The sequence below is a fragment of the Artemia sp. Qi Xiang Cuo genome, chromosome 13, assembly GCF_049724085.1.
Source record: "Artemia sp. Qi Xiang Cuo chromosome 13, ASM4972408v1, whole genome shotgun sequence".
NCBI classification, from domain to species: domain Eukaryota; kingdom Metazoa; phylum Arthropoda; class Branchiopoda; order Anostraca; family Artemiidae; genus Artemia; species Artemia sp. Qi Xiang Cuo.
In genome coordinates this window covers 68,125,527-68,413,884 of record NC_142806.1, presented here as the reverse complement: position 1 = coordinate 68,413,884, position 288,358 = coordinate 68,125,527, and the positions used below count along the sequence as shown (strand labels likewise).

The following is a 288,358-nucleotide window of genomic DNA, read 5'->3' as shown; positions in this document are numbered from 1 at the left end:
TTTTACAGCAGTAGTGATATGTCAATCTAAGAGAGCGGGGCCATATCCTTTTTTCATATATTAATATCTCTGAGCGGACAGTACTCCCTTATTGTGTCAATTAAAGAGGAAAGACAGATAGGAAACTATAGTGTCCATTAAAGAGGGAAGACAGGTAAGACATTCCTGTATCAATTAAAGAGACAAGACAGGTACATGGATGTTTTATGTTTATGGATTTTTATTGTTCGTTGTATTGGTATTATATTTGATGTTTTATTGTATGGGAGTCTGATTGTTATTGCATGGATGGTTTTGAAATATGGTTGAATATGTGTGTTACTTTATGATTGATTATACGTATTGTTATATGGTTGATGTTTTATTTAGTATTTTTTTGTATGGATGTTATAGTTTATGGATATATGGTTTTTAATAGTTTTTCAGGCTGTTATGGATGTTTTAGTGTTAGGCATGGTTCTTCATTGTAGTATGATTATAGGTGTTGACGCTTTTACTCTGACATTAAGCGTGGACATAAAAAGCCAGATACTGAGTGAGTATCTCAGGCAATAAGTTGAATTTGATTAGTTTACATCATTTCAAATTGGAGAAATAAACGTTCAAATGTTGTGAAAATGAGTAGTTTCATACTATTACATCTCAAAGGAGCTGACAGTGATGTTGTGAAGACAAGGGCTCCAAATGTAGCAGTTGAAATTGGAAAGGATTCCCGACTAACATTTGAGTGGGATTAGATGTTTGACAGATATGTTATATCATTGAGTAAATTTAAGTAAGATGAACAATTATGTTTTGCCACAAAAGTTAATATAATGTATTCATCACGACTACAGCATGGAGTGAATGCTATTATGATGCATATGGAGGAAAATGGATTGACTCACCTAACACAAAGAGAGTAAAAATATGTTCTTTAATTACATTTTTGTCACTAAAATTGTTTTTTTATAATCCTTTTTTGGTTAAAAACTCTAAATGACCGTTTACTCCACTTTCTCTCTCTATAGGGGGGGGGGGTAGCCAAATGGTATTAAGAGTGTGCACAAAGTAGAAACTTGCAATTGTTACTTTAGTCTTTAGTTGGTAGTGGGAGTATCAAGAACTAAAACGATTGGATTTGAGAAACAGAAGATCTTACAGAACCTAGTAAAATTGGAGGAATGTTTAGTGTTAGATTATGACTTTCTGGAATTATCTCTTCAACGGAAATATTTCCTCTAGAAATGCTTAACATTATAATGTGAACTGATTCCCCATCTTTTGACTAGTGTATGAAGCTTATGCGTTGTGAATCAAATGCATTTACTCAATTTATTGATATATTAATTTCAACGAAACAAAATGATATTGTGATTCTGCTTTTAACCACTACCTAGAAATTCATTCTTTAAAACAATAGCAAATCAGGTTATGTGACGATACTCGATTACTTCTCCTCCTCCCCCTCCTAGAAGACAATGGGTTTTTTATTGATTTTAAGTCAGCTTCTTTTTGGCAGTGATACAGACAGCATTGATATGATGTATCATACATGTTCACTATGTCTATAGACATTCGGCAGCTAGTCATCATGTGAGAACTGTATTGCAGTTGATGACTATAATGAAAATTTTAGGTTATGCAATCTGTGTAAATTGCATAAAGATATAATGTAATTGATATACTGTACAAATTAAGGACTGTAATACCTGTCTTGAAGAGACTTTGTGAATCTGATCCTAATGGATATCTATTCTCCAATTGTCAATTTGAAAAGTGTGTCCAGTGGAAAAATACTTACCCTGGTATGATTGAAAAAAAAAACTTAATGCGTACTCGTTTATGAAAGAATTTGGAGCACGTTTCAATTGTAAAACATGAAGACAGTATGGTTCCTCCGTCATCATTTTTAGGGCAATGCTAGTGATGATTATAATTCTAGTGATTTTTTATTTGGATGTTACTGAAAGTGATTCTTGATTTGAGAATATTGTGTGCGACAATACTTCAAATAGTCAGATAGAAACAGCTGAATTTTAAAATATGAATCGTAATAGCATCATTGACTTCACATGGAGATTAAATAAAAATGAAGCTACAATATATTGTTGAAAATGTAACCCTAACTTTGCACACCAGGATCAGTACAAGTTGAATCCGAATGGTCTGCCACCACTAATCATTGTTGATGACGACTACGATGACAATCTAAATAACTATTAAGAAGAAGAAGAAATCTAAACAATAAAGACAAAAGACTACTAAGATGACAATATAAATGACTATGAAGAAGAAGAAGAAGAAATCTAAACAATGAATACAAAAGATTTGTTTTTATAGTGCATATATATTTCATTAATAAACAAATTCACATACATTTTTGAAACACTTTATTCCTAGGGCACTGAAATCAATACTATATATGTCTGAGAGGATATTTTCTACTAGAAAGTCATTCAAACATCGACTGTTTACATAAATGTTGAGAAATTCACCGAAAGTATAGTCACGACATCAAAAAATGAAATAAAGTAATGCATGAAAATCACAGCTATTGGTTGATAAATCTTGTACTTGCATCCGATTTTGAATAATTGTTTTCCTACATCTTCAGGGTAGTTTTGATTTGTGGTGTGTAGAATGCATATGGTAGATCAAGACGATAAAAAAATTATATATTCTTCGATGTTTGAAAGATGCATAGCCCATGACCTGTCTGCATAGTCGATGGACTACTATTAACGATAATAATGGTTTTGTTAACAGTATGAATATAATCAAGGAAATCTGAGGGTATACAATAGGATTTGTATTTGGACATAGAAGGATCAATGTTAAATACATCGATTATTTGATTGGTGTTCATGGTGCCAAGTCTAATAGAAAAATACCATCAGGGGTAATTTCCGAATAGGTTTCAAATTGATTGGGTGAGATTAATTTTACACTCTCTGTCAATGGTTTTTCAAACGTACACTCTAAAATTACAGTACCAGTTCGGACAATACTCATATCTTGAGTACCAAACAAGTCCAAAACAATGATACTATGACTTTTCTTTAACATTGAATCGGTATTACCATTTTCAAATAGTTGAGAATTTCGATCTAGGGATTGCATTGTAAATTCATATAGGTTCCAATAGGATGTATCAAAGGACAAATTGTAGAGAGGAATTCTATTTACAATATATACAAGAGAAGATAGTCCAAATAATTCAAATTCATGTGGCAAACTTGTCCACGATCCTATGACACTGGCACTTTCTAGAAAAGCCAAGGCAAGTTTCGAAGGAATTTCACCATTGATAAATGAAGATTCGGTGCAGGTACTTGATCCAGTGGCAATATGACGTTGATTGGTGATTGTGTGAGGAACGAGCAATTTGATATTATTCCTAAAGGCTCTTAGTTTTTCAATTGCCAAAGCAACAGAACTCATAACCTGTTGTTTTCGCACATGAAGTATTGCCGAGGTGAGATATACATTGGCATCGGGTGCTGCGTCAAGTGTTTTTCTCAATATAAAATTGGACGGTGCTAGTTGTAACTTTATATAAATTTTAACATTTGTGGGCATCCATTGGGATATATCAAATATTTCATGATTGAGTCTACCGACTAAATGATACTCCTTGCTCGCTGCCCAAGTGAGTTTACTGTCAGTATCAACATTTGATATATACTCATAGCCCATTGGCAGATCTCTCAATTTCTTATAGGCCATTGGAGTCATCAACATAAATTGTATGTAATTCGCATGGTCTCATAGATTAATGCTTGTGATCACCAATGTTCCATTTATGTAGACTCATATTTGTTTAAATAAATTATGTAGTATACCATTTTCATAGGACAATCCATCAACGATGTAGAGAGGTAAATTGTCAGACTTTTTCCTCGCCACAAATTTAAATCAATAAATGTGGATAATAAATCTATGAAGTAGGCTTTATTGGAATAAATATGAAAATATATGTTTTCAGAAAGGGGATGCCGTAGATAGAATTGTTCATAGTACCCATGTCTTACACTGACTTCCACACTTTCTGCATTGAATATATTTAGAGATTTGGTGACAGTGGGATGAGATTCCTTGTGGAGTTGATATGTCATTTCAGCCGAGGAATAAAATCCCTTTTCGATCTAAAAATTTTTATTCTTGGCTTCTTTTTCTTCTTCTCACTTTTCCTTGACAAGGGTGATGATGTCTTTCGCTTCTGACCTGAGTAGAGACTGATGAGTCATGAGATGTTTCTTCTCGTTTTAAAACCTTTTCTACTTTGTCATGATTTCAATTGCTCGCCAAAGGATCATGCACTGGACCTAAGGTTTTATGAAACACTTTCTTTTAAAATCTTTACCATCCCCCGAATCGTGTAGTGTAGAGGATGCAAAATTTGCGGCAACCGGTGCAATATATTTTTTAGCCAGCAGTATTGAAGAGCGAAATAGCTTAGCAAACCAACTGCCATGACCTTAGCCCGAAATTGACGAACAGCCTTTAATATAGTCCTTTTCATGACCCAATTGTCGTGGTTGGAGAGCAGTAACATAGTAATCAATATCAGGACATACAAATGCATTTTTTTATTAGCCGTTTTGTTGTTGTTGTTGCTGAATGGGCCGGAAATGAAATGTAATCAAGGCCAAACCTTTTGTTATTGCTAGAGGATCACCTAAGTCACTTCTTAGTGCTAACTGACAGAGTTCTAAATACGAAGTGTTTACAGGAACATGCTGAAGATGCTTTCTATTATAGTGATGAACATGTTCAATAGTGGTTTTTGTACAAGAACACGTAGGAGGAGAACATTTGAATTGCCAACTCTCGATGTTTCCACAAAGGATTCATAAGGAAATATACAAGAGTCCGAGGCTAAAATGTGTGGATAATCTGCAAAAATAACAGGATCTTTCCAACTGACAGTTCCAGCGTTGTTAAAACTGATCATATTCTCTTTGAAGCCAAGAACCTCTCTCTGATTATCATTGAGATGAATCATTTCATTGTCAACGGGTGAGCCAAATGTAAACGTACCATTATTACGAACAGAGATTTTCCTATTGATTGTACGACACAAATCGTTCATACTACCAAATTCTTTGTATTTCAGTGTGACATGGGGATAATCACTAGATTTAAGTACGTCAAACCATTCATACTTGACAAAATCGAATGGTATAGCTTTTATCTCATACGTGCGATCTTTTCTCAGAATATCATATGTATTTTTGTGGATACAATCGACAAGAGCAATTTTATACTTTCCATCATCAAATTTGATGGTGGGGGAAATTTTTGTTCAAAAATCACTTGTTTTATTCAAATCATTGTAGAGAGGGTCGGAGACGTTAGACATAAACGTTACATAAAAATTATTGGGCATTGTGTATGTCCTCGACGGATATCCACGAATCAAAATCAGAGTTGTATCCTAGCCAACGAAGACGCAACTATTTCATGCCCCTGTGAGTACGAGTCTTTAATATATTTTAAATCTGAAAGATTCCGGTGTTCTTAACTTTTTTTAATTCATAATCATAAAAACCACCAAGAATCTGATCATTTTTCATGTCACGTAGACGATACCTCATGGGTGTAGTGTCTAAGAGTATGGAGACTTCAGTGGACCAAAAGTAAGTACCGTTTTCAAAAACATTAGTAGTTTGATTGATTCGAACAGCATCGCCAAAATTAAATTTCTTCTTTTTTTTATCATTACCACCATCATTGGAATATTGCTTAAGAAAAGTGTCAAATGTATTGACATCATGATGAACTTGTGCTTGGGGTTTATTTGATGTTTATTCGATGTGGATGTTGATTATAAATCAATATTATTTTATCCAAATCACGAATAAAAGCAGCAGTATTTTTCAAAATGCAATATCTAGAAATTAAAAGTCGAATAGTTCATATTAACCGTTCACCCAACGCTGCCTTTATTGGACTTTGACTATGATGAAGGGTTTTATTTTATTTTATTAGAACCTTCTTTATATGAGGATTAACAAATTCACTACCCCAATCCGTTTGGATATTCTTATAGCAATCCTGTTCAAGCATGATTTCAAGAGCTTTAGCAACGTCGACACCGCTCTTAGACCGCAATGGAATGGCTTATGCATAGCGACTAAAACACTGATTGCAAGTCGAATGTACTAGTATGGGTTATTGTGACGCGGTTGAATCTCATCCAGAGTCAAAGGATCTGCTTTTAATATTTGTAATGGAAAAAAAGCTTTAGTTTTTAGATAGTGAATACCACGAACTCTAAGATTACGATGTAGAGTGTAAATTGATTCATTATGTAGAAACTCTACCACCCGATTCTTTTCATTTCCAGTGACTTGAGCAAGTATGGTGAGTGAACTTAAACTTTCTACTGCACCAATATTCTAATAAATATGTTTCAATGCTTCAACCATTTTGAAAGTAAACACGTAGTGAAGTGTCCACTGCCCATTTCCATACTAACAGGTGATGGTAAGGGAGATGTAGTGATATGAAGACGTCTTCGCTTGAGTCCCCCACTCATAACTTTTGTCAAATTATTTCCACTTGGCGTGCTAGTATTTTCCGAAAATGATTTAAACACATTTTTTGATATTTGACTAAATTCCTTTCATCGTTTTAAAACATCTTTATTGGAAATAAGGCTTTTGGGAAAGTTTGATGAGTTTAAAAATGTATGCAGATGAATGTCAAATGATACAAGTCTTTTACGATTCATGACCAAATCTGATGATAATCAAGTAGAATATAGGTCTTGCCATGGAATACACCTTGATTTCCATTAGCATCAATTTGAGCATGTTCACTGTCATTGAGATATGTCAATAGTCTTTTACACTGTTCACGATAGGAATGTGGCATTAGGTCTGCAACACTTGTCATAACTTTACACTAATCTTCTTCTTCTTCTTTTTGTATTATTGATGATAATGATTTTGATGATGTTGGAGCCATTGCCTTGTTGTGATCAATGACATTTACTTTCGGTGGTCTCTCACGATAGGCTTTATGTTTGTCAACTCGGCGAAGTGCATTTTCAAGCAGCATTAATTTTTCATCGTTGGCAATTGTCTCATTGTTAATGAATCTATTGAGATTGCCCTTGAAATGTTCCTTTAAAAAGAGAGAGTTCAATGGGAGTCAATTTATATGGTTTGGCCATTCTCTCTAGAGAAAACTGTTAATATTTCCTGCAATGATTGGCAGTAAAAGTGTAAAGAAGTTGCTACCCAATTGAAGAAGCCATTTTCTTTTAAAATAATTTCCTTCATTTTGGCTTGCTGCTGATGCTAGAGAACGTACAGGGGAACGATGTTGCTTTGTCTGCAGCTTAACACCTTCTGGCAGTTGAACATTACCTTCATTTAGTATCTGAACAAATTTCAGATACGAGATTAATGAATTCTCTGTCGACACCATGTTTGAGTATGGCCTTCCTAAGTCGTGGTTTTGTATTACCTAGGACGGTGAATAAATGTTGATGTTCATGTAGTTTCTTCAGTGTCATGATTGCAACTAACGACCTTTTTTACTGTTCACCGGAAGATATACAGTAACTTCATTGTTAAAAATATCGGCGACCAAACGTAAATCTTCGAGTGTGTTCTGATTCAGGTCCAATAGATTATATCTGTAGGATTTGTTGGTGGCCTGATTGTAGGCTGAGAGCAGAAATTTAAGTTCACCCGGATACACCTGTCTGTTTAACGTTATGACGGAGCTGGAATCACGAACAACCCTGTAGATGATATAGTAGGTGCAATTCAAAGTAAGTGTTCTCATACACTTGCTCTGCAGAAATAAATTGTGTAGAACTTGAATTAGGAAAATCCGTTGATGATGAGATCGGAAGTGAACAATTGTATCATCTCCTGAGACCATTCTTCAATAGATTCAGCCGGATCGTCAATAATCAAGCAAGAGTTTGATTCAATACAGTTAAAACGTCAAGTTCATGTATGAATTTTGTGTCCAGGGTAATAGTTTTTATTCTATCATAGGATTCTTTCCAAACACTGCAGCAACAGTAAATTTTGTTGGATTTTCTAAGAACATTTTATCACGATTTTGAATTACTTTTGTTAAAAGTGTCGTTTTGCGGACACTGATTGTCCGCAAAGAAACAACCTTAATTTAGTTATGAATTACATAGTCCCCACTTGCATGGATGTAAAAAACAACTGACTGTAGATTGCATCGTTCCCTTAAATAAATAATAATAATAATTTCCCTAATCAGATTCGAGAACAAGAAGAAGAAAATAAAAAATTTTTATGAATGATACATTTTTTTTATTTACAAATAAAAACATCACTACAAAAAATATTACATGTCTTATTAACACAAACACACACACACATAAAAAAAAAACATGAAAAAGGCGCTATCACGTAATTAATTCAAAATATTTTTTGATTTATTCAATAAAACACACTACAAAATACTTATCACAATTGGAAAGGGGACCCTCCGGAAGGGTGCTGCGTCCGCTGGCGGTGGCAGGCCAAAGGCCGGTCCCCCCACCCAGGTTGGGTGTGGGGTCCAAAAAACATTGAAAACATTTGTTTTGTTTACAAAACAAAAAAAAACATATGACTCTACCTTGCTATAAATAAAATAAAAAACTGCTGATTTGGGGAAAAAACACTGCTGAGCTGGGGAAAAGGGTCACTGTCTACTTGGAAAACAAATATCTATTTAAAAGCCCCAACCACCATCAAACGGAATTTTTCCCGACCTCGGTCGGAGTTTTTCCTGACCGAGGTGATGTCTATAATATCGACATAGACTTCGGTCAGAAGTTAGATATTGTCCATGGGGTAGCACAGTCACACCCTCCGCAAACTCATAGACTTTATCTGACATGGGACACATGGCTATTTTATCAACTAAAACTGTATGGTTTTTAAATTTTAAAGAGCGAATCGCCATGACTTTCGCCCTTGGAACTATACTATTTTTAACACAGTTTCTATATACATTCATGTCAAAATTCTTATTCACCTAGTGTCTTTTGATTACCTCGTTGTGTGTTTGCACATAGTATACCTTCAGACCTTCAAGTACAACACTGGAAATCAAGTCATTTCCCGTCTCTGATTTCAACTTTAATAACTGATTTTGGGCCTGACGCTTCAATAGTTTCGGGTAAATGGACTCGTCCCAATTGGTAAAGTCCATTCGAGTGCTAATGTGTGGGCCTTTCTCCAAATCTTCCAATAAATTTGCGGTTCTAACTTTTAACAAAAGTGAATCGGTATCCCCGTAATATACTTGAACTTCTCCCTCCCCCGGCCATTGGCGCCTACATACATCGTAAAAGAATGATAACATGATTTTTTTTCAATTTCGGTTTTTGCACTGCCACCTGCAATATTTTTGTTTGAAATTACGTTTCTTTTTTTCTATCAAAGAGGACCATATTCGAGTCTATGATGATGAATGATGTGAAGTTTGAATCGGCAATGATTCGGGCACATTATTTAGGGTCAGTCTCAACGACTTTGATTACATGCACTCCCACGTATTTTATAGAAGACTGAGTTCAAAATGAACTCAAATTTTCTTTTTCAACCTTTGTTTTTGCTTTGGAACGTTTATCAACAAAAGTGTTAATAAATGTTTTCAAATAGGGGTTTTGGTCAAATTGGAGGGCTTTATGAATTCTTTTGACGTTGAAACCGTTGGCTGCCATCCACTGCAAAAGAACGTGATGTACAACGATATTCTCTTTCGTTTGAAGGTCAGCAATAAGTTTTGTTTTGAAGGTGTCCAGTGCAAACTCCCATCCTCTACCTTAGGTTATATTGTAAGGACTCAAAGAGTCCCTAGTCTCCGGTCTGTTTGTACATGGGAAAACTAAATCCTTCACCGAGTCATGATGCTCTACCGGTATTTCACCACCAATTTAAAAAAAAACCATCACCGCAGTCCATTCTCCTCAACATTAGCAATGTTGGGGAAATCTTAAGCACGAGGATCGTTAAGCCATTTAAAGAGTAGTGAGACATTACCGATAGATAGAGGGAGTTCATATCTAAGAAAACTGTTTCCGACTTTACACCGGTGTCTTGTCCAGTCAGATCAGTTTCATGGCTAGGATCGGCACGATAAACATACCCTCCCCTCATTTATATCCCTACAAATAGATGCTGACCTAGTCAGTGATCAAGCCTATTTCCTCTATACTGAATTTAAGAATTAAATCCATCACCAAAGGAGGAGTATAAAAATAATAAAAAATCCCACCCAAATTCCCTATAGATTTTATCCGTGTTTTTACGCACAATATCCAGCAACGTCAATACATCACTTGCTAGGTACAATCTACAATAATCCCACCCATTTTTACACCCTCCCTTAGCCCAAACCATCTTGGCAAATTCGTAGTCGACAGTGGTGCATTGACGATCGCAAATTGAATCATAAAACGAGGCGATGGAAGGCAATTGTTCCTAAGAAAGCCTTGCGGTTGACTTGTGGTACTCATACGCGTATATGCCCTTACACGTTAATAAATTATACATTTCACCGTCTAGAAAGTGCTATTTTCGGAGATGTTGCTTAAGGAGGGGGAAACTATTAAAATCCTCATTTTTCTGTACTTGAGTGAGTTGTCTTAGGGATTTGGGAAAGAAGCTAAAGGAGTCAAAAAACGGATCTTATTCAAGCACAATTTATAATTATCTATTGTCTGCCATTTGAATTTTAAGAGCAGCAGCTTTTCAGACGATTTGGGAATGAAATTATAAGGAAAAAACATCTAGCTAGGCACCATCTACAACTTAGCCTCATTGCAATCGTGCCAACGCCGGTAAAATAATTTTCAAAGCAAAGCTGGAATTGTGTATATAAACAGGTAGAAAATATTGTTGGCTAACGTTTGAATTACATGATTCATGGGCCACTCTACGAAAATTAATCAATTCTGATACAATCGGGTTGCCCAAATGATCATGGTTGCAGACTATTCCTTTATTCCCCTTACCCCTTTCCCCTTACCCTCATTCCCTCTTTCCCATTGCCCTTAACAAAGTCACCTTCAAACCCAACACATTTTTTCAGTTTTAATAGCCAACTCGTCCTCTGGTGATAGAGTCATTGGATAGGATGTATTTCGCAGCCGTGATAACGATTTCCTTGCTGTTTTAATCAGGGCTGTCCCGGCTGAGAGCATACAATCCTCACCCCCCAATCTCTTTACTACCTCTACTAATTGTATGGAATTACACGAGACTCTTTGTGAGTGAGCATAAGAAACTGCGATGACTGTTTAACAAGATTTGAATTCAATAGATAATACACATCTATGAGGGTGGCTTCGCAGTCTAAAAACACCTTGCCACTCTATTAGAGTGAATTTTGAAAGTTCTTAAATCGCAAGATGGCCCTGTCACCGCTAACCGTTGGCACAGATTGACATCCGTGACGCTTGCAATCCTTCATATAATTGTTTAACTTAATTTCTGACCGGAATCTAGAAAGACATGTTGGACAATAATGGCATGCCCCCACTTTGTTCCCTTTACCCTCACTTAAAAAAAACTAATTTTTGGTATTGAAAAAAAATGTCCTATTGAATAAGTATCACTGGCTGGCTTGTAAAGAAGTCAAACCCAATGTTCCACTGATTCAATGGACGGAGCCCTCACTAGAAATCTTACCCCCAATTTACGTTCACCTTCCCCAAATTTTGTTTCATGTTGTAAAACAGTAAAACAAATCTTTAAAGTTGCATTAGCCAGCTCAGAAATAGTTATCCTATTAAGTGTTACTGGATATTGATCATTAAATTAATTAACTTCTACTATGGGGACATTTGGACTGCCATTAACTGCATAACTGTCCAACAGTGTTTTACTAGCTTCCTTTTGCAGAGGCTTGTGAGCTGCCACAAGAAATGTATATTTGAAGCATTGAAGCCCCGTATCGAAATTGAAGCGTTGTACACCGTTACACCCATTTAATTCTTCATTATATTTTTTACTACTCCTCTTCACCGCCCCCTTCCCATCTCTTCAAATAAAATTCTTTTTAAATTTACCCACATTAATATCCAAACTCCAAAACCACAAAACCACCAACCCACTAACCACTTCAGTATAATTTTCCGATTTGGTTACTATATTATCGACCCATTCCATAAGAACACCCTCAAAATTATTCAGGTCCGAATTAAGTGGTAGCATTTCAGTACGTAAATAACACTCATACACCACATCTGCCTTTTCATTTAAATAAATTATTTTTTGTACGATGGCAACCTTAATCACATCCCTCTTACCCTCATCCCGAATTATTCTTTCAAGAAGGGCTCAAATCTTGCCCACATAGGAGTGTACTATATCTTTCGGGCCCGTTATGATACTACCTGATGTTAGTGAATTAAATGGATCCCTAAAATCAGCCCAATAAACATATACATTTTGCAAGGCAGAGTCAGCTAAATTAAAATCAAGATTGACAGGGGGCGTTACGGGGATTTCTTGTCCTGCATCAATTTGCTCAATGATGGGGATGCTGTGTGATGTGAAATCCCCAAGCTCAGTTAAAAAAACCCCGAGTTTATCAGGACTTAGAGGATCTGACCATTCGAGGGTAGTTGGTTGAGCCAAACCCCCTGTAGATGTACTTGGTACATTAATGCATTTATCCCCTATATCCGGAAGAAGCATACTACTACTACTACTACTTCTACTACTACTACTACTACTACTACTACTACTACTACAATCATCACCAAAATAATCGTTTGAGAAATTTGTAATCCATTCCTGTGACTCAACATGGATATTATCTTTTAATTGTGATGGTGGTGATAATAACGGTATCTCCATGTCATCAAATAGATTGTTGGTCCTTAGGTTTGTTAATGGTGGGAGTTCCTGTACATTTATCTAAAAAATTAATGTGAAGTTATTTTTGCTTTTATCAGAAAAAGAATATTTAGATTGTATCTCTCTGTGTGTGTGTGTGAGTGTGTGTGTGTGTGCGAGTGTGGGTGTGTGTGTTTGTGAGTGTGTGTGTGTGTCTGTGTATGTGTGTGTGTGAGTGTGTGTGTGTGTGTGTGTGTGTGTGTGTGTGTGTGTGTGTGTGTGTGTGTGTGTGTGTGTGTGTGTGTGTGTGTGTGTGTGTGTGTGTGTGTGTGTGTGTGTGTGTGTGTGTGTGTGTGTGTGTGTGTGTGTGTGTGTGTGTGTGTGTGTGTGTGTGTGTGTGTGTGTGTGTGTGTGTGTGTGTGTGTGTGTGTGTGTGTGTGTGTGTGTGTGTGTGTGTGTGTGTGTGTGTGTGTGTGTGTGTGTGTGTGTGTGTGTGTGTGTGTGTGTGTGTGTGTGTGTGTGTGTGTGTGTGTGTGTGTGTGTGTGTGTGTGTGTGTGTGTGTGTGTGTGTGTGTGTGTGTGTGTGTGTGTGTGTGTGTGTGTGTGTGTGTGTGTGTGTGTGTGTGTGTGTGTGTGTGTGTGTGTGTGTGTGTGTGTGTGTGTGTGTGTGTGTGTGTGTGTGTGTGTGTGTGTGTGTGTGTGTGTGTGTGTGTGTGTGTGTGTGTGTGTGTGTGTGTGTGTGTGTGTGTGTGTGTGTGTGTGTGTGTGTGTGTGTGTGTGTGTGTGTGTGTGTGTGTGTGTGTGTGTGTGTGTGTGTGTGTGTGTGTGTGTGTGTGTGTGTGTGTGTGTGTGTGTGTGTGTGTGTGTGTGTGTGTGTGTGTGTGTGTGTGTGTGTGTGTGTGTGTGTGTGTGTGTGTGTGTGTGTGTGTGTGTGTGTGTGTGTGTGTGTGTGTGTGTGTGTGTGTGTGTGTGTGTGTGTGTGTGTGTGTGTGTGTGTGTGTGTGTGTGTGTGTGTGTGTGTGTGTGTGTGTGTGTGTGTGTGTGTGTGTGTGTGTGTGTGTGTGTGTGTGTGTGTGTGTGTGTGTGTGTGTGTGTGTGTGTGTGTGAGTAGAAGGCTATCTTATACTCCGATTGCCCACCCCTGCTGCCACCTACAACTTTTTTTTACATAATTTATGTCTGTTTGTTGTCAGTGAGAATGAAAAACAGGAATTTTCTCACTTTGATGGATGTTTTCTTGGATGGTTATGTGTGTTGGTCAATTTATTTGATGTTTTTCATGAATGTCAACAGCAATTTATGTCTGTTTTATGGTTTTTGTCAGTGAGAATTGAAAAACATTATTTTTCTCACTTGAAAAAAACAGGAATTTTCTCACATTGATGGATGTTTCATGGACGGTTATGTGCGTGTCGGTCAATTTATTTGACGTTTTTCATGGATGTCAACAGTAATTTATGTCTGTTTTCTGGTTTTTGTCAGTTAGAATGAAAAAACAGTATTTTTCTCACTTTTATGGATGTTTTTATGGTTTTTGTCAGTGAGAATGGAAAAACAGGAACTTTCTCACTTTAATGGATGTCAACAGCAATTTATGTCTGTTTTATGGTTTTTGTCAGTGAGAATGGAAAAACAGGAACTTTCTCACTTTAATGGATGTCAACATCAATTTATGTGTTTTATGGTTTTTGTCAGTCAGAATGAAAAAACAGGAATTTTCTCACATTCATGGATGTCAACATCATTTTATGTCTGTTTTATGGTTTTTGTCAGTGAGAATGAAAAACAGGAATTTTCTCACTTTTATGGATGTTTCTTGGACGGTTATGTGTTGGTCAATTTATTTGATGTTTTTCATGGTTGTCGGCATCAATTTATGTCTGTTTTATGGATTTTGTAAGTGAGAATGAAAAAACAGGAATTTTCTCACTTTGATGGATGTTTTATGAATGGTTATGAGTTTCGGTCAATTTATTTGTTGTTTTTCTTGGATGACAACATCAATTTATGTCTGTTTTATGGTTTTTGTCAATTGATTACATAATATCTCCAAACAGATAACACTACCCACTAATTTCCTATCTTATGGTCTATAAACAATGGCTTTCTCACTCCAGGAACTATATTCAAGCTTTAGTTTTTTGTGGGTTTAGGAGGAAAAAAGGTACCTAGGTTAGTTTAGGTTATGTATTTATTATATGCTATGCTTTATCCCCACCCTCCTAATGTGCCAATATACAGCCAAAATTTGTTAACTAAGCTATTATATTTTTATCCTATTTTGTTTTATTTCACTAGCATTAACCAAACTTAACTTCTCGCATGTTCCCCAGATATTAGAACAGTACCTTTTTTTCCTGCATTGCTTTAGTATAAGTGTGACATCCTTTTCACTAATAAATACCCATTATTTTTTGAAGGCCTATAGGATATATGTTCTGAAAATTCAATCAATTATTATTATTGTTGATGGTTTGTCTGTGAATCCAGGCAATTTGATGTTCATATGTTAATCCTAAAACTCAGCTGCCCTTGCCTGAGACTATAGGCAGGCAGACCTTATGTCACTTGTTTACCTGCAAATCCAAGCAACTTGTTGGGTCAACCAATTTTGAATGAATTTTGTGGTAGTGTAACTGTCTGAGCTTATAAACTGGGTTGCCTGTCTAAGACTTTAGACAGGTAGACCCAATGCCATTTGTTTGCACACAAGGACAGGTAACTTTTCAGTCAACCAATTTTCAATTAATTCTGTTTTAGTTTAACTGTCTTGGCTTATAGATTGGGTTTTCTGACTGCGGACTGCAAGTCCAGGTGACTTAGTGGTCATGTTAATCCTAAAACTTGGTCAAAATGCCTTAGACTCTAGGCGGACAGGCCTACTTGGAAAGTCTACTTGAATTACAATAGAGATGACTAAGATTTTTGAGCTGACTCACAACAGACAATGTCTATGGAACTTGCTGATGAAGAAGCATCCTAAGCCTAATTTTCCTGGCCACATGAATTCTCAGGTAGGTTCACTAAGTTTTAGGATTGATATGTGACCACCAAGTTGCCTGAACTGCAATTGGAACTATGAAAGGCCATCTGTATGACTTAGTTGTTTTCTCTATGTATCACTGGGGTAATGTAATTTCTTTTGTATTACATTTTAGTGGATCATATATTCAATAAGAAAACCAAAAGCATTCTGTATAACTTTATTCATGTTTCTCTATAATAATTTGATGTTTAAAAAGTCATACAGAAGACTTTATATCATTCTCCATGTTTAAAGGAAACACAATATTGCCTATTATTTTGATTTTATAGTGCTTTGTATATAAGAGTAAATGACAATATTTGTTGCTTAGAGTATAAAGAACCAATGACTTTAATAGGCCTAGTCAAACAGTGCTCACCCAAGTAATTTGTATTTCTAATATAAAAAAAACATAAAAGGTATATGCTACTATTATATAGTAACTGAGGTAGATTTATATCAAAACATTCAAGCAAATCAGACAGCCTACTAGGTGTCTTTGCCTACATAAGGTAGGCTATCAGTGGAAGTCATTAGGTCTGTAAAACTACCAGTAGTGTAGCCTATATATTGATACTTTCTTTTAGAATCATTAATGTTTACCTTTACACTGCTTCATGTTTAAAAGATCCTGGAATGCCAAAAATCATAGTAACATCAATAATAGGTCTAGTCTAGCCAAGCTCTTTTCAAGAAGCATTCCTTAAAAGTATTTTTCAAAGAAAAGAGCTTTGCTGAACTAGGTTCCGATTTCTCTTTTACCAGAACATACAAGAAAACAACACTTTCTAAGGTTATATGCTGATTTATTTATTTTTTTGGTCATTTTCTGCTGTTTAACAGCACACGTTCTTTATTTTTGAAATTGACCACGAACTTTCGTATTGGAATACATTACGTAAACAGGTGATCTTTCTCCCTAAAAAATGAATTATCGGTTTTTCACACTAATTTAAGACGTATATGGCTGTGTAAGTTTGCACTTGACCAATTTAAAGAATTAGTTTTCATTTTAGGTGTCCTTGGTACTTTAAGAGTTTAGAATTTTAGCGTAGAGTCTTAGCTTAGAGTTTTTGTTAGAGTTCTAGTTTATTTTAGTTTTAGTTAAGAGTTTTTAGCTTGGAGTCTTAGCTTAGAGTTTTTGTTGAAGCTCTAGTTTAGTTTAGTTTTAGTTAAGAGTTTATAGTTTTAGCTTAGAGTCTTAGCTTAGAGTTTTTGTTAGAGTTTTAGTTTAGTTTAGTTTTAGTTAAGAGTCTTGAGTTTTTAGCTTAGAGTCTTAGCTTAGAGTTTCTGTTAGAGTTCTAGTTTAGTTTACTTCTAGTTAAGAGTTTAGAGTTTTAGCTTAGAGTCTTAGCTTAGAGTTTTTGTTAGAGTTCTAGTTTAGTTTAGTTATAGTTAAGAGTTTGGTGTTTTACCTTAGAGACTTAGCTTAGAGTTTTAGTTTAGTTTTAGTTTAGTTATAGTTAAGAGTTTATTGTTTTACTTTAGAAACTTAGCTTAGAGCTTTATTTTAATTTAGTTTTACTTATGAATTTAGAGTTTTATCTTAGAATCGTAGCTTAGAGTTTTTGTTAGAGTTATAGTTTAGTTTAGTTTTAGTCAATAGTTTAGAGTTTTAGCTTAGAGTCTTAGCTTAATGTTTTTGTTAGAGTTCTATTTTATTTTAGTTTTAGTTAAGATTTTAGAGTTTAAATTAGAGTCTTAGCTTAGAGTTTTTGTTAGAGTTCTAGTTTAGTTATAGTTAAGAGTTTGGAGTTTTACCTTAGAGACTTAGCTTAGAGTTTTAGTTTAGTTTAGTTTTACTTAAGAGTTTAGAGTTTTAGTTAGAGTCTCAGCTTAGAGTTTATGTTAGAGTTTTAGTTTAGTTTTAGTTAACAGTTTAGGGTTTTTAGCTTAGAGTCTTAGTTTAGAGTTTTTGTTGAAGTTCTAGTTTAGTTTAGTTTTATTTTATAGTTTTAGCTTAGAATTAGAGTTTTAATTATAGTTATAGTTTAGTTTATTTTTATTTAATATTTTATATTTTTTATATTATATTATTAGTTTAGATTTATTTAGAGTTCTAGTTTTGTTTATTTTTAGTTAAGAGTTTAGAGTTTTACCATAGAGTCTTAGCTTAGAGTTTTAGTTAGAGTTAAAGTTTAGTTTAGTTGAAGTTAAGAATTTAGAATTTTAGCTTAGAGTCATAGCTTAGAGTTTTACTTAAAGTTATAGTTTGGTTAAGTTTTAGTTAAGAGTTTCGAGTTTTAGCTGAGTCTTAGCTTAGAGTTTTTGTTGAAGTTCTAGTTTAGTATAGTTTTAGTTAAGAGTTTAGAGTTTTACCTTAGAGTCTTAGCTTAGAGTTTTTGTTAGAGTTCTAGTTTATTTTAATTTTAGTTAAAAGTTTGATGTTTTACCTTTGAGTTTCAGTTAGAGTTCTAGTTTAGTTTACTTTTAGTTAAGAGTTTTGTGTTTTAACATTGAATCTTAGCTTCGAGGTTTAGTTATAGTTTTAGTTTATTTTACTTTTAGTTATGAGTTTATAAATTTATCTTAGATTCTTGGCTTAGATTTTTAGTTATATTTATATTTCAGGTTAGTTTTAGTTAATAGTTTAGATTTTTCAACTTAGAGCCTTATCTTACAATTGTGGCTAGAGTTGAAGTTAATTTTAGTATAAGCTAAGAGTTTAGAGTTCTAGCTTAGAGTCTTTGCCTAGAGATTTTGTTAGAGTTGAAGTTTAGTTTAGTAATAGTTAAGAGTGAAGAGTTCTACCTTAGAGTCTTAGCTTAGAGTTTTTTTGTTATAGTTCTAGTTTAGTTTAGTTTTAGTCAAGAGTTTAGAGTTTTTAGCTTAGAGTCTTAGCTTAGAGTTTTTGTGAAGTTGAAGTTTAGTTTAGTCTTAGTTAAGAATTTAGAGTTTTTAGCTTAGAGTCATAGCTTAGAGTTTTACTTAGAGTTCTAGTTTTGTTTAGTTTTAGTTAATAGTTTATATTTTTATCTTAGAGTCTTAGCTTAGAGTTTTTGTTGAAAATCTAGTTTATTTTAGTTACGAGTTTATACTTTTACGTTAGAGTCTTATCTTATAGTTTTTTTGTTGGGGTTCTACTTTAGTTTAGCTTTAGTTAAGAGTTTATAGTTTTATCTTAGAGTCATAGCTTAGAGTTTTTGTTAGACTTCTAGTTTAGTTTAGTTTTAGTTAAGAGTTTAGTGTTTTAGCATAGAGTCTTAGCTTAGAGTTTCTGTTAGAGTTCTAGTTTTACTTAAGAGTTTAGAGTTTTTAGCTTTGAGTCTTAGCTTAGAGTTTTATTTAAAGTTCTAGTTTAGTTTAGTTTAGTTACAGTTAAGAATTTTGAGTTTTAGCTTAAAGTCATAGCTTAGAATTTTACTTAAAGTTGTGGTTTGATTAAGTTTTAGTTAAGAGTTTCGAGTTTTACCTTAGAGTTTTAGCTTAGAGTTTTTGCTAGAGTTCTAGTTTAGTTTTAGTCAGGAGTTTAGAGTTTTACCTTAGAGTCTTAACTTAGAGTTTTAGTTAGATTTGAAGTTTATTTTATTTACACTTAAGAATTTAGATTTTTAGCTTATATTCATAAATTAGAGTTTTACTTAAAGTTTTAGTTTTTATAAGTTTTTGTTAAGAGTTCAGAGTTTTAGCTTATAGTCTTAGATTAGAGTTTTTTTTTTGTTAGAGTTCTAGTTTAGTTTAATTTTAGTTATGATTTGATGTTTTACCTTTGAGTTTCAGTTAGAGTTCTAGTTTTGTTTATTTTTAGTTAAGAGTTTGATGTTTTACCTTAGAGACTTAGCTTAGAGTTTTAGTTTAGTTTAGTTTTAGTTAAGAGTTTAGAGTTTTAGCTTAGAGTCTTATCTTAAAATTTTTGTTAGAGTTCTAGTTTAGTTTAGTTTTAGTTAAGAGTTTATAGTTTTTAGATTAGAGTATTAGTTTATAGTTTTTTTTATTGAAGTTCTAGTTTAGTTTAGAGTTTTAGCTTAGACTTAGAGTTTTAGTTAGAGTTCTAGTTTAGTTTAGTTTTACTTAAGAGTTTAGAGTTTTACCTTATAGTCTCATCTTAGAGTTTTTGTTAGAGTTCTAGTTTAGTTTAATTTTAGTTAAGAGTTTAGAGTTTTAGCTTAGAGTCTTAGCTTAGAGTTTTTGTTAGAGTTCTAGTTTAGTTTAGTTATAGTGAAGAGTTTGTAGTTTTACCTCAGAGACATAGATTAGAGTTCTAGTTTAGTTTAGTTTACTTGAGAGTTTAGAGTCTTATCTTAGAGTCTCAGATTAGAGTTTCTGTTAGAGTTCTAGTTTAGTTTAGTTTTATTTATGACTTTAGTGTGTTTAGATTAGTGTATTAGTTTAGAGTTTTTGTTGAAGTTCTAGTTTAGTTTAGTTTTAGTTTAAGAGTTTTAGCTTAGACTTAGAGTTTTAATTAGAGTTCTAGTTTAGTTTAAGGCTAAGACTCTAAGCTAAAATTTCTAAACTCTTAACTAAAACTAAACTAAACTAAAACTCTAGCAAAAACTCTAGGCTAAGACTCTAAGCTAAAACTAAAAACTCCTAACTAAAACTAAACTAGACTAGAGCTTCAACATAATTTCTAAGCTAAGACTCTAAGCTAAAAACTCTAAACTTTTAACTAAAACTTAACTAAACTAGAACTCTAACAAAAACTCTAAGCTAAGACTCTAAGCTAAGACTCTAAGCTAAAAAACTCTAAACTCTTTTTAAAACTAAACTAAACTAAAACTCTAAGCTAAGACTCTAATGTAAAACTCTAAACTCTTAACTAAAACTAAACTAAACTAGAACTCTAACAAAAACTCTAAGCTAAAACTCGAAACTCTTAACTAAAACTTAACCAAACTATAACTTTAAGTAAAATTATAAGATGTGACTCTAAGCTAAAACTCTAAACTCTTAACTAAAACTAAACCAAACTAGAACTATAATTGAAACTCTAAGTCTAAGCTAAAACTCTTAAAACTAAAACTAAAATAAACTAGAACTTCAACAAAAACTCTAAACTAAGACTCTAAGCTAAAAACACTAAACTCATAACTAAAACTAAACTAGAACTCTAACAAAAACTCTAAGCTGAGACTCTAAGCTAAAACTCTAAACTCTTAAGTAAAACTAAACTAAAACTCTAAGCTAAGTCTCTAAGGTAAAACTCCAAACTCTTAACTACAACTAAACTAAACTATAGCTATAGCAAAAACTATAAGATAAGACTCGAGGATAAAAACCTAAACTCTTAACTAAAACTAAAATAGAACTCTAAATAAAACACTAAGCTAATACTCTAAGCTAAAACTCTAAACTCTTAACTAAAACTAAACTAAACTAGAATTCTAATTAAAACTCTAAGTATAAGCTAAAACTCTAAACTAAACTAGAACTTCAATAAAAAACTCTAAACTAAGACTCTAATCTAAAAACTCTAAACTCTTAACTAAAACTAAACTAAACTAGAACTCTAACAAAAATTTTAAGATAAGACTCTAAGCTAAAATTCTAAACTCTTAACTATAACTAAACTAAACTAGAACTCTAAGCTAAGTCTCTAAGGTAAAACATCAAAGTCTTAACTAAAACTAAACTAAACTAGAACTATAACTGAAACTCAAAGGTAAAACATAAAACTCATAACTAAAATTAAACTAAACTAGAACTCTAACAAAAAAAAACTCTAAGCTAAGACTCTAAGCTAAAACTCGAAACTCTTAACTAAAACTTATAAAAACTAAAAATTTAAGTAAAACTCTAATGTATGACTATAAGATAAAAATCGAAATTCTTAAGTGTAACTAAACTAAACTTCAACTCCAACTAAAACTCTAAGTTAAGACGAAGGTAAAACTCTAAACTCTTAACTAAAACTAAACTAGAACTCTAACGAAAACTCTAAGCTATGACTAAGCTAAAACTCGAAACTCTTAACTAAAACTTAATCAAACTACAATTTTAAGTAAAATTCTAAGCTATGACTTTAAGCTAAAACTCTAAATTCTTAACTGTAACTAAACTAAACTAAACTAGAACTTTAAATAAAACTCTAAGCTAAGACTCTAAGCTAAAACTCTAAACTCTTAAGTAAAACTAGAACTCTAACAGAAACTCTAAGCTAAGACTCTAAGCTAAAAACTCAAGACTCTTAACTAAAACTAAACTAAACTAAAACTCTAACAAAAACTCTAAGCTAAGACTCTAAGCTAAAACTATAAACTCTTAACTAAAACTAAACTAAACTAGAGCTTCAACAAAAACTCTATGCTAAGAATCTAAGCTAAAAACTCTAAGCTCTTAAATAAAACTAAAATAAACTAGAACTCTAACAAAAACTCTAAGCTAAGACTCTAAGCTAAAATTCTAAACTCTTAAAGTACCAAGGATACCTAAAATTAAAAATGATTCATTAAAATGGTCAAGTGAAAACTTACACAGCCATATACGTCTTAAATTAGAGTGAAAAACCGATAATTAATTTTTAAGGGGAAAGATTAGCTGTTTACATAGTGTATTCAAATACGAAAGTTAGTGTCCAAATTCAAAAATAAAGAACGTGTGCTGTTAAAAAGCAGAAAATGACCAAAAAAATAAATAAATCAGCATATAACCTTAGAAAGTGTTGTTTTCTTATATGTTCTGGTAAAACAGAAATCGGAACCTAGTTCAGCAAAGCTCTTTTCTTTAAAAATACTTTTAAGGAATGCTTCTTGAAAAGAGCTTGGCTAGACTAGACCTAGTCTTGATGTTACTAGGATTTTTGGCATTCCAGGATCTTTTAACCATGAAGCAGTGTAAAGGTAAACATTAATGATTCTAAAAGAAAGTATCAATATATAGGCTACCCTATTGGTAGTTTTGCAGACCTAATGACTTCCACTGATAGCCTACCTTATATAGGCTAAGGTAAGACACCTAGTAGGCTGTGTGATTTGCTTGAATGTTTTGATATAAATCTACCTCATAGTTACTATATAATAGTAGCATATACCTTTTATGCTTTTTTATATTAGAAATACAAATTACTTGGGTGAGCACTGTTTGACTAGGCCTATTAAAGTCATTGCTTCTTTATACTCTAAGCAACAAATATTGTCATTTACTCTTATATACAAAGCACTATAAAATCAAAACAATAGGCAATATTGTGTTTCCTTTAAACATGGAGAATGATATAAAGTCTTCTGTATGACTTTTTAAACAACAAATTATTATAGAGAAACATGAATAAAGTTATACAGAATACTTTTGGTTTTCTTATTGAATATATGATCCACTAAAATGTTATACAAAGAAATTACATTACCCCAGTGATACATAGAGAAAACAACTAAGTCATACAGATGGCCTTTCATAGTTCCAATTGTAGTTCAGGCAACTTTGTGATCACATATCAATCCTAAAACTTAGTGAACCTACCTGAGAATTTAAGTGGCCAGGAAAATTAGGCTTAGGATGCTTCTACATCAGAAAGTTCCATAGACATTGTCTGTTGTGAGTCAGCCCAAAGATCATAGTCATCTCTATTGTAATTCAAGAAGACTTTCCAAGTAGGCCTGTCCGCCTAGAGTCAAAGGTATTTTGACCAAGTCTTAGGATTAACATGAGCACTAAGTCACCTGGACTTACAGTCTGCAGTCAGAAAACCAAATCTATAAGCCAAGACAGTTACACTAAAACAGAATTAATTAAAAATTGGTTGACTGAAAAGTTACCTGTCCTTGTGTGCAAACAAATGGCATTGGATCTACCTGCCTAAAGTCTTAGACAGGCAACCCAGTTTATAAGCTCAGACAGTTACACTACCACAAAATTCATTCAAAATTGGACTTCCTCGAGAAAACTCAGAATTAAAGTGATGCTCCTTATCTTCATGTTGAATATTCACAATCAATGTATAACTTTTTCTATCTTCTAGAGAAAAATTTGGAACAGAACTTTAAATTTTTCATCTCTTTGAGAAAAATCAGAACTGAATTTAAGAAAAATTATAAATAAAGTGAAACTTTGACCTTCATGGAAAACAATCACAGTCATAGTATTACTTTTTCTATCTTCCATCTAAAAATTTAGAATAGAAGTTTAAATTTCTTTTATTTCTTTGGGGAACTTAAAACTGAAGTGGAAGATTTTTATTTTCTCTGGAGAAATTAGAATTGAAGTGTGTTCTTTGGCAAAGTTCAGAACCGAACTTGAACTTTTCTTCACTTCGTTGAAAAAATTTTAAATTGAACTAGAACTTTTTATCTTCCATGAAAATATTAACAAGCATTGTATTACTGTTATCAATTTTCCAACGAAAAATTTGGAAATGAACTTTAAATTTCTTTATTTCTTTTTTGAAAAAAAAAGAACAATAGTGGAATATTTTTATTTTATATGGTGAACTTATACTTTAATTGTGTTCTTTATTAAAATTCAGAAGAGAACATGAATTCTTCTTCACTTCATTGACAAAATTTTAAATTGAACTAGAACTTTTTTATCTTCCATGAAAATAATCACAAGTATGGTATTAATTTTTCTATCTCACACCGAAAAATTTAGAATTGAACTTTAAATTTCTTTATGTCTTTGTGAAATAAAGAATTGAAGTGGAAGATTTTTGTTTTCTCTGGAGAAATTAGAATTGAAGTGTGTTCTTTGGTAAAGTTCAGAAGAGAACTTGAACTTTCCTTGACTTCGTTGACAAAATTTTAAATTGAACTAGAACTTTTTATCTTCCGTGAAAATATTCACAAGTATGATATTAATTTTTCTATCTCCCACCGAAAAATTAGAATTGAACTTTAAATTGCTTTATGTCTTTGTGAAATAAAGAACTGAAGTGGAAGATTTTTGTTTTCTCTGGAGAAATTAGAATTGAAGTGTGTTCTTTGGTAAACTTCAGAAGAGAACTTGAACTTTTCTTCACTTCGTTGAGAAAATTTTAAATTGAACTAGAACTTTTTATCTTCCGTGAAAATATTCACAAGTATGGTATTACTTTTTCTATCTCCCACCGAAAAATTTGGAATTGAACTTTAAATTTCTTTATGTCTTTGTGAAATAAAGAACTGAAGTGGAAGATTTTTGTTTTCTCTGGAGAAATTAGAATTGAAATGTGTTCTTTGGTAAAGTTCAGAAGAGAACTTGAACTTTTCTTCACTTCGTTGAGAAAATTTTAAATTGAACTAGAACTTTTTATCTTCCAGGAAAATATTCACAAGTGTGGTATTACTTTTTCTATCTTCCACCGAAAAATTTGGAATTGAACTTTAAATTGCATTATGTCTTTGTGAAATAACGAACTGAAGTGGAAGATTTTTATTTTCTCTGTAGAAATTAGAAATGAATTGTGTTCTTTGATAAAATTCCGACGAGAACTTTAAGTTTTTTATCTTCAGTGAAAAATTTGGAACAGTATTTGAAATTTTTCATCTCTTCGATACAGATCTGAAATAAAGTGGAAAATTTTTATATTATTTGGAAAAATAGAAATGATCAATGACTATTTTTTTTTTCATTGAGAAAATTCAGAAGAGAACTTGAACTTTCCTTGACTTCGTTGAGAAAATTTTAAATTGAACTATAACTTTTTATCTTCCGTGAAAATATTCACAAGTATGATATTACTTTTTCCATCTTCCACCGAAAAATTAGAATTTAACTTTAAATTTCTTTATGTCTTTGTGAAATAATGAACTGAAGTGGAAGATTTTTTTTTTCTCTGGAGAAATTAGAATTGAACTGTGTTATTTGGTAAAATTCAGAAGAGAACTTGAACTTTTCTTCACTTCATTGAGAAAATTTTAAATTGAACTAGAACTTTTTATCTTCCAGGAAAATATTCACAAGTATGGTTTACTTTTTCTATCTTCCACCGAAAAATTTAGAATTGAACTTTAGATTTCTTTATGTCTTTGTGAAATAAAGAACTGAAGTGGAAGATTTTTATTTTCTCTGGAGAAATTAGAATTGAAGTGTGTTCTTTGGTAAAATTTCGAAGAGAACTTGAACTTTTCTTCGCTTTGTTGAGAAAATTTGGAACAGTATTTTATATTTTTCATCTCTTCGATACAGATCTGAACTAAAGTGGAAAATTTGTATATTATTTGGAAAAAATAGAAATGATCAATGACTAATTTCTTTTTCGTTGAGAAAATTCAGAAGTGAACTTGAACTTTCCTTGACTTCATTGAGAAAATTTTAAATTGAACTAGAACTTTTTATCTTCCGTGAAAATATTCACAAGTATGGTATTACTTTTTCCATCTTCCTCCAAAAAATTAGAATTGAACTTTAAATTTCTTTATGTCTTTGTGAAATAATGAACTGAAGTGGAAGATTTTTGTTTTCTCTGGATAAATTAGAATTGAAGTGTGTTCTTTGGTAAAATTCAGAAGAGAACTTGAATATTCACGATCAAAGTATAACTTTTCCAATATTCTATGAAAAATTTGGAACAGAACTTTAAATTTTTGTCATCTCTATGTGAAAAGTCGGAACTGAATTTAAGAAAATTTAGAATTAAAGTGAAACTTTTTATCTTCACGGAAAATAATTACTATCATAGTATAACTTTTCCTATCTTCTAAAGAAAAATTTAGAACAGAACTTTAAATGTTTTATGTCTTGGTGAAATTAAAACTGAAGTGGAAGCTTTTTATCTTCTATGGAGAAATTAGAATTTAATTTTTTTTGTTGGTAAAATTATTAAGATAAATTTAAATTTTCTATATTATATTAAAAATTTTTTAAATTATTTTAAATTTTTAATATCTTTGAGAAAAATCTGAAGTGAAGTGTAAAATTTTTATATTATTTTGGGAAAATAGAATTGATCAATAACTTATTTCATTTTCATTGAGAAAATTCAGAATCGAAGTTGAACTTTTCTTCTTCCGAGAAAATATATTGAACAGAACTTTAAATTTTTTAATCTCTTCGAGAAAGGTCGTAACTGAATTTAAGAAAATTTAGAATTAAAGTGAAACTTTTTATCTTCATAGAAAATAATCACAATCACAGTATAACTATTCCTATCTTCTAAGGAAAAATTTAGAACTGAACTTTAAATTTTTTAATGTCTTGGTAAACTTAAAACTGAAGTGGCAGCTTTTTATTTTCTCTGGAGAAATTAGAATTGAATCGTGTTCTTTGGTAAAATTCAGATTAGAACTTGATCTTTTCTATCTTCTAAGAAAAATTTGGAACAATATTTTAAATTTTTTCATCTCTTTGAGAAAAATCTGAATTGAAGTGGAAAATTTTATATTATTTTGGGAAAATATAATTGATCAATAACTTATTTCATTTTCAATGGGAAAATTCAGAATCGAAGTTGAACTTTTCTTCTTCCGGGGAAATATTTGGAATAGAACTTTAAATTTTTTCATCTCTTTGAGAAAGGTCGGAATTGAATTTAAGAAAATTTAGAATTAAAGTGAAATTTTTTTATCTTCATGGAAAATAATCACTATCATAGTATAACTTTTCCTATCTTCTACGGAAAAATTTAGAAGTGAACTTTAAATTTTTTATGTCTTGGTGAACTTAAAAGTGAAGAGGAAGCTTTTTATTTTCTCTGGTGAAATTAGAATTGAATTGTCTTCTTTGGTAAAATTCAGAAGAGAACTTGAACTTTTCTATCTTCTATGAAAAATTGAGCCTGCTAGTAGCATCATTAAAATTAAAATCTCTAAAATTCTTTTTCTTACATCTCTGACCTTTTTAATAGATATTCTGAACGTTTGACGTTCTAGCATACCCTAAAAATAATGAACACTTAACAAAATAATGCATAAGATATTTTTAATGAAATAAGGACATGTAGAATAATGATATAAAAATATGTTAAATACATTATTATACATGATTAGTACACGTGCGCGTCACTTTCCGTCAATTCATCTTTATATTCGTTGATGATATTGTCTGCTAATGTCCTTTTTATTCTGCCTGCGATTTCACTGTCTATTGTCACATTATTTTTACATAGATAGCAGTTTTGGCACATTGACATGATATGATTTATGATGTTGATGCAGCTGTATGCATGTCTTCTTTTTCCTTTTGCTTTCATTCGAATGCTAACACCGGAAGAATTGCGATAGGTTCTATCAACGGCTAACATGCTACCAGAACCATTAGCTAGAAGTTGCCCCTCTTCATCAACTATTATTTTTAAGTTGGCATTCTCTTTGACTACTAATTTCTCTGGTAATGTTACTCTCGCATATCCACCACTTGCATGATGGAAATTCTTGGGTACACCAAAGGAATTTAACTCCTCACTGTTATGACAACGTATGCATACATTGCCAATAAGATCTCCACTTGCACTCGTTTCATAGTTCGGGTATTTCTCCTTGTCAGCGTTCAACACGACAATGATTTTTTCATGTGCGCATACTTTTGTCGAATAATTCATCTTCACTTTTTACAGATATGAATTGTGTGTTGATCCTTCCACTGCGTAAAAAATACTGATTTAATGCATGCAATAAACTCGCTAGTGTCGATAACCTGCCATTGAGTACCAGTGGAAAAGCCGCGTCGTTTCCATGAACAAGCACAGAGTACGATTGGTAGAGCCGTACGCATATTTCATGTCATTTTAAGATACGTAAAAAGTTAAAAAAATACCATGTTAAAAAATTCAAGAAAGTATTTATGAATTGGGGAGGGGACTCTTTGAGGTTGGAAAATGGGTTTAGGAATGACATTATTAATGTAACTTTTTCAGAAAGTATATAATAAAGCCATAAAAAATTATTAAAAAATGGAGAGGGGACTCTTTGGGGGGGCCCGGGGAGGGTGTTTGGGGGACCCTTGGGGGAGGTTGCCCTTCTGTGATCGAAATTTTTACTTTTTAGTTTACTTTTTTTGCGGCGCATCCCTGCGGCGCATCCTGCGGCGCTTTCCTGCGGTGCCTCCCTGCGGCGCATCCCCTGCAGCGCTTTCCTGACCCGCGGCGCATCCCTGCGGCACATCATGCGGTGCTTTTCTGGCCCACGGCGCATCCCGGCGGCGCTTCTCTGGTTCGGGGGACCTTTGGGGGCCGGGGGAGGGCCTTTGGGGCACTGGGAGGGCGTTGGGGGCCCAGGGCGGGCGTTGGGGGTCGGGGGGGGCAGTTGGGGGCCAGAGGGACATTTGGGGACCGGTGGAGGGCCTTTGGGACCCCGTTGGTCCTTTGGTAGCTCGATGGGCCTTTGTGGGGCTGACCTTTGGGGGTCTGGGTGGGCCTTTGGGGGTGCCGGTGGCCCTTTGGGAGCTTGGGGGGCCTTTGTGGGGCCCGGGGCTGGCCTTGGGGGGTCTGGGGGGGCCTTTGGGGGCGCCGGTGGCCCTTTGGGAGCTTGGGGGGCCTTTGGGACCCCGTTGGTCCTTTGGGAGCTCGATGGGCCTTTGTGGGGCCCGGGGATGGCCTTTGGGGGTCTGGGTGGGCCTTTGGGGGCGCCGGTGGCCCTTTGGGAGCTTGGGGGGCCTTTGTGGGGCCCGGGGATGGCCTTTGGGGGTCTGGGTGGGCTTTTGGGGGCGCCGGTGGCCCTTTGGGAGCTTGGGGGGCTTTTGAGTACCGGGGGCTTCCTTCGGGGTTGGGTAGGAGGATTGGAACCCTTTGGGTTGGGTTAGAGGACCTCACAACACTGTTCAAATGAAACTTGTGTATTATAACGACCACAGAGTTTCACCATTAAATTCTCTTCTAAAATCTCTTCCAAAATCTTCTTTTAAAATGTCTCTATCTGTTTCGCCGAAATAATTCCATAACTTGTCTAAAACGGTTTCGCCCAAATAATCCCTAAACGTAAATTCAGCGTATTCCTTTGTTATTGGCATCTCTGCACTAACGCATTTCAAATTAATAAGAAACCTTTTCGCGCGCTAAAACAATTCATCGCTAAGATGTTTCTTGGAGAACTGTTTCCATGGTCTTTGTCTATTAATATCTTTTGGAGTTCGACCAGTAGAACTGTTCCCGAGGCAAAGACATTAATGACTTGGATCTATTCCTGGAGAAATGTTTCTAGGCGAAAATTTGTAAAGTCTGACAGATGATGTCATTGGTTGATTGATCTGTCAAGAAAGGGGAATTAATTTGTTGTTTCTAAGGGGAATTATTGATTCACGATAGGTGAATTGAGGTCGACAGCACATGTGTTCCAAGGTCGATGTTGTTGTTGTTGTAAGTGCACGCTCTCAGCGAATGTCAAGGTCGATGTTGTTGTTGTTGACACACTTTGATTACGCAATCAAGTTCTCGGGCCAGGCTAGCCAAACAATCTCATAGCATTCGCGTCAAGCATGTCCATTCTCACTGACAACGAACAGACATAAAACAGGAACATAAATTGCTGTTGTCATCCTTAAATGTGAGAAAGTTCATGTTTTTCCATTCTCACTGACAAAAACCATAAAAACATCAAATAAATGTGAGAAAGATCCTGTTTTTCAAATTCTCACTGACAAAAACCATAAAACATCCATAATTTGATGTTAACATCCGAGAAAAACATCAAATAAATCGAACAACACACATAACCATCCATGAAAACAGCCATAAATGTGAGAAAATTCCTTTTTTTTCAAGTGAGAAAATTCCTGTTTTTTCATTCTCACTGAGAAAACCATAAAACAGACATGAATTGCTGTTGACATCCATAAATGTGACAAAGTTCCTGTTTTTTAATTCTCACTGACAAAAACCATTAAACATCCATAAAAAACATCAAATAAATCGACCAAAACACATAACCATCCAAGAAAACCACCATAAATGTGAGAAAATTCCTGTTTTTCCAAGTGATAAAATTCCTGTTTTTTCATTCTCACTGACAAAAACATAAGCCACGTGGTCCTGTTCGGAGTACTAGGGTCACTTCTACTACCATAGAGCAATATTGAATGAGAGGCTTGATAACTGCATTGTAAATCAGGATCAGTATTTTTTTAGGGAAATGGTGATTGATTTTTCTCAAGATTCCAAGGTTCCTTGAAAGCTTCGTCTCGACACTTGCTATGTGGTGTCTGAACGAGAGGTTTTCGTCAATTAGAACCCCCTAGGTATCGAACGTGTCCTTATTCTGGTCTTTTGATAAGTTGATGAAAAGTTTCAATACCAATTACATCAGGAGCCAGCGAATCTGTACGTGAAAAAAATAAAACACTCGAATTGTCAATGTCGATGACTAGACGATGTGTGTCCATCCACAGGTACGTTTCTTCAAGAATTTCTTGTAGCTTCGTTTTGAGAGACTTGATGTTCCATTCTGAGCTTGCCATAAGTGAATCATCCGCAAATGCCGTTAGTTCGTCCTCGGCTTCTACTATAGACCCCGGCGTCGTTTGTGGGTGACATAGTTTGCAGCAATAAGGGCTACGACATGCAGGAGTCAGTACTTGCTGAAGATCATTTACGTAAACAAGAAACAATACCGGTCCCAATTTAGAGCCCTGTGGCACCCCTTAGTTAACTACGACATCATTTGTATGGTCATTTCCTGTGTACATTCGACGACTTTCTAGGTAAGACTTAAACCAATCTAGGACTTGGCCACGAACTCCAATATGATCCAGCTTTCCTATTAATATTTCGTGGTGCATGCTATCAAACGCTTTCTTAATATCTAGAAGCACTGCTGCAGATAAAGCACCCGAATCTTGGATTCTGTTTACGAATGGAACTTGTTTACGATTCTGTTTAAATGGAACTTGAACTTGAACTTGAATCAACTTAGTGAAGTAAGGGCATCTTTGGTTGAATGGCCAGCCCTAAACCCGAATTGGTAGGTGTTAAAAAAGCCTTTGGCCTCTAAATATTGATAAACCTGTTTTTTCATTGGCGTTTCAAAGACTTTCGAGAAAAATGATAAGATTGAGATTGGTCTATAATTTTCTGTGTCTGTATGACTTCCACCTATGTGAAGAGGTATTATCTTTGCCTTTTTTAACATTTCAGGAAAGACCCCTTTATCTAATGAAAGATTTACAAGGTAAGTTCGCGGCTCAGCAATGGTCGTCACTACTGCTTTCAGTGCCTTTGTGTGGACCAGGTCGAAACCTGAAGCAGAAAAGCCCTTCAAATTTTGTACGAGTAATTCGAGCTCACCTGGTGTTACAGGACTCACTGCCATTGATTTCATACACTTCGGGCCAAGGTATTCTTTGTATGATTTAGATGGTTTCCCGATGGAATTTGCTGTGGTGTCGCCGATATTTGCGAAAAATGTACTCAGCGATGCGGCAACCTGTGTAAGTTCGGTAATTTCTTCATCATTCGCGACCAATTTCGCTGGTAATGTGGAAGACTTAGTGGTTGGCCGTAGAACCGAGTTGATAATTTGCCGAACTTTTCGACCATCCTTCCTGCTTTCCGTCAGCTTTTGCTGCAGGTAGCCACGCTTTGCTCTTCGTAACACAGTCCGAAGGACTTTCCTGTATTGCTCATACTCCCCTAGCCGCGCTAAGCTCGGAAAGCGTCTATACTCTCCCCAAAGGTGGTCTTTCTTATTCACACAGGCCAGAAGACCATCCGTCATCCAGGAGCGAATTGGCTGGTCTTTTTTTCGTTTATTAGTTTTCAGGTTTCTCACGCAACATCTACTGTATACATCCAAGAACGTCGAGTGAAATGACCCAAATACTTCGTTTACATCTTGAATCTCCATTACGTTATCCCAGTTTAATTGCTCTAGATCCTGTTTTAAATTCTTCCAGTTTTCCTCTTTTAAACATATAATCTCTAAAATAGGGTTGATTCGGGACCTTATCTTAGCTGGTTCTGAAAGGCCGAGTGTTGCATGAATGGGGAAGTGGTCTGATGTGTCGCTGACGAGGACTGCCACCGACTCTGGGAGCAAGGAGCTGAATATGTTGTCGATAAGTGAATGCGTACTCTCAGTAACCCGTGTCGGAATCGTAATAGCAGGATATAGGCCTGAACCTGCCATATTATTTAGCAAATCTGCTGCTTCGGCCGTTAGCGGAATACTGAGTTTAATGTTAAAAGCTCCCATGAGAATAAGCTCATTTTTTTACACTGGGCTAGCTCCGGAACTTGAGCCATATGTTCCATAAACTGAGACGTTGACCCTGACGGAGAACGATAAATTTCACCCACAATAACTTTTTTATTTGGGGACAGCCATACTTCAAGGAACAACGACTCGAAAATTCCTTCAGTATTTCGTGTAAGGTCTTGCCTAATTTGAACCGTGTGTGTGTTGCGGATATAAATTGCTATACCACCCCTTTCCTCTGTTTTTTGTGGAGAAAATGGCTAGTGTAACCTGGAATATCCAAAAGGCTTTCGGTTTGTTGTGTAATAAATGTTTCACATAGACCTATACAATCTGGTCTAATCTCCCGACATGTCAACTCTAGATCAGAAAATGAGGAATACAGTCCTTGGCAATCCAAATGAAATACCGAAAGTTGAGAATCGGAAGACCTCCCAGTAATTAAATTAGAAATTAAATATTTACTTTTAGGAAAATTTTTATCATCAAACATATGGAAATCATTTTCTTGACCAATTTCTTGATCAAAAATAAGCTTGAGATTTAAATAAGACTCCTCTAAATTCTTTAATCTATCTATATCAAAATCTCTGATACCTCTCGGGGATGAAGCTGAAGAAAGAGTCATCACTTACCAACTGCAATCGACGGTCTGTCGTGAAAATTCCAGAAGAGCGAGGAGTAAAAAACAATGAACATACCCGATTGAACTTCTTTATGGAACACTGAAAGGAAACAAAAACAAACTAGATACCTTGAATTTTGGGAACATGAAAAAAGAGAAAAGAAAATTGAACAAACATGAAAAAAAAAACGAAAACAAAATTTTCACTTTACATCCTTCACTGTCATACAACTTAAAACAGAATTACTGTGCGACTTCAACAATAATTCAAAAAACTTCTAATGATATCACGTACATAAAAATTAAATATCGGAGAAAAAAAATGACAAAACTACTGGTCGGAAACAACCTCCTCTGGGTCATTTTTGGCAAACAGTTTTAGCGGATCGAAACAGTCATCATCGTATTTAACCCACTGCTGTGAGCTTTTTGACTTTTTTGTCTCCAGCCAGAGTTTCACGTTACGCTGGACCATACGAGTCTCACTGACCTTCTCTGCTCCCATTGCATTTTTTAGCTTGTAACCGAGAGCCGATAATTCCTTTCTTCGCTTTCCTAATTCAGCAGGTAAATCAGTTGACACGCTGTAGTCCGTTTTCTTTAGTTTACCACATTCTTTAAGAATCAATGAGTGATCATAATTCTTGAGCTGCACGAAAATAGGCTCAACTGTTTTTTTTCCTACCGCTCCGCAGACTAGGGCCAACATCATCATCAGACGCGGTGAATTTTTTTACCCTATACGCAACACTGACCTATTTGATCAGGATCTACAATCCCGAGTTTTTTTCCGAAGAAATTTTTTACTGTATCACCAAGATTTTCAGATTCATTTGGCGTATCGATCCCGTGAAGCAGAATATTGTTTCTCCGTGTATGTAAATCCACTCGAAGTGCAGACGATTTCACCTTAATCAATTCCAATTTTAACAGCTTATTTTCTGTCTTCAACACCTTATTTTCTTGTTGTAGCATTGAAATCGTAGCAGTTAACTCATCCATTCGCCGGTCAACATGCTGTTTTGCTAGTGATGTAGCCATGTCTGATTTTTTCAACAATAATGCCACATAATTCTGAAAATCCTTAAAAAGTCATGAAAGGAGACTTACTCACAAGGGACCGTAATTTGTAATATCCAGATATTACTTTGGGCCCACTTTTAGCAATCGCAATCAGTCAAAACTTATTATCCAAATTGTTTATCCAAGCAGCGTCCTTTGGGCAAGTGACGTAGCTAATCCAAATTCATTTCACACCCGCAGACCTTCACTGTCTGAATGCTAACAGGTAACTGAAAATAGCTCGCATTTAATTCTAATATCCCTTCCAGTTATCTGCACTATCACTTTCCACTATGATCTCTAAGGACAGACTCTGAACATGGACTGACTAAAAAAATCAAAACATGTAGAAAGAAAGTTGCCTTGGGGTTGGGCATGTTATGACACAGGTCAACCCAAAGTATCAGGTACCTCAATTGAATTTGCTTTACGCATACATTAAGAATGAATGACCAAAATCAGCCAGACAAAAATAGTTTTTAACCACTGTTTTCCTTCTTATGAAATTATTGCCTTGACAACGTGAATTTAGCTTGAAAATTGTAGTCATACTATAGATAAATCTATTTAAAAGGGATATTAATCTGAAAAAGAAAAGAGGTACAGCCCCAACACCTCCTCCGTAAAGTAAATGGCCACCCAAACACCACTCTGGTCCACATATAACAAAATAAACACTTAAAGTCAATTTTACAATCTCTAATAGCCTTCTAATTTCTATCTATGACCAATGTCTGAGCTGCTGCTTATATGGCTTTGCGCAAGATCTGTCGCCATCCAACAGGTCTCCACTGCAGAGAAAACCAAAGTTACTGGCTGAAAATCCTCCATATCAAGTTTGGGACTTTGAAGAAGCAAAATCCGCATGATATATGGACCAAAATAGTAGTGTAGCTATAACGATAAGCAGCGGACAGTCCCCCCACCATACAAGCGGACAGTAATTCTTTATAGTGTTAATATAAGGAAGCGGGGTCCTTTCCCTTTTGCATATATTAATATATACAAGTGGGTAGTACCGATACCATATACGGGGGGGGGGGGACTCATTAACATGTATCATAAAAAAACACCGTGTCTATAAAGTCATATCTTTGGTTGTTTTTTTTATGTTGTAATTATAATCAGAATACCACGAAAATTCGGGTTGTTCACAGTACAATGATTTTGTACTAAATTTCATGTTTTTGTTAAAAGGCATGGCTGTTTTCATCCATTGATGGTTGTTTTACTGGTATGGGAAAACAAACTTGGTTGTTATGAAATTCTTGGCAATGTGTTAGGGTGCTTTTTTCTATGTTTAATAGTTTCAGGTTTTTATGGAGGTTTTAATGTTAGACATGGTCTTTCATTGTAGCATGATTATGGGCGTTGACAGAAACGAAAATTGTAAACCATCTGAGGGAATGCTAAATCCTATTAAGAGATACATATTATTATTTTTTTGGCGATTCTTAACTGCGTTCGGTATCATATAAAACTACCATTTGAACAGTGTTGTAAGTTCCCCTACCCCAACCCCCAAGGGCCCGCTTCCCCCAAACTTTTTTGCGCCCCCCTATTTTTATAAGGTTTTTTTTTTGCGCGCTTGAGTCATAGAAGGCCCCCCTCCCATTAACTTTTGCCCTCCCCCATTTTTTCTACAATACTTTTTTTGCGTGGATGGGACACAGAAGGGCCCCCATCCCCCCAACTTTTTAACCCCTCCCCCTCCAATTTTACTTAATACTTTTTTTGCACGCTTGAGACACAGAAGGGGTCCCCCCTCCAACTTTTTGGCCCCCAAAAACAGATTTTTTTAATACTTTTTTTTTGCGGGCTTGAGACACAGAAGACTCCCCCCTTGCACCCAACTTTTTGCCCGATCCCAACCCCCGAATTTATCATTTCAGATCAGGTTCTCTTCTTAATATTCCTCCTAAACTTATTTTATAAGTTGAAGTACTCATCTTTTTCACTCCCAACAATACTTCACGACTTTTTGCATACCCCAACACAAAGCAATACTTTTCAAAAGGCTTTATTATATTGTTTTAGAACAAGTTCTTTTCTTAATGTCCCTCCTAAACCAATTTTACAACTTGAAGTACTCATCCTTTTCACCCAAAACTTTACTTTATGGCTTTTTGAACACTCCAACAACAAGCAAAACTTTTCAAACGGCTATATTATATTTTTTCAGAACAAGTTTTTTTCTTAATATATCTCCTAAACCCATTTTAATAGTTGAAGTACTCATCCTTTTCACCCACAACTTTACTTTATGGCTTTTGAATACCCAAACACCAAGGAATGCTTTTCAAAATGATTTATGATATTATTTCAGAACAAGTTCTTTTCTTAATATCCCTTCTAAACCAATTTTACAAGTTGAAGCACTCATCATTTTCACCCAAAACTTTACTTTATGGCTTTTTGAACACTCCAACACCATGCAATACTTTTCAAAATGCTGTATTATATTTTATTCTGAACAAGTTTTTTTCTTAATGTCCCTCCTAAACCAATTTTACAAGTTGAAGTGATCATCCTTTTCACCCACAACTTTCCTTTATAGCTTTTAGAATACCCCAAACCAAGGAATACTTTTCAAAAGGCTTTATTATATTATTTTAGAACAAGTTCTTTTCTTAATATCCCTCCTAAACCCATTTTACAAGTTGAAGTACTCATCCTTCTCACCCCTAACTTTACTTTCCAACTTTTTTCATACCCCAACACCAAGCAATACTTTTCAAAAGGCTTTATTATATTATTTCAGAACAAGTTCTTTTCTTAATAACCCTTCTAAACCAATTTTACAAGTTAAAGTACTCATCTTTTTCACCCAAAACTTTACTCTACGGCTTTTTGAACACCCCAAAACCAAGCAATACTTTTCAAAGACTTTATTGTATTTTTTTTAGAACAAGTTTTTTTTAATATCCCTCTTAAACCCATTTTACAAGTCGAAGTACTCATCCTTTTCACCCACAACTTTCAAATAAAAGCAAATATGAAATGCATATTGAACATTTGGATGACCCCCCAGTAAAATGTGTTCACATAATAGTGTTATTGTAGCATTGAGTGCTGACAAGGAGAGGTATTTGAACTAAAAAATAATTACAAGTGGTAGCACAATTGGAACGTATGTGTGCGTTGTCATGACAGTGAGAGTTTGGATTTTTTTGGAGTACCCAAGGATTTCAATTATTCACATTCTGCAAATGCGAAAGTATCATTTCCAGAGATGATTGAACTAAAAGAGAATGACAACATAAAAATTACCGTTGATAGAGGACAAATCCTTGCTAGTGTTTCTGGTAAAACATTACCTACTGATACATCCTATCGTCAGATTTTGGGTATTAGCTTTCGATGGAAGGTCAAAAGAAGAAAGACCTACTGTTCTACCAATATCATATATGAATATAAACATGAATTAATGAAAAAAAAATTGCCAGCAAACGTTACTACCATCATCGATCAAACAGTCAATGAACCAAATAATACAAAAGAAGAAACGTATATTGAAACTGTCGGTGACATACCAGTAAAAATTATATATGACTCAATATGGAATAATGATTATAGTATCAAGAGAGAACATGGTGAACTATTTTATGGAACAAATTCAAAATATCCAAAGTTTTTCATTGATATCAATAATATATAATAATATATTTTTTGTAATAGTATCATACATGACATTATTTCATCAAAAATACACTATGCATTAGATTGTTATGGGTTCATTATTTATACAGTATGATACCATATCAAATGTTTAGAATGTCTGTTCAAACATCAAGGATTTAAGAAAATGAGTTTGCATACATCATATGTCAGATAAACAGTTTAACAGGAGGAAAATCTGTTTCTTGATGAGAAAAGTCCACACGCAACAAGTTTCACGAAGAAAAAAAATATGCAACAAGTACCACGAACAAAATCAGCACGCGACAAGTTCCATGAACAAAATCAGTTTCTCAAGGAGAAAAATCAGTGCACGAGTTTCGCGAAGAGAAAAAAAAATCATCATACAACAAGTTTCACGAACAAAAAAAACAGTCAGCACACAACAAGTTCCACGATCAAAAAAAATTGCATGTAGTATGTACCATGAACAAAATTAGTTTCAAGAGGAGAAAAAAATCAATTTATATGTTTCGCGAAGAGAAAAAATCAACCTGCAGCAGGTTTCAAGAATAAACAAAAACAGCATGCAACAAGTTCTACGAACAAAAAAACAATCAGCACGCAACAACTTTCATTAACAAAACCAGTTTCGTGAAGAGAAAAATGAATGTACAAGTTTCGAGAAGAGGATAAACAAAATCACACTGCAACACGTTTCATGAACAAAGAATAATCATTCAACAAGTTCCACGAGCAAAAATCAGCCTGCAACAAGTTCCATGAACAAAACCTGTTTTCTCAATGAGAAAAATCATTTTTGAAGTTTTACGAAAAGAAAAATCAACATTTAACATGGATCACGAACAAAGAAATATGCTTGCAATAAGTTCCATAAAAAACATTAGTTTCACTAAGTGGGAAAAAATTAATATACTTGTTTCACGAAGAGAAAAAATAAACATGTATAAACTGGTTTAAACAGAGTCCGGAGAATTAATAAAAGTTAGGGTAGCGGGTAGACATCAAACTCTGCCGGTTAATAAATATGTAAAAGAAGATAAATAAATATAAGAGGAAATGCTAAAAACAACCAGTACCTAAGACTTGAGATAAAACGAACACAACTCAAAAGTTAAAAAAGAGCAAAGGTTTTGTTTTGAAAAGAATTATGGTTTTTGGTGTTAAACGTATCATTTTAAAAGGAAATCTAAAGAGATTTATAACTTGTAATATAAGTACAATGTTTGCATAATCTTCATACTGAAATAAGAGTTTTGTGGTATTAAGATTAACTAACTAGTAACTAATATGTGAGCAAACAAAATGTTTCATAATATTTAAATTATTGCAGCAAGACTCAATGTAACGCTGTAGAGAGAGAGAAAAAAAGTAAATCTGCATTATGAAATTCAAAGGAACAATTTATTTGCACTCACATCTTAAGCCAAGCAACTAACATCACCAAGCTCCCAAAACGGACTACCCTTTCCAAATCCTTTCCCTGCCTCGTCTAAAATCTTGTTTTTCACTTGGTACTTGTTATGATTCAAATCATACAAACAAAAACACTTCCAAGGCAATACCAAGAAGAGCTTTGTCCCTTAGTAAACAACCTGTATTAAAATTATACATGCAATAACAAGAAATTCTTACACATGCAACAAGTTTCAGGAATAAAAATTCAGCACGCAACAAGTTCCACAAACAAAATCAGTTTAACGGGAAAAAAATCACTGTTTAAGTTTCAGGAAGAGAAAAAAATCAACACGCAACAAGTTTAACGAAGAAAAAACAGCACTCGACAAGTTTCACAAACATAAATCAGCGTGGTCAAGTCCAATGAACAAAATTGGCTTCAAGAGAAGAAAAAAAAATCAATATACAGGTTTCACGAAGAGAAAAATCAACATTCAACAAGTTTCTTGATCAAAAATCCATCATGCAACAAGTTCCATGAATAACAATCAGCCATGCAACAAGTTCGTTGAACAAAATCAGTTTCACGAGGAGAAAAATTAGTTCACAAGTTCCGCGAAGAGAAAAAAGGCAACATACAACAAGTTTAACGAACAAAATAAAAATCAACACGCAAAAAGTTCCAAAATTAGAAAAGTATGCATGCAGGATGATCCATTGACAAAATTAGTTTTAGGAGCAGAAAAAATCAATGTACATGCTTCACGAAGAGAAAAAATCAACATACAATAAGTTTTACGAATAAAAAACAGCATGCAACAAGTTCCACAAACTAAAAAAACAATCAGCACGCAACAAATTCCGTTAACAAAATCAGTTTCACGAGGCAAAAAATCAATATACAAGTTTTGTGATGAGAAAAAAAATGATACTGCAACAAGTTTTACAAACAAAAAATTCATCACTCAACTCAATGAGGAAAATCATTGTTGAAGTTTCATGAAGAGAAAAATCAACATTTAACATGGATCACGAACAAAGAAATATGTATTCACTAAGTTCCGTGAAAAAAAGTAGTTTCAGTAAGTGGATAAAAAAACCAATGTAATTTTTTCACGAAGAGAAAAAATGAACATGCAACAAGTTTCAGGAATAAAAAATCAGCACGTAACAAGCTCCACGAACAGAATCAGTTTAACGGGGAGAAAAATCATTGTTTAATTTTCGCAAGGAGAAACAAATCAGGTTGCGACAAGTTTTACGAAGAAAAATCAGCACTCAACAAGTTCCACGAATATAAATCACCACGGTCAAGTTCAATGAACAAAATTGGCTTCAAGAAAAGAAGAAAAAATCAATGTGCAAGTTCCACGAGGACATACATCAATATTCAACAAGTTTTATGAACAAAAAACCATCATGCAACAAGTTTCATGAATAACAATCAGCACGCAACAAGTTTCTTGAACAAAATCAGTTTCACGAGGAGAAAAATTAGTGCACAAGTTTCGCAAAGAGAAACAAAGTAAAATGCAACAAGTTTAACGAAAAAAATAGAAATCAGCACGCAACAAGTTCTAAAATCAGAAAAATATGCATGCTATATATTTCATGGAAAAAATTAGTTTTCGGAGGAGAAAAAAAATCAATGTACACGTTTCACAAAGAGAAAAAATCAACGTGCAAGAAGTTTCACGAATAAAAAACAGCAGACAACAAGTTCCACGAACTAAAATACAATCAGAACGCAACAAATTCCGTTAACAAAATCATTTTCACGAGGTTAAAAAGCAATGTACAAGTTTCACGAAGAGAAAAAAAAATCAGACTGCAACAATTTTTATAAACAAAAAAATCATCACTCAACAAGTTTCACGAACATAAATCATCATGCAACAAGTTCCATGAACAAAACCAGTTTTCGCAATGAGAAAAATCATTGTAGATGTTTCAAAGAGAGAAAAATCAACGTGTAACATGAATCACAAGCATAGAAAAAAAGCAACATGCAACAAGTTTAAAAAACAAAATAAAATTCAGCACGCAACGAGTTTCAAAACCAGAAAAACATGCAGTCAGTATGTTCGATGGACAAAATTAGTTTTAGGAGGAAAAAAAAACAATGTACATGTTTCACGAAGAGAAAAAAATCAACATGTAAAAAGTTTCACGAATAAAAAACAGCATGCAACAAGTCCACGAACTAAAAAAGAATCAGCTCGCAACAAAGTCCATTAACAAAATCAGTTTCACGAGGTGAACAATCAATTTACAAGTTTTGCGAAGAGAAAAAAATCAGACTGCAACAAGTTTCATAAACAAACAAAAATTATCACTCAACAAGTTTCACGAACATAAATCAGCATGCAACAAGTTCCATGAACAAAACCATTTTTCTCAATGAGAAAAATCATTGTAGATGTTTCACAAAGAGAAGAATCAACATGTAACATGAACCACGAGAAAAAAATCCTCTTTTTTCAAATAACTTCATTGAAGTGAGGTTCAATTAGTTTTACTTGGTATGGTGAAAAACCGATGTACAAGTTTCGCGAAAAGAAAAAAAAATCAGACTGGAATAAGTTTTACAAACAAACAAAAATCATCACTCAACAAGTTCCAAGAAACACAAATAAGTATGCAACAAGTTCCACAAACAAAATCAGTTTTCTCAATGAGAAAAATCATTGTAGATGATGTTTCACGAAGAGAAAAACTAACATGTAACATGAATCACGAGAAAAAAATCCCTTTTTTTAAATAACTGCATTGAAGTTAGGTTCAAATAGGTGACTGCAACTTGTTGCAGTCTGATTTTTTTTTTTCTCTTCGCGAAACTTGTACATTGATTTTTCACCTCGTGAAACTGATTTTGTTAACGGAATTTGTTGCGTGCTGTTTTTTTTAGTTCGTGGAACTTGTTGCATGATGTTTTTTATTCGTGAAACTTGTTGCATGTTGATTTTTTCTCTTCATGAAACATGTAATTTGATTTTTTTCTCCTCCTAAAATTAATTTTGTCCATGGAATATACTGCATGCATATTTTTCTGATTTTGGAACTTGTTGCGTGCTATTGCAAAACTTGTACACTATTTTTTCTCCTCGTGAAACTGATTTTGTTCAAGGAACTTGTTTCGTGCTGAGTGTTATTCATGTAACTTGTTGCATGATCGTTTTTTGTTCATGAAACTTGATGAATGTTGATTTTTCCCTTCGTAAAACTTGCATATTGATTTTTTCTTCTTCTCTTGAAGCCAATTTTGATCATTGACCTTGACTGCGCTGATTTATGTTTGTGGACTTGTCGGTTGCTGATTTTTCTTCGTGAAACTTGCTGCATGCTGATTTTTTCTCTTTGCGTAACTTAAACAATGATTTTTTCCCCGATAAACTGATTTGGTTCCTGGAAATTGTTGCCTGCTGATTTTTTATTCCTACAACTTATTGCATCTTTATATTTTCTCTTCGTGAAACAAGAGCATTAATTTTTTTTCCACTTAGTGAAACTAATTTTTTTTCACGAAACTCATTGCATGCATAATTCTTTGTTCGTGATCCCTGTTAAATGTTGATTTTTCTCTTCGTGAAACTTCAACAATGATTTTTCTCATTGGGAAAACTTGTTTTGTTTGTGTAACTTTTTACACTCTGATTTATGTTGGTGAAACTTGTTGAGTGATGAGTTTTTGTTCGTGAAACGTGCTGCAGTGTGGTTTTGTTTATGTTCTTCTCGAAACTTGTACATTGATTTTTCTTTTCATGAAACTGATTTTGTTAATGGAAGTTGCTGCGGGCTTATTGTTGTTTTTTTTTGTTCGTGGAACCTTATGCATGCTGTTTTTGTTTATTCTTGAAACTTGTTGCAGGTTGATTTTTTCTCTTCGTGAAACATATACATTGATTTTTTTCTCCTCCTGACACTAATTTTGTTCATGGTACATACTGCATGCATATTTAAACTTGTTGTATATTGATTTTTTTCTTCGCGAAACTTGTACACTGAGCTTTCTCCTTGTGAAACTGATTTTGTTCAAGGAGCTTGTCGCCTGCTGATTTTGGTCGTGGTACTTGTTGCATATTTTTTTTGTTCGTGAAACATGTTGCATGTTGACTTTTCTCATCGTGAAACAGAATTTCCTCATTTTAACCAATCTATCCGAATGTATGCGAATTTATTTTTTTTTTTACATCCCCGATGTTTCAATAGACATTCTAAACGTTTGATTTGGTATCATACTATAAAAATAATGAACATATAACAAATGTAATGCATAATATATTTTTAATGAAATAATGTCATGTAGGAGTTTAATACAAAAAATATATTATTACACATTATTAATATCAATGAAAAACTTTGAATCTGATATTATGAATCTGTTCCATAAAATAGTTCACCATGTTCTCTCTTGATAATATAGCTATTGTCTTCTCTTAGTTCGTAATCAGTAGATTAATCATTATTCCATTTTGAGTCATACGCAATTTTTACTGATATGTCACCGACATGTTCAATATCCGTTTTGTCTTTTGTATTATTTGGTTAATTGACTGTTTGATCAATGATGGTAGTAACGTTTGCTGGCACTTTATTTTTCATTGATTCATCTTTATATTCCTTAGTGGTATTTTCTATCAATACCCTATTTGTTTTCCGGCAATTTCACTGTCTATTACAACATTATTTTTACACATGTAACAGATCCGGCACGTACAAAATATGGTTTATGATATTAGTAGAACAGTAGGCCTTTATTCTTTTGACTTTCCATCGAATGTTAATACCTGAAAGCTGATGATAGGATGTATCAGTAGGTAATGTGTCACCAGCAACACTAGCAAGGAGTTGTCCTTTATCAACGATTATTTTTATGTTTGCATTCTCTTTGAGAGCAATCATCTCTGGAAATGATGCTTTCGCATATGCAGAATGCGAATATGCCAAATGTGTACCCAAATTCTTGGGTACTCCAAAGAAATATAAACTCTCACTGTCATGACGACGCACGCATACGTTTCCGATGGCTACCACTTCTCCTTGTTTGATAGATCAAATACTTCTCCTTGTCAGCATTCAATGCTACAATAAAACTATAATGTGGACACATTTTTAAGGGGGGGTCATCCACATGTTCATTATGCATTTCATCTTTGCTGTTATTTTAAAGTTGTGGGTGAAAAGGATGAGTACTACAACTTGTAAAATGGGTTTAAGAGGGATATTAAGAAAAGAACTTGTTCTGAAAAAATATAATAAAGCGCTTGAAAAGTATTGCTTGGTGTTGGGGTGTTCAAAAAGCCGTAAAGTAAAGCTGTGGGTGAAAAGGATGAGTACTTGAACTTGTAAAATTGGTTTAGAAGGGATATAAAGAAAAGAACTTGTTCTGAAATAATATAATAAAGCTTTTTGAGAAGTATAGCTTGGTCTTGGGGTATGCAAAAAGTCGTAAAGTAAAGTTGTGGGTGAAAAGGATGAGTACTTCAACTAGTAAATTGGGTTTAGGAGGGATATTAAGAAAAGATCTTGTTCTGAAATAATGTAATAAACCCTTTTGAAAAGTATTCCTTGGTGTTTTGGTATTCAAAAGCCATAAAGTAAAGTTGTGGGTGAAAAGGATGAGTACATCAACTTGTAAAATTTTGTTTAGGAGGGACATTCAGAAAAAACTTGCTCTGAAATAATATAATTAAGCCTTTTGAAAAGTATTGCTTGGTGTTGGGGTATACAAAAAGTCGTAAAGTAAAGTTATGGGTGAAAAGGATGAGCACTACGACTTGTAAAATGGGTTTAGGAGGAATATTAAGAGAAGAACTTGTTCTGAAATGATATAATAAAGCCATTTGAAAAGTATTCCTTTGTGTTGGGGTATTCAAAAAGCCATAAAGTAAAGTTGTGGGTGAAAAGGATGAGTGATTCAACTTGTAAAATTGGTTTAGGAGGGACATTAAGAAAAGAACTTGTTCTGAAATAATATAATAAAGCCTTTTGAAAAGTATTGCATGATGTTGAGGCATGCAAAACGTATTGTTGGGAGCAAAAAAGATGAGTACTTCAACTTATAAAATAAGTTTATGAGGATTGTTTCAGAACAAGCTATGAGTACTTCAACTTGTGAAATGGGCTTAGGAGGGATATCCTAAACCCATTTTACAGTCTGCATATTTCAGTCTGCATTTAGTCTTCAGAGTACAAACACCTTTTTGGATTCACTAACTTTGGACAGCTTTGAACATGAATTAATTCAGTGACCCTAGCTAACTCATCTTTAATCAGCGATAATATTTGATAATAAATCAAAACCCATTCTGGTTAAAAAAAATGGCAAACAGAGTATGCCAGGAATGCAGATTAAGAGTTACTATTAACTCTGTTTAGTGCAGTAGCTGTGAGTTTTACTTCTATGAATATTGCTCCGGTATAGAACGTTCTAAGTGGTCAAAACATTGGCTTTGCCTAGATTGTACTACAAAAGAAGATACGAATGACAAAGTAGTACCCTGTGATAACTCTGCGTTGTTCCGCCCAGACCCCGTCTACCCTTATGACACCTCCATGTCATCCATCGGGAAGTGACCTAGTCAACATTTTGAAGGATGTGAGGTCATCAGCCTTTTCGTCTCTCAAATCAATTCCTTGCCAAACCCGTTTCATGCCCCAGGACAGTCCCCCCTCAACCACGTCCGATGTGTCCTGCCAAACCAATTTCGTTTAAAAAAACTGATTTCAGTTGCCAAACCCCTGACCAGGGTAAAGTATTCAAAACCTGTGCTTCCTCCCAGTCCAACTTGTTAAACAACGTCCCCACTGCACCTAGAACAAGTACCCTCCTCCCTTCAATGCAGTGGTTATTATCATTGATGAGTGAGTTTGAAAATGCTATTATAGAAATGTCCACCCTAACCACTTCAAAAAGTGTTAGAGTTGGTAACCCCCAGTCTTTCCCAATCCAGGAAAAGAAGACATCCCCAATTTCAGTTAAAATCAATATTAAAACAAGGCTTATTGATGCTAATGTGGCTCCTGATAACATCATAAAAAATCAAAATTTAACAGATGACAAGGTCAACGACAAAATTATAGATACGAATCCAGTGGTTTCCGGTTCAACTAAGATAAAAAAAAACAAGTTTGTGTGTTTAAAGGATTAAACTGTATTCTCTCAGGCACAAGTGTTCAAGGTCAAGTTCATTCTGAAATTGGCCTTAATTATGCATGTAAAACTAGGTGTGAGTTCAATACTAGTGATGAACAATCCAGGAAACAAGTTAATGCTAATAAAGGTATATGCAAATATGCCTGGAGAGGGATTTGCAAGAAAGAATAGTCGTGTAAATACCTCCATTTGTGCAAGAATTATTATTTGAAGAATGAATGTAGTGTCCCTGGGTGGAAACTCTTGCCTTCCAGGGTTTGTAACAGTTTTAGAAGTGGGCTTTGCTTCGGTGAATGCAGTCAAATCCACTTGAAATATGGATACAAATATTTTAAAAAGCCCTTAAATAGTTCAGAAAGAAGATTAATCCCACAGTCAGCAACCCCTCCAATTCCTTCTCTCATCAGTTTGGACCTGTCAAAAAACGATTTACGTCAAACCTTCCCACCATTACATCAAAGGTCAATGCGATACTGCAAGCAGTTCAGCTCAACGAAAACAAATTCTCCCCCCTCCAACAGTGGCAAGAAAACTCTGTCAAAAAACGAGAGTCACCGAGCCTGTCATGTAACACACCAGTGTCCATTGAAGCACCACTACCAGCTCATTTCAGGGAAATTAAGATCCCCGCCGTATTCTATCACCACAAAGAAGACCCTACTTCCATCCATTCGGGTTATGGAAGCATCGAATTACGTGACTGCAGTGTAAACCAGTGTTTTAGTTTTAACTCATGTCCCCCCAAATTCCTACTTAATAATATCCCCATAATTTGTCCGTTGTCCTCCTTTTCTCTCAATCTCGGTCCAGCCCCGCCTTTTAATCCTGCTTCTCTAACGAATTCCAGCCTTCATCCCGAAAAAGATGCCTCTCCTCTCCCAGATCCACGTTCCTCCCACCCCCCACTGTCTCCCACAATTAACGAACAAAAAATTGCCCTCTGTAGTAACCGTTTCACTTTCCCAAAGTTGCTTGTTACGAACGCCGAAAGCCTGAATTTCGACAAATTGATCGAGCTAGAGGGCCCGCTGTCAAGTACACAAAATTGATGTAATTGCCGTAACTGAGGTCCAAGCACAGAACCCTGATTTATTGAAAATTAATAACTACTCCCAATTCATAAAACTTCATCCTCATGATCATCCCCTAGGTAAAAAGGGAGGTGGAGTACTAGTATTTGTAAATAATTATCTCTTTCCTAAATTAATTCGTACTCCCAACCTTTCAGATTACGATGAAATAATTTGGGTAAGTGTAAGACCCAGAGTTTTACCACGCCCCTTTAATTTGATTTTGTTTTGCTGCTTCTATTATTCCCCAAATCAAAACACAGCACAAAGACAGCGATTCTACCAACAACTGTATAGTAGTGCTGACTTTCTTCTATGCAAATTTCCGAACGCAGGTATTTTCTTAGTAGGTGATGCTAATGATCTAAAGTATAATCCCCTTTGTAGTTCCCTAAACTTAAAACAAATAGTAAAAATACCAACAACAAAAAGAAATTCAACCCTTGATCTGATTTGCACCAATATGCAGGCTTTCTATGCCCCTCCTGTCCCCTTGCCCCCGTTATGTGGAAGTTACCGTTTTTCTTATTAACGAAGCCTCTGAATAGCTTTAATCATACTTTTTCTGTTACTGAGTTCTCTTATCGTCCTATTTCCAATGATGGCCTTTACACATTTAGATCGTGGATTACCAATGAAAACTGGCTGGCCCTCAGAGGAAAAAATTACATTAATTTTAAAGTCTCCGAATTCCAAAATCTGATTAAAACAGAATACATAAATTCCTTGCCTGTGAAAAAAAGTAAAAAAATGTGCTAATGGCAAACCATACATTACTAGCGAATTGAAAAAACTAATTAGAATTAAACTGAATCTACTAAAGAGTGGTAAAACATCTGAAGCGATCTTACTGCGTAAACATATAAAAAAAGAAATACATAAATCTGCTTCTTCATATTACACATGCAAAGTCCAGGATTTATTTTCTACTAAGCCAAATTAATGGTATAATACAATAAAGAAAATTTGTGGGAAAACACATAATAATATAGATTTCCATTTCCAAGAAGACCCTTCAGCTACAGCCAATGATCTGAACAGGTTTCTTTCTTCTATTGTTCAGAACCTCTCTCCCGTTTCTTTTAACACTCCTTATGATTTGTGCTCTCTCAATTTTCCTGTTATTTCGCCCCCGGATGTGGCGGCAAAAATTAAGAACATTAAAAAGTGTAGTACATGTCCATTAGACATTCCGATTGTACTAATTAAAGCCTTTGCCGACAATCTCTCAGAGCCTTTGTCCTTACTTTTTAATGAAATTACCTCTACTGGTAAACTTCCAAATTGTTGGAAATTAGGTTTTATTACTCCCGTAAAAAAGAAAGGTAAAAATCAAGATTTTGATGGTGTCCGTCCCATTACTCATACTCCAGTTTTTTCGAAGTTATATGAAAGCATTTTAGCTGAATGGTTGAAAGTAAAGATAATCCCAAACGTTGATCAAAGACAATTCGGAAACTTACGCTCTACATCTACCACCCACTATGTTGTTCACCTTATGGACACAATATCTAACACACTCGAAAAACCCAATACCTGGCTCAATGTAATCGCGGTTGACTTTCAAAAAGCTTTGGGTTTAATCAACCACAATATACTATTAGAAAAGATAACTAATGACTTTCAAGTTGACCCATATTTAATTAGATTAATTGCGTCTTTCATCTCTAACAGAAAGCAAGTCGTGAAATACTTGAATGTATATTCTGATCCCTTTCCAATTTATAATGGTGTGCCCCAAGGAACCCTCTTAGGTCCAATTTTATTTCTTACAATGATAAACAAGCTTTGTGTTTATTTCCCGGATAGATGGAAATTCGTTTATGATCTAACTGTCTTAGAGACATGTTCCAAAAATTCCAAAAGCAACCCAATGTACATTTTGGAAGCGATATCAGCCGAAGCTCTTACTGATGATATGAAAGTCAGCAGTTTAAAATCAACTGTTCTTACTATTAATTTCTTTAAAACTCCCCCTTCTTTCTCCTGTCTAATCCCCCCTGAAATGTTCGTTACCTCTATGACATTACTGGGCGTTATCATCTCAAGCGACTTAAAATGGGTTTGTCATATTAATGACATCTTAAAACGTGCAAATGCCGCATTTTCCCTCCTTAAACTCCATAAAACATTTAAATACCCTAAATTGCACTGTTTGAAGATTTTCCTGTCATTTGAAGGCCCAACCCTTGAGTACGCCTATACTGTTTGGCATCCTGGCATTTCCATTGAATTGTTGGACAGAATAGAGGCAGTCCAAAAAAGGTACCTAAGAATTATCTTCAATGAGGGTAAAGTACCTTATATTTCCCTTCTTAGGAGAGCTAATCTTGTCACCCTTAAGGAAAGGAGAGCAAAAATTACCTTGCGTTTTGCTAACAATGCCCTTCATAACCCTCCAACAACTCCCCTTTTCCCTGGTCAATATTCACCCCTTCGACCCCGCCTCCCGCGTTCTGTGTCAACAAAAAACCGCTACTCGCCCCAATAAGAGTTTGCACTGAAAGATATAGAAGAACTTTTTTCCCTTACATAGTTGACATTTTAAAACAATTAATCGCCGCGGCCCCCCCCCCCCTCACTCACTCTTTACCTCATAATTATTAATTTTATTGCCCATTTTGCAAATTTGGAGGTTTTATATTTATGTTTGTTAGTCACCAACTAACTTATGTTTTTGTTTTAATTTTACTTTATCCCCTTGTTAATTTTACGATTTTTTTTTGGGGGGGAGGGGGGAGAATTTTAGCTGATTTAACATTGGCCTTCTAATTTTAAGAGATTTGCTTTGTTTTTGTTTTTAGCGTTTTTACGTATTTGACATTGACCCTTTTATTATTTTCTGTTGTTGTTTGATTGTTTGTTTTTGTTGTTCTTTTTTTGCTGTGTTTGACACTAAAGTGCGAATTCGGCCCTTTTGGGCTTGTGATAGCCATTTTTCAGCAATAAATCTTATCTTAAATCTTATCTTATTATTATTAAGAAGAGAACTTGATCTAAAATTGTATATTAGGGGGAGCCAAAAAGTTGAGTGGAGGGGGGTCTTCTTTGTCTCAAGCCTACAAAAAAAAGTAATAAAAAAAGTGTCGGGGGAGGGTGGGGGGGGGGGGGGTAGGCCAAAAAGTTGGGGGGGGAGCCCTTATGTGTCTCAAGCGTACAAAAAATTCATTAAGAAAAAATGGGGGGGAGGGAGGTCAAAACGTTTTGGGGAGGAAGAGCCTTTCTGTGTTTCATGCGCGCAAAAAAAAGTATTTTATTTATTTATTTATTTATTAATACCGACAGCGGTAAGCTATACAAAAAGCTTGTCGCACTAAGGAATAACATAATAAGGCAACGATAGTAATGTAGAAAAAAATCGGGGGGGGGGGCAAAAGTTGTTGGGAGTGGGGCCTTCTATGTCTCAAGCGCGCAGAAAAAGTGTTATAAAAAATGAGGGGGCAAAAAAGTTGGGGGTAGGGGACCATACAACACTGTTTAAATGGTAGTTGTGTATTATACCGAACACAGTTGAGAATCACCCAAATAAAAAAAATAATATGTATCTCTTAATAGGACTTAGGATTCCCTCAGATGGTTTACCATTTTCGTTTCTGTCAAAGCCTATAATCATGCTACAATGAAGAACCATGTCTAACATTAAAACATCCATAACAGCCTGAAAAATTATTAAACATAAAAAAACATGCCTAACACATTGCCTAGAATTTCGTAACAACCAAGTTCGTTTACCCATACCAGAAAACTAACCATCAATGTATGAAAACAGTCATGACTTTAACAGAAACATGAAATTTAATACAAAATCATTTTACTGTGAACAGCACGAATTTTCATGGTATCCTGATTATAATTACAACAGAAAAAAACAAAAAAAATATGACTTTATAGACATGGGGTTTTTTTATGATGCATGTTAATGACTGCCCCCATTGTGTGGTATGGGTACTGCCCGCTTGTATGGTATGGGTACTACCCGCTTGTATGGTATGGGTACTGCCCGCTTGTATATATTAATAAATGCAAAAAGGATATGACCCCGCTTCCTTATATTAACACTATAAAGGAGTACTCTCCGCTTGTATGGTTGGGGGGGGGGGACTGTGCGCTACCTATCGTTATAGCTACACTACTCATAATTGAGCTATTCTATCTTATTGTTTTTAGGCTTGGCCGAAGGGAAATTCATATTCAGCCTTCTGCCATAATGAAAAGCCAAAAAAATCATTTAGATTCCAGGTCATCCCTAATGAATGTCTATTAGTACGATTAGATTAGAAATTTTCTTTCATTCACAAATTTAAATATGAAAGAAAAGCAAAGAATCAGGCTCTGGCATGCGCAACGAAACCCGCCGATAAAAAGGGATTAGCTAAACTAGCCTCTTGGCCTCCAACAGTGATCGTTCTTGGGATACTGTTGAGAAGCCATATTGGGAATTAGCATTAACACAGTGCATTTAAATTTAATCTTAAGCCAATATCCGACTTCAGTCATCATCTGACTTGCGTGCGGAGAGGTGCTGTTTTTGAATTCTATTTCATTTATGCACAGTGGTGTTGTTTGACTTTTGTATATCTCATCTATAATCTTGGTTTATAAATATGAACACGATGAATATTTTGGATATTGAACTTCCGTACAGCTGGTAGAGAGTTTTTGTGGTTTTTACCCCAGGTGAAAACGGGTTTGTTCGGGTTCGAGGTAGCCCTCCTCCCTATCAGCCTAGTGAACAGCACCTAGTCCTTCCAAGTTAATTATGCCTAAATAATACGGTCCTGAGTGCCGAAATCCAGCATATAGTGGAACGGCTCAATGCACCAAATGCAGTTAATGGTGGCATCCTAAGTGCACAAGGACAACGCTTGGAGCAAGAGAGAAACTACTGGTATGGTTGTGCTTAAATTGTGACTTCTCCACCTCACCTTCAACTTACCAATGGTATGAAAACTCCGGCCAAAGTTACGCCACGAGCGAGCCCTAGTCCTAAATCCTTTGTCAAAAACCCACCCATAGTCACACCAAGGACTTCTAATCCCCAAACTAAGACAAGAACAGGGCCCAGCAGTAAGGATAAAACCCCATGTGCAAATTGTTCTGAATACGTTAGTGAAATCTCAGCTTTAACTAACACATATTCCGCCCTTGAGAATCAACTCTCAGCTAGTCATAATGAACTCTTACTACTTCGAAATGCCCACAAATCACTCCAATCTGATTTACTTAACCTCCAGAATTTAGCTGACGAAAAAACAGCAACTATTGACACCCTAATGACTCAGTTATATCATTTGTGAATCCTTTTTCCCGTGCCACCCGCGAAATTACGCTCGTCTCCCTTTAGCTCTGAAATGAATAATTGTATATCCGAGCGATCAAACTTGTAACTAATTAATTAACGTAAAAAGTGCATGCACTGTGAGAATGCTCTTCGATGACGAGGCTCAGGAGAGTGTTAAATTAGCTGACGTAATTGTAACTGACGAAAATAAGTTTCGTGACCTTCAACCGACTAAAGATGATGAACTGCTAATTGTTTTCGAAAAAATAGTTCAATAAAAAGGTACGCGCAAGTCTTTAACTAACAAAGAACGTAATATATACGCAGGTTTTTCGAGAGTGGTTTTTGTAGGAAAAAGAATCGTTGTCAGTTTAAAATTTTTGTAGGCATTTTTTCTCAGGATGTTGCCAAAATAGTAACTGTTCTTTCGTTCATCTTAATATATGTGCAGATTTATCTTGTGTCGACAGTGCTTGTAATTTGGACCATGCTTCTAGGTCATCGATCACACTTAAGAATTTAAATTTGTCAAAAAACAGAAAAGCTACCCCGGCCGTAGGCCAGGTTGTGTCCTCATCGCCCCATCGGTCCAGTGTCACCGTTAAGTATCTAAATAATATCTGTACCGTTTTTCTAGTGGTCGTTGCTTTGGTTGTACTAAAGTGCACGTTAAGGTTCCTCCTTCTTTTTATCTACCCCCAGGAACAAAATTGCACCAATCTTTAAAAGATATAAATTATAACAGTCGCTTCTCCCCCTTTGACCGTCCTTTTTTGGTACACCGCACCCAAGCAATAAACTCCTACTAAATTCCGTCAAACACAGCTCAACAATTAAAAACCCCCTTTTGGTTCTCTACTCCCCCTCCTCTTTTAACCAGCTCCCGTCCCAAACTCATGAACAAGAAAAATCCTCGTTCCAATATTATACCCTGCCTCTTAGAAACATCAGTACCCATCATTCCGTCTCCCACCTTCCCATCCCCCTTTCCTCCCAGTTTGCCTCCTTCTTACCATATCTCGGCGAAACCCCACCTTTAATCCATTCGTTTTTTCTCTCGTGCCCACCCTGTCAACGTGACTCAGGTCTGAGACCTTTTGCACTTAATATTGGTCTTTTAATAAATCCTAATTGCTCTTACTTCCCGCCAACTGGGAACAAGTCACACCTTCATCATCAGGCCTCATCTGAATCCTTGCCCGTTCCCCCTCCTCCAAATCCCCAAGGTAAATCCTTCACTTACCCTTCTTCTCGACAGCATCATAATATAAATTTAAAACCCCACCCAGGAAATGCTCAAACTCATTAAATCTCCCTGTCAAGGTTGCCCAATCGGAATGCTTCACTGATCACACTTGATTATTCAGATGGTATTCAGATGAATAGTTTCCCCTCTTTAATAGAAGAAAATATTACAAAACAGCAAAATCTTACCTGCGGCTCTCTCAGTTTACCCCCAATTTTAAAAGTGAACATCTACCCCTTTTACTTCAAAACCGGATTAGTAGTCTCTTGGTTCAGGGTGGTGAGTTTGAGCCTTATGGCAAACCTCCCAACAATAATCCGAATGATAATATTTCACTTTTACGGGATGTTCTTCCCCCTCCCGGCATTGATTTTAATACCTGCCTAACCTGCCTCAGAACAAAGCTTTTTTTGAAGAAATCTGTTGTTAAAGAGTTTGATAAGAAATGTTATCATTTCCTTTTTTTCCTTCTTACGAACTCTGAAAGTTTAAATTTTGAAAAGTTAGTTCAGTTAGAACAAACAGCAAAATTGAACCATATTTATGTAATTGCAGTTACTGAAGTCCAGGCAAAAAACCCAGATCTCCTTAAAATGGCCGGTTTTCAGGAGTTTATAAGGTCACGCCCGGTTGATCACCCATTTGGGAAAAAGGAGGAGGAGTAATGATTTTCGCAAAAGATTTCCTATCTTCTACCCTTATCCATGTACCAGGTCTAGGTGATTGTAATGAAATAACTTACAGATAAAGCTTACATTAATGAAAAAATAAAAGGACTAATCCATTTGAAATTAAAACTTTTTCGCCTTGGAAAGAAAGAGGAAGCTTTAACCCTCCGTAAACAAAATAAGAAGGAAACGCGTCGTGTAGCTTTGCGTTATGGTAAGAATAAATTAAATGACTTAAAACAGAACAAACCTCAAAAACGGTTTAAGAAAGTGAAAGAAATAGGGGGTCGGTCGTGCAAGAACCTTGATTTTCTTCTGGATGAACCGCCTGAACAGACAGCAATTCATAGCTAATAGGTTAAAGGCAGAGATTCTTGAACTTACTGACGTACAATAATTTGGAAACCTAAAGGAGACATCTACTTCACACTATCTTGTTAGTCTTCTTGACACCATTCTCAAAAACCTTAAAAACCCTGATACTTGGTTGAATACTTTATTAATTGATCTCCAGAAAGCGTTCGACCTAATTGACCACAATATCCTCTTAAATAAACTGCTGACGGAGTTTCAATTAAGTCTCTTTCTAGTTAAAATTGTTGCCTCCTTTTTAACAAATCGTTTTCAAGTGCTTAAATATAAAAATGTTTATTCCGATCCCCTTCCTATCTTTTGCGGGGTTCCCCAGGGATCTCTGATGGGTCCCATTTTATTTCTTATAATGATTAATAGGATCTTTAGTGACCACACAGAGCGATGGAAGTATGTGGACGACCTCTGTGCACTTGAGAATTGTCGACGAAATATTAAAAGCTCAATTATGACATTACTTGACGTTGTCACCCAGGAGGCTTCTTTGTCGAAGATGAAAGTTAATGCTAATAAATCGTCAGTTATGACAGTTAGTTATTTTAAATTACCCCTTTCTTTCACAAACACCATTCCTCCCAATATCTCTGGCACATGCATTAAACTACTTGGGGTGACAATAACCGCTGACTTGAAGTGGGATGCCCATGTTCAAAACATCTTAAAACAAGTTTCCCCTTCGGTTTCCCTTCCAAAACTTTTGTTAAAATTTTCTTGTCCCTCTAAGGATCTCCTCCAACTTTATTATTCTTTTATTCGGCCAATGCTGGAGTTTGCTTGTCCAGTGTGGCAATTGGGTCTTTCTTCAGAGCATATTTATAAGAGTGAAAATGTCTAAAAACGAGCACTTAGAATAATAAATGGTGAAGGGAAGGTTCCATATCATTATCTTTTAGGTAAGTTCAAGCTCACCACGTTGGCCGAGAGAAAGAACGTCCTATACCTTTGTTTCGGTACCAAGACCCTGTCTGTTCCTCGATTACGCTCCATCATCCCCGAGCCCTACTTTCCTGCCCGCAACAGACCATCTCGTATAAAATCCCAAAGTCCTAAAAGCCCAAGTCCCAAAACTGACCCCAATCCACACTAAACATGAAAAATATCGGAAGAGTTTTGTTCCGAGTTTTGTTGAGTTGTACAATAGCCAGGAGAATTAGTCTTTAATTTTATTTTTAACGATTTTTTTTCTTTTTGACTTTTTAATTAAGTTTTTGACTAATCATTTTTTGATATGTATTTTCATTAATTTTATTGTTCTCTATTTTGTTTTTATTTTTGACTTTTTAATTAAGTGTTGACCTTTTTCATATATTGTTTTTTACAGTCAATTATGTGTCATGTTGTTTTGATGATATATGTGTGTATGCTCTTTATTATATATATATATATATATATATATATATATATATATATATATATATATATATATATATATATATATATATTTTTTTATATATATATATATTATATATATATATATATATATATATATATATATATATATATATATATATATATATATATATATATATATATATATATATATATATATATATATATATATTTATTTATATATATATATATATATATATATATATATATATATATATATATATATATATATATATATATATATATATATATATATATATATATATATATATATATATATATATATATATATATATATATATATATATATATATATATATATATATATATATATATATATATATATATATATATATGTAGTGTCATCTAGTAGTGTCAAGGGTTAATTTAAAGCTGAAATATCGGAAGGGTAACTACCTCCCCGGAAGTTATGATGTTAGTAGACTCCAGGATGAAAATTTGAGAGAAACGTTCCAGGAACAGTTGAGTACTAAAATTGAGAGTTTAAAATTTGATAACGTAAAAGATGGTTGGAATAATTTTAGAAAAATAATTTGTGAAGTTGCTGAAGGTGTCTTAGTGAAGAAAGCTAGGACTGCAGCTAGGAATTTTTGTGAAATAGCTTTATCAAACAGTTCGTGGTAACGAACTGTAAGTAAGGAGCGACCCGGCTCAATGGTAACCGAAACTCTAGAAAACGGTATTTTAATACAAATAGATACATCACAAGAATCAAATTTTAATTCTGTTTCAAATACATAAGTTTCATCAAGTTTAATCTTACCTATCAAAAGTTACGCACCTTAGAAAATTTGGCTGATTTTCGAAAAAAGGGGGAAAGACCCTCTAAAAGTTATAGAACCTTAATGAAAATCACACCATCATATTTAGCGTATCAGAGAACCCTACTGTAGAGGTTTCAAGCTCCTATCTATAAGAATGTGGAATTTTGTATTTTTGCCAGAAGAAAGATCACGCATGCGTGTTTATTTGTTTTTTTGTTTTTCTTTTTCCCAGGGGTGATCGTATCGACCCAGTGGTCCTAGAATATCGTGGGAGGGCTCATTGGAATGGAAATTAAAAGTTCTAGTACCCTTTTTAAGTAACCAAAAAAAATGGAGGGCAACTAGGCCCCCTCCCACGCTCATTTTTTTTCCAAAGTCATCTGATCAAAATTTTGAGATAGCCGTTTTGTTCAACAGGGTCGAAAATATTATAACTATTTCTTTTGGGATGACTTAATCCCTCGAAGCCCCCAGTAGGAGGGCTGAAAGGTTGAAATATAGTATTGGTTATTGGGACCCGACTCAATGGTAACCGAAACTCTAGAAAACGGTATTTTGATACAAATAGATACATCAAAAGAATCAGATGTTAATGCTGATTTCAACTATATAAGTTTCATCAAGTGTAATTATACCCATCAAAAGTTACGCGCCTGAGAAAATTTGGCTGATTTTTGAAAAAAGGGGGGAAAACCCCCTAAAAGTTATATAACCTGAATGAAAATCACACCATCATATTCCGCGTGTCAGAAAACCCTACTGTAGAGGTTTCAAGCTCCTTTCTATAAAAATGTGGAATTTTGCATTTTTTGCCAGACGAAAGATCACGGATGCGTGTTAATTTTTTTTCCCCAGGGGGGATCGTATTGAACCAGTGGTCCTATAATATCATGGTAGGGCTCATTGGAATGGAAATTAAAAGTTCTAGTGCCCTTTTTAAGTGACCAAAAAAATGGAGGGCAACTAGGCCCCCTCCCACGCTCATTGTTTTCCCAAAGCCACCTGATCAAAATTTTGAGATGGCCATTTTGTTCAGCATGTTCGAAAATATTATAAGTATGTCTTTTAGGATGACTTAATCCCCCAAAGTTCCCGGGAGGAGGGCTGAAAGTTATGAACTTTACCCAATGTTAACATATAGTACTGGTTATTGGGAAGTATACAGTACAGACGTTTTCAGGGGAGATTTTTCCTGGTAGTGGGGGGGGTCGGGCAGGGAGGTACGAAGGGGGGGCCTCCGGGCCAGCCCCACCCCCCCAGAAATCTCACGATTTTTTTCATTTCCCAAAAATTTTCTGATTTTTCTCAAAGAATAATGGGTTTGAAGGATTTGTCCCCCCTGAAACAAATTGGGCCCCCCGAAACAAATTCCTGTGTACGTGCCTGGGGTCGGGGGTTACGTAGGAGGATCTTTCCATGAAGGAAGTCTTCATGGGGGAAGGGACATTGCTATGAAGGGGATGCCGGACATCCCAGCAATATTTTAAAAAAAGATCAGAAATTAAATATAAAAAAAACAAGTTTTTCAACTGCAACAGCAGCAACATCAAAACTTAAAACGAACAGAAAATATTACATATATGATTGGGTTCACCCCCCAGTCAATACCTCACTCATTAAGCCAGAGATTTTTTAGTACTTTCATAAGAGCTATTTATTCTAATGAACGGCCTTTGTGATTAAGCGGTTATTTTTAAAGAATTTGAACAAAATTTGAACTTCCGCTTAAAGAGCAAGGTATTGACTAGGGGGCGAACCCCCTAATTTATGTATTAAAAATTTATTAATATAGAAGTTCGTTACGTAAGTTAATTCGTAAGTTACGTATATTTATTACTAATAAAAACGTTCGTAAATAAAATGAAACAAGTTTCGAGAAAGCCATTTAACCAAATAAAAGTAAATTAATGTGACAATTTTGTTTTAATTATTTATGTACTGTGAGCCAAGATCAAAACCAGCATTTATTCAAAAACGTTCAAAAATTAAATTAAAAAAACAAGTTTTTTTAACTGAAAGTAAGGAGCGACATTAAAACTTAAAACGAACAGAAATTATTCCGTCTATGAAAGGGGCTGTCCTCTCCTCAACGCCTCGCTCTTTATGCTAAAGTTTGACTTTTTGACAACTATACTTTTTAAAACAATAAAGAATTCAGCGCAAAGAGCAAGGCGTTGAGGAGAGGACAACCCCTTTCATAGAGGAAATAATTTCTGTTCATTCTAAGTTTTAGTGTCACTTCTTACTTTCAGTTAAAAAAACTTTTTGAAAAGGGGAATTACGTAACGATTTTATGAAAACCTTAATTAAGCCACTTTATAAGAAAGGTGATAAAAGTGAGTGTGGTAATTATCGAGGCATTAGTCTGGTCTCTGTAGGTAGTTAATTACTTAGTAATATGATACTTTTTAGACTGAGAGATGTCATAGACAAAGTTTTAAGAGAAGAGCAGTGCGTTTTTAGAAAAGGTAGAGGATGTGTCGACCAAATTTTCACTCTTAGGCTAATAATTGAGAAGTGCCTGAGTTTTCAAACACCTTTGGTCCACAGTTTTATAGATTATGAGCAAGCGTTCGATTCTGTTGATAAAAGAGCTTTAGTAAAGCTTTTATCCTTGTATGGTATACCCGATAAATACATTAAAGGGATTTGTGCCATGTATGAGAATAACATTGCTGCGGTTAAGGTAGAAAATGGGGTTAGTAGCTGGTTTTATATTAAATCAGGAGTTAAGCAGGGTTGTGTTCTATCCCCCTTTGTATGGATTATTTTGATCAACTTTGTTTTAAGGAGCACAGGAAAGGAAATGGGAGACCACGGAATCAAATGGGGAGGAAAAAGTCTCCTGGACTTGGATTACGCTGATGATTTAAGCATCCTAGATGAAAATGTGAGCAAAATGAATGAAGTTTTAGATGTTTTGCGAGTTCAGGGTGCTAGAATTGGTTTGAAAATTAATATTAGGAAGACTAAGCCACTAAAGCTAGGAATAAGTGAAGATGAAAAGGTGACGTCGGTAATGAAAAGATTGATGTGGGCAGCTTCACTTACCTTGGTAGTATTATTAGTAAAGATAGTGGGAGCATTGAAGATGTGAAATATAGAATAGCCAATTCTCAAGGTGTTTTTTCATAGTTAAAAAAGTCTGGAAGAATAGGAAGATAAGTCTGCAAACTAAGATTAGAATATTAGAAGCTACAGTGATGACTGTGGTCAAATATGGCTCTGAAGCATGGACGCTCGAAAAGCGGATGAAGATTTGCTAGATGTTTTCCAGAGAAATTGCTTAAGGATTGTTCTGGGTACCCGGCTGACTGACCGTATTTCAAACAATAGGCTATACGAAAAATGTGGTTCAATACCGCTCTCTAGGGCTATAATGAAAGAAAGGTTGAGGTGGCTAGGGCACGTTGTTCGGATGAAGGATGATAGTTTGCCGAAGATTGTTCTTTTTGGCCAGCCATCTAGGGCTAAACAGAAAGCAGTTCCGCGGTTCAAGTTCAAGTTTGGTTCAAGTTCGATCGTTTACTTAAAATGAGTTTCAAAATTAGTTTCAAAAATTCTTTTAGTTATTTGTTGTTCGGTATACTTTATATTATAAATAGATTTTTCGATAGCTTGTTCAGTATTTGTTTAATTGATCTAAGAATTTTCGCGAAGTTTTTTTTTTTTATCGTTGTTCTTATCTTATCAAGATTTATAAGACAAAGACAGATCTACTTTATATTTAATCAACATCGTTGATAGAATTTTATCTATTACAGCCCCTTTTTCTTTTCCTACTAAATTTCTATAGCCTATTTATAAATAGTTATAACTAAATTTCCAACTTTTAACGCTAAACAATAAAGCTATGTGTAAAAAAAACTTTGCTTAACACTTTTGGCTGTTTCAAATCACCCGTTTATTACATGCTAGAAATTGATGACAATAAAATGATCTAGACCTCAGTGTTTTATCTCTACTCGACACGACTTTTTAATGCTCTTTTCAACAATATATCTACAAAAAGAATGCAGTTTTGAATTGAACCTTTAAGAATCTCTCTTAAAGTAATATTTTTTACATGGAGATTACGCTGTACCCGTTTCATGCCTCCTGGCCTTACCATTCCAGATACAGTATAATTTTTCGTGCCCTATGGCAGTTTATGATGGCATTTTTAAGTCAAACTTTTAAAATTAAAGCAGATTTAAAAATTTGCTTTTAAATGGGACCTTAAAAAGCTGTATATGATATTTTATTAGTCTGCAGGTCCTGTTATTTTTTGAAAAACATCAAGAGGTCTAAGAGGTGGAATTTATAGTAGAGGGATTGTAATTTTCAGGTTTAATATTTTAAACCATGGAGGCTCAAAAAATAGTACCAAGAGTGCAATTTCTGGTTGTCTTAAGACAGTTTTGATGAAATTATAAAGTAGAATTTGTAGATAGCGGTTAGACATGATCATTAACTTTCAAATTAGTCCTTATAATGCTCTCTATGATGCTCCAGCGCCCGATAGTGTCGAAGAATTATGTATAGTGTGCGTAATTGCGCTTTACTTATTATGGAATGTCCGAATATACATTCGAATCAACAGAAAAATTGGAAATTCAAAATTGTGTAGGTACTTACTGTAGGGGCTTCATACATGTTGAATTTTATTATATAATTTTCATGAAGATCGCAGCCCTGCTATTTTTTAAAATCCTATAAATATTAATTAAATTAAAAAATACATATTCATTTAAAGTAAAGAGCGACATTTCAATTTAAACAAACATGAATTATTTTGTATTTACTATCCAGCCGGTTCCCCGCTCTTCACGCTAAAATTTCATTTTTTGTCCTAACTTCTTTAGAACGATGGTCAAACATAAGACCCGTTGAGTTCGAACTTAGCACAAAGAGCGGTTCTAAATAGGGGATAATCCTCCTCATATAGGGAACAATTTCTTTTCGTTTTCAGTTTAATGTCACTCTTTACTGTCGTCTGAAAAAACTTTTTATTTTATTTTAGGTGGCTTATTCATGAGGCCCGTGATCCAGCAAATGGGCCTCAATTTATTCAATCTGAATTAGAAAAAGCAGAAGCAGTTGGCGAGAAAGTTTACATTATCTCACATATTGTACCTGGAAGAGGTGACTGTTGGCAAATCTACTCAAGGGAACTGAACAAGGTCGTCAATCGGTAGGGCAGTTAGTTTCTTACTCCTTTTTTACTACTTGATCCAATCTTACTTTTCTTACTGTCCAATAGTACGGATGTCTACCTTTCCTGCACTGTTATTAAATAAAAAAAACAAGTTTTTTCATCTGAAAGTGAGGAGCAACATTAAAGCTTCGAATGAACAGAAATTAAAACATATATGAAAGGGGTTGCCTCCTCCTCAACACCTCACTCTTTACGCTAAGGCTTTCTAAGTACTTCTAAAAAAGCTTCTTGTTCTTCTAATGAAACGATCCTTGTGTTTCAGGAGTCGTTCTTAAAGAATTTGGACAAAATTCCAACTTTAGGGTAAAGAGCAAGGTGTTCAAGAGGAGGTGACCCCTTCAATATACGTAATAATTTCTATTCGTTTTAAGTTTTAACGTTGCTCCTTACTTTGTTGAAACAACTTTTTTATTTAGTTTCTGATCGTTTTTTAAATAATTCCAGGAAATCTGTCCCCACCTCCATTGAGAAATACCCTCCCGACGCAAATATCCTCTAGACAACTCAATCCTGGTGAAAATCTACCTAGGATAATTGCCCTTAACAACTCCACGCGTGAAATTGAGACGGAAAACAGAAAGTAAAAATACAGAAGAATTTTGTATAGGAATTATTATAAATTCCTCCAGTACATAGGTTCCCCTGACAGGCTCACCCCCCGAAAACTTCCTTTCAGTGGAAAAATCCCCCGTGGAAAAAAAGCAGCAGAAAATTCGTCTCCCGCCCTAAAATGTATCCATGCTGCCCAATAACAAATAGGGCAAATTTTACTATACATTATCAGTGGGCAAATTTTATAACTTTAAGACCTTTCCCCTGGGACTTGGGGGGGGTTCATGTTATATCCAAAGGCATAGTTATTGGAAATTTCAACTATGATGAACAAAATGGTTATCTCAAAATTTTGATCGTAAAATTTTGGGGAAAAATGGGTGTGGGATGTGGTCTAGTTGCCCTCTAATCTTAGAAGCTATTTTATCTGTTTGTTTATTTACTTTTTTTGTATATTTATTGTTACTTTATTGGAGTCTATTTAATATACTTAATTGATCTAGTCTATTCAATCTATTTAGTTTTGTGTTCTATAGTTTTTATTTTATTTATATATATATTTTTTTCACTTCTCCTTTTTGCTCTTCTCTTTGCAAGTGATTAATAAAAAAAAAACAAGTTTTTTTTACCTGAAAGTAAGGAACGACGTTGAAACTTAAAACGAACAGAAATTATCCCATATATGAAAGGGGCTGTCCCCTCCTCAACGCCTCATTCTTGACGCTAAACTTTTTTATTGCTTAAGAAAAATAGAGTTGTGAGAAAGTCAAACTTTAGCGTAAATAACGAGGCGTTGAGAAGGGACAGCCCCTTTCATATACGGGATAATTTCTGTTCGTTTTAATTTTTAACATTGTTCCTTCCTTTCAGTTAAAAAACTTGTTTTTTGTTTATTTAATTTTTGAACGTTTTAAAATTAATGCAGGTTTTGGTTTTGGCTCACCGTTCACGAATAATTAAAAAAAATGCCTATTAATTTTACTTTTATTTGGTTAAATGGCTTTCTCGAAACTTGTTTAATTTTATTTACGAACGTTTTTAATAGTAATAAATATACGTAACTTACGAATTGACTTGCGTATCAAACTTATATATTCATAGATTTTTAGTACGTATATTAGAGGGTTCACCCCTAGTCAATACCTTGCTTTATAGGCTAAAGTTCGAATTTTGTCCCAATTCTTTAAAAATGACCCCTTAACCACAAAGGCCGTTAATTAGAATAACTAGCTCTTATGAAAGTACTAAATAATCTTTGTCTTAAATAGCAAGGTATTGACTAGGGTGTGAACCCAATCATATGCATAATATTTTCTGTTTGTTTTAAGTTTTGATGTTGCTCCTTACTTTCAGTTGAAAAACTTGTTTTATATTATTTAATTTCTGATCTGTTTCTTTAACAATGATGGGAAATCCAGCACCCCCTTCATAGCAATGTCCCTTCCCCCATGAAAACTACCATGAAAAAATGAGCGTGGGAAGGGGCCTAGTTGCCCTCCATTATTTAGTCACTTAAAAAGGACACTAGAACTTTTAATTTCTGTTCCAATGAGCCCTCCCATGATATTCTAGGCCCACCGGGTCGATATGTTTTTTAATTTAATTTCTGATCTTTTTCTTTAATAATAATGGGAAATCCGGCACCCCCTTCATAGCAATGTCCCTTCCCCCATGAAAAATTCCTTCATGGAAAGATTCTCTTATATAGCAACCAACCCCCCCCCCCCCACCCACACCTACCAGAAAAAATCCCCCCAGAAAACGTCTGTATACATCCCAATAACCCATACTATATCTTAACAATGGGTAAAGTTCATAACTGTCAGCCCTTCCCCCGGCGACTTGGGGGGATAAAGTCATCCTAAAAGATATACTTATCATATTTTCGATCATGCTGAACAAAATGGCTATCTCAAAATTTTCATCGGTTGACTTTGGGGGAAAAATGAGCATGGGAGGAGGCCTAGTTGCCCTCCATTTTTTTGGTCACTTACAAAAGGCAATAGAACTTTTAATTTCCGTTCAAATGAGCCCTCCCAAGATTTCTTCTGGCAAAAAATGCAAAATTCCATATTTTTGAATATAGGTGCTTGGAACCTCTAGAGTAGGGTTCTCTTATACGCTGAATATGATGGTGCAATTTTCATTAATGTTTGATAGCTTTTAAGGGGTCTTTCCTCCTTTTTTCTAAAATCGGCCAAATTTTCTCAGGTGCGTAACTTTTGATATGTAAGACTAAACTTGATGAAACTTTTCTATTTGAAATCTGCATTAAAACCTGATTCTTTTGATGTATCTATTGGTATCAAAATTTTGTTTTTAGAGTTTCGGTTATCATTGAGTCGGGTCGCTCCTCACTTACAGTTGGTTTCTACGAACTGTTTGATGATTATTTGCTTTTATCTTTGCAAGTGACTCATTTGTCTTCCCACTTCTTTATAGGCCAATGAGCCTTTAGGGAATACTAAAATGAAATATTGTGTGCGTATTTCATGATGAATAAATATAGAAGAGAGGCTTTGAATAGATTGGGATAGAGAGGAGCGTACGTATCTTTTTTGACCTCAGGTGGCTTGATGCTGCAGTAAGGTATTGTTAGTAGTAGTAGTATCTTGCCTTACCTCCATTTACGTTTATTCTTCCAACGACTCTTTGTAGTACTCTTTTTATGATTTAGTTCTAATTATTAATATAATTAGAATTAAATCATATATCTATTATCATATATCTATATCTAAATAATCTAATTAATCATATATCTAATCTAATTAATCTAATTAGATTATCCAATTAATAGCTAATTAATCATATCTAATTAATCCTATATCTAAGAATATCTAATTAATCTAATAAGAATATCTAATTATCTAATAAGAATATCTAATTAATCATATATCTAATTAATATATCTGATTATAAATTCTTTTTTCTTAATTACATGATCTAATTACTAGTTATTAAGGGTTGAATTTTATTATTTACAGGTGAAAGCAGGGCCGTAATTTACTATGGCGCAGAGAGGGCAACTACCCCCTTCCATACCCCATTGTATCCCCCAGCTGAAATTTAGTTTCTTCAAAAAACTTGCCAAAACTAAGATAAGCCTGTATATTTCAAGCATCCAGAGAATCGGGTTAGTTTTCTATGGTGCTGTATGGTTCATTTCTCAATTTTCACTGTCAGTTTTTAGTTGATTCGGGAAAATCTGCTTCAACTTGCCCCCCCCCCCACGAATTTTTTACAAAATTACGCCGCGGGGAGGGAGCGAAGAATTTGGGGTCAGCACTATCGTGGTTGAAGTCCAGAAAAAGGGAATTTTCTGGGTTTAGACTCTCAAAATTGAATAACTAGAATGGGATCCTTTACTTTTTGTTCTTATTACTAAGCAGGCAATTGTACCTCCAATTTGGATGATAACTCTCCGCTATAACATCGTTTGATAACTTCCCAGCGTAAGCATTCCGGTATAGCTTTTCAGTAGAAGCGCGAACAACAGGCCAGGATGATTAGGTTGAATGTTATGCCCGAGCCATAATATAGCCACGCATGTGGAAAAAATCAAAATTATACACGACAACAGCACCAATAATATACATTTAATATAATATATACAATAATATACAATAAAATACATAATAATATACAACAGCACCAATAAGATTTAACTTTCAAGCTTTACCACTACGCAGTGCTTCCATTTCACTAATGCGGGAATAAAGTATTTAAGTTAAAAAAAGAGTAGAATTAAAGTAGGACACAATCCGGCAGTAAGTATGTTACAGGCCAGGATGAACAACAGGCCCGAGCCATAATATAGCCACGCATGTGGAAAAAATCAAAATTATACACGACAACAGCACCAATAATATACATTTAATATAATATATACAATAATATACAATAAAATACATAATAATATACAACAGCACCAATAAGATTTAACTTTCAAGCTTTACCACTACGCAGTGCTTCCATTTCACTAATGCGGGAATAAAGTATTTAAGTTCAAAAAAGAGTAGAATTAAAGTAGGACACAATCCGGCAGTAAGTATGTTATTGTGCTTAAAATTTGAACAGAAACGTTAACAAAATTGATTCTTACGCTGTATTACAAGTGTTTCTACTTAGAAATTTTTCAATCCCTTAAAAGCTGGTGGAAAATCCCTAAAAATCCCTAATTTCAATACCAAAACTCCTCCGAGTTTCCCCATTTTCTGACTTCTTTCCAAGTTACAAGTAAAGACCAATTAGGCTGACTTTTAATAGCGTTTTTTTTACGACGACTTATTTTGTAACTCAAGACCTTTTACGTGTACATAAATATCTTTTTTTGACGTTTAAAACAATGCTTTGTAAGTTAAGTTCAGTTTTTATTGATAGATTCCAGGTCCAGATCTCAAATTGTGGACCATATGAATATACTTTATTTATTTTAATTTGCCATTTTTTTCCTTCTCTATTGCTACTTTTGCAAAACCCTCGTTTTTAATTGAATTGGTACGAAGGATTAACATGAATGATATCCAACTGGTCACTTTTTCAAACATTATTTTTATTTTAACTTTTTTTATATTGAGTTGTTAATTTGAAGCAGAGTATAGTACCAAAAATTAATCATATAAAGCTTGATTTAAGGACAGCGCCTGCATTTTGATATTTTGAATTATTCGGTTTTAACTAGTGTAGACTGCTACCTGCCTCCCAGTTTTCCAGAAAATTCTGAATGTGGACGCACTTGAATTTGTGTTCAGGAAAATTTAATGAGAATTGCCAAATAATAAGATTTAAGAGAAAACACCAAATACTAAGATTAATACCCCAAATCAGCGTTGTCGTCACCATCCCCATCGTCTTTTCAAGTGCCTAAAAAACGAAGCATTCGGACGCAGTGGCATCGGATTTCACGGACTTCATTTTTTCTTTAAACTCTCGGTGCACATAGGAGGGCCTTTACGCTTCATTCCATACTTGAAAGAAATCATAGCAGCCAAATTTACATTTTTGAGCCCATTTCTCATTTCATTTTTTACTGTTTTCGGAATGCTGAAAAGTCTTTCCACAACGACATTTGAGCAGGGAAGTCTAAAAATAAACCGAATGATATGAAAAACGCTATTGAACTTTAGCACTTCACTCGACGTCTTGATGGATGCCACCTAATTCAAAAAATCAAAACTTCAGTCCTTCCCCGTTATTTATTTGTTTCAAATTTCGTGGATCTATCTGCGAGTCTGACAAAAACTAGAACATTTGTCAATCGCTTTTACCGAAATCCCGCAGTTGCACCCAAAATTCCTATTTCCGTAACAAAAATCCATAGGCTCTGCAAGGAAAAAAGTGGTAAATCCAATATTAAAGTAGAAATAAAGTATTAAAGTAGGTCTAAAAATTTTAGAGGAGAAACATTCAAAATAAAGTAGTCTACTCTAAAATATAGTAGAAATGGAAGCACTGCCACTACGGTTGACCAATCAAAAGTGAAGACTTAAGACTTTCTTTTTTAATTAGAAAAGATGGAAGAAAACAGTTTTCCTACAGGTTTGTCTAACAAGTTTCTTGCCAGTTCGGTGTTTTTGCCTCTGTAATATTTTTAAAGTCGTTGGGCATCTTTTAAACTATTGGGCCAATCAATGAATTGGAAACTTCAATGGTATTCAAATACCCACATTTTTTTGGCCAAAGTTGCCAAATTGCTCAAGTGATTTTTCCTCTTAGCTGATTTTTAGCGTTTTCCCAGCAGATATGCGAGAGCATTAGGAACTGCGCTGCCTTTTTTGTAATATAATATTAGATGGATTGACAAAATGCGAAATAGGGGCAATTCTTCACTTGTAAAAACAATGTAAAAACTGGCAAATCAAAGGAACAGGGCAAGGTCCGTTTTTCTCTATGAAATGATGCAAACATTTTTAAAACGATAATCTTTTCTATTAATTAATTAAAAGACTTTTTTCCAAAAATAAGTTTTTCAAAGTAAAGTAAAAGACTTTATTAAACAAAAAATGAGTAAAAATAAAATCAAATAATCTACCAAGTGTGAAACTACCACAAATCAGCATCGATAAATAAATAAAACGCAAAAACGAACAAATATTACACTAAATAACCGAGTCAAACTCAAAACGAGCAGAAATTAACATAAATTGGGCCTAATACTCCTATGCCTTCCCAAGGCCAGAACATAATTTACACATTACTGAAAAAAATATAAATGGTTTTACTTTCATAACTTAAATAAATCAAATAATAGTAACATTTTGATTACTAAATATCAGTATATGTATACAAAACTGACAATTCACATTCATTTGTATTTTTTTAAGTAAAATGCAAATTACGTCCTGGCCTTGGGAAGAAATAAGAGTTTTGAGCCCGACTTATGTTAATTTCTGCTCGTTTTGAGTTTGACTCGGTTATTTATTGTAATTTCTGTTCGTTTTTGCGTTTTATTTATTTATCGATGCTGATTTGTGGTAGTTTCACACTTGGTAGATTATATGATCTTATTTTTGCTCATTTTTTTGTCTAATGGAGTTCTTTACTTTTCTTTGAAAAACTTACTTTGTGGAAAAAGTTTTTTTTAATTAGTTTCTTTTCGTTTTATATCACTACTACTACTACTAACAACTCACCGCAGCACCAAGCCGCTTGAGGCCAACACAGCTACACACGCTCCTCCTTCACCCCAATCTATTCAAAGCCTCCCTTTTTACACCCGCCCACGAAGTTCCCATTTCCTTTAAATCTATATTTATGACGTCCTCTCACCCCAGACGGGGACGACCTACTTTCCGTTTAGCCCTAGATAGTTGGCCGAAAAGAGCAATCTTCGGCAATCTGTCATCCTTATTCCGCACAACGTGCCCTAGCCACCTCAACCTTTCTTTCATTATAGCCCTAGAGAGCTGTATTGAACCACATTTTTCGTATAGCCTATTGTTTGAAATACGGTCAGTCAGCCGGGTACCCAGAACAATCCTTAAGCAATTTATCTGGAAAACATCTAGCAAATTTTCATCCGCTTTTCGGAGCGTCCATGCTTCAGAGCCATATTTGACCACTGTCATCACTGTAGCTTCTAATATTCTAATCTTGGTTTGCAGACTTATCTTCCTGTTCTTCCAAACTTTTTTTAACTGTGAAAAAACACCCTGTGACATAGTGTTTTCAGGGAAAAGAAAATAATACTTTAAATCTTTTCGTTTTTTAAGACTTTATAGTTTGGCCTGTTATTTGTACGCTGGAAAAAATTTTTCAGCAATTTTTAACAAAATACACCCTTTTAAAAATCTGGATAGAAATAGTAGTGTTTATATTAGTTTCATACCTCCTCTAGTTGACCTTGAATGGAATTAAATAAAAAAAAGACAAGTTTTTTAAACTGGAAGTAAGGAGCGACATTAAAACTTAAAACGAACAGATATTATTCCGTATATGAAAGGGGCTGTCCCCTCCTCAACGCCATGCTCTTTAAGCTAAAGTTTTTTATTGTTTTAAAAAATAAAGTTGTGAGACAGAGTCAAATTTTAGCGTAAAGAGCGAGGCGTTGGGGAGGGGACAGCCCCGTTCATATACGGAATAATTTCTGTTCGTTTTAAGTTTTAATGTCGCTCCTTACTTTCAGTTTAAAAAACTTGTTTTTTTATATTCGTATATTTTTCTTCTGGCAAAAAATACAAAGTTGCAGATTTTTGCAGATATGAGCTTGAAATCTATGTAAAAGGGTTTTCTAGTACGCTGAATCTGACGGTGTGATTTTCATTAAAATTCTTTCACTTGTGGGGGACGTTTCCCCCCTCTTTAAAAAATCAGGTAAATTTTCTCAGGCTCGTAGCCTTTGATGAGTAATACTAAACTTAATAAAATTTATCTATTTAGAATCAGCATTATAAGCCCATTTATTTGATACATTTATTGACATCAAAATTCCGTTTTTAAAAGTTTCGATTACTATTTAGCCGTATCGCTTGTTTTTTTTTATAGATTTTTTTTATTACTATATGTTATTATGTATATGAGGGGGTTCTCCCCTTAGTCAATACCACGCTCTTTACGTTAAAGGCTAAAACATTTTTTAATTCACAAACCCCTGAGTCACAAAGGCCGTTTAATTAGAATAGATAGCTCTTTCGAAAGCGCTAAAAAAAACTGTGGTATAAAGAGCGAGGTATTGACTTGGGGGAGAACCCCCTCATATACGTAATAATTTCTGTTCGTTTTAAGTTATAATGTTGCTTCTTACTTTCAGTTGAAAAAACCTGTTTTTTTTTTATTTAATTTCTGATCGTTTTTTAAATAATGCTTGGAAATCCGGCGCCCCTTCATAGAAATATCTCTTACCCCAAAGAAAAATCCTCCACAGAAAGATTCTCCCGAGTAGCCCCCTCCTCCAGCCCCCCACCAGAAAAAAGTTCTTCCTGAAAATGTCTGTATACTTCCCAATAACCATTACAATATGTAAGCAATGGGCAAAGTTCATAACTTGCAGCCCTTCCCCTGGGAACTTTGGGGGATTAAGTCATCCTAAAAGACGTAGTTGTAAAATCTCTAACAACTTTGGACAAAATGTCTGTTAAAAATTTTGGTCGGGTGCTCTTGGGAAAAAAATGAGCGTATCAAGTGACCAACTCGCCCACCATTTTTTGGTCACTTAAAAAGGGCACTAAAAATTTTACTTTCCATTACAAATAGCCCTCCTACGATATTCTAGGACCACTGGGTCAATACTATTACCCCTGGGGAAAAGGAAAAAAAAAATAAATAAACACCCATCCGTGATCTTTCTCTCTGCAAAAAATGGAAAATTCGACATTTTTATAGATAGGAGCTTGAAACCTCTACAGTAGGGTTCTCTGATACTTTGAATATGATGCTGTAATTTTCATTAAGGTTCTATAACTTTTAGAGGGTCTTTCCCCCTTTTTTCGAAAATCAACCAAATTTTCTCAGGCGCCTAACTTTTGATGGGTAAGATTAAACTTTATGAAACTTATATATTTGAAATCAAAATTAAAATTTGATTCTTTTGATGTATTTATTGGTATCAAAATTCCGTTTTTTAGAGTTTCGGTTACCATTGAGCCAGGTCGCTCCTTTCTTACAGTTCGTTGGCACTAACTGTTTGAAACTTAATACCATTCACAAACAAATCTGTTTACTTTCTTTGATAGCTTGAATACACTTACGCTATTTTGATTTGGTCAAGTTTAAAGAGCAGAAGCAGCCCCGAAACTTAGAATATAATACCCTCAGTCGTTTAGGGATACTGCTGAGGTGCCTAATTGGGAATTAGCATTAACACAGTGCATTTTGATTTAATCTTAAGACAACATTTAGTTTTTAAACATAATGGGCAAACGGGAGGGTGGGCGTGGGATTAATTGCCCTCTAATCACTTTCGACAATTGAAAATCACTTTCGACAATTAACCAATGCCACGCTTGACCAATGTCATATCTGAGTGTCTGAAAGATAACCAAATCCTAGCTGCAGCCTTCTTGGACTTCCAAAATGCATATGATAATATCCAACATCCACTCTTACAGCAAAAATTATCAAAAATGGGTTTTCCACTACATGTAGTGAATTTCTTTAAAAGTTACCTATCTGAATGCTCTTTTGTTCTCCAAGTAAATTCCTACATCTCTTCTAAAAAGTATGTCTCCAAGGGTCTTCCCCAAGTGGCGGTCCTCAGCTGTCTCCTGTTTTCGCTATATTTATGGGATCTGAACCTACCCCATACAAATATTCAGTTTGCAAATGATATAGTCCTGTGGTCTATCTCAAATAAATTTGAACTAGCCCATTCTAATTTACAAAAGTTACTTTATGCCTTTGAACGTTTCTCTAAAAATTCCAGCCTACCCACCGCCCCATCAAAATCTGCTTTAGTACAGTTTCATAATAAGAGAAACCCCCAATCTGCCATACTAACCCTAAATGGTGTTGTCAACCAAGAGCAACAACACATCAAATATCTAGGCCTCACTCTAGACCAAAAACTAACCTTTAGGCACCACTTTGAAAATGTGAGAATAAAATGCCTCAGAAAAATGCGCATCTTACAAAGGCTACTCAATATGCCTTAGGGCTGCCATGAAAAAACCCTAATAAATTTCTATAAGATTTATATTAGATCTCAGATTGATTATGGACTAATTGTCTATGGCTCATGCTCAAAAACCATATTATGTAGTCTGGAGACTCTCCAGAATACTATGATCCGTGCTATACTTGGCCTCAGGAGCCACACTAAAGCCAACTTCCTCCTCAGTGAAAGTGGTCTCACCTCTATTGCTACTCGCAGAGAAAACCTACTTGCCCGCTACCTTACAAAAATTGAAGGTAACAGTTCCCATAGATTACATGATTGGCTAAGAAACCCTAATGCTTTTAGGGGCCTTGCAGGGAAATTTGCAAACACCCAAATGACCTTCCCCATACCTCCATCTTCTTTATTTCAAATATAACCCGGGTACCACCCTGGACTATCTACTACCCAGAAGTGAGTCTTTTGTTTGCGCCAGCTATTACGGCAGATCTTTCCCTTGCCTATGTGAATTTATTATTCCACGAATCTGAGTCTCAGAGATATAACCACCACCTCCCAATTTTTGTGGATGGCTCAAAAACGGAATCCAGGACTGCTTGTGGAGTCCACTTCCCATCTTTAGGTATAGCAGCTGCAGAAAGGCTCCAACATGATGTGAGTATCATGACAGCTGAAATGCGCGGACCAAGGGGGAACCTTGTCCCTGAGGGTCCATAATAGAAACTGGGGCACCCTCACCCGGGGTCATAAATACAGGCGGAGGAGGAAGAAGGCCCCTCAAATGTGCAATCAAAAGGGCCCACTGGTTTGTCCACAAGTCCCATGAGTTGCAAACCTTCTCCCAGTAATGGGTTAAATTGCATGGTAATGCAGAACACCATCACGGGAGGATCCTCTATAGGAGGACCACTGTGACAGGGCGTAAGATCCAGATCTATGGACAACGGCCTCTGAAAAGGGCTGCCTCGACCTTTTCGGGGTACCTGCAAGACTGGGGACCTTGCGGTCAACTCTACTGTGTAAATATTGAACAAACGTTGTGATATAATACGAAATAAAATGATTATGTTACATGAGCATTTTATGCTTTATATAATGCCTATTCCCACTTGAGGAGTGGCGCCCCTCGAGGAAATTATAGCCTAGTAAACGACACAGCATTCGCACGGGATTCTGACTAATGGACAATTTTTCTGGGCTTGGTATGTTTTGATGGGCGTCTTTGGGCTAAAAAACCTCTTCCTAGCTAATTTATCTATTATGGGTTGCCTCCCCGTAGTAGCCTAATATTTGTAGGCATGAATATATAATGAGTCGGAGGTAATAGGCTTGAGACTGTCTGTGCAGGATTTCGACTTTCGTTGCTAGAAGAACATCGCTAAGTGTTGAAACCCATGTTGTGACCAAAAGGGGCCCAGGATTGCACAAGGCCTCCATTCATACTGGAGGTCTCAGAGACTTTTTGCTGTCCGGTTCTAAGCCGGCTTAAGTACTTCGGTGTAGACTTGAGAAGATATGTGATCCCCGTCCTGCACTGGTATCCGGGATCATTACTTTTCCTGAGGTGAAAATAATTTCAAAGATTTAAAGACCATGAAAATTGGAACTTGGAATGTTACGACATTAAAAAATGACTATCGTATCAACATTTTGACTGATGAATTCAGACGATTCGGACTCGATTTATTAGGAATTTCAGAAAATCATATCCCAGGGCTAGGAAGTATGAAAATAGGTTAAATTAGGTGACAGAATTTGTTTACTCAGGCAGGAAGGATGGGGTACACAGACAGGGAGTAGGGCTCATGATGAATAAGGATGCTCCTAAGTCTTTTTTAGGGTGGGAAGATATTGATAATAGAATACGAATGACTCATTTTATGACTAAAAAGTTCAGGGTATCAGTTATAGTAGTATATGCCCCTGTAGAACCGACTGACGGAGATACTAGTGACTCCGATGAATTTTACTTACAGTTACAGGAGCAAATAGACAGGGTCCCAGGCAGAAATATGATGTTATTATTGGGAGATTTTAACACCCAGGTTGGTAGAAATAGGGATAGATGGTATCCCAGCCTAGTTAAATTTGGTGTAGGAAAAGAAAACAGTAATGTCTACAGACTTTTGCTATTTTGTAGGTATAATAGTTTAATAATAACTAATACAGTCTTCTGTCATAAAATGACCCATAAGTTAACATGTATTTACATGATGGTAAGCCTGCAAGTATTATTGATTATGTTATTGTAAACCAAAGACTGCCACGATCAATACAAGATATTAGGGTTTGTAGGAGTGCTTTTATTGATGTTAAAAGTAAAGATCACCATCTAGTAGTGTCAAGGGTTAATTTAAAGCTGAAATATCAAAAGGGTAAATACCTCCCCAGAAGTTATGATGTTGGTAGACTCCAGGATGCAAATTTGAGAGAAACTTTCCAGGAACAGTTGAATACTAAACTTGAGAGTTTAAAATTTGATAATGTAGAAGATGGTTGGAATAATTTTATAAAAATAATTTGTGAAGTTACTGAAGGTGTATTAGGAAAGATAGCTAGAACTGCAGCTAAGAATATTAGCGAAAAAGCTTTATGTTTAATAGAAAGGAGAAAGGACTTGTACAAGAATTATCTGAGTGATAGATCGTATGAAACCAAAAGAAATGTAAAGAAAGTGGAGAAAGCATTAAAATGTGAACGAAGGAGGTGTGAAGTGGAGGCCATGGATAAAATTGGCGAGGATCTGGAAGATGCAGCTAGACGGCATAATAGTAAAATATTATACTGGCACGTTAACAAATTGAGAGGGAGTAGTCAATCCGGACTATGCCCAGTTAAAGATAGGAATGGAGTCGCAATTAGCGATAAGGAAAAAACTAAAGAGAGATGGGCTGAACATTTTGAGAATTTGTTTAACCGAGATAGAGTTGCAGGAAAAAATATAGAGGAAAATGAAAAAGTTTGTGGTACTTGGATGTGAAGGAAGATTTGTTTTGTGAGGAGGAATTAGCAACAGTACTAAAAGGATTAAATAATAGTAAGGGTCCAGGTGCTGATAGTGTGATAAATGAGTTTCTTGAATAGGGTGGCTCTGAGGTTAGAATTAAGTTATTGAAATTTATGAATGTGATTTTTGAAAAAAGGGAAGTACCTAACGATCTTAGGAAAGCCTTAATTAAGCCACTTTATAAGAAAGGTGATAAAAGTAAGTGTGGTAGTTACCGAGGCATTAGTCTGGTCTCTGTAGGTAGTAAATTACTTAGTATAATGATACTTTTTAGACTGAGAGATTCCGTAGACAAAATTTTAAGAGAAGAACAGTGCGGTTTTAGAAAAGGTGGAGGATGTGTCGACCAAATTTTCACTGTTAGGCTAATAGTTGAGAAGTACCTGAGTTTTCAAACTCTTTTGGTCCTAAGTTTTATAGATTATGAGCAAGTGTTCGATTCTGTTGATAGAAGAGCTATAGCAAAGGTTTTATCCTGGTATGGTATACCAGACAAATGCATTAAAGTGATTAGTGCTATGTACGACAATAACACGGCTGCAGTTAAGGTAGGAAATGAGGTTAGCAGCTTGTTTTGTATTAAATCAGGAGTTAAGCAGGGTTGTGTTCTATCTCTCTTTGTATGGATTATTTTGATGGATTTTGTTTTAAGGAGCACAGAAAAGGAAATGGGAGACCACGGAATCAAATGGAGAGGAAAAAGTCTCCTGGACTTGGAAGACTAAGGAAGATGTTCGGAAGACTAAGTCACTAAAGCTAGGAATAAGTGAAGATGAAAAGGTGACGTTGGGTAATGAAAAGATTGATCAGGTGGGCAGCTTATCTTGGTAGTATTATTAGTAAAGATGGTGGGAGCAGTGAAGATGTGAAATATAAAATAGCCAAGGCTCAGGGTGTTTTGACACATTTAAAAAAAAGTTTGGAAGAATAGGAATATAAGTCTGCAATCCAAGATTAGAATATTAGAAGCTACAGTGATGACAGTGGTTAAATATGGCTCTGAAGCATGGGCGCTCCGAAAAGCGGAAGAAGATTTGCTAGATGTTTTCCATAGAAATTGCTTAAGGATTGTTCTGGGTATCCGTCTGACTGACCGTATTTCAAACAATAGGCTATACGAAAAATAAGGTTCAATACCGCTCTCTATGGCTATAATGAAAGAAAGGTTGAGGTGGCTAGGGCAGGTTGTTCGGATGAAGGATGACAGATTGCCGAAGATTGTTCTTTTTGGCCAGCCATCTAGGGATAAACGGAAAGCAGGTCGGCCCCATCTGGGGTGGGAGGACGTCATAAAGAAAGATTTCAATGAAATGGGAACTTCGTGGGAGGGTTTAAAAAGGGAGGCTTTGAACAGATTGGGATGGAGGAGGAGCGTGCTTAGCTGTGTTGGCCTCAGGTAGCTTGGTTCTGCGGTGCGTTGTTAGTCGTAGTAGTAGTAGTCTCTATTTTCAATCGAATGAGTCTTTTTCGAAGTTCCTACGACAACTCCTTCGATACGAAGTGCCCTGGTCTAACCAACAACAGCAACAAAAAACAATATATTATACCCACATTTATATTTACTAAAAATGTCAAGCCTTCCACTTACTTTCGACTATTAAAAAGGGCGATTTCAATTTCCAATCAAATGAGACCTTTTTGAAGTCTCTACAACAACTTTCTGTATAAACCTTATATGCCCCCAGGGAATAACTTACAACCTTTGCACTGAGGCCTCTGAGGGGTTTATCATCCTAAAAGACCTAATTTCAAGAACTCTCAACTACGTTGAAAAAATAGATATCTCAAAATTTTGATTGGATGTGTCTGGAAAAATGGCGGGCGTGAGAGGAGCAATAGTCGCTCTCCAAGCACTTTCAATTATTAAAAATGGCACAAGCCCTTTCAATTTCCAATTGATTGAGCCCTTTTGAAGTTTCTACGACAACGCTTTCAATAAAAACCTTACATGCCCCCAGGGTTATAACTTACAAACCTTGCCCTGAGGTCCGTGGGGGGGGGGCGGGGTTGTCATCCTCAAAGAACTAATCTCCAAAACTTTCAACTACGTTGAACAAAATGGTTATCTCAAAATTTTGATTGGATGTGTTTTGGGAAAAGATGGGCGAGAGAGGGGGGTTAGTTGCCCTCAAATCAGTTTCGACTATTAAAAAGGGCACTAGCCCTTCGAATTTACAATCGATTGAAGCATTTTTCAAGTTTCTACGACAAAGATTTCAATAAAAACCGTATATGCCCCCAGGGCATAACTTATAACCCTTACCCTGAAGACTTTTGGGAGAGTTTCCTGCTCAAAGATATAATTTCCTGAACTTTAAACTGCTTGGAACAAAAAGGCTATCTCAAAATTTTGATTGGATGTGTTTGGGGAAATGGTGGGAGTGGAATGGGTATTAGTTGCCATCCAATCAATTTCGACTATTAAAAATGGCAATAGCCATTACAATTTCCAATCGAATGAGCCCTTTTTAAAGTTTCTACGACAACGCGTTCGATAAAAACCTTATATACTCCAGAGCATAACAAACAACCCTTGCCCAGAGGGCTCCGGGGGGGGGGGGGAGGGTGTCATCTTCAAAGACCTAATTTCCAAAACTTAAACCTACGTTGAATAAAATGGCTGTCTCAAAATTTTTATTGGATGGGTTTTGGGGAAAAGGTGGGCGTGACAGATGGGTTAGTTGCCCTCCAATCACTTTTGACTATTAAAAAGGGCATTAGCCCTTTGAATTTCCAATCGAATGAGCCTTTTTTGAAGTTTCTACGACAACACCTTCTATAAAAACCTTATTGCTCACAGGGCATAACTTAAAACCCTTGCCCTGAAGGCTGTGAGGGAGTGTCCTCCTCAAAATCATAATTCCTAATCTCAAAATCAACTATGCTGAACAAAATGGCTATCTCAAAATGTTGATTGGATGTTTTTCACGAAATGGTGGGTGTGGGAGGGGGATAGTTGCCTTCCAATCACTTTAGACTCTTAAAAAGAGCACATGCCACTCCAATTTCCAATTGAATGAACCCTTTTTGAAGTTTCTACGACAACTTCTTTGATACGAAGTGCCCTGCTCTAAAGGGAAAAAATAATAAATCATAAATTGTGCCAACATCGTTCTTATATGCCCCCAGGGTATAACTTAAAACCCTTACCCTGAGGGTTGTGGGGGATTGTCCTCCTCAAAAACATATTTTCTATCTCGAAATCAGCTACGATGAACGAAATGTCTATCTCAAAATTTTGATTGGATGTGTTTGGGGGAATGATGGGTGGGGGGGGGGGGTGGGGGGTAGTTGCCCTCCAATCACTTCCGACTATTAAAAAGGGCACTAGCCACTCCAATTTTCAATCGAATCAGCCCTTTTTGAAATTTCTAGGACAGCTCCTTCAATAAGTGCCCTGGTCTAAGACCACAAAAAAAAAATAATAATACATTGTGCCAACATCGTTCTTTGGTTAGGCAGCGCTATTGCGCTGCCTGTGATTTACACGAGAAATCCGTTTTTCTTAATTCTTAGATTTTGGATGAATGTTAATAATCAGACAATTTCTTCCTCTTTTTTTTGTAGGTTTGAGGGAACTCTCGCTGGTCAGTTTTATGGTCACACCCACAACGATGAGTTTAAGATCTTTTACGACAGTGATGACCAATCTCGGGCCATGAACGTTGCTTGGATTGGACCAAGTCTAACGACTTTTTCCGATATTAATCCAGGCTATAAAATATACATTTTGGATGGTGAAAGGGAGGGCTCCACTTTTGTAAGTTGTTCAAAGAGTAATGTATCATTGAAGTGTAGCATACAATAGTCAATAGCCAAGAGCTGTAAATATGTAAGTTGTCTATTTTAAGACAAAGGTTTCATCATCGCAAAGGGGGGGGGGCATCTTTGATCCTTGGTGTTAAAAAATTCAGTGGGTATTTTTTTTTGGGGGGGGGGGTGGGGGTGGGGGTAGACCTTCCGGATATATCTAAGGGGTGTTCAATTAAATCAAAAACGCTATGTTCATCCCGGTTCTCAAAAGGGCACATCCGTAACATCTCTGGATGGGCAATAAAGTAAAAGTATAAGGAAGTGATGAGAGGGGAAACGAACTAAATAAAAAGACCAAAGGTGTGAAAAGGGTGTTTTAGCAAATGGCTTAGAAATGGAATCAGAAATGGCTTAGGGTTATAAGGAGAAACTTTCAGTTTAGGGGCATGTTGAGTAAGTCAAAAGACACTATGTGCATTCAGGTCGTCAAAAGAGTTTATCTACTGTCTCGGGAATGGCAAAGGGTAATGAGATGAAAATTTTAGGGTATGTTGAGAGGTATTTTAAACTAAATCAAGATAAAAAATGTGAATCATGTTTTTTAATTGGGCAAATCTCTGATATCTCAGAAATGGCATAGATTATTAAGTTAAAAATTTGTGGGAATGTTGACGAAGGTGTAGAACTAAGTTAAAATACACTAATTGCATCCAGGTTGTTAAAAGGGAGCATCTTAAATACCTCAGGAACAGCTAATGGTACTAAATTTAAATTTTCTGAGAAGGTTGGGCGGGGGGGGGGGTTATAACTAAATCAAAAGAAAAACTGCTTTGGGTATTAAGCTGAAACTTTCAGGAAACTTTGAGAGGGCTGCTAAACAATATCAAAGGGCAGTGCGTGCATCTATGTTGTCAAAAAGACGGATTGTTTGTTTCAACGAAATCAAAATACAACATGAGCATCTAGGTTGTCAAAAGAGCGTATATAACACATCTCAGGAACAAATTACATTTCAAATATTTTCTCTTCTTCGGCTTTAATAAATTCAATATTATTTAGACTTTATTTAGACTAGGAATGAATATCAGTATGTATGCATTAGATTGTCAATCCACATTTATTTGTTTTGTTGAGTAATCTTGAGTATGATGGATAAATATAAACAAACAGTTCATGATAAGAGTTGTTTTCAGTAAAGTTCAAATTATGATTTGGTCAAAAACGCTTTTTGGAAAACCAGGACAGACATTGTGTCTTTTGATTGAGTTCAAGATCCCATTAAAATTGTCTGAAGGTTTGAATTAATACCCTGAACTGTTCTTGGGATATCGCACACACCTTTTTAACAAGCTGGATGTACATTGTATCTTTTGATCTAGTTCAATATCCGCAGAAAGTTTCAACTACATACAATTCGCCGATCCTGAGATATTGAACATGCGCTCTTTTGATAACCTGGATACACAAATTTGTATTTTGATTAAATTCAACATCTTTCAACATCCTCCGAATTTTTCAGCTTTATACTCTTGACTATTGAATATCTTTGAAGAAAACCCTCGAAGGGATGCCCCCCCCCCAAAAAAAAATGACTCGGAAAAAAATTCAAAAATTTTTTTCTAATCGGAGCAAAAGCTATATTCTCAAGTTCTTGGGCTAAGGGCACCCAGAAATAGCAGGGGCAAAATACTTATTCCACCCATAATACATGTCTAATAATGAGCATAATAAACTGATTTTTGTGAGCAGCTTGTAGCTTAAAACTGAAAGCACCTTAAAACTCAGCAGGACCATTTTACAAAACATAAAAATTTAGTCTTGAAGCAGAGGCCTCCCAAGAATGGGGCAAAAAAAGTCTAAGATATTTTTTTCGATGTGCTTGAAACTTGAATCCTAAATTTATTCGGCCATGAATTCTCAATGCAAAGGAAAAACTGAATAGGAAATTGGGTTCTAGAAAAATAGGCCCGAAAATGGGTAAAAAATACTTTTTTTTATTTATTGCACGACCCCCAAATGTGGGCTTGCAAATTGCTTCCGCGAAGCTTTTTTTTCGATTGACTTGCAACTTTCAAGAATGTCTGTCTGGTTTAAGGGGATCAAACATTTTTGGGGAGGGAGAAGGGTGTTAGGAGGCCTGGATGTGGACCAGAAACTTTCTGTCCCTGGTAAGTTTGAAACTTCCAGCCGTAAGTCCTTTGGCCAAGGGGAACCTAATGTAAAGAAATGAAACGCGTGTACGGTCTGACAAAAAATGGGGTCCAAAAAAGCCAACACCTTTTTTTGGTCGAGTCAAAACTTACATGGATCAAAAGACCCCAATGCGTAAGAAAAAAGAGGGGGGAAAGGGATAACCAAAGAAAAAGGACACAAAACTACTTATCTTTAAACAGTTTGAAACTTATACCCATAATCTTCTGGTCAAATCAACCCCAATCTACATAAAAACTTTTGTTTGGGGGGTCACGGAGCCCCTCAAAATTACGGGCCTATAATGGGATGGAGAACCATTTTTCTGATTAGCTTGAAATTTTATAGAATAATTCCCTGGGCTACAGCACACAGTTTTGTTCGGAGAGGAAGGAGGTTTTAGGGAGCTCCAAAATGGGATGAAAGTTGGCCCTGATCAATTTAACACTTGCAGCTGCAGGTCTCTGGCCTAAGAGAAACCTAGTCAAAATAATAATGTATCATGGTATCAACCAGAATGACCCCAAAAAAGACCAAAAACCTTTTTCAGATCAGTTTAAAGCTTATACCCTTATGCCCTTAGCTAGCGGGACACTCAAGCACTAGAAAAAATAGGTACCTATTTTTCTTCCTAAAAACAAGGCCTAAAAAGAGTCAAATCTTTTTTTTCCAACGGTTAGGAACTTGCATTCGCTCCTGGACCAAGAGTGCCCTTATCTAAAAAAAAAAGTAATTTGGAGCACGAGACCCCTCTAAGAAAAGGTCGAACAAATTCTTATTGCTTCGAAACTTATATATGAAATTTTTTGAGCCCAGGAGAGGCCCTAATTTACAAAATAGCTGATTCTCCCAAAAAAGGACCAACATTCTCTCTTTTTTGAACCGATTGGAATTAAAACCTGACTGGAGTGGAACATGGAATTTTATTCGTGAGCCAAGTGGACACTAATGTACTTTACATTTTTGTTTTGGGTATCGGTCAAAAGAGTTCAAAAGCATTTTATTTTTTTCGATAAGACTTGAAACTTCCAAGCACCTTCCAGCCGTAAGTCCTTTTGCTGAGCTAAAGAGACCACACATCCTTGGGGGAGGAAAAGGTGAAGGGATGATGTTAGGAGGCTAGAAAATGTATTAAAAATATATTGTCCTTGACGAGTTTAAGAATATCAGCCGTGAGCTCTTGGGCCAAGAACAGCTTAATATATGTCAATTGTGGCACAAAAGAGGGCAAATATTTTTATCCTACACCCAGATATAGAAAACTACCAACAGATATTTCCCACTCGGCTTTTAGACAGGGCCAAGAAAATATTAATGAGGACAAAACATTCTGAAGAAAATTAGGTTTTACCGATTATTTACGCCAGAAAATGGGCGCAATATTTTTCATATGTCTCCTCTATAGTTAACCTATCTACATAGTCCTGCTAATGTAAGTTTTCTTTTGCACGTAAGTTTCTCTTTAAAAAATTGGCCAATCGCTAATTTTCCGCTCTGAAAACAATACTGAGACGTTACACAATGGGTACCTGAAGCCCATCCGCACAGTGAGTGCTTCTACTTAGGCATTCATAGTTTTCATTAAAACTTATAGTTTTCATTATGAAACTATAGCCATAGTCATGGTCATCAATAATCAGAGTTTTCATAGTCATCAAACATAGTCATAGTTTTCATTCGATTCCTAGTTTGGTAAATCTATCTTGTGAAGTCTCAAGGCTGAGACATCGATTTGAAAAGTTTAAGAAAAGCTTATTTTGGTAGGGAGGGGGGATAGTTTTCTCTTCCAGTAATTTCTTAATATTATTTATTACAAGCGGTAAAGTTTGTAGAATTTTTTCACGGGGGGTTGGGGAGGGGGAACAACTTCTTAGTTTACGCTACAGTAATTTTCCTATACTTGTCTTCTTAACAGGCTCTGCTGTTAGTTAATAGTAAATGTAAAATTTATACTTTGAATAAAAGAAAAGTAGGACATTCGTGATTGGGATGGGAAAATGACCATAGAAAAAATGAAAGGAGTTAGAGCCTCATCTGAGGCGTTTCTCCTAAAAATCGGTTCTTTATCACCCCAGCCGGTACTCTTTGGGGTCTAAAATTGATGTAGATTATCATGGTTTATCATGGGCATTGAATGAAGGAGAGGGTCCTCTAGGTAAACCTGAAGATTTCCTCGGTAAGTGTGCATCGCGCCTTCGGGACCAAGAGATTCAGGTTTGGCTAACGGGTCTGGAAAAGTCTAGTAGCCTGCATTTTTATAACTGTGGACACGCTGTGGACACGCCCATCGGCTACTAAGAAGAATAATGAGGTCTACATCTTTAGTTAAAAAGCCACTCTTTGCCTGCAGTGTCGACATTTCCGCTGCGTTCGATTCTGTCGTCCAATCGCAGGCACTGTGGTGCCTCTTAGATTCAGGAGTCGACCCCCGCATTGTCTTTGTTCTCCATGACTGGTACTCCCACACGCATATTCGTCTAGCTTTGGACAATCGCCGGTCACCGCAAGCAAAAGCTTTCTGAACCCATTCGGCTCTTCAAAGGAGTTCGGCAAGGATCTGCTCTAAGCCCTATCATCTTTAATTCTGCAATTTACTCTGTAACTAGATTTGTTTGTGAGACCTTCTTTTTGGAGGGCTTGGATCTAAGTTTCATTTCTTATGCAGATGACTTGTTGCTCCTAAGCAGCACGCTGGGGGGTCTACAAGAGAATCTTCGTCTTTTAGTGACCCTATACAGAAGAATATGACTACGAGTCAACATAAGAGAAAACCGAATTTATCGTTTTTAGCGGCACCAACTCGACCAATTCCAATCTTGTCCTTGACGGTATCAGAATCCAGCAGTCCCAGTCCCTAAATTACCTTGGTATCACGTATGGCCAGACGCCTAGGTCAACTAGAGGCTTGTTGGCTGAGTCAGTCTGTAAATCTATCCACGCAGCATATGGAAAAGCTGTCAAATGCAAGTGGTCATTTAATCGATTTATTAAGTCAAAACTATTCAACGCCGTCGTCTCCCCTGCCATCTGGTATGTCTAAAAATACGAACCACGTACTACAGATTTGCAAAATTTTTGCTGGGACTTCCACTAAGATTTTCTAACACGGAGATCTCATCCATATATGGAATCCTTGATCCATCAACCAAGGTGATCGATCTAGAACGGAGAGCCTCAAGACGATCCCTCAGTAAACTTTACGACTCACCGCTGACTCAACTGTTTCTGTGAATGAAATACCTGTATTTAATTTTTAGTGTTGAACATGTTTTTCTTCTTTTTTTGTTTCATTTTGTACACCGCTTTTTTTTTCTTTCTCCATTTCTCCATTGTAAGCGGGCACAAATAAATATATATATATATATATATATATATATATATATATATATATATATATATATATATATAACTAGGTTAAAGATGTGCATGGGGAGGAGTTTTATTTGAAGCTGAGGCTACCGTTGAGAACCCTTAAGTAGTGGTTGCAGGCGGAGGCAAATTGCATACCGCTGCGTATAGGCTACTGGGAGTCTTATGATGAGAATGGCTCGGGAAGTAAGCATGCCTGCCCCCTCTGTGGGGAGTTTGGGGATGAGATGGACCATTTTCTGAGTAGATGCCAAAGTTTGGCGAATTTAGGGATAAATTTTTTCATAAGGATGTACCGCTGCTCCAGGGTGTTTTGGGAAATACTTCAAGGGACCTAATTATTGCGTTAGGTTGTTTTATAGAGAATAGTCTGATGACGCGGAAAGAAGCTGTAGTTTAAATTTCTTGAGTGTTATTGTTCTTTCCTTGTTGTGTTATATCTATTTGTTTTTGTGTATATGGCCACTGGTTTTTGAGTACACCCATGTATGTATGTATGTAGCAGCTGTTTAACTTCGAGACGCAAAGGCATCTAAATGCGGGATGGCGGCTTGCTAGTTCTGGAACCCTGGAAAAATCCAATATATTGGACTTCAGTTCCAAAGATTTCTACGATTAAGTTCTAAAGGGTGATGCAAAATTCTTCCTCCAATTTTCTCGGTATGAGCCACTAGGGATGGTTTGCAAGACACATAGAGATTTTTTCACTTAGATTTATATTTCTGGCTCTTGGAGGGAGGTAGAGGTTAAGGTATTGAATAAAGAAATTTTTGTCCCTGTTTTCTTCGATCAATCAAGACACTTGCTTTGCTAAGAAAAAAACTGTTTTCGCAAGTGTTGACCTCATCAGTAACCATCAGATGTACTATCATGTAATCTAATCTATTTTATGATTTTCCTCTGTATCAAAAAATAGGAATCAGTATACCCATTTAAGATACCTTCAAATTTCTTGGATACCGAAATTGACAAGTTCCTGCTACGACCTTAGACCCATTAAGGACCGACCCTCAATGGGTCGCACTGACTTTAATTTAACTGATTAGGAGTAAAACTCTGAGCAGTGAGGCAGAGAACGACCGTATATTGCTATTTTTGCCTCAGGCGTCTTATTGCTGGATTCTATTGTCCTTGGTAATAGTTTTGTATATGACTTTTTCATTTTGAAAGTTTAAAAGTCTTCATTGTAATTATTTTGTAATTTTTTGTGCTGAACTCAGTAAACTTTTTTGAGCTAAGACAGATTTTACCTAACAATTTTCTGAAGCTTCCTCTTTAACTAATGGTGCTCAAGGTAAAATAAAAACGCAACTGTCTTAAATTGTTTCTCTTAAGACCAAGATGCTGTCCTCCCTTAGAATATACTTCCTTCCTTCCCTTAGAGTATGTTGGAACCTCTTTAACAGTAAATTTCAACTGTCTTAGTACCTGCTAAATCAATATTTATTTTACCCTAATAATCAAATAACATATACATAAGGAGAGTATATGAAAGCATTATCAAAATTAAAGTGTTTTAATTTGTAGGGAATGCTTGAGCATGAAGCATGGATAATGAATTTGACGGAGGCTAATATCGGCCCTTCAGAGCCAAAATGGTTTAAGCTTTATGACGGAAGAGAGACTTTTGGTCTAAATTCTTTGTCAGCTCAAGAAATGTCAGATTTGGTGGATCGATTTATTGTTGATGAAGAACTATTTCAAATATATTATAGGTACGTTGAATAACTTATTCTATTTTTACAATAATTACAGTCGTATCACCCATGTTCAAACGACTTTCAAGACAACTAGACAAATCCCGTAAGCTAAAAGCCATCTAGGGTTTGAAACACTGATTCCATTGAAGTAAAATTTCGCGGGGAAGCTAACATTGACTTTTGCAAAACATCTAATAATTATAAGTGGACCTTGATAAAATCCATCCCGCCTGTCCTCTTGGCCTAAAGAAATTACCCCACGCTCTTCAAGTAGACTTGAAATCTTTCATATAAAGGTCAGAAATAGGAGAGTACGTCCTGAAAATTACTGTTCTCATATCCCATTGGCCCTTAATTTCGACTAGACGGAACTCTGTTGGTATTGTTTTATGCAAAGCTATTCAGCTTTGAGGCTATGACACGGCTCAACAAGTACTCAAGAATTTCGGCTCAAGAAGTACTTCCGCAAAGGTCACTGAGAAATTTTCAAATGTCGAAATGGTTCAATTCTGGGTAAAGTACTGCAGAGCTGATAATGCAAACTTGGTCATTTTCACAGCCCTGACCTTACTTTTTGGTGACAATAGCCACCTATATGTAAAAAGAACTTGTTTGAAAACTCGCTTCACCCTTCGATTTTGAAAAATACATTTTTGTCTTATTCATTGGGATATCTTTGTTGAAAAAAAGAGCAAATAACCCCCTAGATTTAGAGAAATACATTTAGTATCCACCCTACATTTCCGTTAATTGATGCCACTGAACCTTAAGTCTCCGAAAGACCCTCGGGAAATTTTTTTTTTCAATCCTGAGTCAGATTTAATGTTTTAGACTTCATAACTACGAAACTAATGTGACTATTCTTACAACTTAGGGATACTGCTGATAACAAATTAGGCTTAATTTTTTAACAACAGAAACAAAAATCGCACTGTTTCTCAACTATCCCCCCAACAGGATTATCATGCCCAGAATAATTTTGTTTTATATTAATTTGTCCTATTTATACTCTTTGTATTGAGAAGAGACTTCAAATTCAAGTTCATATCATTCAAAAACAAGACATAGCTCTCTTGGGCAAAGCTCAAATATGATGTCTCTTAGTCATAATTAGCAAAATAAAGTTGTCTGATAAAACTTCGTCAGGATAAATAAACTAAAGGACAAAAACACTTAAGATTGAGAATAAAATTGTCTGATAAAACTTCGTCAGGATAAAATACTAAAGAATAGAAGCATTAGAGATCATTGAAATATTTCACAAAGCTTGTCACAAAGCTTTTACTGTAGCGCATGGTGTTACAGTGGACTGGGGTTAGTTTCGGAACCTTCTCAGCTATTTCCCTAGGGGGACGAGATCTTACAGGGACAAAAGGTGGGGGAAGGAATGATCGGTAGATGGGATGTTGAAGGAGGGAGGAGCCAAATCCTTTGCATACTTTTTCTCGGCGGGAAAATAGGGATCGAAGTTTAAATTATTTGAGGTAAAAAAAGTAAGGTGGAGGGGAACCGCCATAAATGATTTGTAGTGATCTATTCTGGACTCGTTCTATTTTATCAGTTTCATCCTGGGTAAAGGCAAAGTGCCAAACCGGACAAGTATATTCAACTAAGGGGCGGATGGAAGTGTAAAATATTAGTTTCAGCTTGTCCTTAGGAGCTCGAAATTTTTTCAGTGTTTTCAGCATTTGGATTGTGCCGTTAGCTTTTTTACTTGGAGGTAATTGGGTCCCTTTCCCCCAAATTACTGTTTATGTTCCTTCTGAAACTTGTACTTTAGTGACAAGCAAATATCTGTTGCATGTATCAAAAGATACATCCTAGAATTGACTTGTTTCAGATTTATCAATTCATCGAGCCAGCAGCATGATGTTGTTTAAACTTTTTCCTAGAGAATGATCTAAACCTTTGACAACAATTTTGAACCACTCTTCAATGTCTTCTTTAGTTTAAAAAAGCGTAAAGCAATTTTCAAAAACGTCATTCCATTGACTGTTAAAACAGGATCTCAGTTTCCAAATGATAGCAAAATTTTGTCCTATATTGAAAAATTATCTTGAACCCAATGACAAAAAATAAGTAAAATAAAACTTACACAGGAAGAAAAACCTTAATCTGAAGGAACTGTCATAAAACTTAGCAACTTTTGAATAAACATACACTGTATAAGACTTGATGAATAATAATAGATATCGAACGATATCTAAATCCAGGGAACTTCGAATCTTAATATTTTCCAGGAAACTGAAATATTTTTTCAGGGAACATCAAGTCTTAATATTGGTTACTACTACACATTTATAATCTTTAATCGGAGCATAATGTCCACCGTCTTCAGATATTTTTCCAGGGATTTTTGAGACTTAACATTGGTTACTACCTGAAACTAAAATATTTGCAGTGACACACTCTAACTGACTAGACAAGGAGCAGCACATTTATAATCTTTAATCGGTGCATAATGTCCACCGTCTTCAGATATTTTTCCAGGGAACATTGAGTCGTAACATTGGATACTACCTGAAACTAAAATATTTTCAGTGACACACTCTAACTGATTAGACAAGGAGCAACACATTTATAATCTTTAATCGGAGCATAATGTCCACCGTCTTCCGATATTTTTCCAGGGAACTCAGGCTATTTTTCCAAAAACGAGCAAAAATGGTTTTTTTTTATAGGCCAAATAAAAGTACTGAAAAAACACAACGAAATGAATATTTTGAGAGGACAAACGCCTCTCTTCTTCAGCGCGAAACGAAATAATATATCCAAGGAAAGTACCGAAGGAAAAAAAAGAAAAAAAAGAAAAAAAAAAAAAACAAACGCAGAAAGTCAATGTGAAAAGAACCAAAAAACCAAAGAAAAACCGGAGCATAATGTCTTAATAGTTTAAGGATAATAAAATAACACAACATTGTTAACACCAAATTGAACTTTCTGCCAATTTTAGCTGCGACCAAACAGACAGCATGATGTCTTTTGAAAGTGGCCAGGAGGTCACACACAGAGATAAAAAGAAAAAGGTAGTAACTTTATACGAGGGAGTTACAAATTCAGAATTGAATATATTTGGGTTGAAACGGAGCACCTGCAGCTTTTCTGGCCCTGAGCAGCTTGGTACTGCAAGGAGAGGTTAGTAGTAGAAGTTTTGATAAGCCAGATTTTTTTTTTCAGTTAAAAAAAAAGAAAAATGTACTTAACGCACATATATGTGAGTTTCGTGTGGCTCTCTCCCTCTGCCTTTCTTTCTTTCTCTCTCTCTCTCTCTTTCTCTTTCTCCCTCAAATGAAAGATCTTAAGCCGGATTTGCCAGCCAGTACATTAGTCGTACTTTCATTAGTGAATAGGGTTTTCAGAATTTGTTCCCAGAATTTCTGTATTGAGAATTATTGTGTTTGAAAGACATTTTATTTTGCAATTGTTACGCATAATTATTTTATTTTACGCATAGATTAAATATAATCCATTTTGCAAAAAAAAAGAAAAAAAAAGTAGCAATTATTCCTATATTTAAACCTAGGAAAAGTTACCCTAACAGCCTTGCATTTTTAAATTGCCACATTCAACCACATTTCTCATATCATATACATATTATTTTTCTTTTATTTACAACAGCACCGACTACAAGTAAAAAAGGGGTTTGTAACACTTCGATCACTTTGATTAACTAAGCACTGGATCATAATAATGTATGTTCATGCAGTCACTTTCAGTCATTAAGACCGTCTTAACCCAAAACTACTGGCAAATCGAGCTCCCTTCCTTCAGACTCAGATTCTGATTCAGATGACTCTGCCTCTTCCGGAGTCCCCCCCTGAGGATTATATATCAATTTCCACCTCCAACCTCCCTTCGTCTCTCCCTTAGAACTAATTCTGCATTTATCTGAAGACTGCTTCAAAAGGACTGCTGAAACACAAGGGCCGTTAAACTAGAATAAAAATTTCTTAAAGACACCATAGTCAGTAACAACACATTCGGTGGTATTTGGTTGAAAACCAGGCTAAATCTTAAAAAATGACGCTGGAACTTTTGATTTCCAATTGACTGAGCCTCCTCCAAAGTTTATTCGATCTCCCCTCCCCTTCCACATGAAAAGTGTGTGGGAAAAAATAAATGATCAAATAAAAATATTTTTAAACCCTTATGAGTCTTAGCTATAGGCAATGCTATACGATTGCCTCTGACTTTAATAGGAGAGTAGAAATATCAATTTCCCTTCTAATAAAGACCCGGAATTATCCAGGGGAGAGTCTTAACATTGTTTTTTCCTGAAACTAAAATATTTACAGTGACACACTCTCACTGACTAGACAAGGAGCAACACATTTATAATCTTTAATCGGAGCATAATATCCACCGTCTTGAGATATTTTTCCAGGGAACTTTGAAGCTTAACATTGGTTACTACCTGAAACTAAAATATTTGCAGTGACACACTCTAACTGATTAGACAAGGAGCAACACATTTATAATCTTAATCGGAGCATAATGTCCACCGTCTTGAGATATTTTTCAAGAACTTTGAGTCTTAACATTGGTTACTAGCCGAAACTGAAATATTTTCAGTGACAAACTCTAACTGACTAGACAAGGAGCAACACATTTAAATCTTTAATCGGAGCATAACGTACACCGTCTTGAGATATTTTTCCAGGAAACTTTGAGTCTTAACATTGGTTACTACCCGAAACTGAAATTTTTGCAATGACACACTCTAACTGACCAGACAAGGAGCAACACATTTATAATCTTTAATCGGAGCATAACGTACATCGTCTTGAGATATTTTTCCAGGAAACTTTGAGTCTTTTTATTTTCCAGGGAACTGAGATATTTTTCAAGGCAACTTTGAGTCTTAACATTGGTTACTACCTGAAACTGAAATATTTGCAGTGACACACTCTAACTGATTAGACAAGGAGCAACACATTTATAATCTTTAATCGGAGCATAACGTACATCGTCTTGAGATATTTTTCCAGGAAACTTTGAGTCTTAACATTGGTTACTACCTGAAACTGAAATGTTTGCAATGACACACTCTAACTGACCAGACAAGGAGCAACACATTTATAATCTTTAATCGGAGCATAACGTACATCGTCTTGAGATATTTTTCCAGGAAACTTTGAGTCTTTTTATTTTCCAGGGAACTGAGATATTTTTCAAGGCAACTTTGAGTCTTAACATTGGTTACTACCTGAAACTGAAATATTTGCAGTGACACACTCTAACTGATTAGACAAGGAGCAACACATTTATAATCTTTAATCGGAGCATAACGTACATCGTCTTGAGATATTTTTCCAGGAAACTTTGAGTCTTTTTATTTTCCAGGGAACTGAGATATTTTTCAAGGCAACTTTGAGTCTTAACATTGGTTACTAGCTGAAATTAAAATATTTGCACTGACTTACTTAACTGACTAGACAATGAGCAATACATTAATAATCTTTAATTGGAGGATAATGTACACTGTCTTAAGATATTTTTCCAAGAATCTTTGAGTCTTAACGTTGGTTACTACCTAAAACTAAAATGTTTGCAGTGACACACTCTAACTGATTAAACAAGGAGCAACAAATTTATAATCTTTAATCGGAGCATAATGTACATCGTCCTGAGATATTTTTCTAGGGAACTTTGACTCTTAATATTTTCAGGGGAACTGAGATATTTTTCAAGGAAACTTTGAGTCTTAACATTGGTTACTACCTGAAACTAAAATGTTTGTAGTGACACACTCTAACTGATGAGACAAGGAGCAACACATTTATAATCTTTAATCGGAGCATAACGTACATCGTCTTGAGATATTTTTCCAGGAAACTTTGAGTCTTAATATTTTCCAGGGAACTGAGACATCTTCCAAGGGAACTTTGAGCCTTACCATTGGTTACTAGCTGAAACTGAAATATTTTCAGTGATACACTCTAACTGACTAGGCAATGAACAACACATTTATAATCTTTAATTGGAGGATAATTTACACCGTCTTGAGATATTTTTCCAAGGAACTTTGAGTCTTAATATTTTCCAGGGAACTGAGAAATTTTTCAAGGGAACTTTGAGTCTTAACATTGGTTACTACCGGAAACTAAAATATTTGCAGTGACATACTTAACTGATTAGAGAAGGAGCAACACATTTATAATCTTTAATCGGAGCATAATATACACTGTCTTGAGATATTTTTCCAGGGAAAAATGAGTCTTAATATTTTCAGGGGAACTGAGATATTTTTCAAGGGAACTTTGAGTCTTAACATTGGTTGCTACCTGAAACTAAAATATTTGAAGTGACATACATAACTGATTAGACAAGGGTCTTGAGATTTTTTTTACAGGAAGGGGTCAAAGCATTTTCCAAGGACAGTCAGACAACCTTACAGCTCTCGGAGTGTTATTTCTGAAAAGAAAATGCGCTATTTTGAAAACTAACACCTAACCGTCATGCAGACCTAACCGTCATGTTTAGTGATTAATTATTATTAACTATTTAATTTATCTAATCCTATTCCAGGAATTACGTGAAACAAGGAGACCCGAAAATGGAACGCGGCTGTGATACTGAGTGCAAACGGGGCAAGCTTTGCTCAATGGTGACATCTGATTTTGGAAATCAAACAAAGTGCAATGAAATATCGAGAAAGATGAAACTAAAAAACTGAACACGTTTTCAATGACATTTTTAGAATAACAGAATTATTCAGTGTTTAATTGAGCAATATAATTGGTTTCAACTCAAGTAATATTGTTTAGGAAATATTATGAGCATTTACTTTCGATTGACTTAGTAGAGTTAAGTCTTATCCGTCCTGTACGGTCGTTATCTTTCACCAGTCTTTATCTAACTCCTTAATGAACTTCTATATATCAGGCAGAAAAGGTGCGGCATGTTGATTGACGAGAAATTGAATTCTCGTCTCTTTTGGGGAGGGGCTTCTAGAGCGAGCGCCGCGTTCATGCCCTACAAGGCAATCAGAGCTATATTCGGGAAACGAGTGCTTTTAATACGTTTGGTGTGTTGTAGATAGAAATATCCCTGTCTCTTCCCCCGGGGGGAGGGGCACTTGCCCCGTGCACACATATTTTAGGGTCGCAAAATTTCAAATAAATAATCTACCAGTTATAATCATTTTGCAATTTTATTCTTATTGAAACAAAGTAGAGGGTGAATTTAGTAAATGAAAAAATCAATAAATTAATAAAATATATCTAAAAAAGAATAATTAAACAATAATAATTAAAATAATTAATAGTTATTAAATAATTTAAAACATATTAAAACATAAATCATTAATTAATTAATAAATTGAAAATATTTTTTTGTAGTTTTGGCCTACAAATTTTGTAGGAGACAAGGCAGTGGGCGTCTAGATTGCTACAGTTTTCTTCTACCGAGCATGGTATGTTTCACCTTAGGACTTTGGAGAAGGTCGGTGTTAGAGATTCCATCATGAGTGATATCACCAATATATCAGTGATTTTGTTTTGAAGGCACCGAGGCGGTACTGGTCGTCTGTTTTAAGAGCTCAAATTTTGTTCCTTCAGAGAGGCAACATGTGATTATACAGTACAGGATGATGATTTATCAATGAGAATATGAAAACTGTTCGGAGCGATAAGTAAGATATTAAAAATAAAAAAAGGATCAAAAAATTGAATCAACAAATTTTCAGCTACAGAAGTAAGAATTATCGTCTACACGCACCCCTATCTACTCTAAAGAATTCAATGCAATGCATGTCTCAGGTCATTTGATAATATCTGGTCTGATTACATCACACCAAGTCACATTAACCCTTTGAGAAGAGTCCTTTGAGAAGAATAAAAAAAAAATATTATATGAAAGTAAGGAGCTGTGTTAAAACAAAAGTTATCCAAAATGTATCATTTCCCCTGCTCTTTAGAATGATACAATAAGTTTACCATGTACCTTAAAGAAAATGTCTATATTTTCGCATAGGTACCTTTTATCAAAATGTACGGAAAATTCATTTAAGGGTAATTAAATGGATTAAAATGGAATGCAATGGACACCATTGCATGGTGTCATTATTTTTTTTTTTATTACCAAAAGACAGAAAACTGGTTTTACAAGAAACGGCCAATTTTTTCTATCAAAAATACTTCTACCTCAATACTTTCACAAATAACTAGCCCCCCCCCCATGCCCATCATTCCCCCAAACACATATATTAAAAATTTTGATATAGCCATTTTGTTCAGCGTAGTTGATTTCCGGATAGAAAATATCTTTTTGAGGTAGACACTTCCCCACATCCCTCGGGGCAAGGGTTTTAAGTTATGTCCTGGGGGCATATAAGGTTTTTATAGAAAGCGTTGTCGTAAAAACTTCAAAAAAGGCTCATTCGATTGGAAATTCCAAGGGCTAGTGCCTGTTTTAATAGTAAAAAATGATTGGAGGGCAACTAGCCCCCTCTCCACGCCCATCATTCCCCCAAACACATCCAGTCTAAATTGTGAGATAGCCATTTTGTTCAGCGTAGTTGATTTCCAGATAGAAAATATGATTTTGAGAAGGATACTTCACTACAACCCTCGGGGCACGGGTTTTAAGTTATGCCCTGGGGGTATATAAGGTTTTTATAGAAGGCGTTGTCGTAGAAACTTCAAGAAAGGCTCATTCGATTGAAAATTCAAACTGCTAGTGCCCTTTTTAATAGTCGAAAGTGATTGGAGGGTAACAAGTCCCCCGCCGCCCATGATTCCCCCAAACACATCCAATCAAAATTTTGAGATAGCCATTTTTTTCAGCGTAGTTGATTTCCAGATAGAAAATATGTTTTTGAGGAGGGCAATCCCCCACAGCCCTCGGGGAAAGAGTTGTAAGCTGTGCCCTGGGGGAATATAAGGTTTTTATTGAAGGCGTTGTCATAGAAACTTCAAAAAGGCTCATTCGATTGGAAATTCAAAGGGCTAGTGCCCTTTTTAATAGTTGGAAGTGATTAGACGGTAACTAACCCCCCTCTCACGCCCACCTTTTCCCCAAACACATCCAATCAAAATTTTGAGATAGCCATTTTGTTCAACGTAGTTTAAAGTTCTGGAAATTAGGTCTTTGAGGATGACAACCCCCTCACAGCCCTCAGGACAAGGATTGTAAGTTATGCCCTGGGGGCATATACAGTTTTTATACAAAGCGTTGTCGTAGAAACTTCAAAAAGGGTTCATTGGATTATAAATTGAGATGGATTGTGTCCTTTTTTAAAGTCGAAAGTAATTGGAAGGCAACTAACACCCCTTCCATTCCCACCATTTCCCCAAACACATCCAATCAAAATTTTGAAATAGCTATTTTGTTCCACGCAGTTAAAGTTCAGGAAATTATACCTTTGAGCAGGACACTCCCGTCACAGCCTTCAGGGCAACGGTTATAAGCTATACCCTGGGGGCATATAAATTTTTATTGAAATCTTTGTCGTAGAAACTTGAAAAATGGCTAATTCAATTGGAAATTCAAATGTCTAGTGCCCTTTTTAATAGTAGAAAGGGATTTGAGGGTAACTAGCTCCCCTCTCTCACCCACCTTTATCCCCTAACACATCCAATCAAAATTTTTAGATAGTCATTTTGTTCAGTGTTGTGGATTTCCAGATGGAAATTATATTTTTGAGGAGGACATTCCCCCACAGCCCTCAGGGCAAGGGTTGTCAGTTACGCCCTGGGGGTATATAAGGTTTTTACTGAACGCGTCGTCGTAGAAACTTCAAAAAGGGCTCATTCAATTGGAAATTGAAATAGCTAGTGCCCTATTTAATAGTAAAAAGTAATTGGAAGGCAACTAACACACCTTCTTCGCCCAACATTTCCCCAAACATATCCAATTAAAACTTTTAGATAGCCATTTTGTTCAACGCAGTTTACAGTTCAGGAAATTATACCTTTGAGCAGGTCACTCCCCCCACAGTCTTCAGGGCAAGGGTTATAAATTATACCCTGGGGGCATATAAGGTTTTTATTGAAATGTTTGTCGTAGAAACTTGAAAAAGGGGTCATTCGATTGGAAAAACATAGGACTAGTGCCCTTTTTAATAGTCAAAAGTGAATTGAGGGCAACTAACCCCTCTCTCACGCCCACCTTTTCCCCAAACACATCCAATAAAAATTTTGAGATAGCCATTCTATTCAACACAGTTGAAAGTTTTGGAAATTAGGTCTTTAAGGACGACAACCCATCCCCCCACAACCCTCAGGGCAAGGGTTTTAAGTTATGCCCTGGGAGCATGTAAGGTTTTTATTGAAAGCGATGTTGTAAAAACATCCAAAAGGGCTCATTCAATTGAAAATTGAAAGGGCTGTTGCCCTTTTAATAGTCGAAAGTGATTGAAGGGCAGCTAACTCCCCTTTCACGCCCACCATTTCCCCAAACACATCCAATCAAAATTTTGATATATCTATTTTGTTCAACGTAGTCGAAAGTTCTGAAAATTAGGTCTTTTAGGATGATAACTCCATCGGAGCTTCCAGTGCAAGGGTTGTAAGTTATGCCCTGGGGGCATATAAGGTTAATATAGAAAGTTGTTGTAGAAATTTCAGAAGGGGCTCATTTGATTGGAAATTGATATTGCCCTTTTTAATAGTCGAAAGTGAGTGGTGAGTAATTAACCCCCCTCTTACGCCCTACATTTCCCCCAACACATTCAATCAAAGTTTAGAGATAGCAATTTTGTTCAACGTAATTGAAAGTTCTGGAAATTATGTATTTAAGGATGACAAACCCCCTAGAGTCCCCAGGGCAAAGGTTGTAAGTTATACCCTGGGGGCAAATAACGTTCTTAATGATAGTTGTCGTAAAAACTTTAAAAGGGGCTCATTCAAATGAAAATTTAGAGGGCTAATGTCCTTTTTTAATAATTGAAAATGATTGGACGGTAACTAACCCCTCTATCAAGCCCACCATTCCTCCAAACACATCCAATCAAAATTTTCAGAAAGCCATTTTGTTCGACGCAGTAGAAAGTTCTGGAAATTCAGTCTTTGAGGGTGACAACCTCCCCCCCCCCCCCGCCCGCAGGGCGAGGGTTGTAAGTTATGCCTTGGGGGCATATAAGGTTTTTTATTGAAAGTGTTGTCGTAGAAACTTCAAAAGCGCCCATTTGATTGGAAATTGAAAGGGCTTGTGCCCTTTTTAATAGTCAAAAGTGATTGGAGGGCAACTAGCCCCCCCCCACGCCCATCATTCCCCCAAACACATCCAATCAAAATTTTGAGATAGCCATTTTGTTTAACGTAGTTGAAAGTTCGGGGAATTAGGTCTTAGAGGATGACAACCACCCTCACAGCCCGTAGGGTAACAGTTGTAATTTATGCCCTGGGGGTAAATAATTTGTTTATAGGAAGTGTCGTCGTAGAAACTCAAAAAGGACTCATTCGATTGGAAATCGAAAGGCTTAGTGCCCTTTTCAATAGTCGAAAAAGATTGGAAGGCTTGACAATTTTATAGGCAGCAAGCTAGTGCTGCCGAAGTAAAGAACGATGTGGGCACAATGTGTTTTTTTTCCATACCCGGGTACATCGTATCGAAGGAATTGTCGTAGATACTTCGAAAAGCGCTCATTCGATTGGAAATTGGAGTGGCTAGTGCCTTTTTTAATAGTCGAAAGTGATTGGAGGGCAAATAGCCCCCCCCCAGGCCCATCATTCCCCCAAACCCATCCCACCAAAATTTTGAGATAGCCCTTTTGTTCAGCGTAGTCGATTGCCAGTTATAAAATATATTTTTGAGGAAGACACTCCTCCAAAACTCTCAGGGCAAGGGTTTTAAGTTATGCCCTGGGGGCATATAAGGTTTTATTAGAAGGCGTTGTCGTAGAAACTTCAAAACAGGCTCATACAATTGGAAATTCAAAGGGCTAGTACCCTTTTTAATAGTCAAAAGTGATTGGAGGGCAACTAGCCCCCTCTCCACGCCCATCATTCCCCCAAACACATCCAGTCTAAATTGTGAGATAGCCATTTTGTTCAGCGTAGTTGATTTCCAGATAGAAAATATGTTTTTGAGAAGGATACTTCCCTAGAACCCTCGGGGCAAGGGTTTTAAGTTACGCCCTGGGGGAATATAAGGTTTTTATAGAAGGCGTTGTCGTAGAAACTTCAAGAAAGACTCATTCAATTGGAAATTCAAACTGCTAGTGCCCTTTTTAAAAGTTGAAAGTGATTGGAGGGTAACAAGCCCCCCCCAGGCCCATCATTCCCCCAAACACATCCAATCAAAATTTTGAGATAGCCCTTTTTTTCAGCGTAGTTGATTTCCAGATAGAAAATATGTTTTTGAGGAGGGCAATCCCCCACAGCCCTCGGGGAAAGAGTTGTAATCTGTGCCCTGGGGGAATATAAGGTTTTTATTGAAGGCGTTGTCATAGAAACTTCAAAAAGGCTCATTCGATTGGAAATTCAAAGGGCTAGTGCCCTTTTTAATAGTCGAAAGTGATTGGAGGACAAGTAGCCCCCATCTCACGCCCGCATTTTCCCCAAACACATCCAATCAAAATTTTGAGATGGCCATTTTATTCAAAGTAGTTAAAGTTCTGGAAATTAGGTCTTTGAGGATGACAACCCTCTCACAGCCCTCAGGACAAGGATTGTAAGTTATGCCCTGGGGGCATATAAAGTTTTTATGCAAAGCGTTGTCGTAGAAACTTCAAAAGGGCTCATTCGATTAGAAATTGAAATGGCTTGTGTCCTTTTTTAAAGTCGAAAGTAATTGGAAGGCAACTAACACCCCTTCCATTCCCACCATTTCCCCAAACACATCCAATCAAAATTTTGAAATAGCCATTTTGTTCCACGCAGTTAAAGTTAAGGAAATTACACTTTTGAGCAGGACACTCCCCTCACAGTCTTCAGAGCAAAGGTTATAAGTTATGCCCTGGGGGCTTATAAGTTTTTATTGAAATCTTTATCGTAGAAACTTGAAAAAGGGCTCATTCAATTGTAAATTCAAATGTCTAGTGCCCTTTTTAATAGTCGAATGTGATTTGAGGGTAACTAGCCCCCCCCCCTCTATCACCCACCTTTTCCTCTAACACATCCCATCAAAACTTTTAGATAGCCATTTTGTTCAGTGGTGTGGATTTCCAGATAGAAATTATATTTTTGAGGAGGAAATTCCCCCAGAGCCCTCAGGGCAAGGGTTTTAAGTTATGCCCTCGGGGCATATAAGGTTTTTACTGAACGCGTCGTCATAGCAACTTCAAAAAGGGCTCATTCGATTGGAAATTGAAATGGCTAGTGCACTTTTTAATAGTAAAAAGTGATAGGAAGGCAACTAACACACCTTCTTCGCCCACCATTTCCCCAAACACATCCAATTAAAACTTTGAGATAGCCATTTTGTCCCACGCAGATTGAAGTTCAGGACACTATGCCTTTGAGTAGGACACTTCCATCACAATCTTCAGGGCAAGGGTTAGAAGTTATACACTGGAGGCGTATAAGGTTTTTATTGAAATCTTTGTCGTAGAAACTTGAAAAAGGGCTCATTCGATTGGAAAAACATAGGACTAGTGCCCTTTTTAATAGTCAAAAGTGAATTGAGGGCAACTAACCCCTCTCTCACGCCCACCTTTTCCCCAAACACATCCAATAAAAATTTTTAGATAGCCATTCTATTCAACACAGTTGAAAGTTTTGGAAATTAGCTCTTTAAGGACGACAACCCATCCCCCCACAACCCTAAGGGGAAGGGTTTTAAGTTATGCCCTGGGAGCATGTAAGGTTTTTATTGAAAGCGATGTTGTAAAAACATCCAAAAGGGCTCATTCAATTGAAAATTGAAAGGGCTGTTGCCCTTTTAATAGTCGAAAGTGATTGAAGGGCAACTAACTCCCCTTTCACGCCCACCATTTCCCCAAACACATCCAATCAAAATTTTGATATATCTATTTTGTTCAACGTATTCAAAAGTTCTGAAAATTAGGTCTTTTAGGATGATAACTCCATCGGAGCTTTCAGTGCAAGGGTTGTAAGTTATGCCCTGGGGGCATATAAGGTTAATATAGAAAGTTGTTGTAGAAATTTCAAAAGGGACTCATTTGATTGGAAAATTTAGAGGGCTAATGCCCTTTTTTAATAATTGAAAATGATTGGACGGTAACTAACCCCTCTATCAAGCCCACCATTCCTCCAAACACATCCAATCAAAATTTTTAGATAGCCATTTTGTTCGACGCAGTAGAAAGTTCTGGAAATTCGGTCTTTGAGGGTGACAACCTCCCCCCACCCAGCCCGCAGGGCGAGGGTTGTAAGTTATGCCTTGGGGGCATATAAGGTTTTTTATTGAAAGTGTTGTCGTAGAAACTTCAAAAGCGCCCATTTGATTGGAAATTGAAAGGGCTAGTGCCCTTTTTAATAGTCAAAAGTGATTGGAGGGAAATTAGCCCCCCCCCACGCCCATCATTCCCCCAAACACATCCCATCAAAATTTTGAGATAGCCATTTTGTTTAACATAGTTTAAAGTTCGGGAAATTCGGTCTTTGAGGATGACAACCACCCTCACAGCCCTTAGGGTAACAGTTGTAATTTATGCCCTGGGGGTAAATAATTTGTTTATAGGAAGTGTCGTCGTAGAAACTCAAAAAGGACTCATTCGATTGGAAATCGAAATGCTTAGTGCCCTTTTCAATAGTCAAAAAAGATTGGAAGGCTTGACATTTTCATAGGCAGCAAGCTAGTGCTGCCGAAGTAAAGAACGATGTGGGCACAATGTGTTTTTTTTTCCATACCCGGGTACATCGTATCGAAGGAATTGTCGTAGATACTTCGAAAAGCACTCATTCGATTGGAAATTGGAGTGGCTAGTGCCTTTTTTAATAGTCGAAAGTGATTGGAGGGCAAATAGCCCCCCCCCACGCCCATCATTCCCCCAAACCCATCCAACCAAAATTTTGTAATAGCCATTTTGTTCAGCGTAGTCGATTGCCAGTTATAAAATATATTTTTGAGGAAGACACTCCTCCAAAACTCTCAGGGCAAGGGTTTTAAGTTATGCCTTGGGGGCATATAAGGTTTTATTAGAAGGCGTTGTCGTAGAAACTTCAAAACAGGCTCATACAATTGGAAATTCAAATGGCTAGTACCCTTTTTAATAGTCAAAAGTGATTGGAGGGCAACTAGCCCCCATCACGCCCATCATTCCCCCAAACACATCCAATCAAAATTTTGAGATAGCCACATTATTCAACGTAGTTTTAAGTTTTGTAAATTAGGTCTTTGAAGATTACAAATACCTCACAGCCCTCAGGGCAAGGGTTGTAAGTTATGCCCTGGGGGGATATAAAGTTTTTTATAGAACGCGCTGTTGTGAAAACTTTAAGAAGGGCTCATTCGATTAGAAATTGAAATGGCTAGTGCCAAAAGGAATTGGAAGGCAACTAACACCCCTTCCACGCCCACCATTTCCCCAAACTCATCCAGTCAAAATATTAAGATAGCCATTTTGTTCCACGCAGTTAAAGTTCAGGAAATTGTACCCTTGAGCAGGACACTCCCCCATCAGTCTTCAGAGCAAGGGTTATAAGTTATGCTCTGGGAGCATATAAGTTTTAACTCAAATCTTTGTCGTAGAAACTTGAAAAAGGACTCATTTAATTTAAAATTCAAAGGTCTAGTGCCCTTTTTAATAGTCGAAAGTGATTTGAGGGCAACTAGCCCAACTCTCTCGCCCACCTTTTCCCCAAACAAATCCAATCAAAATTTTTAGATAGCCATTTTGTTCAGTATTGTGGATTCTCACATAGAAATTATTTTTTTGAGGACACTCCCCCGCAGGGCAAAGGTTGTAAGTTATGCCCTGGGGGTATATTCGGTTTATATAGAACGGGTGGTCGTAGAAACTTCAAAAAGAGCTCATTCAATTGAAAATTGACATGGCTAAAGCCCTTTTTAATAGTCAAAAGTGATTGGAGGGCAACTAGCCCCCCCCCCCCACCCATAATTCCCCCAAACAAATCCAATCAAAATTTTTAGATTGCCATTATTTTCCAAGCGGTTTAAAGTTCAGGTAGTTATACCTTTGAGCTGGTCACTTCCCCCACAGTCTTCAGGGCAAGGGTTATAAGTTATGCCATGGGGTTATATAAGGTTTTTATTGAAATCTTTGTTGGAGAAACTTGAAAAAGTTTCCATTCGATTGGAAATTCAAAGGGCTAGTGCCCATTTTAATAGTCAAAAGTGATTTGAGGGCAACTAACCCCCTCTCACGCCCATCTTTTCCCCAAACACATCCAATCAAAGTTTTTAGATAGTAATTTTATTCAACGCAGTTGAAAGTTTTGGAAATTAGGTCTTTAAGGATGACAACCCATACCCCCGCAACCCTCAGGGCAAGGGTTGTAAGTTATTCCCTGGGAGCATGTAAGGTTCTTATAGAAAGCGATGTTGTAAAAACATCAAAAAGGGCTCATCAAATGGAAAGTTGAAAGGGCTAGTGCCCTTTTAATAGTCGAAAGTGATTGAAGGGCAACTAACCTCCCTCCCACGCCCACCATTTCCCCAAACACATCCAATCAAAATTTTAAGATAACTATTTTGTTCAACGGAGTCTAAAGTTCCGGAAATTAGGTCTTTTAGGATGATAACCCCAACAGAGCCCTCAGTGCAAGGGTTGTAGGTTATGCCCTGGGGGCATACAAGGTTAATATAGAAAGTTGTTGTAGAAATTTCAAAAGGAGCTCATTTGATTGGAAATTGAAATTGCGCTTTTTAATAGTCGAAAGTGAGTGGAGTAATTAGCCCCCTCTCACGCCCACCATTTTCCCAAACATGTTCAATCAAAGTTTAGAGACAGCCATTTTGTTCAACGTAGTTGAAAGCTCTGGATATTATGTATCTAAGGATGACAAACTCCCCAGAGTTCCCAGGGCAAAGGTTGTAAGTTATGCCCTGGGGGCATATAAGGTTCTTAATGATAGAGTTGTCGTAAAAACTTCAAAGGGGCTCATTCAATTGGTAATTGAGAGGGCTAGTGTCCTTTATAATAGTTGAAAGTGATTGGACGGTAACTAACCCCCCTCTCACGCCTACCCACAGTTTATATAATTATCCAGTATGATCTTTCCCTATCTCACCCATTATAAAAACCCGGACCAAGGTGCGAGTGCTCCAGAGAACGTTTTTGCAGATAGAAACATAAGCGGCATCATATCTTTTCACGGGTAGAAAAGTCAGACACGAAACAATCGGAAACAGACTAACACCCGCTAATGCAGAAAGAAGTGGGAGGAACTTTTTGTTCGTACCGAGAATGAAGACCAGAAATGATCTGCGATAAACTTACTGGATAATTCTATAAACTGTGCGCCCACCATTCCCCCAAACACATCCAATCAAAATTTTCAGATAGCCGTTTTGTTCAACGTAGTAGAAAGTTCTGAAAATTAGGTCTGTGAGGATGACAACCCCCTCACAGCCCTCAGGACAGGAGATTTAAGTTATGCATTGGGGGCATGTAAAGTTTTTATAGAACACGTTGTCGTAGAAACTTCAAAAGGGCTCATTCAATTAGAAATTGAAATGGTATGTGCCCTTTTGAATAGTCGAAATTAATTGGAAGGCAACTAACACCCCTTCCACGCCCACGATTTCCCCAAAAACATCCAATCAAAATTTTGGGATAGCCGTTTTTTTCCACGCAGTTAAAGTTCAGGAAATTATACCTATGAGCAGGACACTCGATCACAGTCTTCAGGGCAACGGTTATAAGTTATGCCCTGGAGCATATAATTTTTTATTGTGCCTTCCCAAGGCCAGAACATAATTGGCACTTTACTGAAAAAAAATACAAATGAATGCGCATTGTCAGTATAAGACATCAGTATAAGACATATACTGATATTTAGTAATCAAAATGTTAATATTATTTGATTTATTAAAGTTTTACAAATAGCAGGCCAAACTATAAAATCTTAAAAAAAAGAAAAGATTTAAACTATTATTTTATTTTTCTCTGAGAAGACTATGTCAATATAAAACGAACAGAAATTAATTAAAAATACTTTTTCCACAAAATAAGTTTTCAAAAGAAAAGTAAAAAACTCCATTAAACCAAAAATGAGCAAAAATAAAATCAAATAATCTACCAAGCGTGAAACTACCACAAATCAGCATCGATAAATAAATGAAACCCAAAACGAACAGAAATTACAATAAATAACCGAGTCCAACTCAAGACGAGCAGAAATTAACATGATTAGGACTCAAAACCCCTATGCCTTCCCAAGGCCAAAACAAAATTTGCACTTTACTGAAAAAAAAATGGAATGTGCATTTCAGTTTAATATACATACACTGATATTTGTTAATAAAAATGTTATTATTATTTTATTTATTAAAGTTATAAAAGTAAAAACATTTATATTTGTCTCAGTAAAGTGCAAATTTTGTTCTGGCCTTGGGAAGGAATAGGGTTTTTGCGCCCAACTTATGTTAATTACTGATTTTTTTTAGTTTGACTCGGGTTATTTATTGTAATTTCTGTTCGTTTTTGGGTTTCATTTATTTATTTATGCTGATTTGTGGTAGTTTTACGCTTGTTCGATTATTTGACTTTATTTTTGCTCATTTTTGGTTTAATGGAGTTCTTACTGTTCTTTGAAAAACTTATTTTCTGGAAAAAGTTTTTTTAATTAATAGTTATAAAATGGCCTGTTTTTGGAAACACGGGAAACAACAAATTTGTACTCCGTCATTTTTCAAGACACTAGGTAAATAAAACACAAGCAGATATCTACGCTCTAAATATACATTTTCATATATGAACTGTTTATCTTAATACTTTGAAAATGGATGTATACATTTAAGCGTATCTATTAGAATTTGCAGAAGTATGCGATCTTTTGCCCACTGAAAATGAGCATGCTTTCCAATTTCAATCACAAATCCCACTTGTTGATACAGATTGAAAAGAGTTTTTACATCCTGAAATATATATCAGAAACCGACATTAGCCTCTTAGCACAATGATCTGGCCCCCTCCCTGAAGGTGAAAGTACTTAAAAGTCATTCTCTGTGAAATAACAGAAAATCAAAGAGCTGCATGCACGTGCTTGAGACCCGCCAGCACCTAGACCCATTTTCTAGGACATTGCTTTGGCTTTAGAAAACTGGCTGTCAAGTTAATCTGGGTACTTTCGGGAGAAGGTTCATTTGGAAACAGGCGAGTTGTAATCCAGGAAATCTTTCCCTCTGTCCCACGGCATTTCCTGCACAAGTTTCTAACGTGTATAAGTGCTTCCAAGCAAAGATCCAAAAATGGGTGTAAGCCCCAGAAATTCTTAACACTCATGTCTCACTGACACGTAATACTAGCTCCATAAGGACTTTTCTGTTGATTTTTTTTTCTATATATACAAAAAATAGTCTATAGAAAACTAATCTATATAAACAAAATCTAAATAACCTATTTTTGCCGCTTTTACTTAACCAGAAAATCCAGAATATCAATCCGTCTGACCTAGTTCCAAATAGCATCTCTGTTTGGAAGAAAAAAAATTTCAAAACAAATAATATTTGTGAAATTGCTGTATTAGAATCATTGTATGAACGAAGATCAACAGCAAAAACCAAAAATTCTTATACCCATTCAAAAAGTAAAAAACAAAATAACTTGCAGGAAACAAGGAGCAATCTATATGAACCTAAGAGAGGAAAGGAAATAATAAATGAAACATAAAACAAAAAAAGGTGAGAAAACGAGGATTTTGTGTTCCACTGGCAAAACATGAAGACGAAGAACAGCCAAATATTTCGACAAGGACCTCCGCACAGACGTCCTCAGTGCTAAAACAAAAAGAAAAAAAACAACAAAAATCTTACATTTGGAAGTTTACCCGACAAAAAGAGAAAAGACACTGAATAAAAACCAGGCAGGAATCAATGAAAACGGATTTACCAAAAAGACTGAGCAATAATTTTTTGCCTTGCAATAGTCTTAGCTTGTCTGCAATTTCGGTTTTCATTAGATATGCAAATAGGTTCTCTTAAATTAGACTGGGTGAAAATATTGATTGCGTCTTTTAATATTAATTAAATTGTTGTAAATTATTGTATAAATTGTATTTAAAGAGTAATCTAGCCTACAACAACGGGTAATCCACATAGAAGGTTAAATAGGTAAACAATTAGTTTTTTTATTAAATCATAGGCATATATAATAGTACTTCAGGCTTAATTTACCTTATGCCTACTTTAGAAACAAAATATATATACACTTTACATAAATATAAAATAGTGGAGTTATTGACAGGTTAACTTCCTTAAATCCATTAAACAAAACCAAAAAAAAATCAAAAAGTTTTTCAGAGGTTCTATGCCTCCCCCCTACTAACGTCACTGAGTCAATCATGCAAATTCTACCCACATAAAATTTAAATGCCAATTTCCACCACCCCAATTGTTGCTAATAAATTTCTATCATCTGAAGGAAACAAGATTGTAAAAAAACTTTACTTATAATTTACGAAGCAAAAAATCTTGAAGTAGTACCATACACATTTAAAAAAAAAAATTAGCAAACAGTGTTTCAAACTTCAAACAAGCGTTGAAATGCGATGTGAGACTGTAAAAGACAGGAATAGTTTACAGCTATTTCTTGAATATGGGACTTACAATCTAAATACAGCAACTTTTATTGAACCACTGTTATTACCCCTAATATCCTCAAGTGTTAGGACTGCAGAAAAGTTCCCATTAAATTATCTCGGGTTTCTCAATGGAATGTTTCTGATAAAATGTAGTGTAACAGCAAAAAAAACTAAGAAGGGAGAAAGCGAAAAACCAAAAAGTGCTCAATTGATACAAGAATCGTTCTATTCTTTGAGTTCTTTAGCAAACCATACGCTTTGAAAGAAAGAGTTAAATTAACGCTAGTGATGACAAAATCATGATACCAACTAGAGTTTAGCGCCCAAAACTGCAGGGTAGTTGTCAATTCAATCACTTTACGGTGGGTAAAGGAAGCAGAATTCTTCCCCATGTAGGCCTGCTAGCTTAGTCAGCAACCCTACCGGTATTTTTCTCAAGCCAACTTAGACCTACGTTGTTCAGAGCGGAAAAGACTCAAAATCATACTTGGTGTTTTAAAATTTTCACAAACCTTTATAACAATTTTATAGTTTTTAATAAATAAAATTTTTGAATTTTTTTTAAGCAACACTGAGATGAATTTCAGCTTTGATCCTATTGCACAGCACCCCGATCTTATCAAAACCCAATTAATTTTTTTTTTTTTTAAATAAATTCGTCAGATACTATACCATGATTGGCGCTCGTGATTTCTAATTCCTATCTTCCATGACAAACCATGATATTCATGATAAACTGTCAAAAACCCAACTCTTAAAACTTTCTGATTCTCTTTGCTTCGAAAGAACTAGGGCAGAACTTGCAGGAAATGCGCATTAGCATTCCCAGGGCTCTCATTGGTTGTCAAAATAGATAATCGTTTCCCTTCTGCCAAGGGAAAATTAAATCATGTCGAGTTTCTCCAGAACTTTGTTTTTATTGACATTTGTTGTCAAGTAAGATAAAGTTTTTGATTTAATGGTTATTGAAACACAACAAGTGCCACGGGCAGTATAGCAGTAAAATCAGCAACAAGTCAAAAAAGCACTGACGGCCCCAAGATTTTACCTTGAAACTCTGGACAAGGTTAGTTATTCCTTTCTCGAGCCTAGCTTTTTTTTTGTGGTAAATGCACAAACCATCAAATGAAAATACTTTCTATAAGACTTCTAAGGTTTTTCTATTCTAAGGTTTTTGATAATAATCAATAACCCAAAACTAATTGTAAACAATTTAATAGCGTTAAACATCAATGAAAAAAGAATTAATTCATATTTGTAAATCAAGGTCTAAACATTTGCTTCCAGCACTTTTGTAGCGTTGATTTAATAGGCTAGTCAATTTTCTAGAGCCAAGCTTAGGCTTTTTTTTAGTACTGAATGCACGAATCAGCGAATTTAATGTATATTATAAGCAGACTATCGATTTCTTCTTTTATATTTAAAAAGAATCTATTAACCAAAAAGTAATTATAAGAGATTTCATAACATTAATCATCATTGATAAAAATAATAATCGTCATGTAAACAAATTAATATTGAAAGATCAGGCGCAGGTCAGACGTAACATTTCCTTCTGGCGATTTAAGAACAATAAGTTAAAAGGTTGGTTGTTGGCCTAATCTGTGTTTCACAAATGCTATAATGCACTTTTTTGTAATCTGACATTTATCTTGACATTTCACTAATATATTTATATATATTAGTATATTAGAAATATGTAATATATTTCACTAATATATTTTTTTAATACTGGAAACAGTCGCCAATGACTGAACGTCAGTTTCCATTAAATTTTTTCTTGGGCTTTAATAAAATCCAATTTCAAAAAAAAAGAAAACATAAATATTGTGATAATATTAAGCACAGAATTTTTTCTATATTCTAAAAAGGAAGGGCTGGGGAACGTTGTCCTTTCCTCCAGCCTTTTATAAGCCTACGCTTACGAGGAAAAACCCGTATTTTTTCTTCAAATGATCATTTTTGGCAAATATTTCGAATTTATAAAAGACAGATACTGAATACGAAGGCTTTGTTAGGCCAAATCTCGAAAAATTCTCAAGTCAAAGCTGACGTCAAGTAAACAAGTAAGGTCGCTTTTGCATAAACCCAGTTCCCCACATATATCCTACCCTGAAGTCTTAGGGTTCAATTTTAGCACCCAAACTTTATATTCAACTTCAAACTTTAGCTTTGTCAGTCAAACTTAACAATTCGAAGGATTAGCGTCAAACACACCCGTATGGGTCAAATACGGTCATTTTAGCGTAAGTCTGTACAGCCCTTAGACTTCAATGTCATAGAGACTCAATGTTCAATATCCTCAAGTCTTAGATATTTCAAAGTTGCCACTTTGGGTCATTTATATTATCTTAAATTTAATTGGTTTCTTTTCAGTGAGGATTCTTTTTGATGCTGACATATAAACGAAGAAAATGTAAAAATATAAGGGGGAGATAACTTCGATCCTCAACTAAATCTTGAACAATTTATCCAGAAAACTTCCAATGTATCTTCATTAATTTTTTTTTAAGCTTTTGAGCTTACTCAGTTCTGTTTGTTCTAACATATGTTCCTGAGTGTTTCTGCAAAAAGTGTGTCTGAGAAACGTCTAGTGTATTTTCTTCTAATAAAATAAAAGTTCAAAATAGGGATAAAATCCTTTTTAATAGACAGTGTATAGAAATTCACAAAAATACCAGATATTTCGGTCAAATATACAGTGACTGTCATCAGTATCTATACACTGTCTATTAAAAAGGATTTGATCCCTATTTTGAACTTTTATTATATCGTCATGGAAAGGCAGTGTGGGCTCCGAAATAATCTACATTATAAATTTATTTAAATTTTTAGCTTACTCACATCCTTTTATTATCCCATATAGGTGTATATAAACAAAGTTTATCTGAGCCATTTATCTAGAAAAAAGTCTAGAATAAATTTTTCCTGTTTCGGTTCCTCCATAATTTCCTGAGTTTGTCTGAAATTTTTTTTATTTGAATTTCTCTAAAGACCATCTAGCGCAGTTTCTTCTTATTTCTTTAGCTTCAGAAGATACTCAGACCTATTTGTTTCAGCAGATGCTCCCAAGTTTATTAAAGGAAAAAAGTTGATGTGAAAAACTTATAATCTTCATGTTTCATTAGCTTTTGAGCTTACTCAGGTTTTTATGTTTTAACATATGTTCCTCAGTTTATCTGAAAAGTAATTTAGCACAGCTTCGTCATGTTTCTTTAGCTTCAGATCTTACTGAGAATTTCGTTTTTCAGCATACCTTCCTGAATTTTGGAAAGGAAAAAAGTTAATCTGAAATTTTTCCTGTATCTTCGTCGTGTTTCTTTAGCTTTCGGGCTAAAGAAAGGTGGTTCTATTCTTACCGATGTTTCTGAGTTTATCTGGAAACGGTCAAGCGTAGTTTCTTCTTGTTTCTTTAGCTCAGAACTTACTCAGGTCTTCTTTCTTCAACATATATTCCTGATTTTATTTTTCTAAAGTCATATATTCCTGAGTTAAAACATAGTTACCCAGACAAAATTATAAACAATTCACCATTTATGGAGATAAGCATATAAACACTACTACTAACACCTCACTGCAGCACCAACCACCTGAGGTCAACACAGCTACGCACAATCCTCATCCATCCCAATCTATTAAAAGCCACCCTCTTTACAACCTCCCAAGAAGCTCCTGGTCCCCTTAAATATTTCCTTATGACATCCTCACACCCCATTCGGGGACGACATGCTTTTCGCTCGGCCCTAGATGGTTGGCCAACATTAGTCTATTTTGCACTAAAAAAATCTCCCAAATGGTGGAATTACTTTTTTTTAAAGGGTCTGCATAATATTCATGCCCATTTTTATCTTTACAGATAGCTAATTTGGGGAGTGGGAGAAGCCTTGAGATTACAAAGGGGAGGGGGCAAGCCCAAAGCAAAAATCCACAAAATATCTTGAAAATGGCTTTGAAATAGCTGAAATTATGATTTAAGGACATCCCCAATTTGAGGTTTGGGGGTGTGCAATTTTCATACGAATTGCCTGTTTTGGTCATTTCTCTAGGCGGGAGGGGAGGGGCGGGGGGTAAACAAACTCGCTTATTGTTGGCCGAAAATTTTAACTTTTACAGGGGGCGGGATTCTTCTCGCCAATCTCAGGGGGGAATTCCACCTTGAAAGAACCTTAGAACCAACACTATCTTAAAATACATTTGGTTATTTACTACGAAGATTCGTCCTGTTGCAACAAAATATACGATATAGCAATTGCAACAAAAGCTACAGCCACACCAAGTGGCAACAATATAGGACTAAGCACGGGAGTTGCATTCGATAAACTCTGTAGTCCAGGATTTTCTTCTGGTTCAACAGTTTCATTGACAGAGTGGCTCATGAAATCCTCCATAGCTGAAAAAGTAATATTAAGAAAAATTAAAATTAATGTAATAAAAATTAGTTTAAAAAAATTACAACTTTAAACTCGCTGGTCAAAACTGAAAAACTAAGGAACAGGGTAAATGATGATAAGGAATAAAGTGAAATAATTACCTGGAAACAGTAAATTATAAACTAAAATGATACTGAAGGAATGAAAATAAAGACCACTATTTTAATGCTTGTGTTAGCTTATTATGATTAGCTATATGTATTATAATTATATCATAAAATATATACTTATTATATTAATTATTACATTTACTTGTTAAATTATATTACTCATATAATTATATATCTATTACAATTACACATAATCTTGTAGAATACTTGTAAGCTTGTCTCTGCACAATTTCATCGACAAGAAAAATAGATTATCTCAGTTGTACGATTCATCTCCAGCCAGACAGTTCGTTCTATTCGCTGAGAATTTCGAAAAGCTGAAATTATCTATAACTGAACGAGCTAATTTATTAATCGAAATGACAAAAACAGATGAAACAGTCCGAGTCAACAGAAAAGGTCCGAGTTTATTCAATTGAGGCGTTGTTTACGCAACCTTTCGACCAAGGTTTTGTTTTCAAGATTTTTCACTTCGAGAATTTTGATTATTGCTAACTTAAGTATTAGAATTTAAATATAAGAATTTCTATACAAAAACGGAATATTTTAAATACCGTATTTGCGATAATGCTTGCTGCAATTGTTTAAGCTCCTTCAATGTTACTTAACCTGCATATTGGTACCTTACTCTAACACTGGCAGATCCAGGGGACGGGAGAGAGGAACCACGGCTCCCCAAGATTTTCCTGGTGTACTGTTTCCCTATTTTTTTTTCTTTTTTTTAGAACAAAATTGTCAATTTGGTCAATCATTGGCACCTTTGTCAGAATGCCCCCCCCCCCAGATTTTTCTCTTTGGCGCCGTTGTCACATTAGGCCTCCCCCAAGGTTTTGCTCTAGATCCACCCCTGTACTCTAACAAAGTTTCTTGTTGAGCCGTTCATGTACCCATAATTTGAAATAAATGCCGGTAAATGATATCTCATGTGTAAAAAAGTATATATATATATATATATATATATAAAACCTATCTTCAAACACACACGTACCCTAAAAACACTAGAAAAAAGCGCCGTGTTCGTCAAACGGCAAATAGTTGCACAAGCATTGAGAAGTAAGCTAGTAAAACAAATATTTCACAACTCAATGTAAAAAAAATAATAATGCATGATTTCATTAATTTCGGGCATGATTTGAAAAAGATCAGAAATTAAACAAAACAAATTTTGTTAAAACGAAAGTACAGAGATTTTTCCAGAGGGAAGTGTCTGCGTGAAATTTTTGGAGGGGAGTTTTCAGCAAGGATGGAGTTGTCCGAGGTGAATTTTACGCCAAACAAATTAAACTACCTTAGTTCTGCCCTAAGATGGATGGATGGATGATAAACTATTTAGCAACAAATGAAAATGACATTATTTTTATACAGTCCTGAAAAAGGCTTAGACCAGCAGTGCCTCTCACTAAAACTGTCTGCATTGGCTCTATCTCCTCTTAGTAATGCCTTGAGGGTAACCTAATCTTAATTCAAAAATCAACTTGATTTTCTGAATCAAAATCAAGTTTTGTGAGGTTAGGTTCATTTTCCATTGGGGAGGGGGAGATTTCTCATGGAACGGAGAGGCGGATTTTCCACCATTTTCTGAAAAAAAAATGAGGAATTAAATAAAAAATTAAGGTTCTAACAACTGAAAGTAAGGAGCAACATTAAAACTTAAAACAAACAGAAATTATTTCGTATATGAAGGGGCTGACCCCTCCTTAATCCCGTGCTCTTTATGGTGAAGTTTGACTTTTTGTCTCAATTTTATAAGAAAGATTTCTGAACCATAAGGACCATTAAACTGGAATAAAATGCTTTTAATAAAGTGCTAAAAATCTTTATAGTACTTTGAAGGGGGCATTCCCCCTCACATATGGGATAATTTCTGTTCGTTTTAAATGTTAATGTTGGACCTTACTTTCAGTTTGAAAAACAGGTTGTTTTTTTTGTTTGTTCAATATATTTAAAATCCAGGACCCTCAAGCAGTGGCATCCTTCGAAGTAGCCAGGACACTAGCCTAGTTAAGGCTATATAGTTATTTCTAAGAAAATAAACAAAACAAGTATCCAGGACCCTCAAGGAGTGACAACTTTCGAAGTAGCCAGAACATCAGGCTAGATATGGCTATATAGTTATTTCTAGGATTATGGTCAATTGTTTTGACACAATTGACCATAAAAAATCATAAACTGAACTGGAAAAAATCGGTGCGACTGGAAAGAGCGACTTGTAGCTTAAATCTTACTTGAGTGACCGTAAGCAAGTCGTGGTGAACCGATGTTTAACTCCAGTAGCTAATGGGATAACATGCGGAGTACCTCCAGTCTCTATAATATGTCCTTTTTTATTTTATTTTTTATTCTATATTAATCAAATTAAGTACTATTTGCCAGAGGCTGGTATAATCTTTTTGCAGATGATATTCTTTTACTTGTTGCCGCGCAATAGGTTAATCTACTTTTTGGTAATATGAGAAAGGCATTGGTCGAGTTTATTGAGTGGGCAGGTTTTAATCTTTTCACATTAAATTACACCAAAACTAATTACATTTTATTTTCTCAGACATCTAGCATTGAATCTAACTCACAACTAATAGTAAATTATAATCAAATAGAAAGAGTAAGGGTAACAAAGTATTTGGGTTTTATGATTGATAAAAACCCATCATGAAAAACACACTCTGATATTATAGGTTCAAAATTGGCAAGATATCTGGGTGTGCTTCGCCGAGTTAAAAACTTAGTTTCAAAGAAAATTCTTAAATTATTTTATGTTGCTATTTTTTATCCGTATATTTCCTATGGCTGCTCTATATGGGCAAGTAATTTTGCGTCATGTTATATATATATATATAAAAAAAAAAAAAAAAAAAAAAAAAAAAAAAAAAAAAAATCCAACGTAGAGCTGTTAAACTGTTGTCACCAAAAATATTCATTGCTCAAAATATTAATGAATGTTAGACTAAGAATTAACTTGTTGATATTTCAAAACTAGAGATTATCAAGTTAGTGTTTTCACGTATAAATATCTTAATAATTTACTTCCCTCTTCTTTCGAAAATATTTTTTCCATTAATAGGGATCTCAATAGTCATGATATCCGGAGGAGCATCTAATCTAGTATATAAATTTAGAAAAACGACAAGAGCTTCTTTTGTGATAAGAAATTTTGCTCCCTGCGTATGGGATATAATACAGTTTGAGATACGAAATGCAAGTCACCTGGTAACCTTCAAGGCCACAGCCAAAAGATTTTTCCTTGCAAAAAAATAGAATTTATGTATGTGTTTTATGTAAATAGGATGGTTGTTGTATATGTGTGGATTTAGTATTATTACCATGTGGAATAACAAAAAATAGTATTTTTTTAGAATTTCTAGGATAGAAGACTCATACCTGCTGCCAACAAGTCCTTAGGGGTGTTATGAGCAGGTGCAACAAAAATATTTTGTGCTTTTTTTTTGTTAAATAAAAGTATCTATCTCTGTCTCTCTCTTGGAAAACATACATAACTAGTGTCCAGGGCCCTCAAGGAGTGGCAACCTTCGAATATTTCTGTACTTTCTTCTTTTCATGAGCATGGAATGAGTGCTTGCTCCCTAATTAGCTAACAAAATAATACTATCAAATGGGAAATAATGGAAAATCATATGCAAGTTCTGATTTCCTGGTAAAACAAACTTTTCGGAAGTAAAGTGAAGGAAACCTATTAGTATCCATTAATAATTATGTCATCTTGACGCAGATGATATTTTAATGACGTCATCTTGACGCAGATAAAAAGAAACTAAATTTTACCTGCTGGTCTTTCATAAACATCATCTACGTCATCCTGACGTAGATAATATTTTAATGACGTCATCTTGACATAGATAAAAAAATAAATTAACAAAATTTACCTGCTGGTCTTTCATAAGTATCATCTACGTTATCTTGACGTAGATGATATTTTAATGATGTCATCTAATGACGTCAAAAAATAAAATAGAATATAAAATTTTACCTGCTGGTCTTTCATAAGTATCATCTACGTCATCTTCAGTTAAATATAAATCAAAAGGTTCACCAATTGATGGTAATGACTCTGTCACAGTTTCGCCAGGGAATAAATAGTCAGATATAAACAAAGGACTTTTCAGTTGTACTATCACTCGCCTTGGAGGCTCATGAATAACTGGCTTAGCTAAAATAAAAAAAATTCATTAACCAAATTCTGGATGATGGTGTTTTTTCGAAGCTGGAAGCACGAACTAGGGTAAACAATCGCTGTTTCGAATTAGCGATGTCATATGGGAGATGGGGCCAACTGACGCCATACAAATATATAAGACATCAAAAACCAAATGTAGTAATGTCAAAATATTCAAATGTAGATAGTATCAATATTCAGATATTCCTCGGAAATTTCTTACATTTCCACTCAGGTAACTAGAAATACAGACGCTACACTAGTCAGTAAAAACAGTTAATTTTTCATTAAATGTTTACCCCCACATTTTTTTCAGTTAGACACAAAAATTAGCCGCTTTTCAACTATTTTAAATTTACAACGTTTTTTAGAACTAAATAATTGGAATAAAAAGTCAGACTTTAGCGTAAAGAGTGAAGTATTGAGGAGAGGGCAACCACTCTCATATACGAAATAATTTCTGTTCGTTTTAAGTTTTAATGTTGCTCCTTACTTTAAGTTGATTTTTTTTTATTATTATTATTATTTAATCTCTGTTACGGGCGACCTTATCATAGAGATTAGCTACGTAACTGAACTTACCATAACTCGTACAAAAGAAATCATATACACCAGGGCTTATTTTTAGAAAAGAAAAAAAAAGAAGAAGAAAAGCAGACAATCCATAAAGAAGATGAATCAAAATGCTCAATTGTTTCACAAAAAAATGAACCCAAGATCTACCTATTTGTTGTTGTTTTTTAAAGAGGGGGAAGGGTTACCATTTGATGTATCTTGGTAATAAGAGAACCACTGAACTAAACTTAATACAACTATTGCTTGTGAAACACGACAAAGGCGTTTCTTCAATGATCTGCCCCAAAGGCTGGATAATTAAAAGTTGGTCATAGGGGCCATTTGACAGGATCTCCAATGAGGATGGGCTATTTCAGTGGCGGATCCAGGGGGCGAGCCCTCCCCCTAAAGTAGTCTAAAGTAGTGTAATTTACAAATTAAACTTGCTCCTATCGCAAGTTTATAGGATAAACCTATTTTGCCCCCCCCCCTAAAGAAAATCCTGGATCCACCCCTGGACTATTCAGAGGTATTTTGTTACTAAAATTAAAGTGAGTGACGTACAATCAGGAAAGCATAGATAGGTTGCATTTACTGTGAATGGCAAATACAATACTAATTAATAAGACAATAGCTTTGGAAGAGATCACTCAAAGCCATCGAAACCTTCACATTACGAGACACATGCTTTACAGGTTTTTTAAAGGAAATATTGGACGGATTATTCATTATCACACCCAATGACCCCAAAACTTCTGAGATATATTCATTTCACAGCACCAAAGACAACAAAATAAGTACCTTTTTCGCCCCTTGGCCCCAAATTAGGTCTATCAATACCAGAGAGCTATAATTTTCTAATATTTATCTTTTGGTTGTTTCAAATTTTTATCTAAGTTTTTGAGAGAGTGCCGCACTTTCGTCAGTGTTGCCACATTGCACCGAGAAAATAAACAAGCAAAAATAACTAATTCAACTTGAAATCCCTTTCGTCCGTGAAATTTGTAACAATAACTATCTGTTGATTCTTAAATAGGAATACAACTTCAAAGGGAAGCTCTCTTGAACAGTTTGAAATCATAGGTGTTGAGCTTATTTTTTTGCAAATTTTTCACCTTGGTTTCTGTTTTGAAATCTGGCGTTCGCCACTACCACAAGTTGCATAACTACAGACGAAACTTTTTTTCGTTAAAATTGAATTACCAATTTTTAAGGCGTTTATGGTTCCCCAAGTTTCGATTTAGCTAATTCAAACAGACATATTCCATTTTTACTCTTTGGTGCTTTAGAACTTTCCACAGGACCAGATTTTTTAGAGGAATGATTTATTAAAACACACCATAACAATTAAATTTAGAATAATATAAACTTATTCTGGAATAATTAAAATTACAACTAAATTAAATAGTACATAAAATGTTATTACTTTGGTTATACTTGCACGGTTGTCATTGTACAGTACCTAAAAGTTCGCTTAGTAAGTATTGTTGGTAAAGTGGAAAATCTTCTTTACTTTTTTCCCTTTCACAAAATACCTTCTGAGGTATCCAATTTGGACCCGCAGTTCAAAGCTCATCAATGATCTTTATACAGTAGATCCTACGACAGCTGTAACTAGATTTATAAAAAAACACAACCAAAAGATTCCTTCTACACTTGTTACATTGTCATAGTTATAACTAGTAAACATAGTGTTAACAGTGAACAATGTATACAACCATAACAGTAAACACATAGTAAACACTAGTTTATATTGCAGTGATCCGTCTTTTTTCTTTTTGTATGAAGACAGTTTTGCAATACATAATAATAATTATTATTTGTGTTAGCATACAGTTAACATTAATGTCCTGCCTAAGATTGAATGGTATGTAGTAGCCTACATGAAGGAAATAAAACCACGAAGGCAGGATCTTATAAGAGGTATTTTATTTACTATTTATTAAGATATTTTATTTATTAGGCAGGTAATATATTTTATAAGAGAAATTTTATTTTATTTTTTATCTTTTTTGTGCACATGTGTTGTTGTTAATAATTTCAATTAATGTAAAGCTTAATTCTGCATTTTGGACTAGCGCAATATAGCTATTATTGTTGTTAAAGCTTATGGCAAATAAACACCTGTTACGTCTTATGTCAGATCTTAGGTCAAGATTTGATCAAACATTTCTAGGTTGCGGGTTTTTGTTTTTCTTAACCAAAGTTGGTGTTCCAAAGTAGTTTTACCCAAAATAAAACGGCACATCTTAAACTTAACGAACAGATTAGCACTCGACTTCCACCCTCTAGCCCACAGATGGAAGTGACCTTGAGGGAGACAAATGGAGAGACAGCCATGACTATTTTGTTTGCCCCGACGAACGTCCTTCCCAATTACGCTCCACACTGCGTCAAAACTGTCAAGCCTGGATGTAGTGAGTATCGTCCCTTTTTACGCTGGCCCATCGGCAGGAGACTTAATGAGGTAAGTATGTCAGCAGAAACTCACATGATAAATAAATATATAGAAAAGGAAAAATAAGAATTCGGAAAAAAGAACGCTCTTGTATAAAAAAAACCTTTTATAACTGTTAAAAAATGAAAATTTATTGACATACTATTTAACACCTAGGTTACTTTTCTCCCTAATCGCCGTTAAAAATTATCGCTCGTCGTACCGTTACATAACTTTTTCTATGCCTTGTGCATACATACCCACCAAAGCTGTTGAAACAATCATTGATAGCTTCTAAAGTTCTTCATCATTCTCATGACAGTTTCCAACAAACATTCTTTCAACTTTGGGAACAAATGAAGGTCAATAGAGGTTAAGTCTGGACTGTAGGGTGAATGCTAAAAGACTTCCCATTTAAACTGCTAAGGTAAGTCATTCGTTTATGCAACTGAATTAAGACATGCTTTGTTGTGGTAGATGACGCTACTGGTCAGCGCGACATACACCTTTTGTTTGGAATTGCACAGCGAAGTCAGTGTAATTTCTGACACTAGGTAAACAGTGTTAACTGTCCGATGTCATATATAATTACGACGATAATTTATCTTAAATTAAATTTTTGGGGCCGGTATATGGATGACATGATTTCAGTATGGAATTATGGAGACGAGGAATTAAAGGGATTTTTGGAGCCCCTTAATTGTTTGGGTGATGGGTGATTTAAAGTTTATTGTTGGATTAGAAGAGGATGGGAAACTTCCTATTCTTGATATTCTTCTTTAAAAACAAATGAAAATAGTCTGGATTTTAAAATTTACAGAAAACCAACTAATAACAAGAATAGATTTTTGTCGCTTAGCTCCGGTCATGCTCGCCAAGTAAAAATTGGTTTGGTCATTTCTTTGACTGACTGGATCGTTGGTACTTGTTCTCCGAATAATTTTTTTTTAATCCAGAGTGGCTAATTAGCCAGACTTTTTCAAAAATAAGAAAAAAGTTTCTAAAGATTTCTAAGGAAGTCTTAGAGACAACTTGGGAGAAGGATGTTTTTTTGTTCCTTACCCGGACTAAGTGAAAAACTTAAAAAAATTTTACAGAGTAATGGTCTAAAGGTAGCTTTAAAGAGTAGTAATACTTTGGGTAGTTTTCTAAATTCTGGAAAAGATCTAACTTCATTGGAACAGCAAAGTGGGGTCTACCAGATCCCATGTAATTGTGAAAGCTCATATGTGGGAGGTACTAACCAAAATTTGGAAATGAGATTACTACACAATAAAGATTCTATCCGGCTTTAAAGCAAAATTCTAAACCTGAAGATTTCCCTTCAGCCCTTTCGGAAAATTGATTTTCCAGACCATTTTATTTTATTCGATAAGGTCTCTTTAATTCTAGGGACCGGGTTTAAGACAGAGGTTAATCACTTTGGGTGAATTGAACTTGACTCTGCTGACTTTCATTAATTATCGTAAATAGAGTTCAACAGAATACATCCGTGTCTCTATTTAAAGCCATATTCTTGAATAAAATTTTCTGAATTTCAATATTTTCGTGAAAAATTTGCTTTGGATCATCTGTTGTTTCAGGAGAAGTTGACCTTTCTTCCCCAAGGTCGCATAAAAAATATCTACCGCCCACTGAAGATACGAGGATATTTATGGCCCCGGTTACTTTTGCAGAATTTCGAAAGGTCATTAAGAATTTAAAAAATGGTAATTCATTGGGATATGATGAACTTTCAACTAATTTGCTAAAAAATATTGCAGGTGCAATTTTTGAACCATTGCTTCATATTTTAAATTTATGTATTTTCTCAGGTACATTTCCTAAAAGATGGAAAATTGCACGTGTAATACCATTGCATAAAAAAGGAGATAAATCTGATACAAATAATTATCGTCCTATTGCAATTTTATCACCATTGTCTAAAGTATTGGAAAAAAATTTAAAAGGAAGGATTACTAATTATCTAGATAAAATAAATTTTTTTAACAAACATCAGTTTGGAGTTAGGGCAGGCCATTCGACGGAACAAGCAGTTGCAGCTCTTGTATTAGAAATAAATGACTGCTTAGATAGTAATTATCATGTATCTACTTTTTTTTATGATGTTAAAAAAGCATTTGACACTTTAAACCATGAAATTCTTTTTGATAAAATGGAAAATTCCGGTATAAGAGGGAAAGGACTAGATATAATAAGATCATACCTTTATGGACGTAAAATCGTGGTAGATGTTGATGGACATTTGTCTAGTTTAAATGATCTTGAAGATATTGGTGTCCCACAAGGATCGGTATTAGGTCCGCTTTTATTTTTGATGTATATTAATGATCTCCCACGATGTTTGCAGGGAAATAATGGTCTTGCAATTTTATTTGCAGATGACACATCTGTTTCTGTTAAAGCGAAGGATTCATCTACATTGATTCAAAATCTGTTTAACACTGTGAGTTCAGTTAATCGATGGTTTGTTTCTAATTATTTAGTACCGAATATTAAGAAGACTGAATTTATGGTTTTTGGTCATTCAAAATGTGCTACTAAAAAAATTTCATGTCAGGAGCTTCAAGTTGGTGAGCATAAAATACGTAGAGTTCAATCATATCGTTATTTAGGAGTTTATATTGATCCCCTTTTGTCATTTCAAACTCATATTGATCATTTAAGGGTGAAACTTTCGCAAAATATTGGGTCTATGTATCGTTTGCAACATGTTTTTCCATTTTCAATTTTAAAAATAATTTATCATTCTTTGATTGCTCCTTATTTAAATTATTGCACAATTATTTATTTAAATACTTTTTGGACGCATATAAAACCCCTACAGATCCTTCAAAATAAAGCAGTGAGAATACTTGGAAATTTTTTACATCGTCCATCAAAACTTAGAGATGCATCGGAAACTGAAACATTATTTCTTTTCTTGAATTTATTAGATCTGAAACATATAAGAGAACTTAATACATCAATATGGCATTTTAAAATACAAGATCCTAGTAGTTATTTTTATGAAAAATCTCTGTTGATTCTGCCCCCTCCTTCGGCTCTTAGGTGTTCTGGAACATATCGAATTCCCTTTGTTAATTGTGAAAGATCTAGATTTTCAATTAGATACCAAATACCATTTATTTCAAATAAATATAGGCTGAAAGATAGAATTCAAATTGAGTCATTTCGGCAAATATCAGTTCTAAGGAAGAAAATATTAAAATTATGTATTGACCTGTGATGGTGGAATAGAAATTTTTTTATTATTATTATTATTATTTTTTGTTTATATTTGTTACCCATGTTGGGATAGCCTTCCATGCCCCACTTGTCCAGCGTTTGTTTTCTTTATGTTTGTTATGTTTTTTGTTTTTTTCTTTAACCAGGTTTTTTTCTTTCTCTCTTTTGTTATGATGAGGAAATGTTTTTTTTTTTTTTTTTTTTTTTTTTTTTTTATTAATACCCAATTTTACGAGCTTTGCTCTCTGTTGGGGGTATAAGTTTTTTGTTATGTTAATTTAATTAAATAAAATCTTCTTCTTCTTCTTCTACAGTTACAGGAGCAAATAGACAGCCTCCCAGGTAGAAATTTGATGTTTTTACTAGGAGATTTTAACGCCCAGGTCGGTAGAAATAGGGATAGAAGGTATCCTAGCCTAGGTAAATTTGGTGTAAGAAAAGAAAAGAGTAACGGATACAGATTTTTGTAATTTTGTAGGTATACTACTACTACTACTACTACTAACAAGTCACCGCAGCACCAAGCCGCCTAAGGCCAACACAGCTACGCAAGCTCCTCTTCCATCCCAATCAAACTAAAGCTTCCCTTTTTACATCTGTGCTGGTAAGACAGCAAACCTTATTGGTTATATTATTGTAAACCGAAGCTGGCAGGAGCAATACAAGATACTAGGGTATATAGGAGTGCTATTATTGATGTTAAAAGCAAAGATCACCATCGAATAGTGTCTAGGGTTAATTTAAAACTGAAATCCAGGTAGACTCCAGGATGAGAATTTGAGAGAAACCTTCCAGGAATAGTTGAATACTAAACTTGAGAGTTTAAAATTTGACAATGTGGAGGATGGTTGGAATAATTTAAGAAAGATAATTTGTGAAGTTGCTGAAGGTGTCTTAGGGAAGAAAGCTAGGACTGCAGCTAAGAATATTAGAGAAAAAGCTTTATGTTCAATAGAAAGGAGAAGGGACTTGTTCAAAAATTATTTGAGTGATAGATTATATGAACACAAAAGGAATGTAAAGAAAGTGGAGAAAGCATTAAAATGTGAACTAAGGAGGTGTGAAGTGGAGGTCATGGATAAAATTGCCGAGAATCTGGAAGATGCAGCTAGACCGCATAATAGTAAAATATTGTACTGGCATGTTAATAAATTGAGAGGGAGTTGTCAACCCGGACTTTTCCCAGTTAAAGATAGGAGCGGGGACACAATTAGTGATAAGGAAAGAGTTAAAGAGAGATGGGTAGAACATTTTGGGAATTTGCTAAACCGAGATAGAGTTGCAACAAAAGATATAGAGGAAAATGAAAAAGTTTGTCGTACCTTGGATGTGAAGGAAGATTTAGCGACAGTACTAAAAGGATTAAAAAATAATAAGGCTCCAGGGTCTGATAGTGTGGTAAATGAGTTTCTTAAATACGGCGGCTCTGAGGTTAGAAATAAGTTACTGAAGATTATGAATATGATTTTTGAAATCGGGGAAGTATCTAACGATTTTGGGAATACCTTAATTAAGCCACTTCATAAGAAAGGGGATAAGAGTGAGTTCGGTAATTAACGAGGCATTAGTTTGGTCTCTGTAGGTAGCAAATTACTTAGTAATATGATACTTTTTAGACTGAGAGACGCTGTAGACAAAGTTTTAAAAGAAGAACAGCGCGGTTTTAGGAAAGGTAGAGGATGCGTCGACCAAATTTTCACTCTTAGGTTAATAATTGAGAAGTGCCTGAGTTGTCAAACATCTTTGGTCCTCAGTTTTATAGATTATGAGCAAGCGTTCAATTCTGTTGATAGAGGAGCTTTAGCAAAGCTTTTATCCTTGTATGGTATACCAGATACACAAATTAAAGTGATTGGTGTTACATATAAGAATAACACTGCTGCAGTTAAAATAGGAAATGAGGTTAGTAGCTGGTTTTGTATTAAATGAGGAATTAACCAGGGTTGTGTTCTATCCCCCTTTATATGGATTAATTTGATGGACTATGTCTTAAGGAGCACAGGAAAGGCAATGGGAGACCACGGAATTAAATGGGGAGGAAAAAGTCTCCTGGACTTAGATTATTATGACGATTTAAGTATCCTAGATGAAAGTGTGAGCAAAATGAATGAACTTTTAGAGGTTTTGTGAGTTCAGGGTGCTATAACAGGTTTGAAAATTAATGTTAAGAAGACTATAAGTCACTTAGGTTAGGAATAAGTGAAGATGAAAAGGTGACGTTGGGTAGCGAAAAGACTGATCAGGTGGGCAGCATCACTTACCTTGGTAAAGACGGTGGGAGCAGTGAAGATGTTAAAAGTAGAATAGCCAAGGCTCAGGGTGTTTTTCACAGTTAAAAAAAGTCTGGAAGAATAGGAAGATAGATCTGCAAACCAAGACTAGGCTATTAGAAGCTACAGTGATGACAGACGGTCAAATATGGCACTGAAGCATGGGCGCTCCGAAAAGCAAATTAAGATTTGCTAGATGTTTTCCAGAGAAATTGCTTACGAATTGTTCTGGTTACCCGGTTGACTGACCGTATTTCAAACAGTAGGCTATACGCCGTTTTCTAGGGCTATAATGAAAGAAAGGTTGAGGTGGCTAGGGCACGTTGTGCGGATGAAGGATGACAGATTGCCGAAGATTGTCCTTTTTGGCCACCCGTCTAGGGCTAAACGGAGAGCAGGTCGTCCTGGTTGGGGGTGGGGGGGGACGTGATAAAGAATGATTTAAAGGAAATGGGAACTTCCTGGGAGGGTGTTAAAAGGGAGGCTTTGAATAGAATCGGATGGAGGAGGAGCGTGCGTAGCTGTGTTGGCTTCAGGCGGCTTGGTGCTGCGGTGATTTGTTAGTAGTAGTAGTAGTAAACAGTATGTAATGATTTTATTTTATATATAAATTATTGTTTTTAATTGTTTTAGTTTAGTATTACTACGGTCACTACATATGTAACCAAAATACCTAGTATTTATTGTGGAATTTATCGCTGTCTATTAAAAGGATTTTATCCCTGTTTGAACTTTTATTTACTGTCAGATGTCTCCCAAAAATGGCAACTTAGTGTTCGATATCCTCTCTCTATTTCACTACTTTTGGCTCATCAGTTGGGTTCTGTTCAATGCTTCCAATTTCTTGGAGTTTTTGGGACTTCCCCTAAAATCTCACAAAAACGGAGCGACAAAAATGCTTGCGCCTAAAAGCGTCAAAGCTTTACATTTGGTTTGATTATGATAGCCGAATGTCCAATGCGCGTCCCATTTACTTGTATTTGCGTTCTCGTGACAACACCGAGGAGCCTATCTAGGAGCCTATCTAGAAGCTCACCGAACCTATCTAGGAGCCTACCGAGCCTATCTAGGAGCCTACTGAGCCTACCAAGGAGCCTATCTAGTACAAATTTTTGTTGTAGCTAAGTTTACCACTGAAAATTTTGTACAAAGCAGTTGTTGAAATTTCAGGAAAAATGAATGCACCCAGTCAGTTGTAAATCTCCTATCCTCTGGAATTTTCTTTTCAATTCATCCTTAGAGTTCATCAAGTGTATCTCATCAGTAACATTCGTACGTCCGTGCGTCGTTAATGCAAACATTAACTTGGTGTGTCACTGATGCCAAACATTCTTTATTTTCCGAATAACGCTCTTATAACCATCAAAGTTTTTAGTTGAACAGTATGGTTTTATTCGACTAGGAACGCTGTTAGTCTTTCATCTGAGTTACAGAATACAACAAGAGAAAGTCAGGTGACCAGACATAAAGGCAGGGTTGCCACCTGGTGAAAAAAATCACTAGATTTTAGTGATTTATCGGTTGATTTAATGGTTTTATCGATAATCCAGTGATTTATGTGCTGATTTAGTGATTTTTTTTTTTGTTTAGGCAATATAAAATATCACTATGAATAGTTATAAATCACTAGGGGTAGTAACCCCTATAAAGGCCAGTCAGTTTGGAATTCGTTTCTAAATTTTCTTCGTCAAGCAGAAAGTGTACCAGCACTTAAAAAATCGTATTAAAAATTTATTTTTCAGGAATTTAGTTTAAAGGTTCGAGGGAAGGTTTTTTCTTATACATTGATTAATATTTTCTTTTTTAACATTTGGTTTGCATTTGTTTTTATTTTTTATTCTTAAGCGTTTTACTTTTCTTCTTTTTTATTCTTTCCGCTGTTACCCCTTTTTTGGAATTGACAAGACGAATTGGTCGAAAACAAGATTGGCAAGACGAAATGATACCTAATCGGTCACTATTTCAAGTATTTTTTTTTTCTGCTTTAGTTTGCCTTGTTGAGTTTTGTTTATGTTAAAAAAATTGTCTGAGTTGAAATTTCTTGGGTACGCCTAACTTTATACCTAAATTATTTAGGTACCTAGAAATAATATTAAATTGGTTACACTTGTACGATTAATTTGGTTACTGTATATTAGATCAGTTGCTGTGGATTACGATAAGTAAAAATTCAAATAGGGATAAAACCCTTTTAATGGACAGTGATGATGATAACAGTGATAGAAATTCACAAAAATACCAGATATTTCGGTCACATATGCAGTGACCGTCATCAGAAGTAAAAATAAACTAAAACAAAAGTTTATATGCAAAATCAAATAAAACTACATATTGTTTAATTCTCTAATTCTTTTCAAAGCAAATGCGGAAGCTAGCCTCTTTGACCCCTTTGGATTCGGTTTATTAGCGTTCAATGATATAGCACTTGGACCGAGGTCAACTACATTGGGTGAATTGAACTTTACCCTCTCAGATTTTAATAGATTATCGTAGATAGAATTTAGCCCAAATTCACCTGTGACCCTATCCAAAGCAATGTTCTTGAATAAGATTTTCTTTATTTCAAGAGTTACACGAAAATTTTGCTTTAAACCCCGATCCCTACAAATCAAAGAGACATTTTTCAGCTAGCTTTAGTTTCAGCTAGCTTTAGAACTGTCACGAAGGTGGTTAAAGGCAAAAAATCAAGGATTCCAGTGATCAGTAAAAGTGCGATGGTAAAACTTAAAAATGATATAGAAAAGGTGGATTGGTACGATGTTCTAGGCGAAGTTCAGGACGCAAATTCAAAGTTTGTTTTATTTTATGAAAAGTTGCAGAGTTTGATAAGTCAAGAAGTCATATTGAAACCGTTTAATAGAAAGCACTCAAGTAAAAAACCTTGAATTAGTCCTGTGATTTTGAAGCAAATAAATGTAAAAGATCAATTTTTTAGAGCTCAAATACATAACTTGACACAAGAAAAAAAGCAATTATATAGATTTCATGGAAATAGGTTGAATACAATTTTAAGACACGAAAAAAAGAAATATTTTAAGAAAAAGTTTAAGAAGGTCGAAGGATGCCCTAAAAAAAACCTGGGGACTAATAAAAGAAGTGATCGGATTAAAAATAAATAGTGTACCTGATGAATTAGTTAGTGTAATGGGAAAGACTATGAATTCTGATAAGGACATATGCAATGATTTTCTGAGTTATTTTTCGAATATTGGTCTGAATTTAGCTATGTCAGTTGTGCCTGATAGTGGGGACCCAACACCCGAGTCCTTACTGAGGGACCCCATTGATGTGTCTCTTCACCTTAGACTTCCAACAGTTGATGAAATTAAAAAAATTATTTATGGGTTGCGTAGTAATTCATCTGGTAGCGATCATATTACTTTAAAAGCACTTAAATGTATTTTCTTGTTATAGCTGAAGTTTTATGTGGGTCAATTAGTGAGTGTTTTCGTCAAGGAAAATTCCCAGATTGTTTTAAAGTTGCCCGAGTAACCCCAATTCATAAGGGTGGTATTCAAAATGATACAGGAAACTATAGGCCAATATCTGTTTTACCCATCATTTCTCGTGTTTAGAGAAGTGTTTTAGCATTAGAATGATGACTTTTTTGGAAGATCATAGGTTACTGGCAGAGACACAATGTGGGTTGTACAGAAAAAGGACAACGGAACAGGAGATGATTTATTTGACAACTATTATTATTGAGGTATTAGACAAAGGTTTTAAAATAGGTGCTATATTTTTAGATCTGATGAAAGCTTTAGATACTGTGGATCATGAACTTCTACTTAAGAAGTGTGAGGTGTATGGTTTGAGGGGTACATCACTAAATTTTTTAAGAAGTTTTTTAAGTAATCGTTATCAGTATGTCCAACTAAATGATACTTCTTCCGAAAAAAAGCGTATTGAAATAGGTGTTCCGCAAGGATCAGTTCTCGGTCCTATATTATTCTTGATATTTATTAATGATTTACCAACTTGTCTGAATAATTTTTGCTATAGAATAAATGAACTAACGGTAAACCCGACTAATGAAACAGTTTCACTTTTTGCTGATGACACAACAGCCATTAGCACAGCTAAGACAGCGGAGCTGCTGCAGATTTCCATGAAGGAATCAGTTAATAGAATTATAGCGTGGCTGAGGGTAAATAAATTAAGGATTAACATGGCTAAGTCTAACTTTATTATTTTCTCGCGATCATCAAACTTTTACCCATGGATCAAGGAATTAGATATGTCCAATGGCGTTATAAAACGGACTGCGTCTTTTAAATACCTTGGGATTGTAATAGATGAAACTCTATCTTTTGAGGAACATGTTACTTTAACTAGCAAAATTCTGGCAAGAAATCTTGGTATAATGAAGAAACTCCAACATTGTTTTCCCAAGTCTGTCCTTCGCCATCTTTATTTTTCTTTAATACACCCGTATATACTTTATTGTTCAAGTATTTGGCTCTCTACTTTTTCTTCTACCTTAAAACCATTAAGAGTTCTACAAAATCATGCAGTAAGAATTTTAGCCGGTATAGCTCCACGTATGTCTGTTAGAGAAATTTACCCAATTTTAAAAATTTTGCCGGCTGCAGGCCTTCGTGAATTCTTTGTATTGTTGTTTATTTTGGACTGCAGCAGGATGTTCAGCCTCGGTGTTTTGGTGATTTATTGTACATTAGGTCTACTGTTCATTCTCATGATACAAGGGGTCGCGCAGACCGCTGTATATCTAGTGGTATATCTTCCCGTTCATGTTTTTCAGTTTTTTATAGAGGTACGCGGAAATGGAATAGTTTGAATTGTGATATTAAGACTATTGGTGACCCCAATATTTTTAGAAAAATCATTAAGGAACTACTTTTTGCTGAATATGAGTTTTGACTGATTAATTGATTTATTTATTGTGGGGGTTTTGTTGATATGATGTTCCCAGAGGAAGTATAATATATGATATTATTTTGTATTTGTTGTTTAGTGTGATGGTATTAGTGGTGTCGGTGGCCAAGTATTCTTTGTTTTATGGATTTTGTTTTCTCTACCTCCCCCACGGACAAGCTTTGCTTTTTAAGGGAAGTAGCAATAATTTTTTGTTTATATGTTTTTTTTTCAATAAATCCTTCTCTCTCTCTCTCTCTCATTATCGAACTAAATAAAATGGTCTGGAAAATTGAAAATATGTTCTGGAAGGGCTGAAGTAAAATCTTCAGGCTTAGAATCTTGCTTTAAAGCCGAAGAATTAAATCTTTATGCTGTAACAATCTCATTTCCAAATTCTGGTTAGTACGTCCCACATATGAGCTTCCGCAAGTACATGGGATCTGATAGACCCCACTTAGTTGGCCCAACGAAGTTAGATCCTTCCCACAATTTAGAAAACTACCCAAAGTATTACTACTCTTTAAAGCTACCTTTAGACCATTACTCTGTAAAATTCTTTTGAGTTTTTCACTTAGCCCAGGTACATATGGTAAGGAACAAAAAACATTCTTTTCCCGAGTTATTTCCAAGACTTCATAAGAAATCTCTAGAAACTTTTTCTTCTCTTTGAAAAAGTCTGGTTAATTAACCACTCTGGATACATGTTGCTTATTAGTATTTCTCTTAGAAAAGACAACTCCTCAAAAAATTTTGGAGAGCAAATACTAAAGATCCAGCAAATACTAAAGATCCTTACCATATGTACCCGGGCTAAGTGAAAAACTCAAAAGAATTTTACAGAGTAATGGTCTACGTATCCAGGGCCGTATCCAGGATTTATTGTTCGGGGGAGGGGGGGGGGGAGGGGTTACAAAACGATGTCTTTTTGGGGGAGGGGAAGGTTACAAAAAAACTTCAAAATGCATAAAAATTGGTTTACATTCATTTTTGTTACGTTTTTACGAGTCAAACAAACATTTTGGACATGTAAGCCACCCAAATCTCCCTCCTGGATGCGGCCTTGGTTATATGACAAGGATTTATGCCAGTTTTATAAGGTTCTCTATCAACACAACAGATGTTTGATTGAAAAATGGTTCATTGCTTTCCCTTTCGACAAAAAAAAAAAAAAAAAAAAAAAAAAAAAAAAAAAAAAAAAAAAATCATAGCAGCAACCCCAAAATGTAAGATCAATTGATAACATTTGTTTTTCTTAATGAAGGTCTATTTGTTTAGAAGCATTAGCATCATTAATTAATTGAATAAAAGCTGACAATATTTAATTCAATATTAAAGGGCATTAAAGTATCATATTTGAAACTGCAGCCAAAAGTTGCGTTCGATATGCTAAACTAACTGAACATAAAATGCACAAATTAAACATAAAAAGAGAAACTTCGACATGATTTCGAATTTGTAATGCCAACTTAAACGTATCGAAAATAAATTATCAGCTTTTACCATTGCATCGTTTTTTCTCTCTTTTTTTTGAGCATTAAAAGATTTTAAGTGCTATATAGTTTAGTGATTTAAAAAGCACTATAAAGATTTAGTGCTATATAGTTTAGCTTACAATCTAAAGGTCCTCTTTGTTCTTCGCCAATCAACGAGTCACAATGTAAATCACATCGGGACCATAATGACCTCAAAATATCCTCAAAAATTGCCTGAAAAAAATAAAAAGAAAAAATTACCTGAGCCTTTTGAACAAAAAAATTAAATAAATAAAACAAAGTCGTGCCCCCAAGACTGATCCAAATGAATTACACGCCCGTCAAAGAAAACTGAAAATAATGGCTAAAAAACGCAGAATGTTTCTCATAATCACCTACAAAAAAGCTCATTTAAAACACCGTATTTCATACTCATTTAACTAGTTCAAGTATATTTAACTATAATACCCAAACCTAAATATATGAGGGGCTAGGGGGTAAAAGGGAATTCCATTTCGTAAAGTTGGTTCAAAGGATCCCTTATTTTGAGAAATTACAAATTGTTGAAGCAAAAAAACGTTATATTAGAAGTATAATGTCTAGGTAAATTGGGTAAACCAAAATCATTTCCTACTTTAGTAATTTGAATAGATAAGTTCTAGAACAGGGATTGATCTTACCTATCCATGCAAAAACCAAGGACAAAGAGAGAAAACGCAATGACATGAAAGAAAATAGTTGGTAAATATAAGCCATCATAAACTCACAAGTAAATCACCACAAATAACTTATTCCCAAGCGATCACCATCAATTAGAGCTCATCAGAGAAATACCAGCCTTTATGAGTTTTGGCACTTTCAATTCCTGACTCAGGCATAGTGGCGTGCCTGCCATATAATGGTAAATACGGTATCACTATTATAAGTGAAGCTTTTGAAATAAATGCATATTAATATATTCATAAAGCATCCAAAAACATACCTAAAAAATAGATAAGATGCACCCCTATTAGCTGAGAATGAGCAAATAAGACACAAAATAGAAAATAAACTGCTTTATTGGATGTCGGATAACTATTTTAAAATTTAAGCCAGCACAGATATAATACACCGCCTGAATAAAAGAGCCTAAAAACTTATCTTATTTAGTTATATTTATTTATCAAACTAGTTTATTTATCTTTACTCTATTTACTTTATTGAATATTTTATTCACTTTGAATTGAATTTATTTATAACCCGTTGAAATACAATGATTAACGGAGTATAAAAAAAAGAAAAAAGAAGAAGAAAGGAAAAAACAAAAGCAGAAGAAAAAGGCGGATAATGACAAATAAAACGAAATTAAAACTCATAGAACAATCGCACAAGCATAGTAATAAACCAGAAAATGACAGCACAAGCCAATGTAACAAGCACATAGACAAGCACGAACAGAAAATAGATAAAACTTATGGAACAGACACACAAGCATAATAATAAACCAAACAATCATACAGTATATACGTATAACAAACACAAAAACAGTAAACGTGAAAGACCTATTGTTTTAAAATGGAACACCATGGATGTCCATTTATTCCCCTAATGTAAGCTGCAATGCACCTGCCGATGGCAGCATTGGGGTCAATTAGACCGTATTTCCTATTGGCCCAAGAATTACTTGCCCAGGAGGGGGGAGGCTGAGAAGATATACAGCATACCGGAAATAAATTCGTCGGAGTTGCTTTGATTCCGTTGCCGAAAAGGTACGCCAAAAAGGTGCAAGGTATAAAAAATTTGAGAGTGCATATGAGTTATATAATTTAGCTAGCAGTTGGCAATTAAGACGAAGTTTATTGGAAACTATGCCACCGTAGGCACTGGACGTTCAGCGCTGGAAATGGCGAATGAGAAGCTTTTTAGTTGCTTTAAGGGAGTTACCGATTGGGAGGCCAAGATAATTCATTTCAAATTTAGGAGCAACCAATAATCCATTAAGATTAAATCCTTCGGGAAATTTTCAGCTTCTAGTATCACTTCTGACTTTTCAGCGTTAAATTTAAGATTTATTTTTGAATACTCTCGACTCAAAATGGAGAAATTTTTCTCAAACGTCAATACCATTCGGCTGGGGTTAAAGACATCGTCCACATAAGCAGTAAGAGACACATCTATCCCTTCTAAAATACAGGAAGAAACTGCTTGAGATTGCGCGTCGAGAAGAAACAGTTGTTAAACACAATTGGGGATGTAAGGGCGCCTTGCCTTACTCCGCGACGAACAGGTATGGTTATCTTTGTAATTATTCCACGAGGCAGATTAACAACGATAGTTAAATGATTATACATATCATACAAAGCACGAATAATACAGGTACTGACCCCGCGCTTATACAATTCAGTGAGTATATGCGAGTGAATTATCGAATCAAAAGCACGACTGACATCATGGCTCCCTAGAATAAGCTGCTCTCCGGATTTATCAGCGTCAGTCAAAACTGACGACAGTGCCGTCAGTGCATGAGCGCAACCTATTCCTTTCTGGAACCCAAATTGGTATGGGGGCATATAGCATTTATCAACCAACTCAGGCATTATAAACTTCTCAAAAATTTTACAAAAAGTTGTAGCTACCGTTATTAGCCGATATGATGAGCACTCATTTAGGGGTTTATTGTTTTTAGGGACAGGAATAAGACGGCTAGTTGAAAAAGAGTTAAGAATCATTCCTTTTCTAAACACCATTTGGAAAAGTGGGGCAAGGTGGGAAAAAAGAAAAGGGGTTCCATATATGAGGTATTTGGCGCAAACGTGATCTGTACCTCTTGAAAAAGGTTTCTTAATTTTACGAATTATATTATAAACATCCAAAACTGATACAGTAAACATTGATTTGTCCCCTATCGAAAGTATCTTTCCAAGTGTAACTTTGGAGGGTAGTGGGTCTGGTTCTGAAAACTCTCTGGAGAAATGTTGTTCCCATAGTTCAGGAGGGATATTCAATGACTGGTTTGGCTTTTATTTTTGTTTATGTTTTAAATTCTTCCACAAAAGTCCTGGGTTACTAAAAATCTTTTCAGAAAAATTGGAACGAATAGTAGCTCTATGTTTATTTAGCTCTTTTAAAAAACGGAGTTTGGTGGATAAACGGATCTGGTTTACGATCACAAAATCATTAAGTACGCTTACACTTACTGCACGACTGGCAATACTACCGGAGACAAGCACATGACCAAGGTTTGACACTGATCCTGAGAAGTGTATATATGTGAAATCATCATATTTTGGTAAGAGAGCACCTTCACTTGGAATCAGGCTAAGAAGCAGAGCCGTACGTGGATTATCACTTTTCAATAGGTCACAATCAAAGTCCCCCAACAGAACCCAAAGGAGGTGCGAGGCTCTGATTTTACATTTACCCAATCTTCTGCATGCTAGAGCAAACTTCGTTTCAGAATTTTCGTCTCTATAGTCTGTCGGCAGGAGTTAGAATGTCTATCTATTATTGTAGCAAGTCCACCTGAGGGGTGGCCTCGTTTTATGGGCCTTTTAGCGGCTACAAAGTGGAGCACATGTGATTGCACTATATCGACTAGTTTCATATTGTCAACAGAGAGAAGATATTCCTGTATGCATGTGATTTCTTTACTAAGGCAAAGTTGTTCCACCATGGCGATTTTCGCACTGAGATTACCTTTTACGTTCCATGACAAGACGCTCTTTTTAATATAGGGCTCAACCATTTCTAACAGATTGGCTTTTTGGCTTCAAAGTCTTGTTAAACGGGCAGTTAGCATGGTAGTACGTGTGTTTGGTGCTTTAAAAATTCAAACAGCAGATTGGGTTCTGGCACGGGCTTTCTTTCGTCACACCGTGGTAATTTTGGGCGCAACGGCCGCATTTCTTGGTATTTTTGCACTGCGTCGACATATGGCCGATTCATGACAATTAAAACAACATTTCAACATTTTGAAACGATCGAAGTCAATTTTAATCGTCATTTGTGCGGCAGTATCAAAGGCATCTCTACTTGAAAAATACAGTTGGAAGGTGCGTGATTTCCCACATTGTTCGGCTTTCTCATATCCGGCTATTAATCTTTGTAAAGCCTCAGCACTAAGAGACTCGGGAATCCCTTTAATTATACCGATGTGTGAGGGAGTTTTGATTTTTGCGCTGGAACCCTGGTTTTGATTGTTAATCCCAAGCGCCAATTTCTCCGCAGTAGCCTTCTGCGCAATGGCTACCCGCCACTCATTTTTTCTTGGTCTGAGCTCAACCTTAGAAGCATCAAGGGACTCGCCACACGCAGATTCTATAAAAGCTTTCCGCTCCAATGGGATTTTCAGTGGCGGAGGGTTTGTAACAGCTACAGAGTAAGACAGCTTAGTGGGGGCATTTGGTTGGGTAGGGAAACTAGTTCGAGTAAAAAGATTTAAGTCACCTTTATTCAGTCGTTCCATGAAGCCTTCAAAACGACGGCACATATCATTTACTTTGGTAGTTACGCATGCACTTATCTCTTCTCCGCATGCAGGGACCTCGGTTGGCTCAAAAATGACAAATGTCAGAACTTCACAAGTTGACGCTTTTCTTTAGCTGATTTGGCAAAGAATTTCACAATCTCCAGGACATTTTCTTCATCTTTAACTGATTTACGGAAGGGGTCCGGTAGGCCAGATTTTTGTAGGATTAATTCTTCCGCACTCAGTATATTATCTCTGGAGAAAAACTCCACAGCGCGATTAATAACCAATTGATGTTTTATTCCGGCATTGCTCTTGAAAAAAAATTTAACACCGCATTCCAAATGATGTTTTCCATGTCTATATTTTATAATCATTAATCACGAGTAGGCTATATATCCAAAAATCCACCTTTAGGTAGATTTTTCATCGTCCTTAATTACTGCATTAAGTCAGTCCAAAAAATATAAGCAGTACCAGATTGCGTAAGATATTTAATACTTTAATCCTTTTGAGATACAAACAATTCACATAGGTGTTTTCGCTTTGAAATCTAGATGAATATTACATTAGTTTACCAAGTTACTTTATTCGCGGAAAAAAGTCCCGAAATCAGTTTGTGGTTAAAAATATAAAAAATTTAACTTTGAGGTGTAAAATAGGCATAGCTACTGTTCAAACGTAATTCTTTTAGAATCACGAAATTTTCGTGTTGATCTAAAACAGAAATGAACCGATTATTCATCAACACGAGGATAATTTATTCATTTCATGAATTGACTGGAAGCTATTAAAGCGAAATTCAACCCCTCTTAGAAACTAGCATAGCAAGTCAGCATCCGTACATAACTTTTACCTTAGAATAAAGTCGTGCTAGAACAATATTTGAATTTTATTAGTTTAGAAAAGAGAGAAAGAGAGAAAGAGAGAGAGTGTGAGAGAGAGAGAGAGAGAGAGAGAGTGTGTGAGAGAGAGAGACAGAGAGAGGGAGATAGAGTGAGATAGAGAAAGAGAGAGAGAGAAAGAGAGAGAGTGAGAGAGAGAGAGAGAGAGAGAGAGAGAGAGAGAGAGAGAGAGAGAGAGAGAGAGAGAGAGAGAGAGAGAGAGAGAGAGAGAGAGAATACCTCTTTAGCCTCTTTAACCGAGACCTTTGAATTCACCAAAGCACGGATAGTCATCATCCCAGTCAGGCGAATCATTCCTACACATGGCTCCAGTGCAAAACTTGGCATCTCAGGCTTTAAAAGGAAAAAAAAACTAAATAGTTAAGAAAAATAAATTAGCAAGTGGTCAATCAGTAATCTGATTCTGGGATAAATTAAACGAAGTCCACAAAATTATACCTGCGCAAAGAAACGGGATGGGAGGCTAAAACCATGCATACTCCCCTGATTTGAAACTTTGAAAATTTTCACAATTTGAGCAAGTCTTTTTGAACGAATCTTCATGCTCTCCCTTTCACATTACACGGTTCTTAAAACCAAAGTTAAGAGTATTCAAGTCTTATGACAAAAGTCCTTAGTCTCCTTTAATGCCATACAATTGGTTCAGGCCAATTTTAATTATTACTGTTCCCGTCGTGCTCTTAATCGTTGGATTTTAGTTTTGTTTGATATGATTGTTTTTCTTCTTTGTCTTGTAGTCTACTTTGTAACAAGGAGAGTCCTTTGTCTTCTAACAAAGGCAAGCGCCCCTTGCAACCTCCACTGTGAATAAATTGAAGGAATTGCAGTAGTCCTGGCCTGCTTTACATACAACAATTCAGCAACATTCCGCCCAAATTTTGCATACGTAACTTCTTGCTTAAGAGAGCCATTGATTCAAACTAGAGATTACAACACGTGGAAGGGTCAAGATTCATAAATAGACCAAAGGAAAAATTGTTCGCAAAGAAAGGGGTCCAATGCGAGAAAAAAAGACCAAAAAAGAGAAAAAAGTAAATTCTCCACATTTTGTTTATCAAACAAAGAATCTTAAACGCGGATTTGAACCAAAAAGAACGGAAACAGAACCGAGAAAACCCCCCCCAAAATGAGGCAGAAAGTATAAAACAAGAAAAGAATATAATAACTTTAAAAATAAAAAAGGAAATTAAGGTAATTGCAATCCAACATTACACTTCGCTTTCCAGACAATGTTTCGTTGACACCTAAGTAAAGTAGTTTACCAGGTTGTTGAATTTTTCAGGAATCAGTACAATTTTAAGTTCCAAGAAATTTATGGATGTTTCTAGTGTTCGGCGATATCTTAATTAAACGATATGTCGATATTTTTACTTTTGATATTGGATAATAGTTATATCGATTTCGATATTTCTGATCAGTTTTTTGTCCAGAGGAACTTCAGGATTTGAACCTCTAATTAAACGGTTCTTGTGTTTCAAGAGTTGTTCTTAAATAGTTGGGATGAACAGTTAAAATTATCGTAAAGAGCGAGGCGGAACAACCCTCATACACGGGGTAATTTCTGTTCGTTTTAATGTTGCTCCTTACTTGTAGTTGAAAAAAAAAGTTTTTTTTATTCAATTTCTGATCGTTTTTCCAATAATGCTGGAAGATCCACCACCTTTTCTCTCCATGGAAAATCTACTTTCCATGGAGAAAATTCTACAAGAATTTTTTGGGAAAAATTCTCCCGCGTAAGATCCCCCTTCCCCCAGACAATTCCATCCCTGCTAAAAATTCCCCTGCAAAAAAAGCTTCTTGTGGCAATTCAGCCTGGAAAAGTGTTTTTAACTTGCTTTCGTTTGAAAAAAGACTTGTTTTTCTTTTAATTTTTAATGGTTTTTCAAATTATGCCAGAAATCCTCCCTCCGTGGAAAATTTTTCCTGGAAATTCTCCCCATTCAATGTCTCAATGGAAGGTTTCTCCTAGGTAAAATTGCCCAAATGAAAATCTCTCTTGCGGAAAATTACAACCCCCACGAAAATATCTCCAGACAACTTTCAGTTCTTTGAAAGTCTTACCTGGGCTGTTTCCCCGGAATATCTTCAAATATAAAATTGAATTGGCAAAGAGAGAACAGGTCAAATAGAATAAATTTCGTATAAAAAATTATGATAAATTCCCCCGTGTATAGTTTCCGTTTGAAATTCCATCCCTGGAAACTTCCCTCCTCACGGAAAATTCTCCCCTTAGGAAGTCTTCCCGCAGAAAACTCCGCCCATAGAAAAATCACTCGCCCCCAAAAATATCTTTTTTCTTCTCAATAACAAATACTATATGTAAACACTGGACAAATTTCACAACTTACAACCTTTTACTCCAGGGACTTGCAGTGCCATGTAATCCCCAGAGACAAGATTACTTGACTTCTCAACTATACTGATCAAAATAACTATCTCAAAATGTTGATCGGATGACTTTGGGAAAAAGGAGCGCGGGAGGGAGGGGAAATCTAGTTGCCCTCCGATCATTTTGGCCACAAAATGGGGAACAAGCACTGTAGTTTCCGCTCGAGCAAGCCCTCTCCTGATCTTATATGACTATTGGTTCGATGCGATCACCCTGGCAAAAAAAAAGAAAAAAAAACAACAACAGAACTAATAAACACGCATCCGTCATTTTGCTTTTGGCAAAAATAACAAAATTTCACACTTTTCCACATGGAAGCTAGAAACCCTTGCAGCATGATTTTCCGATATGCCGAATCTGATGGTGCGATTTTTATTAAGATGATTTGACTTTTTAGAGGCGTTCCCACTCTGTCTAAAAGCAATTTCTGTATAGATTTTCATAAAAAATTCCTGAGGCTCGTAACTTCTATGGGTATATGAAACTTGATGAATTTTATACATCTGGAGTTGGCATAAAAAGCCAATTCATTTGATGTAGCTATTGTTATAAAAATTTAGTGTTTTAGAGTTTCGGTTGCTATTGGGCCGAGTTGCTTTTTACTTACAGATTGTTTGAAAACTATTTGATTGACTGATCAGGCTTGGAATCCACTTTCAGAAAGGACATTGGCGGCGGACATGGACACTAATTTTATGACAAGTTCGTACTTGTATTTCTGAAATCCACATCGCAAGAGTTTCACAACTTTAATGGATCTTTTTCATTGGAACTAAAGACTCCCTACTGAAAATCTGTAGAGACGTGATAGATGCAGCTGCTGATGAAGCTTGCTCTGCACTGACTAGTGAAACTCCATCATGTGCTCCCCACAAACTGGCTGAATTCTGTAGTGGCTGAATCACAGGGACTGTGACAGCACTTGCATCTGTTGGTACAGATTCCAGTAAGACCCAATCCATGTCTCTTGCCATTTCATTGTCAACTTGGACACGATTGTCATAGTTAATACACAATTTCTATAAACGTGAATTGATGTATGTCGCTATCGTGACCTGACCTGTAGTGTGATCTGAGCAAGGCCTATAAGCTTAAAATATATTTTATGTAGTCAAAACTTTTGGAGATTCTCAGCAACATTGTAGAGTTCACCCACAATAAACGTAGTTTAAGAATACGCCTTTGTCAACTTATGGATACACCTGTACATGCGGTGTATCAGCATATATGAGTCAGTGGATTGAATACATTATTCTTCCTCCCGGCCATTTGCGAAACAAATTTCTATGTTGGATATTTTGGAATTAAAATTTTAGATGAATCGGAACTCTGCTGGACATTCACCGGTAGATACCAGAAAAAGCCGAAATAATACCGTTTTCGATATCGATATTTAGGTTTCGATATTCGATATCGATATTTGGTGAGATACGTCAATATATCGATATCTAATATCGCCCAACACTTAGTTCTTTCATCCACCAAACTCAATTATTTTCTTCACAATATTAAGAAAATTTGACAAGAAAAGGATTTTTAGCCTATAGAGAAATAGTGGAACATCTATAGAAATAGAGAGAAAGAACGTGGATACTGAAATAAAAAATCAAAAGGCAACATCAATTGATTTTGCTGCTTCTTCTTCAACACTCGCTCTTAGTAGATAAAATAAGCCTACCTACCCTAGATAGGTAAGGATTGGTAGTCTCCAGGCCTGTTCTATCCTGATACCAAAACATTGTCACACTTTTCAACTGAAAATTCTTACATTTTCGACAAGACATGCCTGTATTTGGAGGTTTTTTCTTTTTAATTTTACATTTTCTTATAGTTGAAAAGTAAAGAAAACTAAAATTCAACATTCAAATTGCAATAAATCAAATGTACATTAGGTTATAAATTATACAAGTACTTTATAGGCATACTTTCTTTGATGTACTAAAAAAGGTAGTTTAGACCGTTCAATAAATGTTTAGGGAATCAGGTCAGTTATTAGTTTGTTAAATGTTAAGGATTTTTTTTTCAAACAGTTCGTGGTAACGAACTGTAAGTAAGAAGCGATGCGGCTCAATAGTAACCGAACTCTACGAAAAGGAGTTTTGGTAACAATAGATACATCAAAAGAATTAAATTTTGAGGCTTATTCAGAATATATAAAATTCTTCAGGTTTAATGTTACCCATCAAAATTTACGAACCTGATAAAATTTGCCCAATTTTTGAAAAAGGAGGGGAAACACCCATAAGACATCACGTGATCTTAATAAATTACTTTTCCATAATTTTCCATAACAAATTACTTTTCCATAACTGCACTCAGCATCTTCTATTAAGCGACTAGCAATAGACACATACAAAGCCAAAATATTTGAACGAGTTATGCAGTTCAAGTTCAGTTATGTAGACCATTAGATTCGACGCCATTTTTAATAAGGCGAATAATGTGCTGAATCAATACATTCAGCATATCAGAGAACCAAGGCCGTATCCCGGGGGGGGGGATTACCCGGTTTGAACCCCCCCCCCCCCCCCGAAATTTTTGACCGAGTCAAAAATAAGTCGAAAATTAGTAAAACCTAGGTAAAAATGAGTAACATTAGTCGAAAACTGAGTCAAAAATTAGTAACCCCCCCCCCCGAAAAAGTCAAAATTAGTAACCCCCCCCCCGAAAATAATCCTGGATCCACCCTTACAGAGAACCTTAATGTAGAGGTTTCAAGCTCCAATGTACAAAAATAAAAAAAAATTGAACTTTTTGTCAGAAGCAAGATCACGGATGCGTGTTCATTTGTTTTTTTTTACGTAAGGGATTACGTGGGAGGATCTTTCCACGGAGGAATATTTCGTGAGGGAAGGGATTATTCATGGAATGGGGGGAGGGGCTGGAAATAAAATAAACAAATAAAGTAAAGTAATTAAAGTAAATACAGAAGTAAAAGAACGAACCCTATGTATTTATAAATAAAGGATGTGAGTACTAACATATGGAAACAACAGGGCAACGTTCATTGATTTTGCTACTTTTTCTTCATCGGCTGCATGCTTTCCTTTGGATTTTTGTGATTTTGGAACTAACAGCTCACTATCATCTCTAAACTGGTCGTCAAATAGTACTGTTGCATTTTTAGCAGCTTTGAAATATAAAGAGAGTGCATCCTAGAAGACAAAAAAAAGGAGAAGTGCAGATGAATGGAAACTCGGAGAATTTATCTTAACGCTAGAAGAGGTCACCTTCACTGAGGATTAGTTAGGACAATCCCCTCATTTCCTCATCATCAGCACCAATAATTTCCCCGTCACAGCAAAAAATCCACACTTTAAGGCAAATAACGAAAAATTTAAATTATTTTTGTTCAAAAACACCAATCTTTAACGCTTTATCCGTTAGATCTAGTGTCTAATAATGATAATGAGAAAAAAACTAGAATAACTGCAATTAATTCACATTGTATTCAAGCACTTAACTGGAATATGATAAATTGCAAAAAATATGCAGAGGACTGGAAACCCGAAGTGTTTACACTCTTCCTAAGAGAGGTCTTTCCAAAGAGAGGTCTTTCTTTATATTTAATATAGAATAGGAATAAGCCCCTTCATTTCCTCATCATCATAAAATTATTGTCATATTACGGGCAAATACCATTTGTAAGCCTTATGCTTGTTAAAGAGAGACCAACTTTTTGGAATTGTATTCATTAAGCCTATCTCTTATTGTGTACTTTTATAATTAAAGTTACTTAATCAGTGACAAAGGTAAGAAAAACTGAACTAAAAGGCTTTAACCCACACAAAAGCACTGCACTGAATTTCAGCATCGACTTCATCAATTATTTCCAGATTACCGCAAAAAAACTAGACTTTACAGAAAACAACAGCAAAAAGTTTTACTTTATTAAAGATCGAAAAACTTTGAAGGTTTTTAGATCTCCTTTTTCAATAAATTTAATAATTAAAGCTATTTAATCAATTAATGATGATAGTGAGGAAAACAGGAGAACTAAGAATTAATCCACAGGGCAGCAGCGAGCTGATTAATCATCAATTAAATAAAAAGAGTGGTTACCCGAACTATTTCTACTGTTCCAAAAAGAGGTCGTTCTAGATTAGCTGGGATTGGCCCTCTCATTTTTTTTTTATTACCAACATCAATTACTGATTAAATCTAATCCTGATTCAAAAATGTTATTTAATCGATGATAATAGCGTGAAAAGGGTAGACTAACAGAAATCAACCCACATAAGAAATAATGAGAAATAAGTAGCCATATAGAAATAGTGGCCCTATACACCTTTCAAAGAGAGTGAATATCCCCTCGCAATGTTGTATGAATTTTCTTGGCCCTATACACCTTTCAAAGAGAGTAAATATCCCCTCACAGTATCGTAGGAATTTTCTTGGCCCTATACACCTTTCAAAGAGAGTGAGTACCCCTTGCAATTTCGTATGAATTCGCTTGGCCCTATACACCTTTCAAAGAGAGTAGGTAGTCCTTCGCATATTGGTAATACTTTGGTTAGACTACGTTCCTTGCCATGCTATTTGTTTACTTTACGTTCCTTGACACCTTTTCAAGACACTTTTGAGGCCAACAAACTCTTTGAAGGCCAGGCAGCGGTAGAAATCTGTGACCTCTATCGAAGGTCAGGTGCTAGTGAATGTCATTTCATTGACTGGTGCAATGGCCTTTACCTGAGGATGGGTGCGGTCCATTTCTTTGGCCATGAGTTTGGATATGCGCTTTTGAGGAGCAATGAACTCTGAACAAACCCGGACAATATTGAAATAGATTACATAATGATCTAAGATGTTCGCTAAAGATTTTCTGATGATTTCAGAAATATTTGACTGGTGTAGTCTTGATGTCCCTAAGGCACTGTCGTAACCTCTTACTGATTTTTCTGGTTTTGAGCGTAAGTTGTGCAATGATATAGTCCTATTGAATTGTTATTTTTGGAACAAGTCGATGCTGATGTCTTTAAGTCTTGATGTCTTTAAGGCACTCTTGTCAACTCATACAGGTTTCTCTGGTTTTGAGTGTCAGTTGCGCCATTATATAGTCCCATAGAAATGTCATTTTTGGAACAAAACGATGCTAAAAAATTGTTCATAGAAATAAATTGACAGAAACCCTCGCATATCACCTTATGAATTAACAATTAAATGAAATCAGTAGTAAGTTATAAATAAGTCTGACCGTGCCCACTGAAATAATGAATTATTTGCATGGTGATTATTGTGATTATAATAATGATATTATTATTTTTCTTAGAAATACATTATAAGCTATAGGTTTTATGCATTTGCTATGCCATTAAATTGTATCCATTTTTATATCAAGTATCATCTTTAGTTTTACCCCCCCCCCCCCACCTCCTCCCTACGAGTTGTTCTTGAACCTTTTAATTCAATTCGTGAAATATTTTTTAACCCTGGACCTTCAGGGGATGGTAAAGACCAATATCAAAACTAAGAAGTGCGTAAACACTGCCTTTGAATGGTTTGCGAGCTTAGCCCTTGAGGCGAGTTACTTATTTTTAATTCTGTACATTTATTTTTTTCAACAGAAAAATTTTTCAACTTTTTTTTTATGTCTTAAAATGACATGAAATATACTTAAACCAAAAAAATCACTATCAATATTTTCAAAGTACAAAACGAAAATTACATAAATATGTTACTAGTGACATTTACTATTAGAAAAATAGTGTTTGTAGAAGCACTTTTATCTGAATTGGTATTTTTTGCACCTGGAAAATTATTCAACTTTTTTTATAACAGAAAAATTTTTCAACTTTTTTTTACATTTCTAAAAATGACATGAAATATAGTTGAACCAAAAAAATCACTATCAATATTTTCAAAATACAAAATGAGATGTAAATATGTTATTAATGACTTTTACTATTATAAAAATAGTGTTTGTAGTAACACTTTTTTTTCTGACTTTGAATTTTTTGGACTTGGAAAATTACTCCTTTTTTACAAAGTTTCTATTCATCTTTTTTTTCAAGTTCCAGTTCTGTTCTGAATTTTAAAAGAAGAATTTTTATTAACTGAAGTTTTCTTCAAATTTTTTTTCATATCTTAAAATGATCTGCCAAGAAAAAAAATATCTAAGCTAAAAACAAAAATTTCAAAAAAATTTACACAAAAAAAAAACTTCTAAGAAAACAAAAACGTCTCAAAGAAAAAAAGCAACGCCTCTAATAAAAAAAAAACATCGCAAAGAAAAGAAAACGTCGAGTTTTCTCAATGATGTGAGAAACAAAGATAAAAAAGTTCCACTTCCGTTCTGAATTTAAAAAGAAGAAAAAAAATTCAAGTTCTCTTCTGGATATTTCCTTGGAAGTGAAAGAATACTAAGGTTTAATTCTAAATATTTTCCAGAGAAGAGAAAAATCTTAAACTTCAGTTCTGATTATTCCGGAGGAGTAAAAAAGTTACACATCAGTTCTGAGCTCCCTCAAAGAAGAAAAAGTTCCACTTAACTTCGGAATTTTGTCAAAGAAGAGAAGAAAAGTTCAAGTTCTCTTCTGAATTTTTCCTGAGAAGAGAAAAATGTTACACTTCAATTCTGAATTTTTTCAAAGAAGAGAAAAAGATATACTCCAGTTCTGTGATTCACCAACGAACATAAAAAAGTTTCATTTCTATTCTGAATTTTAAAAGAAGAGAAACAAATTTCATCTTCTCTTCTGTATTTTTCCCTGGAAGTGAAAAAATGCTAAGGTATTATTCTGAAATTTTCGAGAGAATGGAAATAGCTTCAATTCAATTCTGAATTTTCTCAAAGAACAAAAAGAATACTCACTTCACTTCTGAATTTTCTCAGTGAAGAGAATGCAGTCTCACTTCACTTCTGTATTTTCGGGTAGAAGATGGAAAAATTTATACTTAGACTCTGTGTTTTTTACGAAGAAGGAAAAAAAGATATCTTTTTTTCTGGTTAAGAATTTTTTAGACGGAAAATTTTTCAACTTTTTTTGACATAGTTTTTTTCATCTTTTTTTAAAGTTCCACTTCTGTTCTGATTTTTAAAAGAAGAAAAAAGATTTCAACTTCTCTTCTGGATAGTTCCATGGAAGTGAAAAAATTCTAAGGTTTGATGTCAAAAGAAAACATGATGAATCATTTTATGCCATGAATTCAAAACTTTCAACTTTTATGATGATATTAACAAACATGTAATATTTTATAAGCTAAGTTACGCAACAATTTCCACGTTTCATTTGCACGCAATATATACACCGAGTTCTATGACTCCTTTCCGCAATGAATTCTAAGGGTTTTATGACTCCACCCCACAATGAATTCAGATGGTTTTACGAGTCCTCCCTCAAGTCAAAGGGAAAAGAAACCAGCTAAGCAACTATTGGAGTCGACCAACTATTGCAAATTCGATTTCTCTTGCCTTGAATATTAGTTGCCCAATGATGTAAACGTAAAGCACTTGAATTCTGTGGGGGCCAATGAACTACTATTACTTTTGCTGTTGCGCAACAAGTCCTTTTACCTTGAGCGATTTTGATTTTTACCTATGCGGCTGTCCCATTGGTACTCTATGGCTGGTTGGCAATAATACTTGGTCCATTGTATGTTTTCTATAATTATTGATTGTGCGCTGGATGGATAAATACATAAGTCTTGTTTTTTAAAAGTAAAAATGAATTTTTTCGAAAAAGTATGTCTACATGATAGTTGTTGTAGCATTGAGTGTTGTAGCAAATATTTGAATTGCGGAACAACCACCAATGGTGACATCATTGGAAACGTATGCGAGCGTTGTGGTGGCAGTGAGAGATTAAATTCTTTTGGAGTATCAAAAAAAATTTAAGATTTCTGACGGTGGATGTGCCAGAATCAAATTTCCAGATATGATATTGCTTAAAGACAATTCAAGCCTAAAACTAATGGTTTATGACTAAGGCCAAATTATTGCTTATGCTTCTAGTACCACATCACCTTTTGAAAAATCACATCATTATTGTTCTGGTATTACCATTCAACAGAACGTAAAAGAAAGACGAGCGTACTCCAGCATCAACGTCATAAATCATATCATGGCTATATGTCTGAACTGTAGCCTATGTAAAAATAATGTGGTAATAGACAGTGTAATCGAGAGCAAAACTAAAAGGGCATGTCCGATAACATCACCAAGAAAATTTAAGACAATTCAATGAAAATCAAAGCATCACTGAACGATAATAGTATCACTGGCAGTTTACCATTAGACATCATCATTGAATAGAATAATAGCAATGATGAAAAAGTGAAAATGAAGTACTTCAAGAAAGAATGTGCGCATAATAAAGTTATCGTAGTATTGAATGCTGACAAGTACAAATATTTGAACTATGAGAAAAGCACTATTGGTGACACTATTGGAAAGGTATGTGTGCATTGTCATGACAGTGAGAGATTGAATTTATTTGGAGTACCGAAAAATTTAAACATTATTCATGGCAGAAATAATAGAATAAAATTCCCAGAGATGATAGTTGATAATTCATGTCTAAAAGTAATAGTTGACAACGAGGGTCAACTTCTCGGTCATAGCACAGGTAACAAACTACCTATTGATAAATCAAATAGCCGTCTTTCGAGTATTAGCATTCAACGGAAGGTAAAGAGAAGACAGGCATACTGCTGCACCAATGTCATAAAACATATCATGTCTTAGTGTCAGAATTGTTACATGTGTAAAAATAATATGGTAATAGACAGTGAAATCACCGGTGAAATAAAAAGGGCATTGTTAGATAATATTAACATGGAAATTAATGACAATTCTAAGAAAAGAAAAGTATTGATTAATATTGATGGTATCATCAACAGTTTGCCATCAGATACTGTCAACAAAGACAAAAATACCAATAATGAGATGCATGACGCGAATGTAGCTGAAGCCAGGTAAAAAGTCATATATGACACGGAAAAGGAATATGTGCCCTGTCACGAGAAATCATTATGAAGAAACCGCAAGTAAAATAAAATGACTTATTTCGCAATAGCAAAAGTAGAAGGAGTTCATTGGCCCCCACAGAATTAAAGTGCTTTAGGTTTAAATCATTGCGCAACTAACATTCAAGGCAAGAGAAATCGATTGTGCTATAGTTCGTTGACTCCAATAGTTACTTATCTGGTTTCTTTTTTCTATGGCTAGATGGAGGACTCGTAAAACCATCTGAATTCATTGTGGGGGGAGTCACAAAACTAGGTATCTATTGCGTGCAAATGAAATGCGGAAATTGTTACGTAACTTAGCTTATAAAACATGAAATGTTTGTTAATATAATCATAAAAAATTGAATGTTTAGAATTCATTCCATAAAATGATTCATCATGTTTTCTCTTCGACATCAAACCTTAGCATTTTTTCACTTCTATGGAAATATCCAGAAGAGAAGTTGAACTCTTTTTTCTTCTTTTATAAATCAGAACAGAAGTGGAACTTAAAAAAAGATGAAAAAAACTATGTCAAAAAAAAGTTGAATAATTTTTCCTCCAAAAAAATCCTTAGTCAGAACAAAAGATATCTTTTTTCCCTTCGTCAGAAAAGATTTAGAGTCAAAGTATAGCTTTTTTCCATCTCCTACCGAAAATTCAGAAGTGAAGTGAGACTTCTTTCTCTTCACTGAGAAAATTCAGAAGTGAATTGAAAATTCTTTTTCTTCTTTGAGAAATTTCAGAATTGAATTGGAACTATTTCTATTCTCTCGAAAAATTCAGAATCATACCTTAGCATTTTTTCCTTCCATGGAAAAATCTAGAAGAGAAGAGGAATTTTGTTTCTCTTCTTTTAAAATTTAGAATAGAAATGGAACTTGTTTATGTTCGTCGGTGAATCACAGAACTGGAGTATATCTTTTTCTCTTCTTTGAAAAAATTCAGAATTGAAGTGTAACATTTTTCTCTTCTCAGGAAAAATTCAGAAGAGAACTTGAACTTTTCTTCTCTTCTTTGAGAAAATTCCGAACTTAAGTGGAACTTTTTCTTCTTTGAGGGAGCTCAGAATTGATGTGTAACTTTTTTTCTTCTCCGGAATAATCAGAATTGAAGTTTAAGATTTTCTCTCTTCTCTGGAAAAAATTTAAAATTTAACCTTAGTATTCTTTCCCTTCCAAGGAAGTATCCAGAAGAAAACTTGAACTTTTTTCTTCTTTTAAAATTCAGAACAGAAGTGGAACTTTTTTATCTTTGTTCTTCACATCATTGACAGAACTCGAAGTTTTATTTTCTTCGCGACGTTTTTTCCTTCGAGACGTTGCTTTTTTCTTGGAGACGTTTTTGTTTTCTTTGTGACGTTGTTTTTTTTGACATTTTTTGCGACATTTTGTTTTTAGCTTAGATGGGTTTTTTTTCCGAATAATTTTAAGACTTGAAAAAAAATTGAAGAAAACTTCAGTTAAAAAAATTCTTCTTTTAAAATTCAGAACAGAAGTGGAACTTGAAAAAAAAGATGAAAAAAAAATAATTAAAAAAAAGTTGAATAATTTTCCAAGTCCAAAAAAGTCCAAGTCAGAAAAAAAGTGCTACTACAAACACTATTTTCTAATAGTAAAAGTCATTACTAACAAATTTATATCATTCTCATTTTGTATTTTGAAAATATTGATAGTGATTTTTTTGTTTAAGTATATTACATGTAATTTTAAGACATGTACAAAAAAGTTGAAAATTTTTTCTGTATAAAAAAAAATAAAAGTACGGAATTAAAAATAAGTAAGATATGCCTCAAGGGCTAAGTTCACAAACCATTCAAAGGCAGTGTTTACACACTTTTTAGTTTTGATATTGGTCTTTGCCATCCCCTGAAGGTCCAGGGTTCAAAAATATTTCGCGAATTGAATTAAAAGGTTCAAGAACAACTCGTAGGGAGGAGGGGGGGGTTAAAACTAAAGATGATGATATACAAACAGATACAATAAATACCATAGAAAATGCATGAAACCTATTGCTTAGAATGTATTTCAAAGAGAAATAATAATATCATTGACATGTTGGTTCACATGGCTAAAGCATCGTAGGAAATCTCAGGTCTTACATTCAATTCCTACACCCTGCAAATAATTCATGATTTTAGAAGGCACGGTCAGACTTATTTATAGGTTACTACTGATTTCATTTAATTGTTAATTCATAAGGTGATATGCGAGGGTTTCTGTCAATTTATTTCCATGAACAATTTTTTAGCATCGACTTGTTCCAAAAAAACAATTCTATAGGACTATATCATTGCGCAACTGACGCTCAAAACCAGAGAAATCAGTAAGAGGTTACGACAGTGCCTTAGGGACATCAAGACTACACCAGTCAAATATTTCTGAAATCATCAGAAAATCTTTAGCGAACATCTTAGATCATTATGTAATCTATTTCAATATTGTCCGGGTTTGTTCAGAGTTCATTGCTCCTCAAACGCACATATCCAAACTCATGGCCAAAGAAATCGACCACACTCATCCTCAGGTAAAGGCCATATGCACCAGTCAAGGTAATGACATTCACTAACATCCAGCCTTTGGTAGAGGTCACAGATTTCTACCGCTGCCTGGCCTTCAAAGAGTTTTTTGGCCTCGAAAGTGTCTTGGAAAGGTGTCAAGGAACGTAAAGTAAGCAAATACCATGGCAAGGAACGTAGTCTAACCATAGTATTACCTATATGCGAGGGACTACTTACTCTCTTTGAAAGGTGTATAGGGCCAAGCAAATTCATACGAAATCGCGAGGGACTACTTACTCTCTTTGAAAGGTGTATAGGGCCGAGCAAATTCATACAAAATTGCGAGGGGTACTCACTCTCTTTGAAATTTGTATAGGGCCAAGCAAATTCATACGATACTGCGAGGGGATATTCACTCTCTTTGAAAGGTGTAAAGGGCAAGGCAAATTGATACGACATTGCGAGGGGATATTCACTCTCTTTGAAAGGTGTATATGGCCAAGCAAATTCATACGACATTGCGAGGGGATATTCACTCTCTTTGAAAAGTGTATAGGGCCCAGCAAATTCATACGACATTGCGAGGGAATATTCACTCTCTTTGAAAGGTATATAGGGCTAAGCAAATTCATTATAAGCATTCTACTGACGATAATGAAAAATTTTAAATAACTGGAATTAATTCACATGGTAGTCTAGTATTGAACTGAAATATGATTCATTGCAAAAAAAATTAGAAATAACCTACATAACCCACAAAAACAAAAGAATAGAAGCTCAAAATATTTCTACTGATCTAGGATCTACTAATCCTATCATCGCCAATTATTTCAAATTGTTTAGAAATAAACCTTGCATTTTTATGACAAAAAAAAGCAACAAGGAAGCTCATTTTGGTTCAACAAAACTGACTTCTTACTCTTTAATCCATTAACTCTATCTCAAGTCAGACAATTTAATAAATAAATAATAATTTTAACATTGTTAACTGTAAAAATAACGGCAGAAGAGTGGAAACTCGAAGCCAGGGTTGCCACCACGGTCAATTTTTAAAGTCATACATTTGCGTGCTACACAGTGATTTTCGGCGCTATAGTCAAAAAGTTGACTGTAATAGTGCTAAATTAGTGTAAAAATAAAAGTTTCGTTCTATTTTGGCACTATTTTAGCAATTTTGAGTAAGTGCTACGGTGCTACACACAATAAAATAGTGCTAAAATAGCACTTTCGTGCTACATGTGGCAACTCTGTTCGAAGTATTCCTACTGATTCTGGAAGAGGCCAATTCCATAAGTGGACTAGTGTGGATTAATGCCGTCCAAGCCGAGTGGTTAGTACGCTAGACTTGAAATCCTTTGTCCGCTAGGACAGGGATTTGTGCCCCGATGTTGCTGTTATTTAGTTTAGAAGGGTGGTCATTAGCGTGACTCTGTAAGATCAGCCAGAGTCGAACCAGCTCTAAATCGGTATCAGGAGAAATCTGGGGAAGTAAATAGGAAGGGTGTGCGAAGGCACAGGATGGTAGGCCCCCACCCCCCATTACAATTCCTGGCTGAAGGGCCACGAAACAGAGAACAGCACCGCCGGTAGGGACTGTCAAATTCAGTGCCGTATTCTTTATTTTTTTTTTTATGCCGTCATTTTCTCATCATCATCATTAATAATTTCAAAAACTCTAGAAAATAATCTCAAAATTTACGGTAAACAATAAAAAGAAAGTTTAGTTTCCTTAAAGTAAGACCAACTTTTAAATGTTTTATCTATCAAATCTACCTTTGTTCAGACAATTTAATGCCATTTAAATCGTCGAATTTTAAATACATCCATAATTAAATACCGATTTAAATGGTTTGATTAATTCCAGTTCACTATTGTTTAGTATTATATTAGTTTCCGAACTAATAATCTAAATATCAGTGAAAAATGTGTCGAGTGGAAAGTACAGAAAATTCATCACGTGATTTATGAAAGCGTTATTTACAGGGCACGTGCAAAAGCTGTTTCCAATGAAACCACATGAAATGTTTCACGTGAGATATTACGCAGAAGGAGCGTTGTTTAGGGGGGGTTGGGGGCAGTTGCTCCCCAATAATTTAGAGAATAAATAAAAGTTCAAATAGGGATAAAATCCTTTTAATAGACAGTGTTTCACAAACAGTGATATCTGGTATTTTTTGTGAATTTCAATCACTGTTTGTGAAACACTGTCTATTAAAAGGATTTTATCCCTATTTTTAGGGGTACTTTTATTATCGTCATGGAAAGGCAGCGTGGTCTCCGAAATTATCAAATTTGGTGGCAAATTTATTATATAACCCATGCCCCTTGACGATCCAGATATGGACCCCTATTGCCCTCCCCCCCCCCCAAAAAAAAATAAAAATGCTGGAGCTACGCCCCTATTATGCAGCACAAGCCATCGACCCTTTGGTGTTTATTTTGGGATTTTTCTCTTTTCAAACAGAGATTCCAAGTTCAGAATGTGAACTCATAAATATTTAGGTCACAAATTATGAACTATATAAATATTTTTCATTAGGATAATAAGTTCCCTCGCTGTGCTGTTCGTTTTCATTTTGTTTTTCATGCTCATAAGAGTTTGGAGTTGTTTCGAGCACTTTGCCATAAATACTACTAGATTTAGGCTGTTTCTCAAGTCATTCGAGTAGAGTTTCAGACATAAAAATTAATTTATCAAACATTTAATGATTTTTCTATCTAAAAAAAGAAAAAATATATATTCAGTAGCAGTTATCATTGTAGAGTACAGAAAGATTAACAACAATGAAAATTGTCCCAGAACGGTAGATTTAACTTTTAGGCCCCAATTTCTCCGTTTTTCTAGAGAAAGTCTATTGTGGAAATCTTGGGGGTGAGGGGGAATATGGAAATCTTGGGGGGACCCTTTCGTAAGTAGGTACTATTAGCATATATAACAACTATTCTATATGTTTTTATATAATAAAAGAAGGGTATTGGTATACTCATTAGGCTTATCTTACCTGTATTTGTTTTCTTAATGTAACCTTTGATTCATTGGATGTAACAGGTAAATTCAATTTCAATAATAACTTTGACTCCAGGACGACCCAATTTAACCCACAATTGGGTTTCAAAATTAAATCAACCGGTTTCAAGTTCCTGCTACGAAATTCCAGGATCTTTCCGGTAAACCTAAAAAAGAGATTAAGAACAAAGCATAATTTAACAACAGAACAATATTTTAATAATTTGCTCAAGTTATGCAAGGTTCCAAGCAACATGAATAATCCGCAATGAAAACTGGGCCCAAAGACATCGAAAAAAAATTAATAAAACAAATCAAATATCATCAATCACGAAGGTCTTTTGCACCTAATTTGGTTTAATCATTTCGATTATATTTTAAGCAAAATCTTGAAACTGAAAGAATTAGGTTGAAAATATTAAATTACAATATAAACTACGAAGAATTTGAATCTGTTCCATTTTTACAAAATAAAATTTAATACAGCGAGTAGGAATTAAATGTTCTTTACGAAATCAAAAACTATCACTAGAGGTGAAATTTAGCCCCCTTCTGTTAGTGCATGTGTTGGAGGATTTGTGTGCAATTAACATAAGCAAGTATCGTCAGCCGGGTATCAAAGGTCGGGTAGCCGGGTAGCCAGCCGGGTATCAAAAGGTCGTATCTCCATAATTATAAATTTCAAGAAGAGTAGACAAAAACCTAACAAATATATATAGCCTATATATATATATATATATATATATATATATATATATATATATATATATATATATATATATATATATATATATATATATATATATATATATATATATAAATATATATAAATATATATAAATATATATATATATATATATATATATATATATATATATATATATATATATATATATATATATCCGTTTTTGTTTTATGGTTATCGGAGGGGAAACAAGAAAGTTGTGAGGCTTTTTATTTGCTCTTCTGAAAATTCACAATTATGGAGACCCGACCTTTTGATACCCGGCTGACGATATACATGTATATGAGCTATACACATATTAACGTGTACATCCTCCAAACCGAAACCACAAGATATGACCTTAACGGCACTAAATAACAAAACAACTAAAAATTTACAAGAACAGCTGAAATGATTTTTCAGTTTCACAAATAATAAGGACAGAGGGACAGATGGAGCTGCACTTAACCTCTCTCCCCCAGTAGAAGACTAAAAATTAAAATTACGAAGCAACATGACATTTGGAGGATATGCAACACTTTTTATGCAAATAAAAAACAATTCAAATCTTCACAAAGAAAGGCATAAATTAGATGTTTCTTATAACATTGAAAATTGTGTCTAGAGGCGAAATTATACAGTCAACACTTTTGGCATGTGGGCTGAAGAATTTATGTATATTTAATTAAGAGCAATTTACATGTCCAGTTAATATACAAATTCCACAAAATAACTACTACTAGTAATAATAACTCACCGCACCACCGAGCCGCCTGAGGCCAATCCAGCTATGCACACTCCTCCTCAATCCCAATCTATTCAAATCCTCACTCTTTACACTCTCCTAAGAAGTTCCCATTTCCTTCAAATCTTTGTTAATGAAATCCTCTTACCCCAGCCGCGGACGACCAGCTTTCCATTTAGCCCTAGACGGTTCACCGAAAAGGACAATCTTTGGCAATATATCATCCTTCATCCGCAGAACGTGCCCTAGCCATCTCAACCATTCTCTCGTTACAGCGAATAAAATATCTAAAGCCAAACTGGCCACACATGACAAAAAGCACAAAGAAATGAATATAAATGACAAATGGGTCTATGGCCAGTAATTGAAAACGAAGAAAAACAACAAAATCAAAAGAATATTTTGTCCATATCTAACAAGGCGTCTTCAGCGTTGAAAAAAAAACTAAACTAAAAAATATACATAAAACTAAAATAGACTAACCTAAAATATATAATATATAATGTTAATGAATTGTATATCATATATTTTAGGTTAGTATATTTTAGTTTTATATATATTTTTTACTTTAGTTTTGTAATGTTATTCTCGTACTTAGCACTAATCACTTTAATGTATTTGACTGGTATCTATCAACGGAATTTAACGCTTGCTCATAATATATAAAACTCAGTATAATACATAATATATATGCTCTTCTATCAACGGAATTTAACGCTTGTTCATAATATATAAAACTGAGGACCAAAGGTGTTTGATAACTCAGGCATTTCTCAATTATTAACCTAAGAGTGAAAATATGGCCGACACATCCTCTACCTTTTCTAAAACAGCACTGTTCTTCTCTTAAAACTTTGTCAACAGCATCTCTCAGTCTAAAAAGTATCATATTACTAAGTAATTTGACCAGACTAAGACTAAAGACCAGACTAATGCCTCGATAATTACCACACTCATTCTCATCACCTTTCTTATACAGAGAAATGAAACTAATTTACCACACTATCAGCACCTGGAGCCTTATTATTTTTTAATCCTTTCAGTACTGTCGCTAATTCTTCCTAATAAAACAAATCTTCCTTCACATACAAGGTATCACAAACTTTTTCATTTTCCTCTATATCATTTATTGGGCCTCTATCTCGGTTTAGCAAGTTCTCAAAATGTTTTGCCCATCTCTCTTTAACCCTTTCCTTATCACTAATTGTGGTCCCGTTCCTATCTTTAACTGGGACATGTCCAAATTGACTACTCCCTCTCAATTCATTAAAATGCAGGTACAAAATTTTACTATTATCCCGTCTAGCTGTATCTTCCAGATTCTCGGCAATTTTATCAATGACCTCAACTTCACATCTCCATAATTCATATTTTAAAGCTTTCTCCACTTTGTTTACATTTCTTTTGTTTTCATATGATTTATCACTCAGATAATTCTTGTACAAGCCCCTTCTGCTCTCAATTAAACATTTAGCTTTTTCACTAATATTCCTAACTGCGGTCCTAACTTTCTTCATCAAGACACCATCAGCAACTTCATAAATTGTTTTACTACAGTCATTCCATCCATCTTCCGCATTGTCATACTATAAACTCTCAATATTAGTATTCATCTGTTCCGGGAAAGTTTCTCTCCAACTTTTATCTTGGAGTCTACCAACATCATAACTTCCCAGGAGGCAGTTACCCTTCCGAAATTTCAGCTTTAAATTTACCCTAGACACTGCCAGTATTTAATTTTAACCAATACTATATACCCTAGTGTCTTGTATTGATCCTGCCAGTCTTCGGTTTACAATACAACAATCAATAAGGTTTGTTGTCTTACCATGAACGTGAATACCATGTTAACTTATGGGTCATTTTATGACCAAAAACCGTATTGGTTAAAACTAGATTCTTATACCTACAAAGTTACAACAGTCTGTAGCCATTGCTGTTTCTACTGACCTATAGCCCTATTTCCTGGGCGTTAAAATATCATAGGCAGCGCGATAGCGCTGCCTAAGTATAGAACGATGTGGGCAAAATGTATTATTTTTTTTTCTCCATACCCGGGCACTTCGTATCGAAGGAGTTGTCGTAGAAACTTCGAAAAGGACCCATTCGATTGGAAATTGGAGTGGCTAGTACGCCTTTTAATAGTCAACAGTGATTGGAGGGCAACTAGCCCCCTCTCCCCCCCAAGCCCATAATTCCCCCAAACACATCCAATCAAAATATTGAGATAGCCATTTTGTTCAGCGTAGTTGATTTCCGGATAGAAAATATGTTTTTGAGGAGGAAACTCCCCCACTATCCTCGGGGCAAGGGTATTAAGTTATGCCCAGAGGGCATATAAGAACAATGTTGGAACTATGTATTATTTATTATATTTTTCCTTTAGAGCACGGCACTTCGTATCGAAGAAGTTGTCGTAGAAACTTCGAAAAGGGCTGATTCATTTGGAAATTGGAGCGGCTTGTGCCCTTTTTAATAGTCGAAAGTGATTGGAAGGCAACTAACACCCCTTCCACGCCCACTATTCCCCAAAACACATCCAATCAAAATTTTGAAATAGCCATTTTGTTCAGCGTAGTTGATTTGAAGACATCAATTATGTTTTTGAGGAGGACACTCCCCCACAGCCTTCAGGGAAGGCCCTGGGGGCATATAAGGCTTTTATAGAAGGCGTTGTCGTAGAAACTTCAAAAAAGGCTCATTCAGTTGTAAATTCAAAGGGCTAGTGCTATTTTTAATAGTCGAAAGTGATTGGAGGGCAACTAGTCCCCATCCCCCCTCCCACGCCCTTCAAACCCCAAACACAATCAATCAAAATTTTGAGATAGCTATTTTCTTCAGCGTAGTTGATTTCCAGATAGAAAATATGTTTTTGAGGAGGACACTCCCCCACAACCCTCGGGGCAAGGGTTCTAAGTTATGCCCTGGGGGCACATAAGGTTTTTATAGAACGCATTATCGTTAGAAACTTCAAAAAGGGCTCATTCGACTGGAAATTGAAATGGCTAGTGCCCTTTTTAATAATTGTAAATGATTGGAAGGCAACTGACACCCCTTCCACGCCCACCATTTCCCCAAACACATCCAATAAAAATTGGAGATAGCCAATTTGTCCGACGACGTTCAAAGTTCCGGAAATTATACCTTTGAGCAGGAAACTCCCTCCACAGTCTTCGGGGCAAGGGTTATAAGTTATGCCCTGGGGGCATATAAGGTTTTTATTGAAATCTTTGTCATAGAAACTTGAAAAAGGGGTCATTCAATTTGAAATTCAAAAGGCTAATGCCCTTTTTAATATTCAAAAGTTATTTGAGGGCAACTAACCCCCCTCTCACGCCCACTTTTTCCCCAAACACATACAATCAAAACTTTTAGATAGCCATTTTGTTCAACGTAGTTGAAAGATTTGGAAATTTAGGTTTTTAAGGGTGACAACCCCTCCACCCACAACCCTCAAGGCAAGGTGTGTAAGTTATGCCCTGGGGGCATATAAGTTTTTATTGAAAGCGTTGTCGTAGAAACTTCAAAAAGGCTCGTTCAATTGGAAATTGAAAGGGCTAGTGCCTATTTTAATAGTTGAAAGTGATTGGAGAGCGACTAACGCCCCTCTCACGCCCACCATTTCCCCAAACACATCCAATCAAAATTTGGAGATATCCATTTTGTTCAACGTAGTTGAAAATTTTGGAAATTAGGTCTTTTAGGATGATAACCCCCTCAGAACCCTCAGAACAAGGGTTGTAAGTTATGCCCTGGGGGCATATAAACTTTATATAGAAAGTTGTTGTAGAAATTTGAAAAAGGGCTCATTTGATTGGAAATTAAAATTGCCCCTTTTTATGTCGAAAGTGAGTGGAGAGTAATTAAGCCCCCTCTTAAGCACACAATTTCCCCAAAAACATTCAATCAAAGTTAAGAGACAGCCATTTTGTTCAACGTAGTTGAAAGTTCTAGAAATTATGTATTTAAGGATGAGAAACCCCCCCGAGCCCAAAGGGCAAAGGTTGTAAGTTCTACCATGGGGGTATATCCGGTTTTTATAGATAGAGTTGTCGTAATACTTCAAAAAGGGCTCATTCAATTGGAAACTGAGAGGGCAAGTGCCCTTTGTAATAGTCGAAAGTGAATGGAGGGTAACTACCCCCCCCCCTCTCACGCCCATCATTCCTCCAAACATATCCAATCAACACTTTCAGATAGCCATTTTGTTCAACGTAGTAGAAAGTTCTGGAAATTATGTCTTTGAGAATGACACCCTCCCAGCTTTCAGGGCAAGTGTTGTAAGTTATGCCCTGGGGGCATATAAGATTTTTATTGAAAGTGTTTTCGTAGAAACTTCAAAAGGGCTCATTTGATTGGAAATTGAAAGAGCTAGGGCCATTTTTAATAGTTGAAAGTGATTGGAGACCGACTACCACCCCTCTCACGCCCACCATTTCCCCAAACACATCCAAAATTTTATGATAACCATTTTGTTTATGGTATTTGAAAGTTCTGGGAATTAGGTCTTAGAGGATGACAACCACCCTAACAGACCTTAGGGTAAGGGTTGTAATTTATGCCCTGGGGGCATATAAGGTGGTTACAGAAAGCGTTATCGTTTCAAAAAGAAATCATTCAATTGGAAATCGAAAGGCCTAGTGCCTTTTTAATAGTCAAAAGTGATTGGAAGACTAGACATTTTTATAGTAAAGATCGATTTGGGTATAATGTATTATTGTTTGTTGTTGTTGTTGTTTAGACCAGGGCACTTCGTATCGAAGGAGTTGTCTTGGGAGCTTCGAAAAGGGCTCATTCGATTGAAAATAGAAAGGGCTGATGCCCTTTTTAATAGTGGAAAGTGATTGGAGAGCAACTACTCCCCCTACCACTCCAACGCCTACCCTCCCATTTCCCCATTATGTTTAAAAACTAAATGTAGCCTTAAAATTAAATCAAAATGCACTATGTTGATGCTAATTCCCAATAAGGCATCTCAACAGTATCCCAAGAACGACTGACGGTATTATGTTCAAACTTTCGGGGCTACTTCTGCTCTTAAAATTTAACCAAATCAACATAGCGTAAGTGTATTCAAGCTATCAAAGAAAGTAAACAGAATTTTTGGCGAATGGTATCAGGTTTTCTATTTCAGGTCAACTAGAGAAGGTATGAAACTAAATTAAACAGTACTATTTGTGTCCAGATTTTTAAAAGGTTGTATGTTATTAGAAATTGCTGATAATTTTTCTCCAGCATACAAATAGCAGGCCAAACTATAAAGTTTAAAAAAAAACTAAAAGATTTAAAGTATTATTTTCTTTTTCCCTGAAAGGACTATGTCAATATAAAACGAACAGAAATTAATTTAAAACAACTTTTTCCCCAAAATAAGTTTTTCAAAGAAAACTAAAGAACTCCGTTAAACAAAAAATGAGCAAAAATAAAATCAAATAATCTACAAAGCGTGAAACTACCACAAATCAGCATCGATAAATAAATGAAACCCAAAACGAACAGATATTACAATAAATAACCGAGTCAAACTCAAAACGAGCAGAAATTAACATAAGTTGGGGGCAAAACCCCTATGCCTTCCCAAGGCCAGAACAAAATATGCACTTTACTAAAAAAATACAATTTAATGTGCATTGTCAGTTTAATATACATATACTGATATTTAGTAATCAAAATGTTAACATTATTTGATTTATTAATGTTATAAAAATAAAAAAATTTATATTTTTTTCAGTAAAGCGCAAATTTTGTTTTTTTTTAATTAATCCTAATAAAAACACACATATTTCTACCTGTGACCCTGTTCATTTGCTCCTGTAACTGTAAGTAAAATTCAATTGAGTCACTACTATCTCCATCAGTCGGTTCTACAGGGGCATATACTACTATAACTGATGTCCTGAGCTTTTTAGTCATAAAATGAGCAATTAGTATTCTATTATTAATACCTTCCCAACCTAAACAAGACTTAGCAGCTTCTTTGCTCATCATGAGCCCTACTCCCTGTCCATGTACCCTATCCTTCCTGCCTCAGTAAACAAATTCTAAATCGCCTAATTTCATGCTACCTACCCCTGGGATATGAGTTTCTGAAACTCCTAATAAATCCAGTTCAAATCGTCTGAATTCGTCAGTCAAAATGTCGATACGATAGTCCTTTTTTAACGCTGTAACATTCCAAGTTCCAATTCTTTAAATCATTGAAATTATTTTGGCCTCAGGAAAAGCCTCTTCAAAATAAAGTCACGTGGTATTACCTTATGACATAAATTATCCCAATTTCATAGGGCATTCACACATCCGTCGACTGACAATTGAATTTCTTTTATTATTTTATTTAAAATTCCAGTGTATGAAAAGGAAAGAAGGTTAAGCATAAACACAAGTTAAAACATAGAATACGAAAAAAAACTTTTTCTCTTGGCTCTTTTTCTGCATTATTCCTAATTTCTTTTAAGGTTTTTAGTTTTCTATTGTTGTTCAAATATATTTTTTTTATCCCAATTTCTCTTCTTTCTCGTTATGGCTAATTCTATAATTTTACAGTAATTTTATTATCTACACCTATGATCTTGCTTACAGCTAGTTTGGCCTTCTTAGGCAATGTTTTGGCCTTCCACCCTAAAGTTTTGGGTAGAACCAGCGAGGGGCTTTTATTTGACTCTAAAACAGGTTGTCCTACGCGAATGAACCTTTCAGGAATCACCCAAAAGCCTAAAAAAGACCTGAAAAGAGTTTGGCATGTGTATTCTCCTCTTTTCCCCACCGGAAAACTGACTTTACAATAGCGAGAAACAGACATAGTCTACCCAACTTAAGGTCTAGGATATAAGAATGCCTTACAATGCCAAATGCAGTTTGTAGGCCCATCACTCGTCTCCACGTTAATGACTTTCGTCAAAGACAGCCGAATGGGGGGGGGAGAAAGGGTAGCACAGAGTGGCTCCAGTCCTATAATGTCGGGCTTCAGCTCTGATAAGAACGGTTATTCGATTTTGAGCCTTTTTTTATATATGGGGATTGACCTACAGTTAGCTGGATAGCGCTGGAGGGAGTGACAGAGGGGGCAAGGGGTCCATAACATAGATGCTTTACAAAACTTCAGCTAAACCAAGGCATGGAGTGTGGGCAAAACGTTCATAAGAAAATTTTACCATTACACTTTACGTTTCTTTGATCAGCAACTACAAACTTAAATAAAAGCGTTGAGTGTACAAAAATAATTGTCGGGAGGGGCAAAACCCTTCTTTTACTTGTTTCAATGTGTACATTTAAAAATCATAAATATTCTCCCTGTCTTTTCTTCTTCTTGATCCATTTTCATTGTCTATCATTTCGTTTATTTTCATAAATTTCTTCTAGTTCATGTTATTGGATGGATATTGCCAAAAATCTTCAATCCATTATTTAAATCGTGATGTGGTTTCATGGATAATATAGTAAGTGCATGTTTTATAGATAGATGGATAGATAGCAAAACCAGGCGAAATACAAATTACGCATTTGTTCTGATTTGGTACGCAATTATGATGACAGCGATTATGTTTCAGCTAGAGAATCAATCCAATATCCGACAAATTTACTAAATTCTGCATAAAATAAAACGCAGGTTATTTTTCTAGGCATGTAAGTACGCAGGGGGTAGAGGGGATCGTGCCCCATTCTAAAACAAGTTTATATTTTAATAAATTAGTAGGAATAAAAATAAAAATTTTATATGGAAACCCGTGAGATACAACTATCAGTACAACTGTGAAATCTACAGCAATTAGAACATTTATATAATTAATTTTTCCCAAAAAAATTCTGTCTCATTTCTAGCAACTGTGGTCGCACATCCCCTCAGTGGCACAAGTTTTGAACTTTTTTTTTCATTGAACAGTTCCTTGAGCAATTTATCAACATTTTGCGTCAGGTAATGCTCCTATAGAAGCCTCAGAGGAACCCAAGTTATATTTTCACATCATAATCCTCTTCAATCGAATAAGGGGATTTCTCTGATTTCGCCGCTTTATCAACATTTTGCGACAGTAAACGAACCCGAAAAAACCTCAGAGAAGCCAAACTTTTTGCTTTTATGCCTCAATTCTCCCAAAACCTACAACTACTACAACTAACAACTCACCGCAGCATCAAGCCACCTGAGGCCAACACAGTTGCACATGCTCCTCTTCCATCTTAATTTACTCAAAGCCTCCCTCTTTACACCCCACCTCCCAGAAAGTTTCCATTCCCAAAAAATCTTTCTTTGCGACATGCTCCCACCCCAACGGTGGACGACCTGCTTTCCGTTTATCCCTAGACGGTTGACTGAGAAGGACAATCTGTGGCAATCTGTCATCCTTCATCCTCAGAACGTGCCCTAGCCATCTCAATCTTTTTCTGATTATAGCCCTAGAAAGCGGGATTGAAGCACACTTTTTGTACAGCCTACTGTCTGAAACACGGTTAGTCAGCTGGTATAACAATCCATAGGTAATTTATCTGGAAAACGTTTAGCAAATCTTCCTCCGTTTGTCAGAGCCCCCGTGCTTCAGACCTATATTTGACCACTGACATTACTGTAGCTTCTAATATTCTAATCTTGGCGAATTTTAGGGAGACATTTTTTCATGGGGATGTACCGCTGCTACCGGGTGTTTTGAGGACTCCTTCGAGCGACCTAATCATTGCGTTAGGTTGTTTTACAGAGAATAGCCTGATGGCGCGGAAAGAAGCTGTAGTTTAAATTTGTTGAGTGTTATTGTTCTTTCCTTATTGTTTCTTGTTTATTTGTTTTTGTGTATATGGCCACTGATTTTTAAATACACGCATGTATGTATGTATTCTAATCTTTGTTCGCAGACTTATCTTACAAACTTTTTTTCTCTCAGCCCTCACTGCCTGGATTATTTGAATTTAAATAATTTAGCTTTTTTTCAGTTAAGTTTCCCTAAAGAACGCTCATGAAAGCCAACTTTTTACTTTCATACTTCCCTCCTACATGTCTCCTCGATATATTCCTCTCCTCCTACCTACTCGCCTATTAAGATCACTTCTATATCAGTAATTTCAATAGTACAACTGGGAGTCCCCAAAAACAGAGGATTAATATTATATTGTTATTACTATTATATTATTAATTGCGTTATTCACTATTATTAATTATTAATAATTAATAAATAATAACAAATTACTATTTATGTGACCAAGTTTATATTTATGTGATTAATATAATTACTAATTACAGTTATATATTGTTACTATATTATTATTTATATTAATTATACTATCACCCCGTCTTCAAGCTGGATTATTGTCTCTTTGATTCAAACACAAAATTACGTTGACAGTGAGCATCTTTTTTTTTTTTAGTGTGAATTCCGGATAGAATGAGAATTGTTAGAGAAGTATTTATCTAATATTTTGAAAATGAACAATAATCGTATTATAAAATATTCAAAAGGACTAGCCAACAAGCACTATATTTTTAGAGGGTATAGCTTTGAAAAAAAATTGTTTTGTTTTACCAAATACACTCTGACGTTTATTTACATTTGAGTTTATGGACTTTGGGCTTTCCAAACAAAAATAACTGTTTAAAATTTATTAGAGTTTTCTGGGTTTTTAAAAGAAAGAGAGAAATTTTTATGTTGCACTTCAAAATCTAATCAGTTTTTTAAACAGCTAATTCCGCTGTATTACTGGCATTTCATAACGATAAAGAATAGAAAAAAAAAAAAAAAAAAAAAATAGAATAAAAATAAAAATAAAAGCTATCCCCGCCAAAACTTTATTACATATCTTTTTTCACGTCACATTATGAGAACTTAAATTTCGTCCTTGGTTTTAGTCACATATGCACGCACTTCCGACCATTGGAAGAGGGGGTTGGAGAGTTTTAGTTTCGGATAGGAACGGGTTAATTCATATAAAAAAAATTGAAGCTTGAAATGGTCGATTTTTCAGAGAGGAGGGATGAAAATCGTCCATAGTGAAGCCGTTTAGATATGAATCTGGCCAAGTCCAGTTTCTACTTTTTTTTCCTGTTTTTGCGTCAAAGCACTTGATTGACTGTAAACTTTATAAGTTTGCAAGGATATTCCCAAAAACTAGGAATTTTTTAGTGAGCCTAAAAATCCATACCAAGTTAAAGTTGGGATTTTTAAGTGAAACTAAAATCAATACCAGGTTGAAATTGAGGATTAATACTCGATTACATGGCTAATTTTCTAGAATTGTTTACAGTAGACTTAATCTGGCGAGAAGGGGGAATATAAATACAAAATAGTATTTTTTGGGGCAAGATTTAGAAGTTTTTTTTAGAGGAGAATCCTTCGGACCAATATCAAGGGGGATTCCCCATACCCTAACCAACCCACAACATACAGTACGAGTTTCGGCCAACGCGATGCATCATAGTTGAAACAGAATAAAAGGGTTTACTTTCCAATGAAGTAATAAAGTAATCAAGAAATAAGAAATAAAGTAATAAAGTTTAAAGAATAAAGTAATAAGGAAATAAAAGAGTTTACTTTCCAATAAAGTAATAAAGAAATAAGAAATAAAGTAATAAGAATAAAGTAATAAAATTTGAAGTATAAAGTAGTAAGAAATAAAGTAATAAAAAATAATAATAAAGTAATAAAGAAATTAAACGGTTGACTTTCCAGTAAAGTAATAAAGAAATAAGAAACAAAGTAATAAGAATAAAGTAATAAAGAAATAAAAGGGTTTACTTTCCAATAAATCAATGAAGAAATAAAGTAATAAGATTAAATTAATAAAGTTTAAAGAATGAAGTAAAAAGAAATAAAGTAATAATATTAAAGTAATAAAGAAATAAAAGGCTTTACTTTCCCGATGAAGCGTGCACATGAATTACAATGGGATCAATTTCCAGCTTAATCATATCCAGGTGAGCCTCATCAACTGCTTTAGTAATAGCACCGATTGTTTGTCGTATTGGGATAGGAGATGCAAATGGATCCTCTTTTGTAACAATGTAAACACCCAGTATTGTAACACCACCAGGAAGCATTCGAATAACCTATAAAGAAAAAGTGAAATTCCTTTTTTTTGCGTGAGATTCATTAGAAAATAAGTCTAAATCACAGTTTATATAATTAGCAGTATGATCTTTCCCTATCTCACCCATTATAAAAACCCGGACCGAGGTGCGAGTGCTCCAGAGAACGTATAAACATAAGCGGCATTAGATCTTTTCACGGGTAGACAAAGAATAATCACACTACGGAACGAGTACTGACAAAACCACTTGGCCGGCTCACCCATAAGAGGGCAATAAGTGCACAAATAAGTGGGAGGAGCTTTTTGTTCGCACCGAGAATGAAGAGCCAGAAATCATCTGCGGTAAACTTACTGGATAATTATATAAACTGTGGTCTAAATCAAGCAGTGGCGGATCCAGGGGGCGAGGGGGGCGTGCTCCCCCCTATCGTAGTCTAAAGTAGTGTAATTTACTTAATTAACTTGAGTTTGCGTTAATTAAACTTGCTCCTAAAGCAAGTTTATCGGATCAACCTATTTTGCCCCCCCCCCCTAAATTTTTTTTAACAGATCGACCTATTTTGCGCCCCCCCCCCTAAAAAAATCCTGGATCCACCCCTGAAATCAAGTCCCAACATGAGATTATCTGTCATTTAGAATGTATTTGCAAGGAAATCGTACCACATAGGAATTATTTGAGCCGCTTTGTTAGATATAATTTTGATAAAGAAAGGCCACATTTAAAAATGCGTTCTCTGTCCCCTCCCAGAATGTATACAACAGACTATAAATTTTAATCTGTAGAATTGATTAGTTGAATTTCACAGTAGGGTTAAACAGTCAGTTTTAACGATAATATAGACAAACAGATTACAAATAGCTTTAACCCATCCCTAAAACTGACCAGAGTCAAAATGAACGAGCGTGAAATAACGTTTGGATTATTAAAGATTCAAGTATTATTCAAATCTGAAACCAACGCTTACGACATGATTTTTATTATCTTGTGATCGTTATATCTTCTTTTTCTGCGGGGGGGGGGGGGAACTCCTTTTAGTTAGTTCTCCACTGTAAGAATCTTAAAAGTAGAATTTTTATTTTGATAATTTTATAAAAAAAAAAAATATTTTATAAAGTATATATTTAATAATTTACTTTATTTTAAATTATTTTATATTTATTTTACAAGTATGAATAATTTTACACTAGGATTCGAGCAACTGTAAATGATATCAATGTTATTCTTTCACACCCATAATTCAGGGGGGCCATCTCCCTCCTACCCTTCGTGCAAATTGTATGAGGGTACCAATAAAACCACAGATTGCCAGCTTTTAGAATACAGTGCTTGCTTTTCCCAGCAAAAAGAAATCCAGCTTAACCTGTGCAATTCATTAAATCTAATCATCAAACAGTTCGTGGTAACGAACTGTAAGAGTAGTATGTTACCTTATACTTTGCGGCCTTTACGTTCCTTCCTGTGCTATTCTCGGCCTTTATGTTCCTTCCGGTGTTATTTGCGTACGCCCCTAGGAGTCTCCATGCTATTTGCTTGGCCCAATAGGAATCTCCATGTTATTCTATAGAAGCTCTACACCAATTCAAAGAGATTCAGAACTCCCTCACATGGCATTATACTTCTATAGAAGCTATATGAATTACCATCTTATGCTAGTTGGGAATTGCGTAATATGTTATGAAGGACAAGTTTTCTAACATAATTTTCGTAGACTAGATTTCTACTTCATGATATATATGGTATACATGCCTTTTAGGGTAAATCCGTGTCAGAAAACCAGTGTGTCTTGTTTAGGTGTTAATATATTCAATTATTTTTTTTTGTATATATTCAAGTTTCATATTAGAATTTTCTACAGTTTGAATAGTTCATTCATTCTACCAGTATCTATATTTTACAATCATTTACATTGATAGAGATATAGAATATTCTAAGCGACTTCTGGTGAGTAAAATTTTCTCATATTATAATAAAAAAGAAATCTATTTTTGTCTCGCCATTAAGTTAAGCAAGAATTTCCTTTACCTTCCTTACTTACGCTTTTTTTCACCGTGCTGTTAGCTCTTTTAAAAAGCTTCCTATGTTAATTAAACAGTCCATGTATTTCAATTTTAGTAAATATTCAAAAAAAAGAGACAGGTTCACTTTGATTTTGGCTCATTGTACATGAAAAATTAAAATAGAATTTGCATATTAGTTTCGGCAGATATGAGGGTCACCCCCCCCCTCCTCAATATCATGCTCTTTACACTAAAGTTCAAATTTTGTTTGAATCACAAACTCTTGAATCACAGAGGTCGGTTAATTAGAATAGATACCTCTTTTGAAAGTGCTAAAAAATTAATATTCTGAATAAGTAAAAATTGAAGTAGCTAATTAAATTGTGTAATTTTTTCAACTTTTGGGAGTTTGGTACTGTGGTATTGAAGGGGCAGTGCCCTCTCATAGGCTAAATAGTTTGAAAACTGAAAATGATTTTTATTTTAGAATGCTGTTGATCAACCATCGCAGCAAAAACGTGCAAAATTGAATGAAACTCATTATAACACTGAGACAGGATTAATCAAATCATTGAATGCAATCAGACCAACTGTACTCCGCCTCGCACCGCATTCCGAAGGAGAGAAGAAATCTGGCGAGCTAGCTGTGATTTTTGACGTAAGTGTAAATAAAATACGACAAAAGAAAACAAGAATAGTGGAATTAAAAACAATGACTGACATCTGGGATACTGTACCACTAAGCATAGAGGAGGAGATGCATCTCATAGAAAAAACTGCTTCAGTTGAAAGATGGTATAGTTTCATGAAGAACTGGGACCATCAAGCACAGTGCTATGAGCTAGATTCCTATTACACATTTTCATTTTAAATGTTATTACAGATCCGAGTAAAACCATTATCAATATACCTCATTCTTTCATTCTAACTTAACTTGTAGGAATAGGAATTCATTCAAACAACTAAATCAGTTTTATTCTATGTATAATAGTGTACAAAAAGACTATTATTTTTCCTCATTCTTCTTCCCCTGACCAGGTGCTAATGTCTCCATCTCACTCGGGCTCAGTTTTCTTCTTAATATGCGATAGTACTTAAGGCTGCGTGATCGCCATATCTCATAATAATCATCATGTGTAATACAGTGGTCATCGTCCAACCTAGGTTCCCGATCTAAAAAATAAAAATTAAAAGACTTAAAATATATGGAATTTGTATAAGATGTAATGAACAAAAATTATTACTTCACGATCGATCTAATATAAATAAAGATAATGTATTAAAAGGACTATAAAAAAATTTTTCAGGATTTTATTGATGAGAATGTGGATAACATATGGTTATCATACCCATTGAGTGAAGAAGAAGAATTGACACTCTGCAATCTAATTGTGGAACCTGGCATTATAAAACCAGTGATATATCAACAAATTCAACCATTAAGGTGTCATAGGAAAATACACGACAAAAATACCCCTTTACACGTTTACAACGACTCGAGTGACACAAGAAAAAGGATAAGGAAACTTGTAAAAACACAGAAAAAGGACAGACATAGTCTTCTGTATAATGCTAGAAACGTGAGACGCTTTAGTCAATTAAATCACGCAATGAAATATCGCATGATATCCTTATGCTAAACATTCCAAAATAAGAAAATAATTCACCGACCAGAGATTTTTTTTTTTACGTTTCTGTACATTATATTTTGGAAATTAAAATGTTATTGTTATCATGTCATTGTCACAAGTTAGATCATCTAGGTGAGTATATCACCGTAACTATCAGGGGAAGATGTTATTTAAAATTCTCCTATATACATAATAATCTCTGTTTGTTTTAAGTTTTAGTGTTGTCCCATACTTTCAGTTGAAAAAAAACTAGTTATTTTTTTACTGGTTTAAACTTTCACAAAGAGGAGTAAGTCAAATGGAGCTTTCAGTATTACATACGCTTAAGGAATAATGTCATCGGCTTAGGAAAATACATCATATACATAAACCAATGAAATTCAAGAACAATTTCAACCACTTAATTTGTGAAAGTAATCTCTCCTTTTCTCTCGGGTAAAACCCTATTTCGGAGATCTTTTTAATGCATAAAAAAGCGTTTTAGAAAAGCGCAAAATATTTGCATTGCGTTCAGCATACGTGGTAGAAATGGCTATGGTACGAAAAGAGCGGAAACTAGCCCTTAAAAATAAAATTTACTCACCAAGTTTAGCGAAATAAATTCGTCTATTCTCGGTCCACTTCATGCTCCAAATTGTAAGAATGAACTGAACATACATCATCCCATTTTTAAGGCATTTTATACGTTATATCTTGGGAATTAAGCATCTTCTTATCATTATCTTGCAATTCAAATGCTTAATACCCCAAGCATATGCGAGTCAAATTTCACTTTAAAGTGCTGGCGTATCTAATGAAATAATTTAGGTCGTATGATCAATTTAGTAAGGACACTCGATATCCTAATTGTGTCTGATTCAAACTTTTACCTTTTGAGCATCAATTTTTTTGTTAGCAGAACCTTTATTTTCCTTCCTATGCTATTTGCCCCCCCCCCCATGCTATTCTAAGGGTTTATGTCCCTTCTCATGCTAGTGTTGTCAATCAAAAAACATTTTTGGAGCATGTACTTGTAGATGGGGAAAAGGGGTTAGAACGATTAGCAATTACGAGCGAGGACCCCCCACTGGTTCCTGGCAATAGGTTACGCATATCAAGTTGAAAATTTGACAGATGTTATTCTATAAGACGGAAATACTTTGCTTGAAGCTATAGATTAGCATTTGCAAAAAAGTGGTAATTAGTGATTGGATATTTTTTTTTAACATGAAATCTCTGAATAAAATATTTTTGGAGGGATGGAATGATGGGAGAAGGATTTCTTAGAGTACTTATAGTGCTGTACTGTGGGTCGACCATAGGAAGCTTTTTAAATAATGCTGGGAAATCCAGAGCCCCCTCCATGGAAAGATCCTCCCACCTAATACACACCCCCCCAACAGGGCCGTGGTGAGGCAGAGGTGTTTCGCACCAAACTCGTGTTAATTTTTGCTGGTTTTGAGTTTGACTAGATTATTTATTCTAATTTGTTTTCGGTTTGGGTGTCATTTATATATAGATGTTGATTAGCGCTAGTTTTTTTAAGTAAATTCGATGTTTCTCTATGATTCAATCCCAACGTCCCCCTGCTCCGAGTGTTGAAAATGATTTCACGACATTATTTTAGTTTTTCTTTCTTGCCCCAAACTTTTTTTTTATCATGAACCCTTTTGAGATTAATTTGATCAACTTGGAGAAAGTTCAAATAGAATGGTTACTGATATTGATATTAGTGCGTAAACTAAAAACTGACAAAAATATCCAAAACTTTTATTTAATTAGCATAGGAAGCTTTTTAAATAATGCTGGGAAATCAAGAGCCCCCTCCATGAAAAGATCCTCCCACCTAACCCCCAACCCCTCACACTGGCCATGGGAAGACATAAGGGTTTTGCCCCCAGCTTATGTTAATTTCTGCTCGTTTTGAGTTTGACTCGATTATTTATTCTAATTTCTTTTCGGTTTGGGTTTCATTTATTTATATATGCTGATTAGCGTTAGTTTTTTTTTTAAGTAAACTCGAAGTTTCTATATGATTCAATCCCAACTTTCCCCTGCTCTGAGTGTTGAAAATGATTTCACGACATCATTTTTAGTTTTTTTTTTCTTGCCCCAAACTTTTTTTTATCATGAACCCTTTTGAGATCAATTTGATCCACTTGGAGAAAGTTTAAATAGAATCGTTACTGATATTGATATTAGTGCGTAAACTACAAACTGACAAAAATATCCAAAACTTTTGTTTAATTAGCATAGGAAGCTTTTTAAATAAAGCTGGGAAATCCAGAGCCCCCCTCCATGGAAAAATTCTCCCACCTAACCCCCCCCCCCCCCCCCAAAGGCTGTGAGGCCCCCCCAAGGTTTTAGGAAAAAATTTACTGGACTTTATTCAAACCGAGACTTTCCCTATGGATAACACATTTGGCCCGGTCTGAAGTTAAATAGCGCCCAAGGGGGAGGGTGGTCACACCGTCTTGACAAACATAGACCTTGTCGGAGATGGTACTCATGGCAATTTTTTCTACATTTACAGTAAAGTTCCTGTAGTTGAGAGAACGAATTTCCAGCAATTTGGCTCGTGGAATTGTATTTTCAACAATACAATTCCTGTAGATGTCCATGTCGAAATTCTTATCCTCATAGCGCGTGGGCACTCCTTTGCAACGTTTCTTGATTTCCTCCTCGTCTGGCTGTATAAAGTACACCTTCGGACTTACAAACACACAACGGGAAATCAAATCGCTTCCCGTTTCTGATTTAAAAAATAAAAGCTGATTTGGTGCCCGACGTCTCACTAGCTCAGGGTAAAGATCACCCTAATTAGTGTAGTCCATTCGTGAACTGATATTTTCACCGTGCGCCAAATCATCAATTAGATTTGGGGTTTTTACTTTTAACAGTAGAGAATCCGTGTCCCCATGTAGCAGACCTTTACTTGCCCCTTTTCCTGCCACTGTAACCTAGCCACATTGTAGTAGAATTCCAACTTGAGTTTCTTAGAGATGTCCAAGATCACACTGCCTGCAGCAATATTTTTATTTAATACAATACGTCTTTTTTTCCTATTCAATAGTACCATGTCCGGGCCAATGATCGTGAAGGAAGTGTAATTTGGATCGGCAATAATTCGAGGACATTGTTTAGGATCGGTCACAACGTAACAACAATTCCTATTGCGAACACTCTCAAATATTTTACCGAAAACCGAATTCAAAATGAGCTTATAAATTTCTTTTTCGGCTTTCGTGTGCGCATCAGAACGTTTGTTGACAAAAGTGTCAACAAACGTTTTCAGATAGAGTTTTTGACTAAACTGGAGTGCTCTATGAACCTTTGTGATGTTGAAACCATTGTTGCACATCCATTTTAAAGCCACATGATGTACAACTATGTTTTTTTTCGGCAGAAGGTCAGCGATAAGTTTTTGTTTTGAAAGCTACCAATGCAATCCATCCACCTCGACTAAACGCCTATTGCGAGGGCTCAAAGAGTTCTTAATCACAGGTCTATTGATGCACAGGAAAAAAATCCTTTACTGAATCGTGAAGCTCGACTGATATCTCCCCATCAATTTCAAAAAACCATCCAACCGGGCCATTCTCCTCAACACTGTCAATGTTGGGGAAATGGGGAGCTTGAGGGTCATTGAGCCATTTATAGTCACCACAAGGTAGCGAATAATGGGACATGGCCGAGGGGTAGAGAGAATTCATATCAAGGAAAACTGCATCCGATTTTGTCCCCGTCTTCTCTCCTGTTGGATCAGTTTCCAAGATACGATCCCCGTGAAAAACAAAACCACCCCTCATTGACCTTTCGAAGAACATGTGCTCATCAATGTCTGTGATTAGCCCAATTTTTTCCCCACTAATTTTTAGGATGAGGTCCATCCTAAAAATTTTCCTAAAAGGAAAATTTTCCATCCTAAAAGGTCCATCCACTAGATGAGGAGATGAAAAATAATAGCCCAAATCAAGATTAAATTCCCCATAGATTTTGTCCGTATTTTTACACATAATGTCTAACAGAGTTAACACGTCACTCGACAAATACAGCTTGCAGTAGTCAAACCCATTTTTACACCCTCCCTCTGCCCACACTTTTTTAGCAAAACTGTATTCATCGGGGGTGCAACTACGATCATGTACTATCGTAAAACGATTTAATCGGGGGAATAGTTTTCTCAGCGAATTTCCACATTGAACAATAATAATCATAAGGATATATGCCCTTGACCGTCAACAAATCATATAAATCATTTGGAAATTATTGCTTGAGAAGGGAGAAAGCGTTGCAGCCGTCATCGTTTTTCTACACCTGAATTAATTCGCTCAATGATTTGGAGAAAAAGCTGTAGGAATCTAAAAAGCGAATTTTATTCGTGTACTCAACGTCGGCTTCAACAAATTTCCACATAAATTCCAAAAAACGCAAGTGTTCCAATGATTTAGGTATGATTTTGTAGGAAAAGCTGTGTATCACCCATGTATCAATCACTTTTCCATTTCTTTGAAGATGTGCCATTGCTGGTTCCACATACTTCAGATCGTAGTTAGAGTTATGTATAAAAACCGGAAGAAAGAGTTGCTGTTTAAATTACATGAATTGTGAGCCTACCCCCGAAAGTTACTCTTTTCCGTTGAATTGGGATCAATAAGGTGATTATGATCCTGGACCGCGTCTTTTGGGGCAAGAACACCCCTACAAACCCCAAAAATCTTTCACTTTTCTAGTTCCAGTTGCCCTTTATCTGACAATGTCATTGGAGAGTTGGTGTGACACAATCGTGAAATTTCAGCATGTTCCGTTTTTATTAAATATACAAATGATTTTTCTATGCTACCCTCCTCATCCATAGCCAAAAAAAACTCTACCGACTACATTTTATTGTTGGAATAACGACGGGCATGCGCATAGGAACACGCAACTAGTTTGTGTACCTTGACTATATTTGGCCTTGATGGGTCTGATACCTCTACCAGTCTTGATTCACAATCTAAAGACATTTTATCAGCTTGTAGCAGGGAATTTTGGAAATTTTTAAATTGTAAAGTATCTTTGCCTTCTGCTGGCATTTCAATTCGTTGATTCCCATGAATTTTGCAATGCCCCATGTGATCCGAAAATGTTCGCTCAGATCTAAATGAGGAAAGATACATGGGGCAATAGAGACATTCTCCTTTCTTCTTGCTTTGGGATAAGAGTCGACTTATTGCTGTAACGGGGGAAAAATTACTATAGGAATTTACATCTTTGGGAGGCTCGTAAATAACCCAAACCCAATTTTTAACATTTTCCACCATCGATGTCCTCACTGAATATAAAACCCCTTTTTTATTTGGTTTCTTTCCCCCATTTACAAATTCCGTGTCATACTGGAGAACAACCACCCCCAACCAAAGATTTTCATTTGCTTTCTCAAATATGGTTATTTCTTTCAAGGGTACCGGAAATTTTCCCTCTAAACACTCAAAATTTACTTTAGGGAAATTTTCTCCACCGTTACGAGCAAGTCTATCGAGATTTTTCATTGAAGAATCTTTTTGTAATGTTTTATGGACTGTTGCTAAAAATGAGTATTTAAAGCATTGCAGCCCCGTGTCAAAATTGAAACCTTGAACCCCTTTGGTAGCCGACAAATCTGGGTGGCATTTTATTCTTTTACCCGCCCCCCTTAAAATAAAGTTTTTTTTAAATCTACTGAGATTCAGATCCATGTGTTCAATGTATAAAATGGTGGACCCACTTCCCCTCTCATTAAACGTGTCCGAAGTCAATATTAATTTATTTACCCAGTTGAAAAAGTTGTCCTCAAATTCATTTAGACCAGGGTAAAAAGTCTGGTTGCCAGTTGAAAAATGAAAATAAAAAATATCCCCGGATGTTCCCTTTTGTAAATAAATTTTTTGATTTACTGATGCTTTAACTCACCCTTGACCCCCCCCCCCCAATTCTGAATCTGAATCTCAATTTGTGCTCGAATTCTGTCAATGTAACTATGGAGAACATTCACAGGGTCTGTTAAAATAATGCTCCTGTCAACCACGTTTTCCTCGGGAGGGTTAAAATCTATCCTACATGTTTGTAAGTGACTTAGAGCAGACTCTAACAAATAAAATTCACGTAATTCCGGGGACATGACACTATTTTCGTGTCCTGCACCTATTTGTATAGGATCCAATTCACTAATAGTAAAGTTGTCGTCAAAAATGTCCCCGGAAAAATTAGGCCCAACAATTTGCATTGTTGTTGCTGTATCATTAAGTGGAAGGATGGGGGGTGACATAGAATTGTCAATAACACCACCCCAGTCTGTTCAACTGCAATAGTTGGAAATGGTATGATGCTCCGTATTACATATTAAGAGTTGTTTGGGGACAATTAATTGGGCCAGCCTGTATTGTCCTGTGATATAATTTTATATGAGGATCTGGTCCAGTTGCACTAGCAACATCGCCTGAATGTTCATGCCTAAATCTATCTACCCAGTCTGGATCCTCTATCATATCGATATCACGAGTTAAATCGTATAGGCAAGCTATATCCTAAAAAACATCATTAAGGAAATCTCTATGCCATTCTACGTTATTTACAAATAATGTAGGTTCGTTTCTGAAGTCCATTGGCGATGATATAATTGGTCCTGTAAATTGTGATGTTTCATCATCCAATGGCAGTGCTATTTCCTTAATCTGTGGGAAAAAAGTTTTATTTTCTATGTGAAATAAGCATTATTTCATAAAGTTGAAAAACATGTTTATTTTTAGTCGTATCTTTACCTGAATTAGGGCTGGATGGTCCTTTTTAGAGCCGAGGGGGACCTTTGGGGACCTGGAGCTTCCTTCGGGGTTGGGATAAGGGTATTGGAGCCCTTTCGAGTTGGGGTAGGGGACTTCACAACACTTTTCAAATAGAACTTTTGTATTATAACAACCCTAGAGTTTCAGCCTCAAATCCTTTTCGAAAACATCTTCCAAAAACAACTTTTAAAATGTTTCTAACTGTTTCGCCGAAATAATTGCCTAAAATGTCCAAAACGGTTTCGCCCAAATAATCTCTAAACGTAATTTCTGCATGTTCCATTTGTTTTTGAAATCCCTGCACCGTCACATTTGAAATTATTAAGAATCCTTTTCTTGCGTTAATATCTCATCTCTAAGATAGAAACATCCGGTTATTTGGACCACTTTGTAACGAGCGATTAACATTCATTTTATACCTGTCTGATTAACATTCAAATTTTCAACCTTTACGATGGGTTATTTTGATAAGAACTAAATAGGCGCAAAGCTAACTGCAAACATATCTTAGTTTAAGAATGTTTGTTCAACAGCCAACTGTGAAATAGTGGTTTTTTGTTTATATAGAGTTTGTTTAATGAAATAATGGATTTTTGCATTAGAAAACATCTTGCTTAAAAGAGAAATTACAGGTAAGGTAAAAAATCTATAGAAAAGTATGATAAGCTATTTGGTACTTCTGCGTTATAACCACTCTTTTATATACTGCTAATTTGGTTAATGCTAATGAAAGAAAATGAAATAGGATTATTATAGAATAGTTTAGAAAAAAAATTAAGTTTAGTTTTACTCATCAAAAGTTACGCGCTTGAGAAAATTTACGTTATTTTTGAAAATACGGAAAGAAAAAAAATATGTACATTTACAAATTCTGATTGCACTTGTACATCTGAAGTCCCTGGCAAAGCATGAAGAGGAGTGTCCTCCCGATCTTAACTAGAGGAGGATGATGCATTATATGAAAGCATCCATTCCCTCTTAAATTTTCTACCAGGTTGCATAGCGGTCTGTATAGAGCTGGCACTTGGCTTGATTGAATTTAATGTTTCGATTACTCCTGTCTCGGCATTGTCCTGTGCTTCATTCAATTTTGCACGCTTTTGTTGCGATGGCTGATCAATAGCATTTTAAAATAAAATCATTTTCAGTTTTCAAACTATTTAGCTTACGGAATGGCACTGCTCCTTCAATACCACACAGTACCAAACTCCCGAAACCTGAAAAATGACACAGTTTAATTAGCTAGCTCAATTCTTACTTATTCAGAATATTAACGGAGGGCATTAGGCCTTCAATTCCATAGTCAAACACAAAAAGTTGACAATTACATATTTTTTTATATGCAAAGCTTTTTAAACTTATTTACTAAAATTGCGAATATCACAGTACTAAAACCCCAAAATTTGAAAAAAATGACATAATTTAATTAGCTAGCTCAATTCTTACTTATTCAGAATATTAAAGGGGGGCATTGGGCCTTCAATTCCATAGTATCAAACACAAAAAGTTGACAATTATAAATTTTTTTTTATATTCAAAGCTATTAAAACTTATATACTAGAATTGCGAATATCACAGTACTAAACCCCAAAAATTTTAAAAAAAATGTCATAATTTAATTAGCTAGCTAAATTCTTACTTATTTAGAATATTAACGAAGGACCTTAGGCTTTCAATTCCATAGTATCAAACACAAAAAGTTGACAATTATAGATTTTTTATTTTTTTTCTATATGCAAAGCTATTAAAAATTATATACTAAAATTGCAAATATATCAGTACTAAACCCCCAAAATTTGAAAACAAATGACACAATTTAATTAGCTAGCTCAATTCTTACTTATTCAGAATATTAATGGAGGGCATTGGGCCTTCAAATCCATAGTATCAAACACAAAATCGAGCCAAAATAAAAGTGAATCTGCCTCTCTTTTTTTTGAATATTTACTAAAATTGAAACACAGGGACTGTTTAATTAACATTTAAAAGAAGGAAGCTTTTTAAAAGAGCTAACGGCACGGTGAAAAAGCGTAAGTAAGGAAGGTAAAGGAATCTTCCTTAACTTAATGGCGAAACAAAAACGGATTTTTTTTATTATAATAATAAGAAAATTTTACTCACCAGAAGTCGCTTAGAATATTCCACATCCCTATCAATGTAAATGATTGTAAAATATAGATACTGATAGAATGAATGAACTATTCAAACTGTAGAAAATTCTAATCTGAAACTTGAATATATACAAAAAAAATAACTGAATATATTAACATCTAAACAAGACACACTGGTTTTCTGACACGGATTTACCCTAAAAGACATGTATACCATGAAGTAGAAATCTAATCTACGTAAATTATGTCAGAAAACTTGTCCTTCATGACAAATTACGCAATTCCCAACTAGCACAAGATGGTAGTTCGTATAGCTTCTATAGAAGTATAAGGCCATGTGAGGGAGCTCTGAATCTCTTTGAAAAGGTGTAGAAGCATAGGCAAATAACATAAAGATTCCTAGGGCCGTACGCAAATAATATACACATTGCTATACAGGCAAGCAAATAACATGGGAATTCCTATACAGGCAAGCAAATAGCATGGTCCTATACAGGCAAGCAAATAACATGGGAATTCCTATACAGGCAAGCAAATAGCATGGTCCTATACAGGCAAGCAAATAACATGGGAATTCCTATACAGGCAAGCAAATAGCATGGTCCTATACAGGCAAGCAAATAACATGGGAATTCCTATACAGGCAAGCAAATAGCATGGTCCTATACAGGCAAGCAAATAACATGGTCCTATAAAGCCAAGCAAATAACATGGGAATTCCTATACAGACAAGCAAATAACATGGTCCTATACAGGCAAGCAAATAGCATGGTCCTATACAGGCAAGCAAATAACATAGTCCTATACAGGCAAGCAAATAGCATGGTCCTATACAGGCAAGCAAATAACATGGTCCTATACAGGCAAGCAAATAATATGGGAATTCCTATACAGGCAGCAGAATTCCATATGTACATACTACTTGTAAGTAAGGAGCGACCCGGCTCAATGGTAACCGAAAATCTAAAAAATGGAATTTTGATACCAATAGATACATCAAAAGAATTAGATTTTGATTCTGATGTCAAAAATATAAGTTTCATCAAGTTTAATTTTACCCATGAAAAGTTACACACCGGAGAATATTTGGCTGGTTTTTGAAAAAAGGGGGAGACCCCCTAAAAGCTATAAAACCTTAATGAAATTCACACCATCATATTCAACGTATTAGATAACCCAACTGCAAAGGTTTCAAGATCCTATCTAGTAAAATGTGGAATTTTGAATTTTTTGCCAGAAGAAAGATCACGGGTGCGTGTTTATTTGTTTTTTTTCTTTTCCCCAGGGGTAATCGTATTGGCCCAGTGGTCCTAGAATGTCGTAAGAGGGCTCATTGGAAAGGAAATTAAAAGTTCTAGTGCCCTTTTTAAGTGACCAAAAAATGGAGGGCAACTAGGCCCCCTCCCACGCTCATTTTTTTCTCAAAGTCACCCAATTAAAATTTTGAGATAGCTATTTTGTTTAGCATAGTCGAAAATGGAGGATGTTTCTTTGGGGTAAGGGACATTTCTATGAAGGGGGCGCCGGATTTCCAAGCATTATTTAAAAAACGATCAGAAATTAAATTCAAAAAAAAAAGTACTTTCAACTGAAAGTAAGAAGCAACATTAGAACTTAAAATGAACAGAAATTATTACGTATATGAGGGGGGTCTCCCCCAAGTCAATACTTAGCTCTTTACGCTACAGTTTTTTTAGTGCTTTCAAAAGAGCTATCTATTCTAATTAAAAGGACTTTGTGATTAAGGGGTTTGTGAATTGATTTTTTTTTACTTTTAACATAAAGAGCGTTGTATTGACTAAGGGAAGAACCCCACCATATACGTAATAACATGTAAGTAGTAAAAAAAAACAATAAAAAAAAACAAGCGATACGGCTCAATAGTAAGCGAAACTTTTAAAAACGGAACTTTGATGTCAATAAATGTATCAAAAGAATGGTTTCATAATGCTGATTCTAAATATATGAATTTTATTAAGTTTAGTATTGCTCATCAAAGGCTACGAGCCTCAGAATACTCACCTGATTTTTTAAAGAGGGGGGAAACATCGTCTAAAAGTGAAAGAATTTTAATGAAAATCACACCATCAGATTCAGCGTATCAGAAAACTCTATAACATAGGTTTCAAGCTCATATCTGCGAAAAATCTGCAACTTTTTATTTTTTACCAGAAGAAAAATATACAAATATAGAAGTTCGTTACGTAAGTTAATTTGTAAATTACGTCAGAACTAAATTTAGAGACAGCCATTTAGCAAAAGAAAAGTCAAATTTTTATGCAAATTTTGTTTACTTATTCAATGACGGCGAGCCAAAATAAAAGCTGCATTAACTAAAAAACGATCAGAAATTAAATAAAAAAAACAAGTTTCTTAAACTGAAAGTAAGGAGCGAAACTAAAACTTAAAACGAACAGAAATTATTCCGTATATGAAAGGGGCTGTCCCCTCCTCAACGCCTCGCTCTTTGCGCTAAAGTTTGGCTCTGTTTTACAAGTCTACTTTTTAAAACAATAGTACAAAGTCGCGTAATGAGCGAGGCGTTGTGGAGGGGACAGCCCCTTTCAGAAAAGGACTCAGTTCTGTTCGGGGACTGTGTTAATGTCGTTCCTCACCTTCACTTAAAAAAAAAACTTTTTTTTTTATTTAATTTTTGAACGTTTTTGAATTAATGCAAGTTTTGATTTTGGCTCACCGTACATAAATAATTAAAAAAAAAATTGCATATTAATTTTACTTTTATTTTGTTAAATGGCTTTTTCGAAACTTGTTTGATTTTATTTACGAACGTTTTTATTAGTAATAAATATCCGTAACTTACGAATTAACTTACGTAACGAACTTCTATATTCATATATTTTTAATACGTATATCATGGGGTTCGCCCCCTAGTCAATACTTCGCTCTTTACTCTAAAGTTCGAATTTTGTTCCAATTTTTTTAAAATGACCCCTTAATCGCAAAGCCCGTTAATTAGAATAAATAGCTCTTATGAAAGTACTAAAAAATCTTTGGCTTAAAGAGCGAGGTACTGACTAGGGGGTGAACCCAATCATATACACAATATTTTCTGTTCGTTTTAAGTTTTGATGTTGCTCCTTACTTTCAGTTGAAAAACTTGTTTTTTTATATTTAATTTCTGATTTTTTTAAAATAATGCTGGGGAGTCCGGCGCCCACTTCATAGCAATGTCGCTTCCCCCATGAAAACTTCCTTCATGGAAAGATCCTCCCACATAACCCCCCCTACCTAACAGAAAAAATTCCCCCTGAAAACGTCTGTATACTTCCCAATAACCAATGCTATTTGTAAACATTGGGTAAAGTTCATAACTTTCAGCCCTCCCCTCGGGGACTTCGGGGGATTAAGTCATCCTAAAAGACATAGTTATCACATTTTCGACCATACTAAACAAAATGGCTATCTCAAAATTTTGATTGGGTGATTTTGGGAAAATGTGAGCGTGGGAGGGGGCCTAATTGCCCTCCATTTTTGTTGGTCACTTAAAAAGGGCCCTAGAACTTTTAATTTCCGTTCCAATGAACCCTCCTACGATATTCTAGGACCACTGGGTCCTAGTAGTCCTAGGGTCCTAGTGTCATAGTGGGTCCTAGTGTCCTAATGGGTCCTAGTTGTCAATACGATCACCCCTGGGAAAAAAAAAAAAAACAAATAAACACGCAGCCGTGATCTTTCTTCTGGCAAAAAAGGGAAAATTCCATATTTTTATATATAAAATCATGAAACCTCTACAGTAAGGTGTTTTGAAATGTTTACTAATAGCGTGTAATTTTCGTTAAGGCTATATAATTTTTAGAGGGCTTTCCCCTTTTTTTCGAAAATCAGCCAAATTTTCTCAGGCGCGTAACTTTTGATGGGTAAGAGTAAACTTAAATTTATATATTTTAAATCAGAATTAAAATCTGATGCTTTTAATGTATCTATTGGTATCAAAATTCCGTTTTTTAGAGTTTCGGTTACCATTGAGCCGGGTCGCTCCTTACTTACAGTTCGTTACCACGAAATGTTTGATTAAAAACAGAATTCTAAATACCGACAACCAAAAAGTCACGTTCTGCGGATGAAGGATGACAGATTGTCAAAATTCGTCCTTTTTGGCCAACCGTCTAGGACTAAACGGAAAGCAGGTCTTGTGCGGTTGGGGTAGGATGATTTCGTAAAAAAGAGAAATGGGAACTTCCTGGGAGGGTGTAAAGAGGAAGTCTTTGAATAGACTAGAATGAAGGAGAAGCGTAAGTAGCTGTGTTGGCCTCAGGCACTTTGCTGCTGCGGTGAGTTATTATAAGTAGTAGTAGTAATATCATTCCAATCTATCAATCTATCAGCAAATCTATCAGAAAAATTTCCTAGATATCTAACACAAGTAACTGAAAATAAAAGCTAATGTCCAGATATGTCTTTTTTCCCGCTAGGAAACAATCCCAACTCTACTAGAGATATTACATAATCGATGGGGAATGTATTGATCTAGGACTCGAGGGGGAAAACGGATTTACGAGAACTTGATTTACATAATCGAGGGTAGTGATTTTCTGAGAAATTGATGTGCATAATCGCGGGAGAGAATTTATTGACTCACCAAAGGGAAATTAGAAATGACATCACATGTTTCCTTGGAATTATGCGAAACTCTAAAGAGATAAATTAATATTCTATTTTTTGAATACGGCTTCTCTGATCTTTAGACATAGCAATAAAATTAATATTCTATCGAAACCATAATAGTGTAGCTAGGAACATCTTAAATGAAGAGATTAACGCGGGAAATGGTTTCCTAGGAATTTCAAATGTGACAGTGCAGGGATGCCAAAACAAAAGGAACACGCAGAAATTACGTTTAGGTATTATTTGGGCGAAACCGTTTTGAGACATTTTAGAAGATAATTTAAGCGAAACCGTTTGAGGTATTTTAGAAGATGACTTTAGAAGATGATTTAGAAGAAGATTTGAGGGTGAAACTCTGTGGTCGTTATAATACACAAGTTCCATTTGAACAGTCTTGTTAGGTCCCCTACCCCAACCCCAAAGGACCCCGACCCCCCTACCGCGACTCCAAAGGAACCCCCGGACCCCAAAGGCCCCCGAGCCCCCAAATACCACCCGAGCCTCCAAAGGCCACCCGAGCCCCCAAAGGCCCCCGAGCCCGCAAAGGCCCCGGGCCCCCACATTTTTTAATACTTTTGATTCTATTTGTTTGCATGTCTGGGTTGATGTTTGCAAGTCCAAAAATTTGTCTTTGTACGTTTGAATGTCTATAGTGTCTGTCATTCTCGTTTTGTGTGTCTGATTCTATTTGTTGGCATGTCTGGGTTGGTGTTTGCAACTCCAAGAATTTGTCTTTGTTGGTTTGAATGTCTAAAGTGCCTTTCTTTCTCTGTTTGGGTGTTTGATTCTATTTGTTTGCATGTCTGGGTTGGTGTTTGCAAGTCCAAGTATTTGTCTTTGTTGGTTTGAATGTCAAAAGTGTCTGTCCTTCTCTGTTTGTGTGTCTAATTCTGTTTGTTTGCATGTCTGGGTTGGTGTTTGCAAGCCCAAGAATTTGTTTTTGTTGGTTTGAATGTCAAAAGTGTCTGTCTTTCTCTGTTTGTGTGTCTGATTCTATTTGTTTGCATGTCTGGGTTGGTGTTTCCAATTCCAAGAATTGGTCTTTGATGGTTTGAATGTCTAAAGTGTCTGTCTTTCTATGTTTGTGTGTCTGATTCCATTTGTTTGCATGTCTGGGTTGGTGTTTCCAAGCCCAAGAATTTGTCTTTGTTGGTTTGAATGTCTAAAGTGTCTGTCTTTCTCTGTTTATGTGTTCGATTCTATTTGTTTGCATGTCTGGGTTGATGTTTACAAGTCCAAGAATGTGTCTTTGTTGGTTTGAATGTCTAAAGTGTCTGTCTTTCTCAGTTTGGGTGTTTTATTCAATTTGGTTGCATGTCTGGGTTGGTGTTTGCAAGCCCATGAATTTGTCTTTGTTGGTTTGAATGTCTAAAGTGTCTGTCTTTCTCTGTTTGGTTGTTTGATTCTATTTGTTTACATGTCTGGGTTGGTGTTTGCAAGTCCAAGAATTAGTCTTTGTTGGTTTGAATGTCTAAAGTGTCTGTCTTTCTCTGTTTGTGTGTCTGATTCTATTTGTTTGCATGTCTGGGTTGATGTTTACAAGTCCAAGAATGTTTCTTTGTTGGTTTGAATGTCTAAAGTGTCTGTCTTTCTCTGTTTGGGTGTTTTATTCAATTTGGTTGCATGTCTGGGTTGATGTTTGCAAGCCTATGAATTTGTCTTTGTTGGTTTGAATGTCTAAAGTGTCTGTCTTTCTCTATTTGGTTGTTTGATTCTATTTGTTTGCATGTCTGGGTTGATGTTTACAATTTCAAAAATTTGTCTTTGTTGGTTTGAATGTCTGTAGTGTCTGTCTTTCTCTGTTTGTGTGTCTGATTCTATTTGTTTGCATGTCTGATTGATGTTTGCAAGTTCAAAAATTTGTCTTTGTTGGTTTGAATGTCTAAAGTGTCTGTCTTTCTCTGTTTGTGTGTCTGATTCTATTTGTTTGCATGTCTGGGTTGATGTTTACAAGTCCAAGAATGTGTCTTTGTTGGTTTGAATGTCTAAAGTGTCTGTCTTTCTCTGTTTGGGTGTTTTATTCAATTTGTTTGCATGTCTGGGTTGGTGTTTGCAAGAACATGAATTTGTCTTTGTTGGTTTGAATGTCTTAAGTGTCTGTCTTTCTCTGTTTGGTTGTTTGATTCTATTTGTTTTCATGTCTGGGTTGATGTTTTCAAGTTCAAAAATTTGTCTTTGTTGGTTTGAATGTCTAAAGTGTCTGTCTTTCTCTGTTTGGTTGTTTGATTCTATTTGTTTGCATGTCTGGGTTGATGTTTACAAGTCCAAGAATGTGTCTTTGTTGGTTTGAATGTCTAAAGTGTCTGTCTTTCTCTGTTTGGTTGTTTGATTCTATTTGTTTGCATGTCTGGGTTGATGTTTACAAGTACAAGAATGTGTCTTTGTTTGTTTGAATGTCTAAAGTGTCTGTCTTTTTCTGTTTGGTTGTTTGATTCTATTTGTTTGCATGTTTGGGTTGATGTTTGCCAGTTCAAAAATTTGTCTTTGTTGGTTTGAATGTCTGTAGTGTCTGTCTTTCTCTGTTTGTGTGTCTGATTCTATTTGTTTGCATGTCTGGGTTGATGTTTACAAGTACAATAATGTGTCTTTGTTGGTTTGAATGTCTGTAGTGTCTGTCTTTCTCTGTTTGGTTGTTTGATTCTATTTGTTTGCATGTCTGGGTTGATGTTTACAAGTCCAAGAATGTGTCTTTGTTGGTTTGAATGTCTTTAGTGTCTGTCTTTCTCTGTTTGTGTGTATGATTCTATTTGTTTGCATGTCTGGGTTGATGTTTGCAAGTTCAAAAATTTGTCTTTGTTGGTTTGAATGTCTAAAGTGTCTGTCTTTCTCTGTTTGGTTGTTTGATTCTATTTGTTTGCATGTCTGGGTTGATGTTTACAAGTCCAAGAATGTGTCTTTGTTGGTTTGAATGTCTAAAGTGTCTGTCTTTCTCTATTTGGTTGTTTGATTCTATTTGTTTGCATGTCTGGGTTGATGTTTACAAGTCCAAGAATGTGTCTTTGTTGGTTTGAATGTCTAAAGTGTCTGTCTTTCTCTGTTTGTTTGTATGATTCTATTTGTTTGCATGTCTGGTTAGGTGTTTGCAAGTCCAAGAATTTGTCTTTGTTGGTTTGAATATCTAAAGTGTCTGTCTTTCTCTGTTTGTGTGTATGATTCTATTTGTTTGAATGTCTGGGTTGATGTTTACAATTCAAAGAATGTGTCTTTGTTGGTTTGAATGTCTAAAGTGTCTGTCTTTCTCTGTTTGGGTGTTTTATTCAATTTGTTTGCATGTCTGGGTTGATGTTTGCAAGCCCATGAATTTGTCTTTGTTGGTTTGAATGTCTAAAGTGTCTGTCTTTCTCTATTTGGTTGTTTGATTCTATTTGTTTGCATGTCTGGGTTGATGTTTACAAGTCCAAGAATGTGTCTTTTTTGGTTTGTATGTACATAGTGTCTGTCTTTCTCTGTTTGGTTGTTTTATTCTTTTTGTTTGCATGTCTGGGTTTGGTGTTTGCAAGTCCAAGAATTCGTCTTTGTTGGTTTGAATGTCTAAATTGTCTGTATGTCTATGTTTGTGTGTCTGATTCTATTTGTTTTCATGTCTGGGTTGTTGTTTTAAAGTCCAAGAATGTGTATTTGTTGGCTTGAATTTCTAAAGTGTCTGTCTTTCACTATTTGGTTGTTTGATTCTATTTGTTTGCATGTGTGGGTTGATGTTTACAAGTCCAAGAATGTGTCTTTGTTGGTTTGAATGTCTAAAGTGTCTGTCTTTCTCTGTTTGTTTGTTTGATTCTATTTGTTTGCATGTCTGGGTAGGTGTTTTCAAGACCAAGAATTTGTCTTTGTTGGTTTGAATATCTAAAGTGTCTGTCTGTCTCTGTTTGTGTGTATGATTCTATTTGTTTGCATGTCTGGGTTGATGTTTACAAGTAAATGAATGTGTCTTTGTTGTTTTGAATGTCTAAAGTGTCTGTCTTTCTCTGTTTGGGTGTTTTATTCAATTTGGTTGCATGTCTGGGTTGGTGTTTGCAAGCCCATGAATTTGTCTTTGTTGGTTTGAATGTCTAAAGTGTCTGTCTTTCTCTATTTGGTTGCTTGATTCTATTTGTTTGCATGTCTGAGTTGATGTTTGCAAGTTCAAAAATTTGTCTTTGTTGGTTTGAATGTCTGTAGTGTCTGTCTTTCTCTGTTTGTGTGTCTGATTCTATTTGTTTGCATGTCTGGGTTGATGTTTGCAAGTTCAAAAATTTGTCTTTGTTGGTTTAAATGTCTGTAGTGTCTGTCTTTCTCTGTTTGGTTGTTTGATTCTATTTGTTTGCATGTCTGGTTTGATGTTTGCAAGTTCAAAAATTTGTCTTTGTTGGTTTGAATGTCTGTAGTGTCTGTCTTTCTCTGTTTGTGTGTCTGATTCTATTTGTTTGCATGTCTGGGTTGATGTTTGCAAGTTTAAAAATTTGTCTTTGTTGGTTTGAATGTCTGTAGTGTCTGTCTTTCTCTGTTTGGTTGTTTGATTCTATTTGTTTGCATGTCTGGGTTGATGTTTACAAGTACAATAATTAGTCTTTGTTTTTTTGAATTTATAAAGTGTCTGTATTTCTCTGTTTGTTTGTTTGATTCTATTTGTTTGCATGTCTGGGTTGATGTTTACAAGTCCAAGAATGTGTCTTTGTTGGTTTGAATGTCTAAAGTGTCTGTCTTTCTCTGTTTGGTTGTTTGATTCTATTTGTTTGCATGTCTGGGTTGATGTTTACAAGTACAATAATTTGTCTGTGTTGGTTTGAATGTCTAAAGTGTCTGTCTTTCTCTGTTTGTTTGTTTGATTCTATTTGTTTTCATGTATGGGTTGTTGTTTTCAAGTACATAAATTTTTCTTTGTTGGTTTGAATGTCTTTAGTGTCTGTCTGTCTCTGTTTGTGTGTCTGATTCTATTTGTTTGCATGTCTGGGTTGATGTTTGCAAGTTCAAAAATTTGTCTTTGTTGGTTTGAATGTCTGCAGTGTCTGTCTTTCTCTGTTTATGTGTCTGATTCTATTTGTTTTCATGTCTGGGTTGATGTTTGCAAGTTCAAAAATTTGTCTTTGTTGGTTTGAATGTCTGTAGTGTCCGTCTTTCTCTGTTTGTGTGTCTGATTCTATTTGTTTGCATGTCTGGGTTGGTGTTTGCAAGCCCATGAATATGTTTTTGTTGGTTTGAATGTCTAAAGTGTCTGTCTTTCTCTGTTTGGTTGTTTGATTCTATTTGTTTGCATGTCTGGGTTGATGTTTACAAGTCCAATAATGTGTCTTTGTTGGTTTGAATGTCTAAAGTGTATGTCTTTCTCTGTTTGTGTATTTGATTCTATTTGTTTGAATGTCTGGGTTGATGTTTACAAGTACAATAATTTGTCTTTGTTGGTTTGAATGTCTAAAGTGTCTGTCTTTCTCTGTTTGGTTGTTTGATTCTATTTGTTTGCATGTCTGGGTTCATGTTTGCAAGTTCAAAAATTTGTCTTTGTTGGTTTGAATGTCTGTAGTGTCTGTCTTTCTCTGTTTGTGTGTCTGATTCTATTTGTTTGCATGTCTGGGTTGATGTTTGCAAGTTCAAAAATTTGTCTTTGTTGGTTTGAATGTCTGTAGTGTCTGTCTTTCTCTGTTTGTGTGTCTGATTCTAATTGTTTGCATGTCTGGGTTGATGTTTGCAAGTTCAAAAATTTGTCTTTGTTGGTTTGAATGTCTGTAGTGTCTGTCTTTCTCTGTTTGTGTGTCTGATTCTATTTGTTTGCATGTCTGGGTTGGTGTTTGCAAGCACATGAATATGTTTTTGTTGGTTTGAATGTCTAAAGTGTCTGTCTTTCTCTGTTTGGTTATTAGATTCTATTTGTTTGCATGTCTGGGTTGATGTTTACAAGTACAAGAATGTGTCTTTGTTGGTTTGAATGTCTAAAGTGTCTGTCTTTCTCTGTTTGGTTGTTTGATTCTATTTGTTTGCATGTCTGGGTTGATGTTTACAAGTCCAAGAATGTGTCTTTGTTGGTTTGAATGTCTAAAGTGTCTGTCTTTCTCTGTTTGGTTGTTTGATTCTATTTGTTTGCATGTCTGGGTTGATGTTTACAAGTCCAAGAATGTGTCTTTGTTGGTTTGAATGTCTAAAGTGTCTGTCTTTCTCTGTTTGGTTGTTTGATTCTATTTGTTTGCATGTCTGAGTTGATGTTTTCAAGTTCAAAAATTTGTCTGTGTTGGTTTGAATGTCTGTAGTGTCTGTCTTTCTCTGTTTGTGTGTCTGATTCTATTTGTTTGCATGTCTGGGTTGTTGTTTGCAAGACCATGAATTTGTCTTTGTTGGTTTGAATGTCTAAAGTGTCTGTCTTTCTCTGTTTGTTTGTTTGATTCTATTTGTTTGCATGTCTGGGTTGATGTTTACAAGTTCAAAAATTTGTCTTTGTTGGTTTGAATGTCTAAAGTGTCTGTCTTTCTCTGTTTGGTTGTTTGATTCTATTTGTTTGCATGTCTGGGTTGATGTTTACAAGTCCAAGAATGTGTCTTTGTTGGTTTGAATGTCTAAAGTGTCTGTCTTTCTCTGTTTGATGGTTTGATTCTATTTGTTTGCATGTCTGGGTTGATGTTTACAAGTCCAAGAATGTGTCTTTGTTGGTTTGAATGTCTAAAGTGTCTGTCTTTCTCTGTTTGTTTATTTGATTCTATTTGTTTGCATGTCTGGGTTGATGTTTTCAAGTTCAAAAATTTGTCTTTGTTGGTTTGAATGTCTAAAGTGTCTGTCTTTCTCTGTTTGGTTGTTTGATTCTATTTGTTTGCATGTCTGGGTTGATGTTTACAAGTCCAAGAATGTGTCTTTGTTGGTTTGAATGTCTAAAGTGTCTGTCTTTCTCTGTTTGATGGTTTGATTCTATTTGTTTGCATGTCTGGGTTATTGTTTACAAGTCCAAGAATGTGTCTTTGTTGGTTTGAATGTCTAAAGTGTCTGTCTTTCTCTGTTTGGTTGTTTGATTCTATTTGTTTGCATGTCTGGGTTGATGTTTGCAAGTACAATAATTTGTCTTTGTTGGTTTGAATGTCTGTAGTGTCTGTCTTTCTCTGTTTGTGTGTCTGATTCTATTTGTTTGCATGTCTGGGTTGATGTTTGCAAGTTCAAAAATTTGTCTTTGTTGGTTTGAATGTCTGTAGTGTCTGTCTTTCTCTGTTTGGTTGTTTGAATCTATTTGTTTGCATGTCTGGGTTGATGTTTACAAGTCCAAGAATGTGTCTTTGTTGGTTTGAATGTCTAAAGTGTCTGTCTTTCTCTGTTTGGTTGTTTGATTCTATTTGTTTGCATGTCTGGGTTGATGTTTGCAAGTTCAAAAATTTGTCTTTGTTGGTTTGAATGTCTGTAGTGTCTGTCTTTCTCTGTTTGTGTCTGATTCTATTTGTTTGCATGTCTGTGTTGATGTTTGCAAGTCCAAAAATTTGTCTTTGTTGGTTTGAATGTATAAATTGTCTGTCTTTCTCTGTTTGGTTGTTTGATTCTATTTGTTTGCATGTCTGGGTTGATGTTTACAAGTCCAAGAATGTGTCTTTGTTGGTTTGAATGTCTAAAGTATCTGTCTTTCTCTGTTTGGTTGTTTGATTCTATTTGTTTGCACGTCTGGGTTGATGTTTACAAGTCCATGAATGTTTCTTTGTTGGTTTGAATGTCTAAAGTGTCTGTCTTTCTCTGTTTGGGTGTTTTATTCAATTTTGTTGCATGTCTGGGTTGATGTTTGCAAGCCCATGAATTTGTCTTTGTTGGTTTGAATGTCTAAAGTGTCTGTCTTTCTCTATTTGGTTGTTTGATTCTATTTGTTTGCATGTCTGGGTTGATGTTTACAAGTCCAAGAATGTGTCTTTGTTGGTTTGAATGTCTAAAGTGTCTGTCTTTCTCTGTTTATGTGTTCGATTCTATTTGTTTGCATGTCTGGGTTGATGTTTACAAGTCCAAGAATGTGTCTTTGTTGGTTTGAATGTCTAAAGTGTCTGTCTTTCTCAGTTTGGGTGTTTTATTCAATTTGGTTGCATGTCTGGGTTGGTGTTTGCAAGCCCATGAATTTGTCTTTGTTGGTTTGAATGTCTAAAGTGTCTGTCTTTCTCTGTTTGGTTGTTTGATTCTATTTGTTTACATGTCTGGGTTGGTGTTTGCAAGTCCAACAATTTGTCTTTTTTGGTTTGAATGTCTAAAGTCTCTGTCTTTCTCTGTTTGTGTGTCTGATTCTATTTGTTTGCATGTCTGGGTTGATGTTTACAACTCCAAGTATTTGTCTTTGTTGGTTTGAATGTCTAATGTGTCTGTCTTTCTCTGTTTGGGTGTTTTATTCAATTTTGTTGCATGTCTGGGTTGATGTTTGCAAGCACATCAATTTGTCTTTGTTGGTTTGAATGTCTTAAGTGTCTGTCTTTCTCTATTTGGTTGCTTGATTATATTTGTTTGCATGTCTGGGTTGATGTTTGCAAGTTCAAAAATTTGTCTTTGTTGGTTTGAATGTCTGTAGTGTCCGTCTTTCTCTGTTTGTGTGTCTGATTCTATTTGTTTGCATGTATGGTTGGTGTTTGCAAGTTCAAAAATTTGTCTTTGTTGGTTTGAATGTCTAAAGTGTCTGTCTTTGTCTGTTTGTGTGTCTGATTCTATTTGTTTGCATGTCTGGGTTGGTGTTTGCAAGTCCAAGTATGTGTCTTTGTTGGTTTGAATGTCTAAATGTCTGTCTTTCTCTGTTTGGGTGTTTTATTCAATTTGGTTGCATGTCTGGGTTGGTGTTTGCAAGCCCATGAATTTGTCTTTGTTGGTTTGAATGTCTAAAGTGTCTGTCTTTCTCTGTTTGGTTGTTTGATTCTATTTGTTTGCATGTCTGGGTTGATGTTTGCAAGTTCAAAAATTTGTCTTTGTTGGTTTGAATGTCTAAAGTGTCTGTCTTTCTATGTTTGTTTGTTTTTTTCTATTTGTTTGCATGTCTGGGTTGATGTTTACAAGTCCAAGAATGTGTCTTTGTTGGTTTGAATGTCTAAAGTGTCTGTCTTTCTCTGTTTGGTTGTTTGATTCTATTTGTTTGCATGTCTGGGTTCATGTTTGCAAGTTCAAAAATTTGTCTTTGTTGGTTTGAATGTCTGTAGTGTCTGTCTTTCTCTGTTTGTGTGTCTGATTCTATTTGTTTGCATGTCTGGGTTGATGTTTGTAAGTTCAAAAATTTGTCTTTGTTGGTTTGAATGTCTGTAGTGTCTGTCTTTCTCTGTTTGTGTGTCTGATTCTATTTGTTTGCATGTCTGGGTTGATGTTTGCAAGTTCAAAAATGTGTCTTTGTTGGTTTGAATGTCTGTAGTGTCTGTCTTTCTCTGTTTGTGTGTGTGATTCTATTTGTTTGCATGTCTGGGTTGGTGTTTGCAAGCCCATGAATATGTTTTTGTTGGTTTGAATGTCTAAAGTGTCTGTCTTTCTCTGTTTGGTTATGAGATTCTATTTGTTTGCATGTCTGGGTTGATGTTTACAAGTCCAAGAATGTGTCTTTGTTGGTTTGAATGTCTAAAGTGTCTGTCTTTCTCTGTTTGGTTGTTTGATTCTATTTGTTTGCATGTCTGGGTTGATGTTTACAAGTACAAGAATGTGTCTTTGTTGGTTTGAATGTCTATAGTGTCTGTCTTTCTCTGTTTGGTTGTTTGATTCTATTTGTTTGCATGTCTGGGTTGATGTTTACAAGTACAAGAATGTGTCTTTGTTGGTTTGAATGTCTAAAGTGTCTGTCATTCTCTGTTTGGTTGTTTGATTCTATTTGTTTGCATGTCTGAGTTGATGTTTGCAAGTTCAAAAATTTGTCTTTGTTGGTTTGAATGTCTAAAGTGTCTGTCTTTCTCTGTTTGGTTGTGTGATTCTATTTGTTTGCATGTCTGGGTTGATGTTTTCAAGTCCAATAATGTGTCTTTGTTGGTTTGAATGTCTAAAGTGTCTGTCTTTCTCTGTTTGGTTGTTTGATTCTATTTGTTTGCATGTCTGGGTTGATGTTTTCAAGTCCAAGAATGTGTCTTTGTTTGTTTGAATGTCTAAAGTGTCTGTCTTTTTCTGTTTGGTTGTTTGATTCTATTTGTTTGCATGTTTGGGTTGATGTTTTCCAGTTCAAAAATTTGTCTTTGTTGGTTTGAATGTCTGTAGTGTCTGTCGTTCTCTGTTTGTGTGTCTGATTCTATTTGTTTGCATGTCTGGGTTGATGTTTGCAAGTTCAAAAATTTGTCTTTGTTGGTTTGAATGTCTGTAGTGTCTGTCTTTCTCTGTTTGGTTGTTTGATTCTATTTGTTTGCATGTCTGGGTTGATGTTTTCAAGTACAAGAATGTGTCTTTGTTGGTTTGAATGTCTGTAGTGTCTGTCTTTCTCTGTTTGTGTGTCTGATTCTATTTGTTTGCATGTCTGGGTTGATGTTTGCAAGTTTAAAAATTTGTCTTTGTTGGTTTGAATGTCTAAAGTGTCTGTCTTTCTCTGTTTGGTTGTTTGATTCTATTTGTTTGCATGTCTGGGTTGATGTTTACAAGTCCAAGAATGTGTCTTTGTTGGTTTGAATGTCTAAAGTGTCTGTCTTTCTCTATTTGGTTGTTTGATTCTATTTGTTTGCATGTCTGGGTTGATGTTTCCAAGTACAAGAATGTGTCTTTGTTGGTTTGAATGTCTAAAGTGTCTTTCTGTCTCTGTTTGTTTGTTTTATTCTATTTGTTTGCCTGTCTGGGTAGTTGTTTTCAAGTCCAAGAATTTGTCTTTGTTTGTTTGAATATCTAAAGTGTCTGTCTGTATCTGTTTGGTTGTATGATTCTTTTTTTTTGCATGTCTGGGTTGATGTTTGCAAGACCAAGAATTTTCATTTGTTGGCTTGAATGTCTAAAGTGTCTGTTTTTCTCTGGTTGGGTGTTTGATTCTATTTGGTTGCATGTCTGGGTTGGTGTTTGCAAGACCAAGAATTTGTCTTTGTTGGTTTGAATGTCTAAAGTGTCTGTCTTTCTCTATTTGTTTGTTTGATTCTATTTGTTTGCATGTCTGGGTTGATGTTTGCAAGTTCAAAAATTTGTCTTTGTTGGTTTGAATGTCTGTAGTGTCTGTCTTTCTCTGTTTGTGTGTATGATTCTATTTGTTTGCATGTCTGATTGATTTTCTCAAGTTCAAAAATTTGTCTTTGTTTGTTTGAATGTCTAAAGTGTCTGTCTTTCTCTGTTTGTGTGTCTGATTCTATTTGTTTGCATGTCTGGGTTGATGTTTACAAGTACAAGAATGTGTCTTTGTTGGTTTGAATGTCTAAAGTGTCTGTCTTTCTCTGTTTGGGTGTTTTATTCAATTTGTTTGCATGTCTGGGTTGGTGTTTGCAAGCCCATGAATTTGTCTTTGTTGGTTTGAATGTCTAAAGTGTCTGTCTTTCTCTGTTTGGTTGTTTGATTCTATTTGTTTGCATGTCTGGGTTGATGTTTGCAAGTTCAAAAATTTGTCTTTGTTGGTTTGAATGTCTAAAGTGTCTGTCTTTCTCTGTTTGGTTGTTTGATTCTATTTGTTTGCATGTCTGGGTTGATGTTTACAAGTCCAAGAATGTGTCTTTGTTGGTTTGAATGTCTAAAGTGTCTCTCTTTCTCTGTTTGGTTGTTTGATTCTATTTGTTTGCATGTCTGGGTTCATGTTTGCAAGTTCAAAAATTTGTCTTTGTTGGTTTGAATGTCTGTAGTGTCTGTCTTTCTCTGTTTGTGTGTCTGATTCTATTTGTTTGCATGTCTGGGTTGATGTTTGCAAGTTCAAAAATTTGTCTTTGTTGGTTTGAATGTCTGTAGTGTCTGTCTTTCTCTGTTTGTGTGTATGATTCTATTTGTTTGCATGTCTGGGTTGATGTTTGCAAGTACAAAAATTTGTCTTTGTTGGTTTGAATGTCTGTAGTGTCTGTCTTTCTCTGTTTGTGTGTCTGATTCTATTTGTTTGCATGTCTGGGTTGGTGTTTGCAAGACCATGAATATGTGTTTGTTGGTTTGAATGTCTAAAGTGTCTGTCTTTCTCTGTTTGGTTATTAGATTCTATTTGTTTGCATGTCTGGGTTGATGTTTACAAGTCCAAGAATGTGTATTTGTTGGTTTGAATGTCTAAAGTGTCTGTCTTTCTCTGTTTGGTTGTTTGATTCTATTTGTTTGCATGTCTGGGTTGATGTTTACAAGTCCAAGAATGTGTCTTTGTTGGTTTGAATGTCTAAAGTGTCTGTCTTTCTCTGTTTGGTTGTTTGATTCTATTTGTTTGCATGTCTGGGTTGATGTTTACAAGTCCAAGAATGTGTCTTTGTTGGTTTGAATGTCTAAAGTGTCTGTCTTTCTCTGTTTGGTTGTTTGATTCTATTTGTTTGCATGTCTGAGTTGATGTTTTCAAGTTCAAAAATGTGTCTTTGTTGGTTTGAATGTCTAAAGTGTCTGTCTTTCTCTGTTTGGTTGTTTGATTCTATTTGTTTGCATGTCTGGGTTGATGTTTACAAGTCCAAGAATGTGTCTTTGTTGGTTTGAATGTCTAAAGTGTCTGTCTTTCTCTGTTTGGTTGTTTGATTCTATTTGTTTGCATGTCTGGGTTGATGTTTACAAGTCCAAGAATGTGTCTTTGTTTGTTTGAATGTCTAAAGTGTCTGTCTTTTTCTGTTTGGTTGTTTGATTCTATTTGTTTGCATGTTTGGGTTGATGTTTGCCAGTTCAAAAATTTGTCTTTGTTGGTTTGAATGTCTGTAGTGTCTGTCTTTCTCTGTTTGTGTGTCTGATTCTATTTGTTTGCATGTCTGGGTTGATGTTTCCAAGTACAACAATGTGTCTTTGTTGGTTTGAATGTCTAAAGTGTCTGTCTTTATCTATTTGGTTGTTTGATTCTATTTTTTTGCATGTCTGGGTTGATGTGTTCAAGTCCATGAATGTTTCTTTGTTGGTTTGAATGTCTAAAGTGTCTGTCTTTCTCTGTTTGGGTGTTTGATTCAATTTTGTTGCATGTCTGGGTTGATGTTTGCAAGCACATGAATTTGTCTTTGTTGGTTTGAATGTCTAAAGTGTCTGTCTTTCTCTATTTGGTTGTTTGATTCTATTTATTTGCATGTCTGGGTTGTTGTTTGCAAGTCCAAGAATTCGTCTTTGTTGGTTTGAATGTCTAAAGTGTCTGTCTTTCTCTGTTTGTGTGTCTGATTCTTTTTGTTTGCATGTCTGGGTTGATGTTTACAAGTCCAAGAATTTTTCTTTGTTGGTTTGAATGTCTAAAGTTTCTGTCTTTCTCTGTTTGGTTGTTTTATTCAATTTGGTTGCATGTCTGGGTTGGTGTTTGCAAGCCCATGAATTTGTCTTTGTTGGTTTGAATGTCTAAAGTGTCTGTCTTTCTCTATTTGGTTGTTTGATTCTATTTGTTTGCATGTCTGGGTTGATGTTTGCAAGTTCAAAAATTTGTCTTTGTTGGTTTGAATGTCTGTAGTGTCTGTCTTTCTCTGTTTGTGTGTCTGATTCTATTTGTTTGCATGTCTGATTGATGTTTGCAAGTTCAAAAATTTGTCTTTGTTGGTTTGAATGTCTAAAGTGTCTGTCTTTTTCTGTTTGTGTGTCTGATTCTATTTGTTTGCATGTCTGGGTTGATGTTTTCAAGTCCAAGAATTTGTCTTTGTTGGTTTGAATGTCTAGTGTCTGTCTTTCTCTGTTTGGGTGTTTTATTCAATTTGGTTGCATGTCTGGGTTGGTGTTTGCAAGCCCATGAATTTGTCTTTGTTGGTTTGAATGTCTAAAGTGTCTGGCTTTCTCTATTTGGTTGTTTGATTCTATTTGTTTGCATGTCTGGGTTGATGTTTGCAAGTTCAAGAATTTGTCTTTGTTGGTTTGAATGTCTAAAGTGTCTGTCTATCTCTGTTTGGTTGTATGATTCTATTTGTTTGAATGTCTGGGTTGATGTTTACAAGTCCAAAAATGTGTCTTTGTTGGTTTGAATGTCTAAAGTGTCTCTCTTTCTCTGTTTGGTTGTTTGATTCTATTTGTTTGCATGTCTGGGTTCATGTTTGCAAGTTCAAAAATTTGTCTTTGTTGGTTTGAATGTCTGTAGTGTCTGTCTTTCTCTGTTTTTGTGTCTGATTCTATTTGTTTGCATGTCTGGGTTGATGTTTGCAAGTTCAAAAATTTGTCTTTGTTGGTTTGAATGTCTGCAGTGTCTGTCTTTCTCTGTTTATGTGTCTGATTCTATTTGTTTGCATGTCTGGGTTGATGTTTGCAAGTTCAAAATTTTGTCTTTGTTGGTTTGAATGTCTGTAGTGTCTGTCTTTCTCTGTTTGTGTGTCTGATTCTATTTGTTTGCATGTCTGGGTTGGTGTTTGCAAGCCCATTAATTTGTTTTTGTTGGTTTGAATGTCTAAAGTGTCTGTCTTTCTCTGTTTGGTTATTAGATTCTATTTGTTTGCATGTCTGGGTTGATGTTTACAAGTCCAAGAATGTGTCTTTGTTGGTTTGAATGTCTAAAGTGTCTGTCTTTCTCTGTTTGGTTGTTTGATTCTATTTGTTTGCATGTCTGGGTTGATGTTTACAAGTCCAAGAATGTGTCTTTGTTGGTTTGAATGTCTAAAGTGTCTGTCTTTCTCTGTTTGGTTGTTTGATTCTATTTGTTTGCATGTCTGGGTTGATGTTTACAAGTCCAAGACTGTGTCTTTGTTGGTTTGAATGTCTAAAGTGTCTGTCTTTCTCTGTTTGGTTGTTTGATTCTATTTGTTTGCATGTCTGAGTTGATGTTTTCAAGTTCAATAATTTGTCTTTGTTGGTTTGAATGTCTAAAGTGTCTGTCTTTCTCTGTTTGGTTGTTTGATTCTATTTGTTTGCATGTCTGGGTTGATGTTTACAAGTCCAAGAATGTGTCTTTGTTGGTTTGAATGTCTAAAGTGTCTGTCTTTCTCTGTTTGGTTGTTTGATTCTATTTGTTTGCATGTCTGGGTTGATGTTTAAAATTACAATAATGTGTCTTTGTTGGTTTGAATGTCTAAAGTGTCTGTCTTTTTCTGTTTGGTTGTTTGATTCTATTTGTTTGCATGTTTGGGTTGATGTTTGCCAGTTCAAAAATTTGTCTTTGTTGGTTTGAATGTCTGTAGTGTCTGTCTTTCTCTGTTTGTTTGTCTGATTCTATTTGTTTGCATGTCTGGGTTGATGTTTGCAAGTTTAAAAATTTGTCTTTGTTGGTTTGAATGTCTGTAGTGTCTGTCTTTCTCTGTTTGGTTGTTTGATTCTATTTGTTTGCATGTCTGGGTTGATGTTTACAAGTCCAAGAATGTGTCTTTGTTGGTTTGAATGTCTCTAGTGTCTGTCTTTCTCTGTTTGTGTGTGTGATTCTATTTGTTTGCATGTCTGGGTTGATGTTTTCAAGTTCAAAAATTTGTCTTTGTTGGTTTGAATGTCTAAAGTGTCTGTCTTTCTCTGTTTGGTTGTTTGATTCTATTTGTTTGCATGTCTGGGTTGATGTTTACAAGTCCAAGAATGTGTCTTTGTTGGTTTGAATGTCTAAAGTGTCTGTCTTTCTCTGTTTGGTTGTTTGATTCTATTTGTTTGCATGTCTGGGTTGATGTTTACAAGTCCAAGAATGTGTCTTTGTTGGTTTGAATGTCTAAAGTGTCTGTCTTTCTCTTTTTGGTTGTTTGATTCTATTTGTTTGCATGTCTGGGTCGGTGTTTGCAAGTCCAAGAATTAGTCTTTGTTGGTTTGAATGTCTAAAGTGTCTGTCTTTCTCTGTTTGTGTGTCTGATTCTATTTGTTTGCATGTCTGGGTTGATGTTTGCAAGTCCAAGAATGTGTCTTTGTTGGTTTGAATGTCTAAAGTGTCTGTCTCTCTGTTTGGGTGTTTTATTCAATTTGGTTGCATGTCTGGGTTGATGTTTGCAAGCCCATGAATTTGTCTTTGTTGGTTTGAATGTCTAAAGTGTCTGTCTTTCTCTATTTGGTTGTTTGATTCTATTTGTTTGCATGTCTGGGTTGATGTTTACAAGTCCAAGAATGTGTCTTTATTGGTTTGAATGTCTAAAGTGTCTGTCTTTCTCTGTTTGGTTGTTTGATTCTATTTGTTTGCATGTCTGGGTTTGTTGTTTGCAAGTCCAAGAATTCGTCTTTGTTGGTTTGAATGTCTAAAGTGTCTGTCTTTCTCTGTTTGTGTGTCTGATTCTATTTGTTTGCATGTCTGGGTTGATGTTTACAAGTCCAAGAATTTGTCTTTTTTGGTTTGAATGTCTAAAGTGTCTGTCTTTCTCTGTTTGGTTGTTTGATTCTATTTGTTTGCATGTCTGGGTTGATGTTTACAAGTCCAAGAATGTGTCTTTGTTGGTTTGAATGTCTAAAGTGTCTGTCTTTCTCTGTTTGGTTGTTTGATTCTATTTGTTTGCATGTCTGGGTTGGTGTTTGCAAGTCCAAGAATTAGTCTTTGTTGGTTTGAATGTCTAAAGTGTCTGTCTTTTTCTGTTTGGTTGTTTGATTCTATTTGTTTGCATGTCTGGGTTGATGTTTGCAAGTTCAAAAATTTGTCTTTGTTGGTTTGAATGTCTGTAGTGTCTGTCTTTCTCTGTTTGTGTGTCTGATTCTATTTGTTTGCATGTCTGGGTACGTGTTTGCAAGCCCATGAATATGTTTTTGTTGGTTTGAATGTCTAAAGTGTCTGTCTTTCTCTGTTTGTTTATTTGATTCTATTTGTTTGCATGTCTGGGTTGATGTTTACAAGTTCAAAAATTTGTCTTTGTTGGTTTGAATGTCTAAAGTGTCTGTCTTTCTCTGTTTGGTTGTTTGATTCTATTTGTTTGCATGTCTGGGTTGATGTTTACAAGTCCAAGAATTTGTCTTTGTTGGTTTGAATGTCTAAAGTGTCTGTCTTTCTCTGTTTGATGGTTTGATTCTATTTGTTTGCATGTCTGGGTTGATGTTTACAAGTCCAAGAATTTGTCTGTGTTGGTTTGAATGTCTAAAGTGTCTGTCTTTATATGTTTGGGTGTTTGATTCTATTTGTTTGCATGTCTGGGTTGATGTTTTTAAGTTCAAAAATTTGTCTTTGTTGGTTTGAATGTCTGTAGTGTCTGTCTTTCTCTGTTTGTGTGTCTGATTCTATTTGTTTGCATGTCTGGGTTGATGTTTGCAAGTCCAAAAATGTGTCTTTGTTGGTTTGAATGTCTATAGTGTCTGTCTTTCTCTGTTTGGTTGTGTGATTCTATTTGTTTGCATGTCTGGGTTGATGTTTACAAGTCCAAGAATGTGTCTTTGTTGGTTTGAATGTCTAAAGTGTCTGTCTTTCTCTGTTTGGTTGTTTGATTCTATTTGTATGCATGTCTGGGTTGATGTTTGCAAGTTCAAAAATTTGTCTTTGTTGGTTTGAATGTCTGTAGTGTCTGTCTTTCTCTGTTTGTGTCTGATTCTATTTGTTTGCATGTCTGGGTTGATGTTTGCAAGTTCAAAAATTTGTCTTTGTTGGTTTGAATGTCTAAAGTGTCTGTCTTTCTCTGTTTGGTTGTTTTATTCTATTTGTTTGCAGGTCTGGGTTGATGTTTACAAGTCCAAGAATTTGTCTTTGTTGGTTTGAATGTCTAAAGTATCTGTCTTTCTCTGTTTGGTTGTTTGATTCTATTTGTTTGCATGTCTGGGTTGATGTTTACAAGTCCAAGAATGTGTCTTTGTTGGTTTGAATGTCTAAAGTGTCTGTCTTTCTCTGTTTGGGTGTTTGATTCTATTTGTGTTCATGTCTGGGTGGATGTTTGCAAGACCATGTATTTGTCTTTGTTGGTTTGAATGTCTAAAGTGTCTGTCTTTCTCTATTTGGTTGTTTGATTCTATTTGTTTGCATGTCTGGGTTGATGTTTACAAGTCCAAGAATGTGTCTTTGTTGGTTTGAATGTCTAAAGTGTCTGTCTTTCTCTGTTTATGTGTTCGATTCTATTTGTTTGCATGTCTGGGTTGATGTTTACAAGTCCAAGAATGTGTCTTTGTTGGTTTGAATGTCTAAAGTGTCTGTCTTTCTCTGTTTGGGTGTTTTATTCAATTTGGTTGCATGTCTGGGTTGGTGTTTGCAAGCCCATGAATTTGTCTTTGTTGGTTTGAATGTCTAAAGTGTCTGTCTTTCTCTGTTTGGTTGTTTGATTCTATTTGTTTACATGTCTGGGTTGGTGTTTGCAAGTCCAAGAATTAGTCTTTGTTGGTTTGAATGTCTAAAGTGTCTGTCTTTCTCTGTTTGTGTGTCTGATTCTATTTGTTTGCATGTCTGGGTTGATGTTTACAAGTCCAAGAATGTTTATTTGTTGGTTTGAATGTCTAAAGTGTCTGTCTTTCTCTGTTTGGGTGTTTTATTCTATTTTGTTGCATGTCTGGGTTGTTGTTTGCAAGACCATGAATTTGTCTTTGTTGGTTTGAATGTCTAAAGTGTCTGTCTTTCTCTATTTGGTTGTTTGATTCTATTTGTTTGCATGTCTGGGTTGATGTTTGCAAGTTCAAAAATTTGTCTTTGTTGGTTTGAATGTCTGTAGTGTCTGTCTTTCTCTGTTTGTGTGTCTGATTCTATTTGTTTGCATGTCTGATTGATGTTTGCAAGTTCAAAAATGTGTCTTTGTTGGTTTGAATGTCTAAAGTGTCTGTCTTTCTCTGTTTGTGTGTCTGATTCATTTTTTTCGCATGTCCGGGTTGGTGTTTACAAGTACATGAATGTTTCTTTGTGGGTTTGAATTTCTGTATTGTCTTTCTTTCTCAGTTTGGGTGTTTTATTCAATTTTGTTGCATGTCTGGGTTGGTGTTTGCAAGCCTATGAATTTGTATTTGTTGGTTTGAATGTCTAAAGTGTCTGTCTTTCTCTGTTTGGTTGTTTGATTCTATTTGTTTGCATGTCTGGGTTGATGTTTTCAAGTACAAAAATTTGTCTTTGTTGGTTTGAATGTCTTAAGTGTCTGTCTTTCTCTGTTTGGTTGTATGATTCTATTTGTTTGCATGTCTGGGTTGATGTTTTCAAGTACAAGAATGTGTCTTTGTTGGTTTGAATGTCTAAATTGTCTGTCTTTCTCTGTTTGGTTGTTTGATTCTATTTGTTTGCATGTCTGGGTTGATGTTTACAAGTCCAAGAATGTGTCTTTGTTTGTTTGAATGTCTAAAGTGTCTGTCTTTTTCTGTTTGGTTGTTTGATTCTATTTGTTTGCATGTTTGGGTTGATGTTTGCCAGTTCAAAAATTTGTCTTTGTTGGTTTGAATGTCTGTAGTGTCTGTCTTTCTCTGTTTGTGTGTCTGATTCTATTTGATTGCATGTCTGGGTTGATGTTTGCAAGTTCAAAAATTTGTCTTTGTTGGTTTGAATGTCTGTAGTGTCTGTCTTTCTCTGTTTGGTTGTTTGATTCTATTTGTTTGCATGTCTGGGTTGATGTTTACAAGTCCAAGAATGTGTCTTTGTTGGTTTGAATGTCTGTAGTGTCTGTCTTTCTCTGTTTGTGTGTATGATTCTATTTGTTTGCATGTCTGGGTTGATGTTTGCAAGTTCAATAATTTGTCTTTGTTGGTTTGAATGTCTAAAGTGTCTGTCTTTCTCTGTTTGGTTGTTTGATTCTATTTGTTTGCATGTCTGGGTTGATGTTTACAAGTCCAAGAATGTGTCTTTTTTGGTTTGAATGTCTAAAGTGTCTGTCTTTCTCTGTTTGGTTGTTTGATTCTATTTGTTTGCGTGTCTGGGTTGATGTTTACAAGTCCAAGAATGTGTCTTTGTTGGTTTGAATGTCTAAAGTGTCTGTCTTTCTCTGTTTGGTTGTTTGATTCTATTTGTTTGCATGTCTGGGTTGGTGTTTTCAAGACCAAGAATTAGTCTTTGTTGGTTTGAATGTATAAAGTGTCTGTCTTTCTCTGTTTGTGTGTCTGATTCTATTTGTTTGCATGTCTGGGTTGATGTTTACAAGTCCAAGAATGTGTCTTTGTTGGTTTGAATGTCTAAAGTGTCTGTCTTTCTCTGTTTGGGTGTTTTATTCAATTTGGTTGCATGTCTGGGTTGATGTTTGCAAGCCCATGAATTTTTCTTTGTTGGTTTGAATGTCTAAAGTGTCTGTCTTTCTCTATTTGGTTGTTTGATTCTATTTGTTTGCATGTCTGGGTTGATGTTTACAAGTCCAAGAATGTGTCTTTATTGGTTTGAATGTCTAAAGTGTCTGTCTTTCTCTGTTTGGTTGTTTGATTCTATTTGTTTGCATGTCTGGGTTTGGTGTTTGCAAGTCCAAGAATTCGTCTTTGTTGGTTTGAATGTCTAAAGTGTCTGTCTTTCTCTGTTTGTGTGTATGATTCTATTTGTTTGCATGTCTGGGTTGATGTTTACAAGTCCAAGAATGTGTCTTTGTTGGTTTGAATGTCTAAAGTGTCTGTCTTTCTCTGTTTGGTTGTTTGATTCTATTTGTTTGCATGTCTGGGTTGATGTTTACAAGTCCAAGAATGTGTCTTTGTTGGTTTGAATGTCTAAAGTGTGTGTCTTTCTCTGTTTGGTTGTTTGATTCTATTTGTTTGCATGTCTGGGTAAGTGTTTGCAAGTCCAAGAATTCGTCTTTGTTGGTTTGAATGTCTAAAGTGTCTGTCTTTCTCTGTTTGTGTGTCTGATTCTATTTGTTTGCATGTCTGGGTTGATGTTTACAAGTCCATGAATGTGTCTTTGTTGGTTTGAATGTCTAAAGTGTCTGTCTTTCTCTGTTTGGGTGTTTTATTCAATTTGGTTGCATGTCTGGGTTGTTGTTTGCAAGCCCATGAATTTGTCTTTGTTGGTTTGAATGTCTAAAGTGTCTGTCTTTCTCTATTTGGTTGTTTGATTCTATTTGTTTGCATGTCTGGGTTGATGTTTGCAAGTTCAAAAATTTGTCTTTGTTGGTTTGAATGTCTGTAGTGTCTGTCTTTCTCTGTTTGTGTGTCTGATTCTATTTGTTTGAATGTCTGGGTTGATGTTTGCAAGTTCAATAATTTGTCTTTGTTGGTTTGAATGTCTGTAGTGTCTGTCTTTCTCTGTTTGGTTGTTTGATTCTATTTGTTTGCATGTCTGGGTTGATGTTTTCAAGTTCAAAAATTTGTCTTTGTTGGTTTGAATGTCTGTAGTGTCTGTCTTTCTCTGTTTGTTTGTCTGATTCTATTTGTTTGCATGTCTGGGTTGATGTTTGCAAGTTCAAAAATTTGTCTTTGTTGGTTTGAATGTCTTTAGTGTCTGTCTTTCTCTGTTTGGTTGTTTGATTCTATTTGTTTGCATGTCTGGGTTGATGTTTACAAGTACAAGAATGTGTCTTTGTTGGTTTGAATGTCTTAAGTGTCTGTCTTTCTCTGTTTGGTTGTTTGATTCTATTTGTTTGCATGTCTGGGTTGATGTTTACAAGTCCAAGAATGTGTCTTTGTTGGTTTGAATGTCTAAAGTGTCTGTCTTTCTCTGTTTGGTTGTTTGATTCTATTTGTTTGCATGTCTGGGTTGATGTTTACAAGTCCAAGAATGTGTCTTTGTTGGTTTGAATGTCTAAAGTGTCTGTCTTTCTCTGTTTGGTTGTTTGATTCTATTTGTTTGCATGTCTGGGTTGATGTTTTCAAGTTCAAAAATTTTTCTTTGTTGTTTTGAATGTCTGTAGTGTCTGTCTTTCTCTGTTTGTTTGTATGATTCTATTTGTTTGCATGTCTGGGTTGATGTTTGCAAGTTCAAAAATTTGTCTTTGTTGGTTTGAATGTCTGCAGTGTCTGTCTTTCTCTGTTTATGTGTCTGATTCTATTTGTTTGCATGTCTGGGTTGATGTTTGCAAGTTCAAAAATTTGTCTTTGTTGGTTTGAATGTCTGTAGTGTCTGTCTTTCTCTGTTTGTGTGTCTAATTCTATTTGTTTGCATGTCTGGGTTGGTGTTTGCAAGCCCATGAATATGTTTTTGTTGGTTTGAATGTCTAAAGTGTCTGTCTTTCTCTGTTTGGTTGTTTGATTCTATTTGTTTGCATGTCTGGGTTGATGTTTACAAGTCCAAGAATGTGTCTTTGTTGGTTTGAATGTCTAAAGTGTCTGTCTTTCTCTGTTTGGTTGTTTGATTCTATTTGTTTGCATGTCTGGGTTGATGTTTACAAGTCCAAGAATGTGTCTTTGTTGGTTTGAATGTCTAAAGTGTCAGTCTTTCTCTGTTTGGTTGTTTGATTCTATTTGTTTGCATGTCTGGGTTCATGTTTGCAAGTTCAAAAATTTGTCTTTGTTGGTTTGAATGTCTGTAGTGTCTGTCTTTCTCTGTTTATGTGTCTGATTCTATTTGTTTGCATGTCTGGGTTGATGTTTGCAAGTTCAAAAATTTGTCTTTGTTGGTTTGAATGTCTTTAGTGTCTGTCTTTCTCTGTTTGTGTGTCTGATTCTATTTGTTTGCATGTCTGGGTTGATGTTTGCAAGTTCAAAAATTTGTCTTTGTTGGTTTGAATGTCTGTAGTGTCTGTCTTTCTCTGTTTGTGTGTCTGATTCTATTTGTTTGCATGTCTGGGTTGTTGTTTGCAAGCCCATGAATATGTTTTTGTTGGTTTGAATGTCTAAAGTGTCTGTCTTTCTCTGTTTGGTTTTTAGATTCTATTTGTTTGCATGTCTGGGTTGATGTTTACAAGTACAAGAATGTGTCTTTGTTGGTTTGAATGTCTAAAGTGTCTGTCTTTCTCTGTTTGGTTGTTTGATTCTATTTGTTTGCATGTCTGGGTTGATGTTTACAAGTCCAAGAATGTGTCTTTGTTGGTTTGAATGTCTAAAGTGTCTGTCTTTCTCTGTTTGGTTGTTTGATTCTATTTGTTTGCATGTCTGGGTTGATGTTTACAAGTCCAAGAATGTGTCTTTGTTGGTTTGAATGTCTAAAGTGTCTGTCTTTCTCTGTTTGGTTGTTTGATTCTATTTGTTTGCATGTCTGGGTTGATGTTTGCAAGTTCAAAAATTTGTCTTTGTTGGTTTGAATGTCTGTAGTGTCTGTCTTTCTCTGTTTGTGTGTATGATTCTATTTGTTTGCATGTCTGGGTTGTTGTTTGCAAGCCCATGAATATGTGTTTGTTGGTTTGAATGTCTAAAGTGTCTGTCTTTCTCTGTTAGGTTATTAGATTCTATTTGTTTGCATGTCTGGGTTGATGTTTACAAGTCCAAGAATGTGTCTTTGTTGGTTTGAATGTCTAAAGTGTCTGTCTTTCTCTGTTTTGTTGTTTGATTCTATTTGTTTGCATGTCTGGGTTGATGTTTTCAAGTCCAAGAATGTGTCTTTGTTGGTTTGAATGTCTAAAGTGTCTGTCTTTCTCTGTTTGGTTGTTTGATTCTATTTGTTTGCATGTCTGAGTTGATGTTTACAAGTCCAAGAATGTGTCTTTGTTGGTTTGAATGTCTAAAGTGTCTGTATTTATCTGTTTGGTTGTTTGATTATATTTGTTTGCATGTCTGGGTTGATGTTTGCAAGTTCAAAAATTTGTCTTTGTTGGTTTGAATGTCTGTAGTGTCTGTCTTTCTCTGTTTGTGTGTCTGATTCTATTTGTTTGCATGTCTGGGTTGGTGTTTGCAAGCCCAAGAATATGTCTTTGTTGGTTTGAATGTCTAAAGTGTCTGTCTTTCTCTGTTTGTTTGTTTGATTCTATTTGTTTGCATGTCTGGGTTGATGTTTGCAAGTACAAAAATTTGTCTTTGTTGGTTTGAATGTCTAAAGTGTCTGTCTTTCTCTGTTTGTGTGTTTGATTCTATTTGTTTGCATGTCTGGGTTGATGTTTACAAGTCCAAGAATGTGTCTTTGTTGGTTTGAATGTCTAAAGTGTCTGTCTTTCTCTGTTTGATGGTTTGATTCTATTTGTTTGCATGTCTGGGTTGATGTTTACAAGTCCAAGAATGTGTCTTTGTTGGTTTGAATGTCTAAAGTGTCTGTCTGTCTCTGTTTGTTTGTTTGATTCTATTTGTTTGCATGTCTGGGTTGATGTTTGTAAGTTCAAAAATTTGTCTTTGTTGGTTTGAATGTCTGTAGTGTCTGTCTTTCTCTGTTTGTGTGTCTGATTCTATTTGTTTGCATGTCTGGGTTGATGTTTGCAAGTTAAAAAATTTGTCTTTGTTGGTTTGAATGTCTATAGTGTCTGTCTTTCTCTGTTTGGTTGTTTGATTCTATTTGTTTGCATGTCTGGGTTGATGTTTACAAGTCCAAGAATGTGTCTTTGTTGGTTTGAATGTCTAAAGTGTCTGTCTTTCTCTGTTTGGTTGTTTGATTCTATTTGTTTGCATGTCTGGGTTGATGTTTTCAAGTACAAAAATTTGTCTTTGTTGGTTTGAATGTCTGTAGTGTCTGTCTTTCTCTGTTTATGTGTCTGATTCTATTTGTTTGCATGTCTGGGTTGATGTTTGCAAGATTAAAAATTTGTCTTTGTTGGTTTGAATGTCTAAAGTGTCTGTCTTTCTCTGTTTGGTTGTTTGATTCTATTTGTTTGCATGTCTGGGTTGATGTTTACAAGTCCAAGAATGTGTCTTTGTTGGTTTGAATGTCTAAAGTATCTGTCTTTCTCTGTTTGGTTGTTTGATTCTATTTGTTTGCATGTCTGGGTTGATGTTTACAAGTCCAAGAATGTGTCTTTGTTGGTTTGAATGTCTAAAGTGTCTGTCTTTCTCTGTTTGGGTGTTTGATTCAATTTGGTTGCATGTCTGGGTTGTTGTTTGCAAGCCCATGAATTTGTCTTTGTTGGTTTGAATGTCTAAAGTGTCTGTCTTTCTCTTTTTGGTTGTTTTATTCTATTTGTTTGCATGTCTGGGTTGATGTTTACAAGTCCAAGAATGTGTCTTTGTTGGTTTGAATGTCTATAGTGTCTGTCTTTCTCTGTTTGTGTGTTTGATTCTATTTGTTTGCATGTCTGGGTTGGTGTTTGCAAGTCCAAAAATTCGTCTTTATTGGTTTGACTGTCTAAAGTGTCTATCTTTTTCTGTTTGTGTGTTTGATTATATTTTTTTGCATGTCTGGGTTGATGTTTGCAAGTCCATATATTTTTCTTTGTTGGTTTGATTGTTTAAAGTGTCTGTATTTCTCTGTTTGTGTGTATGATTCTATTTTTTTGCATGTTTGAGTTAGTATTTGCAAGTCCAAATATGTATCTTTGTTGTTTTGAATGTCAAAAGTGTGTGTCTTTCTCTGTTTGGGTGTTTTATTCTATTTGTTTGCATGTCTGGGTTGGTGTTTGCAAGCCCATGAATTTGTCTTTGTTGGTTTGAATGTCTAAAGTGTCTGTCTTTCTCTATTTGGTTGTTTGATTCTATTTGTTTGCATGTCTGGGTTGATGTTTGCAAGTTCAAAAATTTGTGTTTGTTGGTTTGAATGTCTGTAGTGTCTGTCTTTCTCTGTTTGGGTGTATGATTCTATTTGTTTGCATGTCTGGGTTGATGTTTGCAAGTTCAAAAATTTGTCTTTGTTGGTTTGAATGTCTGTAGTGTCTGTCTTTCTCTGTTTGGTTGTTTGATTCTATTTGTTTGCATGTCTGGGTTGATGTTTGCAAGTTCAAAAATTTGTCTTTGTTGGTTTGAATGTCTTTAGTGTCTGTCTTTCTCTGTTTGTTTGTCTGATTCTATTTGTTTGCATGTCTGGGTTGATGTTTACAAGTACAAGAATGTGTCTTTGTTGGTTTGAATGTCTAAAGTGTCTGTCTTTCACTGTTTGGTTGTTTGATTCTATTTGTTTGCATGTCTGGGTTGATGTTTACAAGTCCAAGAATGTGTCTTTGTTTGTTTGAATGTCTAAAGTGTCTGTCTTTCTCTGTTTGGTTGTTTGATTCTATTTGATTGCATGTCTGGGTTGATGTTTACAAGTACAAGAATTTGTCTTTGGTGGTTTGAATGTCTAAAGTGTCTGTCTTTCTCTGTTTGGTTGTTTGATTCTATTTGTTTGCATGTCTGGGTTGATGTTTGCAAGTTCAAAAATTTGTCTTTGTTGGTTTGAATGGCTGTAGTGTCTGTCTTTCTCTGTTTGTGTGTCTGATTCTATTTGTTTGCATGTCTGGGTTGATGTTTGCAAGTTCAAAAATTTGTCTTTGTTGGTTTGAATGTCTGTAGTGTCTGTCTTTCTCTTTTTGTGTGTCTGATTCTATTTGTTTGCATGTCTGGGTTGATGTTTGCAAGTTCAAAAATATGTCTTTGTTGGTTTGAATGTCTGTAGTGTCTGTCTTTCTCTGTTTGTGTGTCTGATTCTATTTGTTTGCATGTCTGGGTTGGTGTTTGCAAGCCCATGAATATGTGTTTGTTGGTTTGAATGTCTAAAGTGTCTGTCTTTCTCTGTTTGGTTGTTTGATTCTATTTGTTTGCGTGTCTGGGTTGATGTTTACAAGTACAAGAATGTGTCTTTGTTGGTTTGAATGTCTAAAGTGTCTGTCTTTCTCTGTTTGGTTGTTTGATTCTATTTGTTTGCATGTCTGGGTTGATGTTTACAAGTACAAGAATGTGTCTTTGTTGGTTTGAATGTCTAAAGTGTCTGTCTTTCTCTGTTTGGTTGTTTGATTCTATTTGTTTGCATGTCAGGGTTGATGTTTGCAAGTTCAAAAATTTGTCTTTGTTGGTTTGAATGTCTGTAGTGTCTGTCTCTCTCTGTTTGCGTGTCTGATTCTATTTCTTTGCATGTCTGGGTTGATGTTTGCAAGTTCAAAAATTTGTCTTTGTTGGTTTGAATGTCTGTAGTGTCTGTCTTTCTCTGTTTGTGTGTCTGATTCTATTTGTTTGCATGTCTGGGTTGATGTTTGCAAGTTCAAAAATTTGTCTTTGTTGGTTTGAATGTCTGTAGTGTCTGCCTTTCTCTGTTTGTGTGTCTGATTCTATTTGTTTGCATGTCTGGGTTGGTGTTTGCAAGCCCATGAATATGTTTTTGTTGGTTTGGATGTCTAAAGTGTCTGTCTTTCTCTGTTTGGTTGTTTGATTCTATTTGTTTGCATGTCTGGGTTGATGTTTACAAGTCCAAGAATGTGTCTTTGTTGGTTTGAATGTCTAAAGTGTCTGTCTTTCTCTGTTTGTGTGTTTGATTCTATTTGTTTGCATGTCTGGGTTGATGTTTACAAGTCCAAGAATGTGTCTTTGTTGGTTTGAATGTCTAAAGTGTCTGTCTTTCTCTGTTTGGTTGTTTGATTCTATTTGTTTGCATGTCTGGGTTGATGTTTACAAGTACAAGAATTTGTCTTTGTTGGTATGAATGTCTATAGTGTCTGTCTTTCTCTGGTTGGTTGTTTGATTCTATTTGTTTGCATGTCTGGAATGATGTTTGCAAGTTCAAAAATTTGTCTTTGTTGGTTTGAATGTCTGTAGTGTCTGTCTTTCTCTGTTTGTGTGTCTGATTATATTTGTTTGCATGTCTGGGTTGATGTTTTCAAGTTCAAAAATTTGTCTTTGTTTGTTTGAATGTCTTTAGTGTCTGTCTTTCTCTGTTTGGTTGTTTGATTCTATTTGTTTGCATGTCTGGGTTGATGTTTACAAGTCCAAGAATGTGTCTTTGTTGGTTTGAATGTCTAAAGTGTCTGTCTTTCTCTGTTTGGTTGTTTGATTCTTTTTGTTTGCATGTCTGAGTTGATGTTTTTAAGTTCAATAATTTGTCTTTGTTGGTTTGAATGTCTGTAGTGTCTGTCTTTCTCTGTTTGTGTGTCTGATTCTATTTGTTTGCATGTCTGGGTTGATGTTTACAAGTCCAAGAATTTGTCTTTGTTGGTTTGAATGTCTAAAGTGTCTGTCTTTCTCTGTTTGGTTGTTTGATTTTATTTGTTTGCATGTCTGGGTTGATGTTTTCAAGTCCAAGAATGTGTCTTTGTTGGTTTGAATGTCTAAAGTGTCTGTCTTTCTCTGTTTGGTTGTTTGATTCTATTTGTTTGCATGTCTGGGTTGGTGTTTGCAAGTCCAAGAATTAGTCTTTGTTGGTTTGAATGTCTAAAGTGTCTGTCTTTCTCTGTTTGTGTGTCTGATTCTTTTTGTTTGCATGTCTGGGTTGATGTTTGCAAGTCCAAGAATGTGTCTTTGTTGGTTTGAATGTCTAAAGTGTCTGTCTTTCTCTGTTTGTTTGTTTTATTCAATTTGGTTGCATGTCTGGGTTGATGTTTGCAAGCCCATGAATTTGTCTTTGTTGGTTTGAATGTCTAAAGTGTCTGTCTTTCTCTATTTGGTTGTTTGATTCTATTTGTTTGCATGTCTGGGTTGATGTTTACAAGTCCAAGAATGTGTCTTTATTGGTTTGAATGTCTAAAGTGTCTGTCTTTCTCTGTTTGGTTGTTTGATTCTATTTGTTTGCATGTTTGGGTTTTTGTTTTCAAGTCCAAGAATTAGTATTTGTTGGTTTGAATGTCTAAAGTGTCTGTCTTTCTCTGTTTGTGTGTATGATTCTATTTGTTTGCATGTCTGGGTTGATGTTTACAAGTCCAAGAATGTGTATTTGTTGGATTGAATGTCTAAAGTGTCTGTCTTTCTCTTTTTGGTTGTTTGATTCTATTTGTTTGCATGTCTGGGTTGATGTTTACAAGTCCAAGAATGTGTCTTTGTTGGTTTGAATGTCTAAAGTGTCTATCTTTCTCTGTTTGGGTGTTTTATTCTATTTGTTTGGAGGTCTGGGTCGTTGTTTGCAAGTCCAAGAATTAGTCTTTGTTGGTTTGAATGTATAAAGTGTCTGTCTTTCTCTGTTTGTGTGTCTGATTCTATATGTTTGCATGTCTGGGTTGATGTTTACAAGTACAAGAATTTGTCTTTGTTGGCTTGAATGTCTAAAGTGTCTGTCTTTATCTGTTTGGGTGTTTTATTCAATTTGGTTGCATGTCTGGGTTGGTGTTTGCAAGCCCATGAATTTGTCTTTGTTGGTTTGAATGTCTAAAGTGTCTGTCTTTCTCTCTTTGGTTGTTTGATTCTATTTGTTTGAATGTCTGGGTTGATGTTTGCAAGTTCAATAATTTGTCTTTGTTGGTTTGAATGTCTTTAGTGTCTGTCTTTCTCTGTTTGTGTGTCTGATTCTATTTGTTGTCATGTCTGGGTTGATGTTTGAAAGTTCAATAATTTTTCTTTGTTGGTTTGATTGTCTGTAGTGTCTGTCTTTCTCTGTTTTGTTGTTTGGTTCTATTTGTTTGCATGTCTGTGTTGATGTTTGCAAGTTCAAAAATTTGTCTTTGTTGGTTTGAATGTCTGTAGTGTCGTAGTGTCTGTCTTTCTCTGTTTGTGTGTCTGATTCTATTTGTTTGAATGTCTGGGTTGATGTTTGCAAGTTTAAAAATTTGTCTTTGTGGGTTTGAATGTCTGTAGTGTCTGTCTTTCTCTGTTTGGTTGTTTGATTCTATTTGTTTGCATGTCTGGGTTGATGTTTACAAGTCCAAGAATGTGTCTTTGTTGGTTTGAATGTCTAAAGTGTCTGTCTTTCTCTGTTTGGGTGTTTTATTAAATTTGTTTGCATGTCTGGGTTGTTGTTTGCAAGACCATGAATTTGTCTTTGTTGGTTTGAATGTCTAAAGTGTCTGTCTTTCTCTATTTGGTTGTTTGATTCTATTTGTTTGAATGTCTGGGTTGATGTTTGCAAGTTCAAAAATATGTCTTTGTTGGTTTGAATGTCTGTAGTGTGTGTCTTTCTCTGTTTGTGTGTCTGATTCTATTTGTTTGCATGTCTGTTTGATGTTCGCAAGTTCAAAAATTTGTATTTGTTGGTTTGAATGTCTAAAGTGTCTGTCTTTCTCTGTTTGTGTGTCTGATTCTATTTGTTTGCATGTCTGGGTTGATGTTTACAAGTACAAGAATGTGTCTTTGTTGGTTTGAATGTCTAAAGTGTCTGTCTTTCTCTGTTTGGGTGTTTTATTCAATTTGGTTGCATGTCTGGGTTGGTGTTTGCAAGCCCATGAATTTGTCTTTGTTGGTTTGAATGTCTAAAGTGTCTGGCTTTCTCTGTTTGGTTGTTTGATTCTATTTGTTTGCATGTCTGGGTTGATGTTTGCAAGTTCAAAAATTTGTCTTTGTTGGTTTGAATGTCTAAAGTGTCTGTCTTTCTCTTTTTGGTTGTTTGATTCTATTTGTTTGCATGTCTGGGTTGATGTTTACAAGTCCAAGAATGTGTCTTTGTTGGTTTGAATGTCTAAAGTGTCTGTCTTTCTCTGTTTGGTTGTTTGATTCTATTTGTTTGCATGTCTGGGTTGATGTTTACAAGTCCAAGAATGTGTCTTTGTTTGTTTGAATGTCTAAAGTGTCTGTCTTTCTCTGTTTGGTTGTTTGATTCTATTTGTTTGCATGTGTGGGTTGATGTTTGCAAGTTCAAAAATTTGTCTTTGTTGGTTTGAATGTCTGTAGTGTCTGTCTTTCTCTGTTTGTGTGTCTGATTCTATTTGATTGCATGTCTGGGTTGATGTTTGCAAGTTCAAAAATTTGTCTTTGTTGGTTTGAATGTCTGTAGTGTCTGTCTTTGTCTGTTTGGTTGTTTGATTCTATTTGTTTGCATGTCTGGGTTGATGTTTTCAAGTACAATAATGTGTCTTTGTTGGTGTGAATGTCTTTAGTGTCTGTCTTTCTCTGTTTGTGTGTGTGATTATATTTGATTTCATGTCTGAGTTGATGTTTTCAAGTTTATAAATTTGTCTTTGTTGGTTTGAATGTCTAAAGTGTCTGTCTTTATGTGTTTTGGTGTTTTATTCTATTTGTTTGCATGTCTGGGTTGATGTTTACAAGTCCAAGAATGTGTCTTTGTTGGTTTGAATGTCTAAAGTGTCTGTCTTTCTCTGTTTGGTTGTTTGATTCTATTTGTTTGCATGTCTGGGTTGATGTTTACAAGTACAAGAATTTGTCTTTGTTGGTTTGAATGTCTAAAGTGTCTGTCTTTCTCTGTTTGGGTGTTTGATTCTATTTGTTTGCATGTCTGGGTCGGTGTTTGCAAGACCAAGAATTAGTCTTTGTTGGTTTGAATGTCTAAAGTGTCTGTATTTCTCTTTATTTGTGTATGAGTATATTTTTTTGAATGTCTGGGTTGATGTTTACAAGTCCAAGAATGTGTCTTTGTTGGTTTGAATGTCTAAAGTGTCTGTCTTTCTCTGTTTGGGTGTTTTATTCAATTTGTTTGCATGTCTGGGTTGGTGTTTTCAAGACCAAGAATTTGTCTTTGTTGGTTTGAATGTCTAAAGTGTATGTCTTTCTCTTTTTGGTTGTTTGATTCTATTTGTTTGCATGTCTGGGTTGATGTTTACAAGTCCAAGAATGTGTCTTTATTGGTTTGAATGTCTAAAGTGTCTGTCTTTCTCTGTTTGGTTGTTTGATTCTATTTGTTTGCATGTCTGGGTTTGGTGTTTGCAATTCCAAGAATTCGTCTTTGTTGGTTTGAATGTCTAAAGTGTCTGTCTTTCTCTGTTTGTGTGTCTGATTCTATTTGTTTGCATGTCTGGGTTGATGTTTACAAGTCCAAGAATGTGTATTTGTTGGTTTGAATGTCTAAAGTGTCTGTCTTTCTCTATTTGGTTGTTTGATTCTATTTGTTTGCATGTCTGGGTTGATGTTTACAAGTCCAAGAATGTGTCTTTGTTGGTTTGAATGTCTAAAGTGTCTGTCTTTCTCTGTTTGGTTGTTTGAATCTATTTGTTTGCATGTCTGGGTAGGTATTTGCAAGTCCAAGAATTCGTCTTTGTTGCTTTGAATGTCTAAAGTGTATGTCTTTCACTGTTTGTATGTCTGAGTCTATTTGTTTGCATGTCTGGGTTGATGTTTACAAGTCCATGAATGTGTCTTTGTTGGTTTGAATGTCTAAAGTGTCTGTCTTTCTCTGTTTGGGTGTTTTATTCAATTTGTTTGCATGTCTGGGTTGGTGTTTGCAAGTCCAAGAATTTGTCTTTGTTGGTTTGAATGTCTAAAGTGTCTGTCTTTCTCTATTTGGTTGTTTGATTCTATTTGTTTGCATGTCTGGGTTGATGTTTGCAAGTTCAAAAATTTGTCTTTGTTGGTTTGAATGTCTGTAGTGTCTGTCTTTCTCTGTTTGTGTGTCTGATTCTATTTGTTTGCATGTCTGGGTTGATGTTTTCAAGTTCAAAAATGTGTCTTTGTTGGTTTGATTGTCTGTAGTGTCTGTCTTTCTCTGTTTGGTTGTTTGATTCTATTTGTTTGCATGTCTGGGTTGATGTTTGCAAGTTCAAAAATTTGTCTTTGTTGGTTTGAATGTCTGTAGTGTCTGTCTTTCTCTGTTTGTGTGTATGATTCTATTTGTTTGCATGTCTGGGTTGATGTTTTCAAGTACAAAAATGTGTCTTTGTTGGTTTGAATGTCTTTAGTGTCTGTCTTTCTCTGTTTGGTTGTTTGATTCTATTTGTTTGCATGTCTGGGTTGATGTTTACAAGTCCAAGAATGTGTCTTTGTTGGTTTGAATGTCTAAAGTGTCTGTCTTTCTCTGTTTGGTTGTTTGATTCTATTTGTTTGCATGTCTGGGTTGATGTTTACAAGTCCAAGAATGTGTCTTTGTTGGTTTGAATGTCTAAAGTGTCTGTCTTTCTCTGTTTGGTTGTTTGATTCTATTTGTTTGCATGTCTGGGTTGATGTTTACAAGTCCAAGAATGTGTCTTTGTTGGTTTGAATGTCTAAAGTGTCTGTCTTTCTCTGTTTGGCTGTTTGATTCTATTTGTTTTCATGTCTTGGTTGATGTTTGCAAGTTCAAAAATTTGTCTTTGTTGGTTTGAATGTCTGTAGTGTCTGTCTTTCTCTGTTTGTGTGTCTGATTCTATTTGTTTGCATGTCTGGGTTGATGTTTGCAAGTTCAAAAATTTGTCTTTGTTGGTTTGAATGTCTGCAGTGTCTGTCTTTCTCTGTTTATGTGTCTGATTCTATTTGTTTGCATGTCTGGGTTGATGTTTGCAAGTTCAAAAATTTGTCTTTGTTGGTTTGAATGTCTGTAGTGTCAGTCTTTCTCTGTTTGTGTGTCTGATTCTATTTGTTTGCATGTCTGGGTTGGTGTTTTCAAGACCATGAATATGTTTTTGTTGGTTTGAATGTCTAAAGTGTCTGTCTTTCTCTGTTTGGTTGTTTGATTCTATTTGTTTGCATGTCTGGGTTGATGTTTACAAGTCCAAGAATGTGTCTTTGTTGGTTTGAATGTCTAAAGTGTCTGTCTTTCTCTGTTTGGTTGTTTGATTCTATTTGTTTGCATGTCTGGGTTGATGTTTACAAGTACAAGAATGTGTCTTTGTTGGTTTGAATGTCTAAAGTGTCTGTCTTTCTCTGTTTGGTTGTTTGATTCTATTTGTTTGCATGTCTGGGTTCATGTTTGCAAGTTCAAAAATTTGTCTTTGTTGGTTTGAATGTCTGTAGTGTCTGTCTTTCTCTGTTTGTGTGTCTGATTCTATTTGTTTGCATGTCTGGGTTGATGTTTGCAAGTTCAAAAATTTGTCTTTGTTGGTTTGAATGTCTGTAGTGTCTGTCTTTCTCTGTTTGTGTGTCTGATTCTATTTGTTTGCATGTCTGGGTTGATGTTTGCAAGTTCAAAAATTTGTCTTTGTTGGTTTGAATGTCTGCAGTGTCCGTCTTTCTCTGTTTGTGTGTCTGATTCTATTTGTTTGCATGTCTGGGTTGGTGTTTGCAAGCCCATGAATATGTTTTTGTTGGTTTGAATGTCTAAAGTGTCTGTCTTTCTCTGTTTGGTTATTAGATTCTATTTGTTTGCATGTCTGGGTTGATGTTTAAAAGTCCAAGAATGTGTCTTTGTTGGTTTGAATGTCTAAAGTGTCTGTCTTTCTCTGTTTGGTTGTTTGATTCTATTTGTTTGCATGTCTGGGTTGATGTTTACAAGTCCAAGAATGTGTCTTTGTTGGTTTGAATGTCTAAAGTGTCTGTCTTTCTCTGTTTGGTTGTTTGATTCTATTTGTTTGCATGTCTGGGTTGATGTTTACAAGTCCAAGAATGTGTCTTTGTTGGATTGAATGTCTAAAGTGTCTGTCTTTCTCTGTTTGGCTGTTTGATTCTATTTGTTTGCATGTCTGGGTTGATGTTTTCAAGTTCAAAAATTTGTCTTTGTTGGTTTGAATGTCTGTAGTGTCTGTCTTTCTCTGTTTGTGTGTCTGATTCTATTTGTTTGCATGTCTGGGTTGTTGTTTGCAAGACCATTAATATGTTTTTGTTTGTTTGAATGTCTAAAGTGTCTGTCTTTCTCTGTTTGGTTATTAGATTCTATTTGTTTGCATGTCTGGGTTGATGTTTACAAGTCCAAGAATGTGTCTTTGTTGGTTTGAATGTCTAAAGTGTCAGTCTTTCTCTGTTTGGTTGTTTGATTCTATTTGTTTGCATGTCTGGGTTGATGTTTACAAGTCCAAGAATGTGTCTTTGTTGGTTTGAATGTCTAAAGTGTCTGTCTTTCTCTGTTTGGTTGTTTGATTCTATTTGTTTGCATGTCTGGGTTGATGTTTACAAGTCCAAGAATGTGTCTTTGTTGGTTTGAATGTCTAAAGTGTCTGTCTTTCTCTGTTTGGTTGTTTGATTCTATTTGTTTGCATGTCTGGGTTGATGTTTTCAAGTTCAATAATGTGTCTTTGTTGGTTTGAATGTCTGTAGTGTCTGTCTTTCTCTGTTTGTGTGTCTGATTCTATTTGTTTGCATGTCTGGGTTGGTGTTTGCAAGCCCATGAATATGTTTTTGTTGGTTTGAATGTCTAAAGTGTCTGTCTTTCTCTGATTGTGTGTTTGATTCTATTTGTTTGCATGTCTGGGTTGATGTTTACAAGTTTAAAAATTTGTCTTTGTTGGTTTGAATGTCTAAAGTGTCTGTCTTTCTCTGTTTGGTTGTTTGATTCTATTTGTTTTCATGTCTGGGTTGATGTTTACAAGTCCAAGAATGTGTCTTTGTTGGTTTGAATGTCTAAAGTGTCTGTCTTTCTCTGTTTGATGGTTTGATTCTATTTGTTTGCATGTCTGGGTTGATGTTTACAAGTCCAAGAATGTGTCTTTGTTGGTTTGATTGTCTACAGTGTCTGTCTTTCTCTGTTTGGCTGTTTGATTCTATTTGTTTGCATGTCTGGGTTGATGTTTTCAAGTTCAAAAATTTGTCTTTGTTGGTTTGAATGTCTGTAGTGTCTGTCTTTCTCTGTTTGTGTGTCTGATTCTATTTGTTTGCATGTCTGGGTTGATGTTTGCAAGTTCAAAAATTTGTCTTTGTTGGTTTGAATGTCTGTAGTGTCTGTCTTTCTCTGTTTGTTTGTTTGATTCTATTTGTTTGCATGTCTGGGTTGATGTTTTCAAGTCCAATAATGTGTCTTTGTTGGTTTGAATGTCTATAGTGTCTGTCTTTCTCTGTTTGGTTGTTTGATTCTATTTGTTTGCATGTCTGAGTTGATGTTTTTAAGTTCAAAAATTTGTCTTTGGTGGTTTGAATGTCTGTAGTGTCTGTCTTTCTCTTTTTGTGTGTCTGATTCTATTTGTTTGCATGTCTGGGTTGATGTTTACAAGTACAAAAATTTGTCTTTGTTGGTTTGAATGTCTGAAGTGTCTGTCTTTCTCTGTTTGGTTGTTTGATTCTATTTGTTTGCATGTCTGGGTTGATGTTTACAAGTCCAAGAATGTGTCTTTGTTGGTTTGAATGTCTAAAGTATCTGTCTTTCTCTGTTTGGTTGTTTGATTCTATTTGTTTGCATGTCTGGGTTGATGTTTACAAGTCCAAGAATGTGTCTTTGTTGGTTTGAATGTCTAAAGTGTCTGTCTTTCTCTTTTTGGGTGTTTTATTCAATTTGTTTGCATGTCTGGGTTGTTGTTTGCAAGACCATGAATTTGTCTTTGGTGGTTTGAATGTCTAAAGTGTCTGTCTTTCTCTATTTGGTTGTTTGATTCTATTTGTTTGCATGTCTGGGTTGATGTTTACAAGTCCAAGAATGTGTCTTTCTTGGTTTGAATGTCTAAAGTGTCTGTGTTTCTCTGTTTGGTTGTTTGATTATATTTGTTTGCATGTCTGGGTTGGTGTTTGCAAGTCCAAGAATTCGTCTTTGTTGGTTTGACTGTCTAAAGTGTCTGTCTTTCTCTGTTTGGTTGTTTGATTATATTTGTTAGCATGTCTGAGTTGGTGTTTTCAAGTCCAAGAATTTGTCTTTGTTGGTTTGAATGTCTAAAGTGTCTGTCTTTCTCTGTTTGTGTGTCTGATTCTATTTTTTTGCATGTCTGGGTTGGTATTTGCAAGTCCAAAAATGTATCTTTGTTGGTTTGAATGTCTAAAGTGTGTGTCTTTCTCTGTTTGGGTGTTTTATTCTATTTGGTTGCATGTCTGGGTTGGTGTTTGCAAGCCCATGAATTTGTCTTTGTTGGTTTGAATGTCTAAAGTGTCTGTCTTTCTCTATTTGGTTGTTTGATTCTATTTGTTTGCATGTCTGGGTTGATGTTTGCAAGTTCAAAAATTTGTCTTTGTTGGATTGAATGTCTGTAGTGTCTGTCTTTCTCTGTTTGTGTGTCTGATTCTATTTGTTTGCATGTCTGGGTTGATGTTTGCAAGTTCAAAAATTTGTCTTTGTTGGTTTGAATGTCTTTAGTGTCTGTCTTTCTCTGTTTGGTTGTTTGATTCTATTTGTTTGCATGTCTGGGTTGATGTTTTCAAGTACAAAAATTTGTCTTTGTTGGTTTGAATGTCTGTAGTGTCTGTCTTTCTCTGTTTGTGTGTCTGATTCTATTTGTTTGCATGTCTGGGTTGATGTTTACAAGTCCAAGAATGTGTCTTTGTTGGTTTGAATGTCTAAAGTGTCTGTCTTTCACTGTTTGGTTGTTTGATTCTATTTGTTTGCATGTCTGGGTTGATGTTTACAAGTCCAAGAATGTGTCTTTGTTTGTTTGAATGTCTAAAGTGTCTGTCTTTCTCTGTTTGGTTGTTTGATTCTATTTGCTTGCATGTCTGGGTTGATGTTTACAAGTACAAGAATGTGTCTTTGGTGGTTTGAATGTCTAAAGTGTCTGTCTTTCTCTGTTTTGTTGTTTGATTCTATTTGTTTGCATGTCTGGGTTGATGTTTTCAAGTTCAAAAATTTGTCTTTGTTGGTTTGAATGGCTGTAGTGTCTGTCTTTCTCTGTTTGTGTGTCTGATTCTATTTGTTTGCATGTCTGGGTTGATGTTTGCAAGTCCAAAAATTTGTGTTTGTTGGTTTGAATGTCTGTAGTGTCTGTCTTTCTCTGTTTGTGTGTCTGATTCTATTTGTTTGCATGTCTGGGTTGATGTTTGCAAGTACAAAAATTTGTCTTTGTTGGTTTGAATGTCTGTAGTGTCTGTCTTTCTCTGTTTGTGTGTCTGATTCTATTTGTTTGCATGTCTGGGTTGTTGTTTGCAAGACCAAGAATATGTATTTGTTGGTTTGAATGTCTAAAGTGTCTGTCTTTCTCTGTTTGGTTGTTTGATTCTATTTGTTTGCGTGTCTGGGTTGATGTTTACAAGTCCAAGAATGTGTCTTTGTTGGTTTGAATGTCTAAAGTGTCTGTCTTTCTCTGTTTGGTTGTTTGATTCTATTTGTTTGCATGTCTGGGTTGATGTTTACAAGTCCAAGAATGTGTCTTTGTTGGTTTGAATGTCTAAAGTGTCTGTCTTTCTCTGTTTGGTTGTTTGATTCTATTTGTTTGCATGTCAGGGTTGATGTTTGCAAGTTCAAAAATTTGTCTTTGTTGGTTTGAATGTCTGTAGTGTCTGTCTCTCTCTGTTTGCGTGTCTGATTCTATTTCTTTGCATGTCTGGGTTGATGTTTGCAAGTTCAAAAATTTGTCTTTGTTGGTTTGAATGTCTGTAGTGTCTGTCTTTCTCTGTTTGTGTGTCTGATTCTATTTGTTTGCATGTCTGGGTTGATGTTTGCAAGTTCAAAAATTTGTCTTTGTTGGTTTGAATGTCTGTAGTGTCTGCCTTTCTCTGTTTGTGTGTCTGATTCTATTTGTTTGCATGTCTGGGTTGGTGTTTGCAAGCCCATGAATTTGTTTTTGTTGGTTTGTATGTCTAAAGTGTCTGTCTTTCTCTGTTTGGTTGTTTGATTCTATTTGTTTGCATGTCTGGGTTGATGTTTACAAGTCCAAGAATGTGTCTTTGTTGGTTTGAATGTCTAAAGTGTCTGTCTTTCTCTGTTTGTGTGTATGATTCTATTTGTTTGCATGTCTGGGTTGATGTTTACAAGTCCAAGAATGTGTCTTTGTTGGTTTGAATGTCTAAAGTGTCTGTCTTTCTCTGTTTGGTTGTTTGATTATATTTGTTTGCATGTCTGGGTTGATGTTTACAAGTCCAAGAATGTGTCTTTGTTGGTTTGAATGTCTATAGTGTCTGTCTTTCTCTGTTTGGTTGTGTGATTCTATTTGTTTGCATGTCTGGAATGATGTTTGCAAGTTCAAAAATTTGTCTTTGTTGGTTTGAATGTCTGTAGTGTCTGTCTTTCTCTGTTTGTGTGTCTGATTATATTTGTTTGCATGTCTGGGTTGATGTTTGCAAGTTCAAAAATTTGTCTTTGTTGGTTTGAATGTCTGTAGTGTCTGTCTTTCTCTGTTTGGTTGTTTGATTCTATTTGTTTGCATGTCTGGGTTGATGTTTACAAGTCCAAGAATGTGTCTTTGTTGGTTTGAATGTCTAAAGTGTCTGTCTTTCTCTTTTTGGTTGTTTGATTCTATTTGTTTGCATGTCTGGGTTGATGTTTGCAAGTTCAAAAATTTGTCTTTGTTGGTTTGAATGTCTGTAGTGTCTGTCTTTCTCTGTTTGGGTGTCTGATTCTATTTGTTTGCATGTCTGGGTTGATGTTTGCAAGTTCAAAAATTTGTCTTTGTTGGTTTGAATGTCTAAAGTGTCTGTCTTTCTCTGTTTGGTTGTTTGATTTTATTTGTTTGCATGTCTGGGTTGATGTTTACAAGTCCAAGAATGTGTCTTTGTTGGTTTGAATGTCTAAAGTGTCTGTCTTTCTCTGTTTGGTTGTTTGATTCTATTTGTTTGCATGTCTGGGTTGGTGTTTGCAAGTCCAATAATTAGTCTTTGTTGGTTTGAATGTCTAAAGTGTCTGTCTTTCTCTGTTTGTGTGTCTGATTCTTTTTGTTTGCATGTCTGGGTTGATGTTTGCAAGTCCAAGAATTTGTCTTTGTTGGTTTGAATGTCTAAAGTGTCTGTCTTTCTCTGTTTGGGTGTTTTATTCTATTTGTTTGCATGTCTGGGTTGGTGTTTGCAAGCCCATGAATTTGTCTTTGTTGGTTTGAATGTCTAAAGTGTCTGTCTTTCTCTATTTGGTTGTTTGATTCTATTTGTTTGCATGTCTGGGTTGATGTTTACAAGTCCAAGAATTTGTCTTTATTGGTTTGAATGTCTAAAGTGTCTGTCTTTCTCTGTTTGGGTGTTTGATTCTATTTTTTTGCATGTATGGGTTGGTGTTTTCAAGTCCAAGAATTTGTCTTTGTTGGTTTGAATGTCTAAAGTGTCTGTCTTTCTCTGTTTGGGTGTATGATTCTATTTGTTTGCATGTCTGGGTTGATGTTTACAAGTCCAAGAATGTGTATTTGTTGGTTTGAATGTCTAAAGTGTCTGTCTTTCTCTGTTTGGTTGTTTGATTCTATTTGTTTGCATGTCTGGGTTGATGTTTACAAGTCCAAGAATTTGTCTTTGTTGGTTTGAATGTCTAAAGTGTCTGTCTTTCTCTGTTTGGTTGTTTGATTCTATTTGTTTTCATGTCTGGGTTGGTGTTTTCAAGACCAAGAATTCGTCTTTGTTGGTTTGAATGTCTAAAGTGTCTGTCTTTCTCTGTTTGTGTGTCTGATTCTATTTGTTTGCATGTCTGGGTTGATGTTTACAAGTCCAAGAATGTGTCTTTGTTGGCTTGAATGTCTAAAGTGTCTGTCTTTCTCTGTTTGGGTGTTTTATTCAATTTTGTTGCATGTCTGGGTTGATGTTTGCAAGCATATGAATTTGTCTTTGTTGGTTTGAATGTCTAAAGTGTCTGTCTTTCTCTATTTGGTTGTTTGATTCTATTTGTTTGCATGTCTGGGTTGGTGTTTGCAAGTTCAAGAATTTGTCTTTGTTGGTTTGAATGTCTATAGTGTCTGTCTTTCTCTGTTTGTGTGTCTGATTCTATTTGTTGGCATGTCTGGGTTGATGTTTGCAAGTCCAAAAATTTGTCTTTGTTGGTTTGATTGTCTGTAGTGTCTGTCTTTCTCTGTTTGGTTGTTTGTTTCTATTTGTTTGCATGTCTGGGTTGATGTTTTCAAGTTCAAAAATTTGTCTTTGTTGGTTTGAATGTCTGTAGTGTCGTAGTGTCTGTCTTTCTCTGTTTGTGTGTCTGATTCTATTTGTTTGCATGTCTGGGTTGATGTTTGCAAGTTCAATAATTTGTCTTTGTTGGTTTGAATGTCTGTAGTGTCTGTCTTTCTCTGTTTGGTTGTTTGATTCTATTTGTTTGCATGTCTGGGTTGATGTTTACAAGTCCAAGAATGTGTCTTTGTTGGTTTGAATGTCTAAAGTGTCTGTCTTTCTCTGTTTGGGTGTTTGATTCTATTTGTTTGCATGTCTGGGTTGGTGTTTACAAGTCCAAGAATGTGTCTTTGTTGGTTTGAATGTCTAAAGTGTCTGTCTTTCTCTGTTTGGTTGTTTGATTCTATTTGTTTGCATGTCTGGGTTGATGTTTGCAAGTTCAAAAATTTGTCTTTGTTGGTTTGAATGTCTGTAGTGTCTGTCTTTCTCTGTTTGTGTGTCTGATTCTATTTGTTTGCATGTCTGGGTTGATGTTTACAAGTACAAAAATGTGTCTTTGTTGGTTTGAATGTCTAAAGTGTCTGTCTTTCTCTGTTTGGTTGTTTGATTCTATTTGTTTGCATGTCTGGGTTGATGTTTACAAGTCCAAGAATGTGTCTTTGTTGGTTTGAATGTCTAAAGTGTCTGTCTTTCTCTGTTTGGTTGTTTGATTCTATTTGTTTGCATGTCTGGGTTGATGTTTGCAAGTCCAAGAATTCGTCTTTGTTGGTATTTAATTTTATCAGTACTTAGTAAAATATTTGAAAAGGCTCTGCTTTCTCGTCTCCTTACTTTATTAAAATCTAAAAATTTTCTTCATGATTTTCAATTTGGTTTCCGAATAAAGTACTCCATTGAACATGCCTGTATGACCTTTTTGAATTTTATTCATTCTGCGTTAGATTCGGGATTGATTCCGGCTGCTGTATTCCTGGATATTCGTAAGGCTTTCGATTCCTTAACCCATGAAATTCTTCTATCAAACATGTCTCATTTTGGCATAAGGGAAGTGTATTTTTTTGGTTCCAGTCTTATTTGAAGAATAGGTTAATTTCTGTTGATCCACTTTTCCGGTCACCCTCACAAGTGAATTTTGGTGTCCCCCAGGGATCAGTTTTAGGGCCTGTGCAATTTTTGATCTATGTAAATGATCTTTATTATGTTGCAAAAAAGCAGAAACTATAATTGCTGTAGACTTTGTCATCCTAAGCCTTCCCTTGCCCATAGTGGCAATTATAGTTCGCCTTCTTCTGATGTCCTTGTTTGTTTTGCTAATGACAGCACACTGGGCACTTTGGGAAATTGCAAATCTGAGCTTCGATTGAATTTGGAAAATTTGTTTGAGAGGGAGATTTTGTGGCTTGATGCTAATTATCTTACTCTGAATTTTTGTAAGTCCAGTTTTTTTTATTTTTTGCGCGTGTTTCTCAGGTTTATCCCCAGTTATCAGAAATTCACCAGCCGAATGGAATAATTCACAGATCTAAAGACCGATAAGTTCGTTTTTTGGGCATTCTTGTTGATGACTAAATAAAAAAAAACATTTTTCATTAAAAAAAAAAAGTTTTTCATTGTCAAAAAAAAAAATAGTTGTGAGAAAAGAGTTGTGAGAAAGTCAAACTTTAGCGTAAAGAGCGAGGCGTTGAGGAGGGGACAGCCTCTTTCATATAAAGAATGTATATGTCATAAGAGTCAATGTATAAGAGTCAATGTTGACTCTTTTTAAAATTTATTTTTAATAACATAATAAATAAAACGTTGGTTTCCTCCCTGTATGCACGTGAGCCCAGGAATATATTACGATTATCTATTTGACAAATTTTGTCAGAAAACAGTATGTTTGAAATGCTCACTCTTATTAAAAATTTATTTTTAATAACATAATAAATAATATGTTTGCAATGGTGACTCTTTTGAAAAATTTATTTTTAATAACATAATAAATAAAACGTTGGTTTCCTCCCTGTATGCACGTGAGCCCATGAATATATTACGATTATCTATTTGACAAATTTTGTCAGAAAACAGTATGTTTGCAATGTTGACTCTTTTTAAAAATTTATTTTTAATAACATAATAAATAAAACGTTGGTTTCCTCACTGTATGCACGTGAGCCCAGGAATATATTATTATTATCTGTTTGACAAATTTTGTCAGAAAACAGTATGTTTGCAATGTTCACTCTTATTAAAAATTTATATTTAATAACATAATAAATAAAACGTTCGTTTCCTCCCTGTATGCACGTGAGCCCAGAAATATATTACGATTATCTATTTGACAAATTTTGTCAGAAAAAAATATGTTTGCAATGTTCACTCTTATTAAAAATTTATTTTTAATAAAATAATAAATAAAACGTTGGTTTCCTCTTTGTATGCACGTGAGCCCAGAAATATATTACGATTATCTATTTGACAAATTTTGTCAGAAAACAGTAAGTTTGCAATGTTCACTCTTATTAAAAATTTATTTTTAATAACATAATAAATAAAACGTTGGTTTCCTCTATGTATGCACGTGAGCCCAGAAATATATTACGATTATCTATTTGACAAATTTTGTCAGAAAAAAGTATGGTTGCACTGCTCATTCTTATTAAAAATTTATTTTTAATAACATAACAAATAAAACGTTGGTTTCCTCCCTGTATGCACGTGAGCCCAGAAATATATTACGATTATCTATTTGCCAAATTTTGTCAGAAAACAATATGTTTGCACCGCTAACTCTTATTAAAAATTTATTTTTAATAACATAATAAATAAACCGTTGGTTTCCTCCCTGTATGCACGTGAGCCCAGAAATATATTACGTTTATCTATTTGACAAATTTTGTCAGAAAAACAGTATGTTTGCACTGCTAACTCTTATTAAAAATTTATTTTTAATAGCATAATAAATAAACCGTTGGTTTCCTCCCTGTATGCACGTGAGCCCAGAAATATATTATGATTATCTATTTGACAAATTTTGTCAGAAAAACAGTATGTTTGCACTGCTAACTCTTATTAAAAATTTATTTTTAATAACATAATAAATAATATGTTTGCAATGTTGAATCTTTTCAAAAATTTATTTTTAATAAGACAAATTTTGTCAGAAAACAGTATGTTTGCAATGTTCACTCTTATTAAAGATTTATTTTTAATAACATAATAAATAAAATATTGGTTCCCTCCCTGTATGCACGTAAGCCCAGAAATATATCACGATTATCTGTTTGACAAATTTTGTCTGAAAACAGTATGTTTACACTGCTCACTCTTAATAAAAATTTATTTTTAATAACATAAAAAATAAAACGTTGGTTTCCTCCCTGTATGCACGTGAGCCCAGGAATATATTACGATTATCTATTTGACAAATTTTGCCAGAAAACAGTATGTTTGCACTGCTCACTCTTATTAAAAATTTATTTTTAATAACATAATAAATAATATGTTTGCAATGTTGAATCTTTTGAAAATTAAGACAAATTAAGACAAATTTAATAAGAAAAATTTTGTCAGAAAACAGTATGTTTGCAATGTTCACTCTTATTAAAGATTTATTTTTAATAACATAATAAATAAAACATTGGTTCCCTCCCTGTATGAACGTAAGCCCAGAAATATATTACGATTATCTATTTGACAAATTTTGTCAGAAAACAGTATGTTTGCAATGTTCACTCTTATTAAAGATTTATTTTTAATAACATAATAAATAAACCGTTGGATTCCTCGTGAGTCCAGAAATATATGCACGTGAGCCCAGAAATATATTACGATCATCTATTTGACAAATTGTGTCAGAAAACAGTATGTTTGCAATGTTCACTCTTATTAAAAATTTATTTTTTATAACATAATAAATAAAACGTTGGTTTCCTCCCTGTGTGCACGTGAGCCCAGAAATATATCACGATTATCTGTTTGACAAATTTTGTCAGAAAACAGTACGTTTGCACTGCTCACTCTTATTAAAAATTTATTTTTAATAACATAATAAATAAACCGTTGGTTTCCTCCCTGTATGCACATGATCCCACAAATATATTACGATTATCTATTTGACAAATTTTGTCACAAAACAGTATGTTTGCACTGCTCACTCTTATTAAAAGTTTATTTTTAATAACATAATAAATAAACCGTTGGTTTCCTCCATGCATGCACGTGAGCCCAGAAATATATTACAATTATCTATTTGACAAATTTTGTAAGAAAACAGTATGTTTGCAATGCTCACTCTTATTAAAAATTTATTTTTAATAACATAATAAATAATATATTTGCAATGTTGAATCTTTTGAAAAATTTATTTTTAATAAGACAAATTTTGTCAGAAAACAGTATGTTCGCAATGTTCACTCTTATTAAAAATTTATTTTTAATAACATAATAAATAAACCGTTGGTTTCCTCCCTGTATGCAAGTGAGCCCAGAAATGTATTACGATTATCTATTTGACAAATTTTGTCAGAAAACAGTATGTTTGCACTGCTCACTCTTATTAAAAATTTATTTTTAATAACATAATAAATAAAATGTTTGCAATGTTGAATTTTTTGAAAAATTTATTTTTAATAAGACAAATTTTGTCAGAAAACAGTATGTTTGCAATGTTCACTCTTATTAAAAAAGTATTTTTAACAACATAATAAATAAACCGTTGGTTTCCTCCCTGTATGCACGTGAGCCCAGAACTATATTACGATTATCTATTTGACAAATTTTGTAAGAAAACAGTATGTTTGCAATGTTGACTCTTTTAAAAAATTTTTTTTTAATAACATAATAAATAAAGTGTTGATTTCCTCCCTTTATGCACGTGAGCCCAGGAATATATTACGATTATCTATTTGACAAATTTTGTCAGAAAACAGTATGTTTGCAATGTTCACTCTTATTAAAAATTTATTTTTAATAACATAATAAATAAAACGTTGGTTTCCTCCCTGTATGCACGTAAGCCCAGAAATATATTACGATTATCTGTTTGACAAATTTTGTCAGAAAACAGTATGTTTGCAATGTTCACTCTTATTAAAGATTTATTTTTAATAACATAATAAATAAACCGTTGGTTTCCTCGTTAGCCGAGAAATATATGCAAGTGAGCCCAGAAATATATTACGATCATCTATTTGACAAATTTTGTCAGAAAACAGTATGTTTGCAATGTTCACTCTTATTAAAGATTTATTTTTAATAACATAATAAATAAAATATTGGTTCCCTCCCTGTATGCACGTAAGCCCAGAAATATATCACGATTATCTGTTTGACAAATTTTGTCTGAAAACAGTATGTTTACACTGCTCACTCTTAATAAAAATTTATTTTTAATAACATAAAAAATAAAACGTTGGTTTCCTCCCTGTATGCACGTGAGCCCAGGAATATATTACGATTATCTATTTGACAAATTTTGCCAGAAAACAGTATGTTTGCACTGCTCACTCTTATTAAAAATTTATTTTTAATAACATAATAAATAATATGTTTGCAATGTTGAATCTTTTGAAAATTAAGACAAATTAAGACAAATTTAATAAGAAAAATGTTGTCAGAAAACAGTATGTTTGCAATGTTCACTCTTATTAAAGATTTATTTTTAATAACATAATAAATAAAACATTGGTTCCCTCCCTGTATGAACGTAAGCCCAGAAATATATTACGATTATCTATTTGACAAATTTTGTCAGAAAACAGTATGTTTGCAATGTTCACTCTTATTAAAGATTTATTTTTAATAACATAATAAATAAACCGTTGGATTCCTCGTGAGTCCAGAAATATATGCACGTGAGCCCAGAAATATATTACGATCATCTATTTGACAAATTGTGTCAGAAAACAGTATGTTTGCAATGTTCACTCTTATTAAAAATTTATTTTTTATAACATAATAAATAAAACGTTGGTTTCCTCCCTGTGTGCACGTGAGCCCAGAAATATATCACGATTATCTGTTTGACAAATTTTGTCAGAAAACAGTACGTTTGCACTGCTCACTCTTATTAAAAATTTATTTTTAATAACATAATAAATAAACCGTTGGTTTCCTCCCTGTATGCACATGATCCCACAAATATATTACGATTATCTATTTGACAAATTTTGTCACAAAACAGTATGTTTGCACTGCTCACTCTTATTAAAAGTTTATTTTTAATAACATAATAAATAAACCGTTGGTTTCCTCCATGCATGCACGTGAGCCCAGAAATATATTACAATTATCTATTTGACAAATTTTGTAAGAAAACAGTATGTTTGCAATGCTCACTCTTATTAAAAATTTATTTTTAATAACATAATAAATAATATATTTGCAATGTTGAATCTTTTGAAAAATTTATTTTTAATAAGACAAATTTTGTCAGAAAACAGTATGTTCGCAATGTTCACTCTTATTAAAAATTTATTTTTAATAACATAATAAATAAACCGTTGGTTTCCTCCCTGTATGCAAGTGAGCCCAGAAATGTATTACGATTATCTATTTGACAAATTTTGTCAGAAAACAGTATGTTTGCACTGCTCACTCTTATTAAAAATTTATTTTTAATAACATAATAAATAAAATGTTTGCAATGTTGAATTTTTTGAAAAATTTATTTTTAATAAGACAAATTTTGTCAGAAAACAGTATGTTTGCAATGTTCACTCTTATTAAAAAAGTATTTTTAACAACATAATAAATAAACCGTTGGTTTCCTCCCTGTATGCACGTGAGCCCAGAACTATATTACGATTATCTATTTGACAAATTTTGTAAGAAAACAGTATGTTTGCAATGTTGACTCTTTTAAAAATTTTTTTTTTAATAACATAATAAATAAAGTGTTGATTTCCTCCCTTTATGCACGTGAGCCCAGGAATATATTACGATTATCTATTTGACAAATTTTGTCAGAAAACAGTATGTTTGCAATGTTCACTCTTATTAAAAATTTATTTTTAATAACATAATAAATAAAACGTTGGTTTCCTCCCTGTATGCACGTAAGCCCAGAAATATATTACGATTATCTGTTTGACAAATTTTGTCAGAAAACAGTATGTTTGCAATGTTCACTCTTATTAAAGATTTATTTTTAATAACATAATAAATAAACCGTTGGTTTCCTCGTTAGCCGAGAAATATATGCAAGTGAGCCCAGAAATATATTACGATCATCTATTTGACAAATTTTGTCAGAAAACAGTATGTTTGCAATGTTCACTCTTATTAAAAATTTATTTTTAATAACATAATAAATAAAACGTTGGTTTCCTCCCTGTGTGCACGTGAGCCCAGAAATATATCACGATTATCTGTTTGACAAATTTTGTCAGAAAACAGTATGTGCACTGCTCACTCTTATTAAAAATTTATTTTTAATAACATAATAAATAAAAAGTTGGTGTCCTCCCTGTATGCACGTGAGCCCAGGAATATATTACGATTATCTATTTAACAAATTTTGTCAGAAAACAGTATGTTTGCAATGTTCACTCTTATTAAAAATTTATTTTTAATAACATAATAAATAAACCGTTGGTTTCCTCCCTGTATGCACATGATCCCACAAATATATTACGATTATCTATTTGACAAATTTTGTCACAAAACAGTATGTTTGCACTGCTCACTCTTATTAAAAGTTTATTTTTGATAACATAATAAATAAACCGTTGGTTTCCTCCCTGTATGCACATGATCCCACAAATATATTACGATTATCTATTTGACAAATTTTGTCACAAAACAGTATGTTTGCACTGCTCACTCTTATTAAAAGTTTATTTTTAATAACATAATAAATAAACCGTTGGTTTCCTCGTTAGCCGAGAAATATATGCAAGTGAGCCCAGAAATATATTACGATCATCTATTTGACAAATTTTGTCAGAAAACAGTATGTTTGCAATGTTCACTCTTATTAAAAATTTATTTTTAATAACATAATAAATAAACCGTTGGTTTCCTCCCTGTATGCACATGATCCCACAAATATATTACGATTATCTATTTGACAAATTTTGTCACAAAACAGTATGTTTGCACTGCTCACTCTTATTAAAAGTTTATTTTTAATAACATAATAAATAAACCGTTGGTTCCCTCCCTGTATGAACGTAAGCCCAGAAATATATTACGATTATCTATTTGACAAATTTTGTCAGAAAACAGTATGTTTGCAATGTTCACTCTTATTAAAGATTTATTTTTAATAACATAATAAATAAACCGTTGGATTCCTCGTGAGTCCAGAAATATATGCACGTGAGCCCAGAAATATATTACGATCATCTATTTGACAAATTGTGTCAGAAAACAGTATGTTTGCAATGTTCACTCTTATTAAAAATTTATTTTTTATAACATAATAAATAAAACGTTGGTTTCCTCCCTGTGTGCACGTGAGCCCAGAAATATATCACGATTATCTGTTTGACAAATTTTGTCAGAAAACAGTACGTTTGCACTGCTCACTCTTATTAAAAATTTATTTTTAACAACATAATAAATAAACCGTTGGTTTCCTCCCTGTATGCACGTGATCCCACAAATATATTACGATTATCTATTTGACAAATTTTGTCACAAAACAGTATGTTTGCACTGCTCACTCTTATTAAAAGTTTATTTTTAATAACATAATAAATAAACCGTTGGTTTCCTCCATGCATGCACGTGAGCCCAGAAATATATTACAATTATCTATTTGACAAATTTTGTAAGAAAACAGTATGTTTGCAATGCTCACTCTTATTAAAAATTTATTTTTAATAACATAATAAATAATATATTTGCAATGTTGAATCTTTTGAAAAATTTATTTTTAATAAGACAAATTTTGTCAGAAAACAGTATGTTCGCAATGTTCACTCTTATTAAAAATTTATTTTTAATAACATAATAAATAAACCGTTGGTTTCCTCCCTGTATGCAAGTGAGCCCAGAAATGTATTACGATTATCTATTTGACAAATTTTGTCAGAAAACAGTATGTTTGCACTGCTCACTCTTATTAAAAATTTATTTTTAATAACATAATAAATAAAATGTTTGCAATGTTGAATTTTTTGAAAAATTTATTTTTAATAAGACAAATTTTGTCAGAAAACAGTATGTTTGCAATGTTCACTCTTATTAAAAAAGTATTTTTAACAACATAATAAATAAACCGTTGGTTTCCTCCCTGTATGCACGTGAGCCCAGAACTATATTACGATTATCTATTTGACAAATTTTGTAAGAAAACAGTATGTTTGCAATGTTGACTCTTTTAAAAATTTTTTTTTAATAACATAATAAATAAAGTGTTGATTTCCTCCCTTTATGCACGTGAGCCCAGGAATATATTACGATTATCTATTTGACAAATTTTGTCAGAAAACAGTATGTTTGCAATGTTCACTCTTATTAAAAATTTATTTTTAATAACATAATAAATAAAACGTTGGTTTCCTCCCTGTATGCACGTAAGCCCAGAAATATATTACGATTATCTGTTTGACAAATTTTGTCAGAAAACAGTATGTTTGCAATGTTCACTCTTATTAAAGATTTATTTTTAATAACATAATAAATAAACCGTTGGTTTCCTCGTTAGCCGAGAAATATATGCAAGTGAGCCCAGAAATATATTACGATCATCTATTTGACAAATTTTGTCAGAAAACAGTATGTTTGCAATGTTCACTCTTATTAAAAATTTATTTTTAATAACATAATAAATAAAACGTTGGTTTCCTCCCTGTGTGCACGTGAGCCCAGAAATATATCACGATTATCTGTTTGACAAATTTTGTCAGAAAACAGTATGTGCACTGATCACTCTTATTAAAAATTTATTTTTAATAACATAATAAATAAAACGTTGGTTTCCTCCCTGTATGCACGTGAGCCCATGAATATATTACGATTATCTATTTAACAAATTTTGTCAGAAAACAGTATGTTTGCAATGTTCACTCTTATTAAAAATTTATTTTTAATAACATAATAAATAAACCGTTGGTTTCCTCCCTGTATGCACATGATCCCACAAATATATTACGATTATCTATTTGACAAATTTTGTCACAAAACAGTATGTTTGCACTGCTCACTCTTATTAAAAGTTTATTTTTAATAACATAATAAATAAACCGTTGGTTTCCTCCCTGTATGCACATGATCCCACAAATATATTACGATTATCTATTTGACAAATTTTGTCACAAAACAGTATGTTTGCACTGCTCACTCTTATTAAAAGTTTATTTTTAATAACATAATAAATAAACCGTTGGTTTCCTCGTTAGCCGAGAAATATATGCAAGTGAGCCCAGAAATATATTACGATCATCTATTTGACAAATTTTGTCAGAAAACAGTATGTTTGCAATGTTCACTCTTATTAAAAATTTATTTTTAATAACATAATAAATAAACCGTTGGTTTCCTCCCTGTATGCACATGATCCCACAAATATATTACGATTATCTATTTGACAAATTTTGTCACAAAACAGTATGTTTGCACTGCTCACTCTTATTAAAAGTTTATTTTTAATAACATAATAAATAAACCGTTGGTTTCCTCGTTAGCCGAGAAATATATGCAAGTGAGCCCAGAAATATATTACGATCATCTATTTGACAAATTTTGTCAGAAAACAGTATGTTTGCAATGTTCACTCTTATTAAAAATTTATTTTTAATAACATAATAAATAAAACGTTGGTTTCCTCCCTGTGTGCACGTGAGCCCAGAAATATATCACGATTATCTGTTTGACAAATTTTGTCAGAAAACAGTATGTGCACTGCTCACTCTGATTAAAAATTTATTTTTAATAACATAATAAATAAAACGTTGGTTTCCTCCCTGTATGCACGTGAGCCCAGGAATATATTACGATTATCTATTTAACAAATTTTGTCAGAAAACAGTATGTTTGCAATGTTCACTCTTATTAAAAATTTATTTGTAATAACATAATAAATAAACCGTTGGTTTCCTCCCTGTATGCACGTGAGCCCAGGAATATATTACGATTATCTATTTAACAAATTTTGTCAGAAAACAGTATGTTTGCAATGTTCACTATAATGAAAAATTTATTTTTAATAACATAATAAATAAAACGTTGGTTTCCTCCCTGTATGCACATGATCCCACAAATATATTACGATTATCTATTTGACAAATTTTGTCACAAAACAGTATGTTTGCACTGCTCACTCTTATTAAAAGTTTATTTTTAATAACATAATAAATAAACCGTTGGTTTCCTCCTTGTATGCACATGATCCCACAAATATATTACGATTATCTATTTGACAAATTTTGTCACAAAACAGTATGTTTGCAATGTTCACTCTTATTAAAAATTTATTTTTAATAACATAATAAATAAAACGTTGGTTTCCTCCCTGTATGCACGTGAGCCCAGGAATATATTACGATTATCTATTTAACAAATTTTGTCAGAAAACAGTATGTTTGCAATGTTCACTCTTATTAAAAATTTATTTTTAATAACATAATAAATAAACCGTTGGTTTCCTCCCTGTATGCACATGATCCCACAAATATATTACGATTATCTATTTTACAAATTTTGTCAGAAAACAGTATGTTTGCAATGCTCACTCTTATTAAAATTTTATTTTTAATAACATAATAAATAAACCGTTGGTTTCCTCCCTGTATGCACATGATCCCACAAATATATTACGATTATCTATTTGACAAATTTTGTCACAAAACAGTATGTTTGCAATGTTCACTCTTATTAAAAATTTATTTTTCATAACATAATAAATAAAACATTGGTTTCCTCCCTGTATGCACGTGAGCCCAGGAATATATTACGATTATCTATTTAACAAATTTTGTCAGAAAACAGTATGTTTGCAATGTTCACTCTTATTAAAAATTTATTTGTAATAACATAATAAATAAACCGTTGGTTTCCTCCCTGTATGCACTTGATCACAGGAATATATTACGATTATCTATTTAACAAATTTTGTCAGAAAACAGTATGTTTGAAATGTTCACTCTAATGAAAAATTTATTTTTAATAACATAATAAATAAAACGTTGGTTTCCTCCCTGTATGCACATGATCCCACAAATATATTACGATTATCTATTTGACAAATTTTGTCACAAAACAGTATGTTTGCACTGATCACTCTTATTAAAATTTTATTTTTAATAACATAATAAATAAACCGTTGGTTTCCTCCTTGTATGCACATGATCCCACAAATATATTACGATTATCTATTTTACAAATTTTGTCACAAAACAGTATGTTTGCAATGTTCACTCTTATTAAAAATTTATTTTTAATAACATAATAAATAAAACGTTGGTTTCCTCCCTGTATGCACGTGATCCCAGGAATATATTACGATTATCTATTTAACAAATTTTGTCAGAAAACAGTATGTTTGCAATGTTCACTCTTATTAAAAATTTATTTTTAATAACATAATAAATAAACCGTTGGTTTCCTCCCTGTATGCACGTGAGCCCAGGAATATATTACGATTATCTATTTAACAAATTTTGTCAGAAAACAGTATGTTTGCAATGTTCACTCTTATTAAAAATTTATTTTTAATAACATAATAAATAAAACGTTGGTTTCCTCCCTGTATGCACATGATCCCACAAATATATTACGATTATCTATTTGACAAATTTTGTCACAAAACAGTATGTTTGCACTGCTCACTCTTATTAAAAGTTTATTTTTAATAACATAATAAATAAACCGTTGGTTTCCTCCCTGTATGCACGTGAGCCCAGTAATATATTACGATTATCTATTTAACAAATTTTGTCAGAAAACAGTATGTTTGCAATGTTCACTCTTATTAAAAATTTATTTTTAATAACATAATAAATAAACCGTTGGTTTCCTCCCTGTATGCACGTGAGCCCACAAATATATTACGATTATCTATTTTACAAATTTTGTCACAAAACAGTATGTTTGCAATGCTCACTCTTATTAAAAGTTTATTTTTAATAACATAATAAATAAACCGTTGGTTTCCTCCCTGTATGCACGTGAGCCCAGGAATATATTACGATTATATATTTAACAAATTTTGTCAGAAAACAGTATGTTTGCAATGTTCACTCTTATTAAAAATTTATTTTTAATAACATAATAAATAAACCGTTGGTTTCCTCCCTGTATGCACCTGATCCCACAAATATATTACGATTATCTATTTGACAAATTTTGTCACAAAACAGTATGTTTGCACTGATCACTCTTATTAAAAGTTTATTTTTAATAACATAATAAATAAAACGTTGGTTTCCTCCCTGTATGCACATGATCCCACAAATATATTACGATTATCTATTTAACAAATTTTGTCAGAAAACAGTATGTTTGCAATGATCACTCTTATTAAAAATTTATTTGTAATAACATAATAAATAAAACGTTGGTTTCCTCCCTGTATGCACGTGAGCCCAGGAATATATTACGATTATCTATTTAACAAATTTTGTCAGAAAACAGTATGTTTGCAATGTTCACTCTAATGAAAAATTTATTTTTAATAACATAATAAATAAAACGTTGGTTTCCTCCCTGTATGCACATGATCCCACAAATATATTACGATTATCTATTTGACAAATTTTGTCACAAAACAGTATGTTTGCAATGATCACTCTTATTAAAATTTTATTTTTAATAACATAATAAATAAACCGTTGGTTTCCTCCCTGTATGCACATGATCCCACAAATATATTACGATTATCTATTTGACAAATTTTGTCACAAAACAGTATGTTTGCACTGCTCACTCTTATTAAAAGTTTATTTTTAATAACATAATAAATAAAACGTTGGTTTCCTCCCTGTATGCACGTGAGCCCAGGAATATATTACGATTATCTATTTAACAAATTTTGTCAGAAAACAGTATGTTTGCAATGTTCACTCTTATGAAAAATTTATTTTTAACAACATAATAAATAAACCGTTGGTTTCCTCCCTGTATGCACGTGAGCCCACAAATATATTACGATTATCTATTTGACAAATTTTGTCACAAAACAGTATGTTTTCACTGGTCACTCTTATTAAAAGTTTATTTTTAATAACATAATAAATAAAACGTTGGTTTCCTCCCTGTATGCACATGATCCCACAAATATATTACGATTATCTATTTGACAAATTTTGTCACAAAACAGTATGTTTGCACTGCTCACTCTTATTAAAAGTTTATTTTTAATAACATAATAAATAAAACGTTGGTTTCCTCCCTGTATGCACATGATCCCACAAATATATTACGATTATCTATTTAACAAATTTTGTCAGAAAACAGTATGTTTGCAATGTTCACTCTTATTAAAAATTTATTTTTAATAACATAATAAATAAAACGTTGGTTTCCTCCCTGTATGCACGTGAGCCCAGGAATATATTACGATTATCTATTTAACAAATTTTGTCAGAAAACAGTATGTTTGCAATGTTCACTCTTATTAAAAATTTATTTTTAATAACATAATAAATAAACCGTTGGTTTCCTCCCTGTATGCACATGATCCCACAAATATATTACGATTATCTATTTGACAAATTTTGTCACAAAACAGTATGTTTGCACTGATCACTCTTATTAAAAGTTTATTTTTAATAACATAATAAATAAACCGTTGGTTTCCTCCCTGTATGCACGTGAGCCCACAAATATATTACGATTATCTATTTGACAAATTTTGTCACAAAACAGTATGTTTGCACTGCTCACTCTTATTAAAAGTTTATTTTTAATAACATAATAAATAAACCGTTGGTTTCCTCCCTGTATGCACGTGAGCCCAGGAATATATTACGATTATCTATTTAACAAATTTTGTCAGAAAACAGTATGTTTGCAATGTTCACTCTTATTAAAAATTTATTTTTAACAACATAATAAATAAACCGTTGGTTTCCTCCCTGTATGCACATGATCCCACAAATATATTACGATTATCTATTTGACAAATTTTGTCACAAAACAGTATGTTTGCACTGATCACTCTTATTAAAATTTTATTTTTAATAAAATAATAAATAAAACGTTGGTTTCCTCCCTGTATGCACATGATCCCACAAATATATTACGATTATCTATTTAACAAATTTTGTCAGAAAACAGTATGTTTGCAATGTTCACTCTTATTAAAAATTTATTTTTAATAACATAATAAATAAACCGTTGGTTTCCTCCCTGTATGCACGTGAGCCCAGGAATATATTACGATTATCTATTTAACAAATTTTGTCAGAAAACAGTATGTTTGCAATGTTCACTCTAATTAAAAATTTATTTTTAATAACATAATAAATAAAACGTTGGTTTCCTCCCTGTATGCACATGATCCCACAAATATATTACGATTATCTATTTGACAAATTTTGTCACAAAACAGTATGTTTGCACTGCTCACTCTTATTAAAAGTTTATTTTTAATAACATAATAAATAAAACGTTGGTTTCCTCCCTGTATGCACATGATCCCACAAATATATTACGATTATCTATTTAACAAATTTTGTCAGAAAACAGTATGTTTGCAATGTTCACTCTTATTAAAAATTTATTTTTAATAACATAATAAATAAAACGTTGGTTTCCTCCCTGTATGCACGTGAGCCCAGGAATATATTACGATTATCTATTTAACAAATTTTGTCAGAAAACAGTATGTTTGCAATGTTCACTCTAATGAAAAATTTATTTTTAATAACATAATAAATAAAACGTTGGTTTCCTCCCTGTATGCACATGATCCCACAAATATATTACGATTATCTATTTGACAAATTTTGTCACAAAACAGTATGTTTGCACTGCTCACTCTTATTAAAACTTTATTTTTAATAACATAATAAATAAACCGTTGGTTTCCTCCCTGTATGCACATGAGCCCACAAATATATTACGATTATCTATTTGACAAATTTTGTCACAAAACAGTATGTTTGCACTGCTCACTCTTATTAAAAGTTTATGTTTAATAACATAATAAATAAACCGTTGGTTTCCTCCCTGTATGCACGTGAGCCCAGGAATATATTACGATTATCTACTTAACAAATTTTGTCAGAAAACAGTATGTTTGCAATGTTCACTCTTATTAAAAATTTATTTTTAATAACATAATAAATAAAACGTTGGTTTCCTCCCTGTATGCACGTGAGCCCAGGAATATATTACGATTATCTATTTAACAAATTTTGTCAGAAAACAGTATGTTTGCAATGTTCACTCTAATGAAAAATTTATTTTTAATAACATAATAAATAAACCTTTGGTTTCCTCCCTGTATGCACGTGAGCCCAGGAATATATTACGATTATCTATTTAACAAATTTTGTCAGAAAACAGTATGTTTGCAATGTTCACTCTTATTAAAAATTTATTTTTAATAACATAATAAATAAAACGTTGGTTTCCTCCCTGTATGCACATGATCCCACAAATATATTACGATTATCTATTTTACAAATTTTGTCACAAAACAGTATGTTTGCACTGCTCACTCTTATTAAAAGTTTATTTTTAATAACATAATAAATAAACCGTTGGTTTCCTCCCTGTATGCACGTGAGCCCAGGAATATATTACGATTATCTATTTAACAAATTTTGTCAGAAAACAGTATGTTTGCAATGTTCACTCTTATTAAAATTTTATTTTTAATAACATAATAAATAAACCGTTGGTTTCCTCCCTGTATGCACGTGATCCCAGGAATATATTACGATTATCTATTTAACAAATTTTGTCAGAAAACAGTATGTTTGCAATGTTCACTCTAATTAAAAATTTATTTTTAATAACATAATAAATAAAACGTTGGTTTCCTCCCTGTATGCACATGATCCCACAAATATATTACGATTATCTATTTGACAAATTTTGTCACAAAACAGTATGTTTGCACTGCTCACTCTTATTAAAAGTTTATTTTTAATAACATAATAAATAAACCGTTGGTTTCCTCCCTGTATGCACATGATCCCATTAATATATTACGATTATCTATTTAACAAATTTTGTCAGAAAACAGTATGTTTGCAATGTTCACTCTTATTAAAAATTTATTTTTAATAACATAATAAATAAAACGTTGGTTTCCTCCCTGTATGCACGTGAGCCCAGGAATATATTACGATTAACTATTTAACAAATTTTGTCAGAAAACAGTATGTTTGCACTGCTCACTCTTATTAAAAATTTATTTTTAATAACATAATAAATAAAACGTTGGTTTCCTCCCTGTATGCACGTGAGCCCAGGAATATATTACGATTATCTATTTAACAAATTTTGTCAGAAAACAGTATGTTTGCAATGTTCACTCTTATTAAAAATTTATTTGTAATAACATAATAAATAAACCGTTGGTTTCCTCCCTGTATGCACGTGAGCCCAGGAATATATTACGATTATCTATTTAACAAATTTTGTCAGAAAACAGTATGTTTGCAATGTTCACTCTAATGAAAAATTTATTTTTAATAACATAATAAATAAAACGTTGGTTTCCTCCCTGTATGCACATGATCCCACAAATATATTACGATTATCTATTTGACAAATTTTGTCACAAAACAGTATGTTTGCACTGCTCACTCTTATTAAAAGTTTATTTTTAATAACATAATAAATAAACCGTTGGTTTCCTCCCTGTATGCACATGATCCCACAAATATATTACGATTATCTATTTAACAAATTTTGTCACAAAACAGTATGTTTGCACTGATCACTCTTATTAAAAGTTTATTTTTAATAACATAATAAATAAAACGTTGGTTTCCTCCCTGTATGCACATGATCCCACAAATATATTACGATTATCTATTTAACAAATTTTGTCAGAAAACAGTATGTTTGCAATGTTCACTCTTATTAAAAATTTATTTTTAATAACATAATAAATAAAACGTTGGTTTCCTCCCTGTATGCACGTGAGCCCAGGAATATATTACGATTATCTATTTAACAAATTTTGTCAGAAAACAGTATGTTTGCACTGTTCACTCTTATTAAAAATTTATTTTTAATAACATAATAAATAAAACGTTGGTTTCCTCCCTGTATGCACATGATCCCACAAATATATTACGATTATCTATTTGACAAATTTTGTCACAAAACAGTATGTTTGCACTGCTCACTCTTATTAAAAGTTTATTTTTAATAACATAATAAATAAACCGTTGGTTTCCTCCCTGTATGCACATGATCCCACAAATATATTACGATTATCTATTTAACAAATTTTGTCACAAAACAGTATGTTTGCACTGCTCACTCTTATTAAAAGTTTATTTTTTATAACATAATAAATAAACCGTTGGTTTCCTCCCTGTATGCACATGATCCCACAAATATATTACGATTATCTATTTGACAAATTTTGTCACAAAACAGTATGTTTGCACTGCTCACTCTTATTAAAAGTTTATTTTTAATAACATAATAAATAAACCGTTGGTTTCCTCGTTAGCCGAGAAATATATGCAAGTGAGCCCAGAAATATATTACGATCATCTATTTGACAAATTTTGTCAGAAAACAGTATGTTTGCAATGTTCACTCTTATTAAAAATTTATTTTTAATAACATAATAAATAAACCGTTGGTTTCCTCCCTGTATGCACGTGAGCCCACAAATATATTACGATTATCTATTTGACAAATTTTGTCACAAAACAGTATGTTTGCACTGCTCACTCTTATTAAAAGTTTATTTTTAATAACATAATAAATAAACCGTTGGTTTCCTCGTTAGCCGAGAAATATATGCAAGTGAGCCCAGAAATATATTACGATCATCTATTTGACAAATTTTGTCAGAAAACAGTATGTTTGCAATGTTCACTCTTATTAAAAATTTATTTTTAATAACATAATAAATAAAACGTTGGTTTCCTCCCTGTGTGCACGTGAGCCCAGAAATATATCACGATTATCTGTTTGACAAATTTTGTCAGAAAACAGTATGTTTGCACTGCTCACTCTTATTAAAAATTTATTTTTAATAACATAATAAATAAAACGTTGGTTTCCTCCCTGTATGCACGTGAGCCCAGGAATATATTACGATTATCTATTTAACAAATTTTGTCAGAAAACAGTATGTTTGCAATGTTCACTCTTATTAAAAATTTATTTGTAATAACATAATAAATAAACCGTTGGTTTCCTCCCTGTATGCACGTGATCCCAGGAATATATTACGATTATCTATTTAACAAATTTTGTCAGAAAACAGTATGTTTGCAATGTTCACTCTAATGAAAAATTTATTTTTAATAACATAATAAATAAAACGTTGGTTTCCTCCCTGTATGCACATGATCCCACAAATATATTACGATTATCTATTTGACAAATTTTGTCACAAAACAGTATGTTTGCACTGCTCACTCTTATTAAAAGTTTATTTTTAATAACATAATAAATAAACCGTTGGTTTCCTCCCTGTATGCACATGATCCCACAAATATATTACGATTATCTATTTAACAAATTTTGTCACAAAACAGTATGTTTGCAATGATCACTCTTATTAAAAGTTTATTTTTAATAAAATAATAAATAAAACGTTGGTTTCCTCCCTGTATGCACGTGAGCCCAGGAATATATTACGATTATCTATTTAACAAATTTTGTCAGAAAACAGTATGTTTGCAATGTTCACTCTTATTAAAAATTTATTTTTAATAACATAATAAATAAACCGTTGGTTTCCTCCCTGTATGCACATGATCCCACAAATATATTACGATTATCTATTTGACAAATTTTGTCACAAAACAGTATGTTTGCACTGCTCACTCTTATTAAAAGTTTATTTTTAATAACATAATAAATAAACCGTTGGTTTCCTCCTTGTATGCACATGATCCCACAAATATATTACGATTATCTATTTGACAAATTTTGTCACAAAACAGTATGTTTGCAATGTTCACTCTTATTAAAAAAATTTTTTTCATAACATAATAAATAAAACATTGGTTTCCTCCCTGTATGCACGTGAGCCCAGGAATATATTACGATTATCTATTTAACAAATTTTGTCAGAAAACAGTATGTTTGCAATGTTCACTCTTATTAAAAATTTATTTGTAATAACATAATAAATAAACCGTTGGTTTCCTCCCTGTATGCACGTGAGCCCAGGAATATATTACGATTATCTAATTAACAAATTTTGTCAGAAAACAGTATGTTTGCAATGTTCACTCTTATTAAAAATTTATTTTTAATAACATAATAAATAAAACGTTGGTTTCCTCCCTGTATGCACTTGATCCCACAAATATATTACGATTATCTATTTGACAAATTTTGTCACAAAACAGTATGTTTGCACTGCTCACTCTTATTAAAAGTTTATTTTTAATAACATAATAAATAAACCGTTGGTTTCCTCCCTGTATGCACATGATCCCACAAATATATTACGATTATCTACTTAACAAATTTTGTCACAAAACAGTATGTTTGCACTGCTCACTCTTATTAAAATTTTATTTTTAATAACATAATAAATAAACCGTTGGTTTCCTCCCTGTATGCACGTGAGCCCAGGAATATATTACGATTATCTATTTAACAAATTTTGTCATAAAACAGTATGTTTGCAATGTTCACTCTTATTAAAAATTTATTTTTAATAACATAATAAATAAAACGTTGGTTTCCTCCCTGTATGCACGTGAGCCCAGGAATATATTACGATTATCTATTTAACAAATTTTGTCAGAAAACAGTATGTTTGCAATGTTCACTCTTATTAAAAATTTATTTTTAATAACATAATAAATAAAACGTTGGTTTCCTCCCTGTATGCACATGATCCCACAAATATATTACGATTATCTATTTAACAAATTTTGTCACAAAACAGTATGTTTGCACTGCTCACTCTTATTAAAATTTTATTTTTAATAACATAATAAATAAACCGTTGGTTTCCTCCTTGTATGCACATGATCCCACAAATATATTACGATTATCTATTTAACAAATTTTGTCACAAAACAGTATGTTTGCACTGCTCACTCTTATTAAAAGTTTATTTTTAATAACATAATAAATAAACCGTTGGTTTCCTCCCTGTATGCACATGATCCCACAAATATATTACGATTATCTATTTAACAAATTTTGTCACAAAACAGTATGTTTGCACTGCTCACTCTTATTAAAAGTTTATTTTTAATAACATAATAAATAAACCGTTGGTTTCCTCCCTGTATGCACATGATCCCACGAATATATTACGATTATCTATTTAACAAATTTTGTCACAAAACAGTATGTTTGCACTGTTCACTCTTATTAAAAGTTTATTTTTAATAACATAATAAATAAACCGTTGGTTTCCTCCCTGTATGCACATGATCCCACAAATATATTACGATTATCTATTTGACAAATTTTGTCACAAAACAGTATGTTTGCACTGCTCACTCTTATTAAAAGTTTATTTTTAATAACATAATAAATAAACCGTTGGTTTCCTCCCTGTATGCACATGATCCCACGAATATATTACGATTATCTATTTAACAAATTTTGTCAGAAAACAGTATGTTTGCAATGTTCACTCTTATTAAAAATTTATTTTTAATAACATAATAAATAAAACGTTGGTTTCCTCCCTGTATGCACGTGAGCCCAGGAATATATTACGATTATCTATTTAACAAATTTTGTCAGAAAACAGTATGTTTGCAATGTTCACTCTTATTAAAAATTTATTTTTAATAACATAATAAATAAAACGTTGGTTTCCTCCCTGTATGCACATGATCCCACAAATATATTACGATTATCTATTTGACAAATTTTGTCACAAAACAGTATGTTTGCACTGCTCACTCTTATTAAAAGTTTATTTTTAATAACATAATAAATAAACCGTTGGTTTCCTCCCTGTATGCACATGATCCCACAAATATATTACGATTATCTATTTAACAAATTTTGTCACAAAACAGTATGTTTGCACTGCTCACTCTTATTAAAAGTTTATTTTTAATAACATAATAAATAAACCGTTGGTTTCCTCCCTGTATGCACGTGAGCCCAGAAATATATTACGATTATCTATTTAACAAATTTTGTCAGAAAACAGTATGTTTGCAATGTTCACTCTTATTAAAAATTTATTTTTAATAACATAATAAATAAACCGTTGGTTTCCTCCCTGTATGCACATGATCCCACAAATATATTACGATTATCTATTTGACAAATTTTGTCACAAAACAGTATGTTTGCACTGCTCACTCTTATTAAAAGTTTATTTTTAATAACATAATAAATAAACCGTTGGTTTCCTCCCTGTATGCACATGATCCCACAAATATATTACGATTATATATTTTACAAATTTTGTCACAAAACAGTATGTTTGCACTGCTCACTCTTATTAAAAGTTTATTTTTAATAACATAATAAATAAACCGTTGGTTTCCTCCCTGTATGCACATGATCCCACAAATATATTACGATTATCTATTTAACAAATTTTGTCAGAAAACAGTATGTTTGCAATGTTCACTCTTATTAAAAATTTATTTTTAATAACATAATAAATAAAACGTTGGTTTCCTCCCTGTATGCACGTGAGCCCAGGAATATATTACGATTATCTATTTAACAAATTTTGTCAGAAAACAGTATGTTTGCAATGTTCACTCTTATTAAAAATTTATTTTTAATAACATAATAAATAAAACGTTGGTTTCCTCCCTGTATGCACATGATCCCACAAATATATTACGATTATCTATTTGACAAATTTTGTCACAAAACAGTATGTTTGCACTGCTCACTCTTATTAAAAGTTTATTTTTAATAACATAATAAATAAACCGTTGGTTTCCTCCTTGTATGCACATGATCCCACAAATATATTACGATTATCTATTTGACAAATTTTGTCACAAAACAGTATGTTTGCACTGCTCACTCTTATTAAAAGTTTATTTTTGATAACATAATAAATAAACCGTTGGTTTCCTCCCTGTATGCACGTGAGCCCAGGAATATATTACGATTATCTATTTAACAAATTTTGTCAGAAAACAGTATGTTTGCAATGTTCACTCTTATTAAAAGTTTATTTTTAATAACATAATAAATAAACCGTTGGTTTCCTCCCTGTATGCACATGATCCCACAAATATATTACGATTATCTATTTGACAAATTTTGTCACAAAACAGTATGTTTGCACTGCTCACTCTTATTAAAAGTTTATTTTTAATAACATAATAAATAAACCGTTGGTTTCCTCCCTGTATGCACATGATCCCACAAATATATTACGATTATCTATTTAACAAATTTTGTCACAAAAAAGTATGTTTGCACTGCTCACTCTTAGTAAAAGTTTATTTTTAATAACATAATAAATAAACCGTTGGTTTCCTCCCTGTATGCACGTGAGCCCAGGAATATATTACGATTATCTACTTAACAAATTTTGTCAGAAAACAGTATGTTTGCAATGTTCACTCTTATTAAAAATTTATTTTTAATAAAATAATAAATAAAACGTTGGTTTCCTCCCTGTATGCACATGATCCCACAAATATATTACGATTATCTATTTGACAAATTTTGTCACAAAACAGTATGTTTGCACTGCTCACTCTTATTAAAAGTTTATTTTTAATAACATAATAAATAAACCGTTGGTTTCCTCCCTGTATGCACATGATCCCACAAATATATTACGATTATCTATTTAACAAATTTTGTCAGAAAACAGTATGTTTGCAATGTTCACTCTTATTAAAAATTTATTTTTAATAACATAATAAATAAAACGTTGGTTTCCTCCCTGTATGCACGTGAGCCCAGGAATATATTACGATTATCTATTTAACAAATTTTGTCAGAAAACAGTATGTTTGCAATGTTCACTCTTATTAAAAATTTATTTTTAATAACATAATAAATAAAACGTTGGTTTCCTCCCTGTATGCACATGATCCCACAAATATATTACGATTATCTATTTGACAAATTTTGTCACAAAACAGTATGTTTGCACTGCTCACTCTTATTAAAAGTTTATTTTTAATAACATAATAAATAAACCGTTGGTTTCCTCCCTGTATGCACATGATCCCACAAATATATTACGATTATCTATTTGACAAATTTTGTCACAAAACAGTATGTTTGCACTGCTCACTCTTATTAAAAGTTTATTTTTAATAACATAATAAATAAAACGTTGGTTTCCTCCCTGTATGCACATGATCCCACAAATATATTACGATTATCTATTTAACAAATTTTGTCAGAAAACAGTATGTTTGCAATGTTCACTCTTATTAAAAATTTATTTTTAATAACATAATAAATAAAACGTTGGTTTCCTCCCTGTATGCACGTGAGCCCAGGAATATATTACGATTATCTATTTAACAAATTTTGTCAGAAAACAGTATGTTTGCAATGTTCACTCTTATTAAAAATTTATTTTTATTAACATAATAAATAAAACGTTGGTTTCCTCCCTGTATGCACATGATCCCACAAATATATTACGATTATCTATTTTACAAATTTTGTCACAAAACAGTATGTTTGCACTGCTCACTCTTATTAAAAGTTTATTTTTAATAACATAATAAATAAACCGTTGGTTTCCTCCCTGTATGCACATGATCCCACAAATATATTACGATTATCTATTTGACAAATTTTGTCACAAAACAGTATGTTTGCACTGATCACTCTTATTAAAAGTTTATTTTTAATAACATAATAAATAAACCGTTGGTTTCCTCCCTGTATGCACATGATCCCACAAATATATTACGATTATCTATTTGACAAATTTTGTCACAAAACAGTATGTTTGCACTGATCACTCTTATTAAAAGTTTATTTTTAATAACATAATAAATAAACCGTTGGTTTCCTCCCTGTATGCACGTGATCCCACAAATATATTACGATTATCTATTTGACAAATTTTGTCACAAAACAGTATGTTTGCACTGCTCACTCTTATTAAAAGTTTATTTTTAATAACATAATAAATAAACCGTTGGTTTCCTCCCTGTATGCACATGATCCCACAAATATATTACGATTATCTATTTAACAAATTTTGTCACAAAACAGTATGTTTGCACTGCTCACTCTTATTAAAAGTTTATTTTTAATAACATAATAAATAAACCGTTGGTTTCCTCCCTGTATGCACATGATCCCACAAATATATTACGATTATCTATTTGACAAATTTTGTCACAAAACAGTATGTTTGCACTGCTCACTCTTATTAAAAGTTTATTTTTAATAACATAATAAATAAAACGTTGGTTTCCTCCCTGTATGCACATGATCCCACAAATATATTACGATTATCTATTTAACAAATTTTGTCAGAAAACAGTATGTTTGCAATGTTCACTCTTATTAAAAATTTATTTTTAATAACATAATAAATAAAACGTTGGTTTCCTCCCTGTATGCACGTGAGCCCAGGAATATATTACGATTATCTATTTAACAAATTTTGTCAGAAAACAGTATGTTTGCAATGTTCACTCTTATTAAAAATTTATTTTTAATAACATAATAAATAAAACGTTGGTTTCCTCCCTGTATGCACATGATCCCACAAATATATTACGATTATCTATTTGACAAATTTTGTCACAAAACAGTATGTTTGCACTGCTCACTCTTATTAAAAGTTTATTTTTAATAACATAATAAATAAACCGTTGGTTTCCTCCCTGTATGCACATGATCCCACAAATATATTACGATTATCTATTTAACAAATTTTGTCACAAAACAGTATGTTTGCACTGCTCACTCTTATTAAAAGTTTATTTTTAATAACATAATAAATAAACCGTTGGTTTCCTCCCTGTATGCACATGATCCCACAAATATATTACGATTATCTATTTAACAAATTTTGTCAGAAAACAGTATGTTTGCAATGTTCACTCTTATTAAAAATTTATTTTTAATAACATAATAAATAAAACGTTGGTTTCCTCCCTGTATGCACGTGAGCCCAGGAATATATTACGATTATCTATTTAACAAATTTTGTCAGAAAACAGTATGTTTGCAATGTTCACTCTAATGAAAAATTTATTTTTAATAACATAATAAATAAAACGTTGGTTTCCTCCCTGTATGCACATGATCCCACAAATATATTACGATTATCTATTTGACAAATTTTGTCACAAAACAGTATGTTTGCACTGCTCACTCTTATTAAAAGTTTATTTTTAATAACATAATAAATAAACCGTTGGTTTCCTCCCTGTATGCACGTGAACCCAGAAATATATTACGAATATCTATTTGACAAATTTTGTCAGAAAACAGTATGTTTGCAATGTTCACTCTTATTAAAAATTTATTTTTAATAATATAATAAATAAAACGTTGGTTTCCTCCCTGTATGCACGTGAGCCCAGAAATATATTACGATTATCTATTTGACAAATTTTGTCAGAAAACAGTATCTTTGCAATGTTCACTCTTATTAAAAATTTATTTTTATTTTATTTTTTTTATCAGAGTTCCATTTCATCTTCCCGAAAATTCCGTCCTTTTTGTCGAATTGACAAAATAGGAAATATAACGATTGGTCAACTATATTTTAAGTTCATTTCGAAGGGGAAAATCCTTAAAAGCGATCACAGCTAAATTCACTTAAAGACCAAAAACCTACAAATTTGAACTGTTCTGTGTATTTATTACATTAAAAAACTAGTTTTTTCAAGCAAAAGTAAGGAGCAACATTAAAGCTCAAAACGAACAGAAATTATTCCGTATATGAAGGGGTTGCCCCCTTCTCAACACCTTGATCTTTACGCTAAAGTTTTTAGCACTTTTAAAAAAGCTTACGGTTAAAATAAACGGCTGCTGTGTTTCAGAAGTCGTTCTAAAAAAAAATGGGACAAACAGTCAGATTTTAGCGTAAGGAGCAAGGTATTGAGGGAGATAACCCCTTCATATACGGAATGATTTCTGTTCGTTTTGAGTTTTAATACTTCCCTTTTCTTCCATTTGAAAAAAAAACTTTTTTTATTTTATTTCTGATCGTTTTTTCAAATAGTGCCAGTAAATTTGGTCACCCACAAGGAATAATTCCCTTCCCTCACGGGAAAATCCTCAGTGGAGAGTTCCTACCACGTAAAATACACCCTTGTAAAACACATCACCCCAGACAATTCTGTCCTCACTGAAAATCCCCCACCGTCCGTCAAATTTCTTGAAAACCATCGATCCTGAAAAATTATCCTTAGCATACTTCCATTTAAAAACTTCATTTTCTAGTCGTTTTCCTGATCACTCCGGATATCCCCTTCCGCGGAATTATTTTCCCGGAAATCCAAACCCGTTGAAAATTTTCCCCAGACAACTCCCCTGGAACATCTCCACATGCAAAAATGAGCTGGCAAAGAGAAAGAAAGACAAACAAAAAGAATTTTATTACCAGTTTAAAATATATCCACCCCAAGCACAAATTCTTCCCCGTATACTTCCCAATAGCAAATACTATAAATGGGCAAATTTCATAACTTACAGTCCTTTTCCCACGGGCTCTGGGGGTTATGTTGTCCCTAAAGGCATAGTTATTGGATATTTCAACTATGCTGAAGAAAAGAGCTATCTCAAAATTTTGATCGGACAACTTTGGGGGGAAAAGGGGTGTGGGTGGGGGACTAGTTGCCCTCCAATCTTTTTGGTCACTTGAAAACAGCAATAGAATTTTCAATTTCCGATCGAATGCACCCTCTCTCGATCTTTTAGGGCCAATAGTTTGGTATAATAAACCCTAGGTAAAAAAAAGCATCCTCGATCTTTCTTCTAGCCAAAAACACAGAATTTCACGTTTTTGCATATGGGAGCTTGAAACTTCTACATTAGGGTTCTCCTATATTCATTAAGATTCATTGACTTTTAGGGGGGTTTTCCCACCTTTGTTGAAAATCAGGCAAATTTTCTCAGGCTCATAGTTTTTGATAAGTGCACTAAACTTGGCGAATCTTAAACATTTGAAATCAGCATAATAAGCCGATTCTTTCGATGTATCTATTAATATCGAAAGTGTGTTTTTAGAGTTTAGGTTACTATTGAGCCGAGTCACTCCTTACTTACAGTTCGTTACCACGAACTGTTTGACAAAACTTGGTAAAAAGCTATTCTCGTAGTAAGAAGTGGAAGGGAAACAATTTTATTTTTTGCAAGCGAGATGACATTTGAAATGAAGGATACTAGGGGTTTGTTAGGGGGTTTTCCAATTTGCTAGGGGGTTTCAAAATTATTTTCTTCCTCCTGCGTTACTTTTTTTTAAACTGATTTTTTTTTTTTTTTTTAAGTCCTAAGTGGTGATGCTGATCTGAAAATGCCATAAAAACCCATCATTTCAATTTTTGACTCCTGTGCTCCAAAAATACTGCTGTCAAATATGTAAATACTAAAAGTTTATTTCCAATTTTTCAGAAAGAAATTACCAGTTATACTTCATAGAACAAGACATTAAACGTTATTTTTTCTTTTTCTAATTCAATTAATGTCAAAAGTGAGTTAGACTTCTTGCAATTTCATGAGCCTCTTTTTTATGCTATTAAATAAAAAAAACAAGTTTTTTAAACTGAAAGTAAGGAGCGACATTAAAACTTAAAACGAACAGAAATTATTCCGTATATGAAAGGGTCTGTCCCCTCCTCAACGCCTCGCTCTTTACGCTAAAGGTTTTTATTGTTGTAAAAAATAAAGTTGTGAGACAGAGTCAAACTTTAGCGTAAAGAGCGAGGTGTTGAGCAGGGGAAAAAAATCCTTCCTGAAAATGTCTGTATACTTTCCAATAACCAATAGGCCTACAATATGTAAGCAATGGGCTAAGTTCATAACTTGCAGCCCTCCCCCTGAGAACTGTGGGGGATTAAGTCATCCTAAAAGACATATTTATTAGATTTTCGACTATGCTGAACAAAATGGCTATCTCAAAATTTTAATTGGGTGACTTTGAGAAAAAAATGAGCGCGGGAGGGAGCCTAGTTTCCCTCCATTTTTTGGTCACTTAAAAAGGGCACTAGAACTTTTAATTTCCGTTCCAATGAGCCCTTCTACAATATTCTAGGACCACTGGGTCAATACGATTACCCCTGGGGAAAAGAAAAAAAAAACAAAAAAAGCAAATAAACATGCATCCGTGATCTTTCCTCTGGCAAAAAATGGAAAATTCCACATTTTTGTAGATAGGAGCTTGAAGCCTCTACAGTAGGGTTCTCTGATACGCTGAATATGATGGTGTGATTTTCACTAAGGTTCTATAACTTTTAGGGGGTCTTTCCCCCTTTTTTCGAAAATCAACCAAATTTTTTCAGGCGCGTAACTTTTGATGCGTAAAACTAAACCTGATGATACTTATATATTTGAAATCAGAATTAAAATCGGATTTTTTTTAATGTATCTATTGGTATCAAAATTCCGTTTTTTAGAGTTTCGGTTACCATTGAGCCGGGTCGCTCCTTACTTACAGTTTGTTACCACGAACTGTTTGATCTTAACACCCAACCATTAACGTCTAATTGAATGTTATTGCAGAAACTTGGCAACATCTATTTGGTAACGTTATTTCGAAAAACATCTGTACCATGGTGAATTGATTGAACAAATAGTTTTATTTTTCAAATTGCTAGTTATTGCCGACTCAAAAACCAGGTCCCCCCCCCCCCGGGATACGACCTAGCCTCCAGCTAAGATTCCACACTCGCTCCTTCTAAAAAGTTCCAGGTTGGAAACACTTGAGCACAGGAGAGGTATGTTGTGTCTCCGTTTTGCACAAAATGCAATAACAAATCTTCAAACAGAAAACATTTTTCCCAAAAGATTCCTCACCCAAACACCGCCTGTCACGGACTGCTGCTGGACCTGTTCCTATCTTGTCCCCCGTTCGTTGCTTTACCGCCAGATATGAAAACTGTTTTGTTCCCTCCACCTTTTTATATGTTCTTTTTTAAACCTTTCTTAATGTATATTTTATTTCAGTCTTTTTTTAATTTTATCAGTTTTTACTTTTTTAACTTGTTGACGATTTGCAGTTTAATATTTCTGACTAGGGAATGATTTCTCAGGGAAGGCCTCATAACATCTTTACCGTCAGGAGCACTAACGTCATTTCGTCTACAAAATCCGTCATAACATCGACAAAAAAATCCGTCAGAACCACTAACCGTCAAAACATCTAAAATTTTTAAATTTTAGTTTTTTGGGGTTTAGGGGGGAAAAGGTACTAGGTTGGGTTAAGTTAAGTATTTGATATATGCTTTGCTTTACCCCCTCCCCCCTGATGTGCAAATATATAGCCGAAATTTGTTTCTAAATTATTATATACTTATTACTATTATATAAACTTATAAATTGTTTTTAGATGTTATGACGGTTAGTGGTTCTGACTGATTTTCCTTTTGATGTTGTGACGGTTAGTGCTCGTGACGGTTAGTCGAAATGGTAGCACCCCGATTTGTAATTCTGATATTGTTGTTCTGGCATTGTTTACCAGTTTTTTAGTTGTCGTGCTTTTGTAATGACTTTTTTTCTTATTTTTTCTTTAAACTCCAAAATGCGAATTCGGCCCTTCGGGGCTTGTCATAAAAAATTTTGAAAATAAATTTCTTATCTCGTATCTCAGCCCAATAGTCACTTAGGACTTGTTATCGGGTATTGATTTAACACCATGGTGGATAAGGAGTTATTAGTGCTTTTTCCCTTATTTGCACCATTATCCTAAAATCAAGGAAACCTATTGCTGTTATTTAAAAATTGTGTGCATGCACATCAATTGTGCATGTTATTTAAAAATTGTGTGCATGCACATCATGAAGCAGAGATAACTGACTTTGCTTGCAATATAATGATTTAATAAAAACCTTCAATGACAAGTATGGTTGAACCAATAAAAATTGTTTGTTCCCTAAATTTGAAGAGTTAAATTTCTTTACCTAGAGATCGTAATTTTTTGGATTTAGATCTTCTCTTCACCGTTTTGAGCTATGTTTAATATTGGTCTGCTTTATTATTTAGATAAAAATGTCACCTAGGAAGAGATGTGTTGAAACAAAGAGCTTATTTTACGCCAAAACATGCATTGTACCAACCTCTCTTGTGTGCCAAAACTACCCCTCTCTAGCACAAATGCAAAATAGAAAGATTTATTGGATTAATACGGAAAGCCTCAAAAATTCTTGCAATGAATTTGTGTTGCAAAGAAGAAACTATAAAAGGTAATTGTTTGCTCAGATTGTTAATAAGTACTCACATGAACTAGTTGTAACTAAATGAAATCAAAATATAGTGAATTTAGTGAATTTTAACCGCTAAAAAACATTAAACTTAAATTTGCAATTGCTTAGAGCAGCTATGCTTTTTAAATTCAGTTTTTTTAAGTACTAGGACAGCAAAAATTAAATCTGATTGGGTGAAATGGTTAAGTGAAAGCTTACATAACCACACATATCTCTAAAAATTAGAATAAATCAGGAATTTTATTTTAATGAAAGAAACCGCCATATGCCGTTTTGCAATTTTTGGTGATAGCGGTTAGTGGGCGTCAAATTAAAAAAGGGAAACAAGGTTGACAAATCAGAAAAGAAACATACGACATTTACAACATAGCACCAAAAACCACCAAGCACCAATATAGCACATACATAAAACATAGCACCAAACAGCTTAAGAAGCTGTTACTTTCCTTTGAAGCTGTAGTTTTCTTTGAACATCAACATATTGTTAATCCTTCAATTTGTACAGTCACAAAGTTTTATTAAACTTAACTGATTAGTTTTGCTTATTTGTTTTGATTTGATATAATTTTATTTGATTATATGGCAACACTGACAAAAACCTAGAACTGCCCAAAAAAACTTCCTAATGTTTAAATAATCAAAAAATCATAGTTTACAATTATGACTATACGTAATATGGGTTCAGAAATAACATTTTTTTTTTTTTTTTTTTTATATTAATGTCTTTGTTATCTTACTTACTGAAACTTCGGACTTCCCACGCCGGTCGGCGCATAAGGCGGCAACAATGCCTCTCCATGATGACCTCTCCAGCGTTTTCGGCCAAAGATCATTGAGGGATGTTCTTGAGAGCGCTGCCTCTTTTTCTAGGTATCGTCAAAGTGTAGCCTTCTGTCGTCCACGCCTTCGAACTTTGGGAGAAGACCAACACCAAATACCATGAGGCAGGCGACTGCTGCCCATTCTAACCATGTATCCACAGACTGCTTGTGACTTTATCAATAACGAGTGGCTGTTTCTTAAGTTAATTTATTTACAAAACTCTACATAGCAAATTTGACTGTTGTATAAACTGTACCTGTTTTGCATGCTCAGCTATCCACCCTTTGTCAAAGAAATCCACAGGAGTTTTTGGATTTTTTCTTCTTTTTGGACTTGCTTTACATTCTAGAGGCTCATGCAGGGCTTCTTCTTCTTGAGGCGGCGTAGGTGCTGAGTAGAGGACATTGTATGCATTTTCAGATTTCTATAAACAATATTGGCAATTTGATTAAACATATATGCATGCAACACAATAATATATTCAGCATCAACAATTTAAATACAGGCCTGAATGAAGCAATTGACAAGTTGATAATAAAAACTCCTCATTATAGAAGACAGAACTCATAGGGAGAGTGAAAGAGATCATAGAGCAAAAGAGTGATAAAGGGGGTATGTACAAAGGGTAGTAAAGAGTGAGAGTGCGGGCAAAGTAACTTAAGGTTGGGTGATGAGAGCTTCATTCATGTAACTTTGTTTTTCCTCAAACAAGTTAGTGAGTTTCCTACACTCTTTGCTCTGGGCCTTTGAGGGGAGTCTGTGACCTGAATCAATAACACCTAAAATTAAAAACTTCGGAAAAAAAACATTTTATTATAGTTATTCTAAATTCAGCCAAGAGCCACACTCCTTGTATAAGCATCTCTCAGTGCTTGTGTTTATGTAGACAGCATGGGTACATTCATCTGTTCACTTCCAAAGCCACCCCTTATAAAAGCTTATACCCTCTTTCTTGAAAACTAAGAGAGTATTATTTTTTCTAATATTTAAATTAAGATCCAAATTTTGCCAGCACTAAGTATGGATAATAGTTAAGATATTAGTTAAATATATTGTATCAATATTTATGGCTGGACCAGCAGTTTATTTTTTTTTAGTTAAATATCTTGTATCAATATTTATGGCAGTTGCAGTTACTATAAATGATGATTCTGTGGAACCAACACCTAAACTGTCAAACATGATAAGATGTGAAAATCGACAGCCTGGACCATCAGTTGCGACAACACGATAAGGGCAGCTAAAGAAAAAGCTTTTTCTAAAGGGTCTGAAGTAATCAAAATTGAAAATGAACAGCAAAGACACGCGTCAATGGACACGCGAAAATGGACACGCGAAAACGAGTTAGAGCATAGGAAAAATGAAAATGAAAATTGGTATCTTGAGATATTCTCGCATAAAAAACGATCTAAATAGGTCAAAGTCTGAGAAATATCGTTAGGAGCCTTAATTTTTTTTCAAATGACGTCATCTACTATGTTATTACATCATATAAACATTTTCTTATATGATGGCAGGCATAGCATAAATAAGATTGTTGAGTTTCAAACGCAACAATCATTTATATAAAATAATGTCTGTTAGAAGAGCCAAAAAATGAAAATTTGCAGTTACAGTTACTATAAACATCGTTGTTAGCAAAATCCGTAAAGCAAGAAAGGAGCATGGTGCGCAAGTGCTCAATAAGTTATTGTATTCGGACCCTAAGAAATTCCGCAAAAGTGTCCAAGATCTCATGGGGAAGGTCTCTTCAAAATTTTCTTACTGGACAGTAATGGTGACCCAGCGGGTGCGGATGTCATAAATGATCATTTTGCTTCAATTTGTAAAATTCACCCACCACTCCAGCATATGCCGGCCAACAGTGCAGTGAGTGACATTCTTGTGATTTAAATTCATCAGACTCAACTTAAACTCGAAACTCTTGATACAAATAAGTCAGTATACCCAGGTGATATCCCTACCAAATTGATTGTGGAATGTGCCCAGTATTTAAGCGTACCTCTAACTGCTATTTTTAACCAATGTTTTGTAGATGGTATTTTTCCAGTGTGTTTTAAACGAGCTATTATATCTCCTATACCAAAAACTAAGACCCCAAAAGTTCCCTCTGACTTAAGACCAATATCAAAAACCTCCATTTTCTCTAAAATCTTTGAGAGTTTTATTTACCATTTCCTTTTTGACGATAGTCATGATAAAATCAACCCGAATCAGTTTGGCTTTAGGCCGAGTCATAGCACCACGCATTGCTTAATGCGTGGTGCTATGATACTATTTTCAAACATCTTGAGTTGAATAGTAACTACGTTGAGGCTGTTTTTGCTGATATTAGCAAAGCCTTCGATAATTTGGATCATCAGACAGTTATAGATAATGCAAGGGGCTTTAGGTGCAAGAGATTTTGTTTTACGTATGTTAGCTAGCTTTTTGTCTGGCCGTGAACAATGTGTTGTCCTTCCTAATGGGGATTCATCGGGATTATTCTTGATGTCCTGCGGAGTACCTCAAGGGGCTAAGTTAGGTCCTTTAGCATTTTTAATAGTTTTTAATAATGTTTTACCAAGTTTTGACAAAACTTTTAAATTTGCGGATGATTTGACATTACTGAACCTTTGTCAAACATCTAATACTTTGAATGTTAGACTCGATTCAGAATCAGAATCATTTATTAACATAAAAGCTTTCGTAGTCAGGGTTTAAATCCCGACTAAATCGCGCTATTATTTACAAAGTAAACAAAGACACAAAAAAATTAATACATATGTCACTTATTGTAGACAGAAACATAAAAAGGCACAAACGAATTTCTGAAGCGATTAGTGCGACACTTGGGCAGGGCTAGCTTTGTTGCTTTTGATCTTGTAGTTACTTTTTTTGTCAGCATTGAGGGTAATATATTTCTGTGTTTATCACTTGTCAGAAGAAACTGACCAAATTTACAGATAAGTTGAAAACGGCGATCGTGGAGTGACGGCAAATTTAGTTGAGACAGTGCTGATTCGTAATCGGCGTACTGATCAGACAGTATGGCCTTCACCGCTCTTTTCTGGACTGATTCGAGTACTTCGCTCATATAGGCAGTGTTCTGAACCTGTGGACCCCATACAGGGCACGCATACTCTAATATCGGTCGAATATATATCAGGTAGGCTGTTTTTAATTGCGGCACCGAAAAACCAAATCTTCGCATCAGTAAAAGGGTACGCATGGCACAGTTCGCCTTTTTCACTACCTCTTGGACGTGGAGGCTAAACGAACAGTCAACGCTGAACGTAACACCGAGAATAACTGCCGACGATAAGCTTTGGTATGGTGGAGGGGGCACTGGAAATCCCTTTTGAGAGGGTTAAATCGAAGAATTTTGGTTTTCGTTTCGTTGATTCGGAGGCTGTTTTCAGAACACTGGTCTCTAAAGTTGTCGATAAATGATTCACTGAACTGGGGAACGGTTTGAGACTTCTCAATGAGGTATTTTAAGAGGGTGGAAAGGTCATCTACGAATTTGAACCGTTCATCAAAATCGGCATGGACGATGTTGATCACTGCCAATAACAACAAGGCAGCAAGTTTAGTGCCTTGTGGGGCACCACACGTAAGCTCAGACCATTCCGAATCAGTATCACCCGGGTAGAGACCATATACACTCTTTAGTCGGTCGCGTAAGAAATCTATTATTAATAAGAGAATATGTCTGCAAGCTCCCATAACCTTCAGATTGTTCACTGCAGTATAATGGCGTATCAAGTCGAAGGCTTTTCTAAAGTCGGCTATGAGGAGATCTACAATTGTGCCTCCTTGGTCAAGCCATTCAACAATAAGGTGATACAGACGCACAAGATAAACAGTTGTACTGTTACCTTTCAAGCACCCGTATTGGTATGGATCAAGAGAGCCCTGGACTTGTGACATAAGTTCACGATATATAAATGATTCCGCTACCTTAGAGAGCTTCGGAATTTTCAAAATTTGGCGGAGTCGATCGCAAGATTTCGGGTTTTCCACTTTTGGAATGACGCGCACATAAGATCTCTTCCAAACACTGGGGAACACTTGTTCGCGAAAACACTGGTTAATAATAGAGCTGAATGGCTTTGTGAGAAAGATGGAGAACTCGTGTAACAACTTGACAGGGAGTTCACCAGGGTAAGACGCACAGTTTACTTTCAGTTTCTGAAGTTCCTTAAAGACGGCATATTCAGATACTTCACATATCTCATCAGTCCCGGTGTCAGCAATGATACTCTCAATTTCTGAGTTTGTGATTGATGGGTATGTGGTGCATATGCCGCAGAAAAAAATTGTTCACTTCAGTAGCTGATGTCAGTGTGCCGTCATCTTTGAGTAGTCTCAGGTCCTTTGGCGTTGATTTCCCTGCAAGGGTTTTGACCAAGGAGTGCCATTTGTGAGGGTCAATATGCAGTAATGGCGTTATTTTCTCTTTTACATACTGTCTTTGGGCTAGTTTGTTTAACTTCACAATTCTGTTACGCAAACTGGCTGCAGCCGTTTGATTTCCAGCTTTGTGGAGACTACAGCGAGTTTTTATCATCTGCTTGAGTTCGCGGGTGATCCATGGTTTGTCAGTGTCACAAACTGTAATAACTTTTATTGGAAAAAAAACGTGGAACTTTTCCAACAGAAGGCTGTTCAGTTTGCTGACTTTGACATTAATGTCGGCCTCTGCACAAATGTCCTCAAAATCGTAAGTACCAATCCAGCGACCGAATTGAGCTATTGAAGACATTGTGATGGGCCGAATTGTGGTTTTTGTTCGTTTCGGTCGTGGGATACTTGCTTGTGCTTCCCAGAAAATTATAAAATGGTCAGAATCCTGAAGGGGACCTAGAGATCGGGGAGCGGTATAAAGATCTGCCAAGTTCGTAAAGATCATGTCAAGAGTACTGCCACTTTGGTAAGTCGGAATGTTCACTACTTGTTTCATATCCAAAACGCTTGAGAGCCACTGACGACTGGTCTGATTGAAATCGCCAGCAATCACAAACGCAGGGGAAGTGTACTTGTGGCGCATTCTGTCGACGAACACTTGTATGTGCTCAATAAGTTCTTTTCTGTTCCCAGCGCTTTCTGGATAGTACACTGACGCAACTATTAAGCAGGAGAATCTTCGTGACAGATGCGCCGGTCTGCACTCCACCCACACAATCTCATGGCTAGAATCATTGGGGTTACTTAACAGTTTTGATGGTAGGTCGTCACGTATATAAAGTCCTACGCCACCTCCGCGACGGTCAATGCCTCGGTCACGTCGAGTGTTGAGGTAGTTTCTGTAACCTTTAATCCGTTCAGTTTCCTCAGTAATGTCCCAACACTCGCTGATAATTGCAATGGGTATGTTATTCTGCTTAATTAACACCTCCAGCTCGTCCATTTTATTGTTCAAAGAACGAGCGTTACACATTAGCATATTCGGAAGTTTGTATTTTGCTGAGAATCGCTCCGGACGCAAATTTGGAGGAGTAGGTTCCGAAGCACTGCAGTTAATATTCTCTATAAACCAGGGAACAAGTAAGGGTGGAGTATCGTGAGGAGGAGCGCAACGGATTACGACTAGGTTACTCGTCCTCGTCGGCCAGTCCTTTGTCTTTCTCCTGCGGGAGATATGCACCGGGATTCTCATTTGGCGTTTCCTTTTTCCTCCTCGTTTGCCACGGTGGGTTCGCTTATTCAAGCAGTCCGATAAGCGAGAGCACTCTGGTGGCTCTAAGTAGCGATCTATCTCAGTGCGCACTGGTTGTTTCTTTAAGAGTCCAAATAGCCACAAGTTACAAAAGGTAGATGGTGCCACTGATAAATCCGGTGATTGAATCTTCATTAGGGCCGTTTTTTCGTATTTAATTTGCATGATGATTGCACTAAGCAAAGTCAGGAACAGCAAGTCTTTGGTTACTTTCACTATCACAGCAGGAATCCGGATAAAAAATAGCACTGGACTAGCTAAACTAAGAAGTCGGAGGCAGCTTTTTCAAAGCGCTCTCACCGCCATCTACATCAAGGAAACATCAGAGAAACCTCAGGAGCAAGAGATCACCGGGAGCAAGGGAAGCGTGGAGACCTACTCGCCTGTTCCCTGCAATTTACGGCGAATTAACCGGCAGGTACCAATACGGCGCTTCCGGCAGGTCCTCTCCCCTCTTCTGCTTGGTCCCAAGCGATCCACGCAGTACACAGGACTTCACTTATTCAGAAGAAACATAAACATATACACACGCTGATTTTAACCTTTTTTTTCGCCCGAAAACCAAACTCACAAACAAGAATGGCAACGCTGCGCGGCCAAAAATCACGCAATCAGCGCGTGCGCATCCAATAGACACACCTGGTTCCTAGTATAAGGCTCCTCTTAACTGGAAAAAAATATTCACTTACTTGGAAAGTCACAATTATAAACCTGGTTTCAAAAAATATCCCAAAAAAATATCCAAATCTTATTCAAAACTAGTGAAATGACAGAATATATTTTCCTTAGTTATTTTACCCATAGTTGCCAGTGCTTTTCCAAGACGCTTTTCATTTTTTAAATTAACAATTTAAAAAATGATCTTGACAATGTTAAACTCAACTTAAGCATACCCAAAAGCAGTTTCATGTTATTTTCTTTTTTTTTAATATACCCCCTATCAATAATTACCTTTGCATACCAAATTTAAACACTGTTAAACTGCTGGGTGTGCAGTTGGACAACGACCTTAAATGGAATTCCCACTTATTTAAGTCAGGTTGTTTTTTCCTTAAATCTTTCTCTCTTCTCAAACGTTTCTCCATATCAATCAAAAACCTTAAAATAATTTATTGTTCTTATATTATACCCTGTCTGGAATATGCTTGCCCTGTCTGGCACCCTGGGTTGACCAAAGACCAATGTTCTAAAACTGAAAATATTCAAAAAAGAGCAATAATAATTATTCTGGGGACGGCGTATACTACACACGATGAAGGTTTGGCTAGACTTGAACTTATTACATTGAAATCACGACGTCACATCCTCACCATGAACTTTGGTCTCAAGTGCCTTCATTCTGACTATTATCAACATTTTCTCCCTCTCTCTAAAGAAAAACCCCCAACCCTTCCTAATACAAGGCTCAATGCTCTTAGAGCTCCAAATACCCAACTGGACCTGTATCCCAAATGTTGACCATGAGGTACAAAAACTCTTTTGTCCCCTATTTTGTTTCCTATTTTAATAATTGATATAACTTTTTTTTTATGTTTATCCCCTGACATCTGTTTTATCATTGATTCAATTTTTTGTTTTATGTTTATCACATAACATTTGTTTTGTTACGGTAATTCTGACGTACTTATGCTAGCTTTTGTGCTATTTTAGCCAATAAATCATATTCTATTCTATTCTATAAATGATTACTAACACCTGAACTACGAAACGTGATAAGATGTGAAAATCGACAACCTGGACCAACAGTTACAACAACACCAATATGGGCAGCTAAAGAAAAAGTCTTTGCTAAAGCATCTGAAGTAATCAAAATTGAAAATGAATAGCAAAGACACGCGTGGTTAGAAGATAAACGAAAACGAGAATTAGAGCTTACAAAAATTGAAAATGAACAGCAAAGACACGCGTGGTTAGATGATAAACGAAAACGAGAATTTGAGCATAGGAAAAATGAAAATGAAAATTGGTATCTTGAGATATTCTCGCATAAAAAAACGATCTAGATAGGTCAAAAGTCTGAGAAAAATCGTTAGGAGCCTTATTTTTTTTTTCAAATGACGTCATGTACTATGTTATTACATCATATAAGCATTTTCTTATATGATGGCAGGCACATCATAAATAAGATTGTTGATAAAAACAAAGGTTCGGCGATGTGTATTTCATAATGACGAAAGACTAGCCAAGGTCAAACAAACCAAACAAATTGAAAATGAAAGCAATGATGATTAGGTTTTGGATTTTGACTAGGATAAGGTCACCAATGTCAACCATACCTTTGAAAATCAAAAATGCAGACTACATAAATCATTGGAAGTTGTCCCACTACCTGAACAATATTGTCTACATTTAGAAGACAATTGACAGTGAGAATCTATATATAGAAGCCTGCCACGTGCCGAGTGCTGGGGACCGACAGCAAAGCCGTCTTCTAACTGCGGACAATTTAAGCCTTTTCTTGATGTCAGAACGTCACCACAGCTTCAATACAGCCACTCTTTGAAAAATTCCTTTTTAAAGTCCTGCCTATTTAGATCATTTTTGTGGCCAGTCATCACTGTTCCTTATTTTGAACTGTAGGCTAAATTTCAATGTGAATTTAGTTCATCTTTACCTCAGAAAGTTCTTTTTATGTAATACATAACAAATTTGTCTTTTACAGTTTCCAACCATAGATCTTTTCCAGTTTCCAACCATAGATCACTGTTCAAAATTTCGTTTACAATTCAATTTTATTCTTGCTGTCGTTTGTTCCTTGGCTTTTTATTTAGCTGTTGTGATTTACTAGTTCACTAATGACATTTATCTGTCCTTCCTCATCATCAATCAGCCCCTTAAACATTTGAAATTACCTTAACTTAGAATTAGCGCCTATATAAAATTACATTTTTTTTTTTTGTTATTGGACCTTTAACTTTTTCCTTGGCTTGTCTTTTGTCATTATGAAAAACATACCGCCGAACCTCTGTTCTTTTAACAGAGGCTGAGACAGTATTAGGTTTTTGGCTAATCTCCTTATAAACTCTAATGTCTTTATTTATAACTGTTTCATTACTTGGAGCTTTTATTAAATGTTGAATGTTGACTTTTGCCCCAGCTTGTAGTGTGACAAGTGGGCAGCATTGTGGACTAATCCGCTTGCCTGCGCTTATATTCTCGAGCTTATGCTTTACTATTTGCTTGTGCTTATTTTATGCTTTGCTATTTGACTATGTTTGAAAACCATGCAGTGCTCCTGTGTGAAGGCCCCCTTGCTGAAAAGTCTGAGAAAGTAGCATGTGCACACCTCCTAATCTGGGTTGGTTCACAGGGCAGAGAGATCTCCAGCCCTTTAGAGCTCACAGCAGCTGAAAAAGACAACATCAAGGCCTACCTGAAGAAGTTCAGAGACTATGCAGCCCCCAAAAAGAACCAAGTATTCTCTCACTATATATTTCAGAAGAAAAACCAAAAGGAAGCTGAAAATACTGACAAATACATAACAGAGCTTAAGATCCTAGTTAAAGCATGCAGATACACCGGTGAAAGTGAAATGGTAAGAGACAAAATAGTTTGTAGTCAGAAATCCTAAACTACGTGAAAAACTATAAGCCAGAGATGACAGCCTTACACTAACCCAAGCTGTCACCATATGCAGAGCTCATGAGTCAACCCAAGCACAGCTAAAAACTATTGAACAAAAGGAAACAAGCAAGAAGTGGTTGCTGCTGCAAAAAATGGATTCAGTCCCCAATAGAAGACAACAGAGTGCTATTTCTGTGGTGGAAACTAGCCTACTCACCCCAGCATGTATGTCCTGCTAGAGGAAAAACGTGTGCCAAGTGCAAAAACTAGAATGATTTCGCAAGAGTATGCAAAAGTAAGGTTGTAAACACTGTTGGAAATGAAGCTATAAATATCCCATCATCCACCAATGATATGTGCAACCAGGAAGAAGCAGATGTGTTTGTATACGCTGTCAATAATGACTCCAGCAAAGATGAAACCTTTGCTGAGATTTCTGTGTGTGGACAAATCCACATCAACTTCAAAATAGACACAGGTGCTCAGGTCAACATTCTGCCTTCCTAATACCTGGAAAAGCTGTCGCCAGAGCTGCAGCTGTTCAAATCCACAAAGCAACTCACCGGCTACTGCAGTTCAACCATACCTCACCTAGGAGGCTGCAACATCCCTTGTTGCTACAAAAATAAACCAGAACAGTCACTTGCCTTTTATGTGGTTGAGTCAAACACCATACCCATATTTGGTTACTAGGCAAGCAAAGACATGAATCTGATCAAGCTTGTCCTTAACATTAAACAGTTGCCAGTAACCAAATATTGCAATGTATTCAAGGGCATGGGGAAAACTGAAACGGAATGTCAAATACACCTAAAGGACAACACAACACCCACAGTACATCCAGCTTAGAAAAGTACCACTAGCTCTGAAGCAGAAGCTCAAAGACAAGCTGGAACAATGAGAAAGTCTTGTCATCATTGAAAAGGTTAGTGAACTAATGGATTGGGTTAATGTCATGGTAAAGGTTGAAAAAAAGGATGGAGCTATAAGACTCTGCGTTGACTCTGTGGACCTGAACAAGGCAATAAAACGCCCCTACTACCCAGCCCCAACATTCAAAAGATGCTGTTGCTGAGCTTGATGGAGCAGCCGTATTCAGCAAACTAGATGCCTGCTCAGGCTACTGGATACTCCCACTCTCCATGCAATCTTCGTACTACACAGCCTTCAGCATCATATATGGACGTTACAGATGGAAGAGATACCCCTTTGATCTTGTGTCTGCACAAGGCAAGTTCCAGAAGAAAATGGAAGAGGCATTTAAAGTCTTAGAAGCATAAGAATATTTGTGGATGATATTCTAGTATATAGGAGAAACCCTAAAGAGCATGACCAAAGGCTTGAAGCTGTTCTTAGAAGAGCCAGAGAAAAAGGAATCTGTTTCAACAGTGTAAAATGCAAATTTGCCAAAGACAAAGTCAAATATTTTGGACACATTTTTAGAAAAGATAGGATAAAGCCTGGCTCAGAAAAGATCAGGACCATACAAGACATAACCAACTCCAATCTAAAAAAGAGCTATAGACGTTGTTAGGAATGCTCAACTTCCTATCAAATTACATACCCAAACTATCCTCCAAAAATAAGCCACAAAGAGAACTCACTAAAGACATGGAGTTCAGGTGGGAAGTTGATCACGAATCCTGCATGAGAAAGATCCAGAGCTGCATATCAGTAAACCTAGCATTTTTTTACCATAGATACAAAGCATTTGAGCTAAACGTTGATGCTTCAAAGCATGGACTGGGAGCCAAGCTATCTTCAAAACAGAAGATAGTAAGTTTTGCATCTAGAGCCCTTAGCAAGACAGAACAGAAATATTTGCAGCAAGAAAAAGAACTATATGCAATTGAAAATTATTGTAACAAAAGGTCATTGAACATTAGAGACCATTCTAATATATCCACTCCACCATGCACCAGCACAATTGCAGCAAATAATGATCCAGATCCAGCCATATGACCTAGAAGTACACTATAGTCCTGGATTAGATATTCTGGTACCAGATGCACTCTTTTGGCTTCACTTGCCAGATACTGATGCCCAAATGCAGAATGAAATCAAAGTCTATGTGCATGCATTGATAAAATCTCTGCCAGTAAGTGACTCCAAACTAGAGGAAATATACCATGAGACAGAAAAAGATATTCAACTCAATACACTCATGGAACTCATACACAAAGGATGGCCTATCACATGCCAGTCATGCCCAATACAAGCTATCCTATTCTAGAGTATCAGACACGAGTTGGCAATCCATGAAGTACTAGCTCTAAAAGGCCAAACAATTGTTGTACCCCATTTTCTCAGACCAAACATACTTCACTAGCTTCACTCAACACAGCTGTGGATAGACAAAACCAAACATCACGCCAGAATGATTGTGTACTGGCCAGGAATGAATGCAGACATCAAGACCTTTGTCTAAAAATGTGAAGCATGTGCAAAATTTGCAATGAACAATCAAAAGAAGTCATTGATTAGTAACCAGCTGCCCTTACTACCATGGCAGCATACCAGCATTGACCTATTTGAGTAGAACAAAACCTGTTATCTCATAACTGATGACTATTACAGCAGCTATTTTGAAATAGATAAACTCATAAACAAATAGGTAGAACAACAGGGAAATTTTTTATATACAAGACAGTGGAACGCAACTTTAAATGAATATTTCGACCCTATATCCAACGGCCGTCCTAAGCAAAACAGACAAAGAGAATAAAAACACTATGAAAGAAACTTACATTAAAATTCAATCATTAAAACTGTTTTAAAAAAAGTTTTAAAACAGCCCTAATATCATTATCTAAAACTTTTTTTAAACAGTTTTAATGATTGAATTTTAATGTAAGTTTCTTTTATAGTTTTTTTATTCTCTTCGTCTGTTTTGCTGAGGACGGCCCTTGGATATAGGGTCGAAATATCCATTTAAATTTGCGTGCCACTGTCTTGTATAAAAAAAATTTCCCTGTTGTTCTACTTATTTGTTTATGATGGAAAGGCAGTGTGGTCTTCGTCGCTATTTGAATAGATAAACTACCAAGTAAAAAAAAAGCGAAAATAAAATCAAATAATCTACCAAGCTCGAAAGTACCACAAATCAGCATCAATAAATAAATGAAACCCAAAGCGTACAGAAATTAAAATAAATAACCGAGTCAAACTCAAAACAAGCAGAGATTAACATAAGTTGGGTGCAAAACCCCTATGCCTTCCCAAGGCCAGAACACAATTTGCACTTTACTGAAAAAAATATAAATGTTTTTAGTTTTATAACTTTAATAAATCAAATAATTTTAACATTTTGATTACTAAATATCATTATATGTATATTAAACTGACAATGCACATTCATTTGTATTTTTTTCAGTAAAGTGCAAATTTTCTTCTGGCTTTGGGAAGGCAGAGGGGTTTTGCACCCAACTTATGTTAACTTTCTGCTCGTTTTGAGTTTGACTCGGTTATTTATTTTAATTTCTGTGCGTTTTGGGTTTCATTTATTTATTGATGCTGATTTGTGGTAGTTTCGAGCTTGGTAGATTATTTGATTTTATTTTCGCTTGTTTTGTTTAATGGAATTCTTTACTTTTTTTGAAAAACTTATTTTGTGGAAAAAGTTTTTTTAATTAATACTAACAAAAGCAAAGGAGAGTGGAAGCAGCCCACATATTGTACTTCTAGACTATAAAAACAGCCTAGTTGATGGACATGCTTCACCCAACCAACTCCTAATGTGTTGCCAGCGGTGGTCTGTCCTACCATCAATACACCATGGGCTTAGATCTAACACTATCCCTCTCCATACCTTTCTACAACACAGGTCAAAGGAACAGAAAAGAAAGGAAATTATATCATGATAAGTCCACATAAACAATACCTGAGCCACAACCAGATAACCAAGTTTATGTCCAGAAAGAACAAATGGCCCCTGGACAAAAGCAAAAATCACATGCCATCATGGAAGCCCCAGATCATGTGTAGTGGAGACAGAAGACAGTTCCCAACTACAACAAAACAGAGTCCACATCTGTTGGCATCCCTTTACCCCAGCCAGGGATGCAGTCACAATTCCACTAATAAAACTGGACAAAAGAAGCTACACCTCCCACACCCCTTCAGCCAAACCCTGCAAAGATAAGAACTCAGCAAAGAAGTCTCCCAATTCCAGGAGAAGAAGGCAAGCCATCTTCCCCACCCCTTGCCTGCCAAGCATTTGTACATACATCCCTAAATGCAACTACCACTTGCCCAGCCACCAGGACTCAACCCTCCACCACCACACCAAAGGTCATGCTACACACCCCCAACAGTAGAGTGATTAGACAACCTATCAGGCTGGACATGTAAGCAGACATTCCTAAATGAAAGGAACGGAGATACAACATTATCAACTAATCCACTTGCTTGTGCTTATACTATGCTTTGCTATTCGCTTGTATGTGCTTATATTATTCTTTTGTTCTAGGTGCTCTGGTTGTAAATAAACTATAAATCGAAAAATTCTACAAAGTGTGACAAAAACATTGCAATACTGATGTATACAAAAATGACATAACTGATATGAATCTTATTTTCAAAATTAAGGCTCTTAACAAATTTCCTTAATTTTCTGAGCTATCTAGATCATTTTTTAGGCCAGAATATCCCAAGATTCCAATTTTCCCAAAAAAATAAGGAGCTGTTTTGAGAAACAAAATATATACATACATAAATACACAACTATTGCTCACTTATAAAGAAAGTATATATATATATATATATATATATATATATATATATATATATATATATATATATATATATATATATATATATATATATATATATATATATATATATATATATATATATATATATATATATATATATATATATATATATATATATATATATATATATATATATATATATATATATATATATATATATATATATATATATATATATATATATATATATATATATATATATATATATATATATATATATATATATATATATTATATATATATATATATATATATATATATATATATATATATATATATATATATATATATATATATATATATATATATATATATATATATATATATATATATATATATATATATATATATATATATATATAAGATGTTTTTGAAAACCCCAAACTAAAAATTTTCTAAAATTCTACTTTAGCAGCTTTTTAAATTATTCTAAAGCCCTAACAGATAGAGCGCTACAAACATCAGAATTAACTTTAGAGGACAAGTTATGTTATGGGAAGATGTTTTTGAAATCCCCCTTCACCCTAAACTCAAAATTTTCTAAAATTTTACTTTAGAAGCTTTTTAAATGTTTATAAGCCACTAATAGATAGAGCGCTACAAACATCAGAACCGACTTTAGAGGACAAATTATGTTATGGGAAGATGTTTTTGAAATTCCTTTTCACCCCAAACTTAAAATTTTCGAAAATTCTACTTTAGAAGCTTTTTAAATCTTTCCATAGCACTAATAGATAGAGCGCTAAAAACACCAGAATCGACTTTAGAGGACAAATTACGTTATGGGAAGATATATATGAAATCCCCCTTTACCCTAAACTTAAAATTTTCTAAAATTCTACTTGAGAAGTTTTTTTTTAAATCACGCTTTGCGTTCCATTTATCAAACAAATACCCGTTTGTCTGGTTTCCTTGTACAGTCTATAGCCGTGGTTTATTTATAATGCACAAGTACAGAATAATCTATATTTGTTTTGATTATTTTTTTTTTTTTTGAAACCCCTTAATATTTTGAGTTGGGTAACCACATAAAACATATTCAAATAACTTTATCCTATAATGTTGAAAAATGTTGCTTTTCTTTTTAACATCTGTAATAGATAATTTCGGAGACCACACTGCCTTTCCATGACGATAAAATAAAAGTTCAAAACATGGATAAAATCCTTTTAAATAGACAGTGTATAATAAATTTCACAAAAAATACCAGATATTTTGGTCAGTTTTACTACTGATGATGGTCACTGTATATGTGACCAAAATATCTGGTATTTTTTGTGAAATTTATTATACACCGTCTATTAAAAAGGATTTTATCCCTATTTTGAACTTTTATTTTCTCAACATCTGCAATTTAAAATATGTAATAAATGCTGGAACTTATAAAAATTTTCTTTTGAGGGTGGAAAGGTTACCTGCAAGGTGATTTGATAGGAGGGGGAGGGCGGGAGCGGTGGTCAGCAACCTGCTCGCAGTGACCCTGCTTATACTAATATAAGCTGACCATTTTGTTGCAACGTGTTGCACCAGAATCATACTCTAAAATTTGGTTGATAATTTGCTGTCTATAAAATTTGTCTGAGTTTCGTAAAAAGGTGAAACACCCCCTAAAAGTCAAAGATTTTAATAAAACTCATACCATCACGATTTGTGACGGTTTAGTTTGTGAGTTTTAATATAATGCCAGGAAATACCCTTCCCCCTTTTAAAATTTCTCCTGGAAAGCTCCCCCAGAAACGTTCCTTCCCATGGAAAACTCTTTCTCAGGGACTATGGAGGGTCATGTCATCACCAAAAGTATAGTTATTAGACTTTTCAACTATGCTGCAAAAAATGGTTATCACAAGATTTTGATTGGACGACTTTAGGGGAATGGGGCCTTTTAGGGAGGGGGATAGCTGCCCTCCAATCCTTTTGGTCACTTACAAAGGGCAGTAGTAATTTTAATTTTGATTCAAATGAGCTATTAAACATCTCTTAATGATGCTCTGGGAACCCATTTCCCCAGTAAAAGAAAAAGAAGAATAAAAAAAAAGACATCTGTGCTACCCATGCAAAAAAGTGATTTTCCTTGCTTTTCAAGGTGGGGGACTCTAATTACCCAATGCAGAGCTTTTGACCATGCTGATTCCAATGATGCATTTTTAATTTTTATCTGAAACCATTTTTGAGGACTTTCAGGCCATTTCTCAAAATCACTGTAAATTTATTTTTGCAATAAACTTTTACTTTTAAGACAAACCTGACAAACTGAAATAATAGTTAACATTCCTGAATCAATGTCAGATGGCGTTTTCTTTAGTAGGCAAGTTGTTTCAAAACTTTTTTTTTTACTTTTGGTTACCATGTGCTGTAGTTCACTCTTTACTAGTTTGCAGCTGCTGCTAAATCTATGTTAAAAAGTATTTAAAGTATAATTTTAGAAAATTTTGAGTTTGGGGTGAAGGGGGATTTCAAAAACATCTTCCCATGACATAATTTGTCCACTTAAGTCCTCAAAAACATCTTCTAGGTTGTAGCTAGTGCTGCAACCATGATAAAAAGTATTTAAACAATAATTTTAGAAACTTTTGACTTTGGGGACAAGGGGATTTCAAAAACACCTTCCCATAACATAATTTGTCCTCTAAAGTTGAATCTGATGTTTGTAGTGCTCTATCTATTAGTGGTTTAGAAATATTTGAAAAGCTTCTAAAGTAGAATTTTAGAAAATTTTGAGTTTGGGATGAAGGGGGATTTCAAAAACATCTTCCCATAACACACTTTTTCCACTAAAGTTGATTCTGATGTTTGTAGTGCTCTCTCTATTAGTGCTTTAGAAATATTTAAAAAGCTTCTAAAGTAAAATTTTAGAAAATTTTGAGTTTGGGGTGAAGAGGGATTTCAAAAAATCCTCCCATGACATAACATGTCCTCTAAAGTTGATTCTGATGTTTGTAGTGCTCTATGTCTTAGCGTTTTAGAAATATGTAAAAAAGCTTGTAAAGTAGAATTTTGGAAAATTTTGAGTTTGGGGTGAAGGGGGATTTCAAAAAACATCTTCCCATAACATAATTTGTCCTCTAAAGTTGATTCTAATGTTTGTAGCACTCTATGTCTTAGCGCTTTAGAAACACTTAAAAAAGCTTCTAAAGTAGAATTTTGGAAATTTTGAGTTTGGATGAAGGAGGATTTCAAAAACATCTTCCCATAAGATTATTTGTCCTCTAAAGTCACTTCTGATGTTAGTAGCACTCTATCTATTAGTGCTTTAGAAATTTTTAAAAAGCTCCTAAAGTAGAATTTTAGAAAATTTTGAGTTTGGGGTGAAGAGGGATTTCAAAAACACCTTCCCATTACATAATTTGCCCTCTAAAGTCGATTCTGATGTTTGTAGCACTCTATCTATTAGTGTTTTAGAAATTTCTAAAAAGCTTCTAAAGTAGAATTTTAGAAAATTTTGAGTTTGGGGTGAGGGGAATTTCAAAAACATCTTCCCATGACATAATTTGTCCTCTGAAGTCGATTCTGATATTTGTAGAGCTCTATCTATTAGTGCTTTAGAAATATGTAAAAAGCTTCTAAAGTAGAATTTTAGAAAATTTTTAGTTTGGGGTGAAGAGGGATTTCAAGAACATCTTCTCATAACATAATTTGTCCTCTAAAGTCAATTCTGATGTTTGTAGGGCTCTATCTATTAGTGGTTTAGAAATATCTAAAAAGCTTCTAAAGTAGAATTTTAGAAAATTTTTAGTTTGGGGTGAAGAGGGATTTCAAAAACCTCTTCTCATTACATAACTTGTCCTCTAAAGTCAATTCTGATGTTTGTAGGGCTCTATCTATTAGTGGTTTAGAAATATGCAAAAAGCTTCTAAAGTAGGATTTTAGAAAATTTTGAGTTTGAGGTGAAGGGGGATTTAAAAAACATCTTCCCATCACATAATTTGCCGTCTAAAGTTGATTTTGATGTTTGTAGCACTCTATCTATTAGTGCTTTAGAAATTTTTAAAAAGCTTCTAAAGTAGAATTTTAGAAAATTTTGAGTTTGGGTTGAAGGGAGATTTTAAAAACATCTTCCCATAACAGAATTTGTTCTCTTAAGTTGATTCTGATGTTTGTAGGGCTATTATCTATTAGTGCTTTAGAAATATTTAAAAAGCTTCTAGAGGAGAGTTTTAGAAAATTTTGAGTTTGGGGTGAAGGGGAATTTCAAAAACATCTTCCCATGACATAACTTGTCCTTTGCAGTCGATTCTGATGTTTGTAGTGCTCTATCTATTAGTGCTTTAGAAATATTTAAAAAGCTTCTAAAGTAGAATTTTAGAAAATTTTGAGTTTTGGGTGAAGAGGGATTTGAAAAACATCTTCGCATTACATACTTTGTCCCCTAAAGTTGATGCTGATGTTTTTAGCACTATAGTGCTTTAGAAATATTTAAAAAGCTTCTAAAGTAGAATTTTAAAAAATTTCAGTTTAGGGACAAGGGGATTTCAAAAACATCTTCCCATGACATAATTTGTCCTCTAAAAACAATTTGGATCTTTGTACTGTTCTATCTCTTGTCAAAACCTTTCACTTACTAAGAAAATTTAAATGCCTTATCAATACCACTGCTGTCTCCTCTGCCTGCAAGCTATCCTTAAGGGGTTATGATAAGCAGAGTTTTGTGACATCATAAACCCAGTTCCATTATACCATAACCAATGTCAGCTATGGGAAGAAAATTTAATGTCTATTAAATAGAAATAGGATTGTGGAATATATTTTAATAAACAAGGTTAAAAGCTGAAGCTGTGTAAGGTAAGCAGTGATTTATAATTATGGTAGTAATATAGGATAAAATAATATAATAATATATATAATATAGATTTATTACCTGCCAAAACTGTAAAGATACAATGGGCGGTAGAGTATAGAAAAGTGAAAAAAGTGAGAAAAGAAAAAAAGAAGACAAACAACAATGTACGGTTTAACACGAATATATACAATGAAATGGGCCCTCAACATCGACATTCAAATAACACATTAAATTCAAGTCTGTCCCTGAAGAGTTACCCAAGGATGACCTAAAGTCATGAACTTTTTATGAAAACTCGCTACTCTGGCAGGAATTGCCAAGGCAGGGTCTATCAATGCAAATCTACTGATCAAATACTGGTTTTTGGACCATGGTGGTAGTCCAAGCAGATACTTAGCATATTTAAAATAAATCGTGCGCAACTTTTTCTTCTCTGTCTGTGTGAAGCAACTCCAAAACGGAGAGATGTAGAGAAAATTCGGTAAAGCAAATGCTTTATACAATCGGGCTAAAATATCACGACTAAATCTCGCCTTGCTCAGGACAAGCTTTCCATATGCAGAACGAACTTTTCTAAGGGTATCAGCGATAATAAGTACGCGTGTGGCCTTGAGTGACGTACCGATTGGGACTCCAAGGTAAGTAAGTGATGGAACAGGTTTGATTTCCGTATCATCTAGCATAACGCATATATCCCCAGTCAACACCTTATATCGGAAAAATAATAATTCAGTTTTCGATGGATTAAATGTATGGCCGACACGAGCATATTCTACCTTTGATGCACTAAAAAAACTCTTTATTCCATTTAGGGTTCTACTAATGTTTAAAATGTTGTCAGCATAACCTATGAGCAACACATTAATTCCACATAAAATACACGTTGTTGGTACTTCATGTTGCACTTTGATTGCGGAATTATTGAATAAATCTGGTGAATTTACTGCTCCTTGACTAATACCCTTTTTCATTGGTATTTCAACTTCTAAAAGCATATCACAATCCCAACCAGGATACTTTATGCTAACACAAAGATTACTATACATTGAATCAAGGGGTTTGATGACCGAATTTTCTACGCCTCTCTCTGCTGCAGAGAGTAAAATATGTTTGTGGATAGACGAATTGAAAGCATGGGCAAGATCATGGGCAGCTAAAACTAAAGAATCGTTGTCATTCTCAGCATCAGTCAGTATAGACACCAGCGAGTAAAGGGCATGATCACATCCAAGCAATCACTGGAGCCCAAACTGGTGTGGGGGAACCGAGCACTTGCTTCTAATTTCGTCATGAATAAGAAGCTCAAATAGTTTACATAGTGTAGTTGACACAGTAATGGGCCTATATGAAGAGCACTGGGAGGGAGGCCTCCCTGGTTTGAGAATGGGTGTTATTACACCAATGCAAAAGGTATCCAGGACGATACCTCTGGTAACAATAATTTGGAATAATAATGATCCATGTTCAAGAAGTTGTTCACTACCATAGAGTAAATGCTGGCCACAAATTTTATCAAAGCCTCTCGAAAATTTCTTTTTTAGCTTTTTCAGGCATTCATGTATTACACTTCTATTAACTACCATGTTCTCTTTCGGCAGTTTTAGCATTTCATCTAGCTCACTCCAGTAAGAATTCTGTAGCAATTGGTTGGGACTTTTGAACTGATCAGTGAAGTAAATATTCCAGGCCTCTTTTGTTAGAAGGGGGACCTCAGAGATCGATTCTTTGGGCTTCACTATATTCTGCCAAAGGAGTTTGGGATTGAACTTGCTGTATTTGTCAATTATGTCTCTATGGTGCTTAGACAAGGCTTTGGCAAAGGCACGTTTAGTATGATTCTTCAGTTTCCAGACTTGCCCAGATCTTGGCTTACCACTGTCACACCATAGGCGAAACCAAAACTTTGCAGACTGACAAGCTTCTGTTAAATTTAGGTTAGTGGACCATCCTCTAATTTCAGTGTTTACTCAAACTTTTTGAGAGGGTACGGCTGCTGATTCGGCACACCAAAGGGCATGGCATATTGAGGCAGAGTAAATGTTCAACAGAAGTTTCTGCTCTTTGGCTGGGATGTCACTGTTGGACATCAGTAGCAGGAAAGGGACTTGAATCTTTTCAAGAATGCTATTACACACTTGTTGATACTTTTGGATTGCAGCATCATCAAGCTTCCAATCTTGCACAACTTTGAGCTTTGGAGCTGTGCTTTTTTTTTACTTCAGAGAATGGGCAAGCGAAACTCAAGGATATAGGTAAGTGATTGCTAAGTGTACCACCCATTAGTACCAACACAGATTTGTCCTGGACATTGAATGATCTAACAACATGGTCGAGATTAGATACAGAGCCACTGTTATGACAATAACTGAAGTTTTTATCTTTATCCACAACCCTGAAGCCATCTGGTAAGACTCCTAAAGCTATTTGTGTTCTAGGACTGCCAGTGTCAGTAAGGTTGCAGTTAAAGTCGGCAATAATTAAATAGTCATGACCCAACTGCTTTATTCTCAACACACATTTAGCAAGTTTCTCACAGGATAGGTTGAATTTTCTCTCTGATCAATCATTCTTGTAATTAGTAGGAAGGTAAACACAGATCAGAACAAGACCATAGACGTCCACTGCAATAAAACTGTCTTGCTGCTCGAAAAGTTTGGCAGAGATGTGATCTTTAATTACAATAGCAATGCCTCCAGATGACCTTCCTCTATTGCTTGATTTTGCTTCTCTAATAAAGAACCGATGCTTGTCAGAGAACTTGATACAATCCAAGCTATCCTTGCTTAAGAAGTGTTCTTGTATGCAAACTATGTCATGATCCTTGGCAAATTGTTTAATAATTGGCACCTTATCACGCAGATTTCTGTTCATATTACAAGATATTACTTTAAGAGATGAAATGGTGGCTCTTGTCATTGCGGTTTCTTCATTGCTTTCAGGACTTTGGGACAACGGATGCTATAACAGGGGTGCTTATTGGATTTGCAAAGTGCGCGCCAAATAGGATTTCTGCAAGGATGCTCCTTTTCTGATGCTTGCCCTTCTTTGCTGCATCTAGCGCAACATTTAGAGTTTTCACATTTCAAGGCTAGGTGTCCATAGTTTTGACAGTTGAAGCACGGGCGCAGGACATTAATAAACTCATCAATATGAAATCTTTTGTATCTATCAAGGGCGGGTTCTGCATTCCATGTTGCAGATCACTTTTAAGGGAAAACTGCAGTTTGAAGGACCTGGCTGCCCAGATTTGCTCTGCTTTAACACAATTCGGGACCACGGCTAATAGAGCATCAGTATAAATTTCTGTGGGTACAAGTCTAGCTATACCAGAAAAGGTAGGAGTTTTCATTATGAGGTCCAAAGTCGCATTATCACCATTTAGAATAGCAACACTCAGTTTTTCGGCTGCTTGTTTCTCTTTCAGGTTTATACACCATTCAGTTTGGGTTTGCTTCAGCTCACCAACATGATCTGTTATGCTTGAATTGTTGTTACATAGATTGTCAATAAAAGCTTTTCTCCCAGCAGTGGAAAGTGGCAGGTTTGCCAGCTTCTTAAGAATGACAGCATATGTGGCACTTGTTGGTGCTTGTGTTGGCAGGCTATGTGTTGTTGAGTGCTTATTTCAGGCAATCAGTGAATCTAACTTTGTATTTATCTCGTTAATGTTTCTGGTAACAAATGCGCTGATTTGGCTACCGCAAGAGGGAACTTCTTGGGGCTTGGCAATAAGAAAAGTTGGTAGCTCCACACTTTTCAGATCACATTCTTTTAAGATTTTCATTATGTCAAGAACGTTTTCACTTTCAATATGTTATATGGAGGGGTGTATATTTGGATGAACAATAGAGTAGATGAGGATTTTAGCCTCCTTGATCAATTCTTTCCCAAAGAAGTTTTTTGCACGTCTTAGCTATCTCATCTTTTGGTACACCACTCAGCATTGATCTTAGCACATAGTTCAGTACAGCATTCCAGACCAATTTTTTTGGAGTGGTCATCTTGGCCAAGGAAGAAGTTGCTTGTAAAATATTCACCAGCAATGTCACTTGGCAAAAATTTCAAAGTCACAGTGGCATGGTCAAGCTACACCTGCAAATGGTTGCTGGCAACCCTGCGCATGGAAGAAGCTCTTTGGAGCTTTTATGTTGAGGAAAACAAGGGAAGCATAGAGCCCTGCTACCTATTCCCTGCAGTTTAAGAGTCAAAGGACCCGGCAGGTACCTCTATGGCCATTGCAACAGGTGCCCTCCCCTCTTCTGTTCGTTTTCCTCCCAAGAAGAGCCTCAAATCCCGCTAATACAATAAAATACTGGTTTGTGGCTTGACCTCTAGATGGCGCTCCAACATAGGTCTTTGTAGGAGAGGTGTACCATAGGTGAATGAAACAGGAGTGATATCAATGGGGAAGAAAAGTGCTTAAAGTTGTTATTGTTTGGCGTTGTAGAAATACTGGAACTTTTGGTTAATGGTGGGGAATTTAATTTTAAACAACAGAGAACAGTGTCCTGAAGACATTTCTTTACTCTAGCATAGGATCTTCACTTTAATTGTAGGTAAAATTCACTATTCAAAGACTCTGTATATATATATCATAATATGAATGCACTCTAGAATCTGCTATTGAGAATTATTATAGATGATGCTGTTTTGCTTCCAAACAAAGAGCATAAAATAGTAATAATGTTATAAGGCAACTCCAGTTAAATAATTCTATTCTTAGTACAAATTATATGAGAAGAATTGAAAACTATGTTTTCTTACTGTTCCTGGGATCACAGAATCCAAATTGAGCACAACCTTGGTTAAAGAATCAAACTATTTCCATATAAATTTGACTTATTTCAAACTTGGTATTTTATTTGCTTCCACTGATTAGAAAGTTACTATATCCATCCATGTGAGCCAAAACAACTAGTAATGCACAATAATTTGCATTATATAGAGAGGCGAGGAGTGGAGGTAGGTACTTCAAAATACCTACCTGGGACATACTTTGGTAAAGTTCTACCAAATCATATTATTGAGTTAGGAATAAAGGGAATACACCATTTGATGCCTTTTTTTATGTTGATTATCAATATAAGAATCATTTCTATCAGAAATGAATTTCAGCCCCCCCCCCCCCCCTATATATGCCACTTCAGGGTTGGGTTAGGTATTTATAGGGGAGGGGCTGAAATTAATTTCCGATAAATGCTTATTATATTTGCTATCATCATAAAAAAAGGCATAGAATGATGCATTAACTTTATTACTAAATCAAAAATATGATTTGGTAGAACTTTACCCAGGGTTAGGTTAGGTATATATAGGTGAGGGGCAGAAATTCATTTCCAATAGAAATAATAATTATATTTGTAATCAGCATAAAAAAGGCATTGAATGGTGTATTCACTTTAGTCCTAACTCAATAATATGATTTGGTAGAGCTTGACCCACACTTTAGCCTGTAGACCCATCCTTGAAAGTTTCATTCTCCTAACCTAACCCCTTTCCAAGATAGTCAAAAGTAGCTAAAGTAGAATTTTAACATTTCTTTCTTCTATAGTCTAAATGTTATCAAGGATTTTTTTTGGTAAGTTTTTACCAAATCATATTATTGAATTACAAATAAAGTGAATATACCACCTGATACCTTTTTTATGCTTTTTCAAAAAATAATAATAATTTTTGTCAGAAATGAATTCTACCCCCACCCCTATATACCAATTCAGGGTATATATTTGCACATTAGAGGGTGGGGGTAAAGTTTAAACTTACCTCCCATTTACATCATAAGCAAAATTTGAAGTCCCATTTACATCAAAAGTCAATAATATGATTATATAATATGATTTGGTAAAAATTTACCTTTTTTCTAAATTTGAGGAATAGCCTAGGCTTTCAAATTCAAAACCTTAGCCTATAAATCAGAATCAAGCAAAGGAATGAGGCTTAGGCACTTTCATTGTGCCCCATTTGAGAAGTAGATGTGTCTCTCAAGATTGTATACTAATTCTAAGCAGCTCTGATAATTTTATAAGAAACTGTCAAAAGTTACAAAGGGTCAAGTCCCTTTTGAGTGGTAAGAGGTGGAGACAAGTGTTTCAAAATACCTTCCAGAGAGATCACTGAGGCTTTTTATCCATTCCTAAGAGTTATATTTACAATACTCAACTAGTTTCCAAGACAAATAGCAGCCCCTTATCTTTCATTTAACAGCATAAGCCAATGTGGTGCATCATCTTAATGGTGCACCACATTGCAGGTATTTATTGATGATGCAGGTATTGTGGTGCAATGATGCAGGTATAGTGGTGCAATGATGCAGGTATTTAGGCCAAGGCCTAAATACCTCAGTTAAAGAGACATTAAATAGTTATTAAGCTGCAATATCATGTTACTTACTAAGCCAATTAGCACTCCAGATTCAATTCCTTTCTTGATGGCTCGTCCTTTGAGGAGATTTTCAACTGTATAGTCAATTGCTATTAAAGGCATGCTTTAATGTATTTGAATTAATTGTACAGCGTTAACTTAAGGGGTTTTTCCGCCGTTCAATTGTTAGCTAACAATGTTAGCTAACAAAAATGTGTTTGGACGGCGAAAACGGAATTGTTAGCTAACAGAAATAGTTAGCTCACAATTCGCAGAAACATGATATTGGGCAGGAAATTCAAAGAAAATTCTGACCTAGATAGTGTTGCTGAGAGTTTATCTCAGCTTGATAATACCCAAAGCTTTGAAATTCAATTAACAGAATATTTCAAAAAGTTCATATCTTAAAGAAAAAAAAATATAACTATTAATGCCAGCAAGTGAAACAAAGACACAAAACATTTTATTAATTGGCAAAGTACATTGAATTTTGGCGAAAAATTAAAATACCAGTGCTTAAGCTTTCCTAAAGTAACTGTTTAGTGCATTTACATAAGTTATCCCACGAATGGAGGAAGTGGATCAACCTAGAAAAAATATAATTTGATTGCATATGTGAAATTGTTTCATTTTTGATAATATTTAATTGCTATGACTACGTGACAATCTCGTTGTTTTCCTATTTTTTTCAACGAAAGAATTGATTTTTTTTTCAATGAGATTACCATAAAATATATTTATAATAAAATAAAATGTTAAAGGAAAAAAAAAAATAAGAAATAGGAGCAATCCTCGATTATACATCAATATTGTAAGCATAAAAAATACCCATCTTGCTTATTTTTGAATATTTTAATTTAAATTCCCCAACAATTTCCTTCAACAAGCATTCGATTTGTTAGAGAAATCTTCTAACAATATTAGCTAACAATTTTTAGTTGGACGGCGGAAAAACGATTGTTTGGAAAAATTTTAGCTAACAGTTTTCTGTTGGACGGCGGAAAAACCCCTTTAAGGGGCTTTTCCGCTGTCCAACAGAAAAATGTTAGGTACCATTTTTCCCAAAAATCGTTTTTCCGCTGTCCAACTAAAAATTGTTAGCTAACATTGTTAGAAGATTTCTCTAACAAATCGAATGCTTGTTGAAGGAAATTGTTGGGAATTTAAAGCAAAATATCCAAAAATAAGCAAGATGGGTACATTTCATGCTTGCAATATTGATAGAGAATTGAGGACTGCTGCAATTTTTTTTTCTTTTCCCTTTTAGTTTATTAGGAATATCTTTTCTGATAATCTCACTTAAAAAAAAATCAATTCTTCCGTTGAAAAAATAGGAAAACAATTAGATTGTCACATAGTCATAGCAATTTGATATGATCAAAAATATAATGATTTCACTTATGCAATCAAATTATATTTTTACTACGTTGATCCACTTCCTCAATACATGGGATAATTTATGTAAATGCACTAAACAGTTACTTTAGGAAAGATTAAGAACTGTTATTTTAGTTTTATCCTAAATTCAATGACTTTGGCAATTGATAAAATGTTTTGTGCCTTTGTTTCACTTGCTGGCATTAATAGCTATACTTTTTTCTATTAGATAGGAACAGTTTGCAATATTCTATTAATTGAATTTCAAAGCTTTGGTGTCAGTTGGGTATTATCAAGCTGAAATAAACTCACAGCAACACTATCTTGGTCAGAATTTTTCTTTGAATTTCCTGCCTAATATCATGTTTCTGCGAATTGTGAGCCAACTATTTCTATTAGCTAACAATTCTATTTCCGCCGTCTAAAGAAATTGTTGCTACCTAAAATTGTTGGTTAACAATTGATTAGCTAACACACTGTTCACCACATCCATATCTGGCAAATTCGTCTCTCTCAAGATTTTCTCCCAGGCCTTCTAAATTGAACTGGATCTTTTGTGCTCAAGATGACTTTTGCCATATTTTATTTGATGAAATTTGACAGCTCAAATCAGCCTTTAAATTGCCTCCATCTTCTTTTCTTCGCAATCCACATGTATTTTAACCGTGTAACTTGTATTTTTCAATGCATTAGTATTGCGGAAAACGGTGGTCTGTGTGTATATAGGGTAAAGGGGCGTCTGTATTCAGTGTTTTCTGGAAACATTGGCCAGAAATATAGGAGGCATGTAAAAGTCTACATTGGTAAATATCTCAAAAATTCATAATCATACAGGCAGCCATATAATATAATGGCATCGAACCTAAATTAACCTTCAAATGATTCATTTTTGCTAATATATTCTGCCCAGTCTCTTTTGTTGGAATTTAAAAGAAATAAAAAGTAAAATTGGAAGCATGTTTCGCAAATGACCTCATTGAGCTGCTTAAAAATTACAGAAGTGCCTCTATACTAAAATTAATTCTGATTCTTCCCCTGTCCCATGACTGTTGGAATAATGTCCTTCAAGTAAAAGGTAAACCTGAATCTTCCATAATCTTGAGGATGAACAGAAAGTTTCCATAGGGTGTTGTCAAAATTTGCACCAAAAATATTAACACAGGGCATTTGAGACAGGCTCATAATTAACGTTTCATAAATTTAAATCTATTGGACGAACGGAAAATAATTAAACAACCATAGCAAAAAAACATACAACAAGAAATAATATAAATTCATAAATAAATCATATAATGAGTGAAACTTAAATTGAATATGCAAATCAAGCTTGACACAAACAAAAATCACTACAAACAAGAGTTTGGGTATTGCCTCCTTCTCTCCCTGTAAATGTCTAAATACCATTAGCATACACAATTCAAACATCGCATTAACCCATTCGAACAACAGATTTTATTTTCACTGTCCTCTATGCTTTAACAGTAAACAATAAGTCAGTGTGGGAGGATCTTACTCCAACTCAGCCCCCCGAATCATACTATGAATTGGTACTTGAAAGTCTATAGTTTCTAGTCACACCCCCAGGTATCTGAAAACCCCATACGATGCTTTTCCAGACAGAATTCCCAGGTGACTAACCCCCCCCTCCGTGATGTTATTCTAGGCAAAAATAAAATTTAAACTTACATTAATTACATCCACACAATGCAGGGTATCAACTGTTGCCATTGAAGGACCGGAGACTTCACTAAAGTTATTCATTTCAAAATAGAGAGAGAGATAGAGAGATATACATTTATTAAAAAAGAAAACAAATACTATTCGCCTTTCGCCTGCCAAGAAAGGCAATAAGCTTGAAAGGGCAAGTGAGGTTATCACTCTCATCTAATTAAAACAACATTCAAACCTTGCTACTCAACACACAAGAAACTTATCTGATGAAGGAATAAAGGAAAAAAAAGAGAGAAAGAGAAAAAGACAAGAAGTAGATAGAAAAAAAGCAAATTAAATCTGGGAAATACCTTAAATAAAATGACAACCTGGAATGGGCTTGACACCAAATTCACTCACGAGATAAAAGAAACTTCTTTTATCTTAATTAAAAATTAAGATAACGTTTTCCTCAATTAAAAACCCCAAATACTTCGTTGTTGCTACTCTCTTTATCACATTTTCTTGAACCGTGATATGGTCATTTCGAGCACTAGACGAAAGTCTAGAAAATATCATGAAAAAAGTTATAGAAAAGTTTAGGGTTAACATATTTTGCTGAGAAAAAAATAGAAATTCAGAAACTGCATTATGAATTTTATTGTATAAAACATCAAGTGAAGGCGCTGCCAGAAAGAGCGAAGTGTTATCTGCAAACAGGATGACACCAGCCTCTGACAGGTAGCGTTTCACACGATCAAACAAAATAATGAAAAGTAGAGGTCCCAGGATTGACCCTTGTGGGACCCCGCACTCTATTTTCTTTTTTGAAGATAAAAATGACCCATTCTGAACTATCTGATACCGATTGTGTAGATACGATGAAAACCCCTCCAGACTTGAACCCTTCACCCCAATCGAGTCAAGAGCTTGAATAAGCTCTGAGTGGCCCACCGTATCGAACGCTTTTTTCATAACCAAAAACACAGCTGCGGGTAACAGACCAGCTTCAAATGCATTACTAATCTAATCAACCAATTTCAGAACTGCTATATCCGTAGATAGCTTTTTTCTCAACCCAAATTGATTTTCCATTAAAATTTTATTCTTTTCAATATAATAACTTAACTGGGCATGTACCACTTTCTCATATAACTTAGAGAAAATGGGAGAATAGATATAGATCTTCGATTAGATGGGTCATCTTTTTTCCCTCCTTTATGAAGAGGAACCCCTCTTGGGATCTTTAGTACTTCCGGGAAGACTCCAAGATCTAGAGAAAGGTTGATGAGGTGCGCCAAGACAGGTAAGACACTCGTTTTTGCGGCTTTTATAAGTTTCAGGGAAAACTCATCCATCCCGCTAGAGCTTGCAAGCGGGATTCACATAATGGATTCACATACTGGATTATACAACTATTACTACACGTTTAGAGAGTGGATATCATGGGGAGTGTTATCACCATTCATCATTATCGGACTAATCATTACTCATCCACATTCGATGATCCCAAGAAATGGGATTTGCTTTATTTTGCATTAGGGGATATCTAATACACTTGTCCACATGTGGTATCATTTCAGGTACCCATTGCATAAAAAAACCTCACCTCATCAATGGGACGATGAATTGCATTGGGATATTTTTCACATCCAAAGTCCTCTAAGTTAAAAAGGGGGATATTAATCTCACATTCTAGGATCATGAGCTTATCGGTAGGGACATTCCCTTTAACGTATTGCTTTTACTCCAAACAAGCAACAAATTTCACGGACTTCCTCTTGTATATGCTTTAATTTCTATAGCATTTTTAATAAAAGGTTTTATTTTTCTATCGTAGAATCCAAGTCCGTTTATACGGCGTAACGTAGTGCTCCATAAACGTTTATCATAATCAAACAAGTTATAGTTAACATCCCAATGGTAATTGTATATTTCTCTATGATCTTCACCCAGTAATAAAAACACACACTCGAAAATTACTCCACAAGATGAATGTATTATGCAAATAAATTCAGAATCAATCAAGCCGTACATGATGAAATGAATTATTTTATAATTGTCTGTCTCTATTCTAAGCATAGAATAAGAGAACAAACTCCTTTTGACATCGGTTGACAATCAGAAAAAAGAGAGTCAGAGAAAAAGCTCCATTGACACATCTGTCAGAAAAGCACGAGGATCTGTTTGGACACTGAGTGAGGTCACATCCGTCTGAGAATATTACACCTTTTAGAAGAAAAAAAAATGTTTATCAAAATTTTTTTATATTCAACTTAAAGCACCCCGTTGGACTTTTTTCTAACCAAAGTTTCGCATTTGAACCAGAGAAATGTATTTTCAATAATTTTCTTACAGAAAACTAGAGTTTACGGTTAAAAAACACACACACTCGACCGAGTCCGTTGATTTTCAACTGAAGTTATCAAAAATTTTGCAATAGGTTGCATAGGTTGCATCAAGACGCTGGGTAATTGTAGACAGAGAAAACCCAAGACAGATAGTCCAAGTAATTTAGAGGCAAACGTGTAAATTGCTAGGGCACGGGTAAATGGCAGGAGTATGCATGACTCTCTTATTGGACACATACTTGTCAGGTTAGTTTTTGGAAAGGCATGTGTGTGTGTGTGTGTGTGCGTTTGTGTTTGTGTGTGTGTGTGTGTGTATTTGTATGTGAGTTTTTGTGTTTATTAGTGATATTTATAGGTTTAGATTTATTTTTTTTTTTTTTGATTTTGATTTGGTTTTTTGGTTGTGTTTGTGTTGTGGGTGGGTGTGTGTGTTTGTGTGTGTGTGTTAGTGTGTAAAACCGGAAACTGGAACCACTTTAAATACCGGAATTTTGATACCAATAGTTAAATTAAAGAACGAACTTCCAGCCCATAGTAACTAAAATAAGGTTATAATCCGGGTTTCAGTGGTACCTAGCGACCTAGTAAGAGATCCTGGTTGCAGCGGTAGCTAGCAATCTAGTAAGAGACGATCACACCCCAAAGCAAAAACTTAAGTAACCCATAACTCCTGAAAAAAGATTCAGATCAAAACAAGAATTACACTATTAGAACCGCCCTATCCAAAACCTCTATATAGAAAACTTACCGTCCCTTAGCTTGAATAACACGGAAATTATAATAAAGAAATACCTCTTGCCTATACTAAATTTTATAGGCCACTTAAATATAGTATAGGTTAGCAAAGTTTACGTAAAGGACTGATATAGTTCATTACGGTAAAGAAAGAATTCTAGGCCATAGTACTAATTTAATTTGGAAAAAAAGAAATTTACATAAAAGACCAATATAGTTCATCATAAATGATGTCAGTTAAGAGAATCTCATGTAGTAGTTATTAATAGAAGTTTCACATTAGGGAATGAACTGTAGCCAATAGTAACTGAAGTAATAAAAGGAATCATTAAATAGATGATTATTTTAATTATGTTCGTTAAGAAATAATCATAAGTAAAAATTTCCCATTTTGGGAATCGAACTCGATTATAATAAGGACCGATCTGTAACATATAGTAACTGAAGTATCAAATCAAACAGTTCGTGGTCATAAGAAAGACCTATATTAAGGCTCATTTTAAAGGAAATTGGTGTATATATAAACCTTTCGGAATTAACAAAAATAATTATTAATATAAAATAAATTTTCAAATTATGATAAAAAACCAACTCTAGGCCATAGTAACTAAATTAATTTTGAAAAGAATGAATTACGGCAGAAACCTAAATGGAAGTAAAAGTAAGCTAAATTTTATTAAAAGGGTACACCTAGATTTGAGCTCAGATCGCAGGATTCAATGTCCTAAGTACTAATCACTGCACCAAGAAATGTTCATAAGAGAAAGACTTTAAACATGATATAATAACTTAAAGACCCAAGTTATAATAAAGAACGAATATTCTACCGATTGTCAACTAATAACCATATATGACGTAATAAGTGGCATTACGTAATATCTAACACCGATTGTGTATGACGTAATGAGTGACGTGACGTAATAATTGAAAAAATCAGTTTTAGTTAACTTTAGTTAATCGTATAATAACCGTATATGACTTGATAAGTAAATGCAATATTTATACACATTCATCTTCTGAAAAGATCTTATTATTTTATTTCAGTTCTAAGTTCAGGATCGCTTTCAATCAGTTCGTAGTAAGGAACTGTATAGTAAAATAGACTTGTCTCAATAGTAACCGAAACTATAGTAACCGATGTATCTGTTAATATCAATGGATACATCACAAGAATCAAATTTTTATGCTGATTTTAAATATATAAACTTCATCAAGTTTACTCAAGTTTACTTCATCCTTCAATAGTTAAGAGCCTGATTAAATTATAATAAAGAACGAAATCTTGCCTATATTAACTTGTATAGGCAACTTAACTATAGTATAGGATTGTACAGTTATATTTAAAGTCAATATATTAAAACTTCCTTCTAACGGGGAATTATAATAAAGAACGAGTACGAAGTTATTATAAAAGGCACTTCATTATATTTACATAAGGGATCTATATAGTTCAATATAACCCGGGTTGTAGCGGTAGCTAGCAACCTAGCAAGAGACGATCACGCCCCAT

General features: G+C 34.7%; 2 protein-coding genes across 2 annotated transcripts; one reads left to right on the top strand and one right to left on the bottom strand.

Annotated features, from left to right (window-relative positions):
- The first annotated feature begins 53,190 nt into the window (after positions 1–53,190).
- On the top strand, positions 53,191–94,073 carry LOC148945586 (sphingomyelin phosphodiesterase-like). Its single transcript, XM_089099093.1, has 5 exons — positions 53,191–53,294; positions 62,510–62,680; positions 79,882–80,074; positions 87,154–87,341; positions 93,855–94,073. Exons 1-5 carry the CDS (start codon positions 53,191–53,193, stop codon positions 94,000–94,002), a joined length of 804 nt encoding a protein of 267 aa, XP_088955219.1. The 3' UTR covers positions 94,003–94,073.
- Positions 94,074–111,211: 17,138 nt separating this feature from the next.
- Positions 111,212–280,892, bottom strand: LOC148945585 (protein odr-4 homolog). The gene is made up of 9 exons (XM_089098849.1): positions 280,766–280,892; positions 255,818–255,985; positions 165,982–166,175; positions 153,676–153,847; positions 142,209–142,382; positions 137,058–137,171; positions 131,627–131,720; positions 116,461–116,640; positions 111,212–112,328 (listed from the first exon to the last, which is right to left on the bottom strand). The coding sequence occupies exons 1-9, from the start codon at positions 280,856–280,858 to the stop codon at positions 112,144–112,146; spliced, it is 1,374 nt and encodes a 457-aa protein (XP_088954975.1). The 5' UTR covers positions 280,859–280,892; the 3' UTR covers positions 111,212–112,143.
- Positions 280,893–288,358: the final 7,466 nt, after the last annotated feature.

Coding starts and splice junctions, on each gene's coding strand:
- LOC148945586 (XM_089099093.1), top strand. CDS start 53,191: ATGCTCTTCGATGACGAGGCTCAGGAGAGTGTTAAATTAGCTGACGTA. Junction 62,681..79,881: donor CTGAACAAGGTCGTCAATCG/GTAGGGCAGTTA, acceptor TTTTTTTTGTAG/GTTTGAGGGAACTCTCGCTG. Junction 87,342..93,854: donor CTATTTCAAATATATTATAG/GTACGTTGAATA, acceptor ATCCTATTCCAG/GAATTACGTGAAACAAGGAG.
- LOC148945585 (XM_089098849.1), bottom strand. CDS start 280,858: ATGCCTTTAATAGCAATTGACTATACAGTTGAAAATCTCCTCAAAGGA. Junction 153,848..165,981: donor GTGCACGCTTCATCGGGAAA/GTAAAGCCTTTT, acceptor TCTCTTTTTTAG/GTTTACCGGAAAGATCCTGG. Junction 137,172..142,208: donor TTGCCCTGTTGTTTCCATAT/GTTAGTACTCAC, acceptor TTCCTTTTAAAG/CCTGAGATGCCAAGTTTTGC.